We start from the raw sequence: 288,358 nt of genomic DNA on the forward strand, positions 1-288,358 counted from the left end.
GAGACTATGGACTATGAGAAACAAACTGAAGACTTCAGAGGGGGGGTGGGGGAATGGGATAGACTGGTGATGGGTAGTCAGGAGGGCACGTATTGCATGGTGCACTGGGTGTTGTGTGCAACTGATGAAGCATCAAACTTTACATCGGAATCCGGGGATGAACTGTATGGTGATTAACATAATATAATAAAAAAAATAAAAAAAAACAAATTAAAAAAAAATAAAATAAAAAAATAAATTAAAAAAAGCTCGGGGGAAAGAACCAGAGGAAATTTTATCCATCAAACTTCATCATTTCCTGATGTAGGATGACATACACTTTCAATTAACATGTTCCCTGGAAAAGTACAGAATAAAAAAGAAGCAGGCACTGTATAAATAAATATAAAGTGCTTCTTTAAAATTTTATTAAAGGTAGGTTTCACCTCTTCAAATATCCAGACTGTGAGCTGGGTCTCAAAATCTTCCAAAGCTACTTCCTCCCTTGCACAAGAAAGTTTTAAAAGTAGCAGCTGCTGAGGCCTTCGAAGCCCAGGCCCAGGGATGCCTCTCCTTGCACCAGTCAGTCACCAAGGGAGACGAAGGACCTGGAGGTGCCAACTGACTCTTAGCATTGGGGAAGGTCCAGGGCTGGGCTTCTGGGACAATGCAACATCTTTCAATTGGCCTTTGGGGAAAACAAAGTTTTTTGCCCTCTTCTAAGACCTGGGAGGCAAAATTCCATTGACCATTGTTCCTAGAATTCTGGCAAGCAATGGTATCCTGCAGGTGCTCATGCAGCCTGCCTCATGGGGACATTCAACCAGGAAGCGGGTCCATAAACAGGACAGAACCACACAGGCACAGCAACATGAGGAAAACCCCAAGGAATCGGTCAACACAGACATGATCTTTCTTTCATAAGCAGAAATGTTCCTTTGGATTTCCTTTCTCAGGGATGATTTAACTTCATCTATAATTCCTGTCTCTATCTCTGCTTGGGCAGCCATGTGAAAAAAAGTCAAATCAATCTATTAATATGGCCATATTAATTGTATCCTCATAGATGGACTTCTTGCCCATAATCTACTTGGGTAACTTGAAGAAATTATTTTCCTTTTAGTTTCTTTTTCTACTTTCTGATGTCTTCCTCTGACATTTAAAAAAATATTATTTATTTACAAATAGGAATCGTTTGCAGATGGCTTTTTTCCCCCAGAAGAGAAATTTCTAGGATAGGCTGTAAATTAGGATAATCAGACACACAAGTTCCCAGAGATGAATCTCGGGATTTTAAATATTTGGGGGACTTTACTTAGGGCTCTTAAGACCCTCCAAACTATGTCTTCATCTCACCTCTATTTTTAGGTTTCGAAGGGTGAAGACACTTGTCTATAAAAAATGAAATGGGATCCAAGAGAACTAGATGTCAGTGGGTCTCCAGGAGAGTACAGTCTGTAGAACATGAGAAGGCCAGTCACATGTTCAGGCAGTGAGTCCCAGGCTGTTTGGCTGCAGTTCAAGCAAGCGTGTCACTGGCCTGGAGCCAGAAGCATGAGCTGCAGAAACCATTTGCGCTTTAGACTGATTGGAAAGTGCGGGTGGATGTTGAAGCGTGCACATACAGTTCACCTCTGCAGGACTTGCATACTTTCTGCTTGGAGTCTGGAATCACATGCTCTTTTTCTTCCTATTCAGTGAACTTAGGCGTATCCCCATTTCTGTGCTTCAGTTTTTAACAGAAGAATTGGCACAATTCCTCAATTCTCATACTTCACGGCAAGAGAAGTATTTGCATAGATTTCATTAGTTTATGAGCTGAAAAACCATATAAACTGTTTATAGTTCCTTTGGTGAGACCTGAAGTTGAGAGGTGACATTTTGCATGCATCAGAGGCCCAAGGAGAAAGTCCTTCAGGCTTGATATCTCTGTTTTACCACATCGTGACGGAGCAAAGGGGCAGGATTTTAAAAGCACAGGCTTTGGTGACAACTCTACTGTTTCTCAACTGTGAGATGTCTGGTAAGCAGCTCCTTTCTACTTACTGGCTTACTGGGGTTAACAACTCAGAATTCCCTTAGGTTATAGGGGGGGTTCTCCCAGTAACAACAGTAGGCCAATGATGGGCAGTCAATCAATATTAGGTTCTTTTCCTTACCTTCAATTTTGACCTGACAGTTCTGAAAAATGTTATTCCAGCCCATTCATTAAACAAAAACCAAACGATCCTTTTGAACACCAGAAATGTACAAGAGTACAAACACAATCCCCATCATGTGCTCGGTATTGTTCGGCACAGTGAAGAATATTTAAAACTATAAAATATATAAATAATACTTACAACTCAATAATCAAAAGACAACCCAGTCATCCAGAATATGTAAAGAACGCCTACAACTCAACAACAAAAACCAAACAATCCAATTAAAAAATGGGCAAGAGGGGCGCCTGGGTGGCTCAGTTGGTTGGGCGTCTGACTCTTGGTTTCAGCTCAGGTCACGTGAGATCGAGCCCCACATCAGGCTCCATGCTCAGTGTGGTCTGCTTGTCCTCCCTCTGCTCTCTCTCATAAATAAATAAAATCTTTAAAAAAATAGGCAAGTGATGTTATTAGACATTTCTCCAAAGAAGACAACTAATAAGCACAAGAAAAGATGCTCAACTTCACTGGCCATCAGGGAAATGCAAATCACAATCACAGTGAGTTACCACTTCACATCAAGGATGATTATCATTAAAAAAACAGGCAACGACAAGTGTTGGAAAAGATGTAGATCTGTTGGTATGCCCATACACTGCCGATGGGAATGTAAAATGGTGCATCTACCTTGGAAAACAGTTTGACATTTCCTCAAAAGTTTAAATATAGAGTTACCATAAGACTCAGCAGTCCTACTCCCGGGCATATACCCAAGAAAAATGAAGTACTGTATGGTGACTAACGTAACATTAAAAAAAAAAAAAAGATACTCAATGCAAGAGTATCTTTAAGAACCCCATTCAGGAAGTTATGCTTGACATGTTGTTTTATCAGTTAATGATTTTAGAGCTACAGGTGTCTATTCAAGCAAAGTTCTATAAGAAGTTCCATTAATGACATTGGATTCACTCTTAAGTAAATGGTTAAAATACAAAAAAAAAAAGAAAAAAGAAAAATGAGAACATGTACACACAAAAACTTGTACATGAATATCCATAGCAGCATTATTCAAAAGACCCAGAAGTAGAAACAACCCAATGTCCATCAGCTGATGAATGGAGAAACCCAATGTGGTATACCCATGTAACGGAATATTATTTACCAGTAAAAATGAATGAAGTAATGATGCCTGCTGTAACAGGGACAACCCTTGAAGACATTAAAATGCAAGCAATCCATAGCAAAAGATTACATATTGTGTAATTATATTTACATAAAATGTCTGGAATAGATTAACCTATAGAAATAGAAAGTAGATTACTGGTTATCTAGGGTGGGGTTGAGGGAGGTTTGGGAGAGTATATTAGTTTCCTAGACTTGCCATAACAAAGAGTCACAAATTGGGTGAGATTCCTAGACTTGCCATAACAAAGAGTCACAAATTGGGTGAGATTTATTCTCTCACAGTCCATAGTCAAAGTTAGTCAGTGTTGTCACAGGCCATACTCCCTCCGAAGGACCTAGGGATGAAAGGTCCTAGGCACCTAGGAAAGAATCCTTCCTCACCTCACCTAGCTTCTGGTTGCCTGCAATCCTTGGCTTTCCTTGGTTCGCAGAAGCAGCCTTCCAATCTCTGTCTCTGCCTTCACATAGATTCTTTCCATATGCTTGTAGCTCTGCGTCAGAGTTTCCCTCTCCTTATAAGGGCACCAAGTCATGCTGTATTTAGGGCCCACCGCAATCCAAAGTGACCTCATCTTGACTACATCTGCAAAGACCCTGTTTCCAATTAGGTCACATTCATAGGATCTGGGGGTTAGGACTTGAACATGTCTCTTGGGGGACACAATTCAACTCACAACTTGGAGAAATAGGGAGTGACTGCTGATGGGTATAGTGTTTCTTTTGGGCATAATGAAAATGTTCTAAAATTGATTGTGATAATGGTGGCCCAACTGTAAGAAAATACTAAAAATGGTTGAATTGTACACTTGAAGTAGGTGAATTGTTCGGTATGAGAATTGTATTTCCATAATGCAGTTATTTAAAAGCTAAACTCTATAACATGGTCCCTGTCCTCCTATGGTTTACAGTCGAATTAAAAAAACCAGTTTATTCATATGAAACAAGTGAGCAACAGAAGTCACAATGCAATGAAATATCATCATGCAGCGTGATGATTGACCTTGTAGACGCCTAGAAAAGTAGATGAAGGAGAGCAGCATCATCTCAGAAAGCTTCATATGGTATCTTGAAATATGAGTAGGATTTAAAATTACTTCTTGGGGATTTAGAATGGCTAAAATTCCCCCACTGCTCAGTGCTCTTTGGTCCCCAGCTATTTACAAGGAGGGTCTCCTCTGCTCTGAACACCCCTCCTGCACTGTCTCTTAGGGGCCCACCTCTGGTTTTGCTCTGGGCCCCAGTCCCAGGGGGTTGTGGAGCCCCCACCCCGTGGGATGGTCCACACTCCCCTCCCCCACCGGGAGGGGTGTGTGGGGGGAGGTGTGGACTTGGCGGAAACAGACTTGGTGTGAGTCAGTTGAGCCTGGGAGAGTGGTTTGTTGGTCATTTTATCTGCTCCACTGGGAAGAATCAGAGAGAAGGAAATTCTCTTTGCGCACCCGGCAGTAAGCAGCAGTCAGGGCGTCTCCTGCCAGGAGCGGGGAGGGGGAGGGAGGACCGAGCGGGAGGGAAACAAGCGGTGGGGAGAGGAGATTGGAGGAAGGCCAGAGCGCCGAGCTATTTTTGGAGGACCCTCTGGTTGCTTCAGTGTGGACTGAAAAGGATTCATGTACCTGGGGTGAGTAAAGAAGTGTTTTTGCATCATTTTCTGAACTCTGTATGGCTACTAGATGATTTTCTTTCTGGGAACGGCCTGTGCCTTGCAGACCGGCCAGAGGCCCTAGGCACCAGAGAGCTCTCACCTGCTTACCTGTCTGCGTTTCCCCCTAGACCAAAAGCAACCTGAGGGCAGGAGCTGAGTCTTGTTCCTTAAGTGTCTCTCGTGACAAAGCACTGCTCCAGGAGCCCTGTGGCCCTCCATAAATACTTTACTGAATGAATGTGTTAGTTTATATCTAGCTCTTAAGCCCTGATTCTTCGTTTTCCTTAATACACCCAATGAATACTGTCTTAATTGCTGAACAAAAAAGTAGTAAGTACTTAGAATATTGTGAACATCAATCTTGATAGAGAGTGATTTTCATATATTGCACAAAGGTCAAGTAAAAATTAAGGTAATACATTAATAATTCTGTTACTTATTTAGTCATTTTAAGTAATGCTGTTTACATTATCTGAATGCCTTCTGCATCATAATATATAGGATATTTTTCTTATATCATGTTATATCAGGTGTCTAAATTCCCTTTCCTTTCAAGAAATATTTGGGGCATTTTATACCAAATAACATATGAAACTGGCCAGTAATTCTCAAACTTCACTGAGCATTAGAATCCCAGGGACGTTTGTGTAAAATGTAAACTTCTGAGTCCCACTTCTCGAGAGTCTGATTAATGGGTCTGTGGAGGGGGCTGGGAATGAGCATTTTTAACAAACGCCTCCAGTGATTCTCATGTAGGGGTGACTTTGAAAACCGTTGCATTAGAATCTCCCAACTGAAAATGAGGATCAAAGGAAGCATATAAAAATGATAGCTGAAGGAGCCAGGTCAATGCAGTGTCTCTAATGCAGCTTATTTTTTTTGAGGTTGCTGGCAACTCTTGCAGAAAAAGAAGAGAAAGATGATAATTTACGTGCTTCTCATTACTGGAAAGGTGAAAGTGTACTCTTCCTTGGAGGAAAAGTGTTTTCCTAACACTATATCCTGAAAAATATTTTTTAGACGTGGTCTTTCCAGGAGAGATGCCCAGGCTTACTGCAAGGCTGGGCACGGAAAGGGGTGTTTGCTGGGTGGGAGGTTGTTACCAGTGGCTCCGCTCTGAGGAATGCTGCAGCAGGCGCAGCAATAAAGCCAAACACAGATAAGTGCTGTTCACAAATATTTATTTGCCATTTACCATGTGCCAGACACTGTATGAAATGCTGATGAAGCACAATAAGATAGCCCTGCTCCTGAAAGGCTGATGGCCAGTGGCGCCAAAGGTTGTGAGCTGAGCGGGCACAGCTCACTGACAAGAGGGCAGAGTTCACGTCTAGGAAGTGAGCTCGAGACTGTCTGGAGAGTTGTCTGACCCGTGAGCAGGAAGTGCCCAGCGGCTTCGACGGAGGCAGGAAACTGTGCCTTTCAGGAGCGTAAGCTTTTCCAGTAGGTCCTTGCTCAGCTCACAGAATCAGGGGCCTGGCCTGGCAGGCGCGCCGCCAGGTCAGAGAGGGCACCCTCAGTGATGACGTCTAGCGTGACTGGTCCTCCACACGAGTTAGGTTCCAGGTTAGGGAATAGGAAAAAATTACATTTAATCAAAATTCTCTTACAAAACTCCTTGTGTTGTTCATTAAATAAAGCATACATATACACAACATATATAGACCTATATGCAGTATTTGGTAAATAGCACATGCGCAAAATACAATTTTTACTTAAGTTATACCATTTAAATAATTTCCCTTTTCCTACCGTTGAAGCCTATGTTTGCTTCGCGTAACTTAAAATCATGTATGATATGAAATGGATGATATCTTCAACAAGATTTTTCCCTTTTTTGCAACAAATACAAAAAAACAGATTCCATATGAGTGGTACTTAACCCGTCTTCGATAAAATCTGAATGCTAAAACTGAAAGTAAGGTGATTCTAGCATTGAGTTCATGGGATTTACAGTACAGTGCTCTGTGGGCTAACTGGACTTAAGGTGGAAGTTAGAGCACCTAGAATTGCTGAATTCTAGATTCTTCATTCCTATGACATTCTCCAAATAGTGCCCCTTTGCAGGGCTCTTCAGAAGAGTTTCCGGCACACAGTTTAACCATTTGCTGCCTGACATCTGCTGGGCTGGTCTTCTCCATTTCTGATTCAGGTCAGTTCCTTGAGGAAAACAAAAGAGGAGATGGTAGAGATGATGTTCAAGTATGAACGTTGTGGAGCCCAGCTTATGTTTTTGCCAGAGGAGAAAGCTATCCCACGTTCACAAAAAAGGTGGCCACACAAATATAGATTTTTCGCAGTAGTTCTGGGCCCACCTTAGTCCCTAAATACATTTTACCATGAAATTCTGAGTTCATCTCCCTCAAACAAGGAAGAAATAGTTTTGGAGTTTTGGTCTAGAAAACATTTCAAAATAGATGGTACTTGTTGCCCGCAATAGTTTGAGAAGAATGTCAGGAGCAGCTTGTCCGTGATGAGCAGCGTGACCCACCTCATACGGCCATAAGAATAAATTAGTCATAAAATGGGGGTGCCTGGGTGGAACAGCGGTTAAGCCTCTGCCTTCGGCTCAGGGCGTGATCCCGGCGTTCTGGGATCGAGCCCCACATCAGGCTCCTCTGCTATGAGCCTGCTTCTTCCTCTCCCACTCCCCCTGCTTGTGTTCCCTCTCTTGCTGGCTGTCTCTATCTCTGTCGAATAAATAAATAAAATCTTTAAAAAAAATTAGTCATAAAATGTATTCGGTTTCTGACCCTATTTTGTCTCCTGCGTGTTGGCATTCCAGGGCTGGGTTCTGGCCCCACGTGCACACCCTTCCCGCCACCTGACCCTCAGCAGTTCTTGTGTTCGGGTCCTGCCTCTCAGGGCTGACAGCTCGTGGTGACCTCACTTTGCTCAACGGCAGATAGAGGACAGCTCCTTTGAAGGAGATCAGCTATGAATGGAATTCCAAGACAGCATTGCCCCAGAGAGCTTGAGTGACAGACTGTACATCTCGAAGATACTTTAGGCCATCATGGAACAGTTCTGTTACTTCATACTTCTTAATACAAATTTTCCATGTGCCACATTATCTTATCCTGGCAATAATAGAGTAGCTTTTTTTTTTTTTAAAAGATTTTATTTATTTATTTGACAGAGACAGCCAGCGAGAGAGGGAACACAAGCAGGGGGAGTGGGAGAAGAAGAAGCAGGCTCATAGCAGAGGAGCCTGATGTGGGGCTCGATCCCATAACGCCGGGATCACTCCCTGAGCTGAAGGCAGATGCTTAACCGCTGTGCCACCCAGGCGCCCCAATAGAGTAGCTTTTAATTGTGATTTGGCTTATAGAGGGGGTTGGCTTTATTATGTAATTTGAGCAGATTATGGTCTCAATTTGCTTTCATGCTTGCCCGTTTTTACCAAGTTTAAAATGTACATTTAGGTTGGCTGCTTTTGAAGTCAGTCTGCTGGGCCAAGGCAATGGTCTGTATTTCTAGAGCACCTGCTTTGAGGTGCTCCTGGGTCTTTACCGATAAGCGTCCTGGGGCACTCTATTTATTTATGTATTTATATCAGTGTAAGGCTCGAACTCACAACCCTGAGATCAATACCTGAGCTGAGATCAAGAGTTGGACACCCAGTTGATTGAGCCACCCAGGCCCCCCAAGGCTACAGGGGCAGTCTTAAGGCAGAGTCTTTCTTGGCATATAATCCAATACATACACGAGACTAGCACATCCCAGCAGGGGTAGGTCTTTGGCAGAAACAATACAGGGCAGTTCTGAAGCTATAAGCATTTTTCTAGGTTGCCATCACTATCTCAAACACTTTGTAAATAGGGCATGGCTCTGGCCTTCCTACAAAATAGTGAGCCCACAATGTCCATGTATTGATTTTTGATTAGCTTGGAAATACCAAATTGTACTGGGCTCATTCTGGAGCAGGCAGAGCTCCTAAAAGCTGCTAGGAGGTGGCACAGGTTCCTCGGGGGTGGGGATTGTCTGTAGACCTATGTGCTTTGCACTTCAAAGGGGAAATGTTGATGTGAATTAAATACTTGGGCACTTTTTTTTTTTTTTTGCCATATCTGCCACTAGGTCTTTTACATATCAGTTCACTGAACCTGATGATTGGTCAGATCATAGGTCAGATCAGATGATAGAACCTTTGATAGATCAGGAAACTGAGGCTCGAGGGGCTCCTGGGTGGCTCAGTTGTTAAACGTCTGCCTTCGGCTCAGGTCATGATCCCAGGGTCCTGGGATTGAGCCCCCTGTCAGGCTCCCTGGTCAGCGGGAAGCCTGCTTCTCCCTTTCCAACTCCCCCTGCTTGTGTTCCCTCTCTCGCTGTCTCTCTCTCTCTGTCAAATAAATAAAAAAAATCTTTAAAAAAAATCTTAGGGCGCTGGGTGGCTCAGGCGTTAGGCATCTGCCTTCAGCTCAGGGCGTGATCCCGGGGTCCTGGGATTGAGCCCCGCATCGGGCTCCCTGCTCTGCTGGGAGCCTGCTTCTCCTTCTCCCACTCCCCCTGCTTGTGTTCCCTCTCTCTCTGTCTCTCTCTCTGTCAAATAAATAAATAAAATCTTAAAAAAAAATCTTAAAAAAAAAGAAACTGAGGCTTGAGAAGGTTGGCAACTTGCCAGAGGCCATATACCAGAAGTTGGCAGAGACAGCATTCAGGTCTGGGATTGTCTCCACATTACCACATCAGCCCGTCATCCTGGGAATATTATGCAAAAATTATAATTACCTTAATAATTCCTATAAGAAACTAATGAATTAAAAAAATTGTGTTTTTATGTGTGTGGATACATAGATGCTTAGTGCTTGTTCTCCAAATGTTTTGTGTAAGGTTTTAACTCAAATGAGGCGTTAGGCATGAAAAGGTATTCAGGCCTGAATTCTACCCTTTGTTTCCCTCTCCCTTGAGGGTTGTCGCAAATAGAAATGGTAGATGTAAGGATCAGCGGTTGAATGTGGATCAGAGCATAACATTTATATTAATTGATGGTTCTAAAATAATAAATGGTTTTCTATGAATAAATGGCTGAATGGGGTTTCCAGGAAACCACGTTGGAGAATGAGGCCTAGCACTGAAGCCTGTAGGTATTCTGCTTCCTCCCTAAATCTAGACTTTTGGGGCCCACTCTGTCCACTGCTAAGAACCTCAAGCTGGCATCATCCTCTCAATGGACAGAAAGGAGAGGAAGGAGGGGAGAAGGAGCACTTTATAGCCTGGGAACTGGAGGTGAGAGGGAGGTTACAGGCTGCCCGATGGCCAGCAGGCCCAAGAGAGCCACAGGCTGAGCACCTGGGACCTGGGACACATAATCCTGTCTTCTAGTAAGGTAGGGCTCCGGAATGCCAGGCACTCACCCACCATATGAGCCATCCCCTCCCCAGCAGGGGAAGGACAGCAGGTGTCCTCCCTCCATGCTCCCCTCTCAGGCAGAGAACAGCAAATCCCATCCTCTTGGAAACATGAACAGGGATGATAAATGTTCTTGAGCATTTGAGCTATGTCCAAAGCATAACTGAAAACCAGAAATAAACAAGCAGCTTTGAGCCAAGATGAGGTCACAGTGACAATCTTGTTATCCAAGCAAACTTCTCAGGCTCAGAGGGTTTCAGAGCCTTGCGAGTGTCTACCCAGAAGGAGGGGACATCACAGCATTCTCTCAGGATCAAGTTTGCCTTAGTATTTGTTTGCTATAAATTTATATTCCACTTACTCTTAAATTTCCTTAGTTTTGGCAGTGAGATACAGTGCTCTATTGGAAAGTATTGTCCTATTTTGTATGAAATGACTCCAAATATGTTATTTTACTGCTTACTTTCCATCAACTTGTCCAATCTTCAACTAGGTGTGTTAACATAGCAAACACCATTACAGCTACTGCTGGGTCACTGTAGCCAAAGGAATTCCTGTTTTTGCATTTTATTCGTGTGGTGATACAATTTTCTTTTTTTTTTTTAACATGTATTTATTTATTTTTAGAGAGAGACAGAGAGTGTGAGCAGGGGGAGGGGCAGAGGGAGAGAGAGAGAGAATCCTCAAGCAGATGCCATGCTGAGCGTGGAGTCCTGTAGAGGGGTTAATCCCAGGACCCTGAGATCATGACCTGAGCTGAAATCGAGAGTCAGTCACTTAATCAGCTGAGTCACCCAGGCGCCCCATTGTATGGTGATATAATTTCCTATAATAATTGCAAATTTCATCATTCTTCTTGCCAATTTGGTTCTTCAGCTCACTTTTCCAATAATACAAAGCACCGTTGTCATTCATTAATTGTATTAGCTGCCGTGTACATGGTGTGTACTGTGCTCCGGGCACTGTTTTCTACACTGGATTCATTTAGTCCCCCCACGATCCTTTCAAGTACCTGCTATATTGTTAGCTTCACTTTACAAATGAGGAAATCAAGGCAAGGAAAATTTTGAAAACTATTATGTTTTTATATCAAGAGATGGGGATATAGTCTACATTACACACACACACACACACAAACACACACACAGAGTCTATTTTTCCTCACTAGCCAAAAGTGTGTGTGTATATTAGATTTTATTTCCCATGCACCCCCTGACCCCCTGTGTGCATAGACTCCCTCCCATTATCCACCTCCCCATGCACCACCAGCCTGCTACGTTCTCTAAAATTGAGGAACCTACTTTAACACATGGTAACCCAGAGGTCATAGTTTACATTAGGGTTCGCCTTGGTGTTGTAATTTCTATGGGTCTGGACAAATGTATAATGTCATGTAACCACTTTTACTGTATCATACAGAATGATTTCACGGCCCTAAAACTCCTCCATGCTCTGCCTGTTCACCGTTCCCTCCCCCTAACCCCTGGGAACCACTGATCTTTTTACTGTCCCCATAGTTTTGTCTTTTCCAGAATATCATATAGTTGGAATCATACAGTATTTAGCCTTTTTGGATGAGCTGCTTTCACCTGGTAATATTCATTTAAGGTTCTTCATGCCTTCTCATGGCTTGATAACTCATTTCTTTTTTAGCGCTGAAAAATATTTTATTATCTGGATGTACTGCAGTTTATGTATCCATTTACTTACCTATCGAAGGACATTTTGGTGTCTTCCAAGTTTTGGCAATTATGAACAAAGCTGCTGTAAACCACATGTGCAGGTTTTTGTGTGGACATGCATTTTCAGCACCTGTGGGTAAGTACCAAGGAGAGCAATTGGTGGATCGTGTGGCAAGAGCCGTGTTGTGCTGTCAGAACCCACCAAACTGTCTTCCGAAGGGCCTGTACTGTTTTGCATTCCCACCAGCAATGATTGACGGTCCCTGTGGCTCCACAGCCTCCACGGCATTTGGTGTTGTCAGTGTTCTGGTTTTTGGCTATTCTAATAGGTGTGTAGTGCTAGCTCATTGTTGTTTTAATTTGCATTTCCCTGATGACGCATGATGTGAAGCATCTTTTCAGATGCTTATTTGCCATCTGTGTATCTCCTTTGGTGAAGTGTGTGCTAAAGTGTTTGGCTCACTTTTTAATTGAGTTGTTTGTTTTCTTATTGTTGAGCTTTAAGAGTTCCTTGTATAGTTTTCATAACAGTCCCTTATCAGATATGTCTTTTGCAAATATTTTCTCCCAGTCTGTAGCTTGTCTGTCATTCTCTTAACAACATCTTTCACAGAAAAGAACTGTTTCCTTTAATGAGGTCCATCTTATCAAGTCTTTCTCTCATGGATCACGTTTGGTGGTGTTGTAGCTAAAAATCGTCACCAAACCCAAGGTCATTTGAATATTCTCCTGTGTTATCTTCTAGGACTTTTGTAGTGTTGCATTATACGTTTAAGTCTGTGATTCATTTTCAGTTAATTTTTGTGACGAGTATAAAGTCCGAGTCTAGATAAAAATTTTTATTTTTTTATTTTATTTTTTTAAAGATTTTATTTATTTATTTATTTGACAGAGATAGAGACAGCCAGCAAGAGAGGGAGCACAAGAAGGGGGAGTGGGAGAGGAAGAAGCAGGCTCATAGCAGAGGAGCCTGATGTGGGGCTCGATCCCATAATGCCAGGATCACGCCCTGAGCCGAAGGCAGATGCTTAACCGCTGTGCCACCCAGGTGCCCCCAAAATTTTTATTTTTTTGTTTCAACATCATTTGTTGGAAAGACTACATTTGCTCCACTGTAATGCCTTTGCTCCTTTGTCAAAGATCAGTTTACTAGGGGCAGCTGGGTGGCTTAGTCAGTTAAGCACCTGCCTTCAGCTTAGGTCATGATCTTGGGGTCCTGGGATCAAGTCCCCAATGGACTGCCCGCTCAGCAGGGAACCTGCTTCTCCCTCTCCTTATGCCCCACCCCCTGCTCGTGCTTTCTCTCTCTCTTTCAAATGAATAAATAAAAATATCTTTTTAAGAAAGATCAGTTAACTATATTTAGGGAGGTCCATTTCTGGGCTCTTTATTCTGTTCCATTGATCTATTGGAACCTGTTCTCCCACCAGTACCTCACTGTCTATTAAGACACTGTCTTACTATGGCTTTATAGTAAGTCTTGAGGTCAGATAGGGTCAGTCTTCTGACTTTGTTCTTTTCCTTTATGTTATATTGACTATTCTAGGTCTTTCGCTTCTCTGTACAAATTTCAGAATCAGTTTTTCAATAGCCACAAAATAACTTGCTGAGATTTTGATTGGCATGGTGTTGAATCTATAGGCCAAGTTGGGAAGAATGACACCTTGACAATATGGAGTCTTCCTATCTATGAACATGGGATATCTCTTCATTTGTTTAGTTCTTCTTCAGTTGCTTTCATCTTCTTTGATTTCTTTGAAATTTTCCTCATGTAGATCTGGACATATTTTGGTACTAAGCTAATGCTGACTTCATAGAATGAGTTAGAAAATATTCCCTCTGCTTCTGTGCTCAGAAGGAGATTGTAGAGAATTGATATTTCTTCCTTAAATGGTTGCCTTTTGTGTGTCTTTTTATTTTTTTCATAGCTGGGCATGATATAATGGGAGAAAGGAACTGCTGTAAATGGGCTTTTATTAAGTGGTGGTGAGGTGTGGGAGTAGGGGATGCATTCTATTGTGCTATTATTAGGTATCAGTCTTTCCTGAGCTTGTGACTCTAGCTGTGAACTTCAGGAGCTTCTTGGTCATCTCCATCTCACCCTTAGGTGGAACAGGATGGCTAAGAGTGGGCTGGAGTTGAGTATTTCCCTTCTTGCAGGTCAGTTAGCCTCTGATAAAACTCAGTAGATTAGGCTGTGTTTAAATAGTTTTTCCTGAGGGCAGACCTTGGAAGGAAAGCAGAAGGCTCTGGCATATTTCAAAATGCTTCATTTCCCCCTTTTTCTACCAGAAGTAGAGGGGATGTTCTTTATTTCATGAGAACCTATTAGAGCTCCAGGAAGTGAGATTGACAAAATTGTGACACTTCCCCCAACCTTGTCCACACTGAGACTTCAGCAATTTGTCAATTACAGGCATACCTTGGAGATGTTGCAGGTTTGGTTCCAGACCACAATAAAGCAAATATCACAATAAAGCAAGTCAAATGAATTCTTTTGGTTTCCCAGTATATATAAAAGTTATGCTTACCCTATACCATAGTCTTTAGTGTACAGTAGCATTCTCTCTAAAAAACAATGTAATATCTTAATTAAAAAAGTACTTTATTGGTAAAAAATGCTAATCATCATTTGAGCTTTAAGCAAGTCATAATCTCTTTGCTGGTGGAGGGTCTTGCCTCAATGTTTACAGCTGTGGCTGATCAGCTGGTGGTTGTTGAAGACTGGGATGGCTGTGGCAATTTCTGAAAATAGGACACTAATGAAGTTTGCTGCATTGATTGACTCTTCCTTTCATGAATGATTTTGCTGTAGCGTGTGATGCTGTTTGACATCATTTTACCCACAGAAGAACTTTCAAAGTTGGAGTCAATCCCCTTGAACCCTGCTGCTCCTTTATCAACTAAGTTTATGTAATATTCTAAATTCTTTGTTATTGTTTCAACAATCTTCACAGCATCTTTACCAGGAGTAATTTCCATCTCAAGGAAACACTTTCTTTGCTCATTCATAAAAAGCAACTCCTCATTTGTTCAAGTTTTATCATGAGATTGCAGTAATTCAATTACATTTTTTAGTTCCACTTCTAATGCTAGTGGGTTTTTGGTCTTTGTTTTTGTTTTTGCTATTTCTACCACATTTGCAGTTACTTCCTCCACTGAAGTTTTGAACCCCTCAAAGTCATCCACAAGGGTTGGAATCAACTTTTTCCAAACTCCTGTGAATGTTGATATATTGACTTCTTTCCATGATTCGTGAATGTTCTTAATGACATCTAGAATGGTGAGTTTTTCTAGAAGGCTTTCAATTGACTTTGCCGAGATCCATCAGAACAGTTGAGTATTTCACTACCCATGGCAGCTTGTAGCCTTACAAAATGTATTTCTTAAATAATAAGACTTGAAAGTCAAAATAGCTCCTTGATCTACAAAATAGATGTTGAGTTAGTTGGTATGAAAACAACATTAATTTTGTTGTCCATCGCCATCAGAGCTCTTGGGTGACCAGGTACATTGCCAATGAGGAGTCATATTTTTAAAAGAAGGTTTTTTGGGTTTTTGTTGTGTTTTGTTTTTTTTGAGCAGTAGTTCTCCACCATGGGCTTATAATATTCAGTAAACCATGTTGTAAACAGATGTGCTGTCATCTAGGTTTTGTTGGTCAATTTACAGAGCACAGAGTAGATTTCCCATAATTCTTAAGGGCCCTAGGATTTTCAGAATGGTAAATGAGAATTGGCTTTAACTTAAAGTCACCAGCTTCATTAGCCGCCAACAAGAGAGCTAACGCATGCTTTGAGGCTTTGAAGGCAGGCATTGACTTCTCTCTAGCTTTGAAAGTGCTAGATGGCATCTTCTTCCAATAGAAGACTGTTTCATCTACATTGAAAATCTGTTGTTCAGTGTAGCCACCTTCATGAAGTATTTGAGCTGGAGCTTCTAGAAAACTTGCTTCTGCATCAGCACTTGTTGCCTCAGCTTGCACTTTGCTGTTATGGAGCCAGCCTCTTTTTTTTTTTTTTTAAGATTTTATTTATTTATTTGACAGAGATAGAGACAGCCAGTGAGAGAGGGAACACAAGAAGGGGGAGTGGGAGAGGAAGAAGCAGGCTCATAGCGGAAGAGCCTGATGTGGGGCTCAATCCCATAACGCCGGGATCACGCCCTGAGCCGAAGGCAGATGCTTAACCGCTGTGCCACCCAGGCGCCCCTAGCCTCTTTTCTTATACCTCATGAACCAACATCTGCTGGATTCCAACTTTTCTTCTGCAGCTTTCTCCCCTCTCCCAGTCTTCCTAGAATTGAAGAAAGTTAGGGCCTTCTCTGGATCAGGCTTTGGCTTCAGAGAATGTTGTGGCTGTTTTGATCTTTTATCCAGACCACTCAAACATTCTCCACATCAGCAATAAGAGTGTGTTCACCAGAGTAGCACATTTAATTTCCTTCAAGAACTTTTCATTTGCATTCATAATTTGGCTAACTATTTGGTGCAAAAGGCCTAGCTGTCAGCCTCTCAACTTTCCACATGCCTTCCTCGCTAAGCTTAATCATTTCTAGCTTTTGATCTAAAGTGAGAGACCTATGACTCTTCCTTTCACTTGAACATTTGGAGGCCATTGTAGGGTTATTAACTGGCCTAATTTCAATATTGGTTTGTTGTGGAGAATAGGGAAGCCCAAGGAGTGGGAGAACGATGAGGGAAAGGCTGGTCAGTAGAGCAACCAGAGCACACACAAATTTATTGATTAAGTACACCATCTTATATAGGTGTGGTTCATGGAGCCCCTAAATAATTACAATAGTAATGTGAGAGATACCTGATCACAGATCACCATAACAAATATAGTAATAATGAAAATGTTTGAAATAGTGTGAGAAATACCGAAATGTGACACAGAGACATGAAGTGAGCAAATGCTGTTGGAAAAATGGTGCTGATAGACTTGTTCAACACCGGGTTGCTACAAACCTTCCATTTGTAAAAATAATAATAATAATAATAATAACAATAATAATAATACAGTGTCTGTGAAGCACAATAAAATAAGGTGTGATAAAGTGAGGTCTGCCTGTACAGCTCAGGTTTTCGTACTTTGGTGCTGGTTTCTGTGGAAGCTTTCCCTGTGGACTACTGCTCCAGTAAGCTGTGATTCCCTGTAGCCATCTGTCAGTCTCTCCAATTTTGGAGGCAGCAGTGTGCCCTGTTCCCTTACTTCTCTTACAGATCTAAGGAGAGTTGTTAATTTTTCAGTTTGTTCAACTTTTTACTTGTTGTTAGAATGGAGTGGCAACTTCCGAACTCCTTTCATGCCAGACAAAAACCCAAAGTAGATTTGTTAATTTGGTTTCTGTCAGCTGGAATCAGTAGAGATAGAAAAAAAGTAGGAACTCAAGTTTTGAGATGAATTCTTTTGAAATCTCAGAGGTCTGAATTTGAGCAGAAGTTATTGCATTTCTTAGCCTCTAACATATATTCTATTTTATCTCCAGGGATTGGTGTGATTTCAGCCTGCCCCTGGGAGCATGAATCTGAATAAGACCAACTCTCAGTAAGATCCCTGATGGGAGCAGCTCTGAATGGTCTGATCCCATTTCAAATAAAATTGACTGGAAGAAAAAAAAATTGACTGGAAAGACCCAAATTGTCTGTCTTTTATCAAGTCTTTACATTCTTCCATTATCTTTTTTTTCCCTAAAGATTTTATTTATTTATTTGACAGAGAGAGAGAGACAGCCAGAGAGAGAGGGAACACAAGCAGGGGGAGTGGGAGAAGAAGAAGCAGGCTCCCAGTGGAAAAGCCTGATGTGGGGCTCAATCCCATAATGCCGGGATCACGCCCTGAGCCAAAGGCAGACGCTCAACGACTGAGCCACCCAGGCGCCCCTCTTCCATTATCTTCCACACAGTATTTAATGTACTGTCTCCCCTCTGCAGCTCTGTCCTTCTACTCCAATTTGGCCTGATTCTTCTCCAGGCCAGCTGCCAACTAGTACTCTGGAACTTCCCTTCCCTGCACTCCTCAGTTGGACTCACCCCTTTTCAAATCCCACATCTTCTTGTTTCTTGTTTTATTCCCTTGTTTATTTGAGCACATCTTCCCATTACTTCTTTAGAAAAATACTTGAGAGGGGCGCCTGGGTGGCTCAGTCCATTAAATGTCTGCCTTTGGCTCAGGTCATGATCCTGGAGTCCCAGATTCGAGCCACATCAGGCTCCTGCTCAGTGGGGAGTCTGCTTCTCTCTCAGCGCCCACCGCTGCCGCCCCCCCCCGTCATGTTCTCTTGCTCACTCTCTCTCAAATAAATAAATAAAATCTTAAAAATAAAGAAAAAAAGAAAAATACTCGAGAGATAGGCTTTCTGAACACTTGCAGTTCTGAAAATATTTTTGTCTGTATTCCATGTAATTGATAGATTGGTTGGCTGCAGAGCTCTAGAAATTACTTTCCTCATGGCACAGCGGTTGAGCATCTGCCTTCGGCTCAGGGCGTGATCCCGGCATTATGGGATTGAGCCCCACATCAGGCTCTTCCACTGTGAGACTGCTTCTTCCTCTCCCACTCCCCCTGCTTGTGTTCCCTCTCTCACTGGCTGTCTCTTTCTCTGTCAAATAAATAAAATCTTAAAAAAAAAAAAAAAAGAATTGCTTTCCTCGTACATTCTATGAGAGCTGCCTAAATGTATACCTCAGCAGCATTCTCTGCTCTTGCAACTAAGAGTCACCATGAACAACTGCTTGAGTGGAGCCCTGGGGGTGGGAAGAGATATGCAGGGCTATGGGGATCCAGTGTGGTTGAGAGCCTGTGTGGACGCGGACCTTGACATCCTACAGGCCAGAAAGAGTTTGAGGCCTCAGAAAGGTGCCTGAAGGCAAGGGTCAGAGCCGCAAAGTTACTGGAGAGAACTTGGCTTATGAGATCTATAGAGAAGAGCAAAGATGAGAGGGAGAACAACTCAGCTGACTAGGGTAGCTGGGTTGAGCCAAAAAGAGAGACAGAGGCAGAGAGAGACTGAAAGAGAGAGGGAGATACAGGACACCTAGTGACATTTGCATTTGATATAAACAATGAATAAATTTTTTCATAGAAGTATATCCCATGTAATATATGTTATCTGGCAACCCGACAGTGAGCACAGCTGTCCTTGGAAGGACCTGCTGGTCTTTTTGGCCCTCAAGAGTGGCCAGAGACTTAATGGGTGAGCTAAAGCCTCTGTGTCTTTGAGGCTAGAAGAACACTGACCCTTGTAGCTGAGGATACTAGGATTCGGGAAAGCCTGGGTGAGAAACAGGGTTTTCCAGCTGATACCTTGTCTGTCCACAGGGACAGAGAGCACTGAGCCTCCAATAACCCATGGGATTGCTTAAGACTTGGCCCAGGGTGAATAATACTGCAGATATGCAAAGTAACAACCAAGCCAGAGAGGGAAAGAATGAGCCTAGCACCCTGGATAGGCAGCTGCCAGCAAAATTGAGTGGCTGGAGGAGTACATGACAACTTGAACCAAAAAAAGCAATTAGTGCAATCAAGGGGCTCCAATTAGAGCATTAAGCTGCTATAACTGGAACTCAAGAACATGATTTTTGATTTTAAAAATACAGCAGATGTATTGAAAAAGAGTATGGCAACTACTGAGAAGTGAACACAGGCCTGGAAGAACAAATGGAAAAATCTCTCCAAACAGCAAAAATTTAAAGACAGAAACCATCAGAGCAAATCTGAGAGCCAGAAGATAGACCCTGAAGTTGCAATGTATAAATAAATAGGAATTTCAAAGGGAGAAATAGCAATAGAGAGAGGAGAGGCGATATTTAAACTAATAAGTGAAGAAAAACTGGCAGAACTAAGGAAACCATTCGGATAGAAAGGAATCTTTGAGTTCCAAGCGAAGGAGCTACAAAAAAAGGAACAAACGTGACAGATCCCAGTAAAATGGGCTAATTCCAAGGATAATGACAAAGTTCTACAGTCTTCCAGATGGGAATGACAAGCTACTAACACTGAAAAAGAACCAGACGGACTTCAGATTTCTATCTGCAACTCTGAAATCAGGAGACAGGAAGATAATATCTACCGACAACTGTCCGTGTGGACTAAAAAACAAAACCCAACCACGTGTTCCTAAGGAAGCCTGGTTTAAACAAAGTGGTAGAGGTTGAAATTTAGAGGATGTCCAGAGATATCATCAGATAAATATAAATCAAAAGAAACCAAGTCTGGCAATAGCAATGTTGGAACAAGCAGGATGAATATTGACATCATGTAATGATGAAAGGCAAATTTACAGATAGGTATAACAACCATAAACCATGTTCACCAATCAATATAGAAACTAAATATATAAAGCAAAAACTATTAAGAGAACCTAGTAAAAATACGGTTATAACAGGGAATTTAATATACCTTTTTTAGAATCAGCTAAATCTAGCAGCCAAAAAAAAAAAAGGAAGAGGAAATAGAATCAAACCACCAACAAATTTGACCTAAAAGATGTATGGAACATTACATCTCATAACTATGTTTTTTTTGTATTTTAATGGAACATTTACAAACGTTAGTCTTGTCTTTGGTCCAGAATAATATCTAGGATATCTAATATCTGATTCACAAAAGTAGAGATTTTATAGGCCACATTCCCTGACTGTAATCCCCAAAAGGGGATAAGTAATGAAAAGGGGATACCCCCAAGAAAACCCCTATAATGACTTGGAAATTGAGAACCAACATCCCGAATAACACTTAAAAATATAAATACTACTTAAAAGATAAATAAATATAAATAAAATGTACTAAAACGATAATAAATATGTAAACATATAATTTTATATAACTATAAATAAGTAATATATAAATAGAACCAAAATTACCCAAATTATCTACAAAGCAATAATGGAGAACACTTCATACCAAAGCATATATGACACAGCTTAAACTATTCCTATTGGGAATTTATATTCTTAAATGATTTATTATTAAAGAAAGCAGAGAAAAATAAATTTAGAACTCAGTCTAAGAAATTGGAACAAGAACAGCAAAATAAACCAAAGAAAAACTTGAAAGAGTGAATAAAGATAGAAAATAATGAATAGAAAACAGTCGGTTAAGTATGAGACTCTTGACTTCTGCTCAGGTCATAATCTCAGTGTCCTGGGATGAGCCCTGTGTCCAGCCCATCCAGCTGTGCAGCACGGAGGCGGCTTTGAGGATTCTCTTCCTTTCCTTCTGCCCCTCCCTCTGCTCGCGTGCACTCTCTCTCTAAAATAAATAAATAGATCTTTCAAAAAAAAAAAAAAAAAAGAAAACAACTAAAGTAGAAAAGATAAGTACATCTCAAAGTGGATTCTTATGACAGACTCCCCTAACTAGATCAAGTCCCAGCCTGCAGAAGGAAAATGCAAAGAGAGCTAACGAACAATGGCGTAACAACAGGCTTATTGAACTGGTCTGGCTGACAGCAGTGCCTCAGGAAATAGCTATTTTCTCCCACCACTGCCTCACACATTTTTTCCCAGAAATATTTCCTTCCTCTTGGTGACATTTCCGGGAGACCCTCTGACTTTTCACCCACTTTGGAGTCTGAAAACAGTCCCACATTCAGATACTTTGTAGTTGGATCCAGCCTAAATGAAAACCTCAGTATCTCTTCCCATTCGGTGATTTTCCAGTCTCCCCAGCTCAGGTCTGATTCACTGCTTTGTAGACCACCGTGAGAAAGGGATGTGAATGCCTGTTTTATCTACACCCACTCCCCACAGGCCTCCTCCAGCATTGGGACCAGGAGTGTGTGGAGTGTGTAGAGGGGAAGGATGAGCCCACACCATCTATACTATTTCTTTTGTTGGTCATAAGCCCTCCCTGATGACACATTTTCCAAAATTCTGGTTCTTCCATGGTGTGCAGCACATGACCTTGGGAGATTTCCCTTGGAGACCTCCGCCCCTGCACTGGTTTTCCCTGGAGCCAGCTGATGTCGCACTTGCTGGCTGACCTCTGCAACACTCCAGGCATCCCTAGTCCCTGCCCTTTGCCCTCTGCCCTCTGCCTTTTGTTTTTGTCGGGGGGCTTTTTTGTGGCTTTTTTTTTTTTTTAAATTTTGCTTTGGAATTCAATTCACCCAGGCAAGCAGCCCTCTTTCTAGGATTCAGTTCAAAATGACCCAAGCCTGCTACCTAGCGGTACTATGAAGAGAATGTAAGCATGCTTTTGCTGTCAGATGGTGGAAATACCATTGTAACCTGTCCCCTTGCCTTGTTGTGGGGACTGCTGTAGGCCACCTGCCTCCTCCAGACTCTTCAAGGAGAAAGCTCCAGCATTATATTCACAAATGAGCCTCACACTTCAGGAGACACAAGTCAAGCTCTCCTGACACTCCTCCTGGGCTCTGCCCTGGCCCCACAGCCAGGGAGAGAAATGCCAGCCCCCTTTCTATCAAACAACCTTTCCTACAAATATATTTCTTTTTTATTTTTTTAAAGATTTTATTTATTTGTTTGACAGAGAAAGAGAGAAAGCACAAGCAGGGGGAGTGGAAGAGGGAGAAGCAGGCTCTCCACTAAGCAGAGAGCCCGACACAGGGCTCGATCCCAGGACCCTGGGATCATGACCTGAGACGAAGGCAGATGCCTAACCGACTGAGCCACCCAGGCGGCCCCCTACAAATATATTTCTTAAAGCTTGCTTCACTTGGTTTGTGGTGGGAAGTGAAGGAAGCAAGAGCATTCCTTGGCATTCTCATCTAGGCTAGCAACTTCTGCCCAGCAGATTCTCTTCAATCCCACTTTTGAGTTTCTAGTCTTCTCTCTGACCAGCTGGAGGACTGTGTTGAAGTCAGCGATGCCGCACAACTAGCCATGGGAATAACTGGTTAATCTCATGCCATAATAGGAAAGATCCAATGGGGGAAGGAGGGCTGCTGTGCAGTCCAGAAAGGGATATCAGAATCTGTAGGGTGAAGAAGGTGTCCCCATGGAGGGGTGGCCAGGTGTGAATTGTCAGAGACCAAGCAGGGTAAGGAGTGTGTCTGAATGGAAGGATTCAGGGAGATATCCCAGTGTAGGATGTCAGGGCACAAGCAAGGTGAGGAGGGCTTCTGCATAGAAGGACATCATGGTGGAGGCTCTCAGAACATTTGGGGTGAGGAGGTGGCCCTCACAGCGGGTTGGCCTGGCCCTACCAAACCTAGGCTAGGTAGGGAGGGTATCCTGTGTGGGGAGCAGGATGGCAGAGCACACAGGTGGAGTGAGAGGATATTTTTTTCCCAAGGAGGAAGTGCCAGCATAGGGTTATGGGAGATTGATTATATACAGGAGGATTGATCAAAGAAGTAAACATACTGAGGGAAATGGGAATCAGCAAATGGGAAATAAGGAAAGGGAGAAAATAGAATCAGCCCTGCAGTACTGATTGAAATTGGAAGTATCTTGAGATAATGGATTTCAATATATATAGCTATAGAAATAACTATGGATGCAAATGTGTGTGTGTGTATTCCTTATTGGTCCACTGAGAAGATCTAGGGCAGGGATACTCCTCAAGCAATGAGCACAGCAGAACTAGGATCTTAATTTCTGAAAACCATTCTCCACTGAAAAGAGCCAGAGCTCCTTGGAGAAGTGAGATTCTACGACTAAGCAGAGTAAGTTCAAAAGGAACCTGGAACATCTTATAGTGCCAAAAAGCAAAGAGAAGCTCAAGGAATTTGAGGATATAGCAAAAAGATACAGAGGTCAACTTGAAGAGATGCCCATAGATCTGGGGCAAATTAAAGACCAGAACAACTAATGACGGAAATGCAAATAATCCTTTGAATGAAACTGCAAACCATGTATATGTATATATATGTGTGTGTATATATATATATATATTCATATACATGTGAGTACATAGAAAGTTTAATAAGAGAATATTTATAAATCTCAAAACACTCCTTAAGAAACTACTACAGAGAGAAAATGTAACTTTACAGTACAGAAGACTGGAAGACACTATCTTAAACAAGTCATCAAATTGGACAACACTAGAAACAACTCATGTGCCACGTGAGAGGATGCCTGGAGAGGAGCACCGCATCCCTTCTGTGGATTTTTTCCCCAAAGGTGCATCCCCTGACTCTAATAATAAGGAATAGTTTCAAACCCAAATTACACAAAATACTAGCCTGTAATCTTCAAAAGAATCCAGGAATGAGGGGCGCCTGGGTGGCTCAGTTGGTCAGGTGTCTGCCTTTGGCTCAGGTCATGATCCCAGCATCCTGGGATTGTGCCTTGTGTCCGGCTCCCTGCTCAACAGGGAGTCTTCTTCTCCCTCTGCCTCTCCCCCTGCTCATGCTCTCTCCGTCACTCTGCACACACACAGACACTCTCTCTCAAAGAAACAAATAAATCTTAAAAAAAAAAAAAATCCAGGGATGAGAAGTTATTTCCAAGTTGAAAGAGATTAAACAGGTATGATAGCTAAATGCAATATGGGATTCTGAACTAGATGGATTTTTACTTCAAAGGAAATTATTGGGGATTACTATTATTGTTGTTAATATTGACAAAACTTACTAGTGGTACTGTATGATTGTCAATGTCCCAATTTTGGTGGTTGTGCTGTGGTTATGGGGGAAAATGTCTGTGAGGTGATGGGTCATCATGTTGGCAACTTATTCTCAGATGATTCAGGAAAATGAAAGTTCTTGATAGGTTTACTTGCAAGTTTTCTGTAAATTTGAGATTGTCTCAAAATTATTTTAAAGATTTATTCATTTGTTTTAGAGAGAGAGAGAGTGAAGGGAGGGGCAGAGGGAGAGAGAATTTTCAAGCAGACTCCCTGCTGGTCATGGAGCCCGACATGGGGCTCGATTTCACAGCCCATAAGATCATGACCTGAGCTGAAACCAAGAGTTGATGCTCAACCAACTGAGCCACCCAGGTGCCCTAAGATTATTTAAAAAAAAAATTTTTTTTTTAAATTTAAAGTTATGGAGAAAGTGAAAAGACTACCAATTGGGAAAAATACTAGCAATGCCAATGTCAGAGAAGTAGCTAATATCTTTAACATACAAAGGGCTCTTACTAAACTGATATGATAAAGACTAACAAACTCAAATAAGAGAAAATCAAAATGTGAATGATAAAAGGAGGTTACCTCAGTAGTTGTGAGGGACATGCAATTTAAAATATTAATCAAATATCATAAGGCATCTATCAAAATGATAACAGTTTTAAAAAGTGGCAGACAGGGTGATTTGAGGATGTGGAATGAGTATTTTCATATACTGATGGTAGAAATCTAAATTGTTAAGTGTTCATGGGATGAATCTGGGAATATCTATTAAAAATAGGCATGCCACTGCAATGAGTAGATAGATAAAAAAGTTCTAGAGATTTAATGCACAGCATAGTGATTATAGTCAACAATACCATATTAATAAACTTCAGAGTTACTGAGAGACTAGATCTTCACTGTTCTCTACACAAAAAGAAATGATAATTATGTGACATGATAAAGGTGTTAGTTAATGCTACTGTAGTAATCATATTGCAATAGGTAAATGTGTCAAACCAACACTTCAAACTTACATAATGTTATACAGTGATTCTATCTCAATAAAAACATTTTTTTTTATAGTACATTCCCCATGACCCAGAAATTCCATCCTAGGGAATCCATTCCCTACATAAGGACACAGAAACAAGAACGTTTATTGTTGCTTTGTTTCTAATTACAGATGACAAATTGGTGCATTAATAGGGAACTATTAATAGGAACATGATTGGGACACAACCATTCCAAGGAAAACTATGCAATATAAGGAATGTTAGCTCTATGCCTGCTGACTAAAAGGGATTCCTATGTTACATTCTTTAGAGACAAAAAGCAAGATGCAGAAAGATATACAAGATATAATCCTTTTTTAAACAAAATTAACTTCTCAATATATGTGTGTATATATTTTATGTATGGTTACTTGAGCTTGTAGAAAGATAAGAAGCGTACCTACATATAGACCATATATTGGTTTGGGAGAAGGGGTGATACAGATAAGGAGAAGATGAATTTTGATGGTATTGCTCTGTTTTGACCAATTTCCATTGCTCTACAGGTAAGTCTTACCGTCTGGGTTAATTGATTACCGAGACACTAGCAGTCTGGTAAATTAAATTAGAAAGACTGCTACTGTGAAAATAGTCGGAAGTCATAGCCTGTAGATCTACTCCCGGGCCCCAACTGAGAAGGCTGGAGCCTGAAAAAATCAGCTCTTGGAAGCAGGACAAGATGCTTGCTTGTCATGCTCAGAAGAAAATTTCTGAGAACTGAGGGCCAAGAGAGATTTAAGCTAAAACCCACAGGTGATGATTATTTACTAAAAGTGGTGGGGAAGTGGTGAGGAGGAGAGGAAGACTCCCAGTGTTGAGTCAAACATCAAAGCATATTGCAGGCCAAGAATGTACAAAGACTTCGATTATTTCTAATGGTTAGAATCACGTAAGGGGAAGATGAAGATGGGCCTGGAGCTTGGCAATAGCTCTGAGAAGTGACATTGCTGACAAAGCCGGTGTGTTTGGGTGGGCCGGTGGTCTTCTCTTCCTCCCACATGGCACTTCCAAACCCTCACCACTAAAAGATTTGGGCATTTCCTAGGGGTGCCTGGGTGACTCAGTGTCAGTTAAGTGTCTGACTTCCGCTCAGGTCATGATCTTGGGGTCCTGGGATCCAGGCATGTTAGGATCCCTGCTCAGTGTGTGTATGTTGGGGGGGGGGGGGCTGGTGGGGGGGGGGGGGTCTGCTTGTCTCTCTGCCCCTCCCCCCGCTCATTTTCTCTCTCTCTCTCTCTCCCTCCCCCTTCTCCTGCTCTCTCTCTCTCAAATAAATAAATAAAATCTTAAAAAAGAAAAGATTTGGGCAGCTCCTGGTGCCAATAGAAAGGGAAGAAAGATGAAAACAAACAAAAAAATGATAAACACAAGATTTAAAAATATAGAATTCTGCTGTTAGAAAAATGCTCTTAAATATCTCAATGTAAAATAATCCTGTCAATCCTAACACTAATATTAATACTAAGACTAGTTAAGCTTTACTGAGGTCTTACTAAGTGCCATGAAAATACACTAAGTATTTCAAATGTATTCTCTCTCTCTCTCTTTAAAAGATTTTATGTATTTATTTGTCAGAGAGAGAGAGCCCATGCATGAACAGGGGGAGCGACAGGCAGAGGGAGAAGGAGGCTCCCTGCTGAGCAAGGAGCCCAATGTGGGACTCCAACCCAGGACCCTGGGATCATGACCTGAGCTGAAGGCAGATGCTTAACCAAGTGAGCCACTCAGTCACCCCTGTATTCTCTCTTTTAAGAAAGCTTCACAACAACCAATGAGGTAGGTACCATTATCTCCCTTCTACAGCTGATGAAACTGAGGCTGACAGAAGTTAAGTAACTTTCTTAAAGTCACGTAAGTAAAAATTCCCAGAGCCAGGACTCAAACCCAAGCCTATCTGACTCCACAGTTAACTATTCTGTTTGTACAAAAACCAATATTTATAATCATGGCCTGGAGTCATCCTGAAATGTTCATTTCCGGGCTTTTTATTTCAAAACTCAAGGAAACTTAACCTATATTTCAAATATTTTCAGCCAAATAAAACTGGGTTTTCCAGAGTGACCCGTACTTCAAGGATTCTGGATAGCTGAAGCTTTATCTGTACTTTGTAGCTTCTTACTAGATTTCAGTAATTACAGCTCTGCAAATTGATTGAAATTGAGTTGCAAATAAAATTTTTATGAAATGCTATAAAATATATTGGTTGTAAATTTTGAGTACTACATAAATTTTATCTATTGCATTTCCTTGCAAACTTCATTTTTTAAAAAAAAGCCTTCTGAATGTTTTTGGCAGGATTTTTTTTTCTAAAAAATACTTCAGTATGGACTTTTTCTTGGCAATCCATATGATTTCCTGAAGTTCCTGCTGAGTATAAACTTACTATGTAAACATAAAACTTGATTCCTCCAGTAAAAGCATCAACCATTTGCGAATGCCAATAGGCTTTATAAGCAATTTGCAGCCTGTGAGGAAGGTCATCCTCTTTTTCCATATTTTCTCTAATGCTTGTAGTATGGGCCACAGAACACTTAGTAAGGTTATTTGTGAATTCTTTGCTTCAAGGCTTCCTGACCTTTTGACTAAACATTCCTTTATTTTCCTGGGGTAAAGAATCTGATTTAAAAACTCTAGCCAGCTTACCTGATCACATTTCCTCCAATATGTCAACTTAGCCATAACTGCTTTGAACATCTAACCTTTCCTTAACCCCCGTCACATTCATACAACTACACATAACAACATATACAGTTCCTTTTCATTTATCAAAAGAAAGAATCTTTGGGGAATAAAGATTTGACAGCTCCTGTTACAAGATAATTGTAATACTTAAAAAAGAAAGAGAGAGAGAGATGAGACAGATGGTGTACACTGGAGACATGTGGAAGTTTGCTTGAAAAATAGCTTCAGAAATTCAATTGAGGCTGAGCAGAAATTATGCAAATTATCATTTTTGCATAAAAGCATCATAGAAAACAAGGAAATTATCTTCATCCTTAGTCTTCCACAATGTTGTAGAAGAGAAATATGTCAACTGGACTGATATGATCTTGGTTTCCTATTTTTAAAAACTCTATAACAGCTTGTTCTGAATTACAGAGAAAAAAGATTGTTTTGAGTGAGATGATTAAAAACATTATCTTCTGTATTGCTACATTTAGGTCTAATTCATTAATATAAATCGTTAATACATTTTTTTGATGAGTCATTCAATACTTTTATTACATCATATGTAATTTACATGGAGAATGTTTTCTAATAAATTTATTGAATTTCATCAAAATAAGTATAGTGGCATAAACTGATGATGGAAATTTAATTTTAAAGATTATCTTTATTGAACAAATTTTTCTTTCTTTTTTTTTTTTTTAAGATTTATTTATTTATTTTACAGAGGTGGTGAGGGGCAGAGGGAGAGGGAGACAGTCTCCAGCAGACTCTGCGTTGAGCATGGAGCCCGAGAGCCTGACGCTGGGCTCGATGCTGGGCTCAATCTCATGACCTTGAGATCAAGACCCTGAGATCACTACCTGAGTCGGATTCTTAACTGATTGTGCCACCCAGGCACCCCACTTCAACAAATTTTCCAAATTGCCCCTTTAAACTTTGTTTGCCTGATTCACGCATGACACAAAATTTTAGAGAAAGAAAACATGTACAAGAAGGTATAAGAATAGAAATTCTAAGGAACAATGTGAAGGTTGAGGTGAACATTTTGGTGGTACAGGTTTAAGGCAATGAGGGGCAGAAAAACAGTAAGGAAACTGATGTCAGCAAAAGAAGGAAAACCACTTAACTTCATTCAGGCAAATTTTTGGAAAAATGAGTTGAAGCATAGTATGATCAGTACCTAGTGTGATGATAATTATGCTTTTAAAATCATGAATAAACACATTTTGTTTGGGAGCAAGGAAGAGAGAAGGGGAGGCAGTAGCTATAGACAAAAGAAAATGTTATGATGGGATCATTTCTACTCATTGTGAAATCATACAATATAGGCTTGTACTTGAGTACATGTGAATTAGGGTGGATAAATTAAGAAAGATCCACAACTTCTGCTCAGTATTATAATAAAAAAAACCTGGGCCATGTGTTATGTGTCTCTAGTGAATTCAAGCACATGTCTGTGTGTGTGTGTTTAAACTGGCCTATTTAAATGCATTAGAAAAGTCAACATTTATCTTTAAATTTGATCAGAAAAAAGTCTGAAAATTGAAAAATAATCTTTAATATATAAAGATAGATTACCAGGAAAGATTATGGAATTTCATTTCCCAAAGATGGTTAAAGTGATGGATATTTATCTACTCTCTCTCTAATGGTTGGGTTAGGTAAAGTTTGCTTAGAAGCAAAAAAGACACTTGAAGGCTTAAACTTTTAGAATGATAATGGAATTTGACAAGAGAGATCATTTTTTAATAGAAAGTAAGAAATCCAATGACGTTTTCCTCATGCAGGTTACATTTTTCTTTGTCCTTGGGTCAGAAAATATTAGCTGCATCTAGTTTTCAGGCATATTTTCACTGAAGTTTAACAGTATTGAGCAACAGGACCTTCTGAGGCTTGATGTGGGTGACCCTGGTCATGTTTGGGGTCTTAGGGCAACTTGGAGCCAGCCATGTGTGTTTCTTGGGCAGATTAATATTTTGGCTCCTCTTTAAACTTATATTCTTTAAAAATCTGTCCAGTATGGGGTGCCTGGCAACTGAGCAGGAAGTCTGCTTCTCTTTCTGCCCCCTCCCCCGCTTGTGCTCTCTCTTTCTCTCTCAAAGAAATAAACAAAATCTTTAAAAAATTAAAAAAATTAGAAAAAATCTGTCCAGTATTTATTAAGAGGAGAGACAACACTGCATGGTGAAGTACTGGGGCAGTGAAGAGGGGGACAGACTGGAATGCATGGAGGTGGAAATACTCAATGGTTCTTCTCTTGTCCCCAGAAAACCAGCAGTGGTTCCAAGCTCCCATATCCTTCTCAACAACACCAACGCTCTAGAGGGGCCTGTAGGATGAGTTTCCTTGGTCAATGCCTGGGATACCTCCCTTTTAATGTGCCTCTGGGTGACTGTAGGTTAGCATTTCTCAAATTGTTGTCCCAGCACCACATACATTAGAATCACCCGATTCTTGAACCCCTGCTAGACCTAGTAAGTGAGACTCTCTAGCAACAAGGCTGGGATATCTGTGTTTTTAATGAGCATTGTAGGCGATTCTGATTGTGCTAACCCTCAAGAACCACTCCCTGAAGGCCCGGCTAGAGTGCGAGTCAGCTTAGAGCACTGCAGCCCTCCCCAGGTACTCCGCTGTGGAACAGTTCCTCAAATATTCAGACCAGTTTCAAGAAGGCTGGAGGACGATTCAGTTCAGTTACCTCCCACTCATCAGTCTTTCTCCCTAGCATCCATCCTGATTGAACTGAAATCTTTGGGGAGTGTCTATAAATACTCCATCTGCTCAGATTTTCTGCCAGACAGTGGAGTTTGCACCACCTTCCCACTCCTGTAGACCAAAATAACTTCTATGGGCTTGCCTGCCTCTAACTGATAAAAACCCCTTTTCCTGACCACTGGGGTGCTTCAGGACCGCTAGACTCTTCACAAGAGGAATCCAGTGCCCTTAGATGTCCTTTATGCAGTTAGGATGGAGATACATTTTTCATGCTAGAAAGAACCTTAGAGATAATCTAGTTATGTGGAAAAAGGGGCAGATGTACATAGAAAAGGAGAATGGAAACATTTTATTGAGCCCCACTATGTGCCATAAAAGTGCTGAGCTAGATTTTTGAATGAGTTTTGTCATTAATTTTTTATGATAAGCTTTCAAAGTAGATAGCATTATATGCATTTATATAGATAAGGAAGTTGAAACTCAGAAAATTAAGGAAATTTTGCAAAGTCATTTAGTTAACAGGTAGTGGATCCAGGATTGAATCGATTCTAATAAAAAATATATATGTATATATATATTGAGAGAGAGAGACAAAGAGAGAGAGTGGGCATGTGCCGTGTGAGTGGGGGGGAGGGGGAGTGGGAGAGGGAGAGAGAATCTTAAGCAGGTTCTACACCCAGCACAGAGTCCTATGTGGGTCTCCATCTCACAACCCTGAGATCATGACCTGAGCTGAAATCAGGGACACTTAATCGACTGAGCCACCCAGGTGCCCCTCTAATAAAAATAATATTAACCTTCATTTATTAAGTACTTACCATGTGTTGGCCATAGTTCCAAGCATTCTATTTTTATTAACTTATGTAAAATCTCCACAAAATCGCTGAGGTAGGTAGTAGTTTTAGGCCCATTTTCCAGGGCAAACTTGGGCACAAAAGACTAGAAACTTGCCTGAAGGTTAGTAGATGGAGAAGCCTTTGATTCCAAAGCTCTCTCCAGAATCAAGTACTCTGGAGAGACTGAAAGCAGGGAGAGTATTTACTGTTCAAGTCGAAGATAACAGTCTTGAAATAAGGGTTGGGAGAAGGGGCAGATTTAAAAAGCACTTCTGATGATCTCTGGATCATTTATCTGTGGGGGAGGGAGGAGAGGGAAAAGGAGAGACTGGAGATAACTCTGAATTTTCCTGCTTGCTTGCAGAACGAAGTAGATGGTGACTAAGACTTAGAATGAAGACGAACTGGCATTGCTTTTATGTTCTGTGTTACATAGTTGGTATTTAGCTTTTTCAGCAGCTTAACTGAGAAGAGAATCATGTGTCCTTCTTATCTTCTACATAAAAAATTATTGACTGATAGATTATAAGAAAGACTCTCAATGGGATTTGGAATATTGCCTGATTTCCTATCTGTGGGGCAGTGAAGCACTAAGTATATATGTAGCTTTAGGATGGTAACACATATAATTCTACATTAGATTAATTCTTTATTTGAGACTCATTCACTGGTACCCGCATGGGTTGGCTGTCTAGGCTACAATGGTAAAGAGGACAGAGCCAGTCCATGTCTTCAGGGAGCTTATATTCAGGTAAGGAAGATAGGCAATAAATAAGAAATAAAAAAATGAGACCCTGAACAGTACTGTGAAGAAGGCAAAGTGCTGTGGTAGAGCATGATGATGTAGGGGACAAGTGACACAGGAGCTCATAAGATGGGGAAGGTGCTTGATTTTTATTCCAGGTATGATGGAAAGAAGTTGATGAGGTTTGAGAAAGGGTATAACGTGATCTGTGATGCATTTTTTGTGTCTTGCTCTGGGTGTCACTACATTCAGGGCAAGAGTGTGGGGACAGGAGTGGAAGCAGAGAAGCTGGTTAGGAGGGCCAGAGGCAAAGAGCAATGGGGGCTTGAATAAAGGTGCAATGGAGGTATTCTGAGGATAGCTGGTGGACTTGTTGATGGAGAGGGATGGAGAGGAAAAGGGAGAAATCAAAGATGACCCCTAGGTTTCTAGTTTAAACAACTGGCTAAATAGTGCTTTCATTTCCCAATGTCGCAGCAGCTGGGGGCCGGATAAGTTTTGAAGAAAAATGATGATCAGACACGCGTGAATATGCATGTGGAAGTGTGATCCCAAAGCTTACAAAAGAGTGCTCTGGTCTGGGAATTTAAAAGCCTGATTTGTGTCATAACATTATCACTAAAAGCAATAACTGCTTTACACCTCATTTTTTCCCATCTGCAAATGGGGATGATTATATCTATCTTCACTGCTTCAGAGGGATGCCTAGAAGATAAATGAGATAACATATATGAAACTACTTTGAAGTCTTGGGAGGATCAGAACTGTAGTAAACCAAGCTATCATTACTGTGTACGCGGTGTATTTATATTTTTCTTGTATCTACTCAAAGTTACAGGGGCCACGAGCATATTATGCTTACTTTCTTCATGTTTAATTCCCAGAAATGATGGATGAACATGCTTCTCTTTCCCCAACTGTTCCTTCCCCTCTAGTGTTCTCTTGATAGGATTTTGCAAGTATTAGTGTTTTCTCAAACTTTACACAGACCGTGGGAAGGAAGGATTTTGGCCATTATAACTCTGCCAGGGTAATTTTTGGCAGATAACGATAATGAGATCTTTCTTTAATAGAGATGTACAGATTACAAAGAACCGGCACATTATTTCATTGACTCTTCCAAGAACACTCTAAGAAAGGCATTATTTTTTTCACCATTTGACAGAAGGATGGCTCAAGAGTTTAATTTGCCTCAAACTTGGTTTTACAGCTAGAGTAATTAAAGCTAATAGAAGAGCTGTGTTCTACAAAATATAGTGAACTAGCACCAGGGACATTCAAAGAACTGCAGCCATGTGCCAGATACTATTCATGGGATGTGTGTGGGGGCTTCTTTGATCACTTCAGTCTTGGACACACTGTCTTCAGTTCTTTGGTAATGGGTGTGACTACTGATTTTCTTGCCGAGTTTCAAGAGCTGCACCATTCCATCCATGAACTTATATACTCTTCTCCGTAAAAACAAACAAAAAACCAAAATAAGAACAAATCAAAACAAAAATTGTCCCTTGCTCTCCAGAGTGATTACATGATTAACAGTGTCTTCTTTCCCCTGGGAGCAGATACAGTACACTTGGTTTTGCCTGAGGCATTTTGTAAGAAAGGGTACTTGGAATTCAGAGACCTGAGGTTGAGTCTTGGTTCAACAAGACTGTGCAACCTGGGGATGAAATGAACCTCTTCGAACTTCGGTTTTAAAAACCGTACACTGCATATACTCATATTTATCTGTTTACTGACTATAATCTTCCAGTCAGCCCCACTTTCATCTGCACAGGTCCAGACACGGAAGTATATAGGCTAAGTAGTCACTTCCAGAGTGCCTTATTTGTAGATTATTGGATTAAAAATTCTCCATGCTGTTCCTTCCTTCCCTTGCTTTCTCATCTCAAATGCGTGTATATTTGCTCACTTCTAACAGAGGGGGGAGTGGACTGTTATTTCTGGTATTCACACATCTCAGCATTATTAATCTATTTAGAACAAAGCTAAGGAGGGATGAGGTCTGAGACTGCAGTAAGCATTGAATTAATGGATGTAGAATGTTTAGCACATACAGTGAATGATCGATAATTATTAACTGTTACCTTTTTTTTTCTTACTTAAGTGATCTCATTGGTCTTGAGTAGTTCAGCTGTGGCTTGGGTGGAGACTAGAGAATAATCTGGCTCCCCTTCAGAATGTCACCCTGCTTGCTGGCCTGGCAGGGATTTCTTGCGTAATATCTTTAACCCCTCTTATCTTCACATAGATTCTGCCATCTTGGAGGGAGGGTATTTGGGATAACTTTTTGTAAGTTGATGGGAAATGCAAATAAAATTATGACAACTTTGAGATAATGATAAAATTTTAATTTGTTTCCCCCTCTGAATCGAGTCTGGAAAACAAACCTCAAAACCGTGGACATGTTTTTCAAATCTACATTTCAGAGTTTACAGGTGTGCGCCTGCGGCAACCGAAACAAAGATTAGAGTGATGGTTATGGCTGCCTCCCAGGCTCAGATAAAAGGCGCCTCTCAGCTAGCTCCACGGTGCCAGCTCACCTGGGGTCAGACTTTGAGTTTTCCCCATTTAGGGCAGGTATAACAGTAAAACCCCACAACTGTTTTCCTCGTCTCTCTCCCCTCCCATTTTGAGTTTCTGGGTCAGCAATCCTCCCACCTGCCTCGGGTTTGTGCCCCGGGGAGGCAGCGTGGTGCCTGGGTGCGGGCGGAGCAAGGTCGCGCGGCGGCGGCCGGAGCACGGGTGAGTGGACAGCTGCCCCGGGACTGTTTTCACGCTGATCCAGCATGCCTCTCTCGGACCTAGGGGTAACAACACTTAACTCTCGCTCTACCAAGTGTCTCCGCAGGCCTGGGCGAACAGATGCAAAGGAAAGTGGGATCAGTTCCCGCCAGGGCTGCTCCCGCCCTTTCCCCGGCCCCGGCCCCTCCCGCGCCGCGGCCGGTCCCGCCCCGAGTCGTCCGTCGGGGCCGCCGGGCACCACTGGGCAGAAGCAGGACACGGCCGGCCCGTGCCCCGTGGCGCCTTCCTTCACTCCGCCGCCACTCCCAACGCTCTCCCCCTCTGGTTGCTTCGTTTTCCAGGCGTGCTTCCCTCAGGGGGAGGCGTGTGCCCCCAAACCAATCCACCTCACTCGCTCCTGCGGACCCCGCTTCCTGGACTCTCGGCTCTCGCAGCGCCCCCTCAGGCCGCCGCCCCCATCGCGCTCCCGGGGGCGGGCGGGGACCGCGCGCAGGTACCTCAGCGCCAGGAGGAAGGCGCGCCGGCTCCGCAGTTCCCGGAGGTGCCGCGCCCGCTCCGGGGGGAGGCGCTGTGGTGCGGGGCCGCCCCCTCGCGCCCCGGGCGCCCGCAGCGGCTGGGCCTCCTCCTCCCCCCCCTCCTCTTCCTCCGCCCTCCTCGGCTGGGAAAGTGGGAGGTGGCGGCGGCGGCGTGTGTGTGTGCGCGCGTGAGGGGGGCAGCAGAGAGGAGTCTCCGGGTGCCGCCGCGGCGTCAGAGACACTGCGAGCGGCGGGCGGCGGGGCCGCATCTGCATCGGTCTCCGCCGCCGCTGCGGGGCCGCGAACAAAGAGGAGGAGCCGAGGCGCGAGGTAGGGCGCGGGGCCGCGCGGGGAGCCGGCGCGGGCAGACCCTCTCGGCCGAGGAGGAGGTGGTTGGGGCGCCCCCCTCCCCTCCGCGCTGGTCCGTCCCTCAGTCCTTCCACCCTCGGGTCCTCCTGGGCCCGGAGCCCGGACGGTGCTGCGGCCTCGCTGCCTTCTCCCGGCAGGAAGCTGCCCGGGCTCCGTGCCGCGGTCTCCCGGGGCGCAGCCCAGCACTCCCTGCTCTCCGATGGTTCGGCTTCTCTGGGGACTCCCGCCTCATCTCCGCGGCGTCATAGATGTTTCCCGAAGGGTGGCACTTTGTGGGGCTGACTTTCGCAACTTAAGGCTGCGGATTAATTTTTAAGTCCTTCAAAACTTCCAGCAGTCGTTCGGGGGGATTTATGTGCCCGGCCTGACCCAAAGGGTAGTGGAGAGGAGGCTGTTGAATGAGATCCCCATTCCGGCACTGGCCGGGCCGCCGCCCCAGCCTGGGACCCTCCCTTGCCCCTTGTCGCCTACACCTGGCTCCGGGGTGTGTCTGCGGCGAGCGGCCGCCGCGCCTCCCTGCGGGTCTGGGAGTTACCTGTGCTTGGCAGCGTCGGAGAGGGGCGCAGCGCTGGGACTCCCCGCTTCCCGACTCTGTCAAGAACAGCTGTTAAGGCTTCCTTCAAAATCTTTTTACCCTTTTTCTCCTAGGCATTCCCATTTACATTTATTTTGGTGGTAGGGGAGAGCGGCGCAGTCACCGGTTTAAATGCTTTTTCCTGAATGGCCCCATTTTCATATTATGCTCACAGTTTTCAGTCCAGCATTCCATTGTCAAATTCTTTTGGTGATAATTTTGCCAGATTTTCTGAATGGGATTAGGACAAGCTGTTCAGAAATCCGTTTCAGAGTTTGTCAACCACTGCCCTGAAGGGTGCTTTTTTATTTCAACTGCTTTCAAACAAATCTTTAGTTGTGTCCTTTAGAATTGTCAACCTTCGGCTCATTTTGGTTGGGCAAGATTAAACAGTTCTATTTTTAAGGCCAGCGAAGAAACATATGTATTTAATATTGGGATCATGTACCACAAGTGATCACATGAGGCATGGTTTCTTAAACACTAAAGTAGCTTAAAGATTGGGAAGTTTGTGGGGTTTAAAAGTAATTTCAGGTAGGGGAAACTTTCAGTTGCTTCTGTTCAGCTTCTCATATGAGTTGAGGACTTTATTAAGGCAACCAATATCACTTTGTGAGCTGAAGAATTTATGTTCTTTATAGCATTTCGTAAATCCCATTTTATTGCAGGAATTTTGTATAGTACGTGATAGCTATTTCTGCACAGTGAACTCCTAGGTATCTTTAGGGATTAATTTTGAATTGTTTAAAAAGCCCATTTTGTTTTTAATTGTTGACTTTGGAGTTCAGGAACCACATTCCAAAGCAAAGCTGCACTATTCAGAGGAAGCACTTTTGTGTACTTTTTGGTTCTTGGCTCCTCTGTGAACCTTTTCCCCAAACAACAATACTAATTTTCTGTCTTCTCTCCTCCCCCTCTCCCATTACTCCAGAGCAAAGTCTGAAATGGATGTTACATGAATCACTTTAAGGGATGCACACAACTATGAAAATTTCTGAAGCTTTTTTCTCAGTAAACTAGATAAAGATGGATGAATCTGCCTTGTTGGATCTTCTGGAGTGTCCTGTGTGTCTAGAGCGGCTTGACGCTTCGGCAAAGGTCTTGCCTTGCCAGCATACATTTTGCAAACGATGTTTGTTGGGGATTGTAGGTTCCCGAAATGAACTCAGATGTCCCGAGTGCAGGACTCTTGTTGGCTCGGGTGTTGAGGAGCTTCCAAGTAACATCCTGCTGGTCAGACTTCTGGATGGCATCAAGCAGAGGCCTTGGAAACCTGGCCCTGGTGGGGGCAGTGGGACGAACTGCACAAATGCATTAAGGGCTCAGAGCAGCATTGCGGCTAACTGTAGCTCAAAAGATTTGCAGAGCTCCCAGGGCGGACAGCAGCCACGGGTGCAAGCCTGGAGCCCCCCGGTGAGGGTGAGTAGCCTGCAGTAGCAGTTTGGTGAATAAAGGTGGTGACAACTGCATTTTTTTCTTTATGCTTTAGCTTGATACTTCCTAAATCAGTTCATTGCTAAAGAAGCCAGACTTACTGAAACAGATAGGAAATTATGCCTCAGGATTTTTTTTTTCCTTTTGGAATGAGAGTGGATATAAATAACAAATTTTTGTTTTTAAAAATTCTCTCCCCATGGTCTCTATTACCTTTTAAGATAAATTTTGGGAAGCAGGTAGCAATTATTCACTGAAATCTAAAACAAAGCAGTTTTTTGGTATCCATTTTAAAATGGAAATTTGGTGTGATTTTCCCCTTTTTCGTGGAATTGGGAGAACCATAATTATGTATATGTGTGTACATATATGATATAAATATGTATGTAGGTGAATCATAAGTAGGAAATTAAACCTTAATTTTTATGTTGCATTGAGCTATTCTAGCCATTCTCTTGGTTTTATGAATGCACAGCACAGAATTTACTGGTTGGAGGAATTCTTAACAAATCATGGCCACAGGTAGCCGAGTTTCGTTGCTGTAGCAACGAAATGTCATTTAGGACTACGGTGTAACAGAGAATCTAGCTTTATGTTGGGTTTTACAGGGAGTGAAATGAAATGTTTTCATCAAAATCATTTTTCTTGGGTTTTGGGTTTGGGCTGAAATAATTTTAAATGAAGCTAAATATTTGGACAGTTGCCATATTTTAAATTCCTAGAAGGTAAGGTATTCTGAATAAATCTATATTATGTTGTGGATGATGGCATTCCAGTAAGACACATTTTTTTCATTTTTGTAAAAATAAAAAGTAGTTATGGGCATCAGACAACTAAAACAATTTCATTTTTGTTGGAAGAAACAATTTCAATAATTGGCCAAACTGATAAAATATATTTTTAAAGAAGTTAATTTGGATAAGAATTTTTTTTCAAATATTCATGGTAAACACTCATAACTGACTTTCCCCAGTGCTAAAACAGCCATTGGGATGGCATTAGTATAAATTCACAGATGTGAATATCAGAGGCTATACCCTTCCCTCACTTCCTTCTCAAGCTCATCTTTTAAAATGATACAAAGTATTTATATCACTAGATGGAAAATAGGAAAGGGTTTTAATTACTAGGAAGCAATTTCTTTACTAGGCTATCAGGCTTCTTTTGATTTGTATTTAATTATTATTATTATTTTTTAAGATAGTGAGAACTTTGGGTTAGGGAAGTTTTCTTTGCGTATTTGAAGCCCACGTATTGTGAGGTTGGTCTGCTTATAGCACTTTTCTTGGAGCTCCTTTATTTTATGGAGTTTACTGGTGCATCGACTAGTGTATAGAGTCATAATATTTTAACCTCACAACCAGTGATCAAGTTGGTCATTTCTGAGACACCTGACCCAGGTCTGCTTAGTTTAATGAGGGGGTTGATTTGCTTCTCTGGAGATTTTGTTTCCTTGTTAATTAGACTAGGGGAGTTGTAGCTTCTGGCTATGAATGGAAGTATCTTAGTTGTTGACACATTGCTTTACCTGTTGTGAGGAATGCATTGAATGTTTGATTACTGATAAAAAGGAATTTAAGAAAAGGGCTTAAGCATTCCACCTAATGTCCTTTGAATTTTAAGTTTTCTTTCTAACATAGAAATTGACTATGTAATGCTGTAATGTTCATTTATTTCAACTGCTAAGCTCTCAAAGTTGAGCTTCACTTTTCTCGGGTAAATTATTTTGAGATTTCGATGATGATACTGTTATTTTTCTGGCTTATATGAATTCCGAATTTGCTTCATGTTTTTTCTCTAGCAAGGAAAATTATTCACTGAGAAGCCCTGGTGAACTTGAGTCTTAACAACTTAGATCAAATAGTTGAGGTTAATAGAACAGAAGGTGATATTTGTTACTTCAGGGGGTGTGGAGACAGAGAACAGAGGACAAAACAAGAAACAAAATTACTTAATAATCTGAGTTCATGAAAATGCTGCAATACTTATAAAAAGAGTAGTTTTATTTTCTATCATAAAATAATTTCTCATTAGCAGTTACTGGTACCTTTTGCTTTCAAGTATTCAAAACAACCAGGTTTGCACAAATAGTTCAAGTACCTGAAAGATAAATACATGTCAGAAAATACTCCTTTTAAGAAAGAAATCTATAACATATAGACATGTGGAGGTTGTAATGCACTCCTTTGGACACTTTCCTGAGGTGAGTGACCATAATAAATCCCAAACATGCATTCTCCTCTCTTAGATGTTCTGACACAACCAAATGGTGCATGAGCCTGTTGCCACATGTTGCATAAAGCTGAAAGTGATAACATGTGGAATGTTGCTTCAGCGTATTAGTTATGTATTATGTTCCATTAGATTGTGACCATGTGGCTTCCTCATGCATTTAGCCGAGGTATATTGAGTGTTATCAGCAGATACGAGCATTTCCAATGTGTGACACAGAATTTTAGTGTTTCCTGCCTAATATGAAGGAGAAAATGGAAAAGTGTTTGGAGTCTCCATGGGAATCCATCAGTTCTTTACCCCGAGTAAAGAATTCCTGTTGGTTTTAGGCCAAAGTTGAGTGGTGGAATGAGCCACAGGGAGAGGGGGACTGCAGATACCTGTTTAAAGGGACCAAAAATACCTGCACAAAATAGATAATATATTAAAAAAATATAATATACATGCAGAATTCCATATGGAAAACCTGTTTAAGTAATTTCTATAGAATTATGACATAGAACAGTTAAATTTCTGCTTTCTATGAGTGGCTCCATTGGTTCAAGATCTATTCATATCTGTGCACCTATCTGTCTGTCTAGGAATTATTAATGATTTCACACTGCCTCTATCTCAAAGTGAGTTTATTCAGCAAAAATAGATCCACATAACCACTGATTTACACTAATTCACCCTTTGTTTATTCTTTCCTTTAGCTAGCAAATATTTATTGAGCACCTATTGGGTGCCAGGCACTGTTCTAGCTGCTCAGTAGATAATGATGGATAAACCAGATACAGATTCCACTTATGAATTTATGAGTATGTGTCAATCTTGTGGGAGAGACACACATTAATAACATAATAACAATGCAGGTATGTAATTAAACTTGGTAAGTGTTATGACAGAAAGCTAGGGGAGAGGATAGGAGAAGGACCTGTGTTTAGTGTGAGGGTAAATGTGTGTGTGTGTGTGTGTGTGTGTGTGTGTGTGTGTGTGTGTGTGGTGTCTTCAAAAGCTTCCTTGAGAAAGAGGCATTTGAGCTGAGATCTTAAGGATAAAATGATATTAATTAGTTGAGAGAGGGCTGGGCAGGTGAAGGAGCAGGGGGAAGTGTATTCCAACGATCTTGATCTGTAGTGGGACAGGGTATGGATCCTGTGAAGAACCAGTGTGAGGTGAATGTGGACTAAGAAAGGGACAGGGGTAGTGACCTGAGATGAGTGCAGTAATGTACAAGGCATCAAGAGCCACCACAGGCCACAGGGGCTTAAGGGCCATAGGAGTGGTATAGCTAGTAGGTACTCTGCATTTGGGATTAAAAGATGAATCACTGGGACTAAGACAATCATCAGGGCTCAGAGCGGAAATGGGAGTTTGGTGTCAAAGGACTGAGAGAGAAGAAATGGAATTTGAGGGGGAAAAGTGAAATTTCCTTCTGCAAATGTAGAGTATGCTTTCGTTTCTCTATAGCTGCACTCATCGCTTTCTCTCCCTTTCCCTATTGCTGACTATTATGGGCTGAATTGTGTCTACCCACCCCCCCCCCCATTCATAAGATGAAGTTGTTTCTCCTAGTACCTCAGAATGTGACTGTGTTTGGGGAAGAGCAACTTTAAAGAGGTGATTAAGGTCAAATGAGGTCATATGGGTGGAGCCCTAATCCACAATATGAGTGGTATTCTTTTTTTTTTTTTTTTGAGAGAGAGAGAAAGAGAAGGGGGGAGGGGCAGATAGGGAGAGAGAATACTAAGCAGGCTTCATGCTCAGCATGAAGTCTAATGTGAGGCTTGAACTCATGACCCTGAGATCATAACCTGGGCCAAAACCGAGTTGGACAGTTAACCCAGTTACCCAGGTGCCCCATGACTGGTATTGTTGTAAGAGAGGGGATTAGGACACAGGGAGACACAGAAGGAAGACCATGTGAAGACACACAAAGATGGATATCTGCAAACTAAGGAGAGAGGCTTGCAGAAGAATACAAACCCTGCTGATGCCTTGCTCTTAGACTTCTAGTCTCCAGAACTAATGAAATAAGCATCTGTTGTTAAAGCCAGTCAATCTGTATTACTTTGTTAGGGCGGCCCAAGAAAACTAATACACTCACTGTGCATGTACTCCTAAAGGTCATCCTCTGGAATGGCCTCAGTCCACTGCCGGTCCCTTCATCCTGGTTTCCCCAAAGACCTGCAGTGGTCCAAGCCTTCTGTGCTCTTTACTCTGGATGTGCAGTAACTTTTTTTAAAGATTTTATTTATTTATTTGACAGAGACAGCCAGCGAGAGAGGGAGCACAAGCAGGGGAAGTGGGAGAGGAAGAAGCAGGCTTCCAGCACAGGAGCCTGATGTGGGGCTCAATCCCAAAACGCCGGGATCACGTCCTGAACCAAAGGCAGACACTTAATGACTGCGGCACCCAGGCGCCCCTGGACGTGCAGTAACTTTGAGAAGTTCCCCCTCAACTGCCCATGTGGCCTGGCATAGTTTCACAAAACAGGAGGTTTATGGGACAATAAACCAGAAACACAGAAAATTTTAGGTTGAGAGATGGAAGTGTCAGGAGGAGAGAACTATTACTGCTTGTTTATCTCTCAGGTTCTTCTGTGAGTGGAGTTTGGAGAGGGTGCTTTACTAGACGTTGTAGTGTCTGAGTCATTACCCAAAGGAGAGGTGGTAGAAAGAGAATTGAAGGAAGGGTAGGGAGAAAGTCAGGTCTACAGTGTGGCTCCAGGTAGAGGGTGGGAAACCAGTGCTATGAATTGCCCCATTGGCCATCTTTAACCTCCAGTCAGTGAACAGGTACCTGTGGAGAATTTTTTTCTGGCTCGGTTCTGTGCTATGATCTGTCCCAGGACAGAGGTGGCTTTAATGCATGTTTTGTTGAAAAAGAGTTTACATTATGGGGAGATAAAACACAAGAAACAACAGATAAGGCAGCATAGAGTGAAGCTATGGGATAAGAAATGGAGTAAATCTCTGTAGTGAAGTTCATTATTGTGGCGCCTGGATTAAGTGCCTGGTCAGAGAGTGGAGTGAGTGTGGATTAGGAGGGACAGGGCAGGATGTGCTTCCCTTCCGTGGAAGACTCATCCAACACCGACATAGGAATTGATGTCTTCATTTGGTGGTTTGGATGAGGGAGACGTGTGCCTGTTTCTGAATGGCTGAGTTAAAATAGAAAACTGTTTTTGCCAATGTCTATGGCAGAAATTATTGATGTCTTTTATTTATCATTTCATTCTTGACCCTTGCTGTGCCCTTATGTGCATCCTGTCCCTGACTTGACTTTATTCCACAGTCAGGCTCAATGGCTAGGGCTCAAGGGTGAAATTTGGAACTGGGATAGAAGGCAGGGATGGAAATCAGTCTGCAGTGCATACTGATTAGTAATTAAAAAAAGAAATGCCTAATGACTCTTTTTTATATTACACAAAGTATCATGTGACCATTATGTAAATTTCGCAACAGCCCTGTGGGGTTAAGTACTATTATTTAAAAAGTTAAAAAGAATGTAAATTTCAAAATGAGTTCCTGTAAACATTCTGGTGGTAAAAAAAAAAATTCAACAATATAGATGTATAATGTTATGCGGTGTGTATATCATTCCACATCTCTACATATACATTTGTGTGTGTATATATATACAGTTTTTTGTTTTTTTACGTATGTGGAATTTCATGCTCTGTGTATCTGTTGATTTGATAGTACATTTAATATATCTGGGAAACCTTTTCATGTCTGAGCACGTATATCTGTCTCATTGAAAACTCCACACCTCTTTATTGAGATATAATACACATGCAGATAAGTGCACCTATTTTAAGTGAACAACTCATTGAATTATCATGCTTCATTCTTTTCAAATGACTAGGATTTTTCTCCCTGTTTTAAAAATTAAGGTAATACACGCTCATAGTAAGAAACTTAATGGTGGATAAGGATGTAAGGGAGAAAATCAAGATTTCTAATCTCTCCATTCTTAATCTCCAGGAATGACTACTGTGAAGAGGTTTTTTTTTGTTTGTTTGTTTGTTTTTTGTTTTTTTTCCCAGAAAAAAAAAATTAATAGAAATAGGATGACATTGTATGTGCTTTTCTGCAATTTGAGGTTTTCTGTTTAATGATAAATCTTTCGTAGCTTTCCGTATCTACTTTCACTCATGTACAAGAGGGCATTCTGTACCATCATTCTCATTTTATGTATGTGAAAAGGATGGCAGAAAGGCAGAATAACTTGTTCTAGGTCTCCTAGCTAGAAAGTGATGGAGATAGGGTTCCACCCTACCCTGTCTGATCCCAAGATCAGACACACACTCTACTGAAGTGACAGACATTCTTCCTGGGTCTTCATGCTGCTTATAACAGGGACAGCTTTTAAGTGGAGGTACTTGTGTCCTTACTGCCCTTGCTGTGCTCACTGTTGTTGTTTTAAAGGGACAGATGAAGCTCAGTGACAGTAGACCAGGAAACCAGACCTTCTTTAGCTTGGTGGATGGAGGAGTGTGGTTTGGAGGTCAGAGATTGTGGCCTCTTGCTCCAATGCTGTCATCAACTGGCTGTTTGGCTTTTCTGGGCTTTATTTCTTTAGCACAGAACTGCAGAACCTTAGGTCCCCCAGCTCCATGCAGGGAGTTGAGGCGGGGGTGGGGGATGATAAGGATTGCTGAGTTTGGTTCATCTCACATTTTTCAGAACCCTTTGTGGTATCTGGCGCATAGGATGCACTCAAAAAGAGATTTGTTGAATGAATGTTTATTAGTTTCTTGGAGCTGCTATAGCAAAGTACCACAAACTGGGTGGCTTAGAACAACAGAAGCTGATTTTCTCACAATTCTGGAGGCCAGAATCTGAAATCAGGGTATTGGCAGAGCCCTGCTCTTTCTGAAACTTTCAGGGGAGAATCCTTTCTTGCGTCTTCCTAGCTTCTGGTGGTTCTGGCAGTCCTTGGTGTTCCCTGGCTTGTAAATACAGCAGTCCAGTCTCTGCCCCCATCTTCACATTCCTTCCCAGCATGTCTGTGTCCACATTTCCCTCTTCTTATGAGGACACAGTCATTGGATTAGGGCCTACCCTAAACCAATACGACCTCATTTTAACTTGATTACATCAGCTAGACTGTATTTCTAAATAAAGTCACATTCACAGGTATTGGGGGTTAGAGCTTGAACGTATATTTTTAGGGGACACAATTCAACTCATAACAGATTAAATGAATGCAGGAACGGATGATTGAGTGATGTGAATTCTAATCAGCTTCTAAGGATCCTTACTGTAAATTTTCTCAACAATTTATCTGTCCTTAATCCCTTTCTTTGTGCTATTTCCTCACCATCTATAAAAATGGGTTGACACTTTCTCTACCGATTAATAGGTTGCCTTGTAGATGAATGCGAGAATTGACGTGCAGTTTGAAAATTATAAAGTCAATGCAAATGGATGTATTATTATTAGTATCATTACTATAAAAATGATCAATCTTCAGAAGGGATGTAATATCATTTCTATTTGGGTGACAAGAACTAAATAATTGAGAAGAAATTTAAAAGATCACAAAACAAATGTAGAGCTATGCAAGATGAGGACATGTGCTCAGTTGTTTTGGTCCCTTACCTGTGAGAAACGATGAATATTCATTCTCTGCGGCTAACCCTGGAGGGTTCTTTCCCTAATCCTGGGGGTTCTTTCCGCATTTCCCCCATTTTGATTACCATTCCCTCAGCCCTTATTTCTCCTGTGGCTGACTGAAAGAGAGGAAGGGAAAAGGAGATTATTTTATTGTTTCTGGCTGGACAGAAAGGGAGGAAAATGAGATAAAGTTTAGCTTTGCTTTAGTCATGAGCCCTTGCTGCTGTGCTTCCTGCTCTCTGGAAAGTCCCACCTCTGCCGCTGGTTCTCTGGCTTCAGCCCCCCATCCTGAGCTCCAGCCTCTGCTGGTGTGGAACCTCTGTAGTTTGTTCACTTTTCTGCCTTCTAGCCACCTTGCATTGTTCTGTCATGCAACCATGGTCTGCATTTTCCAAGTGGCTAAGAGGGGGGAAATGGAAGAAATGTTGGAATAGAAAGGGGGAGGAGGAGAGCAGGACTCCTGTGCCATTCCATTTCCTTCCTTGAGCTATTTTTCCAGGTTGCATTCACAAATTGCTCACTTGCCCCATAATTTGACTCTAGTCTGGGGAAAAGGAAAATTAAAAATAGAAAAAAGGTAGGGGCAATCTGTTAATACCTGCCTCCACTTCATCATTCCAAGAGTTCCTGGCTCCTCTTTGTGCACCTCCATTCCTGAACTCTCCTCCTCTGCTGGGAAGAATTCCTGCTTTCCCCCACCACCGTCAGGCACTCGCTCTGCTTATTAATCCATACCCTCTCCAGTCCATTGCATTAATATGGTTTAAGTAAACCTGAGACAATACATGAAAAGCCTTTTTCATTTTGGGTTCAAAAGACAAATGATTTTGTAATTCACTGTCTAGCAGGGTTCTTTATGAGGACCCACAGTAGTAGGGCAGCGTAGTATATGTAGTTCAACGAGTAGGAGGAATACTTGTGATGGAAATATTACGTATAGCGGCATAGTACAGTGAGGAACTCAGGTATCAAATCCGATGTGAAGTCAGGCAAGCCTCTCTTACATAGCAACACAGGGTAGTGAGGTGTGCTTGTGACTGAGACACTACACCTGGAAACAGCTTTGCTAGTAAGGCTCCCTCACTGTGCAGCTTAGACCCTCAACCTCCCGAAGCTTTTATCAGAATGTGTCTATCTCTCCACCTTTTTTTTTTTTTTTTTTTTAAATTTCAGAGACCTTGAAAGTAGTAACCTTAAAAAGAAAAAATCTGAGCCCCAATCACCCTTCCTGTGGTCCTGCAATCCTTTGTAGTCTATGTGCCTGCCAATGCTTAGTCAAGAGGACGGTAGCAGTTGCTTCATGAATGGTGACATATGGGTATCGGTAAACACAACCATGTTAAAGATAAATGTGTGAGTGGGCTCTTCCGGGGTAGCAGGGAGGGGAATGGAGGTGCCATTTCAAATGGTTGACAGTAGCAGTTAAGTAGTAGACTATTTGAGTTGTGAAACGTGGATAAAAGGGAGTAGTAGGAGGATGTGCAAATGAATTTTTAAGTTATATTAAATATAGTGCGGAAAGGCAAAGACTGTCAGGTTTGAGCATTTTTCTGTTAGTCTAAGGAAATAAAAAAATTCCTAATTTTTATAAGAAAAAATCTTTTGAAACAGTATATATTTATTGTTTATAACGTTGCAATGAATAAACAGGAGTAGATTTTCACTATTTTAAGATGTAGTGAGTGGTCCTAAGCAATGAAGAATTACACAGAAATAAAATTGAAGGTTATTATAGTGTGCTCCATATCTAGTTTTAATTTATGTGAGGAATGCCCCCGCCCCCCATAAAACAATAGCAAGTAGAGTAAGAATATCAGTGTGTGATACTAATACCCCTGGCATCTTTATAAGATTCTTGGAAGTGCGTTTGAGCACTAATGTTTAAAAGTTGAACATTGATTTGTTATAAGGAGATACAGTTCCTCTAGAGCTAAAAACATATGTACATTCCTAATTACATAACTACTTAGTTTTTAAAGAATTTTAAAAGTTCTTTAACACACAGATTAAATATTATATGTAAAAAAGTTAAATTTCAAGCAAATTTTTATTTGCTCAGCTTATTCAAAGTGACAGGTAGTTAGTAAATCTCAGTTTTTCCCGTTAAGCTTGTGTTTTAAGCACACTTTTTTTTTTTTTAAGATTTATTTATTTATTTATTTGACAGAGACAGAGACAGGCAGCGAGAGAGGGAACACAAGCAGGGGGAGTGGGAAAGGAAGAAGCAGGCTCATAGTGGAGGAGCCTGATGTGGGGCTCGATCCCACAACGCCAGGATCATGCCCTGAGCCGAAGGCAGACGCTTAACCCGCTGTACCACCCAGGCGCCCCTTTAAGCGCACTTTTGATGAATTATTTCTAGTATTTCATATGTTTTTACTTTTTTCCTCCAGTTTAACACAGCTGAAGAGCTTAAGTCTGTAGGCTAAATATTTTTGCCATTTTTGGTGGGCCTAATTATTTTCATTCAGCATTAGTATTTCATAGTACATGATACTATGCGCTGGAATTAACACTTTCATTTTTCTCTTTTCATTTTTATAAAACAAATCCAGAACATTAGATGATATTAAAAACCTGAATTCTGTTGTACAAAGACAGTGATGCAGCTGAAACTGGAGTGTTAATTGAAAGGCACCATCATGTGACAGCTCGAAATGTGTATCTATTCCAAGAAAGTCCCACTCCGATGTCAAAAAAGTATTGGGTGTCAATGTAGGAGTATGAAAATGTATGCTGTGTAAAAGTTGGGGATCACCTACATGGTGACGAGAATGACGGAGACCTGGTTTCTACTCCTGGCTGTATGACCTTATGCGGGTGATTTCTCTTTTATAGGCTGTGGTTTCCTTTTGCAAAATGAGGGCTTGTCTGATATCCAAGTTCCTTTGCTTCCCTGACTTTTTTGAAATAATTACACCAGCAAAGGCCACTTTGACATTGAACATGAAGAACAAACTGAGGTTGGTGTCTGGATGTCTTCTTGGTGCGATGAGGTGAAGGGTGCCTCTCAAAGTCACCGTGGACACCAGACTCTTATATCCTCTGAGAAGCTTCAGGGCTGCCGCAGGAACCTTCAGAGCAACTGCCAGATAATCTGGGAGTTGAGATGTAAGGCAGAACAGAAAAGCAAGGACAGGGTAGGGAAGCCTGATTTGGGATCAGGCCCAAGCAGGGCTGGTTTGCCTGATGGGCCTCTTCTCCCTGAAATGATCTACCTCTGTTATACCTGAATATTACCTTCATGTAGTCATCACACTGCCTAAAATTCTGACAGTTGGAGGTTGTTCATGTATTAAAATGTTCTGCTCTTTGGAAGGGTAAGAAATCATCGAAATATGTCGCTTTTCCAATTCTTACTGATTCAAGAACACCCACTCTGATGGACAGGATCCTTTATGCTAAAAGGGAGAGATGGAAGGAACTGTGCTTCTCTGAGGTCAGACAAGCCTGGATGAAGGGAATGCAGTGAGGGGCTTACATGGGGGTGACCATGTAATTTATCCTCTACACTTTTGAGCATGAAGGGATGCTTTTGATAATTTTGCAGAGTCAACGGGGGTAAACTGGGTCTGTCTGGGGCAAACAAGGCCATATGGTCATCCTAGCTGAGGGCAGTGTGAGCGAGCCCAGGGAATAGAAGAAAGTTTCATCAAGTATGGGGAAGATGCCAAAGAATACAGAAGCTCTTTCAAACATTTTCAGGCAAAATGCAAGAGAATTGATTTCTTCCTCTGAATGCTTCTTTCTGTGGGCTCTGTGGTTTTTGCTGGAGAGAAAATGTGATGTAGTAGGAAAGGCAGGGGGTTTAGCATGAGGCAGACCTTCCTCTTTTCTTTGTTATCTGTGTGGCTTTTGGGCATGCTACTTCATTAGCTTAATTTCTTCATTTGTAAAATGATGAAGATTTGCTTTCCAGGGTTGTGAGGATTGTATGAGATAAAAGAATGTTAAGTGCCTAGGACCTAGTTAATGACATTCAATAAATGTTAGTACCTTCTCTTTTTTCTTTTTCCAGAAATTAGAACTTTGTACCTTGTATCAGTTATATTATAAAATAACCTGTGTGCATTTGTGTGTGTGTGTGTGTGTGTGTATGTATGCGTTTGCATGTGCATGTGGGCGTGTATAGTCTGGTCATTTAATTAATCCATATTTACGATGTTAATGCCACGGGAGATTTTGTTCTCTTTTCGACAGACAGACTTCAGGTACACAAGCTGTTCATCAGGTAGTGCTTGCACACGATGCTAAATATCTGGTTTAAATCCTGCTTCTACCACTAACCGTGGTGTGACACTGGCTCTCGGGGCCTCATCTGTCAAAGGAGATGGTGAGCAACATTATCTCTCGTACCTCTTCCTGTTCTCATCCTATAAGAGACCCAGCCAGCGGAATTCATTGTATGTTAGACCATCTGTGACTGTTTTCATTGCCTGCCTGCCTGCCTTCCTTCCTGCCTTCATTCTTGCTGTGGGGAAAATAATAGTTCAAATAATGTGGAAAACTGATCTTTGATTTTGTTCTTTGCTGTAGTATTAAAAAGACTTAGATCTCTAAAACTTCTGTAAGGGAAACTAGATGTGCTTTGTAGTGCAGTCTTTGTTCAGTGCACTAATTTTTAAAAATTAGTGTTAGGAAGGATTTTTATGCCCTCACATGGGTCCTTTAATGCCACTGTTGGATATAGAATGTGTGTGTGTTTTATTCCTTTGTGGCTGATTTTTGTTTACCATTCGTACCCTTTCCCGCCCCTCCTTCCATAGAGCGTCAAGATTGTGTTCCGTAAGTAGATATTACTGGTCTGTTTAATCATGTTTTCATTATTTTTATATCTCCTATCTAGAGCAACTCATTGCTATTTTTATGTGATTAGAGCCATCTCTGACTAAATAAATGCATTTATGTAACATAATTTTTTGATGAATTTTTAAAATGCTGCAACAGTGAAGAGCCTTGCTATGCTTCAACTTTAAGCAAGTATTTTTTTTTTTAATGGAGCTTCTATTTATAGTTAAAATATTCACTTCCTGAGTTCGAAGGGTAAAAAAGGACACTGAGTGAACATTTTATGAAGATGGTCATCTACTGCATTTAAAAAGCCTCTCGAAAAGGGCATTTCAAAAACTGGTTGGTAACTTATTCCTGTGATTTGCAAGCTTCATTGCCAGGAAGTTCCTTCTTTTGTATCAAATACAAATCCCTGTCCTTGCAATTTAATCCCATTCCTCTAGTCTCATCCTTAATGGAAAAGAAGTGCTCCCTTGTATACTCTCCTTCGTAACCTTGCATGCGGCTGTGCAGCCAGACCTCCTCCCTTAGCCATCTTTTATCTGGCCTAAATAACTGCATTTTCTTTACATGCCCTCTTAGGACTCATTTCCTAACATTTTAATCATTTTAGTCGTTCTCCTTTGGACGCTCTCCAGCTTCTGCTCATCTTGCTTGGGTTCAGGTCCAGAATAGCTCTTAGCGTGGTAATAAAGGTCTGAATAGACCATCACGCTGTGGAAGGCTATCACATGATCCTCCTCAGCATGTTGCTTGGTTTTACTTCCTGATGCTACGTATCTTTAAAAATAACTCACTGTATTGCTGATTCATACTTTGCCTAGACCCTCAGTTTCTTTTATATGAATTTGCTTCCCCCATCTCTTATATGAGTGGTTAGTTTTTACTGCCTTACTAATTAAACTGCCCCCTGTTGTTTCTGTAATCCTTATGGTAGCGTCAGCAATTCGCAGCAATTCGCAGCTATCAACGGGAACAGAAAAATGTCAATTCAAAATGCTCTCTCTTTAATGGATATTTGTAATTATAGGGATGCTTGATCTTAAACACATATATAACCTGTTTGTCATATTTGAGTATCCTCTGTCCTTATTTGGTGTTTGATTGTTCTCTGATTAATTGTGGTTTAGTTTTGTCTCCTGAACCAAGTTGTAGGTAACTTGAGAGCGGGAACTCTTATATCTCTTTTTCCGTTCTTTGCTGTTGAAAACTAGGTGTTCAGTTCAGTAAGCACATCTTGATGGGGTTGATAGATTCTTTGCATTCCAGAATCCCAAAATTCATTTGAACACATACATTCACATCTTCGTAAGAGAAAGTGCCTAACCACATGTATATTTTTGGTGCGCTTAATCATATTCAGTTCTCCGTTACTTAAGCCAGCAATGAAAGTATTACCCAAAGGCTGGGTAAACCCTCATGAAACTTGGCTGTAATTGGATCCTGAATAACAGGTCACTTGAGGGTGGCCCTCGAAACATTTGTGTTACACCCACCATGGTGGTCTGGAAATCATGTTTTCCTAGTTTATTAGAAAGAACTTTCTGCCGAATTGAATCAGAAGCCTTAGGAAAGTTAAAATACTATCTCCTATCCCCCAAGCACCTCATTGTTCTGACATAGAGGAAAATGGAATGGATCTAATAGGAATTAGCTATCCAACAGTCATGTTGATCTTTACCAAACACCTTGTGATTTCTCTACTTGTATATCTACTTTTGGAATGCAAACGTTACATGTAATAAAGCCTCTGTTTTGATGCAGATTATCTATATACTAAGTAATTCCTGTGGTAGGTAATCCTATGGATGGTAGGAAGCACAGGTAATGATGTGGTTTATAATAGCACTTCCACATTCTAATTCCCATAAGAGGCAACATGCACATTCAAAATAAAATTAAAATTCTCGAGAATGAAGTGGAAAGGAGGGGAGGAAAGACAGGATAATAAATTACCCCTAAGTGACTCTTTCCAATTCTCAAATTGTAAGTCAGCCAGCTATGATGTGAAACATGACAAGGACCCCAGGCTCTCTAGGTCAGATATCTGCAAGGCTGATATTCTGTGATTGCTGATGTATCAAATATTTAACTGTAATTCATGAAAATACTGGAGTTATTATTAGTTCTCTCAGGAGACCTAAGCTACGTGATACCTACAAATAAGTAACACTAGGTCCACCCAACATTTCATGATGGATGAAAGAGAATGGCACATCTCGAGGAACGGCAGGTTAGGAAGGCTTGGTAACTTTAGAAATGTGTCACGCTGTGGTTTTTAGGTATGCAGTGAATGAAGAGCTTTGTGTGGAAGGGGTAAAAGTGCTCTGTGAATACTTATTATGTAAATTTGTGTGTGTTGCTAGGTTTATGTATGTTTCTTCTTTGTGATCCCAGCTTTCTTTATTTCCTGGACTGAGAGGCAAGTTTATTTTTTACATTAACCTGATATGTAAATTGGTCAGCCCCTGCTGGTGGCTTTTTTCTCCTTCCAATTTAGTGGTGTCAGGTCAGTATCTGGGCAGGGAGTACACATCATTAGCAATTAGCTAGTGTCTTGTCTGTAAATGCAGCCATGCTCTAAGCCACCCAGCCCTTCTGTAACTGGGATTTTTTGACCAGCTTGGGATTTATTTAACATGGCTTAGTTTAGTGATATATGTTGAAATTGAGAGTGTATGAAAACAGAGATTGTGTTTAATGCATGCATGTTATCAGTCGTTTGGTACACATTTCTTCTCTGTGTCTGGAGTGAAAGGTCACCATTTCTTGGCACTCTTATTAAACATACTGGGATATTAAACCAAAGAATAGAATAGGTGGGTTAGATTGAGGCCAAAGTTGGATTCATAGTTTGATACTTAATTTTCCTAGTCAGTTGAGTGTCATCTGACAAGTATGCAGAGTTGCTGATTAGTGGCAGCCGTGCACTGGATAATACGGTCTGCATAGGTGGTAAGCAATTAGATTGCAATGATGTATCTGTAGCTTTAGGATAAAAATAGTAGCAAATTTAGTTTGACCCCAAAATCACTTTCGCATGGTCATGAAATCATTTTAAGAGCTGATCTGGGACATCTGGGTGGCTCAGTCAGTTAAGCGTCTGCCTTTGGCTCACGTCATGATCCCAGGGTCCTGGGATCGAGTCCTGTATCAGGCTCCTCGCTTGCTCTACGGGGAGCCTGCTTCTCCCTCTGCTTGTGGCTCCCCCTGCTTGTGTGCGCACATGCTCTCTGTCTCTGTCTCTCTGTCTCTTGCTGACAATAAAAATCTTAAAAAAAAAAAAAAAGCTGATCTTATGGAACAATGTATATCTGGATTCAAGAAAATAAATACTTGACTTCTGACCTTAAGGGAAAATATGTAACAAGATGTTTTGTGATCTTGAGTGAACTAATCAGTTGAGCAAACTAATGAACTTGAGTAAACTAATGTCTTAGTAACTCTGTTCTGTTTGTTGCATCTGGGTTAGCAGTGTATGAATTCATTCTGTTCTCAAATAACTTGTTTTGCATTGATATCACTGTTTGAAAAAGTAAGCTATAATCTCTTAAGCTGGAAAACTCAGCATGCCTTAAAATATGAAAATGCTAGGCTTCCTTTTATATACTGAAACATGGGGTTAATTGCCTTTATTTTCCACATCTTACAAATTCTTGAGTCTCTGGACAGCATACCAGAGTCCTTATTTCTTTAGATATGCAATCTATCATTTACAGTCTCCAGCTGATAAATACCTTTATTTGGCACGAACACATATGATCAAAGGTGATCTGAATAGTGTACAGGTTTGATTAATGAATACACTAGGCTTTTCCTTAAGGTTTGAACAAAGAATGGTATCACAGACAGTTTTGTTAATAAAATAAATAGAGGTTAAAGATTGGAACTGTTTCTAGTAGACTGTGCAGCCCTAAATCATTCAAAAGTAATGAAGCAGTTTTCTGAAAGAGATTGTGTTTCCTTACGAAGGAAGCCACCTTTGTTCCATGTCACTGATGCATTCTTTATAGGTGAGGTCACTCTGCATTGCTGATATCTTTTTCCTTTCATAAAAGGGAGATGTGGACCGCTCCCAGTGCATTCCATTTCTCACAGTCCATAAAATAAGGCTTAAATGTACCTGTCCATTAAAAGCTTTTGAAGGACGAAAGCCAACCTCAGAGGCTTTGTGAACCATGAATTGACAATAAAAGACAGTATGCTTCTGTTTTTCAAATAGCCTATTTAAGGACAAAAGAACTATTCACTCCTACATGACTTTCATGTAGTTATAATAAAAGATAGGAGGATGGTCATCTTGTTTTGTGCATGATTTTAAGGCTGCTTGACTGAGATTATTTGAAACAATAGTTTTCAATTATTCAAACAAAGTCACTGAGAGGGATGTGTGGTGTAAAGTATATAAACATCTTTCTGTTTCTTTAGACAGAATTAAAGTTAAGAAGTTAGCTCCTCAACCCCTGCAAAATCTAAAGGGTTTAAAGCATTTACGGAATATCAGATTAAGCTTTAACTCTTGGAATAGTCTCCTGACTAATCTTCCTCTTCCACTTGTGTCTCCTAGAGTTCCTTACATCTCAGTGTGAGATGACACTCTCTTGCTCAAAACTATGTAATGGCCCATTAGATTGAAACAGTATAACTGAGCCATGTGTTTTCCTTCACCTTATCTTTTAAGCTTATATATTTTGCTTCAGCCATCCAAGTTTTCTTGCTATTCATCAAAGCACCAAGACTTGGGGCCATTTGTACCTGTTCTCCGTGGAACCTGGAAGGAATGTCTGCTTTTACCCAGATTTCAGGATAGCTTGCTTCTTTACTTCAGTTTGATTTCTTCTCAGATGTCACTTCCTTGGAAGGGTCTTCTCTGACCACCATATCCAGTCTTCTAGTCCGATAGATTTATTTTTCCTTATAGCACTTATGTCCATTTAAAATTACATATTTGTTTACTTTGTCCTCCCCCATCCCCCGCCACCCCCCGATAAATAGTAAGCTCTATGAGGGCCCGGACTTTGATTAAATTTATCACTGTCAGCATAACCAGGAGCTACAACACTGCCTGGTACAAAATAGGCCCTCGGTAAGAATTTATTTATTCAACAAATCAGTGAGTGAATTTTGCTTGATACATGTTGGCCTTAGTAACTCTGGAAACTTCATGTTGAAAAAATAATGGCAAATGGGAATATGATTGTCGATCATTTAGATGGCTAAGTTAGCACTGAAAATTTTTATAGAGGAGTGAATTAAAGTGTCATATTTGCTTATTTGGTAATTCATTTTGTTTTGTTTCATGAAGGTAAATATGGAGTGATATAAAAAGTAATCTTTCTATGAGCCTTTTTTTTCCCCCCAATCCAAGAGATGAGCAACATGATTTCACACTATAGCACTCTCTCTGTTTTTAGCTTTTGGAAATGAACACACACCCTTTATAACTGAAGTGTCAGTGTACTTTAGTACTCGTACTTTTAAAGCTACCTGGAACACCAGATAATGAGAGCATGGGAAGGAGCACTGTCTTTTTCATATATTTCTGCCAACTCCTATGCTTAACATATTCTTTAGAAGAGAAGTGACATTGTTTTCTGTACCTAAAACTGTTTAAGGAGTGGGTGGAAACACCTATTAATCTTGGCTGTGTCGTGACTTGAGAATATTTCCTCAGGATGTTGTGTAGATTCAAATTAGCCTACAGGTATCCGGTTTTTTCCTTTGCAAAATAATACTACTGAATCGTGGGTTGATTCTGTTGGGTGTCCTGAGCCTGTTGATTAATATCAGAAATGAAGTTCTTTTTCTAATCTAATCATGGCTATGTGCATTATATGTAAAATTCACTTAAGTATCTCTGTAGACACTTACAAACATGATCATAGTCACCTGTTTCACCAATTGCTGTTTTTAAATCTGCGTATGTTTTTTCTAGCTTATTGACATGGAGTCAGAACCTGCTGAAAACTTATTTTTCCCATTGTTGCCCTATGTGCATCTGATACAGGAATGGATCTTTGTATTTTTTTTTTTTTTCACTAACAGATAATTCTGTGTTTTACCATCTATTGGTACACGGTCTGCTTTCCACTTAGAATTAGAAGTTGTCCCCACTCCCCGCTAACGATTTTGGGGCATTTCTACGAGGTCACGGTACGGGGGCCCTAGCTTGCACGTGCAGTCTTGCCTCACATGACCAGGCTGTATCCTCTGTTAATCACTGTCCCCTGAATCAGATACTCACCCCTCATGTTACTGTGGGTTGTCCACCATTCATTCACTCAGTAAATATTTACTTGGGAGAAGATCCTTGAGCTAGTTTGAACACCTCTCCTGTTCACCCACTGAGTTCTTTGTCTAAACTATCAAGCTTGCTTTTTTTCTCTCTCCACTTTTTTTGTTTGCCTGTTTTTATCCCTCCCTGTTATCCACTCCCAAATCTCCAATTTGAGTATCTGAGTCTTTGTTTTATAGTCATCCCTGTTTTCCCAGTGAGCACATCATGTCTTAATGTCCTTTTTGAAATTCCTTAACTACATTTGACTTATGGTAGAAAAACCAGTGAAGAATAAAGCACATGGTAAAAAGAGGCATTAATAGTATACGTCTCAATTTTTCTGCAAAATGGAACTTTATCTCCTTCTAACCTTCTAACTTTCCTTGTTAGAGGAAGAGCTGTGAAACTATTCAAGTTTTTCTACAGCAGTCTTAGAGGATTTTCGTATTTACCAGGGATTATTGTATAGATGAAAGAACTTGAATTAGCTTTTAGTTTCAGAGTAAAATAATTTCTAGTTTAAATGACTTAGCATTAGTCGATCAGACCTAGTTAACATAAGTTTGTGTCTCTCTTAAAATAAAAGTAGAAAAATTAAATTTTTTCCTTGGTAATTTGATTTGTAGGAAGTAGGGAACAAAGGATTCCAAACAGGGCTTTTAAAATCAGTTCTAATTAATCGCGGGTGCAGATGCATCAGCTGAGATTGGGAGGCAATTAGTCTAATTATGTTTAAAATACAGTTGCATGCTTAAATAGATAATCACACCCTCAGGCCTGCCTATCTTTTTCTGCTTTCTCCTTTAGGCACGTAGTGAATTTTTTGGCCATTAAGCATGACCTCGACAGTGTCTATGGAGTAGAACAGAGTGACAGAATGCAGATGAACACGATTGCACATTCTCCTAGCTTAGAGGTTGATACTTCAGTGATAATACCTGCACAACACACCTGGATAGAAAGATTAAACCATACAAGGGAAAATTTATGTTCTCTAGCTAACCACTCCCCTCCACCACCACCAAATGTTATTTTTGGAAAGCTGAGCTCTCTTTATGAAATCTTTTTTTTTTGTACTCCAATTTGGAGTAAACTATAGCTAAGTCCTATACTGAGTGTTATGAAATAATGTGAGTTTCAGCGTAAAACTTGAATAAGTAACACCTTGCCTAACCGCATACCGTTTGCATGACTCAGTTAAAGGCGAGGTCCAGGGGCCAGGTAGAAGTGCCATCTGGGTTTCTGAAGTACTTTCATACCTTTCAGGTCTTCAGTTGCCACTGCTTACATTGGATGTGACACCCTGACAAAACTGTTTTTCTTTTCAACTTCAGCAGTTGATATCTGTACAGGTGAATGAACAGGGATGTTTTTCCTGCCTTTCTTTACAAACTAATGTGACCATTTTTCTCTTCAGTAGATTCAGTTTGATTGGAAGAATCTTTCGAAGGTGGTCTTGTGTAAATACTCCCCTATTGCCCTTCCTTTAGTTTCTGGTAGCATTAAGCATGATTTATAGATTGCATTTTCATTTTATAGGCTGTCCTGCAGTTACAAGACTACAGTCTTTATTACCATCCTACCACAATGATTTTGCTTTTTCTTTCAGCTACATTTGCTGTATTTCTGACCATATTATTTGTAGCAGAAACTAAGGTTTACTGTCATTGCTATATTTATAACTGGATTGTGTGGTTTTTCTCCACGTAGGCAAAAACAGGATCTTGAGGATAGATAGCTAGTGATGTTAGGCCAGTTGGAGCTTTGTTTTCTGGACTGTTTTTGCTAAGCCTGGTGTGAGACCACAGCTTACTTCATCTGTGGCTATCAAAGTACGATGGAGTTAGGTGAATGATAGAAAAACTTAGATGGAGATTTGAAACACGAACATTTGAATATGTAGATTATTGCTTTTTAAAATTTAATTAATTAATTTATTATTATTATGTTAAGTTAGCCATCATATAGTACATCATTAGTTTGATGTAGTTTTCAGTGATTCATTAGTTGCATATAACACCCAGGGCTCACCACATCATGTGTGCTCCTTAATACCCATCACCCGGCTACCCCATCCCCCACCCACCCTCCCTTCTGTAACCCTCAGTTTGTTTTTTGGAGTCCAGAGTCTCTCATGGTTTGTCTCCCTCTCTGATTTAGATTATTGGTTAATATGGCTTGTGCTCTGACTCGAGCATGCGCCATCATTAGGGCCTTCTGTTCACATTTCATGCATAGACACAGGCTTAAGCCCAAGTAAGTTTGTTCAGAGGGGACCATGCCATTTTACTTCTTCTCTTGAGGCTACCCTGTGAGAGTTGGTAATTAATATTGTGTTTGAAGAGTTTATTCTCCCTTTAATCTTTGAAACAAACTACTCTTCTTACTATGGTAAACATAAGCCAGTTGTTTTAAAATTTAGACCAATTTAGGCATTTGGTTTATAATAGATAAATGTATTATTTTAGCAGATATTTGATGCTAATCATGCTGTCGTTATGGCGGAATAGCTGCTATTAGAATATGGGTATGTTTACTGTAGTGTATTCACCTCTGTGCTTTAAGTGATTTATATAAGTATGTAACCTGTGTTTTTGGATAACCCTTACTAAACGCTGGGTGACTCACATTTTTTGGTTTTTTACAGTTTCAGTATCTCTTTTCATGCTGAGTCTTATGTACCACCCTCTTTGTTTCTTATTAATAAGATGATAAATTATAGCACAATTTAAGGATGTTAAAGGGGTTAGGAGATTATAACACCAAAACTGAAAACCACTGACTAAGTTTAGAAGAGCTTAGTGCTGCAGGGTTGTCCTTGTGTCTTGGTTAAATTTGTGCAACTCAGAAAAAAAAAGCACTATTTTGTCCTATATATTATTTTATTAGATATCCTTCACATACATATCAGTTTATCTTAAATATTTCCAGTATTTCCAAATATTTCAATAGTTGGGTAGTTAGGACACTGGATTTTGTGTTCTTTCTCCTTCAAGTAATGCTGGTTATAGTTAGATGAATTTAAATTTATTAACTTATGGTCTCGGAAAATTTGGATTGATTGACATTCTGGCATTGGCAGTATAGTGTATTCTTGAGTCCACAAAAAAGATGTATTGTGAAACTCTAGAATTGGGTAGAAAGAGATCATCTGTGTAGTGGCTTAAAAAAAAACTGGGAAGAGCTTTTACAAAAGCAGCAGGAAGTACTTACTGAATCAGCACTGGTCCATTGTGTGGAGGGGTTTGCAGATTTCTAATTAAGCCACTGAATACTTACAGTCCTCAATTCACATGGAAAAATTTTAAAATGGTGGCGAGGCGCGTGCACGTTCATGTGTTTGTACAGGGCAGCTGCTTGTAATGACTTGATAGTGAAAATTAGAAAAAAAAATAATGTATGTGGAAACAGCAAGAAAAATTGAAATAGAGTATCCTTTTATTTTTTTTTAAAGTAGAACAACAACCAAAAAGTCACTCCATGTAATTTTGAGATCAGACAAAGGGATGGCCAGAGCATAATAGGAGCATGTAGAAGCCTGTTGCTAAATCAGAAATGAACAGGAATGCAGTTCAAAACCTCATTTACTACTCTTTAGTCTGTTGCCCTAGAGACAGACTTAACATATTGACTTTGGCAACTCCAGGGTAGCCTGCCATGTCTGCAGTTATTTAAGTGAAAATCTGAATTGTGACTTAAAAATATAAGTTTACTGTAGTTAGTGCAACCAATTACCTTTGTGGTTGGGTGGGAATTTCCAGGAGGTTCTAAGTCATCTTATGGAAAATAATGAAATAAGTAGAATATAGAATAAAGAATTCTGATTCTAAAAAGTTCAAATAGGAAGAGACAGTAAATGAAAGCAAGACTTACTGAAAACCTAGTGCAAGAGCTATTGAGACTGATTTAAATTTCAGGCACCATCTCACTTTGTAGCATGAATGAGGTAACTGGAGAACATAGATAACAAAATTAATAGGGGAGTGCTTAAAATATTGTTTAAAGATTAAAATGAGAGAGTTAGCCTAGAGTGATCAAGACCCCATCCAGTTCTAATTTTAAATGATTCCTTAGAGCAAGTGAGCTTTTCAGCTTTTTCTTACACCAACTCTGCCTTGCCTTCTGGCATTGTTATCATTCTGTAGTTGCAGTGAAAATGACATTTCAAAGATTTCCTTGAAAAACACTAATCCAACTAGGGATTGTTTAAAAAGTGTCAAATGAAAAAAAAATCATGGAGTTGGGAGAAGGGGCTTGAAGACTGGACAGCTGTAATGGAAATGAATTCTCTTCCCTGCAGTGCTATTTTTCAGGACCACCTGCATCAGAAACACCAGGCTGCTTATTTAAAATGCAGATTCCTAGTCCCAACCCAGAACCATTGATTTTGATTTCCTGGGGCTGGGACACAGGAATCTGTATTTTGAACAAGTTCTTGTGCACACTTAGCGTTTGAGGGAAACCACTTCCAAAATATAAATGCAAATCTTAGCTATTAAGCCACACAGATTTAATGTTTCAAATCTCTCTTTCTTCTGAGTATGAATTTAGAAGTGGTATTTCATCCTAAAAATACTGGTTAATAGAAAAAGATTACATAGATGCTAGAATTTGGGCCACTGCACAAGTGAGGTGCCTGTGTGGGGAGAAAAGTTTTCATGGAAAGCAGTTTTACGTTTGTGACTAAATCACACATCAGATTAATGATTGAAATGGTTTTAGGGAGAATATTTTCCCTTTGGGGAGAGTGACAGAATCATTTAGCACTATAATTTTTACTCCTCTATTAAAAAAAAAGTATTCTAATTGAAATAGAAAAACACTTGAAAGAATCAAATCCCTTCTTTCCTACCAAAGGATCCTATTTATAACATTTTGGCATTTGAGCATTATTGTTCATATATATCATCTTCAGATTTTATTCATTTTTTTAAAGACTTTATTCATTTATTTGAGAGAGAGAGAGAGCACGAGCTGGAAGGGAGGGGGAGAGGGAGAAGCAGACTCCCAGCTAGGCAGGGAGCCCGATGCGGGGCTTGATCCCAGGACTCTGGGATCATGACCTGAGCCAAAGGCAGACGCTTAACCAACTGAGCCACCCAGGTGCCCCTTCAGATTTTACTCAAAATATGAATGACTGAAACCCAAATGACCTGAAACTTTATCTCTTATTTTTTAAAAACAGTTTTTGATATGATGTTCTCTGCTGTTTAACTACTTGGTTAGCAGACTTAGGGACTTAAGCCATTAGGGCAGAGAAACCCCCATTGATCATGCCAAGGGTCAGAGGGCTTTGTAGGAGGGAATTACCTACGATATCCCTGGAAGTGCAATATTGTATTCAGTAACTACACTACCTGGTCAAGTAGCCCAAATGACGTTTCAGCAGGATCTCAGCCTGTGCCTTTGATTTGTCATTTTAGAAAGATAGCCACCTTCTTCTTTCGGTTGTTTAGATGCATTTCTGGAGCAGCTGAACTTGGGCCCTAATTGAGGATGTGCTGGTTTTCTCAGGGTCTGCCCAGGTGGAGCTCAGGTGTGCCCCTGTTGGCAATGAGCCTGTTCCAAAACACATCCCATTTGCTTAGATGCGTTCCAGCCTTTCGCTATACCTAAGGCCTTTACTGTAGTGGATAATTTAAAACACAAACAGAACCTGCACAGATCAGGTCAACATTTCTATATAGAATTGGGGGTGAGCTTCACTACTTATATGCTGAAAGGTGAATTTGTTGTAGAAAATCTATTTAAGCTCCTTCTAAATAGTATTTAGCATGTATTTCCTGTCTTAATTTGAATGTTTAAGCTTGGTCCATTTCATAGACTTGAGTGGCAGCATTGATTTAAGTTTTTTAGCCCCCAGTAAACCTTTTAGGAGAAGACTTCAAGAAGGCCTCCCTGCAAGGAGAGGGATGTTTAGATGAAGTTCAATTAGGTCTTGTAAGCACATGGATCATTGTACTGAGTGAGGTGCTGGTGATACAAGTGAGTTGGGTAGTGAATAAAATGTGTTAATATCCTAAGTTGAATAGTTTTTTAAACTGCTTTTGAAAGTGGCTTAATATAAAACACCTTGAGAAGTTTTTTTTTTTTTTTTTAAGATTTTATTTATTCATTTGAGAGAGACACACAGAGAGAAAGAGAGACAGAATGAGCAGGAGGGTGTGAGGGAGAGGAAGAAGCAGGTTCCTCACTGAGCAAGGAGCCTGATGCGGGACTGGATCCCAGGACCCTGGGATCATGACCTGAGTCAACGGCAGACACTTCACTGACTGAGCCACCCATGCGCCCCGCCTTGAGAAGTTTTAATTGACTTGGAAAGTTGCTTGTCTTAGGATTCCACTCTTGGGCATTCCAATGTCTACTTTGGATAGATCTTAATGATTTTTAAAGAAACGTTTTTCATTGATAGCTTTTGTGTTATAATTTGCAGTTAATTAATGGCAGTTATTCTGAGTACTTCTCTCAAATGATGTACTCATTTCATTCATATAGGAAGGTTTGATGAGGTGGGCATTGCTAAAGCTCGAATGGTTAAAAGTTTTAAAACGTAGACTGCCTTTTAATTTATTTGGAAGTCTCTGAGCAGTTATATAATAAAAACACATATATATGCATTGATTGAGGAACAGTGACTCGTTCCAAGGTTGATCCTTACAGATGTCTCCTTTGTTTTCTGAACAACACTTGTGACTCAGAGCTCACTTCATTAACCTCTCATTATTTCCCTCTATGCTTGACTTCTTGAACGTCAGCTTTTTTTCTGCCTGCCGCTTGTACGCTTGGCCTGCATTATATCCTTCACGGTTTAACAGAGATATGTGGTGGTAACAAAAATACTCCCTTTATACAAAGTGGGTAGATTTAAAACCTTTCTCATTGGTGCAATCTTGGCTGAAAGCGACCCACATATGGTTGTAAAAAGGCCAAAATTCCACATGGAAGAGGGAGGTGAGTAAGAAGAAAGATCTGTGAAGTATTACTTAAGTGAGCAAATGTGTCTTGTGTAGTCTGGTGTAAGAATCAACCAAGGCCAGTGCTGAGCAGTTAAGCCACTTTTTGTGAAAGTGCATGCAAGACCCATATGGTATCTTGAAACTGGAAAAGGACGAAGGAGGAAAAGAAAGAAAGACTAAGCTTGAAAGTTATTTACCTGTCAATTTTTATGCCTGAGATAGTTAAATAGCCTAAAAATCTAATAGGAAGAAAGGAATGGGGGAGCTGTAAATGCTGCTTCTGAGTAATGGGGTGCAGAACTAAATGTGAGGCAGGAGCGAATAGAAGGAAGATGGTATCATGAAAGAGTTCTTTGCAGCATTCCATTACCACGGCCAACAAGCTTTCAGAATGGAAGTGAATATTCCCTAAACTAAGAAGCCTATAAGAATTTTTTTTAGCAGTCAGATGATGGGAAGAGTAAGCCCTGGCAGCGTAGGTGGCTGAGTTGCCAGAAGATAGGAGGCAATGACTTGTTTCTGGTGAAAGGAGTGTGGAGCTGCTTCTTGACCTTTGTGCTGTCAGATCTGATCTTGAGAAGGTCGTTTCACCCCGATAGACAGCAGTGCGTCATTCTCCGCTGCTTCTACCTCACAGGCGTCTCTTAGGACGGAGCTGTAGGAATGTACTGTGTGTTAGGAACACAAGTGTCCCAGAGATCCATGGTTTTGGAAAATGGGAAGGCAGCAGAGAATCTATGGCAGCTTAATATTCTTTTTCTCAGTGGTGAAGAGGGATTATGGGCTGCTTCATTTGGCCAGGGCCAGAGTTCCCCAAAACCTTCCACACCAGGACCCGCTGTGGGCTCCCCTCCCCCTGCTGTGAGTTTTACCTGTGCAGGCTGGATTTGGGCTGCTGTCCCAATTCTGGACAAGGTTGGAGATAACACTCCAGTCTCAACCATTTTTTTTTTTTTTAACTTCCAGCCTCAGTATTGTCATTTCTTACCATTCACACTGTCAAAAAAAAAAAAAAATTGCAATGTTTGAGCATTTTTCTAAAGGCTCCCTGGAACCGCGGCCAAGGGCTTATAGAGGTTGTGTCCTCCTGTTGGCTTATCTTCCTGTCCTTATCTTCAGTCTCTTGTCAGACTGTGGTTTTAGCTTCCCATCTTCTAGTTTCCAGAAGAGGAAGTTTCTACTAGTTCTGCATTTCTTCTCCTTGAACTTTGACATAAGTCTGGAGTATCCAGGAATCTCTGGCATTTTTCTCTTTTCTTTCTTCTGACTTCGTGAGAATTCTGTGTATACATGAATTTTTTTTTTTTTTTCTGGAAAGAGGGTCCATACACTTTCCTCAGACTTTCCTAGGGCTCCTTAACCCCAAAATATTAAGAACCACAGATCTCAAATAATCTTATTTTCTGATTAACACTGTAGGGTGTTCTCTCTCTGCAGTCTTATTACTAATTCCTTATCAGTAGTATATATCCATCTGACCCTCACTATTTTGTATCCTCCTGCAGACCTTTCTGGTCTCAGGGCACTCCTCCTTAATTTTAAATTTTATTTTATTATTATTTTTAAAAATTATTACTATTTTTTTCTTAGGGAGAGAGGGGTGAGGCAAAGGGAGAAGGAGAGGGAGAGAGAGAATCTTAAGCAGGCTCCATGCCCAGCCCAGAGCCCGATGCAGGGCTTGAGCTCACCACCCTGAGATCATGACCTGAGCCGAAATCAAGAGTCAGACACTTAACCAACTGAACCACCTAGGTGCCCCACTCTTCCTTAACTAGCCACAACCAAGCTTCCTGGATTTCATCACTCTACCTGTGACTTAGCTGGATGTATCATTCCCTTCCATTAGCCACATTCAGGGCTTTCTATTTCATATTTGCATTAAAAAATATGTATAACTCCACATACACATTTTATTATAGCAGCCCCCTGACTAGGTTATTTTTTAGTAGAGTAGGATACTTTTTCAGCATGTAAATGCAGTTCTTTTCTACCTTTAAGAAAGTCTTCCTCTGTTTCCTTCACCAAAATTATGTCTAATAAAGACTTCAGAATCTTATAGTTATCGCGTGCTAGTTGTTGATATGGGCAACCATCTTATGGGCAGGTATGATCATTTCCCCTCTTGGAATCAGTTTTAATTATCCCCTGAGTAAATAAAAAAGTACCTGGTGAAAATTGTCTTTGAATGATTATGCTCTTTGCAATGTTTCATCATTCTAAGCATACCCCCTTCCTAATCAGATCATCTTTACTGTGTGCTAGGAACATTCCAAGTTGGTTTTCCACACCACATCACTACTTTTCTATCTGCTTATTCTGTCACTAGCTACTTGACGTCAGGTGCTGGTTCATTAGTAGACATTACTGTGCATGTCACACAGCCAGTTGGCACCACAGTTTTGGCTCCTTCTGATGAATCTCTTTCTTGTTGGCTGGCAAATTAAATCTGTTCATTGAGACGGGTGTGTGTGTGTTTGTGTATGTGTTTGTGTTTATTTATATGTGTATTACTGGCAGAGGATGGGACAGAAGCAAAAGTTGGGAGGGTTAAATATAATCATCTGTCCTCTATTTTCCTTATTTTTCCTTTTTTATCATTTTGTAGTAAGCAGATCATGGGCTTTATTATTCAGTTTTTATGCCTGTCAGTTATTTGTTAGCTTTTGGGTCTGTCTGTTTAGCATTTTATTATTGGAATAATAAGAAATAATATTTGTATTTACATATGCATTCGTCATATTGTAAAGATCTGTGACCATATAAGTTAGCTTGCATGAAAGTATCTAGGGTAAATAGTAGGTACTTACTATATGCCGGGCAATGTTCTGGGACCCTTTTTTATTTTTTATTTATTTATTTTATTATTATTATTTTTTTAATGATTTTTTATTATAATATGTTAGTCACCATACAGTACATCCCCAGCTTCTGATGTAAAGCTCGATGATTCATTAGTTGCGTATAACACCCAGTGCACCCATGCAATACGTGCCCTCCTTACTACCCATCACCGGTCTATCCCATTCCCCCACCCCCCTCCCCTCTGAGGCCCCCAGTTTGTTTCTCATAATCCATAGTCTCTCATGTTTCATTCCCCCTTCTGATTACCCCCCTTTCTTTATCCCTTTCTTCCCCTACCGATCATCCTAGTTCTTATGTTCCATAGATGAGAGAAATCATATGATAATTGTCTTTCTCTGCTTGACTTATTTCACTTAGCATTATCTCCTCCAGTGCCGTCCATGTTGCAGCAAATGTTGAGAATTCGTTCTTTCTGATAGCTGAGTAATATTCCATTGTATATATGGACCACAGCTTCTTAATCCAGTCATCTGTTGAAGGGCATCTCGGCTCCTTCCATGATTTGGCTATTGTGGACAATGCAGCTATGAACATTGGGGTGCATATGGCCCTTCTCTTTACTACGTCTGTATCTTTGGGGTAAACACCCAGTAGTGCAATGGCTGGGTCATAGGGTAGTTCAATTTTTAACTTTTTAAGGGACCTCCACACTGTTTTCCAGAGTGGCTGTACCAACTTGCATTCCCACCAACAATGTAGGAGGGATCCCCTTTCTCCACATCCTCTCCAACAATTGTTGTTTCTTGCCTTGTCTATTTTTGCCATTCTAACTGGCGTAAGGTGGTATCTCAGTGTGGTTTTGATTTGAATTTCCCTGATGGCTAAATTTTGAACATTTTTTCATGTGTCTGTTAGCCATTTGTATGTCTTCATTGGAAAAGTGTCTGTTCATATCTTCTGTCTGAGCCCTTTTTTAATTCTTACAACAACACTATACGATAGTTGCTATTATTATCACCATCTTACAGATGAAGTAATAGATATAGAGAGGTTAAGTAATTTGTTTAAGGTCACACATCTAAAAGTAACTGTATTATTTAGAATAGGTTAAGCTTTGGGATCGCCTGGGTGGCTGAGTCGGTTAAGCGTCTGCCTCTTGGTTTTGGCTCAGGTCATGATCTCGGGGTCGTGGGATGGAGCCCTGCATCGTGCTTCGTGCTCAGCAGGGACTCTGCTTGAGAGTCTCTCTCTGCCCCTCCCCACCCTGTCCCCCCATACTTGCTTACTCTCTCTCTCTTAAATAAATAATCTAAAAAAAAAAAGAATAGATTAAGCTTTGGTACAGTAATAGACAACCCTCAAATTTGAGAGCCTCAACACAGCAAAGACTTATTTTTCACTCATGATGCATGGGCAACGTGGGGTCCCAGGGGGCTCTCCTCATTGTTGTTACTGAGAGACCCAAGCTGACAAAGGCTCTGTCGAAACTCATACTTTAAGGAAAGGAATGGGGAGTTGAGCTTTGGCTCTTAGAGTTACCTGAAGTGACACGTTTTACTTCTCACCTTTCATTGTCCAAACCCAGTCACTGGGCCATGACTCCATTTAAAAGAGGTAGGGAAGTGCAGTCCTGCCATGTGCCCAGAGGGAGAAAAGAATTGGACTGTTTGTGAACAGCCCCAGCAATTATCACAGTGGTGGAGCCAGTCCTGGAAACCAGGCAGTCAGGCTATAGACGCTGTTACATTACTATAGCACAGTGACTATAACAGTAAGAAAATACATGACCGCTATCCTGAGGCATGTATTGACTAGAGTAGTTTTGTCACTTAGGATGCAGAAGAAATGTCATTGAAAGAAATGAAGTAAAATTTCCCTATAATATGATCATTATCATATGATTTATAATTATTAATATGACATGCTAGTATATGAGATGCAGTATAGCATAATAGGTGAAAACATGGATTCTGATTTAGGCTGATTGGATTACAGTGACCGCTCTGTTAGATTTCCTGTGTGACTTTGGGCAAGTTACTTAACCTCTGTGTTTAATTGCTTCAGATTTAAGTGGGAAAAGTAGTAGCACCTATCATACAGAGTTATTGTATCATCAAAAGGGATTTTTTAAAAAAGATTTTATTTATTTATTTGACAGAGAGAGACAGCCAGCGAGAGAGGGAACACAAGCAGGGGGAGTGAGAGAGGCAGAAGCAGGCTCCCAGCAGAGGAGCCTGATGTGGGGCTCAATCCCAGAACGCTGGGATCACGCCCTGAGCTGAAGGCAGACGCTTAACGACTGAGCCACCCAGGTGCCCCTCAAAAGGGATTTTTAAAATTGTGTGTGTGTGGTGCTATTAGAATAATAAGTATGAAATACGTAATAAATATTGAATAGATGCTGCCTACAGTTTTTTATTATGATTTTTGTCACATTACAGAATAAATGGCATCTCTAAAAACTTAACTATAAACAAAATAGTTTAATGACTAGGTTCATCTGTAAGGATATCACTGTGTTATGTAAGCCACATTATCATAGTGCTTGGGTACTATTTAATGTTTATATGTTTTCATTTGTATTCATTGAGAATTAGAGCAGTGTTGTACTGAGTATTATTTCCACAGTAGGATTATAGGTGGAATCCTGTTTTAAGAATATCAACATAAAAGAACTTGTTGATTTGGTTATTAAAAATATCTTTGCCCAGCAAACCTAATACATTTGGCAATATGTGGGGACATTTGTCGTATTGGACTGGGGGAGATGCCAATCTAGTGTCTTAAGGCCAAAGATCCCGATAAACATCTCACAATGCACAGGACAGCCACCCTCTCCAACCAAGAATTATCAGTCCCAAGTGTCAAAAGTGGCAAGGTTGAAAAACCCTGACATGAAAACAGAACTCGATATACCATGGATTGCTCTAAGTAGAAAGAATCCTTAGAGTGCAGGTGGATTCCTGTTGTGGTAAATACCATTGTAATGACCTATTGGAAATAGTATGAGGCTATTTCCAAACATTGCCACGCAGCTCATTCTAGCAAAGGTGTGCTGTGAGGTATAGCAATGTCCGTTAAATGAGAAGTCTAGTCTTAGAAATGTGTTAATTTATCCCCATGAATGGAACTATTAGGATATCTCTGTATGGATGTAACAAGTGTTCTTCACCAGAAGTGATGTTTTTTAGCCACCTTGGCAGTATATTTGAAGAGTTTTGTGTTAATTTGCTTCCTGGGAGAGCTGGAAGATTGTGGTACTTGATCTGAGATCTTTCTAGATCAGGCGTCTGAGCTTTGAACCGTGGACATCTTGGGCTAGATGATCCTTTTTTGTGAGGGTTTGGTGTAGGATATTTAGCAGCATCCCTGAAATCTACCCACTAGATGCCAGTAGCATCTACTGCTATCCTCCCTGTTTCCTCCCTATCTCCTCCATCTGGCCAGCGAGGACGGTAACAAATTTGGCATTGCCAAATCCTCCCCGGTGGGATGCACCTAGTGAGGAACCTGTGTTCTCAAGTAATTGGGACGAGGACACTGCTTTCTCGGGAGTGTTCAGGTCTACTAAATGCACAGGTTTAACAGAGTGAGGTAGGGGTGGGGGGAAAACCCAGCAATCCAGGAGTACTTTTCAGCTTTAGGAATATATAGAGAATCAGAATGATAGCTGGAGAGGATTTCAGAGTACAGGATGGGGAAGCAGATGGTAACTAGCAGGGACAGAAGATGTTTTATAGTGGCTTTGGGGCAGGGGTCAACATAGAGAAATCGAAGGGGAAGGAAGGACCCTCAGACTTACCTGAAAGCTAGATTTTCAATTATGTCCCTTAATGAAATGTCAGCTTGTAAGGGCAGAGCTGACAAATATGAAAGAGTAATGGTTCTGTGAAATAATAGGATAGAGGGAGGTGGTTTGCTGATTAAGTTGCTCGTTATCTGGAGGCTGTGAAGAAAATCAGTCAGTGAATTATGGTGGTGAAATACAACTTTTATTTTTCCAGAAGCCAAATGACTCACCCCCCACAAAAGAACCTAAAGTAACCAGGTTTGTTTTTCATGACTTACAGTGACAGTTCTTGTTATTCAATGAGTTGATGAGGTAAAATCTAATACAGTGAGTTAATAGATTTAAAGCACTTCGAAGAGTAGCTGTCCCATGGCAACCTTTCCATTCCGTTAGTTATCATCAGCTGTTCAAATGAAGACCATGAATCATCGTATTCAATATGGTCTTAATTTTAAATTATTTTATTATAATAATGCTTTGAAAATTGGTAATTCTTCTGTGATATATAGCCTATGTGTTACCTTCCAGAAAATTGGAATAGTAAATTAACCAGAACATCCCATTTACTGACTATTCTGAGGAAACCAGAGTTTTGTTACTATCATCTGCTGCCTTTTAAGACTTAGTATATACAACCAGGCAGTTCCCACCTTTGATCAGAGTTATAGATTATATGATGTTTAGAGTTTATGGATTCAACTAAAGTCCTGCTTAATTGTTTGATGGGCATGAACCTTATTTGGGGTGTATCTCACTGAAGAAGGGTAAAAAATACCTAGTAGCGTCAACTTTCAGGATTAAAGTGCAGTTTATAAAAATTTACTGAATCAACTTCATTTTGTACAGCTATGGTGTATGTACCATGCCGTTTCATTCAGAAAGTATCTGATTAACCAAGTCCAATTCATTTGCCCCAGCTAAGCCAGGTTGACTACAACTCTGTAATATGACCAAAGTTTGCCTTTTAATTTCACGGGGTTGAGGAGAGAGGTTCAGTGGAATGAGAAGACCTGGATTCAAGGAGCCTCTTAGCTGTAATTTTGTCATCATTATGGGACCTTGGGGAAGCCTTTTGATCTTCATGAAGCTGTTTCTAACATTAAATATGGGAGTAATAAAGCCCACTCTACACAGTTTTTGTAAGAGTGTTCTAATTTTGAAGGCACTGGGAAAATCATGAAGCCTGTTGACTTGGTCTACCTGTTTTTTCTAGTTTCTACTTTTATTATTTTTCTGTTATTATTTATATTGCTACAGTGACCTTTCCCAAATATGGATCTGAACCCCTGTTTACCTGTTTAAATTGCTTCAGAGCCCTCTCTTGGACAGAGACTACAGTCCAGAACTGTTAGCACAGTCGAAAAGAGCCTGTTGGTTTTCACATCCACTTACTCTCACCTCACAAGCCCTCACTAGTGCCCACATTGGCTCTCTGCTGTGTAGACCACTCTAAGCAATTCTTGCATTTCTGTCTTTGTGTGGCCATCCCCTCTACCTGCCTTTCTTCCCCTGACCAGCTCCCTGGCCTGGAACCTGTCTTCCTCAGCAGGGACGTCAGACCTTTCTTTTTGCCGATTCTATGCCGTAGATATATTTCCTTTCTGGAATTTTTTAAACTGTTGAAATCTTTTTGTTCACTTTTCTTCTAGACTAACAACTTTCTAAAGGCAGGACCTGACACTAATGTATCTTTGTATTTCTAATGTCTGAAATAGTGCTCGACATGTAGTAGATATTTGAATATGCTTGAAAGAATAATTGAAGAGAGATGGTTCAGGCAGAAGTAGAAAAAGGCATTGGTTTTTCAGGACTCTGATGGGAACAGTAATGGGTAGTTGGTGGTTACGGATAGTTGGCAATAAGTATCCTGTCTCAGCTTTGGGCAAAAACTAATGTTGGCAATTTAGGTAGAATCTTGGGAAATTTATTTTCCTTTTTATTTATGAATAACAAATTTAGGGCAACAAACATGGGCAGATAGAGTGTAATAAAAACAACAGTAATAGAGTAACAAGACTCTACATTTGTTGAATGCCACGTGTCAGTATTGTTCTGACTGCTTCGCATATTTTGACTCAGTTAATTCTCATAACAGCCCCGCGAGGTAGGTGTCATTGCCCTCTCCCTTATATAGCTGAAGTAGGGTGGGCACTGAGAAAGTAAGCAAGCCTGGGGCACACAGCTGCTGCGAGGCAGAGCCGGATCCCACCCCAAGCCCTAGAGTGTGTGGTCTTCATGCTGTATCTTATCATGTCACAGGAGCAGGACACTCAATGATCAAAAACATCATTTGTCAACGCATTGAGCCTTGTGTATTGTAGATCCCATTTTAATAGAATTTTATAAAGGGGGAGTCAGTAATATTTGAATAGTTAACACTTAACTTTTTTTTTTTTTTAAGATTTTATTTATTTATTTGACAGAGGGAGAGGGAGCAGAATAAGCAGGGGGAATGGCAAGAAGAGGGAGAGGGAGAAGCAGGCTCCTGCTGAGCAAGGAGCCAGATGGCAGGGCTCGATCTCAGGACCCTGGGATCATGACCTGGGCCGAAGGCAGTCAATTAACCAGCTGAGCCACCCAGGCGCCCCGACACTTAACATTTTAAGATTAAAGTTGAAATTTTATTTTAGATTGAAATAATTCTAAAATTTTATTGAAAAACTTAGGTGAAAACCATTTGAAAGAAATTTCCTATCCCTTTAAAATTAGCCTCAGTTTATTTTAATTAAATATTAGTTTTTATTAACTCAATGAAGGAAAAACACCTTTGAAGTGCCTTTTATGAATGTGTTGTGTATATTTAGTGGATGGGACATCCGTGGCTCTACTTGAGGGCCAGCATTTTGAAGGAGATACATTTCGACTATTTATAAACACGGTATGGTCTGTTTAGACTTGGATCATTTAAAGTCGTGTTGAGTTAAACATTATTTCTTTTAAATGACCCACCCGTATAAATACGATTAGAGGCTGCAGTACGTTTTCGTATTTGTGTTGTTTCAAGTAAATCTTAATCATAGATGCAATTTGGCATTGATTCTACCTTTGACATTTCTACATATATTTCATAAAGTCTCATGAGCTAAACTGGGGTTGGTTCCCAGTTGTGTTGAGAATGCTCTCAGTGTTCAATAAGTAATATTCTGTGCAGATATTCTCTACATCAGTGTTCTCTTCTCACTTTCCTGCCTCAGCACAGGATATTTATAGCAGTGTTAGGAAAACTTTCTGAAAGCAGGTTGAACAAAGTTAGAGGTTTCAGTGTTTTGGGACTTAAGAGTTTTAAAAAGTTAATGTGCATTGTGACCCTCCCAGAGGGAGGCCACGGCATACATCCTTTTCTAAATGTAAATGACCACAGAATAGGGTTTTTTGTTTTGTTTTGTTTTTTAGAAGTATACTAATTTACATTACCAAGTGTTCATGTAACACAGTTTGGGGAACAAAAAAATCATCTACTTTAGAATAGACTATTACTATTTAAATTGCTGTTTTGAAGATTCAGAAATTGTTCCTTTGATTCTTATCTAAAGAAAGTGGCTATGTTGTATACCTGAAACCGATATAACATTTCATGTCAACTGTGCTTCAATAATAAAAATTTTTTAAAAAGTGGCCAACAGAAGTATTAGAAAATTGATTTGAATATGACAAAAGAACCATTCTTAATTAAATTCAAATACTTTAACCATTTTATGTAAGTCTCTTCGCTTAATAAAAAACCAGTTGTAAAGATGAGTCTATTTTCCCACAACTAAAGTTGGAATTAAAATGTCATGATTTATTTTTATTGGAAAGCACTGACAGTTGAGACGGAGTTCAGATATCTTTGGTTAACTGAATGGAGATCTTGAGAATTTCTGGAAAAACTCACTCTTTTGAGATAAAGTAAAATTAACAGAGTGTAGCCATAGGTCAACCTGCCTATAGCAGAATGAATTACAACTATGGACAGGAGCCTTAGGACCTTTTCTAGAATAAGCCTAAAATGAGATCATAGTAGATATTAAACTTTGTGAACCTAAAAGAGTTGGGGATATTGTGCTTTTGCTGTCCTATATTTTAATCAAAGTAAGATATTTTCTGGTTTATACTCTTTGAACTATCTGTTATTCCTTTCAAGAACAGATTTTTTTTAAATAAAATTTTAACACTACAAAGTTATAGGAGATGTTTATGGAACTATTCAGCAGAGTTAGTCTAGAATTCATAAAGCTGAACAGAGAAATCTAAAGAATTTTGTGTGTTGTGGATATGGTGTATGTCTGTGTGTCTGTATAAAAAGATAAAATGGTATGTGTACTAATGGGTGATTACAAATTGTGGCAGGCAGGATAATGCCCCTGTCCCCCAAAGATGTCCACGTCCTAATCCTTGGAACCCGTGAATATGTCATTACCTGGCAAACGAGAATTAAGATTGTTACTCAGCTGACTTCGAGATGGGGAGAAGATCCTAGATTATCCAGGTGGGTCCAATGTAATCACAAGGGCCTTTAGAAGTGGGAGAGGGAAGCAGAGTTAATGCTAGGTGAGAAAGACTCAATGCTCTGCTACTAGCTTTGAAGATGGAAGAAGGACCTATGAGCCAAAGAATGTGGGCAACCTCTATAAGCTGGGAAAGGCAAGAAAATGGATTCTTCCCCAAGGCCTCCGGAAAGGAATGAAATCCTGCCGACACCTTGATTTTAGCCCAGTGAGACCCATTTTAGACTTCAGACCTCCAGAACTGTAACTTAATAAATTTGTGTTGTTATAGTCCTTGAAGTTTGCAGTAACTTCTTACAGCAAACACAGGAAACGAATGCGTATGTATACTGTAATCTGTTTTGGTGGCTCCCTGTGTTTGAAGACCACTTGATTTTATAGCCTGTATTTTCTAGGGCAGATTTTTAGAAGATACACGTTTAGAGTCTATATGTATTCAATGATTATGTGCTTACTGCTCAGGGAAACAGTTTGGAAAGTAGAATAGTGAAACAACTTATTGCAGATTAAAATTGGAATGCATTATGTTATACGTTTATAGGAAATAAAATCCTTAATAAAGTTCAGATCAGGCCTTTGGGATTTAGAATCACTTTATGACTCCAGAATTTATGGAGTTCCCTTCACTGACTCTTGTGGCATTATTTTTTCAAAGTTTTCCTTAAGAATTTTCTGAGAGGAGGTATTTGGGGATGCAGTTAGATTCTGCTCAAGTATCCAGAGATGGTATGTTTCCAGTGGGAGATTGTGTTGTAGCTATCCCATTGCCCTTTGATACACTTCTTAAAAGTGGCTGGGTTTATTTTGGTGGCATGGTTCTGCTTCCTGTGGATGTGGTCTCTCTACTCTCAAGTTGTTTCCAGTCCACTGGTGGAGAAAGGCACACAGAAAGAGTAATTATAGATTAATATAGGAGTATAGTAAAATAAATAATGCGTGGGTGTTATGGAACACCCAGGGATCCCGGCTACCCCTGCAAATGTTGTTTCAGAATATAAAATGCTAATTCAGATTTAGAAAGAAACATTTTGCTGCTTTGGGCTCCATTACAAGTTGTAGAGCCTAAATTCCAACTTGACACCTGACACCTGTTAAGAAAACCACATACTTTTGTAGCCATGGATGGTCTCCATGAATCATTTTGCCATGTACCTATCAGTGAAAGATGAAATATTTGGTGACAGATAACAGTTTTTTCAGCAGGAACATTTTAAAAATATGTGAAATAGGGAGTAGTTTGTTTATCATCTGCCATGTCAGATCTTTTTAGTGTTTAATAAATTAAGAGTTCTTTGAAATAGGTTATTGATTGATGATACAGTCTAGTGAATTTTTAATTTTTTCCTAGTGTTATTTTGTAATTGTGATTAACTGAACTCTCAGTTCTGTTTTTTAAACTAGTTTGGTAATTGAGATAGTACAACTTAGGTTTAGAATTGGGGTAACTAATGCTGTTTTAACTCATTCAGGATGTCACCCATTCATAGTTATTATAGGACTCTAGCTTCACTGGTAAGTTTGGCAAAATGTATAAAATATATTTACAAAGATACATTTTCATTATCTCTGGAAGTTTCCTATAAAATTGATGGTACATCATGGCCAATTACTTAAAAAGCTTCTGATCTAAAGACAATTGCTTCTGGCTTGTGCTTTTCCTGTACTTTCCTTTTTGGGGGGAGGGGTAGTTAAATGAGGTTAGCAGAGCTATGATTGATTATCTCATTAATTACTTAGCTTTGTATTCTGTTCTTTCCTGTTCCTTTTTAAATCAAGCTCCATCAGATTTTTTCTCATTATAGCACTCTGTATATTTTGCTTTTCAGTGCTATGGAATGGTGGTGTTACGGTGACTAGGAAAAAAACTTGATGTATAGACACAACTACAGTAAAACAGAATTTTTTTGGTTTATGAATTTGAAACTGAATTGTAAATGTCAAGTGATTGAGAAAGACAAACCAAGTAGGAGTTTAAATGAATTTCAGAAACAGAATATCCTGTTTTATATATAGCATGCTAAGCGTTGTCTGGAAGGTTATTCTTCATTCATTTACTGAAAATACTTAACCACCCACCTTTCTCATTCACGTCAAGTACACTAAACAAAAGAGACAAACTGTGAGTCACAACATTTGGTTGTTCTGATGTCACGACATTAACTAGAATAATGGCATTAGTCAGAATATTGATTCTTCTAGAGTGATTATTGAAAGTGTGTTGCTATCTATAGCTTTATTCCTTGTCTCATCAGTCACCTCACAGTTTCACATACTGTTGACACCAGTCTGTTACGAGCAGAGGGGCTGTCAGCAGCATGGTGGCCACCATGGGTCATGGGTCTCACCGTTTTCCCTTGTTTGTGGAGGAAGAACTGTCCCTTCTCTTCTCCAAGAATGGCTCTCTGCCCACCTCTTCTGTTACCTTGTTCCTTAGTAGATGGTGTCATCCTGTGATTTTAGTCTCTCCCTTTGCGCTGGAATTCTTCTCTTTAAGCTCCTTTACTTGATTCTCACTCTGAAGACACATACACACATGTGCACTCACACAGTTCCTCTCAGCTCTGCTCAAGCTACCACCCCTCTTATGTCCTTCCTTTTATAACCACACCTTGACAAATAGTGTACTCTCATCTGTGTTTCCTAGACTGACTCACTTCCGTTAGCACTTAGCAGTCACTTTCTCTCTCTTGGTGAAACTACACTCTTGGCACTCAGTTCCTGACGCTTCTTAGTCACGAAGTCCTTTGGCTTTTTCTCAGTCTTTATCCACCCTTGCATCCATGCATTTGACCTTGTTGCACACAGCTGCGTTCTTGAAACTGCATCTTCCTTTTCTCTCATCACCACATTCTGTACCCATGGTTTTCTCTGCCGACCTCTCTGGTGGTGGTGCGGTTTCAGACTTGTGACTTTAGTGGTCACTGTCTTGCTGATGACTCCCAAATAGTGATCTCTAGTCCTAACTGGTACTTGAGCTCTGGTCCCACATATTCAGCCGACTTTCCCACTTGTGAGGTTGGCCAGCACTCAAACCCAATATATCTGAAGCTGATGCTGGACATACTCCTTTTCTTCTGAAACCCTTTCTTCTTTCTCTACGATGCCCAGCTTTGTTCATGGCCCTGTCATCTCTCTGTAACCCAGAGTGGAATCTCATGGTCCACCAGTCATTAACCGGCACTGCCTTTGTCTCTGTGATGTCTTTTGGATTCACCAGTGCAGAGCCTGTTCCCTTTACCCCTAAGGATGCTGGAACTGGCCTCACTCTCTGACTGGTCTCCCTCTTTTCAGTTTCTCCTTTTCCCATTTAGTCTGTACAGTGCTATTGGATTAGCTGCTGAAAGCATGGAGAGCTTCTTCGGCACCCTGTTGCCCACAGAATGAGACTACATATCTTGGGCTAGCTCTCTAGGTCCTCAGCGATCTTGTCTCAATTTCCCACTCCAACCTCATCTTTGATTTCCCCTCTTCAGTATTCTGCTTCAACTGGGTGAAGCCACATAAGGCAGATTCTGATGGCTCCGTCAGTAAAATGCCCCTGATCTTGCTACGTTTCAGCATCTCCACTATAACAATCTGAGTCCAAGCTGTCATAATCTTCTGGATGACTGTAGTAGCCTTGTACCTGGTTACCATGGGGCTACTTTGGTCTCTTTTATACAGTAGACAAAGACATCTTTTCAAGATGAAATTCAGATCATAGCTCTATAAAAAGAGACAACATGCTATTTCCTATGTTCCCAACTCTCTAGTGGCTTCTCACTTACACGCAACAAAATCATATCAACTATTTATGACAACAAAGCCACACAAGATCTGGCTCTGTGGTTCTCAGTGGGAGATACTGCTCCCTTTTTGTCACCTATAGGAGTGTTTAGAAATAAGTGATGGTTTCTTCTATCGTTGCAAGGATGGTGTTATTGGCATTCAGTGCCTCAAGGACCATGGTACTGAATGGAAACAACATTATCCTGTCCCAAATGACAAATTGTGCTCTTATTGAGAAATACTCATTCTCACCTCATTTACCCTTCCAGAAGTATTTCCCATCTTTTTTCTGCTTCACTTGTTCTACCCTAGACACACGGATCTTCTTGCTAATCTTAGATAATGCCAAAGTGTTCTGCTTCAGGACCTTTGCACATACTTTCGCCCCCATCTTTCCTCTGTTTGAATCATTTATTTTTTCACTTGATTCAGGTCTTTGCTCACATACTACCTCATTGATCACCCTTGTAGAAATCCCCCTAAGCCACTGTGCCCTTACCCTGCTTTTTCTTCTTTGTACTTATCACTATCTGACATTAACTTTTATATTATTTGTGGATCTGTTTGTTCATCTCCTCCACTGGAAAATAAGGTCCATGAGAACAGTCTTATTTACAGTGCATCCTCAACACCTAGAACAGTGCCCGTGACCATGTAGTGTTCAGTAAACATTTGTTGACAGTGATTTTTAGATACGAATCACTTTAGGATATGGAACAGAATAAGTTTGAGATACATACTGAGGGAATGAGCAGGTGTTATACACTTGCCAGCCTCATGCTGTGGTGTCTCCTCTTTGCTCACCTATTTAGAGTGTATTTTATTTGTATCTCCGATTCCCACCCCGTCCTTGGAGGGTCTCTTTCAGCTGTCACCTCTTTCATAGTCCCTTCTCTGATCTTGCCAGCTCCTCAGAACTCTTGTAGAACTTTATAGCTCTTACTATGTATCCTGACTTCTGTTGTTTGTTTATGTTTCTGAGTCCCTTGCTTGTCCATGCTCAGTGTCCATTTCAACCTACACTTCCTGTGTGCTGAGCACAACACCTTGCAATGGGTATCTGTTATCCATCAGTTGAATAGGTGTCCTTTTGTGTCTGCCTGGGAGAAAGGGCCCCCTTTGACATTTTATGCCTGGACAGCCCTGGAGCAATGCCATAAGGGAGTCTGCATGTTGGAGGACCGACACCACTTGGGAAGAAAAGTGGAGGCAGTATTGTGCGTGCTTCATCTTTGTGAAGAGCTGCAGCTGGGCAAACCGTGTGAGGCATGACACTGCATCTCTCAGAAACTCACGGGAGTACAGGGATGCTGTGCACACACTCTTCATAGTCTGCTCAGAGCTTCCCATTTGAGGTGGAATTTTCTCAGCTGAACTCCTGTATTAGAGGTGTGGTAGGGAGCAGGACAGAGTATGGGGAATAAACATGTTCTATAAAAGTTAAGTGTCACAAAGTAGAGAGTTGTTAATGTAAGTTCTTTCTCACTTTTAGTTGTAAAATGCATTTTAGAAGGTGAAAGATTAACAAGTGAAGCAATAAACTGACTGAAATGTGTCCTCAGATTACGATTCCACTTTTATTGAGGCAGAGTTTGTTATTATTTTGTTATGGTATTTATCTAGCAATGTGGTTAATTTGGATTTAAAGTCTATTATCTGAAATCCCTGTTACGAAGGTGTCAAAATGTATGGAACAGCCAATGATTTATAATTTATTAATTGCAGCATTGCTGATTTTGCAGCGTAGTATGTTTTGCCTTTGGAAGAAAATAAGTCAACCTTAAAAAAGCAAGCAAATGGATTGAATATATATTATTATCACATCATAGACATTTACACTTGATAATATTACAAGGAAAAATTAGTAATATTTTTTCAGTGGATGAGGGGAGAAGGCTTACTTTATTTTTTTAAAGATTTATTTATTTGAGAGTGAGAATGGGGGGAGGGGTGGGGGGGAGAAGGGGAGAAGCAGACTCCCCACTGAGCGTGGAGCCTGACAAGGGGCTTGATCCCACCCTGAGATTTCATGATCCTAGCCAAAATCAAGAGTCGGATGCTCAATTGACGGCACCACCCGGGCGCCCCGGAAGGCTTACTTTCAGAAGGATGTATTATGTAGCTCCCGTTACTGAAGTCTGTTCACCCACAAAACACTAGGGTCATGCTTTAGCGTAGCAGTTCACCGTCAGAGACTTAGGATCCCTCTCCAAAAGGCTATCAGAATTGTAGAATGCAGATGTTATGTGAAAGAAGAATTTTAAAATTTATGGGAAATTTTAGGGAGCAGCAGATGAAGTGTTGTGTCATTTTGAATCTAACAGCTCCGTTCTTTTATTATAAGCTGTAGAAGATACTGCCTTTAATTGTAGATTATAAGGCATGTTACGGGGAGTAGAGTGTTTATATATTAAGATGAAATAGTCCCAAGGCAGAGGCTTTAGCCTCATGCATGTATCCAGTTGAACTCTGTTTTCCCAATATTCCTGTTTTCTAAATTTTCCCAGAACAGAGCTGTTAGTATAGCTGATTATGGTAAATCTTAAGTTATACATTGTTTTTCTTTGTTGGAGATCAAAGTAGCAGTTTGGGCAGTTTTTGAGTTTAATTTTTGTGGAAGCTAATTCTTAAAAGTGCTTCCAAATCCGTGTCTGCAGGATGGAGAGTCAGCTGGTTCACTGTCTATCACACTTGGTAGGAAAGACCTGGTTTTTTTGTGTTCAGATGTTTTTCAGAGTTCTGTTTATAAACATTGTCAGAAGCAGAGAGTGTTAGGAATCTTCCACTTGAAAGAAAAATGACAAAAAGAATAAAATCATTACTTGACTTGCCTGTGGTTTCATGCTCAGCCTCTCATCTTAATGCCATTGAGGATTACTCTTGCTCACTAGAGAGCACAGGATGATGTTGTGTCAGCAAATTGAAAACAGTATAAAATGCAGTGTGTGCCTCTCTTTTTTGATTAACCACTTGAGACCTTTTGGTATTAAAGTTGTGTTCAAACTATTTTGACACGTGATGTTTAAAGTACTTTTAACCAAACCAGAATTACTTGCCAAACTTCTGCCTTTAAGGCAATTGTACCTGTGACTGACCTTCAGTCTCATTTATTTTAACAATGGTCAGAACCTCTGCAGTGACTTTGTTCTTGAAAATTATAAATACTAACCTCATAAAATGTATGGATTTGTAGATTCTTACTCCAGATTGCATTTTCATGTAATTTCAAGTTCCTCCGTGCATTACTTATCAATAAATAATAGGAGGTTGTTAGTATATTCAAGCTTTGTGTTGCAAGATGGTGAACTCTAGGGCGTTGTGGGTCAGGTGTTTGAGTGAGGAGACCAGTGTAGTGAAAGCTAATCCCACGGGAGCTGGGTACCCAGGTGTCCAGACTTCTGGAAGGTGGACAGGACTGTGGATTGCTAAAATTGCCCAAGGCCAGAAGGTGGCTGCTCTTGGAACAGAGCAAGTGTTCCCCATCCCCAACACCTGCCCCACTCCTCAACCCACCCTTGCCAAAATATGCACTCTAAAAGTACTAGAAAAAGGGAAATTTATCCTGTGGAAGAGAGGATCAAACAGAAGTTCATTCTGTTCATTTATTTTTGACTGAGGAAAGCTAGTGTAAATATTTAATCATAGAACTTGTGAAATGACATGTATTTAAAATGAAATATGTTCTTCATCAGTCTTCATGTGAAGAGTCAGCTAGCTGTGGACGCAACTTGACGTTTGTCTTCCAGTTATAATTATAAGAAATTGATAGGAAAGAAGGCAAATTATGTCAGTCTTAATTTCGTTATTAAGCCAGTAAAATTATGCCGTTTGTAACACAAAACTCTTTCCTTCACTAGTTACTTTTCTCTTAGTTATAAATAGGCCATGTAATATGAGGCATGCTGGTAGACAGATGATTCACTTTGGCTGATTCGAAGTAATTTTAGTATTTCTTTGAAGCATAAACCAAAAGCTTCTCCTTTCTCTTGTCTTCTTTCCTCCCTTCTGTCTTTCCCCTAAGTTAGATTACATAGGCTAATTTGAATTGATTGCATGGACGTTGATTATTAATAACAGACTGTTCAAGGATCATTTTAATTTTAGTCAGCCTAGACAAAATACGAATCTGGGAATAAGAAGCAAACATATAAGGGAAGAAAATGGTTTTACACGGGATGACAAGTAAATAATTGATTCTGATGCTTGCTTGATAAGGAAAAATAGCAGAGGGACACAAATGAAGAAATAGTCTCACCTTTAAAGTTTGTAGACCCCTGGTTTTACCAGTAGGAATGCATGAGCAGTGTTCTTGAGTTTGGGCTCTTTTGAGTAATCAGAGCAGCTGTCTACTGGCCCTTTGCCTGCAAACAGGCCTAAAGGAAACAGAAAACAGTAGACAAAGAAGAACAAACACAAGCTGCCCCTTATACACATCCTTCAAATATTTGGTAAGGGATTTCGGAGGAGAGTACATTAGTTTTTTAGCAGACAATCTTTGGTAGCATTGAAATAGTTTCTTTTAGGAAGAAGAACTTGAAAATAAAGCAGTGGCTCCTTTATTTGACATTGGTTAGGAAATAAGGTGTCCTCAGGGATGAATATTTGGAATTGATTATGTGAGTTACCAGAGCCCTTTTTCTTTTCTTATAATTTTTATTAAATCTTTCCTTCCATACATCAAGGGCTCTGTACATCGGCTGAACAAAGGCTACGGGGTTTAGATTAACCCTTTCCTGAGGGTTTAGGATTACCCTTACACTTATTGTTGAACTGTGATTCAACACAGTCCAGAGTCTGTTTCTTTCTGTCTTTTGTAGAGGTCAGGCTGTCAGTTATCACCTCTTCCATGTTGTTATGCTTACATCTGTCAGCTGCTCCTTCTTATTTTTTCTGAGCTGAGAAATCAGATAACTAGGTTTACTGTGAAATCTCTGTTATGTAAGGAAGGGTTATTAAGGAGTTCGAGTATAGAGGCTTTGTGGTAAGTTGTATTTGGATGGGGTAATCACGCTTCTGTGTTCAGTGGCTATATTTTAGAGGGTGTATCTGTCAAAAGTCTGACTTCCAAGTAGTATAAATTACAATGTTTTTAAAGTACCTTGAAAGAATCCTAATTACCGGAAGCAGTATTTTACTTCTAGATGACTTTTACTTAACATGTTTTATTCTTAGAAGCTTGTTCCATAAATTAATTAATTCATATAGTTTTTAGACACAACACTATCTACTTTGCAGACCTACAAATGCGTTTCAGTATTAACTTCAGCCAACCATAACTAGGCAGTGAATGTGGCTCTGATTCTTAAATTAACAATAAGTGACTGACTTTATCTGCATTTTGAGTCATGGGTGGTGGTGTTCCCTTCAGGTCCTTGCTCTACAGCCTTTCCTCCCTGTGTTGAGAGTGGTTAATCCCCCATACCCAAGCTCCTGCTCCCAGCTCCAAGGAAATGGGTAAAAGGAGTTTAGTCCAGGCCAGAGACTTTTATGGGGTCATAAAATATATTAGTTAAATATTTTAGTTGATAAAATATTTGTCCCCCTAAATGTGTGTGTGTGTATGTCTATATGTACATTTATGTATTTACACAGTTAAACATGGCTGTATCAAACTTGATTCTGATGCAAATCCTGGCTACTGCTTATTCTTGCTATGGATAAATGCATTCACATTTGAATTACAGTTGACCTTTAAACAACGTGGGTTTTAACTGTGCAGGTCCTCTTATGTGAATTTTTAAAAAATAAATACAATACTGCATTGTAAATGTATTTTCTCTTCCTTATGATTTTGTTTTTTAAGTATTTATTTATTTGAGAGAGAGAGAGCGAGAGCGAGTGAGCACGCACAACCAGGGGGAGCAGCAGAAGGAGAGGGAGAAGCAGACTCCTTGAGCAGGGAGCCTGATGCAGGACTTGATTCCAGGACCCTGGGATCATGACCTAAGCCGAAGGCAGATGCTTAACCGACCTAGCCACCCAGGCACCCCTCTTCCTTATGATTTTAATAGCATTTTCTTCTCTAGCTTTTACTTTATTGTAAAAATACAGTATATAATATGTATAACATACAAAATATGTGTTAGTTGACCATTTACATTATTGGTAAGGAATCTGGTCAAGAGTAGGCTATTAATAGTTAAGTTTCTGGGGAGTCAAAAGGTATATGCAGATTTTCAACTGCATAGGGGTCACTGTCTCATTTCCCATGTTGTTCAAGGGCTAGCTGTATTTGTTGTTGGAAGTTCAATCTATAGACTATTCTTTGTACAGTGGTGATTTGGAGGATCATAGGAAATTTTTTAGGGAAATTGAAGAGACCCAATATTTTTGATCAGTGATGCTAGAAAACATTTTTCCCCATATTTTTGAAAATTTTCTTTTTATTGTAGTAAAATATGTATAACATAAAATTTACCATTTTAAAATATCCGGTTTTATGGCATTAAGTACATTTACACTGTTGTATATCTGTCTACATAACTTCTCCTCCTCCCCAACTGAAACTCTGTACACATAAAACAGTAACTCCTTATACCCTGTCCCTATGACCAGGCTGGTGTTTTATTCCTCACCATCAAATTGCACCTAATGTTCATCTCGCTGAAACCTTGTGGCTTTATCCTTTGTCTGGAACCCCTGGTTTAGTAAGCCCTCCAGGTTTGGGCTTTGCCTTTCTGTCTCTAGTACTTTTTCTCTTTCGACTACCACAGAGCTCTGGACCAGTATCCTGGGCCATTTTACTTGACTGATTTTGTCTGATTTTGTTAGCCATTACCTACCATGATTTCCTGTTTCTCTGATTCACCGCCTCGTAATAAACATTCCTGATGGAGCTCCTGGGTGGCTCAGTTGTTTAAGAGACTGGCTCTTGATTTCAGCTGAGGTCATGATCTCAGAGTCCTGGGATTGAGCCCCGTGTCCGGTTGTAAGCTCAGTGGGGAGTCTGCTTGAGGATTCTTTCTCTCTTACCCTCCCCCACTCACACACATGTGCGTGCGCGCACGCGCGTGCTCTCTCTCTCAAATAAATAAATAAATACATAAATAAATCTTTAAAAACAAAACATTCCTGATGGCAGTAACTTTGTTGGATCATTTCTCTGTTGCCCAATTTTTGGCCCTGGTGTTTTGCCTGCTTGCTTCTAGATTTCCTCCCAGGTTGTTCTTTTCTTTCTGCAACTGCCTTTACTTGCTTTGGTCCTATCCAGCCTGCCCAATTCATAGTGGTTAACCAAGACTTGTCTTGACCTTGTAAGAAATAATATAGGCAGATTTTAAATTCTAAAGTAGCTTTTTTTATTGAAGATCATTGGAAGTCTACTATACAAGGTACTAAATGGTATTTTACTTTATCATAACATGTGGCATTGAAAAATGAAACACCAAATGAATTTCATTTACCAAAAATGTAAACAGCAGGAAAATACTGAAGACTGTTAGGTACTTTCTAGAAATAATTTATGGGTTAGCAATTAATGGATAATACAAAAGGGATGGAAGAATAATCCCCATTAATAAATTTGACTACATGTTTAAGAAATCTGCATTAAATCAAGTTATGAAGATATTTTCCTATGTTTTTGTGTTGCTTTTGTTGTGTAACAAACCATCACTAAATTGATGTCTTAAAACAACAATTTATTATCTTATAATTCTTAGATTGGTTAGGCTTAACCATGCAGTTATTCTGTTCCATGTGCTATCTGTTGGGATTACCTGACTGGGACTGGAACATCCAAGATGGCTTCACCCTCAGCAGATGCTGCTTTGGCCTTTCTCTCCCTACATAGTCTCTCACGCTAGTCCAGCTTCCTTACATGGTGGCAGTGTGAAAACATGATTTTTATTTACTTTTTATTGTAATATTTTTTAAACTTGATTCCTAACTTGATTTAATTAGTTTACTGTTAACTCCTTTAAATAAATAAATACACCCAAGTCATTGCTTAATTGTTATATATAATTTATGTGTGTGTATATCTAGAAAACCAGAGAATAGAATTTTTGCTTGGAATAAGTAGGCAGTTACACTGTTTTGCACGTGTAGATATAATTTTCAAATGAATTTCCTTCATGAGCTATTCCTAAATATTAGAGTGTAATGTGAGTTTGTTTCTTTTCTTTTTTCTTCCTTCCTTCCTTTCCTTTTTTCTTTTCTTTTCTTTTCCTTTTTAAGATTTATCCATTTATTTTAGAGAGAGAGTGCCTGGGGGAAGGGGGAGGGTCAGAGGGAGAGAAGCAGACTCCCTGCTGAGCACAGAGCCCAACCTTGGGCTGGATCCCATGACCCCAAGACCATGACTGGACCCTAAACCAAGAGTTGGACACCCAAGTAGCTGAGCCATCCAGGCACCCCTAGCATGAGTTTTTGATAAAAACATGAGGAGAAAGCATTTCTTGTTTCTGAATATTTTTATACTTCATAGTAGTTATTGCATAGATCTTATTTACACTCACAATAACAGCAGACTATGTAAGGGCAGTTACTGGAAACTTTACCTAAAAAATGAAATATTTCCAATACTGGTAGGAAACAATGAAAAATACCTGGGTGTTTCTAATTCAGGAATCATGAAGATAAATGCTAAGTTAATTTTTTTAAATGTTTAAATGTTTTAATTTTAAACATTATAATTTCAAATTGTCCTAAACCTTTTATAGAATATGAGGTTTTAAAGATTCTTTATTATTTGCCTGCCTTAGAAATAATGAGTTAGATATATAGCTAATATACACCACATATACTACATTACTTGACCATTAGAAAATGAGTATGCCGCATATTCATAGATAATAAATTTGTGAATTTCAACTTTCATAATAAATGATGTAATTAATAGGAAATCTAAATAAGGCTAAATCTATTAAAGAAATTGAATCAATAATTAATAACCTTCCAAAACAGGAAACACCAGGCTCAAGTGGGTTCACTGATACATTCTACCAAACATTTAGGAAAAATTATATCAATTCTCCACATTCTCTTTAAGAAGATAGAAATAGAGGAGATCCTTTCTAACTCATTCTAGGAGGCCAGAATTATCCTAATACCAAAATCAGATAAAGACATAAGAAAAGAAAACTATAGACTAATATCTCTCATGAACATAGATGCAAAAATCCTCAACAAAATATTAGCAAATTGAATCCAACAATGTATAAAAAGAATTATACACCCTGATGAGGTGGGATTTTTTCCTAGGTATGCAAGTCTGTCTGGTTCACCATTCAAAAATGAGTTAATGTAATCCGTCACATCAACAAGCTTAAGGAAAAAAGTAAGGTGACTATCAGAATATGCAGAAAAAAAAATTTGATAAAATCCAGTGCCCATTCATTATAAAACTCTCATTATACTAGGAATAGAGGGAACTTCCTCAGCTTGTTAAATAACATCTACAAAAACCCTATGGCTAACATTACTCTTACTGGTGAGAAAGTGAAGGCTTTCACAATAAGATCGGGTACAAGGCAAGGATATCTCCTCTCACGACTGGTTTTCAACATCATACTGGAAGTCCTAGCTAATGCAATAAGACAAGAAAAGGAAGTAGAATGTATACAGATTGGGAAGGAAGTAATGAAAGTGTCTTTGTTCACTAGATGACATGATTGTCTATTTAGAAAATCCTAAAGAATTAACAAAAAACTCCTAGAACTAATAAGCAATTATAACAAGATTGCAGGCTATAAGCTTAATATACAAAAATCAATTGCTTTCCTATATACCAGCAATGCACAAGTGGAATTCAAAATTACACAATACTGTTTACATTAGGGCTCCAAATATTAAATACTTATATATAAATCTAACGAAATATTTTCAAGATCCGTGTGAAGAAAACTACAAAACTCTGATGAAATAAATCAAAGAAGAAAATAAATGGACAGATATTCCATGTTAATGGATAGGAAACCTCAAAACTGTCAGGATGCCAGTTCTTCCCAACTTGATCTCTAAATTCAGTGCAATCTCATTCAAAATCCCAGCAACTTATTTTGTGTATATCAATAAATGGATTCCAAAGTTTATATGGGAGGCAAAAGATATAGAATAATCAACACAATATAGTAGGAGACTAATGAAGTTGGAGGAATGATGCCACCTAACTTCAAGGCTTAATGTAAAGCTAGAGTAGTCAAGACAGGGTGATACTGGCAAAAGAATAGACAAATAGGTCCATGAACAGAACAGAAGGCCAACAAATAGATCCACATAAATACAGTCAACTGATCTTTGACATGGGAACAAAAATAATGTAGTGGAGACAAGATAGTCTTTTCATCTGGACATCAACATGTAGTAAAATGAACCAAGACAGAGACCTTACACCTACCCCCAAAATTAACTCAAATTGGATCATAGACCTAAATGTGAAAATACAAAAGTATCAAACTTCTAGAAGATAAATTAGAACATCTAGGTGACCTTGGCTATGATGATGACTTTTTAGGTACACCACCAAAGGAATGATCCATGAAGGAAAAGCAAATAAACTGGACTTCATTAAAATTAAAAATTTGCTCTACAAAAGACAGTCAAGAGAATATGACAAGTCGCGGACTGGGAGAAACTATTTGCAAAAGACACATCTGATAAGGGACAGTTACCTAAAATCTATAAGATCTCTTAAAATTCAACAATGGGAAAGCAAACAACCCTATTAAAACTGGGCAAAAGACCTGAACTGATACCTCACCCAAGAATATACACAGATGGCAAAATAAGCATATGGAAAAATGTTCCACATCATACATTATCTAGGAAATGCAAATTAAGACCACAATGAGACACTGATTACACACCTATTGGAATGGCCAAAATTCAGAACAGTGACAACACTGAATGCAGTTAATGTGGAGCAACAGAAACTCTCATTCATTGCTGGTGAAATGCAAAATGTTATAGCTACTTTGGAAGACAGTTTGGCAGTTGCTTACAAAACTAAACATACTCTTAGCACATAATCCAGCATTTGTACTCCTTGGTATCTGCTTATGTTCACACAGATGTTTATTCATAATTGCCAAAACTTGAAAGCAACCAAGATGTCTTTCAGTAGATGAGTGGATAAATGAACTGGTATATCTAGACAATGGGATATTCTTTAGCACTAAAAATAAGTGAACTTTGGGGTGTCTGGGTGGCTTAGTTGGTTAAGCATACGACTCTTGATTTCGGCTCAGGTCATGATCTCAGGGTCATGAGATCAAGCCCCGCATTAGGCTCTGTGCTGGCTGTGGAGCCTGCTTAAGATTCTCTCTCTCCTTCTCCCTCTGTCTACCCACCCCCCTCAAATTGGCTCACGTGTGCTTGCTCTCTCGCTCTCAAAAAATAATAAAAGGAAGTGAACTATTAAGCAATGAAAAGACATAGAAGAATCTTAAATGCATGTTAGTAAGTGAAAGAAGCCAATGTGAAAAAGCTACATACTGTGTGATTCCAGCTGTATGACATTCTGGAAAAGGCAAAACTATGGAGACAGTAAAAAGCTCAGTGGTTGTCAGAAGTTATGGGGCAGGGATGGAGGAATTTTGGAGCAGTAAAACTATGTTCTATATGATTCTATGATGGTAGAATTTGTCAGAACCCATAGAATGCACAACAGCGAGAGTGAGCCCTGATGTAAACTTTGGACTTTCATAAAGATATGTTGGGGTAGGTGTATCATTTGAACCAAATATATCATTCTGGTGGGGGCTGCTGATAGTGGGGGAAGCTGTGAATGTGTGGAGGTGGAGGTGGAGGGGGTTTAGGGGAATTTCCTTATACTTTCTGTTGAATTTTTTTGATGCATCTAAAAGTGCTATAAATTCCATTTAAAAAGAAAAAATAGAAGGAAATGATGAAAAAGAAAAAAATATATATTTGCTTAGATATTAAAAAGAGCCCTGAGGTTATTGTATCAGTATATTGCTTCAAACTAGAAATGTTTACTTTGTCTTTGCTATTGATTAAATATTTCAGAGACTGTATTTTAGAAACTAGATGACTAAGATATCCCACAGAAACATTTATTTCTCTTTAGCACTATTCATGAAAGACTAAGTAATGGTATGAAAGGTAGAAAGATTAATTAGCTACATTTGGGGAGAAGTATCTAAAACTAGGTTCTGCAGTTTTTCATATATTTTTTAATTTTTTTAAATTTTATTTTTAATGTCTACACCCAACGTGGGGGTTGAACTCACAACCCCGAGATTAAGTCACATGCTCTACCAACTGAGCTAGCCAGGTGCCCCCAGTTTTTCTTATGTTTTTGTGTTAGGGTATAAAACAGATCATAAGTTAATATGACTTTGAGAAGCCCCCTTTATGAGAGTGGACTCAGGAGTGGTGGCCATCTAGATGGCAACTTGGGATGGCGGCAGCACGATTTTGTGCCAGTTTCATTGACATCTGATAATTCCCTGATATACATGGGCATAAAACTTATGCTTTCATCCACCAACACACATATATTTGTTATCTAGGCTTTGTGGAGCTTTCCCCCTTTAATTATGAAAAATACTATACAAGTGCAGAAGGCCTTCATTCAGATCGAAGGAACTCACTAAGAATAGTTTGACCTAGTTCTTCATTCAGGGTAGACAGTGCTGATGAGATAACCTGCTTATTCTGAGTTCTCCAGTGAATGGTTGCAGCCTGGTGATCTTGGATTTAGTTCCTTAGAGAGGGGGTCAATATACCAAAACCTGTTCACTAATGGACAGTAGATTAGAGACTTTTTATGGGACTTTTGATTTAAGGGTGTAAGTGTTTTGTCTTTTTTCTTATTTACATTGTCCTGTGAAAAGAAATAATTCTGTTTTAATGAAAGTGGGTTTTTTTGAGCACATAACTTTGAAGCAGCATCACGAGAAAAATAATATGCAAAGTTGTGCATGCTATTATGAAAAGAGATAGTTCTTATGAGCTAGGTAAATGCATTTTTATTTCAGTGAGGTTTTTAAAATTATTATTTTAAACACCCCATTAGGCTTAGACCTCTTTTGGAAATAATAAATTAAAGCATATTGTTTCATTATAATTTGTGAAATTAACATTTGCATCAATTTTTGCATCATGCTATGAATAATCATAGGTTAAAACATATCCAGAGTATGAGCCAAGTAGTCATATAAAATGTGTTGTCTTGGGGTGAATTAGAAGGTGAAGTTGACAGTTGTCAAATACAAATGATCCTTTGTGGTTTGGAGATGGAAATAAACAGCTAGGCCAATCTGGAAAGAGGAGCAGGAGGGAAAAGTAAGAGGGAAGTAAAGGATACAATGGCAGAAAGATTCCTACAAGATGACAATGCGAGGGAAAGGTATCCGTGAGGGAAGAAGGCAGGAAGGGACCCATCAGAATGCAGAGATCTGAGGACTAATGAAAAGACATGAAGAAAAGTAAACATTTAAGTCTGTTGAGTGCCATGAATCGTATTAGCATTTACTGGTACAGTGCAGTATTATCTATCTGTTATGTCCATTTTGCAGATAAGAAAACTTGAGTATCTTATGTTACAGTGTGAATTAATGGTAGAACCAGGATTCAAACTCACTGTTTAATTTTTCTAGTATATTTACTGACCCTCATGATAGGCCAAGCTTGATATTAAGAATACTACAGTTACAAGGTAGATACGATCCCTGTCCTCATACAGCATAAATTCCAGTGGGACAGGCGGACAAGTAACTATACAGGTTCAGTGTAGGTGATAAATGCTGTAGATAAGGGGAATGAATGCAGTAGGAGAATTCAGGGTGAAAACACCACATACTAACTTGGCATCAGGGAAAGCTTCCTGGATGAAGTGGATTCTTGTTTGAGAACTGAAGGATGAATTGACAGTGACCTCTCTCCTTTCCTATAACAAACTGCCTCTTTTTATTTTGTTTGGTGTGTGTTTTTTATCTTTTTCCTCATTTCTATTTTTTTTTCAATCCCTTATTTTTTAGCCCTAGAAGCTCAAATTTTGAGAAAAAATTTCATATCTTTATTTATGTCTGGGGATTTATGGATGGTTGAGGCTCCCAGCCTACTTCTTGGCTTCTTCCCTTGCATTTACAAATGACTTGGAATGAATGTTGGGCAACTTACTAGGAGCGGGACCTGAGTGAAAGAGGTAGATCAGCCTGATAGAGCTTCAGGGTAGGTGTATGATGCTTGATTCGAAACGCTGTATCATCTCCTTTTGTCTTTGGGGTGCTAGGACAGGGTGAAATTGGTATAACTAAGATGGCAAGTAGTCATTTACTGGTCTTCTAGGTTATGTGTATTTGATTTAATAGGAGTGAAAATAGTCATTTACTAAATCATTAGGAAAGAAACATTTGACTTGATAGCAATTGTTCAAATTAAAAAAAAAACTAACATAAAATAGATGTGTGTGTGTACCCACGTGTATTTTTTTTTTTTTTTAGAAACTTTGGTGTCTTACTAAAAAAAAGTATAGCTTTATGGTATTAAAACTTACTGTTCATCTTTTCCTTTCCCCTATCCAGTGATAACTATTTCCTTTTCTGTTAAGAGTTTCTGTAGGAATATAAGTAAAAGTGAGAGGGAAAATGAGAGCACAATGGGTTTCAGTGGGTAACAAAAGGATGAATGGAATTCCTAAAGAAGATAAAGTGGGTGGAAGGGCAAAGGTCATTTAAACTCTGGGCAGAAACTGCTAATACTTGGGGTCAGACAGCAGGGTTGTGGATGGGGGGTTAGTGAAGGAATGTAGTTTACTTTTAGGAAAAAAGCCCCACAAAACTGGAGGCCTTAAATAAGTAAGTCTGAACTAAATCTTTACATTTTCAAATAAAATTCTTTTGTTTTAGTATGTTTCATATTATCTGTTGCATACCAGCAGACAGGAAAACCTGGCAAAGCAGACTAGAGGCTATACTTACTTACCCAGTTTTGTTTGGGTTTCTGCCCAGACCCTGCTCCTCTCTTTGTGCAGAGTCTGCTTACCCCCTCTGACACCCTGTGGTGTTGTCTTTAGGCCTGTGATCTGAATCCAGCCCTGCAGGGAGGGTTGCTCCTGTGAGTGCCCTTTGGAAGGTGGCACCTGTATAAACAACCCCATCTCCTGTTGTCCTCTGTTGCATCTTGGTGGTTTTTGACACAGTAGACAAGCAGTTAAGGAAAAGGGAGCTTTCTAAGCAAGTGTCCTCTGCAGAGGTAGATCTGCTGGAGCTGGCCTAGCCACCACAGTCTCCTGTTACTGTTGGGTTTATCTTCCCAGCCAAGCTCACGGCAGCTAGAAGAAGCTGGAGGGCTGAGCTTCAGGAGTGCAAAAGACCACTGTGGAGCTGACCACATATATGGACAGAGCTCTGAGCTTTTTGAAGGTTCTTTCTGGTGTAGTATTGATTCAGAGGCTGGAGTCTAATCCTAAACAACTTTAGTATATTGTGGTGAGTTATTTTAAAATGTAGGAATTTTGGTTTAGCAGATGGCATAATATCCAGAAGTTAGCAGATCTCATTTCTTTTTAGATTATTGCCCCGTTTACTTTGTCCCTAACTTGTTTATCCATTTCCCATTGGTAAAATGACAACAGTACTAAATGTAATTTTCTTGAATTTTCTGTGCATTTCTTGTATTTTGGTGCATCCTCTGCTCCGTACCCGGTAAAGATTGGACTGTTGATATTCCCAGGGTATCCCAAGAGCTTGAGCCCGAGATTCTCAGTACAGGTTTCCTTCACTATCTGAAAGTAGAGTGTTCCTATGAAACTGTTTAGAGGCCAAAATGGTGCAGAGTGAAGAAGCAAATACTATTAATTCATGTGGGAAAGGTTTTGAGCATTCCCAAGCCCCAGAAATAACCTCTCTCAGGCTTTCTGATACCTTAGGACACATCTTGCTAATGGATGCACAGAATACATTGAGATGAAGCACAGATGCTCACAGACACATTCAAAGCTGTAGAGCTTGGTGCTGAGATGCTGAATGTAGTTCCAGGGGAAGGAGCTTGGGGACACCCCTCTGGCTGCATGAGGTACTTGCTGCCTCTGTACCTACTGGTTGCAAAACAAATGATGAATGCTGTTTTCACTTTTTGCCTTTTTTTTGTAAGAGCAAAAATCCTCTTGGGATTTCTTTCAGATTCCCTGGAACAGGTACAGGTTTCTCCTGCTGTCCAAAGGTAGAGAGTTCCTATGAAACTTTTCGTAAGTCCAAATGGCTTGTAGTGAAGAAGCAATTACCATTTTGTAAAAGCGAATCTTCCTCGGATTTCTTTTGGTTACAAAAACAGGTGGTAATGTAGGTCCTTTGTAAAAGTGAAGTGGTATAAGATGAACTTTCAGGATGTAGGGGATACCTGTATAACTTAGCTTTCTAACAACTTTGTGGAGCTTTGCATATGGCATGTTCTCTTGAAGTGTTCTGGTATACTCAAGAGTGCTTTTTAGAACCAATGTTCTTAGTTCCTTGAAATTACCCATTTGATAGATGTAGGTGCTATGTATGCTTCTTAGGTTGCTGTGTTTGCTGCATTCCACAATTCTGTTACTGTTTATTCCTTTTAAAGACATAAATTAGGGGGCACCTGGCTGACTCAGTCAGTGGAACATGAGACTCTTGATCTTGGGGTCATGGGTTCCAGCCCCACATTGGGTGTAGAGATTACTTAAATCAATAAACTTAAAAAAAATAAAGACATTAATTAAAAAATGTATTTATTGTACTTGTGTTGGTGGATAGGGGAAGAACCAATTACAAAAGGCCGCAGATTCTAAGCCTAGTTAAAATGTAAATGTCTGTAATGAGCTGGAATGAGGCGGTTTTGCCAAAGGGGATCTGAGAACATCTTTGGACATGGTTTGCTTGTTTTCTTAAGTCAGAATATGCGTTTCTGCTCCGTGTGTGTGTGTGTGTGTGTGTGTGTGTGTGTGTGTGTTGTTAAGAAATATTTTAAATATCCTTGGTGTTCTCTTTCCTTTCCTTGAGTCAGAAAAATTTCACTCCGTGTCAGTATGGTTTGTTGGCAAATTTCAAGAAAGGGAAAGATAGAAATTTATTAGTCCAGTTAAGAAGATCATTATGTCTGGTTAAGGGCTCCTCTAGAGTTACTGCCTGTATTACTAAGTAAAAAAATATGCTGGAAGATTTTTCTGACAGGTGAGTATTTGTCAACGCTTTAATGAGATCAGATGGCTTTAAAATACCAAGAAGGATATGCTCAGTGCTGTACTATGCCCCTCACTTTAGGGCATTATATTTGACATGCCTGGAAGTTGGCCTGCATTTTTAGGTGATTTGATCTTATTTTTACAAAACCATAATTATTAACATAAAAAAGATAATGCATAGGAGACTTTGCCATGCTTATTATTGCCTTATCAGTGGTATTACAAAAATAAAAATTGGTTTTAATCAAGAAATCTGACAAGACAGTTCTGTTTCTCCAAAGCCCTACATGTGGTGTTAATTTTGACCTGATTCACAGGTCCTCTGATACTTTAACACACAAAAAGTGTGTGTAAAATAGCTAGACTTACTGGTATTAACTTTCTTGCAGCTCTTGCCAACAAAGAAATACTACGTACTAGATTTGAATCTGGTTTCAAAGCAAATGTCAAAATTTTAAAACACTGGATTTACGGGAACATAAAAAGCGTATTTAATGAAGCTATTTCTCTTGACTCCCTTGTTACTTTGTCAGTATATGAGGCAACTCCACGTTGCTAGTAAATTTCCATTTTAATATATGATTGTTATTTTTCCTTCATTCACTAATGACTGATCGAGGCAGAGAATGGAAATTCAGCCTTCTTATAAAATCTTTTAATTAGCAAATCGACTTCTTAATATTATAAATTGCTTCAAATTATAGAAACAAGTTAAATATGAGCCTGGACTCTTCAAAGGGGAGAAATTGCTATCTGTGATAACTAGGCAAGATTCAGTCTTATTTGTGTCAATTAGGTATATAGTAATTGCCCAACTTCATACTCTAGTTGTCTTTAGCATTGTAGAATCTTAAACTTAGTATACTTTGGGAAATTTTTATGTTTGAGGGTTGTTGGAGGATAGAGATAATATATTAACATAAAAATATGTTCTGACTTTGAGGGTGATGAAGCCTTTGACAGGGAATAAGGTAATTTAATGAAATTATGTGCTGGAAGTTTTGTTGAATTAGTTTAAGAAGCTGTACACCTCAAAATTGAAAGAAACCACAGTATTCAGGATCTTTAGGAAAACAGAATAGTATTACAGTCGTTAGAAGCTGATTCTCTATTTTATCATATTCAGTGTGGGACTTGTTTTGCCTTACTTCATCTTCCTTAAATAGCTTACCATGAAGTTTTACTTATCCCTTGAGTTTCTTTTTCTTAAGGGTTTAAATAGGGAAGAGAAGTTAGGATGAAGGAGAGAGAGAGAGATTACTGGTGACTTTTGAATCCCTCTGAGTACCAGGATTATGCCAGGCACTTTCTTCACAGTAGTCTTTTGGGATAAAAACAGTTTTAATTCCTATTTTGCAGAAAGTAACTGTTCAAGAAAACATAGCTAGTTAGTGGTGCAACTAGACTTTAAACCCTGTCAGTTTAGCACCAAGCTCTGTGTTCTTGTGATGTGCTTCTAAACATATGACTTCATAGAATCACAGATTGCTGGTACCTCTCAGAGAGTCTAAAGAACAGATCAGAAGAGTTATCTCGACTAGAATTCAGGGGAGGAAATGCAGATTATTCGATCATTCATTTAGCATATATTTTTATTTGCCAGATGCTGTTCTAGGTGTATCCTCAACCAACAAAATAGCTTACATTTTTTTTTTACATCATTTAGCTATAATTTATACATTAATAGAAGAGACCTCTTATTTCTGGTAGGAACTGTTGAGCAGTTAGAACAACTCCAGGGTATCTTTATACTGAAGGAACTACAAACAAAACATTTTGAGTTATGAGTTAATACTCTCTGATGCACTTTATGTATATAGCAACTATGTTAATATGTGGCATTATTGGAAAGTACTAAATACAACATTTCTTTAGGTGTGTTCTGTGGGGTATTTTGTTAAATCCTTTTAGAAAATGCTTGGTTAAATATAACGAGATTTCTTTACTGCAGAACTTCTTAGAGTCTTTAATTTGCTAACGTGCATTGTCAGTCTTCTGCTGTGCTTCCCCAAACTTACAGACCTTTTTTTCTAAGAGCTGTCTAGCCCAAATAGTGTTCAGGAGAACTTACAGTACTGTCTAGATGTAGAATGCTATGTTTTCCTCCTTATTCTTTTTTGTTTCCTGCTCAGAAAGCACCTATTTGTGTCTTTCAAGGTTCCTTTTATTGAAGACCACCTCAGCATTTCTAATGGTAAACATATTAATCTTTAGGTGCAAAGATTAAATATCTGATGACAGCAGTGTATGTAAGGAGCTCATTTGTCATAAACTGCTTCTCTGCTTGTCATGAAGTTGCTAGGTAAAATTATTATGTTATTTCTTTAGAAATAGGCACTTACACAGGCCTGGAATTAACTGATACTTTGGTTTTTGAAGGTAGGTATTTACTACCGTTGTGTTTTCAGAGGTTCAGACAATTGTCAGTATACTTTAAACCCAAATAATAATTATAAGGTGGATGCAAGATGAAGACTTTTATTCATTTTTAAATTACCCTTTAAAAAGAACCACATCCCTCCTTCAGATGAGTTGGTAAATTGAAATAGTACTGCCCACTTTGGACTCCCTTTTTTCATCTACACAGAGACTCACTGTTTGAGGTTGTTAAATGTGTACTCTATTTGCCTAGATGTGTGGGCATGAAGAGAAAAAAGAGGGCTGAGCTTTGAGGTTGACCTCATACCAGGAACCAGCCTCCTGGAGAGGGAGGTAAGCACTAAACTGAAGAAGGAGGGTAAAGAAAGAGTTTTTGTTAGGGACATAGTACAAACACTGTTCTTTGTGGTCCCAGCACTCAAGCACCGTGTGGCACAAAGTAGGCACTCAGTAAATATTTGCTGAATGACTGAAACCGTAACTTCCTCTTTAATCCTGTATCCTGAGGTTATGGTTCTGGGGAACTCAAGATCTTTTCTAAAGGTTAACGACATATGCTAGGTTTTATGCTTTACTGTTTTGTATACGTTCTCTCATTTAATTCTTACAACAGCTGAATGAGGTGCTTTCCCATTTTACAGATGTGTAAACTGAAGTTTGAGAACATGAGTTACTGTGCCCAAAGACCCTTATTTCGTAACCAGTGGAGCCTAGAATGAATCCAAGTAGGTAGATGCTGGTACTTGTAGTTTTAACCAGTATCCTGTGGCTACTAGGTTTCTCTACTTGTCTCTGTAGTGATGATAGATGGGACTTCAGTTCTTATTCCCAGAACTTTTAATAGTCAAGTGTGTTATTTACATTGGAAAGAAGAAAAATCAATGTATGATTCTGACTGGGAAAGAAGAGCTGCAGGGGAAGCCAGTAGTGTTTTCTGTGTGACATCACAAGAAGTTACCATGGAAATGATTATGGTATTATGAATACAAAATTATAACCTTGAGTGGGAAATAAGCTGCCTAAGGAGATGAACGCTGAGAAATAGCAAAGTTGTTGTCATGACAGTGCCTTTCAGGTTTTAGATGAACAAATTTAGCAACATGAGGTCTAAATGCCTAGTCCCTCTCAGCATTCCCGAAACATCAGTGTTAAATTATTCTTTTAACTCTCCCTGGTTTTGTTACTACTTTTGGAACTTGTTGAAAGTAAAATAATTCCCATGTGTGCATATGTGTTTTTAGTTTAGCAAATACTGTTGGTTGTTTTTTTTGTTTTTTGTTTTTCTGACTCCTCCCTGCCTTGCTTCCTCTAATTCCTTCTTCAAGATATTCCCAGTGGAGATAAACTGTTTCCTGGTTTTTGCATCAACACATTCCCTGTAGAGTATGTTAGCACTGGTATTTGTTAATTGTTAAAGCCAACTCTGGCAGTTGGATGGAGGGGGTGTAGTAAAAAGCAGTGTTATTTTTCCAATAGCAAGTTTAATTTCAAATTTCATCATTTCTATATCTGTTCAAGAAATGCAATCCTTTCCAAAAAATGCTTGTTTAAAAAGCATTGATCATGTACTTTAAACTTGGTCAAAGAAAATTGGAAGTGGTGACAGTGCTGTAATATTGCTCATTATCTTAATTTCTTTATATTTGGAATCCTCTGGTGTTTTATTTATTTAACTAATTTTGAGTCTGACTTGCTCAGGGCACCCTGAAGACTACTGTTCTCTTACTGCCATCATTTTGCTTTGAAAGGACTGACGATTCTAGACAGGAACTGCATAGTTGTTCCGGACCCTTAAGCTCTAGAAACTTGTCAATTTACTTATTTCATTTAGTACCACAGATTACTCTGGGATCCAAAATCTCTTTCTTTCCAGTCTATTCTGGGATCTAAAGTATTTTCCTAGTCTGTGAATAGGAAGAGAGTAGTGAATAACAGTGGAGCTTTCTTTTCAATGAAAGGGAATTTAAAAATGGTAGAAGGAACACAGAGTTGAATTGGTCACAGGTTATGTGCCAGTGTATCAGCTGACAGTCAAGCTTGACACATATGAGAGACTGTGTAAGGTAGGTGTGTTATCAAGCTTACATGTAAACTGGTGAACCTACCACCCAATTGAAGATTCAGAACATTACCAGTACCAGTGAGGTTATCTGTATGTTCGTTCACTGTCCCATTCCTCTTCCAGTTTGTGTTTCACATTCCCTTGTCTTGTAAAAAGAGAGTTGTGTAGTTTACCTCATAAGGACAAGTAGTTTTGAAGAAGTAGTAACATATCAGCTGTAGCAATTTGTTTTTTTCATTCGATATTGTGCTTCTTATTCAACCATGTTGTTGTGAGCTGTGGTACATTCTTACTGACAGTCAAGCTTGACACGTGAATTTCTTTTCCAGTCTTTACTTTGACTTATGGATTATTTAGAAATGTTTAAAATTTTCCCAACATATGGAGATTTTAAATTTATTTTTATATTATTGATTTTTTTTTTAAAGATTTTATTTATTTATTTGACAGAGAGACAGCCAGCGAGAGAGGGAACACAAGCAGGGGGAGTGGGAGAGGAAGAAGCAGGCTTCCAGCAGAGGAGCCTGATGTGGGGCTCGATCCCATAACACCGGGATCGCGCCCTGAGCCGAAGGCAGACGCTTAACGACTGCGCTACCCAGGCGCCCCTATATTATTGATTTCTGACTAATTGCTTTGTGATTTGGGAACATGGCTTATGTAATACCTATTCCTGGAAATCCATTGACACTTCTATTGTGGCTTAGCAAATACAAAATTTTTGAAAATGGGTATGTGAAAATAGTGCATACTTTGATTATTTGGTGCACTGCATGTGTTCATTGCATTGAACATTTTTGGGAATCTCCTACTACATGGTGGGTTTATTAAATTTTGCTTTATACATATTTGAGGCTATTTTAATAGGTGTGTAGGTAGAATTGTTATACCTTCCTGTTAATTTTTTATCACTACGTAGATGTTCTTTTTAATTTTTTTGTTTTGTTTTGAAGCTCATTTTAAAAATGATATTAATATATTTTAACATCATTTATATAGGTTAATATTTGCCTGGTATATTTTTTCCGTGTTTTCAGTGTTTCATGTCTTTATGTTTTAGGTATGTCTTTGGTATTGCTGGATTTTATTACTATTTTAAAATGCATTGTAACGGGCGCCTGGATGGCTCAGTTGGTTGGGCGTCCAACTCTTGGTTTCTGTATGGATCATGATCTCAGGGTCATGGGATTGAGCCCTGTGTGGGGCTCTGCACTTAGCAGGGAGTGTGCTTGGGATTCTCTCTCTCCTTCTGCCCCCCCCACCCCCTCAAATAAATAAAATCTTTTAAAAAAATAAAATGCATTATAACTATCTCTAATGTTTAACTGGCCGATTAATTTACACTTAATAGGATTATAATATATTTGATGTTACCACCATCTTTATACTTTCTGTTTGTCTCACTTTTTAGTTTTTCTCTTCTCTGTTTTATTGTCCTTTTTTAATTGGCTGAATTTTTTTTTTTTTAAGATTTTATTTATTTGACAGAGATAGAGACAGCCAGTGAGAAAGGGAACACAAGCAGGGGGAGTGGGAGAGGAAGAAGCAGGCTCATAGCAGAGGAGCCTGATGTGGGGCTTGATCCCGTAATGCCGGGATCACGCCCTGAGCCGAAGGCAGACGCTTAACCGCTGTGCCACCCAGGCGCCCCTGAATTTTGCTTTCTTATTCCACGACACTATACCTCTGGTTTGGAAGCTATAACAAGACTTCCAGCTGAGCTCTTAAACTTATTTTCTTATTCTTGAGTGTACGACTCAACTGCATTTCCCATCCTCCCTTGCTATTAAATACTACCATGTGATTGAGGTCTAGCCAATGGAATTTGAACAGAAGAGATGTGTGCCATTTTGGGGCCAAGGCTTTTAAGAGTGCCTGAACCTCATCTGTATGCTTTTTCACCTCTGATTTCTGGATACAGAAGATGATGATACTCTAAGGATTGGTGGAGTCCATAAGATGGAAAGAAGCTGAGACTTTGATTCTCTGCGTGGAGGAAAACCACTTGCCAACCAAACATTAGACTGTTTTGAGAAGTACTGTGCTAAACCAGTGAAATCTGGGTGGTTTGTTATGGTAGCTGGTATGTTCTTGATTAATGGGGAAGTTTTACACTGTTTTTATTCTTTTAGTGATCCCCTTGTCCGTATATAACTAGCAGAGTCTAAAGTTAAACCTGATTTTAAACACCTCCCCATAATACAAGGATCTTAGAATACAACTCCAGTTGCCTCTCTCCTAGCCAACATGCTCTTTTTTATTTTAAACCCTAGACATGATTGTTTTGCTCTGCCTTCATTTTATCATTTTATTTCCTTGCTTTCTTTTCTTGTCATTCAGACTTGCTTTCTAGAGTCATTTTCCTTCTTGAAGTATGTTCTTTAAAAGTTCTAGGGGATAAAACTCTACTGGTAATAAGTCCTCTTAGTTTTTACCTGTCTGAATATGTCTTTATTTTTCTCTTGTTAAGTTTAGGTTGATGGCTTTTTTATGTAAACACTTCAAAGATATTTTCATGAACTTTCGCCTTTATTTCTTTTGAAATCTGTTTTCAGCATAATTGTCATCCTCTGTTAGATGTTCTACCTTTTTCTCTTTTAATAAAATTTTTATTTTTGTGCTTCATGATTCCGCAGTTTGATTACAACATATCTAGGTGTGACTTCTTTTTATTCTCTTTAGTATTCATTTTGCTTAATGTATTTATTTAACATTTTAAAGATTTGGACAAATTGGATATCTAAGAAAGGTCAGTCATTTGATTACTTTCCGTAGAGAATGCATTATTTTTCATCTAAATTTATTTGCAGGTATACAAATGAAAATACATGTGTTGGTATGTATGTCTTATACTGAACATGATATAAAAGGTAGGAGCAAAAACAAACTTACGTATTTTTTTATGTATTTATTTTTGGACATTTACAAAGGTGTATAGTATCAAATACATGCTTATATTGACCAGTATATGGAAAATTATAGCACATAAAAAGTTAAGAACCTGGTGACAACATTTTTTTTCTATGTAGACTATATTCAATGCAGAAGGAGAACATTATTAATATAACCAGGAGTGTTAAAACTATTCATTTGCCTGTATTCTAAGAATTAGGCCTTTATTAGTGGTTTAAAGTGTTGAAAGCTACAGTAACCTGACAATTTCTGATTATAGAGACTAAATGAAAGGTGGAGACAGAGGACCTTATTGTGGACCTTTCCATAATGTAATTTACCTTTTGCTCCAGCCCAAAAACATTGCTAGAAAGGGTGGAAAATCTTATTAGATGCAATAATTTTGGACCAATTGATTTTTCTAAAGCACTATTATAAAACTTTTTCATTTCTCTGGTCAAAGGAGAGCATTCTGATTTTGAGGGTAACTATTTAGCAGTCTGTGTATCCATTGTATTTTTTCTTATACAGCAAAGAAAGTAGTTGAAACAATTGAAACTTGTAATATTTCCTCTTGATCAGTGTCCTGTAGTCAAGTGCCAACTTTTAGTCATATTTTAAAAGGATATAATATTATTTTAACCAAAAATTGCTTGCAGAAACTTTATCATTTATTAGTTATAAAAGTACTAGGTCTGTTTAATTTCTGATTTTAATACAGAATTTCAGTAATTTTATATTGAAAGGATTATTCCCATTCCCACCATTCCAGATGTAGTTTGCTTTATAAAACACAATACAGAAAGCATAGTTATTCTAAGGTGGGGGACTTTGTATAGTTAAAAATAGAAGTGATATCCAGGGATGTACTGTATGGTGACTAACATAATATAATAAAAAATCATTAAAAAAATTAATTAATTAAAAAAATAGAAGTGATAGAATTATAGATTTTTTTCTTTTACCTCTTTTTTTTTTTTCCCCCTTTAACAATGAAAATTTAGTTCCACACAGTCCTGGTTTCTTCTGCGGGCCTCTCTCCTTGGCTTATATTTGGCTGACTTTGGGCATCTTCACTTGGTCTTCCCTCTGTGTCATCTTTTACTTGAGTGTTGTTTTGTTTTACTTAGAGTGTTTCTTTCTCGGTATTTTTAAAGTAAAATAGTCAAAACTATTTAAAGGACTTAAAAAGGAGAGAACAACATATCTTGTTGGATAAAACTAAAGTAATAGTAGACAAATTCATGGGTTAATGTATGGTTAGACTTTGAGGAGATACAGTAAAGGAACAGCTTGTTAAAATAAAACACAGGGCCAGGGTGGTGGACTAGGTACTTTAGGTTAACCCTCCTGCTGAGGAAGATTGGAAAAGCAAGTTGTAATATGAAAAAAGTCTTCTTGGAACAACTGAGATGTCTTTCAGTAGGTAAATGGATAAAAATAGACTCTGGTACATCCAAGCATTAGAATATTATTCAGTGCTAAAAAGAAACAGGCTTTCAAGCCATGAAAAGACATGGAGGAATGTTAAATGTATATTGCTAAGTGAAAGAATCCAATCTTAAAAGGCTACTTGCTACATGATTACAACTGTATGACATTCTAGAAAAGGCAAAACTGTAGAGACGGTAAAATGATTATTGGTTGTCAGAGAGTGAAGGGTGGGGGAGGATGAATGGGTGGAGCATTGAGGATATTTAAGGCCTTAAAAATACTCTGTATGATACTGTAATGGGAGATACATGTCCTTGTATATTTACCCAAACCTATGGAATGTACAACACCAAAAGTGAACCATAATGTACACAATGGACTCTGGGTGATGATGGTACGTAAATGTAGGTTCTCAGTTGTAATAAATGTACCCCTCTGGTGGGGGATGTTCATAATGGGGGAAGCTATGCATGTGTGGGGGTAGGAGGACTTATAGGAAATCACTGTACCTTCCTCCCAGTTTTGTTGTGAACTTAAAACTGCTCTAAAAAAATTAAATTTTTAAATTAAAAAAAAAATCTGCTTGGAGGCATTGGGGAGGTTATAAGATAGTGAAGATTATGGGGCCAGATCAGGGAGAGTAGAGGCACAGCTTCTAATCATCTCATTTCCTGAAATTAGATTAAGGTGATTCCAGAGTACTAGTCCCACAAGTATCTGGCAGAAACAAGTTTAAATCCTCTCTACAAGAATATAACATCCTAGTCCTCAAATTATTTTTACTAACAATTTTGCAAAAACAGTGTTTGACAATCAAAAATAAACACATGAGGAAGAAGGACAAACATTAACAAAACCTAGAAAAAGAAGAGCAATAGAAAAATGCATAGAAGTTTCATATATTGGTGTTATTAGAATCAGACTTTAAAATTATTATGTTTACTATTTTCAAGAAAAGAAAAGAATTCAAGAGACCTGCAAAGTAGAAATAAGAACCAAACGGAAATTCTAGAACTGGAAATTACAATAACCAAAATGAACAACTCAGCAGATAGATTTAACAACAGATTAGCTCTAACCAAAGACAGAATTAGCAAAATAGGTTAAAGAAAATATGCAAAATAAAACACAGAGCAAAAGGATGAAAAATAGAGAAGAGAGGTTAAGAGACATAAAGGATGTGGTGAGAAGTTTTGACACGTTGTAATTGGAATCTTAGAAGGTAAGAGAAAACTAAAACTGATATTTGATTAGAAAATGGTTCAGAACTTTCTAACTGATAAATGACCTCTATCTGCAAATTTAAGAAATCCTATGAACTGCAAGGGTAAATGAAAAGAAACTCATACCTAGACATATGGTTATAAAACTGATGAGAACAGAAATAGATCTTAAAAGCAACCAGAGAAAAAAAGACAATTTACTTCCCATGGAGCTACACTTATCCCAACAGCTGATTTCTTAGCAGAGACAGTGGGAGTCAGAAGGCAATGGGATGGTATCTTTATTACTATTTTTAAAATTAAAAAAAAAAATTCTAGTTAGTTAACATGCAATGCAATATTGGTTTCAGGAGTAGAATTCAGTGATTCTTGCCTTACATGCAACAGCCAGTGCTCATCATGACAAGTCCCCCACCCCTTACCCACCACCCATCCAGCCCATCCCCCACCCACTTCCCTCAATCAACCCTCAGTTCGTTCTCTATCGTTAACAGTCTCCTATGGTTTGTTTCCTTCTCTCTCTCTCTTTTTTTCCCCCTTTCCCTATGTTCATCTGTTTTGTTTCTTAAATTCTGCATATGAGTGAAATCATACGGTATTTGTCTTTCTCTGACATATTTCACTTAGCATAATACACTCTAGCTCCAACCATGTCATTGCAAGTAGCAAGATTTCAATCTTTTTGATGGATGAATAATATTCCATTGTGTATATATGCATACTTATCTTTATATATATGCCACATCTTCTTTATCCATTCATCAGTCGATGGATGCTTGGGCTCTTTCCATAGTTTGGGTATTGTTGATAATGCTGCTATCAACATCTGGGTACATGTATCCCTTTTAATCAGTATTTTTGTATCCTTTGGGTAAATACCTAGTAGTGAAATTGCTGGGTCATAGGTAGCTCTATTTTTAACTTTTTGAGGAACCTCCATACTGTTTTCCAGAGTGGCTGCACTGGTTTGCATTGGGATGATATCTTTAAGCTGTGGAAAGAAAATAACTGCCAACTTAGAGTTCTCGGCACAACAAAAATACTCCTTGAGTATGAGGGTGAAATAAAGACCTTTCAGACAAACAAAACTTGAAAGAACTTGTTACCAACAGATTTTAGCCAAAGAGAATAATAAAGGGTATTATTCAGAAAGGAGAAAATTTCTCCGAGATGGTCAGAAATTCAAGAAATTGAAGTTTAAATGACTGTGATTAGATTAGATTATGATTAGGTTAGAGAAATCTAATAATTTGTACTGCATAAAATAGTAATAGTGTCTTTTTGGGTTTAAAATATACAGAGAGTTAAAACATATGACAAATAGGTTCTTGAGAAGGTGCTCAACAAAATTTGTTACAGGGAAATGGGAGATACAACTACATTGAGATACCACTACACGCTGCAGGTGTGGCAAGGATATGGGCTCACTGGAGCTTTCAGAAACTACTGGTGGAGAACATGAATTGGTCCACCCACTTTAGGAAGTGGGATAATGTGCAGACATTTATGATATACATGCCCTGTGATCCAGCTTAACAGAAATGCATATAAAAGATACATTAAATAATGTTCTTAACAGAACCATTTGTAATAACTAGAACCTGGAAAGAACGCCAATGTTCACCAAGATTAGATGGACAAATTGTGTATTCATGCTGTAGAATATACAGTATTGAATGAAAAGGAATGAACTGATAACTACATGTAACCACCTGGGTAAATTTCACAAACAGTGTGGAGCAAAAGAAACTGGGCATAAAAGAAAACAAGACTGCGTGATTCACTTAAATAGCATCTTAAAAATACAAAATGGAAACCATAGTCATAGAATGCCTACTTAGGAAAAGGGTGGTGGTTGCCTTTTGGGAAAGGGAGGGGCTAGTTAGGGAGGCTTCTAGGTTCCCACAAGTTCTGTATCTTGCCCCTGGTAATGGTTACGTGAGTGTTTTTCCTTTGTGATGCGTCTTTGAATTGCACATCTTGTTTTGTGCATGTTTCTGTGAATATTTCACACAAAAAATGTTAAAATGCTTACTCATTCAATTTTCAAACCATACTGAAGAAATTTTAGATGAAGAACTATTTTAACTTCCTATTATCTAGGCATGTGTCTGTCACTGTCTCTCTTTAAAAAAATATTTTGGAGGTCCTCTTGGTACAGTTTTTTAGCAGCTCTCATGCTAGCCATCAGGAGCATGCTAGTCCCCTTTTACAACTCTGGCCCAAATATGAACAAAATCCCTCTCAGTATTAGCACAGCTGAAAAAAAGATTTTACCAAATACCCAAGGAAGAACAGGCAGAAAAAATATGAGTAACAACAAAGGAATATCAACCTGAAAAACATTCTCTCTTGTTCAGATTTTGAATCTAACAACAGCTAATTTATTCCCAAAGCTCATAGACTCTGTTCTTTTCCATCACTGCGAGAGTGTCTATTAACTTCTAAATAGAGACCTCGTACTCCATTCCAGTTCCTAGGCCAAGGGACCTATTCTTCAGGTGACTGGCAGGGCTGTGTGGTAAGACCCTCCTTCCTTATTGTGTCGATGGATTGATGCATTCCCTGACAAGGTTTACACTGTAATAATTACTCAGCCATGCAGTGAGCCAAGCATCCTTAGTAATAGGGCAAAGTCTCCTTATTTGTCCCAGAGGGAACAATTTTGGAATGACAGTTTTAACTTGCAGACTTAATATCTGTATATATTGAAGTAGAACATAACAGCCCTGGAATAGCTACAGGCATTTATTTATGTTTAAAAGAAAAAATATGCCCCAAATAACTCTCTGGGGGTGGAGTCCTTGCGCTTTATCTGTTGGAGGCTGACACATCTGCAGTGTTCTGCTGAAACTTAAACTTAGCTGGGGGAAGGGGAGAAGAGGAAAAGGGGCTGACATAACGGAGTGTAGCCAACTTCTGTAGACTTGGTGCTTTGCATGCTCCCACCACCCCTTTCAGCCCCACAGGACTCAAACGAAGAAAGTGAACCTCAGGGAAGTCACACAGCTTGCCTAAGAGCAAACAGCTACTAAGCATGGTGGAGCAGGCCCCAAAGCTTGTTCTTTTCCTCTGCACCCTACTTTCTTTAACAATGTAGGGAAATCTGATTTTATTTTTAACTAGGGTATTGCCCTAAGGGCCCTGGAAACAGAAGATTTGTGAAAATCTGTAAAAACAGTCCCTGGAAGGAGATAGCAGTAATGTACTTGCCTTTACACCCAGTTCTTTCCCTGCCCTAATGCCAACCTTATTTGGATTTTCATGTCCAGAGCTGTGATGAGGAGTAAGAAAAAAAATTCACACTAACTCACCATGACTTCTGCTCTGTGTGGCCCCACATGGCATTGAAATGCATTACTAGATCTTTAAAAGAGAGTGTTTTAAGGGGACTAAAATAGCAGCAAAATATTAATACTAGGGGCTGATGACTTTACTGCCTTATGACCGACTTATTTGACTAATTGCAGAGAGTCCTTTCTGAATTGAAATAGTTTGGGAAGGGTACTGCTACATGTTTGCTTTGTTCTAGGGGCATCTGAATGTAGCATCAATGAAAATAGAATGGTAAAAACCACAATGTGTTCATCTTAGACATTCAGAGAAGCTTCTGCTTGAACTGGTGAGAGTCTCTTCACGGTAATTTATAAGTCAAAGCTGTCTTTACTAGAATGAGACTGTTATTTGTATCCCCAGAAATGTTCATTTTCAGTGTGTGTATATGGGGGTGTGTGTGTGTGTGTGTGTGTGTGTTTTCTTTTCTACTGTAGCTAACTTCTTGAGAATGTCAAGGTGGTTACATAATTTCATTGAAAAATTCAGTTACAACTGGTACATTGATAAACTATTTCCTTAGTGATGCAGCCACTAAAATATTGGAGAAGAAAAGAGCATGTGTTTAACAGTCCCTGCTGAAAGCTTGAAGCACATACAAAAAAATTGAGATAGGGAGTATGGAAGAGTATGGAAGAAATTATTTTGCCAATTTTGTCCACTTCTGCACAAAGCTTTTCTTTTAAAATTTATTGAACTGTGGCAGGCAGGTTGAAATTATTAAATAAGCCAGAAAAGCTGTAAAGATTTTGAGTATGTCGATGTTTTTAGATGTGGGCTTTTTTCTGTCAGATTTTTGGTGACTTATAATGATTACAACTATGTTTTCATTATTTTTTGTGCCATAAATAAAGGAAGGAGTTTCAGAAATGATTAGAGAAAAGTGTATCGTTCTTCAATGGTCATACCGTTAGAATAACAAGCTTGTACACTGCTTTTCATTTTTGTAGTTGGGTTTTGCTCTTACCTCGCAGCAATCTGAGGGCAAAGAACTGCCTGTAGGTATGAACACGGGCGTTTACAGGGAGAGTGATGAAGGAAATGTAAAGATTATGTTGTTAATACTAAGTAGGAATTTGCCCCAGTGTTATATATCTTTGCTGCATTAGTATTTCACTTGAAGAATGAATGGTTGTGGGAAAGCTGCTTTTCTCTATCAAGCATGCCTCTCAGCCAGCGATATTCTATTAGTTCCTAGGGCTACTTTAACAAGTTACCACAAACTGGGTAGCTTAAAACAACAGAAATTTATTTTCTCACAATTCTGTAGGTAAGAAGTCTGAAATCAAGGTGTTGGCAGGGCCACGCTCCCTCAGAAGGCTCTGGGGAGAATCTTTTCTTCTGTCTTCCTAACTTCTGGGGATTGCCAGCAATCTGTGGTGTTCTTTGTCCTGCACCTTCATCACTACTAAGTCAGCCTCTGATACCACACAGCCTCCTTCCCTCTGTCTTGTCTCTCTGTGTCTTCATACGGCCTCATAGAAGCAGCCATTGGACGTAGAGCCCACAAGAATCCTGGATATCCTCATTTTAACAAATGACATCTGCAAAGACCCTATTTCCAAATAAGGTCATTTCGAGGCTCCAGGTGGACATGAAATTTTGGACTGTTTAACCCAATACAGGCATACCTCATTTTGCAAATCATTTCATTGTGCTTCACAGATACTGTATTTTTTTTTTTTTAATAAATGGAAGGTATGTGACAGCCCTGTGTTGAGCAGGCCTGTTGGCGTCATTTTTCCAACAGCTTTTGCTCGCTTCATGTCTGTGTATCACATTTTGGTAATTCTCAAAATATTTCAGACTTTTTCATTATTATATTTGAATTGCTTCAAGCTCATGGTAAAACTTTAAAGGATAAGGAGTTGCTTCTTATGGATGAGCAAAGAAAGTGGTTCCTTGAGGTGGAAACTATTCCTGATGAAGATGCTGTAAAGATTGTTGCAGTGACAATAAAGGACTTAGACTGTTACATAAACTTCCTTGGTAAAGCAGTGGCAGGGTTTGAGAGGATTGACTCCAATTTGGAAAGTTCTCTTGGGTAAAATGCTATCAAATAGCATTGCATGGTACAGAGAAATCATTCATGAAAGGAGGAGTCAATTGTTGCAGCAAACTTCATTGTTGTCTTATTTTAAGAAGTTGCCACAGACACCCCAGCCTTCAGCAACCACCAGTCTGATCAGTCTGCAGCCATCAACATCAAGGCAACACCCTCTAGCAGCAGAAGGATTGGATTAAGACTTGGTGGAAACTCAGATGATGGTTAGGAATTGTTAGCAATAAAGTATTTTTTAAAGATTTTATTTATTTATTAGAGAGCGAGTGAGAGAAAGCATATGCGGAGGGTGGGGAGGGGGGAACAGAGGGAGAGGGAGAAGCAGACTCCCCACCGACCGGGAAGCCTGAGGACTCCGGGATCATGACTTGAGCTGAAGGCCTATGCTTAGCCCACTGAGCCACCAAGGTGCCCCGCAATAAAGTATTTTTTAATTAATATATGTTCATTGTTTTTTAAATATAATGCTATTACATGATTGATAGACTACAGTATAGTGTAACATAACTTTTATATGCACTAAAACCAAAAAGTTCATTTGACTGGCTTTATTACAGTACTCACTTTGTTGTGGTGGGCTGGAACCAAACCTGCAATGTCTCTAAGGTATGCCTGTATGGGTATCCTTCCTTATTTGATTTTACCGATACTTTATTTATATTTAGTATTACTGATACTTAATTTTACTGATACCTTACTTATATTTAGTATTAACTTGCTTAAAAATTTAATTTATAGGCTATAGATGCCTGATTAGATGACTAGTATTTTTTTTAAGATTTATTTATTTATTTGAAAGAGAGAGCATGAGTGGGAGGGGCAGAGGGAGAGGGAGAGAGAGAATCCCAAGCAGACTCTGCACTCAGTGCAGAGCCCCATGCAGGGCTCAATATCACGACCCTGAGATCATGATCTGAGCTGAAACCAAGAGCCAGTGGCCCCCCAGTTTCATTCTTTTGTATGTTATCCCAGCACCATTTGTTGAAGAGACTGTCTCTCTTCAAAGGACAGATTCTTACTGATAGGATATTTTAATAGTCAAGAAAATGTTTGTATCTGTGGGCATATTTTTAGTATTAACATTGGCATTTTCTAAAGAATATTTTGGAGTATGTGAAGTTAAAAGGATCCTTTTAAAACAGTAAGTGTCATTTTCATCATTTCATGTACCTAAAGGAAGAGGATACTTTATAATGGAATCAGAAAAAAAAAAGATTTGATATAAACAATCATTTTATAGTCAGTCTTTGATAAGAAATAACTTCAGTTTTATAAAGTGAAATACCTGAACTGCCTAAACAAATTACTAACAATAAGTTTGGGCACCTTTCAGCCACCACTGTAAAGTTAAATTCTCAGAAAATAGAACAATCATTACTCATGTTGGAAGAGGGAATCATTACTTGGCAGTAAATTTTCTATACAACCTGCAGTTCTCTAAATCTTTTAGCTCTGTAACATTACTCTTACCTTAATAGTTAAATAAAATGACTTGAGCCTCCATCTCATACATTTTGGGAAGTCCAGTGTCCTCCTAGTGTTTCTGAGGATCTTGGGGAGATGGGCAGTGGAGAGTGACGTTGTGGAGGTGTGTGTGCAGGAAGCTTGCGATGTGCATTTTTCTGGTCCCTGTAACCTTGGAATCCTGCTCCCATTGGGTTCTGATTACTCTGTGTACATACTTCTCAGCTGTGATTTGTTGCCCTTTCTCAGACCTTGTTGCCTTAAGCAGGGGGAAAGATCCCCCTCCCTCGTCCTCAAAGCACAATTTATCCAAACCTATTGTGTATAACAGACTCTTCTGAAGGCTTGAGTGGATAGAGGAGGCTGAATGAGAACATAGTTTAAAATGGACAAGTTCCAGTCACTCCTAAAACCTATGGCTTGAGGCTTGGCTGTGACATTGTCTCATCCCCACCTTCTCACCCCCCACCCCTTACCTAGACCCATCTTTCCCCTACCCTGGCGTTTTATCCAGCCCCCCCCCATTCCCTCCTGGGTGAGCAGAACTTGGACAGCTGTCTGATTCTTCTTACCTAATTATGTAGAATAAGTCAGCTCTTCTTTATCTCTCTTCTTTCCTGTCCACACCAGCTTTGAGGCTGGATGTTAGCCGTTGGTAATCATTTTTTCACTAAAATATTTGCTTAAAAGTATTTAACACTCCTTAATAGTAATTTTTTTCTCTGCAGCTAAAGAGATCAGCTGAGACTGCAATTCACTCTTAAAAATTCTCCCTACTATATTTGGAATATCTCAACAGTTTGGGAAGGAGTCAAATGTTACCATTTCATCCTGCCACGCTTTATCTCCTGGCAATTGTACCTGAATTCAGTTATGGGCTCCCAGACTGCAGAGACTATCTTTCTTGTTCACCATTTTATTCTCAGCTTTAGTCCAGTGCTTGGCATGTCGGTGGGTACCTAATAAATATTTGTGGGATGAAGGAACAACCTCTGTATACATAGGGAAGGAAATCTTGACATTCCTATTAAGACTTGTCCCTTTCAATTAAAACTTCACCATAGGAAGCAGATAACACAAATAACATACTTGTAAGACATTTGGAATAAGGAGGCTTTTTTTCCTGGTAGTCTTGTGACATCACTATTTGAAACCTAAGGTGAGGCACAAAGAATTTGAGTCAGGAAAGTAACATGTCTTGGAGATAATCCTTCACATGTATCATCTTGTCTACCGCTGTCCGTTTTTCTACTGCTGAGTACAGTTTAGTTTTAGGTAATGCCATTCAAGTATAACTTAGATTGTACACCCTAGGGCACAGACTTTGTCTTGACATATTCCACGCACAGCCAGTGTGCAAAAAATAACAAAACTCTCTTACCTCAGATGATTGGGAAGTTAGGAATCTTCTCCACCAGCCTTCTTCATACAGAGACAGGCTTCTTCTTTTTAGTGGCTCATAGTTAATTAGTGGTTGGCTGCAGATTGCATTTAAAGGTCATGAGGCTTAGTTCTCTTCAGGATATTATTACATTGTTAAACTTGAATGGCTCCAACAGGAAAGAATAGCTCTCCTCACGGGAGGCTCAGGAAAGTGAAGTAAGTTGTGATGAAGTGCGGAAGCCTGGGTTCAAGCCCAGGTCTGGCAGATTTCACAGCCCATGTTGGTTACACGCTGCTCCATGGCCTCCCCATCTGGTTTTCTAGAATCTTCAAGCATGGAAGGTCAGATCTGTTTTTTTAAATGTGCCTGTGTAATGTGCCCTGGTATTGCGGATGGAGTTAAAAATACCTTAAAATTTACACTTGAACAAAGTGTGTTGCTGTAAAGCATTCAGTAGATAATTTGCCTTGAAGATACAGACAGTCCTGCAGGAGCTCCTCCTGCTATATGGAATGGATTTCAGAGGCATAGGTTCACAGCCTGCTGATGGGGTGCCCTTGAGGTCTGGTACCTTCTGTGAGTGAATTTCTGTTAGTCACCAAGGATTGTTAATGCTCCCCAGCCTCCTTACTACTATATCCCAGGTGACAGATTTAGGCAAAAAGAGTGACATAAGCTATTACTGCTTTTAAAAACAAACAAACCTTCCTGTTAGCCTTGCTAATGGAGATAGTCTGTCAGCTTTATCTTTGTAGTCTCATAAACTTCATGATTTTATGGAAATAACAAGTCTCTTTCCTACATTCCTATTATCTTAGTGAAGGCTTCCAAGAAGCAGGCATGTCCTAACTCATTTGTTTCTTGTTGACATTAAAAAAAAAAACCTTCAATTATTAGAAAGTCTTGGAAAAAAACCACTAACAGCCATCTTTCTTCTTTTAAGAGACCAAAAGCAATCATTTACATACTATTTCATAGTGTACTCTCTTTAAGAAAACAGAGTAAGCATCCTAATATCTGGACAGTGTATTGTTATTCTTTTCCCTTGACCACTTTGCCTCCTTGAAGTCCTATTCTAAAACAAAAATTCAGCTGAGTAAATTTAAAAATCAAATTGGTTTTATTTAATGATTCATGAGTGGAGCAGCGTCCCAACTAGTAAATAGAAGGTCCACCAAGGTATAGAAACGGAAAAGTTTGTAAAGGCAAAAAGAGGGTGGAAAAAGGAAATTATTAGCAAAGAATGCATTGTTTTAGGCAGAGTCACCCACCCTCCTAAGGGGAATTGAAAAGGTCTTTTGGCCAGATGACCTCACTGATGTTGACCAGGTAATCCCAATTTGGCTGGTTAAAGGTTACATTCCTGGGAGAAGTTGAAGCTGCCATTAGGTTAGGTATTAAATCTTGGTTTGCTGACGTGGGGCTTAGCACAGATGACTCCATTTTGGGCCTGTTGTCTCTTTGTAAAAAAAATTGCCCCCTTTTGTTCAGACTCAGCTAAACTGAGAGATGTGATCAAAATTTAAGGCATTAGCACCACTCTCGGCTACTGCTCTGTAGTTCTTATAACTTTTGTTGATCTTTTGTGTTGTATTCACAGGCCATGACATTTTTTGCTTAATCTCTGTGATAGGCCATGACTTTAGGTTCACAATTTTTAAGTTGGTCATTTTCTTTATTCCTTTTCTGACATTCCAGTTTTAGGGAGATCATTTGCTTGACGGTTAGCAGCTGTGAACATGCATTGAAAGGTTTTGAGAGAATACAATGCACTGGGGAGATTACTGTGATTATTATAAGCAGGGTAATTCCTTGTGTTTGGAGTGTACTTTGGATCCATGGTCCCCAAGACCCAAACCAATCAAAATCAAGTCATAGAAAGACTCCATTGAAGGAGTCCTCCTCTAAGCCAAGTGGCTTGCTTAGTGATCTTATGTGGCTGAGTTTCAATTTCTCTAGAAGTTTTAATCCAGGTGCAGTAGGTGGTGTTGACTCCAACACAGACACCTTTTGCTCAGCTAAAGGGTAGTTAGGGGCTATTCTATTATCAAGAATAACTTTGAACGGAGTCTAATGATTTTGATCAGGCAGCTTTTGTCTTAGCAGTGGATTCTGTAGTATTTTCAATAGTTAAGCAGAGGTTTCTAATCATAGCCTCATTTGCATTTACTTCTAACCAGGGATATAGGGCTTTACCAAAAGAACTGGATCCTGAATCATAAAAGCTTTCTAGTAAATTCTTTCTGCCTTGACAATATAAATTCAGGGGAGTTGACCAATGACCTGTAATAGTTAGGGGCACAATTAGATAGCCTAAGAGGCACTGCCCAGTTACATGCCAGCCATCTAGGCATTCATAGCCCCAAGGACAATGACAACTGCCACAAAGGTAAATCCTGTCAGGGCAAAAACCACTCCCATTAAGGTGGTACTTTTAATGGACATACTGGAGTTTTTGATGACAAATCCAGTAGTCTGAAAGGCAAAGTTTCCCCATTTTAGCAGTGGCCTAAGAAATATGTATGATGGTATTATCTTTCCAGGTAATGTCAGAGTAAAGGCAAGAAAGAAAAGAAAGGGTTTTATGTTTAAAGTATGAAGTTTTGGGGTGCCTGGGTGGCCCAGTTGGTTAAGCATCTGCCTTCAGCTCAGGGCATGATCCCAAGGTCCTGGGATTGAGCCCCGCATCGGGCTCCCTGCTCAGTGGGGAGTCTGCTTCTCCCTCTCTCTCAGCTGCTCCCCATGCTTGTGCACGCTCTCTCTGTGTCAAATAAAGAAATAAAATCTTAAAAAAAAATAAGTAGGAAGTTTTGATCTGATGTCTTAGGAGGAAGCAGCCTACCTCACTGTCACCTACTTCTCTTCCTAGTCGATTTGATTTGGAGGTCTCCAGCTCTTGGCATGACCAGATGATAAATGGAGCCTTCTTATCTGTGAAAAGTATACCCAAGGTTCAAGCCCCTGAGGTTTGGCTACTGTCTGGGTAGTAAGGAGGCTCTGGTGTAGTCCCAAGGAGATTAAAGGGCAGTCTTAGTTCTTACGGATTCCAAATCAGAAAGCTGAGAGGGGATTGGAAACATTAGTTTGGTGAGTTGTAGCCAGGTATTTGAGGAAACTAGAAGAATTTAGGATCTAGTCCAGTTTATAGGTATATAACAAAACCTCAAAGATAACAGGATTAGAATCTAATATGGACAAAGATACAAATTTTTTTTTTTTTAAAGTAGTCCCCATTTTTTTCCCCAAGGATAATCACAGTAAGACTAATTTGCTTGCATTAGACTTGGCCTGGTTATTTACACAAGTGCAGCAAGAGTAGTAACTGACCATGTAAGATCCTTTTATGATTGTTCTGTAAGCAAGAACCTTGTAAACAAGGTACCAGGCTGATTTTTTTAAAGGGCTTTATTAGTTCTGTAAAGTCAGTCTTATTTCCTTAAAACTGTCTGGTCATATCTGAGTCTACACATATCTCTCTCAAATACGTTATGCTAGTCAAAGCCTTAGTGTTATAAGCAATGTTTCCAGTTGGGTCTTGTTACAAGGAGAACAGGTTCTTATTGAACTTATGCAAATAACTAACTATATTGCTATGGAAAGAATACTCAAGAGTTTCTGAATTCTGGAGGGATCAGGTAGAGAGAAAAAGTAAATGTTTCATCTTTGTTAGCAAAGGCATCTTTTACCAAATTGTTGATAGCTTATGGAAAAAGAGGAAAAGGTTTCCTAAGATCTGGAGTAACAAAATATTAGAGAATCAGAAATGTTTCAAACAATAAGTCCTAAAAATGATTATCTTCCTCCTCAATTTATTTAGTACCATGGAATTAACACTTATTTGGCTTGAATCCAGTTTTTTCATTCGTTCTAGAAATTCTTATGCAGTTCAGATTTATGATCGTAAAGTTATCAGAAACCATTTTCCATGAGTGTCTTTGAAGATGAAACACTTTTGCAAAAGCATTAGGGTGAAACAATAACTGTCAGTAAATGACAAAAGACTTAAAAATGGGTATGATTAAAGATCTGATGGAAAGTTCATTACAATGCAGCTGACAAAGCAATTTGGTTATTTCAGTGATAACACTGAGTAGTAACATTTCAAGATATGAAGTAGAATTACAAGTGATAACATACTAGGACATAGCAGTTTCATACAATTTCTGAAACACATATTAATAACATATCTATGGAAATATAATCTAAAAAGTTTTAGTATCACTTATTTGACAATGCTTCGCATGTAATGTAATAAACTAAATAAACCTAATTTGTGTAACATCTCTCTTTTTATAGGAGGGAACAAATCTTTTCAGATTTAACAGGGACCTTCTAGAAAATCCTGAAGTTAATTGGAGGTCAAAAGATGAGTTTGATTTTTGGGGAAGTTTGTAGAAAATAAAAGGTTTTAAAACACCTGGTCAAATAGGATCATAGGTCACTGTGAAACAATATTTAGTTATCCATTTAACCATAGTGACAATTAAAGGCTTTCAAGGCAAATATAGAAAGTAATTAGCTTTTAAAAACCGTAGCTCTTTTAATAAAGAAGACTCAGTCTTCTTAAGTAATCAAAGACCTGAGAAAGACAAAAAATTAGGGATGCCTGGATGGCTCAGTCGGTTAAGCGTCTGCCTTCAGCTAAGGTCATGAACCCAGGGTCCTGGGAAGAGCGCCATATCAGGCTCCTTGCTCAGCAGGGAGCCTGCGTCTCCCTCTGCCTGCTGCTCCACCTGCTTGTGCTCTCTCTCTCTCTGACAAATAAATAAATAAAACCTTAAAAAAAAAAAGGCAAAATTATTTTGACAAGACACAAAATCTTTGTTTTCTAGGCAGATGACTTAAAAGGTAAAGAAAAACCTTTTACAGTCTCTTATCAAGAGTAAATATTAAAATTCATTTAACTTAATTTTTATTCTAATCTTAGCCAGCTTGACTACACATTAAAATTTCTTTACCATAAACCTACAAGTTTTTTACATTTCAATTTTGTCCTATTTTCCTCTTTACCACTTTGAAATAATTACCTCTCTTTAGAACAGGATTGTTTTCTTTTCCCTCCAACAAAAATGCATTTTCATTCCTCATATCTTCTTTTACTGAAAACACACATTCTACTTCCCTTGGATTTGGAGATATTTTCCTTATTTCTAGTGGCTTTAATGACATTTATTCGAATTTTTAACCCTTAAAAACCTTAATTGTTGGTGAAAATAAAGAAGTAAACAATTATGAACTCTTTTATATTATCTTTCTTTGGCTTGGCAAATTATAAATACCTTTTATAATTTCTAGATTATACATGTTTTCTAATAGTAAATTTTTCAGCATGGCACAAAACATGTTTACTAATAGACCCAAATATCTTTAGTTCCTCTGTAAAAGGAAACAAAAAGTAGATAAGCCTGTGTTCAATAATTGATGTTTCAGTATTTCATCTTACTTGAAAATGATCTGGATATTTAATGAATTTAACTTAATTCATCATTTAACTTAATTTAGCAAAACTTTAAGGTTTTAGGTTACCAAAAAAACTGGGGGAAAAAAGTATTTGAAAGTTTGCTAAAAACCATTTTTATTCCACTTAACATCTGTTTAATTTACCTTTTTTAAACAATTATATTTGGACTACCCACAAAAACTTCATGAGACATTAGACAAAATCAACCACATGCCAAGCTGTTTTTCTTGCTGACAAATTCTGTAAGAGATAAAATGAGCTTACTTGGTTAGTAAACCCAGGTGGAATATAAATTGTATGTCTGTATTATATTTTATGCTGATAACTCAGAAGACATGCCTATTTTAATTAAACCAAACTCAAACTAGTTTTTATTTGTCAAAGATGAACCCAGATCAGTGAAACTGAGAAGTGGTTGGGTTTGTTTCTTGTATTTTTGAGAATTTTTATGAATACCTAATTTATATAAGCATTTAATTTTCTTTAAGACACTTAAATAGAGTTCTTTTACAAATTAATTTTGGCAGTACCATGTGGAGGTAAAAAATATTACACATCTATAACACATATATCTAAATAGACATAAACAGATGCAAACAGAGACATTATAGTTTCAGAATTCAGAACGCTTAAGATTTCGCATTAGCCCAAGTTCCAAATGACTTTTCCACCTTTTGTTTTTCTTTTGATAAGAATTACTTCTCTGAAGTGTGTACTTTAACATTTACATCTCAAAGGCACTGGGAAGAATGCAGGTTACGAGAATTTTAAGATAAATAGGGAAGGTTTGGGGATTGGTAAAAAGGAATAGGTGGAATTTGAGTTGCTTCTAGAGTTGCATTTGTAGTTTTGCAAAGATTTGTAAGATAAAGACAGTTGCTCTCAATTCCTCAAGGGGTTGCAACTTAAATGACCTGATAGGTTGATCCACCCATAAATCATTTACAAGGGCTTTGGGAGGTTTTTCTTCCACTCTGGGTACAAAGTTTTATTTTTAGCTTAGGGATGAAGGCTTTTCTGTCAGGTTCTGCAGTACGCCAGTTTTTCACCACAGAACTACTTTAGTTTTTAGCTGGGACAAATAGTAAATATTTTTGGCTGCATTGAATAACCCCTTGGACACATCCCCAAAGAGGATGCATGAGAGATTTTATTTTCCTCTTTCTACTGGGTACTATGGCAGAGATGCAGGAAAGCTGAGGCTGGTAGGAATTCTCACCTTTAGCCAGCTTCTGCCAGTTTTCCGAGGATTCCACCTGCAGGGTCTGAGTGATGTTTAAAGGGGGTGTAGCTCCAGTATCCAGAATTTGGCAAGGTTTTTCATTAATTTTTAGTTTCCCTTGGCTGGTTAAGAGAATAACATAGCAGTTTCCCAGAAAATCCCTCAGAGTCTCATCAACTCTGAGAGGGGTCCATATGGGCTCCTTTGAGGGTAGATATTAGGACATTTGAGTTGATGTTGAAAAATTTGCATAGGCCCTTTGAGGACAATCTCTTTTCCAGTGTCCCAGCTGATTACAACTGAGACAGCAATCCCTGGATTATTGTGTTCATGATGGACTCCTAGGAGAATGCTACACAGGTGTTTTAGGTGGCTGGCCTTGGAACTGTTGTGGCTATAAAGCTAATGGTTTGGCAAGCCTTTGTTTAGTCTTATGTCTTTAGATTTTCATTAGCTTTCTGCAGTGAATTTTGAAATGAAGCTATTTCAGAATCTTGAAGCTTTTTGGAAGTTTTACATACCAATGAAAATAGATATCCCATTCTGTTTGTTTGGTATGGGAACCCTTAATTTCAGGTACTCTTCTTAAGTCAATCTTGTCTAATTGGAATATTTCCCATAATGGCCATTGTAATACTACGTTGACTTTAGTAAGATTTTGTCATTTTTGTAGATATTTACAGCTTCTAGGACTGCACTTCGTAGACATAAAATAAGCAGGTGTGCCAGAAGGTGGCAAGATTAACTGGATTTTGAGGATCTCATTTTCATTACTATTACTACTACTACTACTACTACTACTACTACTACTACTACTATTTTAGCTAGGCCTATTTTAGCTGAGCCAAATTAATACCTAAAAGGGATATGTCATGGGGTTTGGAATGGTGTGATGTTCTACAGTATACCTTGTTGCATGGAAATTTTCTTGAGCCTGGTGGGTGACCTAGTGTCAATCTAACTTGTTCCATGACCAACTTATCCTAACATGGGAGTTTTTGAATTAGGTGGCAGGGACTCTATCATCTGTTAAGTGCTTGACCTGTGCTCACCAACTTTATGGCTTTTTGAGTTCCAAGATTCTCATTGGCAGTTAGCCTTTGTCTACACAAAACAAGACAAACATGTGCATCTTAACACACCAGCAATAACCAAGAGATATTACTGCATACTGGCCAAGAGAAGGCTGTGCACCCCTCCAGCAGTTGTCACTGGATTAAATCAGCTACTCCAGTGAGTGGGGACAGTGAACTGGAACTGGGGAAAGAGATCACAAACAAATGGTAAATTGCTGACTGAACTGTTACAGTCTGCATTGTGTGAGTGGGGGTCTTGGTCCTTGGATTCTGCATGAGAATATTTACATGGGGATCCACTTTAATAAAGCAGCCAGAAGGAAAGTAGCAAGCACAAAGCAGTTTATTAAAGGGAAAGTACACTCTCCCGGTGGGAGAGTGGGCAGAGTCCTTGAGGTGAAACCAGCAGCAGGGCTGTTTTGGGATTGGATATTTGTTGTGAGCTGGGAGGAGCTGTGCCGTTCAGTGGGGTGGTCTCTAAGGAAGGCTGTTTCCAATCATTGGGGGACCCCTCCCATGTGTTATGTTGGGGAGTTTTTGACCATACTAAGCTTGGCAGCCTCTGTTCATCAAGGGGGCTGTACCTACAATGTAAATGTATTATAATGAGACTAGTGGTTACCCTAGGGCAGAGGTGGAAGAAGACATCACATGCTCCACACCTGTGGCTGTTGATCTGTTAGCCTCAAAGCCTTGGAAGCCACAATGTCAGGATGTTTGCTCCCAGACTTTTAATGTGTAGCTTATTTATCACCATTCTTGCCTCCAGCTCATGTCTCGGTTATTCCCCTTTAAGGACCTGGGGCTCTGCCTCAGAGCATTCCTTCCACTGCTCAGATCTAGCTTCCACTGCTCAGATCTAGCTTCTCAAGAACAAGGACTTGGGTTCTGTATGGAATTGTCTGCCAGCTCAGACTGGCCTACTACGCTCTGGATTGGAAAGCTAATTAGATTGGGAGCTCAAAGCAAAGAGAGCAGAGCTCAGAACTTAGAACTCGGCCATGGCCCTCGGAAGTGGCGAGAAAGACAGTGAATTCAGAAGGGTTTGTGGGGTATCATTACTATGTTTTTCTTTGTTTCTGAATACTGTCAGAAGTTCACTTCAGATCCCACTACTGCCACCAAATCTGTTAAAAAACAAAAATTAAGCTGAGTAAATTTAAAGATCAAATTGGCTTTATTCAGTGGTTCATGAATCAAGCAGCAGCCCACCCAGCAAATAGAAAGGAACTCTGCCGAGCCACAGAAAAGGAAAGAGTTTTAAGGGTGTAAAGGGAACAGAAAAGGAAATTAATAGCAAAGAATGCATTGTTTCAGGCAAGGTCACCCTCCTAACTAGGGCAATAGCAGGGGTTTATTGGATGGATTATTTCTTGGTGCTAATCAGGTAATTCCAGGTTGACTGGTTAAAAGGTACATTCCTGGGAGAGGTTGAAGTTTCAGTTAAGTTAGGTATTAAGCCTTGGTTTGCTCACATGAGGCTTAACACAAATGACTCCATTTTGGGCCTGTTGTTGTTTAACAGTCTTTTTTCAATAGAACCAACTATGAAGAGAGGCAAGAAGGGAATGATGGTCATTAACAGGGTGCTGAACAAATCATTCATGTTCAGAAAAAAACATTTTCCATAGTCCTTTGTAAGTCACATCAGAGCAAGATTGGATTTAAAAGTCCCCAAATTACTCTATGATAGAAACTAATAAATTGTCTCTTATTTTAAACTGTACAGGTTAGTTATTATATGATGTTAGTTTCCATACTCTCAAAGCCTCCATAATAATATTTTTGAGGAGTTTAGAATTTTCTTGGTAGTGTTAGGATATTAAGAATACTTTAAAGAGAGAAAATATTTTGGCTTTCTTGGTTATATGTGTTTATATAGAATGTATACATTCTATACTATATCCTTGTGTACAACACATTGCTCAGTAAATGATCTTTTTTGGTCATATTCTTTTGGAAATGGTGGTATTTTATACAGTAATTGGTGATTTGGTTATAAAAATCACCTATTTCTAACAGATCAGTTGTAATATTTTTTCATTTATAGAGTTGGCGTAAGATACAAATAACTTGAAAGTTATAAAATCACGTATTTGAATTTTCCAGAATAATCTCTGTTTCAGACAGTCTATTCCATTCTCCCACATAAGCAACAAAAACTTCATTTATTCATTCAACAAAAATTATATAAGTACTTTACCTCATGCCAGGTACATTTTAAGGCACTGAGGATACAGCTGTTAATAAAACAAATATGGCCCTTTTCCTCACTTTAATAGAAGAGACACAGTATACAGCAAAAAGAATAGATACCTAATCAATTTTATATATATATATATATATATGCATGGATAGATATGAATTGGACTGTAAACATCGTAAAGAAAAATGTAGCAGAGTAAGGGGATTTAGAGAGTGTTAGGAACAGAAATGTCAGATCATTTTTTTTCAGGCCATGCATCTTAATTTTTAGTTTAAAAAATTTCATCAGCAGTGGCTTTTTGCAGTAGGGTTGGTAAAACCCTGAAGGAGAGGTGAACTCACTCAGGCCCCTGAGACCACTTGCAGGAATGGCCAGTTCGGAGACAACCTCGTTTTTATTAGCTCCAAGGGCTGAAGAAGTTGTAAGTCTCATCTGTTGTGGCCTCGTGCTAGTCTCCATCCCGCTCTTCTCTACCACCAGTCTTAGAAAAATGAGAATGAAAGGGTAAGAGTAGCAGCTTCAAATGGACAGAGTGGGCAAGATACTGCATTTTGAGGGTAGAAAGTTTCAGTTATGCAAGATGAATAAGAGATCTGCTGCAAGATTGTGCCTACAGATAACAATAGTGTAATGTACCCTGTAAAATTTAAGAGGGTAGATCACATGTTAAGAGTTCTTACCACAATAAAATACAACAGAAATTAAAATATAAATTAGACAAGAATTTAGATTTATATGAATGTAGTGGATTGTTACCCACATGATACAGATAAAAGAGTGTTGGGGGGACTTTTACACACAGAAATCATCAGAATGTCTCAGATTTCACCATTTTCATTTCTTTGATACCTAAATGATCTTATTAATCTTCAGGAGACTTCTCTTAAAAGGGTTTTCCGAAGTGAAAGTTTACTAAAAGAATTTTGGATATGAGACATAGGGAAAGAGGGATGACATGAAGATTAGGTACCAACCAAATAAGGGAAGAAAGAACATGATTAATTACACGGAAAGGTCATTATTTTCAGTATGGCTCCCTGGTTGAAACACAAGCCCCAATCCTCTCTTTTTGCCCTTACTCTGGAACAGCAGTGGAAGGAATAGACCCACTCACTGTGGAATGCTCAGCCAGCAAGGTTTTGTGATTTCATTGCAACAGGGGAGAAAAGATGCTGCAATTCCATCTTCCTGTAAAACAAAAGGAGTGGAATCGATGATTTCTAAACTTCCTTCCAGATTTAATAGTTCCTAGGACAGTGGTCTTAAATAATTGTAAGGAAATACTTGGTGTTTCAATGGAAGGATTGGGCATTTCTGTACAGTATGTGTAAGAACGCTCAGAATACTGTATGTGATTTTCCTGAGTACCTGGGTTGGGCTACATTTCAGATTTAATTTACTTTACCAAGAAAGAATACAGCAGCCTTCATTCCCTAGCGTGAATGCATGATTAAAGAGAAAAGAAAGGGTCACTGGCAGGTGAAACTCTTCCTCTGGCTAGTGAGGGGAATGCTAATAGGTACCCAAGACATCTGAGATTTTTTTTAAAGTATTTGTTTAGGTTAGAGTTCTAAAAGTTGAAGAATAAAACTGAAAGTATTGGGTTTAAGTTGCAGGCTTTTTTTGGGGGGGGGAATTATGTTAAAATTTATAAAGTCGAAGAGTAAAAGTGTCTTGAGTTTGATTTGTGTATACACTAATATATGTAAGTTAGATTTGTTTCCTATATCAGAGTATATATGTGGTGCTTTTACTGAATCTTACTTTAGTAGGCAACAAGTAAAGGCTGAACCAATTAACTACAAACAAAAACAAATGGGGTGGGGGGACCAGATCCTGGATGGACTAGATTCCCCTTGTTTACTCTGTGTTAGTCTGCATACTAAACGTTCATCTCTTTTCTTTTTCCATTTTTGCTTTGAAGCTTAGCAGAAATGTAGCTGGTGACGGGCAATTCACCAGACTAGTTAAAATTCCTCTGGTTGTGGCAGTGTGTTAAGCTGTAGTGTTATTGTTGTAACTGGCTAATTATGTAATGTCAACAATTCAATGAGGTGGAGGATCAGTATTTATACAAGCGGGACTTGGAACATGAGCCGTTAGCCTCTCTGGTTTGGGCACATTTTTCTCAACTGCAGGTTTTCGGTTTAACTCCTTTTTTTTCTTTCCCACACTACTTTATTCTTCATGGATAATCCCTTCCCAAATCGAGACACATTCCAACATTACGTTGGAAATTGGAAAGGAAAGAATCAGTTAAGGCTTGGGTCTCATTTTGCTGCATTGCTTCTTTCGCCTTTGCTGTTATGCAGCTGGTCTGGCATTGGTTGGTTGTTCAGCACTGAACTACACGTTTTCCTTTTAATTCTGCTTGCCCCTCCCTGAAATGGATGTGGCCAAGATTTATTCAGGTTTCCTTTGCATTAAATTTAAGGTATTTTATGTATTCACACCTTCCTGTAAGAAGCTTATTGCGGAATGGAAATCTAAGGGATTTGCATTCACACTGTAATCTACCATGATTACCAAGGCTGCTGGTATGACTTAGTGGGTGGAATATGTCTTAGGAAAAAAATACATAATTCTGACAAGATGCTTTTTGAAAAGTCGCAACCAGCTGTTTCAAGTAGAACACTGTAAAATTTATTCAAAGTCAATTTTATTTCACTTGGAAGCAAATGTAGTTCAAAGAATGAGCTAAAGTAAACTGAAACTTAACTTACTCAAAGTTCGTGCAGTGTTGTCTTTGTATAGGGCTTTCAGCAGCTTTCCTTTCTGTTGTCAAGCAGTGTACCATTCTACTTGACTTATCCTTGTATAACCTGAGTGTGGGAAGTTGCTCAAAGAGAGATGTGAGGTCTGTCCCGTGTGGCCTTGGACGTTGGACTGGCCAAGGGATGGGAATGTTGAATATAGAGTCACATAGTGAATTAGTTTATCTTGGCTGTAACAAATTACCTAAATTTAGTGACTTAAAGCAACAAAACTTTATTATCTTAACAGTTTTGTAGGTCAAAAGTCTAACACAGGTCTCACTGAGCCGAAATCAAGGCAAAGGCAAGACTGTTTTGCTTTCTGGATGCTCTAGGAGAGGATCTGTTTCCTTGCCTTTTCCACTGTCCAGAGGCTACACGATGTCCCTTGGCTTGTGGGCTTCCTCGGTCTGCATAGCCAGCAATGACGCATCTCTGCTTCAGCGTTCACAGCCAGCGGTGTTCTTCCATAGTCACGTCTGCCTCTGCCTCTGAACTCAGCTGGCAATGTTTGCTGATTTTAAAGACCTTGTGACTACTTCTATCCCAGCTAGATAATCGAGGATAACCTGCCCATCTCAAGGTTCTTAACTTCATCACATTTGCAAAGTTTCTTCTGCCATTAAAGTAACATCTTCTCAGATTTTAGGGTCTTAGCTTTCTACTTACTAGCTGTGTAACTTTTGGGTATTCAGTTCACCTTGCTGTCCTGATGTGTGGGGGTTGGACTAAATAATCTTTAAGGTCCCTTTCAGCTCCAACGTCCTTTGAGTTGATGCCTCTAAATAGGGTTAGGTTAATAATTTCTAATTTTAGAGATCTCAAGGATGTCTTCTGTGAAAATCAAGGCCTTATCACCTTTATCTATCAGCTTTGTAAGTGAATATCTATTTGTATGTGTGTTCACATTATATGTGTGTTCACATATGTGATGTTTTCCATTCAAATATATAGGGAACTGCATATATGAACTAAATATAGGATCTTTTCTCTTTTAAGTCCTTAATTCCATGAAAACCTGTTTACATATATGTAAGCCACTTTAAAATATAGAGAGATTTTAGGGGCGCCTGTGGGGCTCACTTGGTTAAAATATATATATATAGAGAGAGAGAGAGAGAGAGAGATTTTAAAACATTTGAGTATTTATTTTTAAAAAGGTAGATAACATCATTAACATGTAGTTAAAATGCATCTCATTGTAAAATTATTAACATGAAAGATAGCTTTTACTATACTAATCCTTTCAGTGATATAGATATATACAATGGATTATGAATGTTCTTGTTTATTTAATAAACTTTCATTGCATATACAGATTGTGTGTTCATTAAAATCAGTATGGTGGTCTTTCGGTGCTTAATTTTATGACTTTTTGGTGTTTCTGTTCTTGCAAATGTTGTCCTTTACTTAGTTGAATGTCTTATTAATTAGAGGATGAAGAATGTCTCCTTTGGTACAAGTGGGTATTTATAAAGTAAAGGTCTTTAGGGTACAAGCTGAGGAGATCTTTAGGAAAAGATTTATGTTTTCTGAAAGAATTTAAAATTGGAGGACAAAGAGATAAGCAAAACCCTACTTGTGAGTACACTTGCATCTACCTGTGTTCAGGGTTGACAAAGGATGACCTAACATCCCTTACTTGTTTTATAATAATTGAATTACACACAAGTGCTGTACTTAAAGATGGCTTATCGTTCTTTCAAATGTAAGTAGCTAACACTGCTTTGAAGAGTTGTAAACAATACCACTCAGTGTTCTTTGCTGTATTTAGATAGAAAAGGAAACATGTATTGTTGAAGATTGGTGCTGAGAAGAAAAAGGGGCCTCTGAGCCCCCACCCAAATTGGCTGTTCTCTGGGCAGCATACTGACAGCGGGTTAGCCAGCTTCCACATGAATACTTGTTACTGACCAGGAAGGAGCTCATTATTAGGAAAAATACTTCTTTACATTGAAAATGAGTTTACCCCATTGTAACTTCCCTTTGTTGTTCTAGTTTTAGGCTCTAGAACTATAAAGAGTAAGTATAATATTGCTCCATATGTCAACCCTTTGAGTGTTTAAAGACTACATCCTGATGGTTAGTATGTGCTCTAGAATGAAACTCCACCACCTACTAAAATGTGTGACATCGAGTAGGTTACACAACTTTGCTGGGCCTCGGTTTCTGCAGCTGTTAACGGGAATAATAACGGTAACCTACCCCACAGACGTATTGTGTGTGTGAATGTAAGATGGCACATTGAAGATCTCAGCAACTACCAACTACTACTGTCTTCACTTTCTAGGGTTTTTTTCAAGTCTTCTAAGTCCTTTAGACAGATGTTCTCTAACATGATTTCTAGACCATTCACCTTTTTAAAGATCGTTTTACTAATATTCCTCTTAAATTGGGATACTCAGAACTGAACAAGGTTCCATAGATGTTGTTGATCAGTCAGGACGTGGAAGGGTCTGTTCCTTTCTCTGCATCTCATTTATGCAGGCTAGTGTTCTAGTGAATTTTGACAGTAGCCATGTAGCCATGTTACTTGTAGCTTATATTGAACTTGTAGATAGCACAAATCCTTGAATCTTGTTCATGCAGTCTGCTGTTAGGGCAGGTCTTTTGTAGTTTCCTATACCTGCGCTAGTGGTTTTAAACAATGAAATACACTAGTGAATGTTCATTCCAGGAAATACTTGGTCTGTTTGGTCCGTATTTCTCATTGATGAAAATCTTTTAAAAATCATATTTCTGTCATCCATCATATGAGCTGGCTAGTTCTCCCTTCTAGTTTTGTGTCACTGGCAAATTAATTGTGCCCTAAATATCTTCATTCAAATTATTAGTAAAAATACTGGACATCCCAAAGAATGGACAGTTAGAAAGCTTTGGGGCACATCACAGAGCCCTCTATCCAGGTTACTTTCTTTTGACTCATTTATTCATTTTACTAGTGTCTGGTTACTTTAACAAAATATTACAGACTGTGGGGCTTGAACAACAGACATTTATTTCTCATAATTTGGGGGGCTGGGAAGTCCAAGGTCAAGGTTCTGATATATTTGTTTCTTGGTAAGGGCCTGCTTCCTGGCTTGTAAATGGCCACCTTCTTGCTGTGTGCTCACATGGCTTTTCCTTGGTGCACCTGTGTGGAGAGAGGAAGAGAAAGGAAGCTCTGGTGTGTCCTCTTTTGAGAGCACTAATCCTACCAGGAGAGCTCTACCCTCATAACCTCATCTAAACCTAATTGCCTCCCAAGGGCCCCACCTCCAAATGCCATCACATTGGAGATTAAGATTACAGCTTCCACATAGGAATTTTGGAGAGGACATAAACTTTCTGTTCGTAACAACCAACAGGCATTAGAGTGCCTACAATTTGCTAGGGATGGACATAGGCCTACAATCCTACCTTGAACAAGATAAGCTATGTCTTAAGGCTTATGTTCTAACGTTTTTGGGTGGGGAGGAGGAGACAATAAACAAAACAACAAAGGAATGACTAGTATAACTTCAGAAACACCACGAAGAAGATGAGCGTGGTAGAAAGAGTAGGGCGAGGACATTATGATGGGTGCTGGTTGTGTGAGGCCATTTGGGGACAGTCAGGGAAGGCTTTTCTGAGGTCACATTGGAGTAGAGACTGGAGCAATGTGCAGAAATAAGCCTGTAAAGAGTATTGTAGGCATAAGGAAAAACAAGAGAAAGATCCCGAGGCAGAAAAGAACCTGTAGTGGTCGTGAGCAGCAACAAGGTTAGGAGTTAGACGTTAGCAGGAGTTGGAAGTTAAGAGTGAAAGAAGTTGGTTAAAGATAAGTAGGGGCTAGATGATGCAAAGCTCTGGAGGCCATGGGAAGGAGTTTGTATTTTATTGTAAGTAGGCGAGAAAGCCATTGGGAACTTAAGAGAGTATAGACATCAAACTTTAGAGGTTCAAGAGTGGCAATGTGGAGGTAGTGTTATTTTGGCTAAGGTTGGTTGCAGTAATAGAAGCTGTAAGAAATGCACCAGTTTAGGATATATTTTGAAGGGAGCCAGCAGGATTACTGATGAATTGGATGTAGAATATGAAAGAATGGGAACAGAGGCATCATAGTGAAGCTTAATCTTTGGGCCAGAGCAGCTACGTGAATGGTGGGGCCATTTACCAAGATAGAAAAAAGTGGCAGAGGATCAGGTTTTGGTGGGGGCTGGTGGAAATCAAGAGGTCTATTTTAGACAAGTCCACTTGGAGACATCTATTAGACATTCAACAGGAGATGTGGAGTAGGCGCTTGGAGCTCAGGGGAGAAGTTGTAGCTGAGATCAGGTCTGGGAGACATCAGTGTGTAGGTAACAGGTCTTGGCCCTTTATATGAGAACCATAAAGGAGCTTTTAAAAAACCTGTATTTCTGACCCAGCCCTGGAAATTTTTGTTTTATTGGTTTGAGGTGGGGCTTTACATAACTTTGAAAGAAAAAGAAAACTCCCTAGTTCATCCTAATATGTAGCCAGGATTGGTCATGGCTGGCATAAAAGGTCTTAAAAGAAGGGAATAGATGAGATCAGCTTGGGAGTGAACTTAGAAGAGAGAAACTGTCAGAAGATTGAATCCTGGGGCACCTGGAGAAGAAGAATCAGCAACGAGTTGGGGAAGGTGACTGATCCCTGATTCCCATGCTGCTCAAAGTATGGTTCCTGGATCAGCAGCATCACCATTGCTGTCTCCTAGGAGCTGTTAGAAATGCAGACTCTAGCCCTACCCAGACCTACTGAATCAGAACTGCGTGTAGCAGGAACACCAAATGACTTACAAGCTTGAAAATAAATAAAGTTTGAAAAGCACCTGTTTTGGTTTGTAATCAGGATAGGGCTTGCATCAAATATGAAACCATTCACTAGTTCATCATTTCTCTCACTCAGGGAAAATTAAACTGGAAATATAATGCTATATCCTTAAAGTCGGAGTGGTGGTGGTGGGAGCTGCCCTTATATTTTCAAAACACTTGGTGAGAAAGAGAGAAATGGCTTTATTTTAAACATTTCAGAATCTTTTCTCTGATTAATCAAGTTTATTTGACTGTGATTCTAAGAATTCATACACTATCAACTCCTATTTCCCCCTCCCCCCACTTAAAAGCAGCTTGTAAATGATGAGATAACTAGTAGTTAGGATCATATGCTGACTTCTTAAGTTTGCATGAGAAATAAGTATTTTTGAAGGCGACATGTCAAGTGTCTTCCATGTATTTCACAAGTTTAGGAAATTAACCCCTTTGGAGCTAAGAGAAGGTATTATGCTTTTATTTTCTCCAAAGCTAACATGCTTAACTCTCCAGGCCCCATGATCTACAGCATGTCAGGAGCACAGCTCCTAGACATAAACTCTCAAGGTGAAATCACATTGATTAGTTGAATCACCAGGTCTTATAGAAGTGGGAAATATGATTGTGGAGATAATTTATGTCTTTTTAAAAAACTAAATAAAACATTTTGTCTTATTTTATACATTTGCTCTTTTTTTTTTTATAGCCGTAAAGAAAATTAGCACAGCAAGCTAAAAAGTCTGTATTTTTATAAGAGATAGAATTTGAATAACAAAGGAGGTGGTGGGGATTTTACTGATGTTCTATTGATATTGCTAGGATGGGAGATACCTCCTTGAACTTTTTTTTAAGATTTATTTATTTATAGAGGAAGTGGGGTGGGGAAAGAGGGGGCAGAGGGAGAGAGTCACAAGCAGACTCCCTGCTAATCGCAGACGCCAATGGGGGGCTTGATCCCATGACCCTGAGATCATGACCTGAACTGAAACCAAGTGTTGGACGCCTAACCGACTGTGCCACCCAGGTGCCTATGAACTTTGTTTTTTTTAATTGCACAGGAGATAAACTTTCTGAGATTTTGTATCTTCAAGAATATCCTTCTTTTGTCCACACACATATTTAACAGCTTAGCTGGCTAAATTTTTCTAAATCATGTTCCCTTAGAAATTCAAAGGCATTGCTCTTTCGTTTTCTTTTATCCAATATTGCTGCCAAGAAGTCAGATTCTAGTTCTGAAATGATAAACTATTTTGCCCTTAATCTTTTAGAATTTTTTCCTTGTCTTTGGAATTTTGCAGTGTTGTGAGATGTGTCAAAATATGAATATTTTTTTAATTATTAACTCTGCTTAGTATTTGATGAGATTGTTATAACTCAGATCTTGGGTGTCTTTAGCATATGAAACTTTTCTTCCATTCCTGTTACTTCTTTTGTTATTCTCCTCCCCCTTATTGTGTTTTTTCTTTATGATTCTCACTTTAGATTGGTATTAGACTTTTTTAGAGCTGTCTTTCATATCTCCTAAATTTTTGGTTATTTTTCACCTCTGTCTTTTCTCTATATGTTTCAGGATATGTACCTGACATCATGAGAATGGTTACCACCTTGGTCTTTAGCCCTGCCCCATATATTTTTTAATCCAGATATAGAAATTTTTCTTATTCTACTTGCTTTCATTCTTCTAGAAATTCCTGAAATTTTCTGGTATGGTAACGATCGTTGTCCCTATTTTCTAGAACTGCTGTGGTTTTATTTAAAAAAAAAAATACTTTTTGTTATTTCAATATGACCTTAGGAAAGGTCACTCAAGCAATTAAAAGCATGGGTTTGGCCCACCATTGCAAAATATTGCCTTGATGTAAGTCTCTTTCTTTGATTTCTTTGCTTAGGTCAGATAAAATAACAAAATACAAGTAGACATGCGTGTCAGTGCCCTGACCTTCTGCTTGGCTGGTGTATACAGGCAGTTACTGTGTGGGCCACTCTACTAATTTTCTAAGCAGAATTCCTTAGAGTAGAACACCAGACATGGACTGCCAACTTGAATGGAGGGTGCAGATAGGAGTGGAAAAGCTTCCTCCTCTTTCTTAGAATTATGTAGTTGATGAGAAGAAGAACTGCATAGAGGAAGGGACTGATCTAATTTATTTCAGTAAATATGTTTACTGTATATAAGATACAATATTAGGCTCTGCAGGTGATCCAACAAGGGATGAGAGACTATCCCTGCCCTCAAAATGTTTTGAGTCTGGTACCATTGTTAGTAAAGTACTTAAATATATGTAATAAAAAGTACAATAAAGCCCACAGGGAACAAACAAGCGTTTTTATAAACAAAACTTTCTGAGGCTGAAAATGATAATATACATCTATATTGAGACAATAAGGAAGGATCTTGAGAAATTTGATGTTTGAATTGTGTCTTGAAGGCTGGATGGACTTCTTAAAAGTGGATATGCAGTCTGGGGAAGCAGGCTCTTTGGGTGGAGGGAATGGCAGAGAAAAGTCCCAGAGGTTGGGGTGGGGGGGAAGGACCATATTCGGGGAACTAGAGGCAATCTAGTTTGGTTAGAATATTGGATACTTTTGGAGAGGCACGTGAGGTATTTGAGAAGGTAGTTTGGGGTCAGATTGTGGGCATCTTAAGTGCCAGAGAGAAGGGTTTGAACTAAATCTGCTAGAAACGGAATTAGAAAAAGGTTGATCAGACGTGATTTGGTAAAAGCTATATTTTAAGATGAATCTGGCAGATTTCTGTAGGATGAAATGAAGTAAGAGGCAGCCAAAAAGCAGTCACCCAACGAGTTGATTCTGTGCCGTGTGTTGGGCTGTCAGGATACAAAGATGAATGATATCCAGACCCTGCCCTCAAGTCACTCGCATCCTAGTGCACATGAAAAACTAGTTGCTTTACTCAAAGAAACATTGAGCTAAACAATTTTTTTAAAACATACAGATGTAGCATTTTATGTTAGTAGATATATATTTTAAAAAATATTTTATTTATTTATTTGATAGAGAGCAAACACAAGCAAGGGGATTGGCAGGGAGAGGGAGAGGGAGAAGCAAGCTCCCTGCTGAGCAGGGAACCTGATATGGGGCTCGATCCCAGGACCCTGGGATCATGACCTGAGCCGAAAGCAGACACTTAACTGACTGAGCCACCCAGGTGCCCCTATATTAGTAGATATTTTAAAACTGTAATTGAATTTGTGCTAGTGGCTATCTTGGATGATCAGTTTCTCATTATCTCAAATTTTCTATTACAAATAGTTAGAATGATCTTTTATCTTCTTTGTGCAGTGTGTATTAAAGGCTTATCGAAAGTAGTCTCAGATGCACACATATGGACTGCACTTAATTTTTATATTCTTTGCTATATATTTAATCACCTAGAAATGTATAAAAACAATATATCATTTTTATATAATGGTTCATTGTGGTTGAAAATACCTGTAATTCATGTCCTACCGTTTAATTATTTAGCTGAAAACAGAAGAGTTGGATTTGGGCTTCTCAGTGTTGGATTAGTTAGTAAATCTTTTCCCCTTAATGTTTCTCTTATTTCACATTTTTAGTGATCAATATGCTTAAATTGGAAAACTTTTTTTTAGAGGGGAGCTTCAGAATCAAAGGTAAAAGAGCTTTGTTGACAGAACTATAAGATCGTCTCTACATTCAGTTAATACTTTAAATTTTTTGAAAGCCCAAATTCTGAAGCGTATGCACATAGATAGGATTTTTTTTTCTTTTAATGAAGACAATTATGTTTTAAAGATCTTGATTCTACCCTATGGGTTTCACAGGATTGGTTTTATATCCTTGTAATAGATTTATTTCAAAGTAAGAGGATATTATCTTGCAGTAATTACTCAGTCTTCATTATGTAAACTTATATTAATTAACTGGCAGAGCACTCCTATGGAGAGTTGTAACAGTAATACACGGTAATATTATGTCTTACTTTTTGACATAAACAAAAATAATGAGATAAAAGATGACCTGGTGTGCCTGACCATAGCTTGCCTCTACTTTTGTTAATAATATATGTGAGTGCATATATTGTGCGATACGTTTAAGCCGGTGAGCCTCACTATCCACAGAAGTGTCCTTTAAGTTGCTTTTCCTTTAGATGTGATATTTTTACATTTAGCCATCCGTCCGATAGATCTCAGCCACCTAGAGGTAAATTCATTTTTTAAATTTATTTATCCAGCAAGAATTTATTCACGGACATGGACGTGGTAGGTGCTCATGATATAAAGATGGATAACTCATCGTCCCAGATCTCCAGGAGGTTACAGTCTGGTAGGAGAAATAGGTCGTAAACTGAGTAAGATGAAAGCCATAGTAACAGGATGCATAAGACATGCTGGATGGGCACAGTAGCAGCACTTTCTCCAGATTTGAGGGAGGGAAGGTTAGGAGAATCTTCCCCAAGGAGGTAGTGCCTACACTGGGTCCTTAAGAACGAGGGGCCCCTTCATCTGGGAAACAGAATCCATCCTGTTGACCTGTACCAGAATGTAGCTCTGTTCCTGGCCTTATTTACATCTGATTCCAAACAACAGAAGTAGTCATGCTAGATAAAATAAAAATAGAGGTGGAATAAATGCAGTGTAATTATCAACTGCAGCTATGTCAAGATATGTGTATGTAAGTGCCTCTCCACAAGATGGAGAGATGGGCTACTTTTGAAGAATTTTGGTGAAGGAGTATCTTAGTCCATTCGGGCTGCTATAATAAAATACCACAGACAGGGAAGGTTGTAAACAACAGAAATTATTTCTCACAGTTCTGGAGGCTGGAAGTCCAAGATTAAGGAACCAGCCTGGTTGCATTCTGGTGAAGGTCCTCTTCCTGATTCACAGCTGGTGCCTGCTCATGGTAGCCTCACAGGACAAAAGCAGTTAGGGAGCTCTGGGAGGTCTCTATTATAAATGCAGTAATCCCATTCATGAGGGCTCCACCCATAAAACCTAAGTACCTCTCAGAGGCCCCACCTTCTAACACCATCATCACCTTTGATAGTTAGGATTTCAATAGTGAAATTTGGGGGGGAAACAAATGTTCAGACAGTAGCAGGAGGTATGGCATGTTTGAGGTTGGAAGCGACAACTACAGACTGGTTTGCTTGTTGATAGTGGAAAATATGAATTGGAACGGTCATTGCAAATGGAGGGCCATAAAACGCATGGTTTAGGACATTAATTTGTTTGAAGAGGCAATTGGGAGTTGTTTCCAGATTATAAAGACATAGGGGATGTGGATAAGACCGTGTCTCAGGAGTTTTTATAATAATAATAACTCAGGAGTTATTGCTACCGTGGTTATATTCTGCTTGTTCTCTTCCTACTTCTCAAATTCTTAGTGTTTTTTTTTTTTTAATCCCCTAAATCTAGGTATTTCCTAAACAATGTGCCTTAGTCCACTTCTCTCTCTGTAACAGTGCTTTTCAAATCTGGCACTCCTGGACAAGTAGGAGAGGGGAGCCTTGGTTGGGCCTGATTCTGCCCCACAGAGATGTATTTATCTATTCTCTATACTATAGTTCTTAGAAAAAAATTTAAGAGTCTCATATTTTTTTCTTAAGTTTGGAAAACTCTGCTCTTTATTCTGCCTCTGGATGTTTGAATGTAATCTTTTGACCTCCGCTTATTTCATTCTGTATTTACATTTGGTGTTAAATATTTGATTAAGTATTGATTAAATAAATGATTATGTATTATTGTTTGATTAAGTAGCCGTGAGAATACTGCCCAGAGAGATTGGTGAGAAAGCTGGTACTTTGTCTCCTGTCCTTTTAACCTTGGGTGTTTTTTTTTCCCCTCCCTCCACCCTTTCCCTAAACCATTAATATCACTAAAACAACAAGGCTGAAAGCTATAACTGGCTGATTGCTATTTAGTGAGTTGGGATAGAAACTTCATAAGGGCTTGTGGGTTGGGTCATAGGAGCTGAGGGTGAGGAGAAGGAGCAGATAGAGTGTATGGAGTGAGAGCAGGAGCTGGTGTATGTACAGGGCACTAAAGCAGCACAAAGTGGCTTCAGTCAGCCCACTCTCTTGAGGCGGAGTGGAACCGGAACCATGTCTGGAATAGAGGAGAAAGGCAGCCTGCAAACAGTCTACTTAAGGAGAAAGCTGAAGAAAGTGAACGTGAAAGAAGACAGTGAAATAGTAAAATAAGGACAAAAAGAGAAAAAATGAAGAAAACATTTCTTCATTTTTGTTTATTCACAACTGCCATCCTCAAAGTGCTGGTAGCTATGATTAAAGTTAGTCTGATGAGAAGATTTTATATGACAAACTTGGGTGGATAGCAGATGGTAGCTTAAGAAAGTGATCACCAGATAAAACACTCCAGTACAGTGCTCTCCACAAGTAAATTTTAAAGGAAAGAACAAATTAAAAAGATGGACAATCATGGGATTATGGGATTCTTAGTCCCTTCTGATACTGCTTTGGAAAAATAATTTGCAATACTCATCTTGGATGTTATATTGAAGTTGAAATATTTCAAGTGATGGTCCAATAATATTTCAGTAATAATCCAATTTAGACATCTTGAGATTAATACTTTAGACTTATTAACTATTACAGAATCAGTATTTTTATGAAATACTGCTGGTATATTCTGATAGATTTTTACTTTGTAGGGAAAAGCCAGCATGTATTTTGTTGTACAGAGGACATTTTATTTGTTTGTTTATTTAAAAATTTTATTCATTTGAGAAAGAGAGGGAAAGATAGCAAGAGAGATCATGAACGGGGGGAAGGGTAGAGGGAGAAGCAGACTTCCCGCTGAGCAGGAAGCCAGATGCGGGACTCGATCCCAGGACCCTGGGATCATGACCTGAGCCGAAGGCAGACGTTTAGCCAACTGAGCCACCCAGGTGCCCCTATAAAGAACATTTTGAAAAATCCTTTTCTGAACCCATTTTGCTATTTATTACTCTGTGTGTAGTAGTTATATTATTGTAATTTCTTTGTGCTTCAGTTCTTTCTGGAAAGTTTTAGAAAGTCAAGTAGAAATCAGCCAGTTTGTGCCCATTTAGATATAACTAAATTATTAAATTATACACACTGTGGTGCTGTTCCTACAGCAAGAGTATCTTCCAGATATTCTTTTTAGTAGGTCATTGAATCTTTTTTACTTTATGGAGCAGTAAGAAATGCATGAAGGGATTTGAATTTAAAGAGGCTGTCTTGCATGTGTATCTGGGCGTTGGCATTTAGAGTCTATAAAATAAATTGGCAGTGAATGTTTTATTTACCCGTCAGAATCTCAGCTACATCATCAAGTAGTACTTTGCCAAATATATTGGAATACACTTGATGATACCAAAATGGAGTGTAGAGTGTTTAATCAAAAATATTTGTGTGCAGGTCTCATAAGGATTTTAATGTCATATTAAATATCTGTACACATGATATAGAAGCAAAATTACTAGAAGAGTAAAACTGGCCCTCTGTCCTATTTATTCCTTTTTATATGAGCAAAGTAGTCACTATTTATTGAAATGTATTTCAGGTTAAGAATTGTTAAAATAGCTCACCTGTGTAAATTGCCAAGGTTTTTGATAAAGCTGGCAGCATGAATGACAGCTGCAAACCCAAGGTTAGACTGCAGAGTCAGTTTCTCTCTGGCTTTCTCTCCTTTTAAGCCTCCCTTTCATGTGTAGCCAAGTGAAATGTAAGCTCTGCAGATCCTCGGGGGCCTTGGCCTGATGAGTGGATACAGAAGAAAGGCAGTAGTTTGGAAAGCTTGCCAAAGGCACGGAGGGCAAAGGGCCCAGGCGATGACATGACTCCCAGACCTTTCTAAGGAGAAGAATGAGAAGGCAGTGCCCCTGTGGGCCCCGGACATATTTTACCCACAAGAGTAGTCCGAGGCTATCAAACCAATTGTTTGGGCTTTATCCTTCAGATGTTGCAAAAGGAAAATGCATTCTTTTATTGCTCTTCCAAGTCGGTTGACCATTTATCCTTAATCATCTGCAGTCTGTGTGGGAATAAGTCTTTTAAAGATCACTGAACTTTGCTTGATTTGAAATCAGAGTAGATTTCATTTTATTTAATGTGGAAACCTTCTTTTGAGAAACTTGACACAAACTGGCTGTTTAGCCTCTTAGAATTTAATTGAAAAAGAACACCATAGAAAAACACAGCCAGATGCACAAATGTCTGCTCGTGGATTAGATTGTCATAAGCTTTATGATTCTTTCTCTGTAGTTATTGATCATTGAAGTAGCCTTAGCAGTCAAGATTTAGCAAATCAGTGTGAGTTAATAATTTTAAGTTTCAGTCTCAAGGATGTAACTAGGCTAACTATAATGTATATCACTGTTACCATAAGTTTTATCCTTGCCATTCATTGTATTAAGAATGTGTGATGATTCTAGGAATACTTAATAAATTTGCTTTGATGGAAAAGTTAGTAAGTCCATTGGGCCATGGGTGTGTGGAAGTGATCTGCGAAGAAACAAATTCCTTCAGTTCCCACATGAGCATGTCACAAAAGAACCATACTGTGTTTTTTGGGGAATTTTACAGATCTCTTCAAGGAGCAGTTCAGAGTGGTTTCTAAGAGTGCTAAGTCTGTATCTTGGTGCATGGATTTGGCTGGCATGGATTTGGACAGAGTGGGCCAAACAGAGCTAATTGAGGTGGGGAAAAAAATCGAGAGAACAGGCCATAATGGTGAATAGAGTTATTTGTCACTGAATTTGTAATAGGATTTTCAATTAATTCATGCAGGCTTCCAATGCCTTACATTAGCCCTGTCAAGATGAACTACAGCCACATCTAAAATGCCATCCCCTATTAAACCGTGCATGTCAGTGAATTTGTAATTTCTTCTGTTCAACCAGAAGATGAATGGATCCCACTTAGAAAACAAATGCGTGCTTCAGAAATGCACATTTCAAAATCCCAACACTTCCTAGGAGGAACATTCTTTGCATTGCTATACAGTGAATATGTATTAAAAATGTAATTGCTATGTGAATTCATCCAAAAGGAAAAGCATCCAGCTGTATAAAGACGAATCCGTTTTCAGGTGCTGTGTTTCACTGGTGAACAAGGCTTTTCAAACTGGGTGGTGCATGTAGCACTTCCTAACTGCTGGGCCTATTGTAGTGGTTTACATACATTAACTCACAAAATCCTCACAATGACCCAGACAAAGAAATCGAGGCACAGAGAGGTTAACCTTCGCAGGGTCACACAGCTAGTTACATGGCTGAGCTAGGTTTCAGACCCAGGCATTCTGGCTTCTGGAGTCTGTGTTTCCAACCCTTACCTGAAGCTGTCAGATCATGGTCCCATGAGCTATGTTCCAAGAGTTGGTTTATTACAGTACTTGTCAGTTCTCTGTCTCTGGCTCGATTACTCTTGCCATCTTTCATAATGATACTCGTTTCTGTGTTTATTTACTGTCATTTCCTCAATCCTATCTTGGGAAATATTGTTAAATTATGATAACCAGACTTCCAGAAATATGTAATAAAGTAGAGAATGCAGTAAGGCATCTCTGTGAGAGCAGACAAAAATTAGAATCCTTCCACAGAGTTGGACACTGAAGGGAATATGACTAAAGTTCACAGGATTGTGAGGCACCAGAGTTCCTGATGGGCATTTCCCTTCTGCAGAAACCAAAGGGCACAGCAGAATTGTTTATGAGATTAGGTCACAGCCGGATAACAGGAGTCATGCTTTCATAGGCAAGATCTTAAGGCAGGGTCCAAAAGTCAGAGGGCACATGAGGGTTTCGGAACTTCTGGAAGGCTCAGCTCCTGCCTCCTCGGGATATTGACCTCCAAAGCAGCTCTCATTAACCAAACGCAGCATCACATGGATCAAGCCAACACAAGATGACTGCCAATAGCATTTTGAGAGCCAAGAATTGGCTATTCCACTTAAGCCAAACAAAAATATTTAACAAAAAAAGTTTGGCTTAGGAGTAGGCCAGACTCTAAATCTCTGACTAAAAACCAAAGTAATTTTTAAAAACTATATTATGAAGTTCTGTTGCCTCAAGGTATAAAACTTTGATCCATTTTTTTGGGGGAGTGGGGAGATAAAGGAGCCCAGGGAGAGGGCAGTGCTATGAGTAATGCTTCCCATTATTCTACTTCATTAGAAAGATTAGGCTGTAAAAATAATTTTTCAAGTAGTTTAGACCTGTGCTTTGCACATAGCTGTATGCCTGTCCCCTTCTATTTCCCACTGTAATGCCTGACACATGCTTCTTACCATGGCCATCTGTATTTCACACCTGTGAGGGCTTATCATTGCCTGATGGACACAGCAGTTGAACCTCTTAACACGTTATTCAAGACCCTCCATGAGTTAGCTTCTGCCTACTTCTCTTACACTCTAGATTCCTTAATTCCTCTCCAGGAACATTGCATTCTTTATAAAACTCCAGTCCCTCTGCACAACAGGTTCCATGTCTTTGCTGGTACTGTCCCCTCTGCTTCGAATGCCTCACTCTTTTCCACCTCAGCTTTGCCTGGCTAACTCCTGTGTATCCTTGAAGAGTTGGCTCATGTGTCACTTGCTCCAGGAAGTGTTTCATCCCCCCTCCAACTAAATTCCAGAGACCTGCACGCTATGTTGAGTTGACCTTGACTAACAATAATAATACAGTTAAATTTTCAGACATTTTTGGACCATCCTTTAATTAAAACTCCTCTCTTTCCTTCAGGGTATACCTCAGTTACCTTGTGCCAAAGCGTTATACAACTACGAAGGGAAAGAGCCTGGAGACCTTAAATTCAGCAAAGGTGACATCATCATTTTGCGGCGACAAGTGGATGAAAATTGGTACCATGGGGAAGTCAACGGGATCCATGGCTTTTTCCCCACCAATTTTGTGCAGATTATCAAACCGTTACCTCAGCCCCCACCTCAGTGCAAAGCGCTTTATGACTTTGAAGTGAAAGACAAGGAAGCAGACAAAGATTGCCTTCCATTTGCAAAGGTAAATTTAGAATGAGATTTTCTGTTTGCTAGCTCTTCCTCTGGACCTGGATACACAGGAATATGGCTTGTATTTCCTTTTGTAAAAAGATAAAATAGTTTTAGTATTTCACTGTGCTTTTAAAAATACCTGGTAGCAGTTTTCTTAAAGTCACAAAAAAGTAATTTTGTGCATAGGCTGGTCTTATATGAAAGATAATTTTGGCTGATGCTCTAGGTGGTATCATTTTCATATTTAGAGCCTAAATTTAATTCTAAGCCACTTTACAGGGTGTGCGTGTGTGCCACTCAGGGATTTTAATTTACTGAATTATGAATAACAAAATGAAATATCATTATTTCCTTATAAATTTCTTTGCTGAAAACACACGGGGGTATATATACTGAATTGATAAAGTGCTTTAGAATTTTAAGTAGATAAACAGAATAGTGTTTTTTAATAAAGGAAAACAGTAGGATATGCATTTAAATGGGCATTTGGTATATTATCAGAGAGAACATAAGAGCCTGAGAATCAATCTAAAACAGAAGTTCAAGAGCCTGGGATGGGTAGCATTTGAAGTTGTAATAAGTAGCCAGCCCCTGTGTAGGAGTTCATAGTTTTACAACTCTCTGAAAGGACCAACAGTTTGATAGTGACGGCTTTGGATTCATGTACTAAAGATATGTCATAGCATTTTAATTCATGTACTCTTAAAACTTGAGCCCTTTCATTGAAGAGGAAAATTAAATGACGGGCTTAATGGGATCAAGTAGACTAATAGTTTGCTGTTTCTTTAGGATGATGTTCTGACTGTGATCCGTAGAGTGGATGAAAACTGGGCCGAAGGAATGCTGGCAGACAAAATAGGAATATTTCCGATTTCATATGTTGAGGTAAGTAAATCTGTGGAAAATTTAATCATGTTAGTACTCAGCTTAGTAAACAAATCTCATTTATGCATTGTGGGTGTTAAGAAGTCCTCCCAAGGGCACCTGACTGGCTCAGTCGGTAGAGCATGCAACTCTTAATCTCAGGGTCATTGGGCGTGGAGCCTACTTAAAAAAATATTTTTTTTTAATTAAAAAAATTTTTTAAAAATTAAAAAAGTCCTCACAATCATTTTTGCAACATATACACACAGCAAATCATTAGGTTGTACACCTTAAACGAATACAATGTTATATGTCAATTATATCGCAATAAAGCTGGAGTAAAAAAAAGAAAGACAAAAACCTAGCCTGCGGAAGGTGGAGGAGGAGAAGGAGGGGAAGAAGAAATCGTCTTCACAGCACAAAGCATCAGGAATGCCCTGTTCCAGATCCCTGGATGGATTAGGAAGAATTGCTCCATCCTGCCGACAATTACTGAAGACTCTGAAATGTTTGAAACTCTTTACTGTGTCCCCTTGCTAAAAGCATTCCTGTGTCTTGTTTAATGTTACTGTATGCTTCCTATCAGTACCTATATTGTTTCCAGGTGTTCTATTCCATTTGCCAGCTTTGGAATCAGAAGGTTGATAAAATTCTGAGTAAGGGGGGAGTTGAGCATAGGATTGTTTGCTTATTTCTTTCATTATCTGCCACATTATCAGAACTAGAATGGTGATTTGCAGAGAGGCCTCTAATAAACATGACATAAATGAATGAATATTCCCCCAAGTTATCCCAGCAGCACCTTAGTTCCCCCTCCCCATCCCTTCTTAATCAGCTTCACTCAGAAAGGTTATGGCCAGGGGCGCCTGGGTGGCACAGCGGTTAAGCGTCTGCCTTCGGCTCAGGGCGTGATCCCGGCGTTATGGGATCGAGCCCCACGTCAGGCTCCTCCGCTATGAGCCTGCTTCTTCCTCTCCCACTCCCCCTGCTTGTGTTCCCTCTCTCGCTGGCTGTCTCTATCTCTGTCGAATAANAAAAAAAAAAAAAAAAAAAAAAAAAAAAAAAAAAAAAAAAAAAAAAAAAAAAAAAAGAAAGGTTATGGCCAGCCTGACTCAGTGAAGTCTTTATAGAGAGTATGTGTAACATGGTTCTATTATTTTAAAGAATAACATAAATTAAAAATGAAATAAGATGTTACAATTTATAATAGGCCTGCGTTACATCATATGTCATAAACATTCATGTCCTTTGGTCATAAGAATTTCTTGCTGAAAACAAATTGAAGCCATTTTTAAGGAATGAAACACAGTGCAAACAACCATACAAAGTTAGCTGAGGTCACAGAAGGATTCTGGAAGAAGTGAGTTCTTAGTGGATATCTGTGTGATGGATAAATAAACATTAACCAAGAGAAATGGAAGAGGGGCATTTTTATGGCAAGAAGGACATCCATGCAGGAAGACTGGCATGTGCAAGAGCCAAAAAGTAAGAGAGAACAGGTTGTTTGGGGGAACCGAACGTAATTCTGTCGTTTAAGATATCAAAGCATGTACCTGAAGCATGTAAAAAAAGAAAAACCACCATTACTTATTTTCCCATCTTTTTATCTGAGGCATTTGTTTTGGCATGATTTTGAAAACTAATATGACAAATCGTGTCATTATAGTTAGCACTCAGTTTTTCCCGTAGATGGTAAGGTTGCCAAAGTTTTCATTAAAAATCAGTTTGACTACCGTATACCCATGGAAAAATAATTCAGACCATGTATGAACCTTGAATTTTATCCATACCCTTCATATGTTCCTGTTTATTGAAACATTTTTTCTCCTTTCAAAGTAAACAACAGAAAAAAAACCTCTTAATTCTCGGGCAATCCTTTCTGTACATTATTTATATATTCTAGCTGTGGGTCATGGAAAATTACAAGCATTTCCAAGTATTTGAATAGTTACACTGAAAAACATGGGTAAGCACAAGATCAGTAATGAAAGCCTGTATTTACTTGTTAGGTATTATCAATATTACATGCCAATACTTGGTTTGTGATACATGAAAAAGGATTGCTATACTTTTGTTACTGAGCAGGTGTAGAATTGTGCAGATAGGCGTAAAAGACCCACGCCTGGCAAATCCAGAGTCATTTTGAGTCACTCAGGTTGTTAGGATTATTTGTTCTAACTTAAGTTGGAAAGATAAACTGCCCAAGTGGAAGGTATTTTCATTCTTCTGCCTCCTTTCTTTCAAATGAGTATTTTTCTCATTTGAACCAGAATTTTGCCAGTTGAGATGAGATAAACAAATCATCTATCTCTAAGAGACTATGAACATTTCTTTGATGTCAGGCCATCAGATTGAAGTTTCTGGTAGGAGCAGACTGTCTGGGGATTAGTAACACCTGGTTTAGCCTTCAGGGGAATTGAGGGGAGGTGGATTTCAATGGCAACCTACCAACATTCAACTATTTAAGTAAAGTATAGACTGTCTTACAAGGCAATTTTAGATGGGGTAAAGCCAACTGTAAGGAATCAAAAACTGAGTGTTTTTCCTGAAATGGTCCCCTTGCTCTGTAAACCACATCAGGGTCCAGACTATCATATATATATATGTATATATGTGTGTGTGTATATATATATATACACACACACACACACACACACGCGCACATATATATATATAAAACTGTGTGACAAAAATCCAATTGTAAAACATTTTCTTGTATCTTATACATATACATTTAGGTCTCCGAGATTGTTAGGTGCTTTTGCTTTTTTCACAGTGCTCCAAAAACTGTTACCTCCCCCCCCCCCAATGTTCTGAGAGGATCAAATGTATAACATATTTTGAAGGGTCTGGCACTGCTATGTTTTATGCATAGTGGTTTGGAGCTCAGATTAGACTATAATCCAGAATATGGCAGAGTATAGTAATGATCAAATAAAAGAATCTCACCACTACATATAATGAAAGAAGTGAGTTCAGAATTGAATTCTGACTCTCAGAGTAACATCTTTGATCTCCACATGCCTGTCAGCAGAAGTTGGAACTCCCCCTCAACTCCTGCTGGTTGGCTTTGCTAATGGGAATGCTCAAGGAACTTGGTTGTGGCAGAAACTCTACACAGGATGGGTTTAGGGATAGGATTGTGAACCTGGAGTAGAATCATGGGGTCAGAGGTTCAGCTGTGGAATTAGGGGGTGGGGTAAATTCAAAGGAGCTGAGCATTAGAGGTAGGTAAAGAGAATTGAGCAGGAGGATTGAGATAGAAATAGAAATGCTGCTAGAATAGTTTGTCCTACCTTCTTGTCTTCAGAAATTTCTCTTTCTCTTCTCCCTCAACATCCCATAACTGTCTAGTACAACCTGCACCTGTATTAGAGTAAGATAATAAAATGGTGTTGTGCTAGAGCCACAAACAAATGACCCCTTATGAAAGTACAAAATTCCTCACGGTTTGAACGGAGTGGGAGCCTCTGGTTGAGGAGAGTGAGTAGGGCAAAGAATGGCTGTATAAATGGCCTTGAATTCTTCCCTTGGAGCCTTTGTTTAAGCTCCTAAGATTGGGGTTGAGCCATAGAGGTTGTCTATTCTATTCTGCTTAGACAGGGTCTGCCTAGACTTGAGCAAGCTGGAAAGTTGGAAGGGTAGGGGTCTCTTAAGGAAATCTGGGGAATTCTTGAAGATACCATGCCAGGATATGTATAAAAGGGTATATTTGTTAAGGACTGAATGCAGTATAAAAAGGAAATCAGTAGCTTTCTTCTTATTTGTTCAAAAATACCACTCTTCTGCAAAATAGGATGGAAGACTTTAACAATGTCATTAATTCAGAGCTGACTCATTCAAGTTTAGCAGTCGTTTGAGCAAATATGACATGATTCTTAGCAAACAAAAAAGTTTGAATGAAGTAAATGCTAAATATGGGATTTGGGATGTTTTTCAACCATTGTGCATTGCAGGTTCGGGTGAACTATAAATTTTTATTAAGTTTATCATTTTATTTTGATTCTTATTCATTTGAAATATCACTTACCCAGTTTTTTTTTTTAACAGCAACAAAAAATTATTTAGCAACCTGCTCCTCTGCTATAGATGTAATGTAAAAATAAGCATTCCTTATGTGCGGATGGCATGAAGTAGATATGGCCCAATAGACAACTATGCATACTCTTTAGTTAGTGCCAGAAAGACGGGCTCTGTTTCTCATTTTTTTAGATCTCTGATCAAATGTCACTTCTTCTGACAAACTTTTCCTCACCACCTTAAGTAGTTCCTCCTCTTCCAGTTGCTTTACTTTACACACCTGGTAGTGTGATTGTGAGGAAAGACTTGGACTCTGAACCCAGATGGCTGGCATTCAAGTCTTTGCTCTGCCACTAAGTGTTTAAGTGATTTGAATCCTTGTCTCTTCATTTGTACAATAGAACCACTTCATAGGGTGCGTTAATTCCAATGATACTTAAAAGCAGTGTTGTAGTGCCTAGTCAGAGCTGTGTAAGTGATAGCTATGATTGTTATCCCCATTGTTATTATTCCTTTATAGCATTTTATATTCTCTTCAACTATTTTAAGTTACTTGTTGTTGTGGTTACTGTCTCCCTGCTGCATTAGGAAGTGAGCTCCTGAGGGTAGCACCTTATCTTCTTTCTGGTTTACCTTGGTCCCTTGATGTCCTTGTATAGCACCTGCCCATTGTAGGCTCTCAATAAATATTGGTTCTATGAATGAATGAGCAGCCTAACAACCTTTAGAGTGAAAAGTTCTAAACCAAAACCAAATTGATTTTTAGATATTGACAACTTTTATATTTTTCACCTAATACTCCCATCATTCACTACCTAGGCATCTGGTTCATCATTGATTTATTTTAGTGTTATTTCACAAAGTTCCATTTCTCAAAGCCTAAAAGGTCTATTGTGTGACCTTAGTGAGATCTTTTTTTTTTTTTAATTAATGAGGTTGGGTGAGTATTTGGTTGTGGCTACTTTAGAATTTTTCCAGACTAAATAATGGTAACCATATTCTGTGGATTAGATCTTGAAGCCTCTAATGATTATATATTTCTAATATAGAGATGACTCCCTATTACTTTCTGAGATGAATTTTTACCTGCTTAGGATTATTCCTTTGGCTCCTTTGAGCAGAGCTGGGTAATCTTATTGTCAAGGATCGTCGTTTTTTAAAATAACATTATTGAGTTATAAGTGATATACAATAAACTGCACATATTTAAAGTATACAGTTTGATGAGGTGTTATTTGCTGTTTTCAACTTCTAGGAGCAACCCACAGGCAAATTCTGGGAGATGTTTCCGTGGCTAAGGAAGAGAATTAAGTGTTATCAGCCTTAACAGGGGAAAATCACATGTGCAGGTCTCAGAGAGCACAAATGGCTTTAAGGATAGGAGTGCTCGCTTTCTCCTCTACAGAGTCAGAGAATTGGGAGATAGCATCTGTGCTCCAGGAAATAAGAAGTAGAGGTTTAGGTACGTAGTTGGAAGTTGCCAAGGTGACTGACCCTTTTAGGAGCTCAGAATAGCAGTAACTTTCTTTCTTAACCTAAAGCCTTTGCTCTAGAGAATAATAGGAGCAGAAGACCAAAATAATAGTCTTTTTTATTAGAAAGCGATAGAGAAAGGAGAGAGAGTGTTGGGGAGAGGGGCAGAGGGGGAAGGAAAGAGAGAATCTTTTTTTTTTTTTTTTTAAGATTTTATTTATTTATTCGACAGAGATAGAGACAGCCAGGGAGAGAGGGAACACAAGCAGGGGGAGTGGGAAAGGAAGAAGCAGGCTCATAGCAGAAGAGCCTGATGTGGGGCTCGATCCCAGAACGCCGGGATCACGCCCTGAGCCGAAGGCAGACGCTTAACCGCTGTGCCACCCAGGTGCCCCGGAAAGAGAGAATCTTAAGTAGTCTCCACACCCAGTGCCTGAGCCCAACCTGGGGCTTGATCTCACAACCCTAAGATCATGACCTGAACCAAAAGAGTCAGACGCTTAACAGACTCCACCACCTGGGTGCCCCCAAAATAGTAGTTCTTGATTATTAATCTTAATAATGAGAGTTGATTGAGCAGTATAAGGAGATATTCTGTCATCTGTATTTTTCAGTGTATTCTTTCCCTTTAAAATTACAAAGTAAGATGTTCAGTAATTGAAATTTTTTTTTAAGATTTTTTTATTTATTTGGCAGAGAGAGAGGGAGAGAACAAGCAGGGGGAGCCGCAGGCAGAGGGAGAGGGAGAAGCAGGGAAGGCTCAGCAGGGAGCCCAATGCGGGGATCAATCCCAGGACTTTGAGATCATGACCTGAGCTGAAGGCAGATGCTTAACTGACTGAGCTACTCAGGCACCCCTGAAATCATTTTTAATAAAACAAATGTAGGAAAATTGGGGGGAAGTTGGAGAGAATAACTATATTGCTTCACATCCAAATTTCCCCTTTAATTCTGAGGTAAATTGATTTTTATAAAAGAAACTTAGAGAAATTGTTGGAAAGTCAGAGAGGAAGAATTACTATGATGCTTACCACACTTCTTCCTTCAATTCTGAAGTAAATTAATTTTTACAAATGAAATTTAGAGTTATTGTTGAGAAATCAATAAGGTAGAATTATTCCGTTGCTTAGCATCATACTTTTGTCAATTGAAAAATACAGCAAGACTGAAGGGCAAACCAGAGGCTTTTATTTGGGGTCTGAGAACTGCAATTCAAGAGACACAGATTCGAGCAGGAATTGAAAATGTGTTCCAAAGTGGGGAGAAAAGAGGAGGGCTTTTAAACGCAAGAGGGGATTTCCAGTAAAGCCACATAAATTGTTTGTCAAGAATTATGATTGGTGCTGACAGGTTGAAGCTATTTTTATGTGTACATGATTGGTTGCTAAGGGCTATCACTAAGCAAAAAGTCCATTTGTAAGTAAAAGAAAAAAGTTCATTTCTCTTGAAATGGAAGAGTTGCAGCTGGTGCCCCAGGATGCTTGTGGTTTGGCAGTGACCTATATTTTAAAGCTTACCTTTTCTTTCAGGTGGGGACATCCGTAAGCCTTGCTTCCTAAATGGCCTCCCAGCTCCATCTGAAATAGCTCTCCTAGCAAGCCTGACTCCATTTTGATGCTCCTTTCACATTTCTCCCCTTTGATTGAAATCTTTCCTTGGAAAGATTTGATGATCAACCAGTAGGTCATCCAACATTACTATAGGCATCCTCAGCTCTAGGAAGGCTCATTCTTAGAAAGTTATGTCCCACAGAGGAAGGAAAGTAGAGGTAGGGTGATTGGTATGTTTGAGGAGAGCTTATGACCACATTTGCACAACAGGGAGGTTGTCAGGAGACAAGGCTTAGGCATTGTCCTCACTTGAGCAGTTTATCGAATTTATGATGAGTAGCAAGAAGTCCAAGTGAGCAGGTTTGGCCTATCGTTTGAAGCTTTTGAGCAATAATTTTTGTTTCCTCAATCATGGTACAACATTGAGAAAGGCAAGGAGTTAATAGTTGCACTAAAACAAAGAATGAACAGATTAATAAAACAATGGGTAGTAGTATTTGTAGTACCTTTCTTAGGATGGTCCCCATCCCATTTGGAAGCGAGCTGAATAAATATGTCAGTCTAAGGTTAAACCAGCTTGTTATTCCAGGGGAATGAGTTCCTTTTAGGGATTTGGTGCCTTTGAAAAGCTTAGTTGTCTCTAATTCCACCTGGTGGGATGTATAAATCCAGGTGCAACAGGAAGTGTTTGTGATAGCACAGACCCCTCCTTGGGCATCCAGTAGGTAGTCTAAAGATATGTGGTTGTCAGGGACCACACAGGAAGGAAAATCTAAAGATTTCTTTTGAGCCCTAATGGCTTTAGCGCTTGATCTGACCATTCTTTCTATAGTTTGGGATAGTTGTCATATCATGTATTTGTTCCATGCAGTTCCTATCCCAGCCAGGAGCAAAAAATTCCACCAAACTGGGCTGTTTCTGAAGGGTTGACCCCTCCAGGGAGGTCACAGTCTTGGGAGTGGCCACACCTGTTGTCCTCATATACAGAGGGATCTTCATCAGGGTAATCCTCAATTATATTAAGGACTCTCTTTGTCTTCCTGGTTTCTGGGAACCTTGAGTTATTAATTTGAGACTTGTGAGTGGAGTTGTTAAGTAACCCAGGAGACATTGTCCAGGGAGTCTCCAACTATCTAAACAATCAAATGTCTATGGTTTATTTTTATATGCACAGACAAATTTGTGTCCTGAGGGTACACAAAGTACACCTGCCAGTGTCTGGTTATTTATAGATTCGTTTACCAGTATGGAAGAGGGCATATGATCAAACCAGGGATCTGTGTGTAGGTTAGTGTAATTATTTTTTCAGGCATTGAGTGGCTTGCTTGCCTAGCCTGCAGATCTCTTTTCTAGTTGGGAGAAGGTGTTAAATAGAGGGCCAGGGCAAGATATACTAGGAGGATATTTATTTTTGAGTGAAACCATTGATAAAGGAGAGCCGATGGATATTGTAGGTACTTCTTCAGATCGGAGGAACCTCAAAGCATGGGGGATTTGTTTTGCCTGGCAGCAAAACTATTTTGACATGGTAAGTGGAGCTTGAAGGGGTTATTTGATTTATGGTGCACTTCAGAAGGGATGCAAAATTATTGACAGGTATAACAAAGGGATCAGCTGTTTTACTATGGTTGGTAAGGGGCTGATGATGACATATCCAGCAATCAGATAAGTTCCCTGCTTTGGCCATAGTCTGGGATAACCAAATAAAGGTACTTTTATGCCAAGTTTCCCTGTGGGCTGAGGACAAAATGAGTAGGTTTAGGGGAATCATCTTTGGGTATAGTAAAATCAGAACCTTTAAACAGTTAAACAATTGAAACTAGGAGGAATAAGAAGAAATCAAGCAGAGTGCAGTTATGACTGTAAAAAAGAGTAGGATACCAAATATTTCATGAATGTTCATTGGCTAAAGAGTTTAATATACAGGCCTGGTCCAGATTCTTGGAAAGCCGTCTACATCAGGTGTTATTTGCTTCTAATCCTGGCTGGGTGGTCTTCAAGGTAGTCTTGGGCTCGCTGGAGACTTTTAATTTGAGATCCCCAAAAGCTGGGGATGACCCTTCAGGAGTTGATGCCCTTTTAAAATGAATCCATGAGTCAATACCCTTGAGTTTACCAGCACAAGGATTGGTTAATAATTTGGTATGGTCCTTTCTATTGGAGCTGTAAGGTATTTTTTGCCTTGGTGGAGGTGATGTTTCCAATAAACATAATCACCAAGTTGGAGGTCATGGTAATGTATGTCTTTGTCTCCCAGGAGTATGCTGTGAAATGATTGCTCTATGAGCTAGCTATACGTTAATTTTGAGGGCTTTTATGGGTTCCTTGCAGTAGATTAAAAGGTCTTCTTTTAACAGAAGTGGTTCATGTATTCCATCATCTTAGGCCTGCCAGTGATCATTTCAAAGGCTGACAACCTGCTTTTTCCTGTAGTTGTGGACCTAAGGTTAAGCGATACTAAGGGCAGAGCTCTGGGCCTACGCACTTTAAAGGATTCTGCGGGTTTTGCCAAATGATTTTTTATAATCTGTTGGTATATTCCACCAGTCCTGAGGACTGGGGATGGTAAACTGAAAATGAAAATATAGGGTGGGCCAGATTTTACAGATTGAATTACATGATCAGTGAAATGGAAACCTCTGTCGTTATGGAGCTCTGAGGGAATTCCCTAAGCAAAAATACTTGTTTTCTAATAGTATTTTGCCTACTGATGAGGCTGTGGCTCTGTGGCATGGAAATGCTTCTATCCAATGAGAAAACATACAGATGATTACCAGTACAAATTTGTATCCCTAAGAAAGCAGCAACTAGATGAAGTCTATTTGCTATAAAACAAAGGGACCTTTGGTATGAATGGGTTTTCTGGGTTATGTTTTGGACAAATTCGACATTTCTTGTATAGTTGAGAAGTGGCTTTGAGATATGGCTTCCAGTAGTACTGTTTTCCCCATAAGAGCATTTTGTTGGTGTTCCAGTCAGTTAAGTCATGGATATATTTATTGTTAATAGAGGGAAGGATTGGCCATCCATTTGGACCTACCCTAAGTTGTTTTTGGTTTATTATTTTTTTTAGAAGATTTTATTTATTTGTTAGAGAGAGAGAGAGAGCGAGAGCACGAGCAGCGGGGAGAGAGAGAAGCGGGCTCCTTGCTTCCCAGGACCCTGGAATCATAACCTGAGCTGAAGGCAGACACTTAACCAACTGAACCACCAAGGCAGCCTGCTTTTTGGTTTAAATTTGCATCCTTGTTCAACAAATTTTTTTATTTTGTTGGGCAGCCCATGTGCTATTAGAAGGTGACCCATCATATTGATAAAAGACTCAGCTAAGGTTAAGGATGTCCTGATTATATTAGGGGGTGAATTGAGGCCTGCTCTCTTGGCAGCGGTATCAGCCAAATGCTTTCCCTTACTTTCTTCTGTATTTGCCATAGAGTGTGTAGGAGTTTTTATAGGCTAGAGATTTAGGTAATTGGATGGCTTCTAAGAGGTTTAAAACGTAAGTGCTATTTTTTTTTTTAAATCTTTTGTCCAGAGGAAGTCAGAAAACCTCTTTGTTTCCATAGTATTACAAAGTCATGGGTAACACCGAAGGCATATTGACTGTCAGTATAAATATTGGCAGTTTTATTTTTGACTAAGACACAAGCTCAAGTTAATGCATGAAGTTCTGCCTGTTGGGTGGAAGTGTTTGGGGCATTGAGTCAGCTTCAATTGTTCCATTTAAGGAAACAATTCTGTAACCAGCCTGATATTGACATGTTTCATCTTTTAGGCAGGATTCATCAGCAAAACAAATTAATTCAGTATTTTCAAGAGGGTTTCCTGTAAATCAATTCAAGGAGTCAGCAGCTGGTTTGTCAATGTCAATCATGAGGAAGTTCATTTGTAGGCGAAGGAAGAAGAATAGCAGTGTTTCACGTATTGTAGCAAGCAATAGTAACATTTGAGGGGATAGTAAAAGAATTTCATAGGAGGTTAGTCAGCTTGTGGATGGATGTTGAGTGTGATGGGACTTAAGCAGGGCTTCCACCCAGTGAGGTGTACATAGTCAGTGGTCAAGTAGTTTCTTTTACATGGGGTGAAAGGTTAGTGGTGGCAGCAATTGCCTGCATGCATGGAAGGAAGCCTTTGGCCACTGGGTCTGGTTGTTGACTATAGTGCCCAGTGGATCAGGGTTGGGCTCCATGTCATTGTATTAAAATGCCCACTGCATTTTTCTTTTATGAACAGAAAGGAAGAAGAGTAATCAATAGTTAGGATGCCCCAGGGCTGGAAGGTTGTGTAGGCTGCTCTTGATCTTACTGAAGGCTTTCTGTGATCCTGCTGCCCATGTAAAGGTCTTTGCTTTGTCAGCTTATAAAGGAAATATAAAGGCTGAGCCATAGCAGAGAAATTTAGTATACAATTTCTACAATATCCTGCCAACCCTAAAAATCCTCTGAGTTGTCTTTGGGTTTTAGGGGCAGGAAAGGTCAAGATAGCTTGAATTCTGTTGGGATCCAGAGAAGGCTGTGGTTAGTGATCAAATGTTCCAGATACTTTACTTGAGATTTACAGAATTGAAGTTTTTCTTTAGATACGTGGTGTCCCCTTTTTGCTAGTTCTTGAAGGAGGTGGAGACTGTTCTTGAGAGATGCCTCTCCAGAAGTTGAACACAGGAGGAGTCATGTACATATTGTAGAAGGGAGGACTGATATGAAAATGCTTATTGGTGATATCTGCTTTTAAGATTTGAGAACAGTAGGTTAGACTCCCAGTGGAACCCTGAGACATTACTGTCCAAGTGTACTGTTGTCCTCCCAAATGAAAGCAAATAGGAACTGGCTTCTGGAATTGATAGGAATACTGAAAAGGGCAGTACAGAAATATATAACTGTGAAGAATTTACTTTTTGGTGGTATGGCTTAGAGCAAGATGGGAGGATTAGACACACGGTGCGGAGATAGAACTGTTGCTTAATTGCTCTCAGATCTTGGACAAACCTCCATCCCCTTGCATGAGGTTTTTAGACAGGATAGGAGTGTTTAAAGGACTTGTATGACAAACAGTGAGACTTTGCTTAATATATTCCTCAATAATGGGCTTAATTCTTTGAGTAGCCTCTGCCTTTAATTAGTGAATATTAGGCAGGGGTTTATTTTCATCAATTTATAATTTTATTGGTAGTACAGAATGAATGCAGCCAATATCAGTTGCATTTTTAGACCATAATTCAGGTAAAATAGAATCTAAGAAGGGATTTGGCTCAGTTACAATGACTGAGAAGACTGGGATAGCTATGGACAAGTCTGCTTGAGGATTGTCAATTGGGGGTTGAAGAAGTTCAAAACCCTCTTTTGAGAAAAAGAAATGTGAGCTTTTTATGCCTCAAGGAAATCTTGTCCTAGTAGGTGAATAGGGGCAAAGGGAACCAAAAGAAATTGATGAGTTCCTTGAATGGACCCATGCTGAAAGGGAATAGGAAGGAATTTGGAAAGAGTCATGTATTGACTAGAAACACCAAGCATTTGTATAGTTTCAGTACTCCAAGAAAGGGGACAGATGAGGCTGGTAGGGTTGAGGACTGAGTGTAGCTCCAGTGTCTGTTAGAGCCTTAGTTACCTCATTCCCAATAGGTAAGTTTATTTTCCCCAGTGAGTTAGTCAAAAGCATGGGAAAAATCCTCTTTTGATACTTCTCGGAGCATCCCTATTGTTGGTGGTATTTAGGTTGGAATCCCTGGGAGGGATTAGGGTTTCAGAGGCTTTTAGTATTCTAGGAGCCTCTTAGTGGTAAACAAAACTTTTCCCAGTGTCTGGGCTTTTTACAAGAGTGGCAGACCCCTTTAAGGGATGGCTTGCCTGGTAGATTTTGGAAGGCAAGTTTGGTTGTTAAGTGTTGTGTTTGTAAGCTCATTATTGGGTGGCTTGAATTTGGGTACTTAAAACTTGGGTGGCTTTTTTCTTATTTTTTCTTGGAGTCATTCGGGTAGTTGTTTAGGCAGGTTGACTGGCCTGTGAGGATCCATACTGGCTCAGTTAAGCTGCTTAGGTTAAACAAGTGTGCTTAGTTCTTCATTGAACCTGTTCAGAAAGGTTGAGTTAAAAAGGGGGACGTTTCATAATTAATTGAATCTAGACAAGAATATTGTTTTTAGATTCTTTCAGGGAGATTAATCATAAACATCTTCACCAGGTTTTGAGTACATTGTTGGATCTTTTTCCAATCAATAGTTTTAGGAAAACTTTAGGAATCTCATTATAAAGGTGTGTTTTTTTTTGTTTTTGTTTTTGTTTTTTTTGCTAGTTTGAGAACATTCGATTGGTCAGTTGCTCTCCACTTACTGAAATTCTCAAAAGGATATTTCTAATTTACTATGTCCGTCTATTCTTTAGCTCTTCCTTCACCAATGAGCATATGATATCAGTTGGTAAAGATTGGAGTAACCTAGTTGGTAAGTTTGGATCACTAGGTTAAATTCCTCTGCAAAGCTTACAGGATTATATTTGGGATCTGGGAACTCTTTAGTAATGGCTTAGAGTTCCGTTTTTCCAAAGAGTAGAGGTCACAGAGGGGGCTCCTTGAACCAGTTTATTATTAGGTTTAACCTTAAAGGGAGTGGCAAAGGCTGGTGGCTCCGGATCTGAGTCATTATTGCAAGGAAGTCCAGCTAGTGAAGGATAGAGAGGTGGTAGGCAAGCAGGAGGAGGAACAGAGGGAATATAAGCAGAGACAACAGAGGAGCCTTTGGAAGACTCCATCAGTTTAGTAAGTCTCTGAGACAGCTCAGAATTAGCCTTGGTTAATTTCAAGTTAGCGTTCTGCAGGGAAGCAATTTTGGAAGTACTTATGCATTGAGAGGCCTTGAAATGTCAATGAAAATAAGCTTCCCACTTAGGCTGTTTTGTCTTACAACCTCTTTCAACTGGCTGCACAGACAAACCAATTTAGGAATTTCAAAAGAGCCCCAGGGGGCCAGTTCAATTGTAAGTTATCCTGAGTAATAACTGGTCAACATGACAAACATTTGCAGGACAAAGGTCCATAGTTTTTACACACAAAGCCAGCAAGAGTTCCAGAAAGAGACTGATGAGTAGCCTCCTCTTTAGAGAACCAACTACCCATTTTAACGAAGAGTATATACTCACCAGAGACAAAACAGGAAATCTTACAAAGGGTGGCAACCCAGGACACCCAAATAGAGTCTGAACCTCAACTGAGTTTGGGAGATTCTGGACCAAAAGGACTACTTACTGCAACCTGAAAAAGCTGAGGAAGTGACAGAGCACAGTGAACTCTTACAGGCACCTTACTTGAATCCAGAGCTCCACAGAAGCAGCAGGCACTTTGTATCCCACTTCTGACACCATGTCATGTCAAATGGGAAATGCAGCAAGACCGAAGGGCAAACCAAAGGCTTTTATTTGGTGTTTGAGAATTGCAATTTGAGAGACACAGATTTGAGCAGGAACTGAAAATGTATTTTGAAGTGGGGAGAAAAGAAGAGAGCTTTTAAAGGCAAAATGAGGATTTCTAGTAGAGCCACCAAAATCGTCAAGAATTATGATTGACGCTGAAAAGCTGAAGCTGTTCTTATCTTTACATGATTAGTTGCTAAAGGCTAACACTAAGCAAAAAGTCCAGTTGTAAGTAAAAGAAAAAAGTTCATTTCTCTTGAAATGGAAGAGTTGCAGCTGGTGTCCCAGGATGCTTGTGGGTTGGCAGTGAAATATTTTAAATATTTTAAAATATAAATTTTAATATTTAAAAATTTTTAAATATTTTAAAGTTCATCTTTTCTTTCAGGTGGGGACATGCATAAGCCTTGCTTCCTTAATGGCCTCCTGGCTCCATTTTAAATAGCTCTCCTAGAATATCCACTTCGTTTTGATGTTTCTTTCACACTTTTAATTTTTAATTCTGATAAAGGAACACATTGGAGTAGTTTGTTTTTCGCACTGTGGGCTCTATCTCATAGTGCATGTTTTCTTATCTTCTGAATGTTATCAATTTGATACAAATAATTGTTGCCTAGGGAAAAAAAACAATTGTTGTCTTCTGCCACAATAATAGAGGGGAAAATGAGCATGGGTTTCTGAATTTCTAAGGGCAAAAGAGGGTCTCCTCTGGACTCCAGCAAGACCTGCTTAATATAGATAGCTAGAGGCAACTTGACTCAGTCTGACAAGGAGGCATTAAATTAGGTAAGGAACTTTATTTAAGATGGTTTATGCTCCATCTAGTATTCAGTAGCCTCTTTCTAATTTAAGAGTTTCCTTTTTGTTTTCTATCAGGAAAACACTCAGGGAGCTGAGATTCTAAAGATCAGTTAATGTTTATTGAATTCTCACTGCATAAATGGATGGTTTCCAGTACTCTGAGTAGCTTTAAAGAACAGAAAAACACAGGTCTCCTATAGTGCCTTCATCAGAGGCTGAGGCTAATGACCAACTGGTGTCTCACATCCACAGCGCTTTCCCGTGGAACCCTCAGATTACTTAGCATAGCCATATCCCCCTAGACATACCCAGGGCCCTTGCTAAGTTGATTTACTGATTGTTCCTGGAAAACATACCTTGAATTGCTGCCTTTACAGCTCATCTGGGATATTTCTTTGTCCAGCTATCTGTAGAAAGTTCACTCTTTTTTCAAGGTCCAGATGAATACTGTTGTTTCTCTTGAAGTCCCCCTTTTCTCATTCTCCTAAGCAGAAATAAAACAGAACAAAACAGTCTCCTCCTTGTTTCGAACTTCTGTGATACTCAGTTTGTACCATTATAGATCTGGCACATGCCAAGAGTATAATTATGTGTGTAGATGATTTAATGTTTTCCTGTGTTCTTTGGGAGACACATCTTACATAAAGAATGTTTTTAATGATTTTATTTCAGTAATATAATCCCATTGTGGAAAAGTTGGAAACAAATAACGCTTAGTCCCATCACATGTAATTTTGATAAATATCTTTCCATTCTTTCCCCTTGTGCTTTAATGATACTACACACATGATTTTGTCATTCTCTACATTATTATAGTACTACTAATCATCAGGTTTTTTGACTACATAATAAACATTCTGGTAGCTAAAATCATAATTTAGTTAATTTTTCCCCCTCTTTTAAACAAGTGTCTTGTTTAGGGACATATCCAACCAGTAATTGAGAAGTGAACTGTAGTCTCTATTCTGCTGTCCATTGCTGCCCCACAGTTCTGCCCTGCATTAGCCTAACAGCACCTGTAATACTAGTGTTCCTAATACTGGTACAGAATCACTGTTATTAGCCAGTTTTGCTTAAAAAGTATTTAGGACATTTTGATTTTTCATCAAGAATAATGACAGCTTTTCAGATTCTAACACCGAAAAGGTTAATTTTCAGAAATGACTCATTATTCAACAATTTCAAATATGTGAGGTTGCTTTTTTTAAAAGAGAAACCACAAGTTAATTAAAACCATAGTTTGTTAAGGCCTTTAAAATTTTATTATTATTTATTAAAGTGTTATTGTATTACTTATACATCCTAAATTTGGTAGTAACTAAGGTGTTAAGAAGGAAAATAGATGAATTTTCATTAACCAAGAGTTAAGTCCTTTCTTCTATCTTGAAGAAGATTGAATGAATCTTCTATATTATTCTCCACATTTGTGCATGTGTGGAGTATAAGGGGCATGAACAGAAGCATCCTGATTATTAAACCACTGGGGAACAAACTTCTCTTAAATGAAATCAAATGTATTTCTGGAAAATTTTTTAAGTGTTGTAAAACAGTATTTCTTTTAAAATAGCGTTTAGTGGCAGTGTACCTATTAGGCTTCACACGCGTGTGAAAATTTCTCTATATGCTGAGGAGGAGGAAGATCTTAAACAAAAGTGCAAAGTCATGATGGTCAGTATTCTCAGTATTTTTCTGTGTAAGATTCCTTTTTGGTGATTAGCCTTCCTCCCTACCCCTTATAACCTCTCGCTGCTTCACATGTTCATACACACACACACACACAGACACACACACACACACACACACACACACACACACACAAACTACTTCAGGTACCACAGCAGGAGAAATATTTGTTCACTGTTCATTAACTGATTACGTGTCACTGCGGAATTTCTGTCAGTGTGTCGTTTCACACTGACAAATTTTTACTTAGAATTTAATGACAATTGCATATTCTCAATCTCCTGATACATATTCCAGATGTGGTATTACTGCATCTGGTAATGAGGTCCTTGATAATGAAATGTGTCATTGGAATGTATCCTTTTGGTTTATAGACATTTCTTATTTGTGGTGTGCTTTTGGTGAACAAATACCAAATAGAGACGCACACAAACCTAGTGTATTGTTAGAGTCATAAGCACAGAGAACTGAACTGAGCCCGTTTTAAATTATCCATTGGTCTGTCTGTCTCCTCAGCATCATGATAAGATTATAGATCTGTTGCTTCAGAAATAACAGGTGTGACTGCCTCTTTAGCGTTAACCTTCAGGGTAGAGTTTTCCTCTCTCTCTAAATCCTTCTGCATGTGTGTTGCTCACAGTCTCCCCCTCATCTTGGTGGATGAAGTGTTTCTCTTCCTTTGAAGTTTCTGTCTCCTCCCAGGCCTTTCATTCTCTAGGAACTTGGTCACATCATGTGTATTTTTTCTGTTCTGCATTTTAGTTATTGCTTCTGCCCCGCCCCTGTCTCCCCCTTAATGTAGCAAAATGAGCAGCTTTTTGCTCACCTCAAAATTATTTTGCTTGACTGCACTCCCTTTAAGTTATGGTTCTCCCTCGTTTCTTCCTTTCCTCACCAAAATTCTCACAGGAATCACTTACACCTGCTCAGTGCCTCTCTTTTCCGATTACCTTTGGTTAGCCTTTGGCTACTTCAGTCCCTGAAACTGCCCTCCTGCCTGCTGATTAACTGCCTTTTCTTAGCTCTGATTTTGTTTTTTTATCCTTCCAGTGACATCTACCACTATTTTTTCTCCCCCCCCCCATTGTATTAACCATCACAACCACCATTTTTAATCTTCCTGAAACTACTTGCCTTTTTCATTTCTGGGGTATTGGTTGGTTGGTCTGGGAAACTTTGCAAGGCCCTTCTATATCCTGAAATGCTGAGTGCCTTTTGCTTTTCTTCCAGCCTCTGCTATCTTCCATACTTTTTCTTCCCTAGGTCAGAGAACGCCAACTAGTGTGACCACCCCCTGCCCCACCACGACTTTCATGCCTGGCTTGCAGAGTGGGTTTGTTTTAATTCATTCTTAAGGTAGAAAAATCAGGAGATTTTTCATAGGCCTAAATTTCTACTTTCCTTAAAAAAAAAAAAAAAATCAGCTGACACCAGCAAGTGGCTGCCACTTGAGAGAGGACCCACACTCCCCAGTGCACTGTAGAGTTCACTCTTCCCTGTTGGTCTCTGTCTGGCCTTCACTCATTGACCTTACCTGCCCTAGGTCCACTGCCATGTGAATTTTGCACCTCCTACCCTTAATGTTAGAAATCTATCTGCTATTTCCTAGGTCTCTTTTCTAACAAGTCAGAGGGGGTGTGTCTTTGTGTCCCCCCCTTCCCCTGAACAGTCTGTGCTGGGCTTATAATAGCCACTCAAAAAAAAAAAAAAAAGAGTGAAAGGCTCCATTAGGTTTGATTGTAGTCACCATGGATCTGAGGGCTCTAGCTTGACAAAGAGGTGTCTGCCTCTGAGTATTTTGAATGGGATATTTTTGTTCGGGTTTGAGAAAAGATATCAGTACTTTATATAAATAAAGTAAAATAAAAAGTTTCAGGAATAAAAGTTTACAGATCATTAAGTCCAACTTCCTGTTACGTATGGCACATAGGAGACACACCTAAGATAAAGTGACTTGCCCAGAGCAACAGAGCGAGAGAAGGATCAGCTGGGATCCCTCTGTGAATTGTGAGACTAACTCAACATTCCTATAGAGCTTTAAAGGTTACGGAGCACTTTAACCTGTATTCATTTTTACCTGGGGTATGCAGAGTGATATTACCTTCCCCATTTTTTACAGCTAAGGTAACTGAAGTCATGGGGGAATTTAAATGGTCTACCCAAGATTACTCGGCCAGTGAGGAGAGACCTGACTCCAACCCAGAGCTTGCAACTTTACGTTCCCAGCTTTTCCTGTGGTTTTCTTGAATGATCCTTTATTTAGCTCACTAAGCTAAAATTCATTTTAGGTGAACACTCCCTTTGTCCTTTATATTTCAGAATCAGAAACCTGAAAAAGAAAATTCTAGTTTATTTATTATTTAATGGTTCAGGCCAGCAGAGGTGAAGATAATGAAAACAAGCAAAGAGCTAAGGAGCTGATGTCTCACCTTCCTAACCTAGTGCAGTGGGGCAGTTACTTTGAAAATCCTTTTCCCTTGGTAGGACATCATGAAGGTTGTATCGAGTGTGTGTTCCTCACTGCCCTGCTGCATAAAGGAGTAATGGTGTGTTACTAGCAAACTGCTTCAGGGCTCAGGAGGCTTCAGGAATGTGGGCCAAGGGAGGTCAGGCGAGAAGTTTCTGTCATCCTTTCTCAGTTCGGCAAATTCGCTATGCTTAAGGAGCCTCCAGAGACAGCCACCTTGGGTGCAGTTCCTCTCCCCTCAGAAACCCCCGAGAGTCTACAGCTGTGCTATTATGTATGTGTAACTACTGAGTGCTTGAGATGTGTCCATCCAGATTGGGATAAGTCTATAATACACACTGGATTTCGAAACAAACAAAAAATGTAACTATTTCAATAATTTTTAATTTTTTTAATTTTTTAAAATTTATTTTCTAAAGATTTTATATATTTTAGAGAGAGAGCACGCTCATGCAAGAGAGCAAGGAGGAGCAGGGGGAAAGGAACAAGCAGACTCCATGCTAAGTGCAGAGCCCGGCATGGGGCTCTATCCCATGACCGAGATCATGACCGGATCTGAAATCAAGAGTCGGAGGCTCAACTGACTGAGCCCCACAAGCGTCCCTATTTCAGTAGTTTTTTTATGTTGATTACATGTTGAGTCATAATATCTTGGATAAAATGGATTAAGTAAGATATATTATTAAAATTCATTTTACCTGTTTCTTTTTAAATGTGGCTATTAAACTTTTAAAATTACACGTGTGGCTCATATTATACTTCAGTTGGACAGTGCTGGTTTAGAGAGAGCCCCTTCTTCCCTTGATAGTTGTAAGAGACTGACATTTTTATTCTTTCAGCAAATATTTACAGAGCCCTAAAAGGAGCTGTTGGCTGAGGGAGGCTTTCAGATCAATTTTAAAAGACTCCTGAATAATCCCTTCAGTCTTTCTAATTATTCCTTTTCTGTGGGGGAGTCTTCTATTATAAATGAAGACTGAGCTTGCTTTTGTATTTGGATCATCCAAAAACAAAAATCTTGTTACCTAAATGACAGGGAAGAATAGAAGACTAATGGCAATACAAATTCCTCATTGCCATTACATAAAAATATTTTGCAAAAGGGTATGATGTGAGGCAAAATATTTTTGTTTCTGCTAAGAGGAGGTAAATGGTTTGAATTTAGGTCCTATAGCATTCGTTCACTGGTATTATTTAAAGTGTCTAACTCTCTGGGGAAGGAACACTGGACCAAACAGTGCAGCAGAACACCAAAGTATCTTTTTAAAACATGGCTTTATGAAGGTGCCTTTCAAAGCAGTGAGGAAAAGGTGGACTATTAGATAAACAGTGATGGGCCAGCTCCTGAGCCAAGTGGTTAAAACTTGTGCTATCCTTACCTTATTCTTTACACAAATGTGCACATGGTTTGAAGATTGAGATGTAAAAAGAAAGAAAGAAAGAAAAAAAGGAAGGAAGGAAAGAAGGAGCCATAAAAATACTAGGAAAAAAGTGATTTTCTTTTTATAAATAATGGAATACAATTTTTAAAGCATAGTAAATTGAGAGACGCCTGGCTGGCTCAGGCAGTGGAACATCCGACTCAATCTCAGGGTTATGAGTCTGAGCGCTGTATTGGGTGCAGAGATTACTTAAAAATAAAATCTTTAGGGGCACCTGCGTGGCTCATTTGGTTAAGCATCTTACTCTTGATTTCGGCTCAGGTCATGATCTCGGGGTTATAAGATCAAACCCTACATTGGGCTCCATGCTGGTTGTGGAGCCTGCTTGGGATTCTCTCTCTCCCTCTGCCCCTCAACCCCCCACTCACATGTGCGCTCACACTCTTTCTCAAAAAAATATATAAATAAAGTGTTTTTTAAAAAATCTTTTAAAAATTAAATATAAAGCATGGTAAACTGAGATGACATAATGGAAAAGATTGATAAATCTGGCACATAAAATAAAAAGGTATGTATAACAAACATATCAAGTTAACAAATTGGAACAATAGTTCTAATTTGATGGAGATATATATATATATAATGTATATACACACACACATATATTAAAGAATGGTTTATATAATATATGAAGAACAGTTATAGATCTATAAGAAAAATACTAACAACCCAATAGAAAAGTGGCTAAAGTGTGGTAATAAGCAAGTCCTAGGAAAAAAATAGATGTTTAATATCATTGACAAATAGAGAAATACAAATTAAAATGGTATAATATAGTTGGTTACCTCTCCAACTAACATTTTTTAAATGATTGATAATACCTAATACTGTTAACAATGTAGGGAAACAGAGACTGTTTACTATTGGAGGTACACCTTCAATTTACACAATGTTATATGTCAAATATGTTATAATAAAAAGCACACCATTGGAGGTGAGGAATATTGACACCTTTTTGGAGCACAGTTTGGCAATATCCTTCAAAAGTGTTTTAAGCCTATACTTTGATCTAATAAGTTCACTTTTAGGAGTTCACCCTGCGGATATGCGTGCACAAGCATGCCGAGATATATTAAATGAAGACATCTCTATATAGTGAAATACCATGCTATCAATCTGTCTCTATTGATACAGAAAGATGTTCATGAGATATTGTTAGAGAGTAGTAGTATATACTACTTGGTTTCATTTGTGTTAGAAATTAATAAAATAGATGCACGTTTAATGATGTCTACATAGAAAATATATGGAAGGATATGTTCTAAACTGTGAAGCTTAGATGCATCTGGGAAATGAGTTGAGGGGAGAAAGATGGGGGAAACTGGCTGAGACTTTTCACTTTTTTACTTCATATTATTCTGTACTATTTCCTTTGTAAAAATAACAAACATACATTGCTTTCATAATGTGTTTTTAAAAGTTTATTTGCCTTTCTTAAAAAACCTGTTATGCTCAAGGGACACCGTAGTGGGTTGTGAATTAGAATAGGCTCCTTCCTCAGACCTACTGTTTATAATTCTCTGGTGCTCAAAAACTAGACTGATTCCTGTAAAGCTTCATATCAAATAGTGACTATTCAACTTAGTTTTCACTAAAATTTTTTTTCTTTTCTTAAAAAATGTAAGTTCCTTCTTTTAAGAAGGTCATATTCTCTTTATCAAAGAACACAGCTATGCGCGTACACAGATTATTTTGATATTTCTTCAGCTGCCTTGTTATCATTTTTATTATTATTTTGTCAGTATTTCCTTTCTCATACTTATTTACACTTCTGCTAATACTCCATCTAAATTTTAGAGTTTCCAAAAAGCAGACATTATGGTTTTTAAGAGATTAACAAATCCCATTTGTCCCTGCTTTAGCTCCAGTATACTGAATTTTACCTTGTAGGCAACATAGGCCTCATCAGGTATTCCTTACCAGGTGCTTGGAAGAAGGTCTATTAGGATACAAATTTATTTTGCAGGTGATGAGTACACTCCTAAACTTAAAGGTCATGGTTAGATAAATGTCACAGAAAGCCTAGACTAGTGAGCTCAAACAAACATTCATAAATGAATGTTATCAAAATTCCATTAAAAGCCATCAGATCCTTGCTTTCCTGTTGATACTGAGGGTTAAGTTACACTTGCAATAAAAGTCTCTTTAAGTTTCTGCCCAATTTACTTAATGCCTCTACCAAATAGTCTTGACTTGTGATTTTCTCTGGGACTTATAAAGGCAGCAGATAGCATTTTTTAGTACTAACCTCTGCTGCTTCAGAAGTCCAAAGTAATTTTAAATCATGGCAGCATTCTGCTAACAAATATGACTGCCCATGTGTAAAAATGAAATGCGGGGAAATTATAGTAGGTGATTTAGAGGAATAGAAATGAAAGATGTGAAATAGAAAAGTGAATTATATCTGTTTAAAGTGAGATAATGCATTACACATGTGGAGAGCTAAAAGAGACAAAAAGATCACTGGCTCCAGCTTCCTCATTTTATGGATGAGGACCAGAACTGTGGTCTTTGGTCTGCAGTTCACTGGTTCCCACCATACCTCGATGTGTCTACCTATATGCACATACTTTTATTTTTCTGAACATGCCAACTATGTTGCCCAGCAGTTCACTCCTAGGCATATATCCAGTATCCAGATGAGTGTTTATGTCCACCAAAAAATACACACAAGATTATTCATGGCAGCATTGTTCTTTTTTTTTTTTTTTAAGATTTTATTTATTTTTTGAGAGAGAGTGAGAGGGATCACAGAAGGAGAGGGAGAGCCAGACTCACTGCTGAGTGGAGAGCCCGACCTGGGGCTCAATCCCAGGACAACAAGATCATGACCTGAAGTGAAGGCAGACACTTAACTGACTGAGCCACTCAAGCGCCCCGACAACATTGCTCTTAATAGCCAAAATCTATAGGAAGGAAGGAAGGAGAAAGGGAAGGAGAGGAGAGAGAAAAAGAAGGGGACCCCAAATATAAATCAACAATAGAATACATGAATAAATTGTACTGTATTTGCGCAATGGAATATTACATAGCACTTAAAAAAAAAGAGTGAATCATAGAGCCATATGGGTAAATCTCAAAAAGTATATTGTTGAATGAAAGAAGCAAAACATAGGAAAATACAGAGTGCATGTTATTTATATGTCTGTTTTTAAGCTCCTTGAGGACTGGGACCATTTCTCTGCATGTGTAGATCTCTAGACCCTGGCACATTATCCAGCACATAATATATGATACAGAAAAAGATGCAGGGGAAGCACCCAGTATTTTTATAATGAAAAAAAACAGGAATATAGGGAACAATACTTTATTTCTTATGTTTATTTCAGGGCACAGAAACCTAAAATTTTAATACAATATTAACTAAAACTAACACTTGGCTACATATGAACAGGACTAGACTACAGTAATATTTCAGGCTATTTCAAAGCAGACATTACTAATGGAACCTATGATTTGATACCAGGATTAATTTAACTAAGATATCAAGTAGATGTGATAGTTTTTTTCAATTCCTATTTTTGGCCTTAAGGAGAAGGAAGCCTTCTCAGCTCCTTCCCTTATTTCTTACTCAATGCAACATGGATTGAGTTAATTGGTCAGATTCCTGCATATAGATTAAGTCATGCTTTGAGGATTTGTGACTTGGGATCTAAATGAGCTTATATTAGAAGGCATTTTCTGAGTCCTTTTCGTATGGCATATCTGAGGTTTGGGCCACTCTCACCATAATAAAACAACATTACATTTCTTCCTTTGCGCATCTGATTTTCTTAGGGACCACCAGAAGGTGAGATGGTTAGACCAAGGTAGAATTTGTAAATTCTGGATCTCTTGGTTAAAGGCCATTATAATGTTATAATAAGGCCACCCTTTAACAGTACCTCATTTCTTCATTCCTCAACGTATAACACAGAGTCCCTACGATCCTCTTTCTCCTGCCGTTGGTACTCCAGGCATTGATAGGTGTTAATGGTGGCATTACTGCCCATTATCCTTGAAAGTTTATCATGTGGAAAAAATCCTTGAAGTCTGAAGGAGATGCATGTTCATGTTTGAAAAAGATGTACCCTACTAATTGTAGATCAGACAGGCCAGATGAATTCAAGTCCTGGGGAGCCACAGGAACAAATTGTTAATCCATTTGCAATCATCTATAGAAGCCCTGGCTACTGAGCTGCAATTAGTACAGGTTTGTGAGCAGCTGGTTGTGCTGGAGCAAGTTCGCTTTGTTAAATATACTGACAGGATTTCCGTTCTTCCAGTAGGACATTCTCATCAACAGGGTAAGGAGACATGGTCCTAACCATTTAGGTGGGTGGAAAATAGCATTTGATGATGGTATTTTATCTAAAGGTATCTGTGAAATGCTGACCATGCAAAGCTGAGATGAGAAAATCCCTATTATCCTTAATATTTACCTAAATTACCTTTTTAAGAAGTCTGTTATTTTTTATCTTAATTTTTTTTTATGAGAGGTTAAACTAAGTGTGTAATGATTTCCTATTTTACTGTAATATCTAGGTAAGTTCTGCTTGTCATTATTGCACTTTCTGGAAACATTTTATTACACCTCAGGGAAAACAAATTTTGTATTCCTTCCTTTCTTGCTGGTGTTACCAGCCCGGTGTGCAGCTTTTGACACCTTGGACCCTTTATAGTCAGAAAACTTTTCAAATAGACAAGTTAGCTTGCCAATAGGACTTGGATTTCATGTTTTACCCCCTTGTGATTTTAAACTGTATGCATGTATGAAAAGAACTGATGCAATGACATGACAAACATATCAAGAATGTCTACCAACTTTTTTGTGAACGTTTCCCAAAATTCATAGAAGCAGGAGGTTAATTTATGTGGCAGTGCATGAGTAACATGTAGTGGTTTCATTCTTTGTCTTCTTGCCATTTTTACCAAACCCAAAAGTTGCCCCTTCGGTGTTCACTTGTGCTCTGAGCGAATATCCGGCCATTATCGGGCAACAGAGTATTCAGTCAGACAAATGTACCCTTTTAATTGCTCCTCTTTAGATTTCATCAGTGAGCTGAAATGAATCTTCATTTGTTAATGGCAAATTTTAAAATTAGATATTCTGAAAATTCTTGGGGAAATTTTTTTACCTTGTTGGTCGCTAACTAGAATGGTTTGTTCTTGATTTAACATCTATTGGTGACAAATGTAATGAAATCCCAGTATTGAGAGAAAAGACATCTCACATGGGGAAGAAAGGTATACTTGCGTGTGCAAACTGTAAAGTGGTGATGTTCAATTCTAGATAAAAGCTGGTTGAAAATAAATCTCAGTGAGTCCTTGAGAATTGTGTAACTGTCTTGTGTCGATTCCTTGGTTTGCAGTTTAACTCGGCTGCGAAGCAGCTGATAGAATGGGATAAGCCTTCTGTGCCAGGAGTTGATGCTGGAGAATGTACCTCGGCAGCAGCCCAGAACAGCAATGCCCCAAAGCACTCTGACACCAAGAAGAACACCAAAAAACGGCACTCCTTTACGTCTCTCACCATGGCCAGCAAATCCTCCCAGGCATCCCAGAATCGCCACTCCATGGAGATCAGCCCTCCTGTCCTCATCAGCTCCAGTAACCCCACAGCTGCTGCGCGCATCAGCGAGCTGTCTGGCCTTTCCTGCAGTGCCCCTTCTCAGGTAAATCATATAAAGGTGTGAAAGGAGCTCAGGCACAAAGTGATCTACCCACAAGCGTATGTTTTCACTAGCTGAAAAATACGGTTTATTTTTGCATTCAGAAGAGAATAGCTTTCTTAAAAAAAAAAAAAATAAAGGGAAAATAGTAGCTTTCCTGGGAAGTAAAGCCTTTCTTCATTCTGTAGGTAGAAAAATAGAGACGAGAAAACTAACCCGAAACTACCCAGTCATTTTCAAAGGAAGGATTGGAAATGACAAAATGGTTTAAATAATGCTTAGTTTCAAGCAACTGCTCATTGTCACAGAACCTTGTCACAAGGCTGCTTTGGGAGATCTTGCCAACGAAAATTTTATCTTCATCCCAACTGAAGATGCTACAGTTGAAACTCATAGTTGATAGTTGCCTGCATCTGTATGACTTACCCTGCTATTTAGGCTTCCCAGTAAGAGTTATAGAGAGGGGAAAAAAAAAAAGAGGACGTGAAGAAACATTTAATTTAAAATAGAAATTAGCCTGGCTTTTTAAAAAATCTCATTAGTTCATCAAGGCTTTGGACTATCTTAAGAAATAGCTGCACATTATTCTTGTGTTAATGAGAATACACAAGATGACTGGAAACATGCATTCAGTCAGCAGGCATTTCTTGGGTGCCTTATTATTAGACCCTTCTAGGCACCACGTATACTGTGATAATGAGCTATAGGGCTTCCCTGTGTTAGGCCTTAATTCTGGGCTGCAAAATGAGCCCACTACAGTGGCTCAGCCTAAGTCACAGGGCTGCTGTAATTATCCAGTTAGATGATGGCTGTATTTTTCCTCAACCCAAAGGTCAGAGAGCCCAGTCCAAAGCAGCCTGTCGCAGTGGGAGGAATTTCTTTCAAGACTCATATTTACTTTTTAAAATTCATGCAGATTTTACCTTCTACTTTATAATATAGCTGTAGTTAAAAAAAAACACACACACATACAAAAATCAGTTATTTTCCTTTAAAGAAACAAACACACAGCCCTGGTCCTCAGAAAGTTTACAGTTAATTAAAGTGCCTGTTTTGGACCACAAAATAAAAATTTATGACACAGTTTTTGGTATTCCCTTGCCAATTTTACTAAAAATTGTTTTCTCTCAGCCTCATTTATTTGACCCCACTCCCTTAGATTCATCCGGCATGTTGTGAGGTAAATGCATTCATTTTCTCAATGGGATTGTGGTTTGTTGGTGTTTTTTAGGTGGTGGGGAAATGATGCTTTTGATCTTATGAGGGAACTAGGGAACACAGACATACCCCACTAGAACATAAGTAAGTGTGATGAGGGGAGAGGTTTTTGTTTTGTTCACCAATATATCCCAAATGTCAGATATACATAAGTATTTATTGAATGAATGAGTCTCTTGAAAAATGGGTAGGGAGGAGAACTATGTTACTGTACACGTAACTAATTATACCTGTGTGAAAGGTAGACATGGATTATAGATTGGAGTAAGAAGTACCAAGTGAGTTTACTCTGGAAAGGTTCAAAAGGTTTTTTGAATAAGGTTTTGACGGAGGTGGTTAGTAATGATGGCCATTTACTACAAGAAAATTGAATATTTGAGTTTTTATTTTGCGACCTAGCAACATTTGCACAATGATGTTTTCTTAAAATAAAAGGTAAGTTTCTGGTAAGAACAGTGCGGCAACTCAGAATAGGAGTAGCTTTAAAAGAACAGACAGTAATCTTTTGGCATTAGAGAAAATTAAAAGAGAAAGGAGGATAAACCTAGCATTTATATCTTTTGTAGAGAACTCAGCCGTCAGGTGTGAGCATGTCTGACGCTGCCACACCAGAGCTGGGAATGAAGACTATAAAAGTAGAGCTATTTTTGTTTTGGTTGAAGTAGCTTAGGAAACAAGGCTCTTTCTGTGTTCCTTTAAAACAGTTTCCCCTTCAGCCATTCCACCCCTCCTCCCATATTCTAATTCATTCTGTTTTAGGTGGTAATGTGTTGCCTCAGGGAGAAGTTATTTCAAGAAGCCGATGGGAGATGTTTCAAGTGCTTCCTGGCTTCTTCAGCCCAGGTTTACAGAAAACACTACTTGTCTAGTGTGCTGGGTACATTGGAGGGAACCACAGTTCATAATAAAGCAATGAGTGTGTGTAACATAGGTGACAGGCAAACATTCTCTTAACCATGGAGATCAGTGTATATGGAAAGATGGCTCATGTGAGACTGTTTAAAGTAGGGCTGCCCTTTCCTTTGCCCCGAAAAGGACCAAGCAAAAGATTTGATTCCTCCTCCTCTGGCCCATTTTCTCTTCTCTTTTTTCTTTTCTTTCTTTTTTTTTTTTCCTCTTTTTTCTCAATGCTGAGAAAAAGGATGTTTTATTATCTTGACTTGGCCCGTTTTCTCTCTTGCTTTTCCTTAATTAGGTTTGGTTGCACTTAGAAAATCTACAGTAAGGAGCCCAAAGAAGTGAGTGTTCATTTTTCTCTCACCTGACTGGAATCCACATATAGGCAGCCAGTGCTGGTGTGATGGCGCTTTTTAGCTCACCTTTCCATCATATGGGTAGAACCTTACCTTATGTTTCTATTATGGAATTTAGAGATCTCGCCATGACATCCAAATTCTAGGCAACAGGATGGGAAATGGACAGAAGAAAGGAGCAAAGGGCTTGCTTGCTATTATATTTGGTGACTATTGAGTAAAGGCTGAACTTTCGAATACATAAATCGGAAGATTATTTATGACTGTGCTGTCCAGGTGGGTCGCCAAAACAAATATGCACAGATGTCTGTGACTGACATCTATAAAAGCATATGATGCTATAGGTAATGAAGACATTTTGTTTCCTCCTCTGGCCACACTCGGATTTTTTGGCCTCTGCCAGCTGGAGGAATGCTTCATAATATTAAGAGTTTTTGTGGCATTTTCTATTGCCAATGGCTTCAGGGGAGCCAAAGGTGCACCCACTCATTTCCATTTGCTTTCCCCACCTCTTTCCCTCTCCACAGAGCTCTTTCTTGTAGGGGAGTCCAAACTAATTTGCCATTCTAGGAAGAAAAGAACAGTAAAAAGTCAATTTTTCCCAGTTCAAGGCAGTTATTCAGGGCATGCTGACCCTCAGCTGGTTTGCGTCTGCTGCTTCTGCTTTAGTCATTCTTTGGTGACTTTTATCTCTTCCTTGACTGCAGGGTTAGGAGTGGCCCTGTGTTGGCTGCTGCCTGCAGGAGTCTCTGTTCACTGCTTCACTCCCATGTCTATGATGGCAAACGCCTTAGAGGGCTTCTGCTCCAGCTCCTCACAGGGTATTGAGGGGTTTTGTCCAAAACCATGAGTTCATTAGCATTTAACTATCTTGACTCCCAGCTTGTGGCTTCTAGAGAACATCAGTCAATCATGAGATCTGTCTTAGACATTTGTAGGGTCAGGCCCGGGAAGCTGTATTTTGGTGTTTTTTCTACCCCAAAGGTTCCATGATAATGGCGTGCACTTTGAAGTGAGCTTCATTGTATGTTCTCAGAAAGACTCCATCTTTTATGTGGTACCAACTTACAAATGTCCTTGGGGTATGTATATAAACAGATTTATTGGTTAAAATAGCTAAAGGGCATTGGATTTTATCCTAGGATGAAAAATTAGCGTGCTTCCCATTAGAAATTGATTGGAAATAATGGAACAGAATAGAGAACCCAGAAATGGACCCTTGGCTCTTTGGGCAACTAATCTTTGATAAAGCAGGAAAAAATATCCCGGTGGAAAAAAGACAGTCTCTTCAATAAATGGTGCTGGGAAAATTGGACAGCTACATGCAAAAGAATGAAACTTGACCACTCTCNAAAAGAATGAAACTTGACCACTCTCTCACACCGTACACAAAAATAAACTCCAAATGGATGAAAGACCTCGATGTGAGACAGGAATCCATCAAAATACGTATAGGCAGCAACCTATACGACATCGACCAAAGTAACCTTTTTCATGACACATCTCCAAAGGCAAGAGAAACAAAAGATAAAATGAACTTGTGGGACTTTATCAGGATAAAGAGCTTCTGCACAGCCAAGGAAACAGTCAAAAAAACTAAGAGACAGCCCACGGAATGGGAGAATATATTTGCAAAGGACACCACAGATAAAGGACTGGTATCCAAGATCTACAAAGAACTTCTCAAACTCAATACACGAGAAACAAATAAACAAATCATAAAATGGGCAGAAGATATGAACAGACACTTTTCCAATGAAGACATACAAATGGCTAACAGACACATGAAAAAATGTTCAAAATCATTAGCCATCAGGGAAATTCAAATCAAAACCACACTGAGATACCACCTTACGCCAGTTAGAATGGCAAAGATAGACAAGGCAAGAAACAACAATTGTTGGAGAGGATGTGGAGAAAGGGGATCCCTCCTACATTGTTGGTGGGAATGCAAGTTGGTACAGCCACTCTGGAAAACAGTGTGGAGGTCCCTTAAAAAGTTAAAAATTGAGCTACCCTATGACCCAGCCGTTGCACTACTGGGTATTTACCCCAAAGATACAGACATAGTGAAGAGAAGGGCCATATGCACCCCAATGTTCATAGCAGCATTGTCCGCAATAGCTAAATAGTTGAAGGAACCGGGATGCCCTTCAACAGATGACTGGATTAAGAAGTTGTGGTCCATATATACAATGGAATATTACTCAGCTATTAGAAAGAACGAATTCTCAACATTTGCTGCAACATGGATGGCACTGGAGGAGATAATGCTAAGTGAAATAAGTCAAGCAGAGAAAGACAGTTATCATATGATTTCTCTCATCTATGGAACATAAGAACTAGGAAGATCNGTAGGGGAAGAAAGGGATAAAGAAAGGGGGGTAATCAGAAGGGGGAATGAAGCATGAGAGATTATGGACTCTGAGAAAGAAACTGAGGGCCTCAGAGGGGAGGGGGGTGGGGGAATGCGATAGACCGGTGATGGGTAGTAAGGAGGGCACGTATTGCATGGTGCACTGGGTGTTATACGCAACTAATGAAGCATCGAACTTTACATCGGAAACCGGGGATGTACTGTATGGTGACTAACATAATATAATAAAAAAACATTAAAAAAAATTGATTGGAAATAGACATTGGTTCACAGGAGAGACAAAAAATGAGGGTTTGGGGAGAAACTGTTGTTAGGGCATCCCTTAGATCTGCGTAGTTTAAGCCTTTCGTTCAATCATTGTATGAGCTAACAGGTACAGATGTCGACTCCGGGGCACCTGGGTGGCACAGCGGTTAAGTGTCTGCCTTCGGCTCAGGGCGTGATCCCGGTGTTATGGGATCGAGCCCCACATCAGGCTCCTCCACTGGGAGCCTGCTTCTTCCTCTCCCACTTCCCCTGCTTGTGTTCCCTTTCTCGCTGGCTGTCTCTATCTCTGTCGAATAAATAAATAAAATCTTAAAAAAAAAAAAAAAAGATGACTCCATGTTAACAAAGATTTATTTGTGGAAATAACTTGTATGCTGTGATGCTGATCATTCCTGGCCTTGGTAAGACCTAACCCAGCGGGGAAATTCAAAGTTACCTTCAGGCTTCTGGGAACTAATCTCTGGGAGCTTTTCTTTGTCCTGACAATCTTTTTCTTAACATACGGGAATTGAGGGAACTATGTTTGGGATTAAGTTTTATTACAAGAGGCCTGGCGTTGTTGGTGCATCATTTTTTCCTTGGGGAAACAAGATACCAGCCAACCATATTCCTTTAATAGTAGAGGAAAAACATCCCATTTGTGAGGAAAAACACCCCACACACCTACTTCTGCAGCATCAAGTAACGACGGATTTCTGCAATTGGACCTGATACGCAATGTGAGTGAAACTGATCGAATAACTGAACACAGGCAATGAAATGACCTGAATAACTCAATTTCTTTCTAGTAAATTAATCTTGGATAGTATCAAGGATAAGACACCTTTGAAAACAGCTAATTTGGCTTGACATTGTTCCTTTAAAGGTTTTATAAATAATTACCTGCTCTAGGCATGTCTAGGCAGCTGCATTTTAATTATGCATCCCAACTGAAAAGTAGAAGTCATGAAAAATGATCCTGAGAATAACAAAATACCTTAAGCACTTCACATAGATTTACATATTGATAGACAGGTGAGTATTCAGCCCTGACCTACCTTAACAGGATCTTCAGGGAAATTGCTAGTGGGCTAGTCAAGCACCAGACTAACCATCTGAAAGGTCAGTTTGGTTCACAGTGGCTTCCCAAGTGAGGCAGCGTGTTATTGAGAAAGCCAACAGCAGTTGACTTCTGTATGTAAAACAACACAGGAGCCAGCATTTATCATGCGACCGCCCAGTGTCGAATACAGATTAGGTAATCAGTAAATGTGGATTGAAGCGAAGAGCTTCTGCCTTCCCCAAATAATAGAAACTACAGATATATATTTTTTTAAAGTGTGACTTTCTCCCAAAAGTTTAGCCAGTACAGTTTGTTGTATTAAATGTAGTTGTCTTTTTTTAATTAACTTTGTTTTTCTCTTGGCAGGTTCATATCAGTACCACCGGGTTAATTGTAACCCCACCCCCCAGCAGCCCAGTGACAACTGGCCCCTCGTTCACTTTCCCATCGGATGTTCCCTACCCAGCTGCCCTTGGAGTGAGTACAGCTTCTCCATCTCTGTTTCTCTCTTAGGTATTTAGTCCCATGAATCTGGCACACCCCACCTCCTAACACCTGCAGTTCACGTTGACACTTGCTAGGTGAGGGAGGATCTCTTTCATCTGTTATCTCTGTTCATCTCACAGAAAAAATGAGAAAGTCTCTTGCTTGCAGCCTGCATAATTTTTAACAGTGAGGATCAGTGGCCTGAAGCCATTAGAAGACTTCTATAAGATACTTTTAATTTTCATTAACGTTCAGTCTGATTTCCTGAAGGCTTAACCAAAAATTTCTTTTTCATTTCTTTTGAGTTTCTAGACTTCACTTATTTCTTTTCTTTTCTTTTCTTTTCTTTTCTTTTCTTTTCTTTTCTTTTCTTTTCTTTTCTTTTTTTTTTTTTTTAAAGATTTTATTTATTTATTTGACAGAGATAGAGACAGCCAGTGAGAGAGGGAACACAAGCAGGGGGAGTGGGAGAGGAAGAAGCAGGCTCAGCAGAGGAGCCTGATGTGGGGCTCGATCCCACAACGCCGGGATCACGCCCTGAGCCGAAGGCAGACGCTGTGCCACCCAGGCGCTGTGCCACCCAGGCGCCCCTCTTTTCTTTTTTTTTTTTTATGTTCAGTTATCCACTGTAAACTTCACTCATTTCTTACAAAGACACCTTTATAGAAATACTGAGGAAACCGGGATCCCAAAAGCTAAATTGTTTGAGTCACATGATGAGCCGATTGCAAATCTCTCCATTTATGATTCGCCTTTGGTTTCTCGTCTTCCACTACGGTAGCTTTAGCTATGCTGCCTTGGAAGCCTCCCTCAGATTGTGTTGATTTTCCTTCTGAAGACATAGCATTCTACAGAGTCTAAACACCACTTACTTTACAACATCCTCACGGGAGAAATTAATAAGAGAAATGAGGGCAGCCAAGGGAGATAAAGAGAAGAACACTATGGAGAGCAAATTAAAAGGGAAGAAGAAACAAGCAAATTCAACCTTACATAGCAGAAACAAAATAGTTTAAATGCCCGTTTCCTGAAATTGCAGACACATGAACTACAAGGAACCAGCAATTGTGAGACATTTCTCATCCAGGCCAGTGCTTTCAGACTGTTTCTTTCAGTGCTAAGTCACATGAGAATAGAAAAGATAGATGCCTGCATCAGATCTCCCCAGCGGGCCCCAATCCTGTAAATTGCTTTACAGAGTCTCACCTGGCTGTGATGCTGTCAGAGAAACAGCGTGGCCCAGTGATGGGGACACAGACCTGGGCTGAAAGCCCAGCTCAGCCACTTATTTGTTTACATGACTGTGAAAAGTTACTCAGCCTCTTTAAGCTTCAGTGTCCCTACCTATAAAATGAAACTAACGCTATCTACTTTGGAGAGTTCACACCATACCTAGAATGTAGTAGGGATGACTATTCCGGATCTCATTATTGGTCTCGATTGAGGACTGTTGCAAGGTGGGCCTGTGACACGTGCCACTAGTTGGCTCTCAGAATGCCTCGGAGGGCCTGGTTCATTGTGTTACGGTTTCTCTGCTCTCTGTATCAGAAATAGTGAGTCTTCTAGGCAGCTGGTTTGTTTTTAGGTTGTGGATTTTATATATGTTGTAAAGATTATGTTTCCTTCTGCTAGAATGCTTAGAGCCAAATCTGTACCCCCTTCCAGCTAGGACCTCATGACATATTAGCACATTAGTCAAGATGTTGGCTCCATCTAGTTTTATTGTCCTCATTTTCCTTTTGCCTTATTTTACTTTGAAACAAGGTGGGATATAAATAAATGTGGAGTTATTACCTAGCTTGACTTAGACTTTAGAAAACTTTTTATAGAGTTAAGCATGTTCTTGTATTTAAATGGAAGTTAATAATGTTCTGGTTAGAGGTTAAAGTTGTTGTTTTTTTTTTTTTTTTAATGTTCCCAGAACGATTACAGCTTCCTTGATAGTACCACTATTTGGTGCAGGAAAATTGTGTTGATTCTTCTGGGGAGAAGATGAAATTCAGTTAACTTTTATTGAAATGTGGTTTCCATGAGATTCTGTTAGCCCCAGGTGTTTTGACCAGAGCCAAGTTCCATAATCATCCTGCCCTCTCATCTCCAGAGAAGACTCTCTCCTTTCCTTCCTTCCCTTCCCACCCCAGTACATACACAACCAGTTGATATTTCCATTTCCAGATGACTACTTCTCATGGAAAAATTCTAGCATAATTTCTTAAGGGAAAAAGGCTGCTTTTTCTGATCTTAGAAAAATTAATTAGTGGAAAAGACAGAGCTGGCTGAATTTCAGCCCTTGTGGGCTGGAAATTTTACAGTGTAGTAAATGGCCAGTTGCTCTTAGCTGGAGGCACACTCTAGGGCAAATCAATGAGACAGGTCACAAGAGAGCATGAATATACAAAAATTAATTTACATTCAACCATTTCATCCTAGGATTATATAAGAAAGCCTGCATGTTAAGCAAGAGGAAGGTTTATTAAACAGTATGTCTACTGTGCCAATTCCATTTAATGAAAAACTAATTATAAACAGACCTGTCTGTCATCCCAGGAGATGTCTAGATCTCAAAGTCCCTGGTAGGTTGGCAGCAATGTTTTGGATTTAATATGTTAAGTTGAAGTGGGGGAAAAAATCTCAGTAGCATGTCCCCTCTGTATATTACATTAATCATGACAAGTATCCTATTTAAAATTTGAAATATTTTCAAAGAATTTGAGCACTATCACAGCAATAGTATGCAGCTTGGTAGAGAGGAAACCATGCTTTTCATGGTGTGGATTTATTAGATAATAAATGCCAACACTAGAATAGGAAAAGAAAATTATTTCTAGTATTTTTATCATGAATTGAGACTTTCTAATCTTTTATGCAGAATGAAGTTAGGAGCATATTGTCCTATACATTTCACATGTAACAGTTAAAATGTTAGATATCTAATATTAGGAGCAAAACTGACATTATATCTAATTCAGACATAAGGCTATTAATAGTAGTGAGGGGTTTTTTCCCAACTAATTTTGTGAAGGGAGGAGGGTGAGGATCTATATTAGTCTTGTATTTTCTGCACAAGGGCAGAACTCTTAAATAAGTGATTAATAATCCCCAGTCCCCTGTACCAGCTGAGAGGTATTTAGCTGTAAGATGTCATGAGTTAGGCAGGTCAGTAAAGGCCAAGTACAGCTTGTGGCTAACTTACAGACAGATTGCATTCCAAAAATGTGTAACCCTAACTAAAAAATTTTACACATATACACATAGTGTATGTGTGTGTATTTAGAGAAGCAAATTAAATGATGTCGGGTTCTCAGAATAGCCAATATGTAATTAGTCCATTGGAGCCCATGGTGGAAGGCTCAGCAGGATGTACTGCAATCGACAGGATCAGGGAAGGACTCTGGAAGTGGAGTGCAACTGCCAACATTGATAGTTCGAGAGGTACAAGTTGAGCCTTTGGAATTGGTGGGAGTTCTGAAAATCAGGATTAGGGGTAGAAGATGGCCAGAACGTTCCCAGCAATGCCAGAAAAGGACTCTAGTGTCTCAGGAACCAAAGCCTCTGGATCCATATCATATTGTCCTAAGAGAGGGAGAAGCACAGAACATTTTCTCATTTGTGAAAAGCTCACTGGGGATCTGTTAACTTCCGTCTGCGAAGCTGGGTGACAGCAATACAAAGATGAGTAAGACAGTTTTCTGACTTCATAGTCTCATGAATCATAACAACCGCTTCTCTTCATTTGGCTTCTGCTGTGCTTCAGGGCACTGGGAAAGGCAGCTTTACCTAAACTATTTCTAATTATAACTCCATCTCACAGACTGGTATATTAAGGCATAGAGATCTTAGGTAATTTGTACAAAATCAATGAATATCATAGATAGCTCTTCTTACAAACCAAATGTAGAACAAGCTAAAATTTGTGAGGGAAATTCCATTCCTGGAGAGATTTTTAAAAAGTGCCAAATTCTTAATTACATCTTCCCCTTTAGACATAATCATCTAAGCATCTATTTCTAGTATTTTTTAAAATATGTTCTTTAATTTTATTTTTTCTTCATAGGTGTACCCACAGCTGACTGGCTTAATTCCAGTGAGCATCCAGTTGAGACTTAAGACTTGACCTTCCATCGTGATCTTAATTCTATTGAATTCTGACACCTAAGTTTTTTTTTTTTTTTAATCACTAGTGTCAGTGTTTCTACTTTTCTACTTCCTACTTGTCATCATAAGATAAAGCAAACTGTTCACATAATTGCACAAACACTGCTCTACACAGGCTGAAGTGGCTGACACTCCTAACTTGAGGGAGCATGAGCACGAAGCACCTTGAACTGTTTCTCCTTCAGCCTGTATACATGCATTTGGGTTCAGTACCCAGAGAGGCTGTTTAGAGATGTTGATGTGTAGAGTTGAAAGTGGATTGACTGGAAATCAGGTGTTTAGGAAAAAAATAAAAATAAAGGATGCTGGCATTGGGGAATGTTTTGTGGTGTTTGCCCAAGGGACCCAGTAATGCCCAAAGTCTATCCTGCCAGTCTCTTTTCTACCCTGGGAGGTGGAAATCAACGTGTGGGAAATGCACACCTAAAGGACAATTGGAAAGAAAATGAATCCTTTATTGTCGGTTGAACTTGTGCCCCAGACTCCAGAGCACTTTACTGGTAGGGTGGCCTGCAGCGCGTGGCCTGGGCTTAAAACCTAATGGATCTTGTCACCTGTCTTTAGCCAAATCCAGACCTAACCACTCTTTGGTCGCATGAAAAGGCAAAAAGAGGAGAGAGCACTGGAGCAGAGTGGTATCACGAATTCACACAGTACAACTTTTCACTCACAATGTGCACTAGCAAATGTGGCTTCTCTGGCTTAGAATCCAGCCCTTTCAGAGAGGATACTTCTTTTCTGGTGTTCATTCTAACATAGGAGGGACATCAGGGACTGCCCTATGACACTGAGCTAAGATTGGAATCTATGTTTTCCTGACCCCAAAGCCCACCTCCTTCTACAGTGTAAAGCTGATGCTGCTTTCAAGGTCAGTGGGTCAGGGAACAGAACCTGGACGTGGCAAAGTATGGTCATTTCACATTTGCAGACTACTGTCCTGTTTTTAAGCCAAATGTTATTCAGAAATAGCAATTCTTGCCTCAGACCATTGCCACAGACTGTGAACAGAAGATCTGAATCTATAGAAACACAAGGAGGAAACTCATTTTTAATGAATAACAGAATAACATCCAGTTTTCAACATTAGTATTTCTGTGGCCTGGCCGATAGCTCTAGACAACTTTACTTTGATACTATAGACCTGCTGTGTTTCCATAAAATAAAACTACAAGTGAGGAGTGCTTTTTAAGCTCTTACTAATTTAGTATGCGGTGTCTTGTGAAAATGGCATTTAAGTGTAGTATTTGGTTCTGAACAATATTAACACAAAATGATGAGCAAAATGTGATTGATACTTCTTGCAGGTCCATAGATGTTTTTTGCTGCTGGTGGAGAGTGTGTCTTGGCCTCTGGGGCCTGCTCTGGCCAGGACTGTGAAATAATAAGCGGGTCTGCAGGTCAGCTCTGGGTGAATGAAAGGCTGTGGTTTGCTCTGTAGAAATTTCAGGTCTTGCAGGATAGCTAACTGCCTGAAGCACAGCACACAGTGGATTACCTTTTGAACTTCCACATCACCAGATTATTTCAGTTTAAGTTGTTTATAAAGCAACCCACAGTACTTCCTAGTCTGTCACAGCCCTGGACTCACCAGAGCCCTATCATTTTACCAACCCCACAGAGCTCAACAACATCGAGGAATCTGATTTTAATCAGACTTTCTCTCTTGTCTTTGTGTGCTTATATACCGAGTACACGTGCACACACATACGCACATTTCCCCCAAAGATATATAACCCAACATTGGGGGGGAAATCTGCCCAGTTTTATTACCGTTTCAGCTACAAAAAAAGGGAGAGAACTGCATTTTCTCTCAAGCACACCCTTTGGGGTCTTTCAGAATATCCTCCTCTAAGCCGTATCTCCAATGACTTCTAACATTAGTTTACTGTATTTTTTAACTGTAAGAGTTGACCTTTTTTTATGTTCTGTTAACAGAATGTGACATTTTTTTTTTTCAGGTCCGTAGTTTTTTTTTTACTTTTTCTTCTTAGGGCTAATTTAGTGCAGCATCTGTTTTAATAAAGTTAAGATATAACAGACAATTTTAATTTCCTTTCCTCTTGAAAATAGAATTCTACTCAGAGTGTGAAATGGAGCTTTTTGGTTCTGTGGCTTAGGTAATATTTTAAGTAATTTCCAGGAGCAGTTCTCATTGGGCTTCTTGTGAAGCGCGTGCACTGGCCTTCCTCCTTCCCACAGCCACGCTGTATTACCCAGAGTACAGTCTAGACGTGTTATCTTACCCGACAAGCTACTGATGTGTTGTTACTAATGAACTGCCCTGGTCACGTGTGCTGAGTGTTTTACCAGGATTATCTTTGTTTCTCTCTACTTTGTCACTGGGAGGAGACCGAATGGAGTGAGTGCTTGACCTTCTCGTGGTCAAAGGTTTTGAAGACTCTAAGTCCCCCAGTGCTTGCAATTCCAGAGTTGTAGCAACTCTTAAGGCTGCCATGTTTTGTATGGAAAACGTGAGTAATGTTCATGCAGTTCTAACTCTGAGCTGCCCTCTGCCTTGTCCAGGTCAGCACTCTGTACACAGCTCTGTGCCTCATTTATTTCTGCACTGCATGTTCCACAACACCTTCAGCTTCGCTATGGGAAAAATCCTTCTCCAAAGTCACTGCAGCAAAAAATTAAATATAATGTGTGAAACAGTTGCAACATTTGTCTAGAATTCTGAATTTTTTTTCTACTCAGTTTATTGTGTTTCTGGAACTATGTACATTAACAGATGAACCAAATGTTGATGAGACGTGAATTTTTATTTCACAATATGGAAACAAAGTGTTATGAACTATGTTTAGAGATCAGTGGATTTTTCGTATTTATACACTGATGTGTAGAAGCCATTTATACTTTCCTAGGTGCATTCTTTAGTCTCCTTATTTCTCTTTTGATTCAGTTTTTACATCTAGTGGTTCAAAGATTTCAGGAAGGTGAGTGGGGGTTCAGGCAAGTCTTTGTGTGCCTGTTTTCCCAGGAGTTTCAGTATACAGACCCTTAAGAATCATCTGGGGTTTATAGATCAGAAAGTAACAATTGCTCCATTGATTTTCAAAAGGCATGGAATCCTGTAGGCAGAACCCCATTAGGCTGTGCCCATAAAGGAACCAGCAGCTTTTCACTGGTGCACTTGTTAAAGATTACCAGCCTTGATAGTACTAAATTTCAAAAGCTGGCAAAGTTAAGAAAAGAATAAGCAAAAGTAGCAACAGTAGCCCAGTGATTGTGGCTTGCTGTTGTTTGGGCTTTTTGGAAACCAGGCATCAAAGGAAATTTTCTTCTGAAGGAATGGTTTGAGATATAGTGCAGCTGAATTGTTTTGTGTTGTGTTTAAGTTTCAAGTTACAGAAACAATCACAAATTAATTCCTGGCAAGCAGCGTGACATTATAGCTGCCCCCTTGAAAAGCGTTGGGGTTCTTATCCAAGTCTATACTGAAAAATGCTATTAATCTTAAAATTACATGCTGTTATTCCGTTTTTTTCTTTCCCTCTTCCCAAGTGTCATTACTTACCTGTTTGCTGAAAAAGTTGATGTGGCTCTAAGATCTTAAAGGAGAACAAGGGACGAGTTTTTTTAAAAGGAGGCTTTCATACAAGGTAGCCTGCTGGTTCTGCTCCCTGTGGATTCCATTAAAGTCTTTTCCTATGGATTCCTGATTCCTCTTCCCTCCCACCTTCCATAAATGATGTAAATAAATAAATCATTCGTTATTATTATTATTCTCTCTCTCCCCCCTCATACCAGACGATGAATCCTCCTCTTCCGCCACCTCCTTTATTGGCCTCCACACCTCCGGGCGCTGCTGCTGCTGCTGCTGCTGCTGCCGGAATGGGACCGAGGCCCACAGCGGGAGCCGCTGACCAGATTGCACATTTACGGCCTCAGACTCGCCCCAGTGTGTAAGTGAGGGTGTCATTTATTACTGCTTTAAAGTTCATTTCAGACTAAGCCCAAACAGCAGAGGTAGAGAAACACCTTTCAGATAGGAGCTGGTGACAGGCTTATGGCTCACCAAAGTGGTTTGTGTTCTGCAGACTTATACCCAGTCATGCATATAATTAGGAAACTGCTGAAACAAAATGGGTCCAACACATGAGCTCGCTAGGCAGCCATCCTGCTGAGTGAAGGCCTTTTACAGTTTAGGGAAACAGTGTTTGCTTCTTCATACTCTTATATCTGCATGGAGCGATCTTTTTGTATAATTCCTGTTTGAGCGTTTTGCCTCAATTTTTATTCCTTGCATTAGGATACTAAGGAATAGGAAGGTATTCCACACAAATCACATACAGAGGGAGTGTGCACGTGAAAAGCTGTGTAAGTCCCCAGCAATAAGTATCCAAAAAAGTCTTGTTAGTTGTTTACCAGTGGCAAACTACAGCTAGATTTTTGTGGCTCTTACATTGTGTGATTTTATACATGGACACTTTAGAGCCCTGGTTAAAAAAAAAAAAAAAAAGTCGCCTGCCTGGTTTCCATATGTTGGTGGCACAGTCACCGTACATTGTAGGGTGGTTTTGCACTCTCTATGATCTGGGCTTTTTTTCCTTTTGATTTTTTCAAATTCATTATTTTTCCTGGCTGAGCATACAAAAGCAGGTGCAACCCAAGCCCCTAGGTTCAGCTTGTGTGTGGAAGGCAGTGTGTTGTGCCTCCCAGTGGGATTTCATGCCATATGTCCTCATTTGCGGCTACTTCCCACGTCTAACAAGTGCCATTTGAAGAGCTCAGGTTTCCCATTGGGTCCCTAATCCCTGGCAGCAGGTTAGGCACTTTGGGAAGCTGCATAATTCTTTCACACCCCACGAATACCATTTGGTGGGATAGTCACCTTCACACTGGGGGGACCAGGTTGGCAGCTCTTAATCAGGAAGGCCTCTATCTTTTCAATGTAGGCTGCAAAACTTCTTTGAATGGAAAATTACCAATGCTACTTACAGGTTAAAGGATATATTTTCTGTTTACATCTGTATTCAAGATTTTGTACCAAGGAAGAGTTTTTGTGCATCCTGGGGTTTATCTGTTACTCAGCCTGAAATCACATACTCTTTTCTATTCTAGGTATGTTGCTATATATCCATACACTCCCCGGAAAGAGGACGAGCTGGAGCTGAGGAAAGGGGAGATGTTTTTAGTGTTTGAGCGTTGCCAGGACGGCTGGTTCAAAGGGACATCGATGCATACCAGCAAGATAGGGGTTTTCCCTGGCAATTATGTGGCACCAGTCACAAGGTATGGTTTTGAATAAATGGTTTACTAAGTTCTAAACAGAGAAGCTTTGTTCTTTTCCATGGTTTTCAGCCTATCCAAGATTCCTTCTCACACTATAATTGCCTATTACATAGCCAACATTTTAAAAATTCATATCTATACTTGCTGAAATCCCTTCTAACTCTAAAATTTTTAGCTTACTTTTCATATGACTAATGTGAAATTGTATGTTTCTACCAATATATGTACTGTGTTTTAAGTTATTTGCTTGAAGTTATATGTGAGAAGCTCCAACTATACCTTTTTCAGTATTTTTCTGCTCAAAAATAAAAAATACCATGTTTAGTATAAACAAAAGCTATATTATTAACATGTTTACATAACACTTAACTATATGCCAGGCAGGCAGATTTCGAAATGCGTATTACACATAATAACTGAGTCCTGAAGCAACTTGTTGATGTAGTTGCTATTATTATCCCCACTTAATAGATGAGAAAATGGAGGCACAGAGAGATTAAATAGCTTGTTTGAGATCGCACAGTGAAGAAGTGCTTAAACCTAGGTGTCTGGCTCTATATTTATTCCAACAGCTTTGTGATTGCCTTGGAATTCTGGCAATTAATTTCTATAATATAGTCAGAAATAAAATTCCTTAAATACAACGTTGATCCTTCATCCTTCTTAATTAAGGGTGATTTTGCTCCTCAAGGGAATCTGGCACTGTCTGAACACAGTTTTGGTTGTTACTCTGGAGGATGTGGGAGGACGTTGCTGTTGGCATGTGGTGCACAGAAGCCAAGGATGCTGCTAAATGTCCTACAGTGCACAGCACAGCCTCCTACCAAAAAGGAGCTGTCCGACCCAAAACGTCCCTGAGGTTGGAAAACCCTGTTATAGGATAGTAAGAAGTAAGAGCTTTAAGTATACAAGATTTTCTTTCCTTCCCCCCCCCCCAAATTTATTTAAAGATAGTCTACATTCTTGTCACTGAGGAAAGTAGCCTAGGAAACTGAATGGAAAGACCTATAATGGCGTTGAGGGAGCCCCAGTTTTTAGCTACTGGGCTTTTAATAAATGGTCTAGGTTTATCTGTGTTAAATCATTCCTCAAACACCCTGATTTTAAATAAATGGCTTAATGAACTGACATGTTTGTCAGCTGTTGGCCTTGATTTGTAGGTTGGCCAGCAGCCTAATCAAATGAAAATCACTATTGTTGCAGATGGTGACAGAATGTTAGCTTTAATTTGACTTGCAGATTTTTAATCAATATAAACCTCCTTTTCTGTATATGTTAAAATCTACATTCAGGATCCAGAAGATGGCAGATAGACCTTCCCTGGTGAGAAAAAAACAAACAAAAAACCACCACCACAACTGAGGGAAATAAAACAAACCAAACCACAACAAAGACTAAGTTAATGAAGGGAAGCATTTTCATAACCTTCAAAAAAAATTATTAAAAGTCTCTGGAGAAATGCTTACTTACAATAAATTCTCTGTTATTTATCATAGTAAATAATAAGGATGTTTGAGTTAATGAAGTATTCTACTTAGTAGAAAGTTACTGTATATAGAATTGTTTAAATGAATTTAGAATATAATAAAAAAATACATGAGACAAAACTACATTGAACCTAATTTAATTTAATTCAACCTGTAAATGTTTCTTTAGAGCTGTCTGCATTCCTGTAACTGGAGGAACGTAAAAGAACCATTTCACATTGGGCCTGCTTTCAAGGAACTTTTACTGAATCGGGAGTATTTAATAAAGAATTTACATGGTAAAAATAACACATAATGTCATCAAGGACCATAGAAGGAAGAAATTCACATGAAACAATAGAATCATAAGGTCTTAAGCTGAAGCCTTAGGCAAGGCTTCTTGAAAAGAAGAGATTTGTGCTGGACCTTGAAACACATGAGATTAAGACAGAGAAGCCAGAGAGGGGCACCTGGGTGGCTCAGTTGTTAAGCGTCTGCCTTTGGCTCAGGTCGTGATCCCAGGGTCCTGGGATTGAGCCCTGCATCGGGCTCCCTGCTCCACTGGGAGCCTGCTTCTTCCTCTCCCACCTCCCCCTGCTTGTGTTCCCTCTCTCTCTGGCTGTCTCTCTCTCTCTGTCAAATAAATAAATAAAATCTTAAAAAAAAATAAATAAAAGAAGCCAGAGAGAATATTCCAAGAGTGTGTGCATATGTGTATGTGCACACGCATGCAGGCCTTTGTGTGATGCAGAACTGGGGGCAAGCAGGGAGAAGGGCAAAAAACATAAAGCTATGAAAAAGGAGCAAAACTGCTAATGTTATTAGCAGCAATGACAAACAAATCAATTTCTTTGATGGCTAAAGCAGGAGAATCCAGGGCCTTAAAGGCAGTGGAGGTGTTGAGCCTTGATATGGAAAGCTGAACCCAGTAACCGCGTATTATTGAGCAGAATACGATGTGTAATTTTCTGTGACTCACAGTGTATTTCCAGACCTTTCTCTTCCTCAGGGCCATCTTTACTTTGAATTTGTGATTCTTATATTTTGTAAAAATAATTCCATTTATTCTTTAAAATGTTCTATCTTAAAGCCCTGAGTCATTTTTCTTGCCTTTAATTGTTCTCTCCCCCATTTTGCTGATGGATTTGGGCTTTCTGTCTCTGTTTCTGTCCTGGCAGGACCGTGACAAATGCTTCCCAAGCTAAAGTCCCTATGTCTACTGCTGGTCAGACAAGTCGAGGGGTGACTATGGTCAGTCCTTCCACTGCAGGAGGGCCTGCCCAGAAGCTCCAGGGAAATGGCATGGCCGGGAGTCCCAGTGTTGTCCCCACAGCCGTGGTGTCAGCAGCTCACATCCAGACAAGTCCTCAGGCTAAGGTCTTGTTGCACATGACCGGGCAGATGACAGTCAACCAGGCCCGCAATGCTGTGAGGACAGGTAAGGAGGAGACCAGACTGGAAAGTACCAGAAAGGGGCTGCTTGCCTGATACCAGTTCTTCTGTAACAGATGTTGAGAAAGCAGATGTCATGTTACAGTAATGAAGAACATTAGGAAATAAAGCAGGCAGTCTAGTCAGTGGTACTCCACATCTGCTTATTTTGGCTAAGCCAGTCCTGCACATTAATTCAAGCCTGATCTACAGATTGAAAGTCTGAAAGAAATTAGGCTGATCCTAAGAATGTCGATAGGACTTGAAAATATGACTTCCGCAGTCAAGACCGTAGGAGCTCAAATCTCACTGCCGTCAGCCACATGACCATGACATTGTACTCCAGTAACCGGTGTGCTCTTTCTGATGAACTTAATCTCAAGTCAGTTTTAGACCCAATGGGATCTTAAATAACTTTCTTCTATCTATAGCATTAAAAACCTTCCCAGGAGTCTTGGGTAATAGTGGTGGGGTAAACGTAAATTCTATCATAAAAACCAAAAGAAGGAAAATCGTTAATAAGAAAAGGGAGATAGATTTATTTATTTATTTACTTATTTACTTAGTTATTTATTTAAAAAAGAGAATCATTTTGAAAAGGCCTGGAGGCCAACCTAATCTGACACTCTAGAGTACCATCAAAGACAGGCTGTGTCCATAAATCTGTGGAAAGACCTTCTCTCTAACTGAACAGCTTGGGGTTATAGCTAAGTTTCCAAGCTCTCAACAGACTAAAGAGCTGATCTGGAAGGAAACAGTGTCTAGGGACGCAGCTAAGATTAAGTGCTTTTAAACTAGCATACATCCATTATTTATTGTAAAAATGCAATAGCAACCTTTCATTATGGTCTGATGTAGTGAAATGAGTCATGTTTTGGTGAGTAGCATTTATTAGAAAGTCCAATTTTGCTGTTTTCTCTCCTGTCATCTACTAGTTGCAGCACATAACCAAGAACGCCCTACAGCAGCGGTGACACCCATCCAGGTACAGAATACCGCCTGCCTGGGCCCTGCATCTGTGGGCCTGCCCCATCATCCTTTGGCCTCCCCACAACTTCCACCTCCAATGGCAGGCCCTGCCACCCACATGGCTGCCGTTAATATGGGTCGAGTCAGTGCCCCCCTGGCTTGCGCTGCGGCTGCTTCACTGACCTCTCCGAGCATCACCACCGCCTCTCTGGAGACCGAGCCCAGTGGCCGGGCGGTGACCATTCTTGCTGGACTCCCCACCTCTCCTGACAGTGCTTCACTGGCTTGTGGGAACAGTTCAGCAACCAAGCCAGACAAGGATAATAAAGTAAGTTCAACGTCCTGTTCTTCTGCTTATGTTGTGTCCCATTCTTTCTAACTAATGAAAGGACTGATTGTTCAGCAATCCTTCAAGTGCTTACCATGTGTGAGTCACCATGCCAGGTGCTCGATTCTTGATTCTCTGCACTGAAACACCCACTAGTTGCCAGGCCTTGTGTTGTATGTTTAGGGAGACCACAGTGAATAAGACTTAGTCCCTTCTCGTGCAGCTTACATCTCATGGAAGAATTTCCTTTCCCCTTTAGTTACTCATTTTTTCATCATTGTGCTGTCCTTAATTCTTCCTATTCAGTCAGTTCTACAAAAAAAATTTAATATACAAAAGGGTTGAAATTGATCAAAAGTGTTAATTGTGGATTCATTTTTTTCTACAGTGTATTTGATTACAATCAGCATGGACAGTTTTCCTCTTGAAATATGGGTGAAAATTATTTTCTAAATTCATAGATCTTTAAAAAAAATCTCTCATTTGGGGCTGAATTTCAAAGAAAAAATAAATAGAAAGCTGTGTTTGAAAGACTAACCTGTGGTTGGGTCTGGAGACAGGTGGTTGGAGGCCAGGGAAATTGATGGTGAGTAATTGTGAACAGAAATCGAGGAGTGATAATAAGGTCTGGATAATTGTATTACAATCAAATGAAGTAGCAACCTGAGGAAAATCCTGTATTTTCCTCAGTATTTTGTGCATTTTCTCCTAAAGTTCTAGCCCAATTCTGAGAAGCTCTAGGGTAGTCATAAACCCTTAGCCACCTGGTTCAGCGGTAATGTATGTCGCTCTATTTAAATGGTTAGGTAAGCCTATAAATAGGGGTTTATAAGGAAATAAACTTTACAGCCTACTAAAAAGTTAATATTTAATTGTTGGGTTAACCTTAGCGTTTTTGAAAAAGATTGGTATCTGTTCAGTGTTTATAATTAACTACATTAAACTTGTACTCAAGCTGACATGTTCAACTTTGTCAGTATCTTTAAAGAATTGTCTTGTAGTTTAGAATTTAAGGTTTCGGGACAGTGAGTCACTGAGAACAGAGACTCTTCAGCTCCTGCCCTCCCAGGAAAGAATTCATTGAATCACAGGCTTGAAAGGGACCTGTGCCAGAGAGAATAATGGCTCCCCAATGACTAAGTCCTAAGCCCTGAAAGGAGAATATGTTTCCTTACGTGGCAAAAGGGATTTTATAAAGGTCTTGAGATGAAGGGATAAATCTACATTATCTGGATGGGCCCCATATAATCACATGGATCTTCCTGAAAGCGAGGCAGGAGGATCAGGTCCAGAGGAGATGTGACATCAGAAGCAGAGATCAGAGTGGTTCAAGGAGGGAACCACAAGCCAAGAAATGCAAGCAGCTTCTTCTAGAATCTGGAAAAGGCAAGGAAACAAATTCTTCCCTAGGGCTTCTGTAAGGGATGTAGCCCTGCTGACACCTTAATTTTAGGACCTGATTTTTACCACGAAGTTTGTGATAATTTGTTACAGCATCAACTACTAGAGGACCTAATGGGTTATCCTGTTGAGTCCCCATCCTTGACAGATGGCCACTGGCCTCTGTTCGGACACCCTCATTGACCATGAGTGCTCTGGGTCCAGAGAGTCCCATGCCATTTTATTTATTTTGAGGAGCTGCATAGAATTGTTGATCTTCTTTCTATATGATGCCTTGACTTATTTCAGAGTTATCTTCTTTTTTAAGGCTATTCTCCTGAAGTTTTTGTCACTACTCCCTATGTCACAGATTACAAATTTTCCTTCCTAAATCTCCTACCTCATTGAATGTTCCAGAATCACCAGGGACACTTCTTCTGGTTAATATAAAATCAATAATTCCATGATTAACATGACTGCAGTGTCATTTAGTCAACATTCCTCCATCAGGTCTACAAGGATATCATGGGAGAACTTATCAGATGCCTGTCAAAATCCAGATGTTTTTTACATTCTCCCGTCCTAACTATTCCCCAGTCCCCCATCATTTTAGCTGTTACTTATGTTAGCAAGTGTCTCCTAGAAGAGTCTCCTCCTCAGAGTCTCATTTCCTTTCATTTAATACACTGTTCTAGAATTTTCCAGACAGTCTGAAAAGTGCATTGTTGTCTTCTTTTTTAAATTTGGATTACACATGCCCTTCTTGCCCTGTTGAGTTGACCTTATCTCAGGTTCACCAGGATCTGTCAAAGATTATTTGGTTGCATTTTAGCTGTTAATTTCCTGTGTATGCTGGGGTGAATTCATCCTGGCAAGTAATTACTGGATCTCTAAATCCGAATCTCTTCACCCATTTCCCTCTTATCAAGGTTTGTTCTTTCTTTCTAGTCTGAAGATTATCCTTCCCTTTCTTCATATCTTCTGAGAACTACCATCCATCTCAAACAGGTCTGTATCTTTCCTGTTCTTCTCGTTTCAAAGATAACTTTAAGGCTATCCCCCCCCTTTTTTTTTTCAAGTTTAAGCTGTTATGGGCCATGATATGTTCTTTCTTATGGTCCCTTCTCTTGATCTTTTTTGTACCGAGTCCTTTAAAAATTTGAGCCCATTAGGCCACTCTCTGGGGGATCACATTAGTTCCTTTCGATGCCTCCACATTTTCATCTGCTCAGATAATTTGCAGTTGTATGGTTAGAATTTCATTCTGGAGAGCCCTCCCATTCCTCTTGAAGTATCTTTCCTTTTGAGTTTCAGGTCATGCATATATTTGCTTTGAACTTTTAAAATCAGTCCTTTTAAACTTCAGAGTTCAAATCTGACTGTAGCTAACATCTCTTTGGTGCTTACTTCGAAGTTTTCAATATTTCTGCTTCACCAACTGAAGCTTTCCACCCCCTACTGGTCTCTACCATTCCCCCAGTTGATCAGAATTAGATACAAAGTGAGATTAAATTATCAACAATTCAAGGAAAAAGTACATCAGAGATTCTAAGTGTATAGGGACCCTAGTTTTAGTTGAGACTTCCAGCAGATATCTAGGTATTTGACAATCCTCTTGTTCTATCTGCTTCCATCATTTTGTGATCAGCATCATCCATTTACTTAAATTCTTTAGAAAGTGTGTGGTGTGTCCCCCAAATGATAGCTTGTCGATTGCCCTGTCCTTTCCTCTATGCATAAATCGTCTGCAGTGAGCTGCCACTGGTGTTCCATAGAGACGTATAACTTTCTGATGTGCATGCAGGACTACTGCAGCTCCTCGCCTAACTAAGCTATTCCTTTTGAACAATATTTTATTTGGAAGTCTTATCTCAAATGTGTTTTTGTCCTTGACTTAAAAAAAAAATGTTTTTGTCCCTGTAGCTAATTTTGTCTAGTAACTGCATTCTGTAGTTTAGTAAATAAGCGTCTGAAACTCTGCAATATATTTCCAAACATTATCTCAGTTATTTCTTGTTTGAAATCCTGGGCCTGTCTGCCATTGTTATTCTTCTTTTTATGGGATCCCTCATGTCTTCTACAGTTATCAGTTTAACAGCTTTATCTGGACATTTTTCTACCTGCATGTTCAGTTTAAAGGCTTCATTATTTGATCAGCTAGTCTCCAGGCAGATGAGTTTCCCAATCCTTAGGAGATACTCCTGCATGTGTGCATGCGTGTGTGTGTTTTATTGTGTTTTCTTATTATAAAATTTTTTTAAATATACAATATACATACTTATTTAGAAATGAGAGAAAAATTTAAATATCCAAATAGGAAACATAAACATGATCCAAGATTTCAAAGACAGCCATTAATACTATGGTGTATATATACTTTTTCCCCCTCAGTAAATATTATTTTGTTATGTTACGCTTTTATCCAGAAAATAAAATCTTTTTTTCCAGCGCCAATTATGTAATTGACTGTCTTTATATTTTCTAAGTTTTATTAGAAGAGAAACTGATACATAATAAAAATTCTGAGAGTTTATTTGAGTAAAAACGTATTCAAATCAGGCAGTGCCAAACTGGAAGTGCTTAGGAGCACTCTGCCAACGGGAGCCAGGGGCAGAAATTATGTAGAGGACACATTAAAGCAGAGCAGGGAGGTTTTTTGATTGGCAGTAGTTTAAGTGGTTGCCTTATTTGGGAAAGCCCAGTTGGCTGTTAGTGATTGGTTATCCTTAGGTTTTGATTTCTTAACCTGGGGGTGTTTACAGGTTTAGGTCTTGGTCTGCTAACGGAGGCTGCTAGGACATTAGAAGAGCCTCTAGTCAAATCTCTAATAGTTTAACAGTTTTAACCCTGACATAGAGAAAGAAAAGAAACCATCTCTGAGGCTCCGCTTTCCTTATGCTTCCATTTCCTTTCCCTACCTTCATAGTGTAAGTTTTGTCTGACATTGTCATTTATTCCCATACCAATCAGCAGTAGGTGTTGGTTCTCGTGCCCTCTGCCATATCCTAGATTTGTTCCTAAAAGATAACATTTCTACAAGTAGCCCACGAAAGATCAACATTTAGTGCCTCAAATATCCCACTCCCTAAGTCCTAGTGACTCCCTCCCTTAAGGAGCCATAGGTCTTCAAGCAGTCTGCTGTTTGAGGACCTTGCTCTTATTCTTGGTTTTCTGAAGCAGAAGGTTCATCTAGTTTTTAAATACCCATTTTCAGGGTGCCTGGTTGGTTCAGTCAGAGCATATGACTCTTGATCTTGGGGTTGTTAGGGTAGAGATTACTTAAAAATAAAACCTTTAAAAAATAAATACCCATTTTCTTCTGTTCTGAACACTTGTCCCAGAGTTCCTACTGATCACTTGCTTTGCTTATATGATTTTCCTTCCTCCCACTTCTTATTTCGCTGTCAAAAACAAATTGGTCTGTGAATTTCACCACTTCATTTTCTCAAGGAGAAGCCACTGTCCATGTTAAGTGACCAGAGTCCCATTCCAGCCCCTGCTCTTGGCTGGGATCTGGATCTGGGCAGTGCCGATATGTGCACAGTTCCATATAGAGTGATCCTTATGATGTGCAGCCCTCAGGCAAACATACCTGCTCTTATCACTCCATCGAGCAGATGTGCTTCTACAGATGTTGCCAATGCTCAGCTCTCAGAAGAGCAGAGCAGAGGCTAGGTCAAGCCCACTTCCGCCCCTTACTAGCAATGTGATTTTAGGCAACCTTAGAGAGGTGTAGCAACGAGAATAATACTGGTTCCTGTTGCATCAGCTGGGTGTTAGGAATAAATGTGGAAATCCTTATAATAGCATTTAACAAGATTCTTGAAACTAGTGGTGTTGATTTCATCTCTAGAATTTCACATGGCCTTTCCCTCTCTCCCTGCACTTTAAAAAAAAAAACTTTCCTGAGCCTCCCATCTCAGCACCCCTGGTCAGTCACTCTCCCCTTACCCTGCTTTATTTTTCTGCAGAGCTCCTGTTTTACAGCAGTGTTTGTCTGTGCTAGAGAATGTGAACTCTTTGTTGTCTTGTTCACTATTATATCCCCAGAGCCTAGCACATTGTTGGTTCATATTCAACACTCAGTAAATATTGAAGGAATGAGTGATTATTAGACAATCATAAGAATTAAGCTTTTGGGATCCCTTATAGTGAATGATTTTTGGGAATATGACAGTGTAGATTTTTGATCACAATGGCCCGGAAGACTATTCATCTCTTGGTACTTAGCCAGCCAGCGAGAGAGGGAACACAAGCGTGGGAGTGGGAGAGGAAGAAGCAGGCTCACAGCAGAGGAGCCTGATGTGGGGCTCAATCCCCTAACACCGGGATCACGCCCTGAGCCAAAGGCAGACGCTTAACCGCTGTGCCACCCCGGCGCCCCCATCTCTTGGTACTTTCTTTGTACATCTGAGGACAAGGAGAGGAATAAAGAAGACTCACTGGGTAGAATGTGGTTAACGTTATGAGTTGCTCAAATGAAATTTATTTTTGCTTGGGAAGGAGAACTTGAGGTTTCCCATATTGTACTCATCCTCCGTGATGTGACTAATAGAAAGTTATTTAGGTGATGTTCAGAAATTATTTTTATATGTAAAAATCACTCTCTCTCATCATCTGGTAATTATTTTCTGACCCAAATAGTTCTTTTTAATGTATGAAGTGTGGTTTTAAATCATCAGATCTTCTGCAGAGAAAATTATGAGTATAAAAACATTATTCCATCTAGGAATAATTTCTTGGAAAACCTACAGGAGAATTGTTAAGGTTCATGTTAAAAGATAATGTCCCTTTTTCATGCATGCTAACACTACATTTAAAAAATTGCTTTCCTAAAGTGTAGTCTTTATTAATTCATCTATAATTTTCATTTCTGCTGTTGGATTTTGAAAAAACAAAGGTGCCCTTAGATGATAAGTGTCTGTATTTGCAAAATTCTCTCTCCAGTGGCACACTGTTCTGCTAATGTAGAAAACATCAGAATATGATATCAAAAGCACAGTTCGGTGGAATTAGGGCAGCATCTTTTCCATGTTAGCATCCCACCCCGTACCCCCACACCCTGCCACGACACCTAATCCTCTGCCTTCTGCTCCGTGGGTAGTCAGCATCAGCTGATGATGATAACACATCCCTTAGAAGTCATTAAAGCAAGCTGTATTTAATGTGCTTAATCATTTTAGATGAACCAAGTCATCTTTCTTCTTAATCACTTTAGAGGCTGTTCCCTGAGCACCATTCAGTTAACTGAATTTTTCTGAGTGCCCAGAACTGAGTTTTTAAGAAACATCTGTAGCCGTGGCTTGCTGAGATTGTAATTTATCACTGGACTTGATGTTCTTAGTGGATCTGTCGGGGTCCAGGTATTAGAGCATGCTTTCTTGCATCATGGCAGGAATAGCTGGAAGTTGTGGCTGACTGCCTCCTTAGAAGTGTAGATGTTATTCTTTCTCAGCTCATTTGTCGGCCCTCCAGACCTCAGGCGCCCTTAAAGAAGTGTGGCAGCAGCTTTGGCAGGCGTTTGGTCAGCCCACTTCATTGGCCACTGTATAAAGGGAAATCTTTATCTCCATGGAATTTAGGAATTGCAAAATGTCCTCTCTTGGTCCCTTAGCCCTGGAACTAGCTCAGTCTTTTCCCTTTCTCCCACCTGTCTCATCCTCTTTCAGTCTTGGCCTCTTGCCTCAGTAGGTGCAGCTCTGCACTAGGCACTGGGTGGATGAGATACAGGCACTCAAGAGGTAGTCCAAGGGTATAGGGTCATTTAGTGGAGTGTATTAATAGCCCCTTGGAAAATGAGAAGTTAAGGAATGAAGCAAAAGCCTGAAAGGTGAGTTAAGGCCAGGGCTTGAAGAAAAATGCAGAAGAATCTTCCTCAGGCTGGGATGAGGGGAAGGGGTTGGGGATCAGTTGATTGGTTTTGCTCATCTGCAGCCCGAGTTGAGCTGTACAGAAATGAATCCAGTGCTCCCCACCATCCTTCTCTGTCCTCTGTTTCTAACCCATGGGTTAGTTCATACTGTGAACAGTATTTGGTAAATGAGGCCTGCAGTTTCCTGGGATGCTTTTTCCCTGGAATGCTTTTTCATCATCTGGTTAAATCATTACTTTTGTCTCTTCTTTTTTCTGCCATTCTGTCTCTAATGGAACTATGTTATTATGGAATCAGACCCTTTTCCCCCAAGGGATTTTTACTGAGTATGAACTAACTCATATTCTCAAGAAAAATTCCTCAGTATTCTTTGTGTGGGCCCCTCATAATTCTATTCCCTTTTAGTGGACCTTGATGATTCCAGTTTGAGTTTGCCTATAGAATTTCTAAAGAATTATTTCTCTGTGAAATGTTTTATTTTCAAGCAATGTTTCCATTCAGAGGACTTTATAATGTCATTGACATCTTAGTAAAACGATGTAAAATGATGAATTGTTATCTATGTTTGGTCATCAGAAAGAACATTGACACAGGTTTTAGAAATGAAGAAAAGTTACCTCTAGATCTGGTTTTCCTAGCAGAGCAAAGAACAAGTGTCAAAAGAGACAAAGATTCCAGAGATGGTTTTTGTGGAGTAAGATTTCTGGGAAGAAAATTCTTTTCTACATTTGCTTGCAAAGAGACATAAAAATGGTTTTGATTATACTGAAGCTTTGTATAAAATCTTGTGGAGTTTTGGCTTTCTAATCCAAGAGATTCTTGCACAATAGAAATGGTTTGACTTCTGTCATTATTGGCTTATTAAATTTCCTCAAGGTGGTGACATGTGAGACATGTTTTAGTCCTTAACTCTGATCAAGACATCACTACCTGTAAATGATAAAAATCAAGTCTGTGGGGACACCAGGGTGGCTCAGTCAGTTAAGTGTCTGCCTTCAGCTCAGGTCATGATCCCAGGGTCCTGGGATAGAGCCCTTCATGGGGCTCTCTGCTGAGCAGGGAGCCTGCTTCTCCCTCTGCCTGCAGCTCCCCCTGCTTGCCCTCTCTCTGACAAATGAATAAATAAAATCTTAAAAAAAAAAAAGAGAGAGAGAGAGTCAAGTCTGTGGATGGATAGTAAAATGCTATAATGTTTAATTCAGCATGTAAGAATTAGAGGTAAGATAGTCATAATTTCAAGAAATTAAATCCATAATCAGAAATTTCCATTTTGTCCTAAAATGTCTACTTCTGCCTTCACCAAGCCTGAGATGTGACTTGGTGAGTTTTTTACTTCTTTTTTATCTACTTATTCTACCTCAGTAGAAGATAGTGATGAACACTGGAGTGTCCAAAACAAGCAAAAACATGCAGGCAGAAAGGGTGAAGAAAGAGAGGCAAAAGGTTAGGTACATCATACAAGATTTGGGAGCTAGATCACAACCAAATACCTACAGAAATAAATTTTAAAAGATCAAACCAGAGACATCTGGCTGCCTCAGTGCGTAGAGCATGCAATTGTTGATCTCGGGTTTCTGAATTAGAGCCCTATGTTGGGTGTAGAGATACTTAAAAATATTTTTTTTTAAAAAATCAAACCAAAAATCAAAAGTGTAACACCCTACTGCGATTATAATAACAACAGTACCGTCCGTCTCCAATTAATGTACTTTTTTTTTTTTCTAGAAAGAAAAAAAGGGTTTGTTGAAGTTGCTTTCTGGCGCCTCCACCAAACGTAAGCCGCGAGCATCCCCTCCAGCTTCACCCACCCTGGAAGTGGAGCTTGGTGGCGGCGAGTTGCCCCTGCAGGGAGCAGTGGGTCCTGAGCTGCCGCTAGGGGGCGCGCACGGCAGGGCCGGCTCCTGCCCCACAGACGGGGATGGCGTGGCCGCGGCCGCTGCTGTAGCCCAGGACGCTCTTCATCGGAAGACCAGCTCTCTGGACTCGGCTGTTCCCATCGCTCCACCGCCTCGTCAGCCATGTTCGTCCCTGGGCCCTGTCATGAATGAGTCTAGGCCTGTGGTTTGTGAGAGGTGAGTTCACTGTTCTTCCCGGAAAAACGAAGAAATACCTAGCAAACTTTATGCTGGAGTATTTATTCTGACATCAGGATACTTTTCCACAACCCCCGAAATTTTTTTGACTGAATTTGTAGTAACAGTCAAGCTCTGGCTTTCTTTTACCATTTGCTGTGTTTCTTTCATGGGTTAGGCCTCCAGCCCTCTTTGTGTTTATTTTCTCCAGACAGCCACTCCAGCGCTGTATCCAGATGAAACTTGTTAATCCGTGGAACTTAGTTCACATCTCCTTCCTTCTTCTTGCTGCTCTTCCATCGCCAGCAGCTGCTCCTTCGGTTTATCCCTTGCCATTTTTATTAAACGTTGACATCATTACCTGCTGGTTGTCCAGCAGCTGGAGATTCTGCCAACTAAGAGAATTCTCTCTTTATTCTTCCTGAGCTAGGAGAGTGTGGCTCGGTTCTCAGAGACCTGACTCCCCTCCTGACACAGTGACTTGGTTCGGTTCTGCTTGGAGCTAGGAGCCTTGTTTTAGTGAATCTGGCCTTGAGTAATGATTGCAGATGAGAGCAGATATGTTTGATACAACCAGTGGGGCTCTAGGAGTTACACTGGGGAAAACGATGTATGTAGTAAGACAAATACCTGCTAGGATTACATGAATTTAAAAAGCACTGTTGGTAGGCCAGGAAAACATCATGAAGTACACTAAAAATAGTGGACAGTTTTCATATAATGCATAAATAGGTAAACATTTATTTTTTAAAGTGCCATTGTTTTATTGTTTCTGTAAGCTTTATTCCCTTTGTACCTGCATTTTATAAGTAAAGCAAATTTCTAATTTGTGGAGGTGTTGCATTTTGGGTAGCATTTTCAGTTACTGATTTGAAGTCTGACTATAAAATGTTATACTTTAAAAAGACTTAAATTCACCTCAAGTCTCTATTTAAGATGAACATTTGTGCCCACAAAATTTGAGGTCTTCATTCATATAATTTGGGGGGGGCATACCTTTTTACCAAAAAATAAATTGGGAAAGAATAAACTTCAAACAGCCTACATGCACTAAGTACAAAGTACACAGTTTATTACATATTTTCATAGTGAGGTGAAATAATTTTCTGTTGTTCTAATCCTTTTAGAACCAGTTTTGAAATGAACCATTGCCTTAAAAAGGTTCCCCCCCCCACAAATAAAATCATTCTTTCCCCTCATTTATTGTGTTCCTGTTAAAGCTCTGAAATTTCGTCCTGCATTCACTTAATCCTTTATTCTGAGAGTCAACCTTTTTTCCTGCAGTGTTACACCGCTTTCCAGGGATAGGGCCTTCTGTCCCTGGAGTTAGTCCAGGGACGTGTTTACTTTCTTTTGGTCACAAAGGCTCCTTTTTTCCTTCCCACCCCCAGGCATTGATCTGCAGTTTTTCCTTCGTGCCCTGAGTCTCTCTCCTCTTTTCCCCGTCATTTGTGGTGTTTGTGTGACTGTTCTGATAGTTCATTTTGCCCAGTCTCTCCCTAGGCACTGGCTCTGGCACTGCTGCCTTCCTCCCCCATTATGCATTCCTTTTCAGTTGCCAGATGTCCTCAATGTCTGTGGCTTCTGCATTCCGGCCCTTTCCTCTTAGAGGAGCTCATTTCTAACAGCAGGCTCCCCCTGTTCAATGCATCTGAAAAGGAGAAATCGCTAATGCAGACAGGTGATGGTGGTTCAGGGAGCAGGGAATGCACATCAGATAGGGAACATGGAGAATTTAATGACAGAACAGATGGGCACGGGCACGCTGGAATTCTCTGGCAGATTTTTCATATAACCATTTCAATTTTTACAAGTGGAAAAGGGGGTCTTTGGAGAAGATTTCTGCTCGAGTTTATATTTTTATAATCCATATGTTCAATGGAATATTAAATATAATAGCCAGCCTGACCAACTTTTCACAGCCCCTTTGCCTTCATACAATGATGGTGATCATATTTATTTAACGTGTATTCTTAGGTCTGCCTGATCATTAAAACAATAGGGGAAATGTGTGGAAGCAAGTTGTACAGGAAAGCACCTTATCCACTGGGAATGAAATTTTTGGTTAGTAGAAAGCTACCAAGTATATCATTTAGGGATTATCTGTTTTGATATTTCAAAATTTTTAAAATAATAAAAAGTACTTATTGCTAAAAATGAAGGGAAGAATAACTTTCACATCAGTATGATTCGGAAAGTATTTCAGGATCCTAAGAGTCCTTGATTCACAATGTAAATATCAACAGCTCCTGTTCAGGCCAAGTGCAGAAGCCTGGGGTTCTTCTGGTAGAATTTTTGCTAATAGAATTTCATAGAAGTAGTTCTCATTGTATAGTATTGGTACAGTATAAGATAGGACTCCCCCACAGATTATAATGAGAGCAAGCATAAAATTTCCCCTCAAACCATGACTCCGCCCCATAAGTCTAAAGTAAAAGAATGTGGGGGCGCCTGGGTGGCACAGCGGTTAAGCGTCTGCCTTCGGCTCAGGGCGTGATCCCGGCGTTATGGGATCGAGCCCCACATCAGGCTCCTCCGCTATGAGCCTGCTTCTTCCTCTCCCACTCCCCCTGCTTGTGTTCCCTCTCTCACTGGCTGTCTCTATCTCTGTCAAATAAATAAAATCTTTAAAAAAAAAAAAAGTAAAAGAATGTGAGTAGGGCAGCCAGTGCCTTCAATGGAAAGGAGGATTCATATGACACAAAGACTTAAGCTGTCTCACAGTAAGAAAGGCTGAACCTTGAGGTGTGTTGACAGGTCTTGGTGTCAGCTGAGACAATTCTCTGAGGAACAAAAGGATCCTTTTGTGTTTGTCAGGCTGAGGAAAACAAGCAAGCAATGCTCTATCCTGGAGGCAGAAGATGTATAACTGATGACAGGAGAAAAAACAGAACAAATATCTTAGGCTCTATTTTAGGTAATGGAGAAAAAATAATTAGGAAATTGCGAAGAGAAAACAGAAATAAAATATTTCAGAAGGGATGGCAATAAAAGAAAGTATATGTGACAGGCTTTTCTTTTTTCCTCTACTGAAAAAGAATAGGTAAGGGCTTAAGGAAACACAGCACATCATCTCTGCGTGTATTTTGAAGCTTAGGAATTAAACTGATAATCACGTACCTATAAACCCATATCCTAAACTGGAAAAGAACCTATGATCTTTGATCAGGGATTAAACTAGAACACTTGGAAACACACAAATTGGATAGAGATAGATTTACAGAAAGTTTAGTCGCATTTAACCAGCATGATTAATTTGAGTTAGTGACAGTGAACCCACTGGGTGAAGCAATGGATATAATTTACTTGGACTTCAAGCAAAGCTACAAAGCGAGCTAGTGTGGTTTTGCCAGTGAAATACTTAATTGGATATTAGATTGCTGTAGCAACTGGCAGAAAGCAGTGCGGGTTACTTACCCAGACCAGGGTGATGGCAGAGTGCCTCCCAGAGCCACAAGGGGTCCAATTTGGGCTGTACCAGGAGGGATTAGAAACAACAACAAAAATGTGTGAATTACTGAGAATGCAAGAGAGGCCAGAAAAATAAAGGAAATAGAAAATTTATACAAATAAAAGATTGCAAATGTTCATTTAGGTGGAAGACTGAACATCATAGCACAAGCCAGGAAGACTGGCAGTGGGTATCAGTGGAGCTTCTTTGTACAGCAAGCTTTTGTTTCTTGAATTCCCCCTTTGGTAATTGTCACAAAAACTGAGGGTTACAAAGCCACCAAGAGGCAGAAGCCCATTCAGGACCAAGTGTGTGAGCCATGCTGTATACCTCACACTGCCTCCCAGGTGCTCTGTTCAAAGGCATACTTTATAACAGCGAAGGGACCACTCAGCTTTTGACGTTTTTTTCATTTTTCTTTTTTTCCCCTAATCTTTCCATTATTTTTTATTTGCTTGCTTATTCATTTATCTTGTTTTTAAATTGTAGTAAAATATACATAAAGTTTACCATTTTTTTAAGGTAAAATTCAGTGACATTAAGTACATTCATATTGTTGAATAAGCATCACCACTATCCATTCGTAAAACTTGCTATTCCAAATTGAAACTCTGTACCCATTAAACAGTAAGTCCCCATTCCCTCTCCTGGCAACCTTTGACAACCACCATTCTGCTTTGCTGTCTCTATGAGTTGGACTATTCTGAGTACCTCATATGTGGAATTGTATGATATTTGTCCTATTGTGTGGCTTATTTCTCTTAGCATAATGTTCTCAAGGTCCTTCCATGTTTTAGCATTTGTCAAATTACATTCCTTTTTAGGGAGCTTTCACCTTTTAAAAATAGTTTTATTATACCTTGTGTCTTTTCTTTTGTCATTTAACATGCTTATTAAGTAAGAATTAACACAAGGGGCACCTGGGCGGCTTGGTAGATTAAGTGTCTGAATCTTGATTTCGGCTCAGATCACGATCTCTGAGTCATGAGATGAAGCCTCACATTGGGCTCCGCTCTGAGCGTGGAGTCTGCTTAAGATTCTCTTCCTCTCCTTCTGCCCCCTCCCCCATTTACATTCTCTCTCTCAAAAAAAAAAAAAATCATGAACTATGCTAAGTGGTATGGGCCATTTAAAGTGAATTTACCATCATCTCACCCCTCAAGCAGCTTATGGTCTGGGAAAATAAATGAGACAGGGATACAGATGGTAACAATGCAATGTACACTGCGCTAAGTGCCATAAGAAACACACACGAGGCCTCTGGGATCTGAGCAAGCATGCAATTACTTCCAGCCATGGGACTAGAGATTTTGCAAATTGAAACAAGGTTGTGGGAAGCTGATCAGGTGTGGATGGGCAGGGGGATCGTCACAGGGAGTTCCCAGTGGAAGGAACCACATGAGCCAAGGAGTGGAGAGGTAAAAGCCATACCTTCAGGTTTAGAGGCATGTTTGACACCTTCATGGAGATCATTGTAGGTATAGATAGAAAGATGAAGGTCAGATCTTTGAGGACTTTACACACCAGGCTGAGGTTTAACCTTATTCACGTTATTAGAAGCCAGTAATGATTTTTGAACAATAGATAACTACAAGTAGAGTTGTGGGGCGCCTGGGTGGCTCAGTCAGTTAAGTGTCTGCCTTTGGCTCAGGTCATGATCCCAGAGTCCTGGAATCAGGCCCCCACATCAGGCGCCCTGCTCAGCGGGGAGTGGACTTCCCTCTCCGCCCCTACCCCTGCTCCTTCTCTCTCACGCGCACTCTCTCTCTCAAGTAAATAAGTTAAATCGAAAACAAAAACAAAACAAAATAAAAACTACAAGGAGAGTTGCCATTTAAGAAAGAGTCTGTCAGGGGCGCCTGGGTGGCACAGCGGTTAAGCGTCTGCCTTTGGCTCAGGGCATGATCCCGGCGTTATGGGATCGAGCCCCACATCAGGTTCCTCTGCTATGAGCCTGCTTCTTCTTCTCCCACTCCCTGTTTGTGTTCCCTCTCTCGCTGGCTGTCTCTATCTCTGTCAGATAAATAAATAAAATCTTTAAAAAAAAAAAAAAAGTCTGTCAGTTCTGTGCAGAATGGAATGGGGGCAGAAGAGATGGAGGCAGGGAGGACAGGTAGATTATTTGACCATGTGAAAGGTCAAGAGTTTGTCCACCAGGATGGTGGCAGCAACAATGAAGAGAAGTGGATGGGGTGCAGATTTTGAAAGTGGGATTAGTGGGTCCCATGGAGGTTATGGGAGAGGGGTCTTTGACTCCTGAGGTTCAGAACTTCCCCAAAGCCCCACTCAAAGACAGGCATAATCCAAGTGAGGCAGAGGGTAGAGGAACAGATGTGCAGGGCCTCTGCAGCTGCGCCTTTACATCTGTTTGTTGGTCTGTAAACATTCTACTTTCCATGCCTGAAATAGTTGGCCAGTTGTGCCCAGAATTTGGCCTAAGAGTCCATGTTCGAAATCTGTGTGCAAACTACCTCACAGGGCTCGAGGCCAGGATCGGAGCTGGAAGATTTCTAAGTGGAGTCTGTTACCGCTGCACCTGGTAGTCTTCATACAATCAGGACTGTGTCACAGTTTCCATTATGCACATGGTTTCTTGTTCCACCCCCAGAGGTTTATAATTTAGCAATGAAAATTTGCTCCCACTGGGAACTTGGCAGGAAGATTATGTTCTTAGCCTAGCAGCAGTTCTAGTTCAAAAAAATTTTTGACAAAATTGGTTTAGTGCATTTTATAAAATGCAAATATTAATCTAATTCACTTCAAGTTTTTCAAGAACTATTTTTGTTCCATTTTACCTTTAAGGCAGCTCACAGAGAACCGATGGGGAATACATTTCATGAGAGATCTACTCTGAATGTGATTTGAGTCACTTGTAGGCTTCTTTCCAGACTTACAAAGCTTTGCTCAAATTTTAACTTGCCCCAAATGGCAACTTGTTACATTGCTTTTTACATGAATTTTTAGCATGTTGGCATCAGACTTGAGAAGTCTTTTCATCTGGATCCCTTCCTTCAGATGAAATTATTTGTCCTGCTTTTAAAGATAGCAGAGAAGGAACTCCAAAACCTAACTTTATCATTCTCAAGTGTCAAGTCTCATTATTAGGCAGTTCTTCCTTAGGCTGTGGCCTGAGCCTTTTCCTGGGTAGAGGTGGCCATTGACTTTCTGGCCCATCCTTCACCCCCTCCAAGCACCAGACAGACCCCTGCCTGCTTCTGCCTCAGCTGTGTCATCCCAATGGGAGCTAGAATTTGGGAGTCTAAACTCTATAACAAACACCATGCTAAGAGCATCACACTTATAATCTTACTCCATTACATGACAATACCTGTTTAAGTTACAGCAATCTCTTTCTACAAATAAGGAAGCTGAGACTGAGAGAGCAGAGATAATTGGCCCAAAGTTAAGCTACTCCAGTGACCTTTAAGGCTACAGCAACCCCTATCCCAGAGCTTCACACACAGTGCCGTGCCTCCTCCCTCAGTTCATTCTTGATTGAACCCTGAGCCTTGTAGGTTCAATGTGTTAATTCATCTTTGAATTAACTGAAACTTTCTTCGAAATAAGTCAGCCTCCATGCTATACTTTTACTTCAGACCTTGGAGGATAATTTAGTTCATGTGCCCAAAGTAGCTCAGGAACTATTTGGGCAATCACTTGACTTTTGTAGAGATGCCTTTTTTTTTTTTTAAGAGAGCAATAGTCTGGGGCTCTTGCTGTGGTCCTTCTTAATGAGAGTTGGTTCTAGTTTTTATGAGATGAAGATTGGTGAAGCTGGCAATCTTCTGGAAGGATTGGGCTCTAATGGGCTTCATATCTTAGGGGCAGTTCTATAGATATTGTTATGACTATCATTAAGCCACACCATTCTTTACTTAATAGTCAAGAGTGGGTCCTCTGAGGCTATAAACTTATTTTCTGACTTTAAGAACCAAACGAAAATAAAAATCACCTTTATGACTGAATACTGCATAATAGCAAATGGAGAAAGATGTATATTCACATTTTTTAGTTATCTATTGCCGTGTGACAAATTACGCCTAAAATTGAGTGGCTTAAAACAACAATAAACATTTGTTACCTCACAGCTTCTGTGGGTTGGCATCTTGGGAGTGGCTTAGCTGGATGGTTCCAGCTTGGGATATTTCCTGAGGTTGCAGTCCAGATATCAGCCTCAGCTGTAGTCATCTAAAGGCTTGACTAGGGCTGGGGGACTCTCTTCCAAGGTGGCTCCTTCACATCACTATTGTCGAGTTAGTTGGCTTTTAGAAAGAGACCTCAGGGGCTCCTGGGTGGCTCAGTCTATTGAGCATCCGACTTGGTTTTGGCTCAGGTCGTGATCTCCCAGTTGTGGGATCGAGGCTTGTGTCAGGCTCTGTGCTCAGCAGGAGACTTTGGAGAAGGAGACTAAGGAGAAAGGAAGAAGGGAGGTAGATAGTATTAAACCAACAAGGCTTCTGGGGTTCTTAAGTGATAATTATACCTTTTCCCACTAACATCACAGTTGAGAACCAATAAAGAAAGAGACACAGTTATCAGACTAATGGAGATCAGAATGTCAACCTCATTAGTGGTAGTACTGGATTGTATTTGTGGCTGTGGTCCTCCCCTCCCTGTCTAGACCTTAGGACAGCCTGCCAGAGAGAGAATTTGGGTATATAAAGCAGATAAACTTCCTTAGGATTGCTGCCTCATCCATGTTAAGCCCCAGTGTAAGGGATACAGACAGACTTCCACACCTACTTCTAGAAGGCTAGCCTGACCCCTGACCATTCCATGCTTCCAGTGTGGAAGCAGAGGCAGAACAGAGACACAGGTAGTTCAGAGAGGACTGAACCCACCCACTCAACTGCTTCTCTTGGTCTCACCAATCAAATAAATTCACTCCTTTCTTCTTGGAGAAGAGGGAAGGACAGGGCATTTCCTCCTAGGAGATGGAATAAACTTTTCTCTATAGGAGGGGGACAAGAATAGCTTTCCCTGTAAAGGTCACTCAAACCAGTTTAGGTCATCAATAGTGGGCTGTTAAACACATCCAAACTCTATTAAAACCTAGTCTCTACAATACAGAGAATAGTTCTATTTTGAGAGTTGTTTTACAAATGTTAGAAACAAACTTGTGTTATTTCCTTTTCTGTTTATGTTTAAAGCTGTGTTAGACCAGTAGTACACCATTTTTTTTTCTTTTGCTACTTTGAGTGGCTTTAACTAAAATATATCTCTTTTTTCTAGGCACAGGGTGGTAGTTTCCTATCCTCCTCAGAGTGAAGCAGAACTTGAACTTAAAGAAGGAGATATTGTGTTTGTTCATAAAAAGCGAGAAGATGGCTGGTTCAAAGGCACGTTGCAACGTAATGGGAAAACTGGCCTTTTCCCAGGAAGCTTTGTGGAAAACATCTGAGGAGACTAACATTGAGAAGCTGAAAGTCACATCACACAACAAAATAGCACAAAGCAATTTAATGGAAAGAGCACATTTGTGGACTTCCAGATGATCAGGAGATGAGCAAAGGATTGGTGTGTGACCCCAGTGCCCCCAGCATGGTTAGGCCAGCTAACAGTGTGAATGAAGAAGCTGTGTGTGTGTGTGTGTCCTGTCACTCTGGATTCTGATGTGTAAGGTGTGCCTTGTACTGTCTGATTTACTATACAGAAAAACCTTTTTTAAAAAGATATATAGCTAAAATGGACAATTGTTTACAAGGCTTAACTAATTTATTTGCTTTTTTAAACTTGAATTTTTCTTGTAATAGATAAATTCTTTGGATTATGATTTTAAGAAATTATTAATTTATGAAATGATAGCTAAGGAGAAGCTGGATTATCTCCTGTTGAGAGCAAGAGATTCTTTTTGACATAGAATGAACCCTTCTTTTCTCCCCTTACTGATGTTACTTTTTGCTTAAGACAAATGCCAGTTCTCTAATTTGGTTTTACTCTTCAGGAAACCAAAACATGTAACTGAATCAGTATCAATAAAGGCCTGGGGTAGGGAGACAGAAACTTGAGAGAAAAGAAGTTAGTGATTCCCTGACTTTCTGGTTTGGTCAGGAATCACCCTTAACACACCTAGTCCTTGATATAATTTTGTGGGTTTTTAATTTCCATAGGATGAAGTCAATGAAGTGATAAGGAAAAATAAAGCACAACCCTTGAACAAAAATGTATTCAGAAATATATTTAGTTTTATAACAGAAGGAGCTCAATTCATTGGTTGGAAATTGGGAAAATTGAAGTTATACTCCTCTCTGAGAATGGCTATGAAATGTAATCGCCCATTTTTACCCCAAGTGATCTGCATGCCCAGGACACAATAAAACGTTTGTGAGATTGTGGTGGTAAGTGATGCCCTTGTGCTGAAGTCAAAGGCTATAAGAAACACTGTGAAAAGTTTACATTCATCCATTGTGATTCTTTTCCCACCGTCTTGCATGTGTTACTGGATTCCCACAGTAATATAGACTGTGCATGGTGTGTATATTTCATTGCAATTTCCTGTTGAGGTTAGTTTGCGCTCAGAAGTGACCAGTGCAGGAGGTGTAAAATAAACAGTGTTCTTTTCGCTCCTGACCAAGGTCTCTGGGTGTACTCCTCCCTCCCTCCCTGGCTAAGGCATCCATCAGCCATTATACAAGTCATTAGTGAAAATGTTCCTTTCTGTCCTCCCAGCTGACTGATGTAAAGGATGAGCCAGGAGACTGCTCCTGTGACAGTTCGCTTGTGGCTCTGGGAGGCCTTGCTCCAGTGAAAGTGCCCACACCTTACAGTTGCGGCAGGATCCAGCTGAGCCCGTCTTTTTATATCCATTCTTTGATGTCATTGGCCTCTTCTCCCCATTACATTCCGGTGCCACGTAGTTGTGGGTCTGGGTAGTCCTAAAAACAAAAGGAGGGAAGAAAGCCTGGTAGTGAATGAAATTGTTGCTATAGTTTTCTTGTGGGGGAAAAAAAAACAAAAAAAAACAAGAAAAATAAAACTTTTCATTTTTTACTCTTAAGAATTACAACTGGGAAATAGGAACATGAACTGAAAAGTCCTCTTGCAATAGCAAGAGGTTTCATGGTCTTAAAAAGATATTATGTGGTTGAAAATGAAATCATTCCTAAATTAACCTTTTTTTTTTTTTTATAAAACACTGTACATTATGTTCCTGTGTGTTGAATTTTTAAAAAAACACTTTACTTGGATATTCATGTAATATATAAAGGTTTGGTGAAATGAACTTTAGTTAGAAAAAAGCTGACATCAGCTTTCATCTGTGTAAGTTGACACCAATGTGTCATAATATTCTTTATTTTGGGAAATTAGTGTATTTTATAAAAATTTTAAAAAAAGTAAAAAGACTACTACAGCTTAAGATAATTTTTTACCTGTCTTTTCTCCATATTTTAAGCTATGTGATTGAAGTACCTCTGTTAGTAGTTTCCTGGTATGAAGTTGGTTAAAATTTCATGTTAATAGATCACTTAGATAATATAATGTATGGGTTTTCTATTGGTTTTTTGGAGACAGTAGATGGAGATTTTGTAACAAGGGCTTGTTACACAGCGATATGGCAATGATAAAATTGCAATTTATCATTCCTTTTCGTGTTAATAATTTGAAGACTGGAGAAAAGGTTCATGATTAAAATTTGATGTTCAATCATTATCTGTCCCTTGCGTTAATTCTTAACATTTTTTCTTTTTTTTTAACCTGAGAACATTTGATGTAATTTCTACTTCATAAAAATTCTTTGCATATATCTCAAACAGGAGATGTCTACAATAATTAATTTAGTGGTTATGATACATTTTACCTCTTCAACTAACAAAACTTCTTTGGTTAGTTCCCCAAGAAGTTTAAAGTCGTCTTAAAAGAGCTTGTGAGTTTTACCACTTCTGCTCCCCTCTCCCTCTTAATGGCAACTAAAATGTCTGGTGGCCACTAGAAGTTGTTTCTTAGCCATAGAAAGAAGTACTAGACCTATAATCCAACTGTGTGATAACTGGTAGGTCTCAGCAAAGCATGGGAACATCATCTTTAGACTATGATTTTACTCTTCCATGGAATGCCAACAAGCTGTAAGTTTAAAGAGACCATGTATGTCAAAAAATATTTTCCAAACCTAACTTTTAGTTACTATCAAATTAGTTACGAGAATTAAAAATCAGGAATTCCAGTTTATAAATCATAGCTTTGCCAAAAACTACCTTTGTGACCACCTGGCCAAGTCAATCATTACTTAGTTTCCCTGCTCCTTCCCTGTCTGACACACTGAGTGAAGGTAAGGAGCTAAGGAGGCAACATCACTGGTTTGAAAAGTCCTATTGTCGTATGTGGCATTATTTTCATCTCTGGTTTCGAATATTTCCTCTCATTCTCTTGGAGTACATGCATATAGTGCCATTATTGGGTCTAATTAGACTTAGAAGGGGCAAATTAAGGTGGTGTTTCCAACTGCTATGAATTTAACTTTGTGTTCCTGATTAGAATAGGACATTTTTCACAGCTCCAGAAGTTCAGGTGAATATTTCAATCCAGAGCTCTAAGCAACATTAGAATTAAAGTTTGGAAAACGCTTTTAATAGATGCTTTTAATAGGCTAAGTTGTTGTGTGTATCCATGTGAAATTTTTAAAAAATTTGTTTGAACCAATTAAGCTATGTCCTTATCGAGGTAGCATCCTACTGAAATTATTCCTTTCCAAGAGAAAGAATTTGCCAAGCTACCACAGTAATAGGATATTTACAAAAGAGATTAGCCAACGTCCAGGCTTAGCAAGGCCTTGCCCTTCACTAATTCCTATGAACTGCAGACTATAATGCGTTATGCTCTGGTATATATGGATATATCCAATGGGACTTCGCTCTGTTCCTGGGAGTAATTATTATCAGAGACATAAGCTATTGGAGTGGTAACCAGCCAATGTGAACTGTGACAGTTTTAAAATACTCCCTCTGATTTACAAATGAATGTTTCTTTTAGTTTTTTTGTGTTTTTTATTAATAACTTTCTGGCTTGGCTTGTTTCAATTTCCAATTTGGAAACTCTACCTTGGTCTCACTCAGGGCAAACTCTTATTGCACTGCAATGATCCAGACATCCAATATCATCCTGCAGTTCACATTAATCTTTGAGCCACCATTCAATACTATTATTATATAGTAAGACTAATTTAGTGATACTGTTAAGTCTCCAAAGACAACAGAACTATCCCTAGTGGTAATCAGTGAGCCAGATGTCACTGCTATTGCTTCCAACTTAAATAAGAAATTTCGTTCCAGAAGGCTTTAACCTTGAGTTGAATATTTCAAGGTCTGAATCCTTGTAAAAGTACTAGAAAATACCTGACAGATTTCAGAATGAGAAGACCTTCCTAAATAAGCCTCAAAAACCAGAAGCCATAAAAAAGAAAACGCTGATGCATTCAACTACAGAAGAAGTATCTACATGACAAAACACCATAATCAAAGTCAAAATAATAAGGAAAAAGATATTTACTGGAGCAAAGAGAATTTCCTTTACATATAAAGAGCTCCTACAATTCAATAAGAACAAAAGCCCAAAAGTGAAGTTGACCAAGGATTTGTGACAGAAACTGCCAATTGCCTCCCAATATTCATTTTCCAATTCTCCCTTTTTAACTGGTATCTGGGCAATGTGCTCAGTTAACTGCATCTGGTTTTTCTTGGATGCAGCCCTGTTACTAAGTTGTTGAAATATACAAGCTTAAGTGTTAAAGGAGACTTCTGCTAAGTTTTTTTAAGAGGGCATACACCCTTTGGCCATTTTGCTTTTCCTTCTTCCAGCCTACAATGTAGACTTGATGACTGGTACTCTAGCAACTGTTGAACCATAAGATGACTTTCAAGAGGGAAGCCACATTTTAATGTGGTAGAAGAGAAAAAAAGAAGGAGCTTGAGACCCTGATACACCTGTGGCCTTCATGCCAGCCTGAACTACACATCTCTAGAGATGATTTATGTGAGAATAAGTCCCTTGCATTTAAGCCACTGCAGTCTGATCTCTTACCCACAACTGTCCTGACTGATACCAATATAAATTGACAGTTCAGGGGTGTCTGGCTGGCTCAGTCAATAAGGTATGTGGCTCTTGATCTCAGATCCCATGTTGGGCACAGAGCTTACTTTAAAAATAAATAAATTAGGGGCGCCTGGGTGGCTCAGTCAGTTAAGCGTCTGACTCCATTTCAGCTCAAGTCATGATCTCAGGGTTGTGAGATCAAGCCCTGGGTCATGCTCCACACTCGATGGGGAGTCTGCTGGAGACTCTCTCTCTCCCTCCCCCCTCTACCCCTCCCCCTGCTCTCTCTCTCTCTAAAAATAAATAGTTCATCAAAAGAAATTCAAATATATTAAAAGATGTTCTTCATTCCTAATGTAAATGCATATTAATAACAAATATTTTTCATCTGTGAAATTGGAAACTAAAAAATTAGATATCACTGTTGGCAAAGTGAGGAACACTTAATATTTTGCTAATGAGAATAATTTGATAAAATATCTAAGAACAATCTAGAATATATCAAAATTGCACATGCATTTACCCACTCTACTTCTAAGAATTTGTCTTCCAGGTATATTTATTTATTAAGTGTAAAGCGACAGTACCATATTCATTGCATTATTGTTTATAATAGCAAAATATTGGAAACAACCTAAATATCCATCAGTAGGAAACTGGGTTGAACTGTAGTAAATCTACTATAATATCAGAATACTACATAACCATAAAAAGAATGGGGAAGTCTATTTATTATATATGGATGTGGTATCTCTGAGATATATAAACAAAAAAGCTAAGCTAGAATATGCTACCATGTAGGAAAAAGAAGGGGAAAGACTATATATAGTACTTCTATCAGCTTGTATATATAGCATCTGTAGAAGGATGTACGAGAAATCAGAATGGTGGCTGCCTTCACCATTGATGATGGGACCTATACGAATTTACAGTAAGTCTCTCATCAGAACAAGACAGAAAAAACTAAGACCCCAGGCTTCAATGGAAGCCATATACAGTTGACCCTGAACAATACAGGTTTGAACTGTGCGGGTCCATTTATACATGGATTTTTCTCCATAAGTACAGTATAATACTGTAAATATGTTTTTTTCTTCCTCATGATTTTCTTATTTTCTCTAGCTTACTTTATTGTAAGAATACAGTATATAACACAGGACATACAAAATATGTGTTAATTATTTACATTATCAGTAAGGTTTCTGGTCAACAGTAGGCTATTAGTACTTAAGTTTTGGGGGAGTCAAACTTTATATGCTGATTTTTTTTTTTTTAAACTGTGTGGGATATCAGTGCCCCAACCCCAATGTTGTTCAAGAGTCAGCTGTATTGGAAGAGAGAATGAAGAAGGGAGGAGACAAACATTAAAAAAATTTTAGGAAAATGAGATCTTTAAAATTAAGTTGGAAAGCAAGGGATACCCACTTTAGTGAGAATCATTCATGATGTTACTACTGAGTTGAAGAGCAGACAGAAAAATGATATCATTTAGAGAGAGCCATCCCACATTTTCACTCCTTTGTTCAGGGCACATTATCTTCAAAAGCCCAGGAGAGCCCAGAGGTTGATTTTCCACAAAGGATTGGCTTTTATTCCTCTGCCGTTACTTTGAGAAATTGAGAACCAATGGACTTGTGTTAGAGTATAATGGATCCCATGAAAAAGACCTTACAAAATAAACTGGATACACAACAAGGTCAATAATTAGTTTCTACCAGGGCCTCTGCATGTACTCCCAAGATGCAGAACTCTTAGGACCCTTGCCATGGTACAAAACGAAGGGAAAGTATCAGCAAAAGATGAATGTTAGGGTGCCTGGGTGGTTCAGTCGATAAGCGTCTGCCTTCGGCTCAGGGCGTGATCCCAGGGTCCTGGGATCGAGCCCCACATCAGGCTCCCTGCTCCGCTGGGAGCCTGCTTCTTCCTCTCCCACTCCCCCTGCCTGTGTTCCCTCTCTCGCTGGCTGTCTCTCTCTGTCGAATAAATAAAATCTTTAAAAAAATAAATAAACAAAGATGAATGTTATGGTGCAGGCTTCCAGACTTTGATCTTGTCTAAGGACAAATCTGAAACAAGGCAGGACTTCTGCTTGTGTTTGTCCCTCCTGTGTGTCCTGGTATGAAAACTGCTACAGGGGTCCTTAGTGGTTCTAGGCAGGCGTACTACCTAAACATCCATGGAAAGAGATTCGTATATTCAACACTTGGCTCATCACCCAGGTAGTCGAAGATGAGACAGCAAGAGCAGTGGTGATCTGCTTGGCAAACTTGAACTCACAGGCCTGACCCAGTCCTGTTGGTTGGTTCCTGCAGAATCACAAGCCTTAATCCTCTCAGAGGAGCTGCTGTAGGGAACAGGATGAGCAGCAAAAAAACAACAACAACAAAACCCACCAAGGTCTCCCTCCGAGAACAGAAGTGTTTGATCAAGTAAAATGTAAAATTCAGAGTCCTTTCTGACACTATTGCTATCTCGGCTTTCTCCAGCTCTTTCTGCAGCTTTTCAAGTTTACCTAGCAAGGAATCCAATTCTTTTTGAAGGTAGAGCCTCTGAAAGACCCATTATTGAAAGAGATCAGTCTGCCACACTCAAGCTAGCCATTAAATCACAAGACCTAATTGGTGACTGAAGTGGTCTAATGGCAGCTTATAAACATTACCTTTGAGCTGATATTTAAGTGTTTGGCCATTCTCTCTCTATATATATATGAGCATAGGTGAGAAAGAAATTCATCAATATTTATTTTCTAGTTCAGCACTGTCTCACAGAACTTGTGCTCCAAAAAGTGATGGAGAGTTTTCATTTTTTTAGTTTTTTAATGTTTTATTTTTTTAACTGTAGATTTATTTATTTTTTTTAATACCCATCACCAGGTTAGAGTTTTAGTTTTTTATCTGTACTAATAGGGAAGCCATTAGCCACTTGCGGCTATTGAACACTTCAAAATGTGTCTACTGTGAAGTGAATCTCTAATTTGATTTCATTTAAATTTCAAAATTTAAAGTAGCCACATGTGGCTAATGGTTACCATATTAGGAAATGCAGTTTTAGAAAACAGCTATTTTTAAATGATCAGACAAAAAAAATGTAAAAACAAAAATGTGGCCTTGCTATACCGTATCCAGCTTCTCATTTGGAGGCACCAATTTATAAGTTAAAGATCACAGAACCCAATTCTAACAAACCCTCCCCAAGATATGCGAAACATCTTAACTTTGAGCAATAGTGATTCTTTAATTTTGAGTAGTTTTTTCCTTCCTCTGCTCTCCAAAAAATAGACAAAAAAGTTAAAGAGGAGAATTTGGGGATCCTACTTTTTGGTGTGGCTGAGAGGACCAGTGCCTTCCTTCCATGCAAGCAGAGATCCTGTCATCCTCCAAAGGGCAGGGCTCTTGTAAGTGTGTCTTGGTTTTAACATTCACCTTGATCTTAAGCCCACTAAGGATCACCAGACTGAATACATGACTCCCAAAGCCGTTAAGATGATCAGATGATCTGTCCACTGGGAACTTAATGAACATTTTTCTCAGCAGATTGAGGTTGGGGTTTAGACGAGGGAAAAACGGAACTGCAACCCTCTAATTAAACATGAAATGACACCTGTGGAACAAAGGCCATGCTTCTTATTCCCCAAACCCTGCAGCAAGGTCAGTTCAAGGGAAGGCCAGAGCCTTATCTTTCCAATCACATCTAGTTCATTTCTTTTGCCAGAGCAAATTGAAAGCTTAATGGAATTACCTTTTCCCTTTTTTTAAGCACTCAAGGGTGCTACAAGGCATAAAGCAAAAACGTCCTTTTGAGTAAAACCAATTTCCTTATAAATTATATCACAAAAGCACATTCAATAAACTCCCTTAAGGGAGAGACAAAGTGAAAACTGAGGCCGCACTGCCAGCTCACGCCTGCACACAAGCTAATTCAGCCACCGCCGGCCCTCTTCATTGGTAGCCCCTCTCTTTTTCCCTTTCTTACAAAGCCTTAGGAAGAGGCTCTGGTAAGAGCGGATTCCGGTCAAGAATCTTGGTTTTGGGGAGGAGGGAGGATTCTGTGGGTAAAAACCCTTTCTGTGTTTCAGAGGATACCAAATGACAGCACCACCGCGTCTTGCGGGTCCCAGGTGTGAAACAATTGCTGGCTTTAAACTCTTCCATGTTAAATGAGACCACCTTGGTTACTGAAACCTTGCGTGCGTCAGCGAACCCTCTTGCTCAACTATAAACCCCAACAGTCAAAACCAGAAGTGCACAAGTCCGCTTACCCCACGCTCCCACTGCAAACCCATGGTGCTTATTTCTTACTGCACTTCCCTTGAGGCGTCCATGAAGGTGCTTTGTCACGACCAGAACATTCCAAGTGCCAGGCCAGCAAGCCCTCCGATAACAACAGAAGGCCTGTGAGACCACAGCCCTCACACCCTCTCCCGTGCCCATGATCACGTGCTCAACACATACCGAACCCCTCCCCCCACGCCCGCGCATGCTCACACGCGGCTCCGCCTGCCCTCCTGCACGTACCCCTAGCCCCCAGTCTCTCCTTATGAAACGTCCGGTGTCCGTCTTGTCCGCAGAGAGGTGGCTTGTTAAGGCTCGAGCACGCCACCGCCCCCAGCTGCCAGTACCCAAAATAAATCTCTCCCTTTTTCTTTTCCAAAGCTCCTCTCTTCAGTTATTGGCTTCTCTTGCGATGAATTTACCAGAGTTTGTTCGGCAGTGTTGGCCAACCCAACCAGGAGCTGTGCTCTCCAGTCGCCCAAGCCCCTTAGGGATTCCCAGGACGGAGCTGCTGACCCGGGAGCGTACCAGGGCTTCCCTTCGTTTCCTGAACTAAGGGTTTTGATCGATCCGTCACCTGTGGACGGTAAGTAAGAATGGACATAGAGGATGATTTAAGAGACACCATAGATTATATCGGTCCCGCGGTGCTCAAGCAGCCAAGTCTGCACAAATAGCCACCTGCAAGGACGCGAGTCTGAGGTAAGGACTAAGGAGTCGTTCCTCTATTCCTGTCTGCAAAGGAAGAGCTGGGCTCATGAAGAGACGAGGACGAGCTGCCTGCTCCCTCTCTTGCTCCGGCCACCATGGCAATAGGACAGTCTCCATATATAGCTGGTGCTGCTTGTCCTTGTTCTACTGGGTAGCAATTGTGGGATTGCTCTGATGTGGTGATGGTTGCAGAAATCAAAGCGGGGCTTGAATTTCTACCCTTGACGCTAAACTGTTCTTTCCTGTGATTTCTGTACCCACTGAGACAGATGTGTGGGATTGGCATGTTATCAGTCAGCTCCTGTAATAAAACTGCAGTGGGTGAAGCTTTCCAGAGGGTATCTCAAAAGAAATGCTTCACATAAGCAAAGCTGTAATAATCTCCTCCACCATCTAAATTCACCCAGTGGCTTGGGCCTGAAGAAAGCGGACTCAAAACTTTTAAAATCAGAATCCTACCTTTTGATCCTGAACTACGCCTTATGCCAGAGAATGCATTTTTTTTCTTTCTTAAGAAAAAAAAAATTCTATGGTTTGGATTATTCCTCTCTTATCTCACTGTCTCTATGTCTCCATCTCTGCCTGCCTGTCCCTCTCCCCCCAGCTCCCATTCCCGCCCTCTCTTTAGTGTAGGTGTTGGGTGATGGAGCTTGGTATCTGGTGGAATGTTCCATAAATGAGTGTCCTCCTCTAGAAATGCTTATATCCTTAATGACACCTCTTAAATTCCCGTCTGAAAATCCATTGAGGGTTTTTGTTGTTTTGTTTTGTTTTTTGCCTTTTTTTCTCTTGTCAGTTTTAGTGGTATTAAGTCATTTTCAAGGTACTGGGATATAAGAAAAGATAACACAGCTGAATCAGAGGGTGAAGAAGACTTAAGTGATTCCATTTAGATTCAGATTCTTAAAGAGCTGAAATGTATTTTTTATTTGCCTGAAATTCATACACATATGTTCCACTATAGTTCAAAACCACTTATATTATTTTATTGAGTGGGTTCTCACGCCCCACTGTGTGTTTAGCTAGCACAATCATAGGTATTGTGGCAGAAACAGAAGAAATACTTTTTTACACTGCAGATGTTTGGAGGTAGCTTACAAAAACATGTACCATAAAAATGACAAAGATAAAAATAGGTACAATGTGTGATTGGGGAAAACAGGATATCAAGAGGAGGGGATAATTAGAAGAAATAAAAGACCCTGTCCTTGCCCTCAAGGAGATTACAGTCTGAGGAGAAAACACAACCTGAAAATTATATGAAATATGAGAAGACAGTGCATCATTTTAATAACTCTGAGGAAAGATTACAAATACAATATAAGCTCAGAAGAGAGGGAGGCCATGGAAGGTAGGAGTAAGCTTTAGATAAAAAGGTGAGAGGACCTGGACAATGAAGAATGGAGAGATTTTGAATAGGTGTCAGGGGAAGCAAAAGACATACAGGGGACCAGACCTTAAGCAAAATGGCTCAGCAGCAGACATCAGGCAGGCATGTTTGTGGGGAGATGGAAAACCCATGACTAATACAGAAAATGTGTAGTCTGTAGATCGCTCATGGCCAAAAGCTGGCAAGTCATGAAAGGCAAGCAGAAGGATTTACCTTGATGCTGCTAGAAGTTTGCTAATACAGAAGTGACCGTGGGAAAAAGATGTGACCAGAAGCCATCTGTAAGATTAGGGTTATGGAGATAAGCAGGGGGGTCAGGGGGTCAGGGAGAGCATGAGGAGATAGGGAGCTATACCTTGAACAGGGAGTCAGAGGGAATGAAGAGGAAAGTAAAGCCAGGAGAGTCAAGTTGGAAAAAAGAGCCAATAGGAATTAACGGCTGAATAAATATAGGAAACAGAGGAGATAAAACAAAAAGCACCAAAGATTTAGATCACAGTGATTGCGGCAGTGGCCTTCAGAAGGGACACAGAGGTTGGATAAGAAGAGCGTTTCCAGGTAAAAATGGTTTTATTTTGGGAATGTTGAGTTGAAATAATGTCAGGAGTTTCAACTGTAAATGTCATGTAGGGAGCTGAAAACATGAAATTTAAGTTCTCATGGGGCGAATTTGAACTCCTTCAGGGAAAAGTGGTGTGGGCGGCGGACAAGGCCAGGACCAAAGGCAGCCGTTTGGAAAGGCACACAGGGAGGTAACTGCATGAAGAGCAACATTGTACAGTATTTCCTTCTGGTAACAAGGTCAGGATAAGCCACCCACACAGAAGGCAAGAGAGCAGTTTCCAGAAGTAGAGGTCAACAGTATCTCCTGCAGCAGAGAGAGGAGCGAGAAAGAACTTTCTATTTCCCTGTCTCTTCTCACGTCTCTGACAATCCAACTGAATCCCTGAATGGGATGTTACATTTGAAGAAATTCTGCTCAGTGCTTTGGAACCAACCCAAGAAGCTCTTGGCAGCTGTCCTGACCCTCTTCCCTCTTCTGTTAAAAAAACTTTTTTTTTTCTTAAAAAGCTATTGCTCTTCAGGAAAAGAATGCAAAGATCTTGTTGACCCAGTCAGAGTTGAAATAAAATTTTGGTGTTCTTGCTATAATATAATTGTGCAATGATGTATAAATCCTGCTGGCAGATCCTATGGGGATTGACATATAAAAAGGATGTCTTTAAAATCATATCAAAATCTCATTGTACACAGCATGATATTTGGTATATAAATATGATCGTGTTTTCCTTACATTGATTTTTCTCGTATAAAATGAGAACAGATCATTTATGAGAAGTCACATATCCCCCTTGCCTACTGTGCTGTTCATGTAATTGTGTGCAGAGAACCCGCATCCCTGGTATGACTAACAACTTTGGCAAGTGCTTGCTGCTGCAAACGCTTACAAGCATTCCCACTTGCTATTTGGATTCACATCTTGACTGGTCGTTCCCTTTATGTGATTTTTTTTTTCCATCTCTAATCATTTTCTCTGCTTCTTATATTACACTGCTCACTCTGGGCATATGGCCACAGAGAGGGAAGAAACACACTTTGTTGTTGATTCTGTAGTGCTGTGATGTCTGTTAACTCTGCTGGTGATTTCTCAAGATCAAGAACATGGGGTTACTTTAAAAAAATGTTTCCTTCGTGATAGGACAAAATGGAGGAGAAGTATCCAGAATTGTTTGTTTTCTCCTAGCAGAAAGGAAACATTGTGGGAGCCAGACAAGTCTTTGCTGATCCTCAAAGACAGCTAGTCCAGACCATGAATTCCAGTTCCTCAAATTGCAAAGTACGTTCCCTTCACTAATGCTGTGGGACCGAAGCTGCCCTCCCAGGGCTGTTTCTGCCTGGCTGGGAGACCTGGAGGAGGTGTCATCTGATATGACTCAAGATTCTCCCCAGCGACCTGTGCTTGTACATACTCGCCTTGAGCCTTCTGTCTGGGGGGATGGGTTATCAGGCACAATCCTGAAAGACAAAGGGACTGGCAGGTGTCACAGGGTACCAGTGTCTGCGGTTTTGGGCAGCTTGGAGAACGAGGCTGTATAGCACAGTCTTGTTGCAGACTTGAGGCTTCCCAGGCTCAGCTCTATTTTCTGCTCGTAGGTAAACTACCTGCCAGCTGTCTGTGTGGAAAGCTGCTGAAGGAGACTGTGATGTCGTGATGTATAATAAGAAGTAAGTATTTGGTGTTCTCCCTGTTTCCGGCACAGACCTCTTAAAACACTTGGCGTTTTCTAATTCATAATTCCTTGTTATATTAATGAAGTGACTTTTGAAAGCACCTGAGGATGGGGGCCCGTTGTCAGAGGAGCCAGGCGCTTAGAGGGTTGGAACTTTCACCCCACTCTCCCCACCCTGCCTCCAGAGAGAGGAGAGGGGCTAGACTTTGAATCAGTCACTAATGACCAATGAGTTAATTAATCGTGTAATGAAGCCTCCATAAAAACCAAAAAGGACAGGGTTAGGAGAGCTTCTGGATTGGTGAACACGTGACTATCTGGGGGAGAGTGGCATGCCTGGAGAGGGCATGGAATTCCACAGGACCTGCCCCAGACCTTGCCCCAGATCTCTCTTCCATTTGGCTGTTCCTGAGTTCTATCCTCTCATAATAACCAGGTGATCCTTGAAGTCAAATGTTTCTCTGAGTACTGTGAACCTCTCTAGCAAGTTAATCAAACATGAGAGGGAGGTCGCTGGAACCCTCAATCTATAGCCAGCCAGAAGCATGGGTAACAGCCTGAGTGTGAAGTCACGGGGCTGGGGTGGGGGTGCCTGGGGAGGGCAGTCTAGTGGGGCAGAGCCCTTAACCTGTGGGATCTGATACTCCAGGATCTTCTCCAGGTAGATAGTGTCAGAATTGAGTTGAATTCTTGGATGCCCTACTGGTGTCTGAGAATTGCTTGGTGTTGTCCAGGAAGCACCCTACCCCCTGCCTTGGAATTGGGGGCAGAGCCTAGTTTAGAGACCCAGCTGAAAACTCTTTCTCTTTGGTGATTATGCATTAAGAATAAGTTAAACGTGGGGTGCCTGGGTGGCACAGCGGTTAAGCGTCTGCCTTCGGCTCAGGGCGTGATCCCGGCGTTATGGGATCGAGCCCCACATCAGGCTCCTCTGCTATGAGCCTGCTTCTTCCTCTCCCACTCCCCCTGCTTGTGTTCCCTCTCTCACTGGCTGTCTCTATATCTGTCAAATAAATAAATAAATAAAATCTTTAAAAAAAAAAAAAAAAGAAAAACGTGGTGCCTCACTGGCTCAGTCAGTAGGGCATGTGACTCTTGATCTCAAGGTTGGGTCATGAGTGTGAGCCCCATGTTGGGTGTAGAAATTACTTAAAAAAAATACAAGTTAAAAATTCTCTAAGCATTTCTCCTGTTTCTTGCAATATTGTTTGAGAGGGGCTAGTTGCTCTGATATCAGGTTGGTCTCCTCTGCAAAATGCAATCTTTTCATCTGTCTGGTGATTTTTTTTTTCTGCTGTGATTTTGTTTATCCTTACAGAGGGGAGTCTCCATGTATCTGGTAATGGGAATTAAGATATGTACTTTTAGGGGCGCCTGGGTGGCACAGCGGTTAAGCGTCTGCCTTCGGCTCAGGGCGTGATCCCGGCGTTCTGGGATCGAGGCACAGCGGTTAAGCGTCTGCTATGAGCCTGCTTCTTCCTCTCCCACTCCCCCTGCCTGTGTTCCCTCTCTCGCTGGCTGTCTCTATCTCTGTCGAGTAAATAAATAAATAAATAAAATCTTTAAAAAAAAAAAAAAAAGATATGTACTTTTAGAGTAGTGTGGATTCAACTGCAGACCTCTGGGAGAAGAGAAATGTTTAGATTTATTGTAGTTTTCCTTTGACATCTTACAGCTAAGGATGAGAGTGGGTGAAGTGTTATTGGTACCAAAGGCAGTATTTTGGGGGCCTAAAGATTTCTTGGAGAAATAACATGACCCATTCTATCCCCAGAGAGCAAGTGTTCAAGAGCTTTCTTGTAATGGCAAAGTATCCAGCCAGTCTTTCTGAAATGCTTCAACCCCTTCCTTCGTATCCGTCCATGAGTTTTTTAGTAGTAGCTTGGATGTGGAGATGGGTCCAGATGGGCTTGATCCCACGTCACTAAGTGATTAAGATGGAGAGGAACTGATGGCTGAACAGAGCCTGGTGTTGGCAAGTCATGTCCAGAGCCCAGAGCTGAACAAAGCCCTGAACTCACCTGGTGGCCAAGCGTATTTAGTATCTCCTGTAGAAATTGATTCAAGTTTGTACCCCAACTCTTACTTACTTTGCTTAACAGACTTACTGGCCAAGGATCTTCAGGTTAAAGATACTCCTCATTACCTTCCTCCCAGTGTAGGAGGATCTGAGTCAAACTGGCAGGGACTCTGAGTCAAACCCCTTCGATTCCTTATCAGCTCGTGGATATAGAGTGGCAGAGGGTAGTGGTGGACAGAGCAGTTAAGAAGTTGGGAATGGTTGGGTTTACTCAGTAGAAGGGGATGGAATAGGGATTGAATCTGTTCCTGAATTCTGTGCCCTGTGACCCTGCCATTCCAACGAGGCTACAGCAAAACCCTTTTGTAGCAGTTCTGGAAACTGACTCCTTAAAACCAGGCTTGGTTGTAAGGAACTCGTGCCAAAGCCCAGAGTGTTACAGCCCTTAATGACCAACTCTTTCCTCATAAACACGTTCAGCCCAGGAACATAAATGCACCTCAGGAGGTGGGCCCCAGCTTTGTACAACTGCGGAGAGCACCATTGTGGCCTGTGTGAATCATGCCTTCTGGAGCTGGGCAGTGCAGGAGTCCCGCTAGAAGCCCTGAGTGGGGTTATTTCTAGCTCACCATTCTGTGGACCAAGATGTTCTTCAGGCATCTGCTTTCCAATAGATGAGACAGATCTCATCTGAAAACCTCAAAGCACAAAGTATCTTCTGAGTTTGCCCCTTTCCTCCAGGTAATGTGGGTCCCTGTTGCATTCTTACTGTCCTGAGGGAGGGTCTCCTCTTTCTCTCTCACCAAATAGGGGAAATAACACAAAGTTAGTTTCTGACAGGGCACCACTTTAAAAGGGCACTAACCACACGTGTCTCATGGCCATCTGACATTATTGAGGTTGGTGACCTTTAACAACACAGCTGCCCTCTTGGGAGCCACGATGGAGAGAGATGTGGCTTGTTCATCATCCCATCTGTGCTAAATGTTAAGCACGAAGCACTACAGGGAGATGTCCCTGGCATGGGATCCAGCGTCTGGTAACTTCTAAAATGCATCCCTGGAACAAGTTGGCCCTGTTCCAACTGCCCAGTGGCTTCACCTCAGGCCTTAACTACCCTCACCCAAACCAGAGAAGGTGGTGGGTTCCCAGTGGGAGTGCCTTTCCTTCACTCAGGCAGGACTCTTCCCTTGAATGCAATGCCTTGGTTGATCCTCCTTTTTCTCTTGTCTTGACCACAATCAATATTAAAGAAATTTCTCTATGTTTTTGGCATATGCGTGGCACTATCCTTACCTATCAGGAGTTGTATAGCTGTATTAGTCTTCTGTTTTCTTGAAGAACAGGGGGCATTCTGGACATAATGTATTGAGAATTCTTCTGGAGTGCTTTTGGAACCCAGCTTCTACCGCAGAAGAAACATCTCCATTCTGCCAAGGAGCCCTGGTTGTTGTGTGGTGTTTTGAATTCCTTAAAATAGTCTGATTGCCCTTATTTGAATCATTTACCATTTCCAGGACACTAGACAACTCTGACAACTTAATTCTCAGAAAGCCTTTATGTGAGGGTGCTGCACCTGTGAGAGGAAAGCAGATTTAGAGAGAAAGCATGCCCTCTAAGAAGTAGCAACCCCAGAGAAACAGGTTTGAGTAAATAGAAAAACCAAACACTGAGTTAAAGCAATCAAGTGAGTACTGAATGCATCTTCTTTTTAAAAGATTTGTTTGTTTTAGAGAGAGCGAGCGAGCAAGGGGAGGGGCAGAGGGAGAGAAAGAATCTCCAGCAGACTCCCTGCTGAGTGCAGAGCACAACGTGGGGCTTGATCTCATGATCCTAAGACCATGACCTGAGCCCAAACCAAGAGTCTGACACTCAACCGACTGAGTCACCCAGGTATATGTATATACCCCGGAATGTATATGTTTTTAAAACTAAAGAAAGAAAACTGTCTTCCATAGTAGGGTGTCAGTAAGGTAGGGTAGGGTATTATGTGTTTATGTATTATGTGTTTCTGTCTTCCCTCCGCTCTGCTACATCTTCTCTCCCTCCCTTCTCCCTCCCCCTTCTCCTCCTCTCGCCTCCTCTTCTGCTCTTCCCCCTCCCTCTCCTGCTCTTCTCCCTCCCGCTCCTTCTCCCCCCCACCCCTTCTCTTCCCTCCCTCTCCCCCCTTCACACCTCCCCCTCTCCTACCCCCCTTCTCTCTCCCCTCCTTCCCCATCTCTGCTGTTCTGCCTTCCTCTCCTTCATTCCCTTCCCCTTCTCTCCCTGCTTCTCCCCCTCCTTTTCTCTGTTTCTCTCTTCCCCCTCCCTCCCTCTCTCAGCCACCTAATACTCTCTCAACTTCCTTCGCTCAATCCTTCTGGGCACTTTATTCTTTAGGAATTAAGTAGAAGCCTGGAAGTTTTGTGTTCAAATTGGTAGTTTGCAGCTTACACGTGTTTTTCAGGAATTATGGAGGATATAAAAAAATTTAGAGGAATTTGGAGTGTATAATCATATTACCCTGGATATAATCATTCTCCTTGAAAACCACTTCTCTCCCAACTCTATTATCTCACCTTCCTCATTCTCCTCTTTCTTTTCTGGAACTTTCCCTTTCTCACCTCCAACCCCATTTCTAATGGTCTGAACATCTCATTAACTGGATAGTGAGTATTTGTGTACAAATTCATTGAATTTAATATAATGATTTTAAGACCCATAATTCTAAGAAACAATTTGAAGTAATCTTGCATTGCTTTTGTTGGCCAAAGATAAATAAGCTATATTAAGTGAGACTAAAAGGTGATGTTTAATGAAGCTAATTAAGGCCCAGATAATATAAATTACCTTTTACATGATCATTTGTATTTTTCTGTGGTAGACTCTAAGTATATAATGATAGCAGTGAAATTCAAAGGGCAAGAAGGTATGCCCGGGACAGGTTGTAGGTCATGTGTTAGCTTTGTTCCTCTACATCTCTAAAGCATTTATTATGTATAAAGATGATGTGTATGGGGGCGCCTGGGTGGCTCAGTCGTTAAGCGTCTGCCTTTGGCTCAGGGCGTGATCCTGGCATTCTGGGATCGAGCCCCACATCAGGCTCTTCCGCTGGGAGCCTGCTTCTTCCCCTCCCACTCCCCCTGCTTGTGTTCCCTCTCTCACTGGCTGTCTCTCTCTCTCTCTGTCAAATGAATAAATAAAATCTTAAAAAAAAAAAAAAAGATGTGTATGGGCTTGAGGGCAGGGAGTTTCGGTTCACTCACTTGACATTGCAGACAGACAGATGGCTACACCTTGCCTTGGTCTTCAGGGATGTGGAAAGGCTTTGAGGAGATTCTGTAGTATATACTGGATGGTGTAGTATTCAGAAATAACAGAATTTTCCTAGTACGGAAAATTGGATCCCCGGATGTTGAGAGAATTTGGAGGTGGGACTGAGAAATCTTTTGGATAATCTCTGAGGAATTACGAAAGATAACAGAAGCATAAGAGATGGGGGAAATAGAGTTATAATTCTCAAAAAGAGAAAGAAGGCCAATTCTATAAGCTATAGATTTAGTGAACTGATATTGATTCTTGGTAGGAATCTTAAAAAATACTAGAAGATGGTTTCCAAGCTCTTAGAAAGGGAATCAGTGGGGGCGGGGAAAAAAGAAAGAAAGGGAATCTTTGGGGCAGGGGGGGAAGAAAGAAAGGGAATCAGTGAGTATGAAGAACCAGCCTAAAAACACATTGTGTCCGAATGTTTTCATCTCCTTTTCTGATAGGCTTATTCCACTGGCAAGCTTATAAATCAGATTGATACAAGAGGTCTACATTCCAGGAAGGGATCTGCCACAGTCACTCCAATACTCTTGGCATAAGGAGAAGCCGGGTATCATTTACTGTTTTTAGGCCATCAACAAAAGAAACAAATTCTAACTCCTTTAAGAAAAAAAGGGATTTTATCCAAGGATATGGAGCAGCTCTCCTGAAGGGCTAAACAATCAGACTTGAATGTCACAAATCAGAACCATATCCAAAAATCACAGAGCCGGTCTTGTGAGCACATGACAGCTTGTCAGCGCTGGCATGAACACCACCATCCACACTCTGACCGCTGATCCTGGTCTCTCAAAAAAGGTATAAAGCTGTCCCCAGCATTCTGCCAGAATAGACTCCTTGAAGTCCCCAAATCTTTGTATCTCCAGCTTCTAGGTCTGCAGTTCAGCATGATGCCTCTAATTGGTGGATCGTAGATCACATGGCTGAACTCCAGTTGCAAAGGAAGCTGAGAAAGCCAGGAGCTAATATTTTTCACCTTTCATCCTGGAAAGGTGGTCTCTGGCTTATAAAAGACTCATAAGGTAGGTAATTTTGCCCCAAATAGGAAAGAGTTTCAAATGATGGCTGCCATAAAGATAGGCTAATGTCCTCACAGGGGCTGAGGGATCCAGGATAATTGGGTATGTTTATAAATGGTTGAAGGACCATAGCTAAAGCTTGTTAATTAATCAATCCTTTTTCATCTAAAAGAAGGTTTTTATTGGCATACCACAGGACTCTGCATTTTTGTGCTACGCAAGATTTTTTTTAATGAGTGGCTTGGCTGAAGCCAGAAAAGAAGCTTATTTTATTTGCAGGTGACACAGAGCTAGAGTGGAATGCAAATGCATGCAAGGGCAAAATCAGAATTGCAAAAGATCTCTAAAAGTCTGAACCAATCAGCCCATGTTACAAGACAAAGTCTATCAGTAGTAAATGGCAGGCTCTGTTTTAGGGTTTTAAAAATCCAGCTACTCGAATATGTAGTTGCTGCTAAGAAACGGCATAGTTTAATGTGGTTGCCAGGAAGGCTAATTAAACCCTAGGCTGCATGAATAGATGCATAGTATTTAGAACAAAGCCTTCCTCACTCTTCACTAAATGGACCACAGCTGAGCACTGTGCCAAGCTATGAGCACCATCGCTTACCAGGAGCCAACAAGTTGGAGGATGGTCAGGGGGAGCACCAGGGTGGTGAGCAATCTCAGACCTCCTGGTATAGGAAGAATGGTAACAGAAACTCAAGGAACTTGGTCTGTGAAGCGAGGCCTCGAAGGGAGTGACCACCAATTACTCAAAGAGCTCGCACGTGGAAGAGGGGTAAGATTTATTCCAAAGGGTGTGATGAGGTGAAACTAAGGCCAAAGTGCAGATTATAGGCAGTCTTTTATAAAAGGAAGACAGACATTCCACCTGAGTAATCCAAAGGTGGTAGAGCCTGTGCTGGGCAGTAGGAGGTTACCTGTCACTGGAGATACTCAGGTAAGAGATTGGTGGCCAGCATTTAGAGGTGCTGTTGAGGGGCCTCAAGCTATACTTAGATCAGATGAACCCTCAACTTTTATTTTTATTTTTAATATTAAAATTTTTTATTAAGATAGAATAGACATAACATTATATTAGTTTTAGGTATACAACATAATTATTTGATATTTGTATATATTGAGATGATCACCATAATAAGTATAGTTAACATCCCTCATCATACATGATTATGAAATTTCTCTTGTGATTTCTCTTGCAATTATGAAGTTCTTTCTTGCGAAGAGAACTTTGAAGATCTACTCTTTTAGCAGTCATTCTCTTCTCTGTATCTATGAGCTCATTTGTGTGTGTGTGTGTGTTTGTGTGTATGTTTAAGATTCTACATATAAGTGAGATCATCAGTATTTGTCTTTCTCTGTTAGGAAAGACATGCTATTATTTCACTTAGCATAATGCCCTCAAGTTTCACCATGTTGTGACAAATGGCAGCACTTCCTTTTTTATAGCTCAGTAATATTCCACTATATATACGACAATTTCCTTATTGATTCATCCAACAATGGACACTTAGGTTGTTTCCATATCTTGGCTACTGTAAATAAGGCTGCAATGAACATGGAGGTCAGATAGCTTTTCAAGTTAGCGTTTTTGGGGTTTTTTAAAAATAAATACCCAGAAGTGGAATTGCTAGATCATATGGTACTTCTATTTTAAATTATTTGAGGAAACTCCATACTGTTTTCCATAGTGGCCACGCCAATTTACAGTTCTACCAACAGTGCACAAGGGTTTCCTTTTCTCCACATTTATGCCAGCATTTGTTATATGTCTTTTTGATAATAGCCATTCTAACAGGTATGGCATGATAAATCATTGTTTCGATTGATTTGCATTTCCCTGATGATCAGTGATATTGAGTACATTTTCACATACCTATTGGCCATCCATATATCTTCTTTGGAAAAAATGTCTATTCCGATCCTCTGTCCTTTTTGTTTTCAATCAAAGGATAGTTGACACACAATGTTAAATTAGTTTCAGGTGTACAAAACAGTGATTCCAAACTCTATACGTTATGTTATGCTCACAAGTGTAACTATCATCTGTCACCATACAACCCTATTACAGTACCACTGACCATATTCCCTATGCTGTACCTTTCATCCCCTTATTTCAAAACTGAAAGCTTGTACCTTCCACGCCTCTCACTCCTTTTTGCCCATCTCCTCACCTCCTCCCCTCTGGCAACCATCCATTTGTTCTCTGTATTTATGGGTCTGTTTCTGCTTTTTTTTGTTTGTTTGTTCGTTTGTTTTTTAAATTCTGCATGTAAGTGAAATCATATGGTAGTTGTCTTTCTCTGACTTACTGCAGTTAGCATAATACCCTCTAGGTCCGTCCATGTTGTCACCAATGACAAGATTTCATCGTTTTTTTTTAATGGCTTAGTAATATTCGATTGTATATAAAATATCATATCTTCTTTCTCAATCTATTTTTTTTTTAGAGATGGGGAGAGAGGAGGAGGAGGGGCAGAGGAAGAGGGAGGGAGAGAATCTTAAGCAGGCTCCATGCCCATCATGGAGCCCAATGAAGGGTTTGATCTCATCACCGTGAGATCATGACCTGAGTCGAAATCAAGAGTCAGACACTTAACTGACTAAGCCACCCAGACACCCCTATCCATTCATCTATTGAAAGACACTTGGGTTGCTTTTAAATCTTGGCTATTATAAATAATGCTGCAATAAACAAAGGGGTGCATATTATCTTTTTGAATTAGTGTTTTCATTTTCTTTGGGTAAATACCCAGTAGTGGAATTACTAGACTATGTGGTAATTCTATTTTTAACTTCTTGAGGAAACTCCATGCTATTTCCTGCAGTGACTGTACTAATTTGTTATTCCCACCAACAGTCCAAGGGCTCCTTTTCCTCCACATCTTCACCCACACTTGTTATTTCTTGTGTTTTTTATTTTAGCCATTTTGACATTTGTGAAATTATATCTCCTTGTGCTTTTGATTTGTATTTCCCTGATGATGAGTGATATTGAGCATGTTTTCATATTTTTGTTGGCTATCTGTATGTCTTTTTTTGGAAAAATGTCTATTCAGGTCCTCTGCCCATTATTATTATTTTTTTTAAGATTTTATTTATTTATTGGACAGAGATAGAGACAGCCAGCGAGAGAGGGAACACAAGCAGGGGGAGTGGGAGAGGAAGAAGCAGGCTCATAGCAGAGGAGCCTGATGTGGGGCTTGATCCGGTAACGCCGGGATCACACCCTGAGCCGAAGGCAGACGCTTAACCGCTGTGCCATCCAGGCGCCCCGTCTGCCCATTATTTTAAGTTTACTTATTTAGTAATCTCTATACCCAATGTAGGGCTCAAACTTGAACCCTGAGATCAAGAGTCACACTCTCTTCTGACTGAGCCAGGCTGGCGCCCTTCTTCTGCCCAATTTTTAACTGGATTATTTATTGTTCTGGTGTTGAGTTGTATACATTCTTTATATATTTTGGATATTAACCCTTTATCAGATCTATCATTTGCAAATATCTTCTCCCGTTCAGTAGGTTACTTTTTTGCTTAGTTGATGGTTTCCTTCACTGTGCAAAAGCTTATTATTTTGATGTAGTCCCAACAGCTTATTTTTGCTTTTGTTTCCCTTGCCTGAGGAGACTTATCTAGAAAAATTTTGCCAACAAAAATTTTGCCTTGGCAAATAGGCAGATTACTGCCTATGTTTTTTCCTAGTTTCAGGTCTCACATTTAGGTCTCTAATCCATTTTGAGTTTATTTTTGTGTATGTTGTAAGAGAGTGGTCCAGTTTTACTCTTTGCATATAGCTGTCCAGTTTTCTGAGCACCATGTATTGAAAAGACAGTCATTTCCCTATTGTATATTCTTGCCTGCTTTGTCATAGATGTATTGGCTGTATATGCACGCATGCATTTCTGGTCTCTCTATTCTGCGCCATTGATCTGTATGTGTTTTTATGCCAGTACCATATTTTGATTATTATGGTTTTGTAGTATATCTTGAAATATGGGATTGTGATACCTCTAGCTTTGTTCTTCTTTCTCAAGATTGCTTTGGCTATTTGGGGTCTTCTGTGGCTCCATCCCAATTTTAGGATTGTTTGCTCTAGTTCTATGAAAAATACTATTAGTATTTTGATAGGGATTGCATTGAATCTATCAATTGCTTTGGGTAGTGTGGACATTTTAAAAATATTAATTTTTCCGATCCATGAGCATGGAATACCTTTCCATTTTGTTTGTATCATCTTCAATTTCTTTTATGATTGCTTTATAGTTATTAGAGTATAGGTCTTTTACCTCCTTGGTTAGGTTTATTCCTAGGTAGTTTATTCTTTTTGGAGCAATTATAAATGAAATTGTTTTCTTAATTTGTCTTTCTTAATTTTTCTCCTCTACCCATTTTTTAGTTGGATTTTTTGGTTTTTTGCTATTGAGTTACATGAATTCTCTATATATTTTGGATATTAACCTCTTATCCAAGATATGATTTGCAAATATCTTCTCCCTTTCAGTAGGTTGCCTTTTCATTTTGTTGATGATTTCCTTTGCTGTGCAGAAGCTTTTTAGTTCGATGTAGTCCCACTTATTTAATTTTGCTTAGACTTCAATATTCTATTTTTTATAAAAGTATAAGACTTTACAAAGGTAATGCAACAAGTTCTAATGTACGTGTGAGCATTTTATAAGATTTTTCAATTTAAAAAATGCATAAAGATGTCTTGTGGATGACCTAAGGCTGAGATTGCTTCGGAATGACATAGGAAGCTCCAGAGGCAGAGAGGAGAAATGCTGCATGGTAGGACTCATTAATGACCAATGGCAAAAATCTTCCTGGGTTTGTTTGGTTTGGGCTTTGGGCACCTGGCCACAATAACAAGAATAAATTCCCAGGAAGTCAGTTCCTCTTTTAAGGAAGGTTTCAGAATAGTGCCGAGACTGCAGTCCCAGGGAGCTCCCTGTTTTCCCACACAAGCCAACAAGCTATCCCTGGAGGACAACCAAAGCAGACAACCAGCACTCTGATTTTGTCTCCATTGAATACTTGGGCTACACCCCATTTATAATGGAACTTAATGAACACCCTTGTTTCATCTGTAGGTCTCGTTAATGCTTTTATTTTAGTTACTCGTGAATCATTACAGGCACATAGGCCTGTGAGCCATAGCTTCCTTGTACAGAAGGGATTGGGGATTGATTGAAATTACTCCAGACAAAGCAAACGAGGACCTTTAGCTACAGGACACTTGGAGAACAACAGCCTGAGCCTCTCACCCACATAATTCAGAGGCCTAACAAAGGGAAATATAGTGGTCATACTGGTCAAACACCTGGTGTATTGCACCCAGCTAGATAGGAGTGGTGTCTGCAAGGTATTTCTAATCATTGTGGATACCACTTAAAGAGAAAAGTAGTGGCAAATATTTACATTATAATTTTCTGCTTCCAGGATAATAGGTTAAAGGGGGGAGTAAAGTAGATGCTGTATTACTTATATTATCTTAGATTAGGACATCATGATAGTAATTATGATTGTTAGGATGACATTGGGGCTACCCATGTTCATGTCTTTGTGACCTCTGTAATTGACCAGTTGAGACTGTCTCCAGTCTCAAATACTTTCCCAAATTAGATTTCTAGAAGCTCATAGGAGTGCTTTGATAGTAGTAGATTTCTGAAAGTTCAAAGTATTCCTGTATGTCTGGTTCAGGTCCTGTTAATCACACCCCAAAATGTAGGCAAATTCTCAGCATACAAGGCTGCCTTTGTGATTGGAACATTTTGGGGGCATGGAGAGGGAGGGCAGGGATTTCAAACGTGTATAGCAGGTTTCAGATTTATAGTGACATCTCAGACTTGCAAAAATGAAACTTTACTTCTCTATAACTGCCCTCAATTTGCTTATGAGGTAGTGGAAAACGCAATCTTGGCACTTTAGGATAATTGACCCCATTTTGGCTTAAAAGCCTCTTTTGGGTAATTCCTCAGTCAATTCAGGATTTTAACTCCAGCAAGGCAAAATGTTTTCCTTCATCCTCTCCTCCTGGATAAGTCCTGAGTCTGAGTTCCTTACTTTCTGTTCTCTGGCCCCATTTGGCCTCTTTGGTCATGGGTGGCCACCTTGGTCCCTGTTGACTTTACCACGGACCCACCTCGTCATGTCTTTCAGGCAGCACATGGTGGCTACTCCCAGCTCTGCAGTGGCCGGAGCTGCTCTCACCAACTCTCCATTCTCTACTGCCTTCCTCACTCCTCCCAAGGAGCTGTGGGCTCCTTTCTTGCTTTCCCCACACAGAAAGGAAATGAGGGAGACTCAAGGTGGGGTGGTGGTTTGAGTCCCGCAATCAGACCGAGTCTGCCCTGCTGACCTTCACTGCCCCCCCACCACAGTATGCACTTTTGCTTGCATAACTGTCTCTCTCCTCTCCCATCTGTCTGGGCTCTGCCCCCACCCCTCTGTCCTGAGTCAGGAGATACTTTTATTGCGTGTGTGTGTGTGTGTGTGTGTGTGTGAGAGAGAGAGAGAGAGAGAGAGAGAGAGAGAGAGAGAGATGGAGAAAGTACCTTGTACTGTGACCTGCATCCTTTGGAGGGTAACACCTGTAAACTCTGTGCTCTGGTCCTTTAAGCTTCTACTGTTATCTTCAAGCTGAGTTCTTTGGAATTCAAAATAAGACCACCTCTCCCTCACACAGACTAGCTCTTTCAAGTCAACTTCAGGTGTTGCGAATTATAAATCCACTCAGCACCTCCCTTGACTGCTTTGTTCTGGCTGTTTCCGGTTTCTCCTTAAGTAATGACTGCCCTTGAACCAATGGGTTTCCAGTTTCTCCTTAAGTAATGACTGCCCTTGAACCAGTGGGTGGAGGGCCAATAATTTGGGGAAGGAGAAGAACCTCAATTTAAATTTTTTAAAATATTATTTTAATCTTTGATAACCCATATGCCTCTATTCCAAATCAATGAAGATCAAAATATGTCAATAAAAGTCAAGATGACATCTAGTTTTCTTCCACTCCTGGTGCAGCTTGAGGAAGGAAAGGCTTGTGTTCCCTAGTATTAGCTCGAAGTAACTCACCAAGTTTGTCAGGATTTCTCTTTTTCAAACCATCCCACAAAAAAAAAAAAAAAAAAAAAAAACCCCGCATGTAGGTCACACTACCTTCACTAGTGGAGGCTTATACCATCTGGATTCTTGTTTTCATCTATAAAGAACTGATTGATTTTTAAATGAGCACAGTGGTCATGATGTGTTCTGTAGCTTATTGTAGACTTTGTTCTAGAGGAAAACTAGGTTTTTATTCTTTAAGTCTGCCGTGGACCAGTTTTATGTTGCCTCTGATGTATGTTTCATAAATTTCTCTTGTGGAAAAGATGGTGCCATGCAGGACCATGACCAGTGGTTACTGGGGTAGCTGTCCTGCCTCCCTGGGCCTTCCATGGAGGTGTTGCTGCCAATGCAGGCATCACCAGCACTCCCCTCACTTCCAGAGATCATCTTTTCCTCCTCCAGTACTTCCAGTCCATCCCCAGTTTCCTGGATCTTGTAAGTGTTGGTGGGCATCTCGGCAGAGTTGTTGAGCTTTTGAGGGATGACCCTGATGTTAAGTGGAGAAAGTGGTCAAGAGGCAGGTCTATGAGTCCCAGAGAATTGTGTGAGCTTGATGTAGCTGAGGCTGAGCTTGTTGGCTATGAAGGGAGAGAATTAAAAAAAGCAGAGGAAATGGTTTAACATTAGCATTAACACAGTGAACATTTAGAGTATACTACTTCCATCATTTTATCCAACAGTTTTCTACATGCCGTCGGGGATAAAGGGGAGGATCCTGGTTATGTGGAAATTATGTATACAAAATTAATTGTCACATAATAAGGAAATCACGACAAATTACATATTTTAAGAAGTTAATAGTACAAAATCACAAAACCCAGAAAAATAATACAATATTTTTGTTAATTTTATACTTCTGTATATTTTCCTCTCTATATTCTTTGGCTATACTCTGGTTACCTTTTTAAAAAAAACAATTTTATAACTTCATTTCCCTAGAGAGAATAGAATCATTCAATCTTTCTTCTGACATGGTTGATTGAAATTTGTTTATTAATAGTTTAAAAATATAGTTATTGATAATGTCATTTAAAATTCCAGGGTTATGTTAAATTTGGGATAACCTCTGTCAAGTTCCATTTATATATAGGCTGTGAAATCTGGAAGAGTTTTCCCAGACTGGCTTCTGGCTCCATGTGTTTCAAACTATGTTTTAGGTTCACAATCCACGCACTTGTGGGTGCCAGAAGCCACAGAACACATCTATACTGTGATGCAAGTTCTGGCCCTCCATGTTCTTGTCATGATGCTGGGTGAGTTGGCACAATGGGTGGCAGTTTTCCTGGAAGCCATGCCTACATGAGGGTGACTAGCTGTAATTTTAACTATACACAGATACGTCTGTGAACCAGATGAATGTATCCCACCAAGTCCAACTAACTGTCTAAGAAAATGTATTCCACTAACTCAACTTCTCTTTAGCTGGATTCCCAAAGTGCTCAAGGCCACTTCTATGCCATCTAAAACAAGGGGGCATAGGGTGGGATGCAAATGGTCTTAACCATCTGAGGTTAAAATATCTCACATGAGTACATTTATTAAAAAGCAGACAAACAGGGGCGCCTGGGTGGCTCAGTTGGTTAAGCATCTGCCTTCGGCTTAGGTCATGATCCTGGGGTCCTGGGATCAAGTCCTGCATTAGAGTCCCTGCTCAGCGGGGAGCCTGCTTCTTCCTCTCCCTCTGCATCTCCACCCCTCCCCCCAAGCTTGTGCTGTCTCTCTTTCTCAAATAAATAAAATCTTAAAAAAAAAAAAAGGCAGGGGCACCTGGGTGGCACAGCAGTTAAGCATCTGCCTTCAACTCAGGGCGTGATCCCGGCGTTATGGGATCGAGCCCCACATCAGGTTCCTCTGCTATGAGCCTGCTTCTTCCTCTCCCACTCCCCCTGCTTGTGTTCCCTCTCTCGCTGGCTGTCTCTATCTCTGTTGAATAAATAAATAAAATATTAAAAAAAAAAAAAAGCAGAAAAACACCTTGCTAAGGGGCCCTCCTTGGACACTGGAGGGAGCCTGTGCAGGTGAGGGACTTGGAGGCTTTGGTTTCATTTGTTTCACAGCATAGCCATATCCAATGAGGTGGAGGATGCTGAACAAAAAAGCAGCTCCTTGCTGAGAAGACTAGCACAAAAGACCACAGAACCACAACGCCCAGTTGGGTGGAGGGTGGGGGATAAATAAAGCACCAAGTGGCCCCTCAGAGAAAGGGTGGATGTTCTGCAGGTTCTTGAGCGTTCGCTGGCCCCAGGGTTCACCAGCGTAGTCCAACCACCCCCTCCCCCACGGACACAGCCCTGCTGTGATGAGTGTCCAGAGAGATTTAAGCCATGCCTTTGCTACATGAACTTTTTGGACATTCAAGTGATGTGACTTTTGCTATCACTTTTTCTCTTGTGCTGTTAGTGCTGAAAATGTTTGGTCAAACGCAGTGTTTAGGGACACAGCTGTGAACAAAGGGCTGCTTCGATCCATCTAAAATGCAATAACTCTTCCATCCTAGTGGGCTGGCGTTTGGTGGGGGAGCACGTTGACTTAGAGGCCACAAAGGCAGCATTTAGCTGAGGAATTACAGTTGTTACCCATTAGGATATATTTGACTCTGCCTGGAAAAGTTCATGTGTTTCACGGTTGCTACCAGGGAAGGACGTCAGCCCTGGGAGATCTTGGTTCAACAATGACTGTCTTATGTAACAGAGTCGTTCACTTTATGACCACCTGAGGAACCACTAAGGAACATAATAAGAAATACACAGAACTGCTTGTGGGTCTGCCCTTTCTCCCTTTGATTCAGAAGGGAAAAAGATAAAGCCACAAGGCCATGGGGACCTCTTACTCAAGAAATGTCTTTGTTTAATCACCAAGGCCAGGATGGTGACTTGAGAGTCAGGATGGAACAGGGAACATGTGTGGTTCTGAAGCACTGCCTGTCCTGTCACTGCTGTGTCTGTCTGGTGTGACCTGGACTGCTTTCTAAACACGCTTCCTGTTCAGTGCCGCCAGAATTTTGGGGGTGATGCTTAAGTAATTATCTTTTTTCCTCCCCTCTCTCAATTTTCTCCTTCCTCTGACTTGTTGCCAAAACAACCAGAGTCATTGAATTGTAGAGCTGGGAGCTCAGGGAGAGAGGTTTGGATCCTGATGAACCAAGCACGGGAGAGAGATTTGAAAAAATTTGAACAACCCTCAGTTGTTGATCCTACACATTTACTTAATATTAGCTGGTGTTGGCAGAGGTTTATATTGGAAAGACTGCAACTTTCTGTGCCCCATATAAGCAAGATAAAACTTGAAGAAAGCAGTGTTGGTTTAATTTAGAAAGGCTCTGGTTTTTATTTGATACTAAACAAATCATGCAGTTTACAAGTCCTGTGACACCCCAAGATTTAACCAGCATTTTTTAATATGCTATAAGAGGGTCTTATGAAAGACAGATGCCAAGATGGTGCTTTGAAAGCATGAAACATCTGTAAATAATAACCTTTGGATCTTTCACCTGTGGTTGCTTCTTTGTATTGTTTTGTTCTAATATTAATTTTGATCTGGCTTCCCCTTTTTTGTCCTTCAAACGCTATTTGCCAAAACATATATTTTGGGGACAAGAGGCAATTTGGATGGTCAGGCTAAATTGGATTATTCCCCAATCTGTCACCTTTGGCTTTTCACTCTGGCATTTGTATATATGGCCTAATAAACCTCATCTAGTATCAGTAATGATGGGATTAAGTATTTTTCAACCTGAAAGCCCAAGATTTTAAATGCTTCCGATTTAGCTAGTAGAACACATCTCTTGAATTTTCCTCTGGCCTTGGCGAGCTGGGTGCTGCAGGAAGTACGTTCACCCTCCCTTCATCCAGGAAGACTTTGGAGTTTCTCAAAGGACACTCATTTCCTCTTTTGCCAAACGTATATCCAGGCCTGTCTTGGGGTCGTTCCTATACCCTGACTTCCAAACTAAGAAGCCACAACACCACTGAGATTTTTTCTGTTGTCTTGACAGTCAGTATAAGTGTGTAGAGTTGATTTTGTGCGCTAATGACCCCAACCACAGCAGTGATGAGATTCCAGATCATTCTGCTTGCAGTGGTGGTCACAAACTAGGCCACAGGGAGAAAGAGAACACATGTGTTTTTATAAATCGTCCAAGAAGAAAAATGCAGGGAAAGAGTAGTAAATATGAGCCACTGGAAGAATGGAGATGTATTGATGGCTTCTTCAACTGGAAAGAGAACTCAGTGGTGGTTACCTTCAAAGCCCGAGACCCCAGGAGGCATTGTGACTCCAATGGTCCCAGGAAGCTAAAAATGAGGAATATAAGTAGTAGGACTTTTAAAATCTTTGATCAACTCATCTCCCACAATAAAATTTGAGACTCAAATGCTCTGATGGAAATGAAGCAGACTTTAGGAAGTCTGGTTTCGGGGGTGCTCCAAGAGCTGAATGTTAAATTTTATTTGTTCCAGAAAGTCCTGGCAACTTGGTACAGCAAATTTGATCAGCGCCATACGCCCGACCTGTCTCAGTAACGGTACCATGCGTGTGATGAGGACTGCAAAGCAGCATGTGTTAGTGGGGGAAATGACAGGCACAGGAAGGAAAAGCTGAGAACACTGAAACTGTTCCTAATTGTGCAGTGAGAAAGGAGGCTACTGCCTGGCAGAGTGGCGTGTTGGCTGGAAGAGGGGAGTGATCAGCAGGGCTGGCAGGAAGAGCGTAGACTTGTGTGAGCGAGAGAGGAGGCAGCAATCTGGAGGTGCCTCAGATCACAGAGCCCTGAGAGAAAAGGATTGCATCTCCCCCTCACTCCCCCCAGGGAGCTGGATAGGAGGCCCAGAGGACCTTTCACAGAAACTGTGGGAAGGGCTTCTCTGCTCCAGAGGGGACGATCTGTGAACTAGATGCTAACTGTTTTCAAAGGCTTGAAAGAGATAGGTTTGCTTCAGTTTGTTGAAAGACTTTATTGAGAGGATTTCCACTTAGGTTCTGACTTGAAAGAAATATCACTCCTCCTTTATCAAGATTCTCTCTCCTTGCAGGAGTCTAAAGCTCACAGCTTGTCACCAGGAACACATGTCTTTCAAGTGGGATTACTAGCATATTTGGTCTGAAAGCTGATTCACTGGAACATTGTGGTCACCACATCGGGCCTACTGTGTGGTTGGTGTGGCTGTTGTTATCAGACAACGGTGTTTCTTACGTAGGCCTCAATGAAAGAAGCAGCTGAGGTCAGAGGATATGTTTGTCAGCTTTGGGAAATGCTAAATTTTCCAAAGCGTAAGCCTCAGACTGTCTTGAGCTGGCAGATGGAGGATCTCGCTGACTTCAGAGGAAGGGAGCTGAAACCTGGAAACCTTTGGGGACTCGAAGGAATTGTTGGTGGTAGATTTTTTCCCCACCCTCTTCAGGGCACACAGGCTCACACACAGCCCTGGGAGAAGAATAATGGCCCCTACAACACATAGCATGCTTTGGTGTATTTACTCAGAACTACACCTTGGCATTAAGTGACCTAGTGACCCTGCCCAGGCCTGAGCTTAGGGGCACAATGTGGGGATAGATATAAAGGAAGCTTCTCTGTCGCTGTGCTTTAGGTTACAAGTAATTGTCAACATGGGAGCATGTTGACTTCTATCTGTCAGTGGTGGATCTGTGACTCCCCAAGCTGGTCACTGACCTTAAGAGGACTATTATAGACATTGTGGGACCTACAGCCTGAGAATAGAAATACTACCTCCCTCTCTATCCCATGACCTCTAACAGCCTTGTCGCCACCATGGCCTTTTGTTCCTGGAGGGGATAGAAACTTTGGGAAGTGGGGTCACTGCATTGCTTCTGTAGGTCATCTTCCCAGACTGGCCTAAACCTCAGAATCTTGGGCTTCCTCTCTGTTTTGCATATCTGTTTTTTGAAGTTTTTTTAAAATTATGAACTACAGTGTTTCAAGCGTATAGAAGAGTGCCAAAAGTAATATAATAGACATCTGAGTATCCACTGTCCAGATTTAACAAATACAAACATTTTGCCCCATTTGTATCAGATATTTTTTAAAATTGCCGTAGAATTAAAACCCCAAATATCTATTTTTAGTAGATAGAAAAGCATAAACAAGTTTAATTCTAGTAAGTTGCCGGCTATACACAGCAGCTTCATTTGAGTCTTCAGATAATGGAAACTGTATTTGTGCACAACACCAAAGTCCCAGTGATCTGCCCCAACCAGTAAGATTGCCAGTAAAGTGTTTGTCTCAATACTTGAGCAAATTTTCTCAGACCCGCATTGTGTATCTTTCCCCACCCGGAGCCAAATGCCAAGAACCCCCTGGCTCCAAAGGTTATAGGTATAAAAACAATATATCCTAACCTACTCAGAGTTTTGCCGCATTTAATAAGAAAGGATGACTAAATATTTTCAGAAAATGAATGAACACTTTGAACAATGTTCAGAACTTTCCCATGTCCCCATTAGCCAAGATCCTAGAAAGATAAGCATTAATTCACCTACTATTATAGAGGCTAGAGTATTTAAGGCTTTACAGAGAAACATCTCTCCTGAGTTCTAGTCCTGAATCTTCAATCCAATTCATTTCTACCAGAATGTCCTGAGAACATTTCAAACTTGAAATGTCTGAAGCCAAACGAGTTATTCTTTTTCCACCTTAATATGTCCTCTTTCCAATTTCTCCCTTTTTTTCCAAGAAAGGCACCACTATTCTTCCTGTCACATTGATTCAAAGCCTTGCAGCCAGCCTCAATCCCATGTCTCCTTTGTCTTTAACATCCGGTATCTTTCCTCAATATATTTCTCACATCTGTTTATTCCATTCCAATCCCATGCTGCCATTCATATTGGGATATCGTTCACCTTTATGGCTTGATTATTGCAGCAGAGTCTGCCTTTCCCCTTTCTCCTTTCAATCTATTATCAGTATCAGATGAATCTTCTGAAGAAGCATTTTGTGCCATTCTGCTCAAAGTAATTCAGTGATTCTCATAGCTTAGCAAAGACCAGTTTTTTTTAAATCCATCACCTTCAGTGTTTTTCATAATCTTTTCTATTCCCACCTTTCTACGTGTATCCCATATCATATCTCACTGAAACCTCTATCCTAGGCACACAGCACTACTTGCCCTCTCTGATACTCTGAGTCTTGTTTAATTATTTCCTATGCCTGAACACCCGCCCCCCCTTCATTAAGAGACCAATCTTCATTGGTCACCAACTATGAACCAGGTCATGTGGTAGGTCGAAGTACAGTGATGAACAAGATAGAAACAACCCCTGCCTGTGAAGACCTTATAACGTACTAGAGAAAACAAAAGGATAAATAGGCACTGGTATGCCAGGCTATGTGGGAAGTACTGTGACAAAGGAAGACCAGGTCCCCTGTCCCAGGCATGGGGATTCATAGCAGGCTTTCCAGAGGAAGGCATACACAAATTATGATTTATTCTTGATGATGGTTGGCTAGGTGGAGAAAGGGGAGAAGAGGCGGGAAGGAACTCTTCAGGAGAGGGAATCATTCTGCTGAACTCCTACCCAGCTTAAATGCCTTCTTGACAAGATAAGTGGTATACTGTGAGAGCACAGGTTCGAAGCTACACACAGCCAAATTCTAACCCTAACTCTGCTACATACTAGTTGTATAGATGACTTTGCTTAGCTTACTCAAGAATAATTTTACTAAGAGTCAATCTTCTAATCTGCAAAAATACTAACTTTGATGTTAGAGCATCAAGAGTTCAGTCATTCTATAAATATTTCTTAAGCATAAGAGTCAGGTATACTTCTTGGTGATCTATGGTACTTATATTCTAGCAAGGAAAAGTAGACAGTAAATAAATATGTAAATTGTATAGTATATTAGAGGGTGATAAATTCTATGTAAAAATAGACAAGAGAGACTGAGCATGGGGGGATTGTAATTTTATTTACTCATTCATTTATTTTTAACACATTCATTTATTCACACAAATAGTATTGAAAGCCCACCACATGGCAGGCACTGGGGATATAGCAGGAAGCAACAGACAAAAATCCCCGCCTTTATGGAATTTATGTTCTGACGGGGAAGAGACAAGAAACAAGATAAAAATAGGAAAATATGGAGCTGTTAGTGGAAAGCAGGAAGAATGGAAGAGAAAAAATGTGTAGAGGCATTCAAATATTAGGGAAGCCATCTAAGCCTACTGAGAAAGCAAGAGTTGATTAAGGATGCAGAGGAAGTGAGGAAGTGAGCTGTGTGAACAAACAGAGGAAGCAGATTCTAAGAACAACAAGTACAAGTGTGCCAAAGTAGGACCATCTTGATGTGGGTGAAAGGAGCGAGTGAGGAGGAGAGCAGGAAAATAGGTAGATAGGTAAGGGTGGTAAGGCAGGTCAAGGCCCCATGGGTTATTATGAGGACTTTGGCTTTCATTTAGTGTGACATGGAAAGCCAGTTCGGAGCAGAGAAGTGACTTTGTCAGACTTACATTTTAACAGGATCACTCTGGCTGCTGTGCCAAGAATAGTCTGAGGGGGTCTAGGACAGAAGCTGGGAGAGCAGTTGGGAGGCTACTGTAATAATTTAGGCAAGGGGCAACAGTGGTTTGGATCAGAGTGGTACCAAAGGAGGTGGGGAGAAGCAGTAGGGTTCTGGATGTATTTTAAAGGCAGAACCGATAGTACTTGTGATGGATTAGCTATGCAGTTCAGTAGAAGTAAACTGATTTCCATTTTTGACTTGTGCAACTAGAAGAATGGAATCGCTCTTTACTGAGATGGAGAAGAGTCTGGGAGGAGCAGGTTGGGGGAACTATTAGGAGTTAAGCTTTTAATGCTTTGAGCTTGATTTAGAATGATCTAAGAAGGAGGGTTCACTGAAAAGGAGATAATTTTAGTAAGGGCTTGGAGGAGATGAGCAGAGAAAACATGGGAAGACTTAATTAAAGGATGTTTGAGAGAGCACCTGGCACAGTGCAGTGTGAGGCAAGCTCGGGCCCAGTTAATTCCATTTTGTCATCCTTAAAGATATTCTTATGCTCCTGGGAGCCGTGACTGATGTTATTCATCATTACATCCTCCCTCTAGTGGGAAGACTGTACCTTGTCCATTGTAGTTGTTAAACAATATCCGCTGAATGCATGAGAGAAAGGAATTAGCTATCATAGGTAAAGGGACTGTTCCAACTGTCTTCCCTTTCTCCTCCCCTTCCAAGGAAGAGATCCTGGCCAAGCTGTTTTGTGTTTGGGGGAGGGGAACTGGAGGTCCCTACTCTCTATGTTATGGTTAACACAGTGTGGTGGTTCTCCAAGTGTGGCGCCACCTGCAGCAGAAGCAGTAGGGATGGTGGTAAAATAGGAATTCCTGGACCCTTTCCCAGACTTTCTCAGTCTGAATTTCTAGGGCAGAAGCTGGGATCTCTCTGTTACAGACTTATCCAGTGTTTCTTCAGAAACTAAAATTTAAGAACTACTGACATGAAAGAAGATGACCGCTCATTGACGTTTTTCCTTGGAGGCAGGTAATTTCTAGCCATGATGTGGTGAATTACAACCGCTCTGCAATTTTATGATAATGTGTGCTCATCACCTAATCAAACTGCTCCAGTTGAGTTAGAACCTGGCTGGCTCAGATCCCCACTCACATTGTCAGATGATTGCTTCAGCAAAAGAGGCCTTTTGCCAAATCCTTCAGAGTCGAACTTTGCAGCTTAAGGAGAGAAGCATGAACGAATATACAAATTTCAAATTTCTTATTATTCCAGGAGTTTTAAAACAATATGATTCCATCCCACTCTCTCAAGAAATAGGGCAGCACATCTGTTTCACTCTTAACTAGAATGAAGTAGTTTCTTCACATTGCTCAGTGCATCTCTGCCACATATTGACTTTTGGCATCATGTTTAGTAAGTCCTTTATGGGCCATCTTCTGATGCTGCTAAATGAGAGCAAAGTTAATATTGCTCATTGCTCCCTCTTCAGTGCTTCAAAGAGTGCCTGGCACACAGTAGTCCCTCAATAAATATCTGTGGATGGATGAATAAATCCATTCCACTTCCTGCAGTGAAGAGGCAAATTTACACACATTTCCGTTCGTGGAGTTTCCTGTAGTTTACGTCCATGGACCTCCTCCCCCCGCCCAGATAGCTACCCATTTTATAAATCTGTGCAGTTTGCACTAAAGATATAACTTTCTGGTGACCCCATAAAAAATTGGCAGAAATTCTCGGGAAGGATGATATTATAATTGGTCTTGTGAGGGATCCATGGAGGGATAAATTTCACATTATTCATGTTTCCAGATGGGCTTTAGTCCCCAGGGCAGTCATTCCAGAACCTTTTCCCAGCCTTAAGTTTACTCCAAGAAATATAAATAGTGATTTACAGCTTGATTGCTCCCACAAAAGGCTCCCCTGTTTCTGGTGCAGAGTGGGAATTAGGGCAGAGGAGAAGGCATCTGGGAAGCAGGATGAGGGACTGGTGCCCACAGGAAGGGCATTGTATGCGAGTGAGATGTTGGTCTACAGTGTCTCTCTGGAGGATGAAGAGTTGGCGAACAGGGGGTTGTACTAGATACGGAATTGTCTGAATGGTAAGGCAGTTGAGGAAGCTTTGAGCAGCAGTAAGCCTTGGATGCTGGCGTGCCAAGCTTGGCGTAGATACGAATTCATCCTACCCTCCCACAGAAACAGTCTTCAGCTGGTTGGGGTGCTCTACTACCAAGGTTTAATAGGAGTATTTCCTGGGCTTTTACTAAGCTAATGTATTAACTCCTTCAACAAATATTTGTGTGTCAGCCTCTGTGCTGGGTGCTAGGAATACAGCCCTGAAAAAGGAGAGGAACTAAGAACCATTTTTTTTTTAAAGATTTTATTTATTTATTCAACAGAGATAGAGACAGCCAGTGAGAGAGGAAACACAAGCAGGGGGAGTGGGAGAGGAAGAAGCAGGCTCCCAGCGGAGGAGCCTGATGTGGGGCTCGATCCCATAACGCCGGGATCACGCCCTGAGCTGAAGGCAGATGCTTAACCGCTGTGCCACCCAGGCGCCCCTAAGAACCATTTTTATCCGTGAACTCCTCTGTTTCATGGCCTCAGATTCAAGCCATCGTCAGAGATTTCTTGGATGTTTGTTGTTTTTAACAGGGTACATTCAGAGTAGGAGATGAGAGTAAGTTCTTCAGGAGTTCTCAACAATGGGTTAGGAATCCCTAAATTATAAGGATATAACAATACCATCAATGTATGATTGACAACTAGTCAGACAAACATTAAGCATTCGATTCATTTAAGGCTCAGTCAACATTTCAGTATGAGCCTGGTAGGACAGATTATCCATTTGTGAAGAATGATATCATAGCTTGCCTGGACTGCTGCAAAACCTCCTAACTGGAGTCCTTGCTTCCCCTGCTCTGCAGGATCTGTTTCCCACATAGCAGCCAAAGTATTTTATCATGACCTGGCTGTGAAAAACCTCCAATGGCTTCCTTTTGCAACTGGAATAAAATCCGTCTCCTTACAAGGCTCTCTTATCAAGGATCTGGCTCCTGCTTCACGTCCTGCTCTCTTCTGGCTCAGAGTTGACCTGAAACTATTTCCTACCTTACCCTTGCTTGTGCCTCCTTATTATTCAGGACTCAGTTCAAATATCTTCTAAGAGAGTGCCTTCCTGCCTATGGTATCTTAAGTAGTTCCATCCCTCTTCCCCAGATCACCCCTTTATTCCATTAGCGTGTTTCATATTCATGGCAGGAACTTCAGGTGGTTAATCTTATTAATTTTTGGTTACATATTATGACCCACGTCCCACCACTAGAATGTAAGTTCCTTGAGAGTAGGAGAGTAAGGGGCACTCAATAAATGTTTGTTTAATGAATTAATAGGTATCACATTTCCTACACATCTGCAGGGTTTCTGGGGCTGTCTCTGACTGTGACCAGACTGCCAGTGGCTTGACAGCATCTTTGGAATCACACTGGAAAACATGGTACGTGACTCAGAGCCCCAGCACCTCGTATTAACCTAATGCTTAATGTTTTCTGTTAAATTGACTTGAACTAAATTAACAACAGATCAGTGACTGGAAAAACGTATGTGACGAAAAAATCCCATTGATAGTACCAGACAGTGGCCCAAGGAGATGAGTTCATAATGGCTGCTTGTTAAAAGAGTAGATGTCAGTCCATATTTACTTTACTGGGAATAGGGGGCCATGGCAGAGCCCAGGGAGCATGGTGCTACCCAAAAAAGAAATAGCTTATAACAGGGGCAGGTCTGGTTGAAATCTGATGGAAGGGTAATGGCACAGAGGTCTTGCGCTTGATGCTGTATGGAGACTGGATGTTAGTAGGATGGTGCCCTGCTCTAATATGTTTAGTAGCTGCACTTGCTGAATTGACAGCATCTCTGTTTAAAACTGACAAGAGAAAATTAAAGTTTCCCTTGTATTTTGTGTTACACATGAATAACCAATTGCTTGGCAGCTAGTTAAAATTCATATTTCCCTTGTCAGGTTTTTAGCAACTGTGAAGATTGGGTTAATGTAAGTCTCCCCTACCTTTGCCCTCTTGGCTAACTAGCTAGCTATATTTGCATTTGTTTTTATATAAGTCTTTCTTTTTTCTTGTCCTTTTGACAACACAGTATCAGAAATTTGTATTATCTTCACAGATGTTCCATGTTGGGAAGCATTTGCTCCTTATATAAATACAGAGACATAAAATGACATGTCGCATGTATCAAATCCTTTTAGTGACTTAAGGTCAAAGATTGCTTTTTTCTCAGTGGGATGGCCATCAAAAAAAAAAAAGATTTGTCAACTACTGGGAATTTGGGAGTTTTCTAATACTTCTGGAATGGGAAATTCTAAACATTGTGAAATAGGCTTTCCATCCAACGAGATTCACTCACAGATCCTACACAGTTCTGTCACTGACTCGTGGAAAAGAAGACTCATTTCAGCTTTAACATGTTTTTCACACCTGTGAAACACCTGGCCATGCTATCCTTCTACTCCTTTCTCATCTCAGCTCAGTAGAATGATCAAATCTCATAACTGTGGAAAACAGACAACCTTTGCTCTCACCCTCTCTTTGTTTCCCTTCTTGATTCACAACTTACACAGAATTGCAGCTGAGAATCACTTGCTGGCAGCTGTGGCCACAGATCTTCTCTCCACATCTCAGAGAAATAACTGAATAGGGAATTGAGTTGCCTCTAGGTTTCACAATGTCTCAGGAACACAGCTGGTCATCACCCTGCATGAGGGATGAGAACCACAGAGGAGGGTATGAATTTTTCTCACCCCAAAGAAACCCAGGAGAGATACTCTCTGAAGGTTTGTAGGAAATTTGTTTCTGACCCAAGGGTCACAACACAGCTTACTATGAATTTTAATTGGCTGCCATATCAGTGCTAATTCATCTCTGACTTTGGCAGAAAAAAATTAAGTGTTAAAGAAATGAATTTAGCAGGAAGTTATACGGGGTTTTTTTTTCTTTTGTTTTTTGTTTTCTTTTGGTGTTTTTTGGGGGGTTTTGTTTGTTTGTGTTTTTCTTTTTCTTTTTTTTTTTTTTTTACACAAGCATGATCCCACAGCTGCTGAAAGTCTAACAGAGGGGATGGTAGATAAACATATGGAGCTAGGGTGTGTTCATTTTCAGAACTTCTGCCTGAAGAGGAGTCTGGAAAACTGCAAGATTCATTTTGGATTATAAATCTTTTCTGCTGACAAGGGAGTTATCCTGCTACTGCCAAAAACAGGCCAAACCAATTTTGTAATGCTGTGAGACAAGGCTGAAAGGACAAGGCATAAAAGGGCCCGTCATAAGGTACATGTCAAATGAAGGCAACACCAACTTGCCTTTGGCTTGAGAAGCTGAACTCCCAGGTCTCTGACCTCACTTCCTGTCCCTATGTGTTTCAGAGCTTCCATCTTTGTTTTGTCCCTACTCCTTTCTCTCATTTTTCTCCTTCCCCAATTTTTTCCCCTGACTTCACTCCTCAAATTCACACATTCTCCTTTCTACTACTTGATATCTGTCACATACATACATTAAAACATGTTTAAAAATTCACAGTTGAATCCTCAAACATCCAAATATTTGTAATGAAATTGAGCATCCTTCTGGCCATTTGTGCTGCTGGACAGATAATTTTGATCTGTTTATTCAGCATGCATTCCCAGCCACCTTTGCCCTTGTCTCTCCTTATTGTAGAGGCTAGAAAGAAAAATTTTCAACCTTCCAGCTTCTCTTGCAGCTAGGTGGGACCCGAGATAGTCCGGATCCTAGTTAAAAACCTTGTGTGATTTTCCAGGCCTGGCCATAGGCAGTTATAAAGGCTTTACCTGGCAGAGTTCCCAGGGAAAAACTGCCCTCCCCACACCAGCCTGGGTGTGCAGCCAGTGCATTGCAGCCTCTCAGGGGAGCTGTAGTCAAGGACTCAGGGACCCTTGGCTGGCCTTGTACTCATGTGTAGCTGCATTCCTAACCTGGGTACCTCCATTTGGAGGTCTCCTCATTGGGGCACCTTGAAGATACTTTCTTTGCTCTGACTCAGTACTTTTCCACTCTTAGCCCTTCTCCTTCATACTTCTTCCTCCCCTGGGGCCATAAAATGACAGGGGCCTCTTGCTCAGGACTCCTTCAAGAGAAAGGCAATCCTACTAGATCTGTGCTGATTCATCCTATCATCCGGTGGGAGCGGGGGGACTTTGTTTCATGGGGGAAATGAAACAGGGGAGAGTAGGTGCTTTCTCAGTTTAGCTTCTTGCTTACACTTTTGCACTAAGTGATTTTTTAAAAGATTTTATTTATTTCATTTTTTAAAGACTTTATTTATTTATTTGAGAGAGAGAGAGAGAGAGTGAGAGAATGAGTTGGAGGAGGGGCAGAGGGAGAAGCAGGATTCGATCCTGAGACCCTGGGATCGTGACCTGAGCCAAAGGCAGATACTCAACTGACTGAGCCACCCAGGTACCCTGCACTAAGTGATTAAAGACTTTACTGTTATTTTCATTTTGGCTCTTTCTTGCTTTTTTAATTGCCTACTCCAATACCAGACAGCTCAGCTTTCTCTTCCAGCTCAACGGAGCTTCTGACAGACCCATGTGACACCACTGTGGGCAATGAAAACTAAGAGGAAGTTGGCTGGCTGGTTTATGAGATAGCTGTTACTTTCCTGCTTGGGTGGGAAGGGAGTAGGGGGGTGGAAGACAAATAACATTCTGCCTTCATCCTGCCTAGAATACAGATGTGATGCGGGGAGATGCAGCAGCCATTATATGAACAAATTATAAGCCAAGTTCTTAAAGATTTTGAGAGAGAGTTTGAAAGAGCCTGGAGTCTTGATAACACTGTCATTACAATAGCCTTGGGATATCTATCTTTGTATTTCTTCTGTGCAAAGAAAAGAAACTTCTTATAGTGATTTAAAAATATAACCACAAATCCTTTGACCCTCTTCCCATCAGAAGGAAAAGTCTAATTCCTCTCCTCTTAATTATGGTCCAGCCTTAGTTTGTTGCTTCTAACAAATAGAATACAGCAAACATGATGCTGAGGCTAAGTCAAAAAAAGTGATTCAACTACTATGTGTCTCTCTTACTGCAAACCTTGGGAGCCTGTAGCTGACATAAGAAGTCCAGCTATACTGAAACTGCCACACTAGAGAGGCCACTTTTATTATTTTTATTACATGAGCACGATCCTACAGCTGCTGAAAGTATAACAAAGGGGATGGTAAATAAACACAAGAGCTAGGGATGGATAGCTGGAGTGCGAAGCACTAGGATTTGGATTACTGAGGAATTAGCATGAATCATTCTTGGGGGACTAGGGAGAGAATAATGAATGCTACTAATTAGCCTGCTAAGTATTCTCTGTAACTAGAGGATATTTGGTTGCAGCTAGAAAGCTGAGGTAATTATCTCTTCATTACATATGAATCTATTTACACGATCCACATGGACATTTATGACTGGTTAGCTCAAATAAATGGATGTCGAGGCTTATGACAACATCATGAATTCATGCCCTGTAGCTTCTTTCAATTCCAGGGCTTTAGACTCCATCCCTTGTAGTTCAAGGTGGCCACCATTCCTGGAAACACAAATTATACTATTTTATCATGTAATATTAATAAACCGCTTATTATGTATTTATCTGTTTCCAGAATTTGGTGGCCACCCTGGAAACACTTTTGGGGGATATCTTTAACAAAACTCAGCATTCCAGCTCTCAACCCATTTCACCTTCCCTGAGAAGTGCCCCTGATCCACACAGGTGAACTCCTAGAGACTCTACCTTCTGTGTGGCTCACCTTGATGACCTCAGATGATTGAACAAGGCGTGAACACCTGATTCAAATAGGACCAATCAGATTCTCTCTTCCAGGAGTAAGAATGGAAAGACAGAGAGTTGGTCTCTTCTAATGACCGGAACAGTCACAGATAAAGTCATTAGCTGTGGTTTGGCTATATTTGGCCTTCTGGAAGGGAAAGCAGGGAAAGATGGACTCTGGTGTTAAGGAATGAAGCAGATGTGTGAGAAAAAGCAGAGTAGAGATGGTTTGAGAGTATATCTTGGGAATATGGATGCTTTTCATTTCTTAATTCCAGCCCTTCCTAAGGCGTGACTGTACTCCTGCACTTAGTTCTTTAGCACACTTCTGTATCCTTACACCAGATTCCCCCTTTGTGCTGGAGATGAGTCCATTTGGTTTCTGTTACTTGCCCCCAAAAGTCTAGCTAACATAACTAACATAACTTTAAGCTGTAGGAGAGAAGAAAAATTTTCCTTCTACCCTTCTGAGTTCTTACCTAAGTCTCCTGTAATAAGACAGATTAACAAAAGAGAAACAAACGAAACTACTCATGTTTACCTCATGTACACATGGGAGATGCCCAGAGAAAAATGAGTAACTCCCCCAAATGGCCTAGAATTCAAGATTAAATCTCATCTTAATAGGGAAAGGAGAAAGGATTTGGCCTTTTAGGGAAGAGTAAATGATTTTTACAAAAAATAAATGGGCCCTTAGAAGATTAGATGGAAGGTGTGATGGTTTGTGACAAAGTTTGTCTGGACGTGGTGTGGACTTCTAGTCTCTCCTGTGACAAGACTTAATCCTCCCTGGGTGATGAAACTCCCAGGGAGGGGATTTATGACAAATGGGTTCCTTTTGGAGGATCTATCCTTTGGCAGATAAGGGCAGTGCAGGGAAAGTATCTCCCTGCATTTGCTGTTTTTCAAATGCCTGCAACTTGAAATAACCAATATACCATAGAGGCACGTTTGGAGGTGGCATATTCTGCTACCCTTCAAAACCTTGACTACCGTCTCCCCAGAGAATACCATTGATCATGAGGGTCGGGAAAGACTATGTAGATATGTATGAAACCATTGTCGCTGAAGTGGAAACAATTTAGAACACCCTCTTCTAGAATGGCACCAACAGCATCATCTTTGAACACACCGGGCAGTTGCATCAGTCCTACAGAGCATGGAAAGCTCCTCTTTCTATTCCAAAGTTGACTTTTTTTCCAATAGGAAAGAGTTTCCCTGATACCGACAGAAGAATCTGCTCTTTGAAAAACAATTTCAAATCCTCGCACTCTAGTAGATCTTCACTAAAATGAAAAGTTGTCCTCAGATATCCGTGGCTAAAATGTCCTCCTAAGTTATTTGCACTGTCCTTGGCTGAAACTATCTCCACCAACTAGTATAACCACAGAGAACTGCTTTCCCAGACTTGGTTCTATGTACAGTGTTCCCAGACTGCATTTTATCCGAGGTCGTTTCTGGTGTTATCAATGATTAGCAAAAGGGAGCAAAAGAAGGTTTCTTATTTCAGTAGAATGTCTCTTCTCGTTTATAGCTGGTAACTTTATAAGACTGGGCAAAAAGAAAAAATATGGGGAAAAATGGTGAAGGCTTTAAATATGAATGTGAAAGGCAAGAATGAAGGAAAGAAACAAGCCAACCACCAAAATAGTGTAGCAAGAGGCAGAGGTTGGGGAGCAGTTCTGCAAGTGAGTTCCTTAAGGGCTGGGACCACTTGGCCCAGAGCCAAGTGCTTCACCTGGGGTAGAACAGGAACTGAATGATATGTGTGGGCTAAAGTGATTGAATGAACAAATGATTGAAAGCCTTGATAAAATGAAGGCCAGAAAACTAGATTACCCACCGCTAATAGAACAAGAGTTTGTTTCTGTCCTATCTCAAGTATTAAATCTTCCTGAATTTGTCTACTCCAGTTAGAATCTGATGTAGCCTCCAGATGCAAAAAGTAAAATTCTAGAAGCTTGTCAGGCTCCCACAGTTAATGCTGTTACACTCTTTTGAATGTAGATGGAAGTCACAGCCCTGTCCTCCTGCCATAGGTGTGAGCGGGCGACGTGAAGTCTTCTCTGCCTGACCACCTCAGTCGTCTTTTTTTATTTTTTTTTATTTATTTTTTAAATTCTTTTTTTTTTTTTTAGCGGTGGGGAGGGGCAAAGAGGGAGAGAGAGAGAGAATCCGAAGCAGGCTCCACACCCAGTGCAGAGCCTGATGTGGGGTTTGATCCTATAACCCCAAGATCATGATCTGAGCCAAAAGCAAGAGTCTCTTGCTTAACCAACTGAGCCACTAGGTGCCCCATGACCACCTTATTATTCTAAGTTCTGCTCAATTTGGGCCACTGATTCCACAGAGGACAAGAGTGGGAGGAAGCATCTCTGACCTGGTATCTCCAGGCTGTCATGGGGCACCGGGAACCACTGCCATCCCTTTTAATTACAGTCTCTGAAAGAAGAGGCTGAACCCCCTCTGATTTGGAGAAAGGCTGGCTTCTTCATCTTATTAACAGTAACATATCCCAGTGCTCCAGTAATTACAGACCTAGTGCTGAAGCAATCAAATTGCTTATTTGAAAGAAAGACTGTTTCCTTTCCCTAATGAATGTGAACAGTTCCCCAGAGCCCGAAGGTGATGTGTATGAATGCCCCACTGTAACAATGAAAAGCAATTATAAATAAATGACACAGAGCTGCTCTGTTCTTAAAAATCACTGCATGATCAATTTGAGAGACATGCATAGAGATGGGACTCAGGAGATCTTGTTTTAATTATTCTGCCCGAAGGAAAACGATACTTTGTTCTTTGCTGGCACCATTGTACATCGAAACTTAGACTTTAGAAACACGATCCTGTTCATCTTTCTTAAACCACTAGCACATACAGTGATGCAGTTTCCTTCGTTTTATAGGCGGGGAAACTGAGGCCCAGATGTTTTTGTTCTTCGCAGGATGTCTAAAGGTTCATATATCATCATCTTCAACAGATTTCTATGTCTCTCCCTTATTCGACGGCTCTGATCATTGTTTATATTTGAAAATCCATCAGAAAGGGGAGAAATTAACAGAAGGCTATGACTAAGAAAGTGAGGTGTGTGTGTGTGCATACACATATTTGAGCACGTCTTGATTTGGGGATCAGGCAATAGTAAGAATGGAAAGATGCCAGGAGGCAAGGGCATTCTGTTTGAGCCTTTGATGCTGGAGCACCTGCCCGTCACAGAAAGCTGTGGCATGTGAGCTGAGGGCTTGGGGCAGCCAGAGATTGGAGATGGAAGGACACTGATGAAAAAGCATCTAACTTACAGTTCCGTCAGATCAGGGTACGCTTGGAATGAAATCTTCTAGAATTTAAGGGAAAACCTGGTTCCTAGTTGATACAGTCCAACTGCTGCCCAGAATGGTAGTTTATAAATAATTTTTCATTTAGGGGTCATGCTGTAGACCACCAAGGAGGCCCTCTGAGACCATATTGAGAAATCAACTGGTTACCCTTTGCCATTTCTAAAAAATGAAAATTGAATCCATTTGGAATTCAGAGATGATGAGTCTGTAGAATTCCCAATGAGATAAACTAAAAATTCCTCAGGATCCAGGATATTTATATTTCTAGAGATTCTTTAGTGTGGTATTAAGTTATCAGTATTCTTGGATGAGTTTCTTGATTCTGGATGACATATACCATTGCATTACATTTTTGCACAACTCTTAGTCATATGATATTCATCAAGAATTGGCAGAAATCCCCCCCTCCCTAAAAAGAATTTAGAAGAGTCTTATTTCTGCTTGCTTTTAAAGGAAGAGAATACAGAAATTACTTAGAAGAGTTTCCGGCATTTGGCTTTCTACACGGTTTGATAGTTTTAAGGGAATCAGCTAATCATGTTGACCAAATCACTAGCTAGCTCAGTAATGAAATCAGCTTAACTAATTGTCCAGTTGACAATCGAATCAATTAAGTGCTTTTGTTTGGTTGGCTTTTTGGTTTCTGTTTGTTGGTTTTGCCTTTGACATGACATAGGCACAGCTCAAGCAAACCAGACAACCTTGTCAATGCATACAGAATAGAGGTGGACAATATATTTAAAAATGTGAGAGTCCATATGGAAAACAGAGCCTCATTGAAGAATTAGATGGAATTAAATGGGTTAAGCTCATCAGAAAAAAATAATAATAAAGGAAAAGGCTATTCTTGCCAGGGACTGAAGTCTCTGCAGAACTTGATTAGGTGGAGGGTCCCTCTGGGCCTTGGAACAATTAGCTCTCAGAAAATTAGAGGACAGGCTTTGTGCCTCTGAGGATTCAGATGTGACAGGTGTCTCCTGTCCCTTAGGAAACCATTCACTCCTTTCAACCTCTCATTTTTCGGATGCTTGCCCCTGTGGGGTAAACCCAAACCGTTGAGAGTTAAAGATTTCGAGGCACAGAGTGTCTGAATAATTGGATTCTTGGAAGACATTACTTTTGTGAGCCTCTGCCACAGATGTACTTCCTGGGTGTGTTCTGTTAAAAAAAAATTCTTCTTTTGAGAAAAGGTAAGAACTAAGATGCTGTACTTCCTAAAGTGGGTGATGGAAAAGAGACTATTTTTCTCGGTCCCTTTACTAACTTCACTCTTAGCACAAGGTGAGCAATGGCAGAAGGTGACCAGGCCGTGCTCTTGCAGGTGTCTGAGAAGAGTGAACTGTGGCCTTCGAGTGAGCTGAGGCAGTGCTGTGAGGTGTTTGGAGAAGGCAGGGGAGCTCACAGCGACGTGGCAAAGGAGAACAATTTGCTCATTTTACCCGCTGAGAACGATTAGCTGTATTTATGCTAAGGTGGGTGTTATTAACCTGATGAGGACAATCTGACAGAGAGTTAATGAGGGATCTCTAGTGGAGGAGCCCAAGAAATAGATATCTCCCCGACTGTGTGGGAGGAGGGAGGTGTGGGAAAGGTAAATCAGAGTGGGAGGTGAATACTTCTCCCACACAGAGGAGTCAGCACATTCTTTCTTCAGGGTAAAAGACTTGATACATTTTGGAATGAGGTTTAGAATATTTTATATTTTTAGCAGCTGATATAAAAATTCCTCCTAGGGAGAAACCCATCTTTGGAAAAATTACCCTTACAACGCCTCTGGGAGTTGCTGGGACTCCTGGGTTTGGCCAGGCCAAGCCCCAGCTTTGAGAGGCCAGCCTGGCAACTTTGTCTGATGGAGGATGGCGCCTGCGAGGGAGAGGAAGGAGGTGGAAGAAGGCCCTAGAAAGGCTTCAGAATAGGCTTCAACTGTCAGAATGTTTGGTGGGAAGGATTTTTGTTTTGTTTTGTTTTGGTTTTCGAAACCAATGAAGGTGTTCACTTAGCTGTGGAACAGAGAGAGATAAGATATGTAGACAGGGGATCTGGAAGCAGAGGGGCCTTTTAAACTGAAAGTTTATGGTAGGGGCCCTGATGTCTGAGTCACAGAGTAAAGCAGTTGGCCTTTCAGAGGATATATATTTTAATATGTGGCTGTAGACTACTGGGTATTTACCCCAAAGATACATGATCCAAAGGGACACCTGCATCCCAGTGTCTATAACAGCAATGTCCACAATAACCAAACTATAGAAAGAGCCCAGATGTCCATTGACAGATGAATAAAGAAGATGTGGTATATATAAATACAATGGAATACTACTCAGCCAACAAAACCCCTGAAATCTTGCCATTTGCAACGATATGGATGGAAGTAGAGGGTATTATGCTAAATGAAATAAATCAATCACAGAAAGACAATTATCATATGATCTCACTCATGTGGAATTTAAGAAACAAAACAGAGGAGCATAAGGGAAGGGAGGGAAAAATAAAACAAGACAAAATCAGAGAGGGAAACAAACCATAAGAGAATCTTAATCACAGGAAACTGAGGGTGGCTGGAGGGGAGAGGAGTGGGGGGGGATGGGGTAACTGGGTGATGGACGTTAAGGAGGGCATGTGATGTAATGATCACTGGGTGTTATATACAAGTGATGAATCCCTGACCTCTACCTCTGAAACTAATAATACATTATATGTTAATTAATTGAATTTAAATTTTTAAAAAACTGGGCTTACTCTCAAAAAAAAATGTGACTGCAGAGGTCAATTCAGAGTACATCTGACCTCCCCCAGGAGAAGGGAACCCCGGAACCACTTTGCAATATAGAAGTCCTCTTCCAGTGGTGATTCTTACTGAAGCGTATACACTAACACATCTTTCTGGAGGGAAATTGGCAGTATCTATCAAAACTTAAAACAGGCACATCTTCCGCCTCCATAATTTCACCTCATGGAATCTGCCCTGTAGAAACATACATGTGCAAATAGGTAAGCTCCAGGAAGTTGTTTTGAAGCACAATTGTAATAGCAAAACTAGGAAACAACCTGCTTGCCCATAAATGGGGGCATGGTTTGATTGATTATTGTACAATTATATGGAAAGATCTCCAAGGTACTAAGAACTGATTTTTTAAAAAATTGATGTAAAAGTCACACAGCATAAAATTAACCAGTAATCATTTTAAACTGTACAATTCAGTGGCATATGTTACATTCATGGTGTCATGCAACTGTCACCTCTAATTCCAGTAATTTTCTTCTTTCCAAAAGGAGACCCCATACCCATTGAGCACTCACTCCCCATTACCGCAAGAAATGATTTTTAAATGTCAGAATAGTATATACAGTTTCATCCCATTTGTGTTTTTAAAAACCTCCAAACTATGTCCTGTGTACCCACATATGGATAGAATCAGTGCAGAATCGTGGTTGTACGTGGGCGCCCTGAAGTCAGCCTGCCTGTTCAAATTCTGGCTCTAACAGAGGCAGGCTGTGCATCACTGGGCAAGTACCTTAGCCTCTCTGTGCCTCCATTTCCATAGGGGTAAGTTGGGGACAGTAATAACACCTACAGAGCAGTTGTGAAGAGTAAATCAGTGAGGACAAGCCTGATTCGGCCACCACTTAGTCTAGCTATTTTTGTGTTGTTTGAATTTTTGGTTGTTGTTAGTCAGAACCATGAGCATATAAACCTATTTCCAGCTTAGGGAGCAGGTGTGCTGAGTGCACATTCCCAGAATACCCCCCTTTCAGGACACTGCTGCACTATAGTGGTTGTTTCTTGCTTAAAGCAAAGGCTACAGGGAGATAGATGTGTGTTTAGTGCAGGCAACGAGCAGTCAGTCCTTTAAAGCTCCTCAAAAGCATAGCAAAAATGCGGGCTTTATGCATCAACAAAATTCCAATGACAGAGACCCCTATGAAGTATCTAATTTTGAATCACACCTAAATGAAGGGCCAGGAGATAATTTGGAGAGCAAGAGGGAGGGTCTCTTTGAAGCTGAGATACCTAGAGGGGGAAGGCACGCAGGCAGGAAGGGAGAGAGGAAGGAAAGAAAGAGGGAGGGAGGGAGAAAAAGAGGAATAAGAACGAAAGAAAGAAGAAAGAAAAAAGGGACAAGAATAGGTTAGGATGAAGGAAAAGAAGGAAATGGTGAGGAGAAGGCAGGCCTCAGCTGTAAGTGGTTCAGGTTAAAACAGAGCATGTGTCAAGCATTTCAAACAAAAAGTAAAAAGAGAGAACTAGGAGAAGCATCTATGATTTCTCTCTCTTTTCCTGGGTAGTGCTAATCTACATCGAGCTCAAAAATGCGGCAACACAAAGCTGCTCTGCCTCGAGAAACAAGCATGGCCGTGGCCATACTGTCACACTTCGTGGCTCTCTCTGTGCTTCCCCTGGGGAGGAGCAGATCACCCCATCCCCAGATGCGCCTGCAGAAACCACCACACTGACGATACCTGGAGAAGCCTGTAATTTTGCTCTTGAATCTGAACACAGCCCCAAGCAGCCTCTGGGATGCTAGGTCATCGTGGGCTTGGGATATTTAATGAGGCTTGGAGATGGTAACAGAAACCTTGGGTCCAGTCAGTTGCATTATCAGACAAGGGAGACATGCCAAAGGGATTGGCTGAGTCTTACAGAGTGAAAGATGCGGTAAGGTGGTCCCCCTGACCTGCGTCAACCACATACAATCAGAAAGTCTGCAGTTGCTTAACGCCACGTCACGGTGCCTCTGTCATTCACCTCCCTTCGTCTCAAAAGGTAGGCATTTTGTCATCACACATCAGCACAAGAAGAAGAGTGAGGGCAGTACGATAAGATATTTTGAGAGAGGGGCCACATTCACATAACCTTTATTACAGTATATCGTTATGACTGTTCTATTTTATTAGTAGTTACTGTAGTCAGTCTCCTACTATGCGTACTTTATAAATTAAACTTTATTATAGGTATGTATGTGTCAGAAAAAACATAGTATAAATAGGGTTCTGGTAATATCCGCAGTTTCGGGCACCCACTGGAAGCTTTGGAATGTATCCCTCACCAGTAAGGGCGGCGGGAATACTGTGTTAACTACTGTCTTTTTAAATAAGATGTTTTAAATCTCAAATGCTTCAGAACCACCAGAAATGAGGTAGGTAACATTTTGCTAGCATATCTTTTCAAATATTTAAAGAATGTTTTATACACTTAAGTTGATTTAATAAAGTGATTCAGAAGGGTTAAGCGGGGTTTGGCATCTTCAAAATGGCGATTTTGCTTCTGATAACTTTCCAGAAAAATTAAATGTGTTGTGAAGGATAAATTACAGTTTGATGCAAGTTGTCTTGTTAAAATGTCATTTCTCTTCCCCAGCAACCTACTTCCCGTCTCATTAAGCCAGTCGACTGGATATATCTAGACAATTATGATGGTGATTTACTACCTTAATGCTCAGTTGTTACTGAGAGCTGAAGGGTGGGGGAAGGGAAACAAAATTCCCATCCTCTGTGTCTCATGGAGAGACGATCAAGCCTTCAGCTGTAGCATTAAACACAGCAATAGAAAGCAGAGGCACAGTAAAGCATTTTCACTGCTGTTATGAGCTGAGATATAAAATGAGATTTATTTGCAACAATCTGATAGAGAAAATTGAGTCCTGAGAATTGATGTCCCAGGGAGCCTTTCAAGTCAGCCAGGAGTTACTACAGGACATGAGTTAACACAGCAAAATATGAAAGAGTGGAGGGAGGAGAAAAAAATTGAGCTTTGACATTTTCTGAGGCCACTGTTAAAGAAAAAGGAATTGACTGGTTTGTACAGTGTGAATTATGGTCACAATTACAATCTTCTCCTGATCCAGTCTCTCATAACACTTGAGTATCTTGGGCCCCTAAATCGGTGTTGTATCTCAGCCTTTTGGTTTTTTTTTCTTTTAAACGCAGTTCTTCCACAGATGTGATGCCAAATAAATAAAACCTTCCAATGGCTCTCTCCTTTTCCCAAAAGGTTAATCCTAATAGATAATTTCAAATAATTGTATTGGTTCCTCTAGCATTTCACTTCTTCTAGCATTTTATTCTGAAAATTACCATTGAAATTTAAGTTGATGATAAAGCAATCCCCAGTTGATATTTTTATTTTTATTTATTTTTTAAAAAGATTTTTTAATTTATTTTCAGAGAGAGCACATGCATGTGAGGCGGGGTGGGGGAGGGGCAGAGGGAGAGACTCTTCAAGCAGATTCTGCACTGAGTATGGAGCTCCTCTCGGGGGTGGATCCCACGACCCGTGAGACAATGACCTGAGCTGAAACCAAGAGTTGGATGCCCAACAGACTGAACCACACAGGTGCCCCCCACCCCCAGCTGATATTTTTGAACGAGAGTGGAAATTAGAAGTTTATGCTAAATTTCATTTACTCAGGTATTCATTCTGCAGCCAATATTTGTTACAATTTTAATGTGTGTCTGACATTGCTGGACTGTGGTCAAAAAGATCTGTGTGATTTTTCAATTTATGTAATTTGCTTCCAGGATATATTTCAAGTCTGTGCACGTTTGTGAACTACCAGAGGTCACAGGTAAAACTAAAAAAATATGAAGTATCATGAATATATATGGGGGCTTTGACAAAATCAGGGATGACCGCCTTCCCTGAAGGGCTAACTTCAGTTCTTTTTAATAAGCAAGGGGTCTTACGCTTCAGAATGGAATGGAAACCTGGCAATGGAAACCCAGTTTTTCTGCTGGCTTCTCTGGCTCTACCCAAGATAATGTTACACAGCTTTCACATAATACCCACACCTGTTTCAGCTGCTTGGGAGAATAAGTTTTTCAAAAGTTATAGCAATCTGGACACCTCTTTTACTTGATTTTGAGGTTTTTGTCCCTAATCTGTAGCTACTACTTCTTTTTTTTTTTTTTTAAGATTTATTTGAGAGAGAGAGAGTGCATGCATGTGTGCCTGAATGGGGAGAGGGGCATAAGGAGAGGTAGAAAGAGAATCCCAAGCAGACTCCACACTGAGTGCAGAGCTTGACCTGGGGCTCAATGCAGGGCTCAGTCCCTGGACTCTGAGATCATGACCTGCACCAAAACCAAGAGTTGGATGCTCAACTGACTGAGCCACTCAGATGCCCCTATAGTTCTACGAATGACCGGATAACTATTTCAAAAAGGGAGAACTTTGTGACACCTTTATTGCCACCTCTAGATAGAAATAAGGTTCATGATAGCATTCAAGGATAACTGGTACATTCATTCATAACTCACTACCTCATTTGAGGCAACAGTGGTTGGCCCATTGGATGGCTTCTCTCTTCTCCTCAAAGAGAGTTGGTGTAAGAACTTTCCAAGCATTTCTTATTTTACTTGTGAATATGTACGATTTATTTTTCTGAGACAAGTGCATACAGTTTTTGTAAAACCTGTTTAATGGTCACAATTGGTTAATTTCACCTTTTTTCCCAAGAGAGGTGGAAAAAATGATTAGTTGTGTGGTGGGTGACAGTGATTCTTTGGCCCAAAAAAGATAACTGGATCAAAAGTTTCCCAAAACAGTGTCATTGACTTAAACATTCACTTCTGCATTGTATTGATATTTGCCTGGTTTTTGACTTATTATTCATGCTTGAATAAGACTTTTAAGTTCTATTTTTTAACTAAAAATTTGAAAATATTTCCTTTGTTTTATTACCATTCATCTCTAAGCTTAAAGGATATGTATTGTTCCCTGCTTTCTCCCTATTTACCCCAAACTTTTTTCTTTCTTTATATAGTTATGTCATATTCACTTTAATAAGGCAAAATATCTATCCTACTTAAAACTATATGGGAAATTTTAAAGAAAATGATTATAGATTCCATCCAGAAAAGATATTCTGGGTAGACATTTTTTTTAATTGACTTTAAAAAAAAAAAGCTTCTTATTTTGAAGTAATTATGGACTTAGAGAAAGTTGTGAAACTAATACCTAGAGTTCCATGTATTCTTTACCTATCTTCCCCTGATGGTGACATATCTTCTATAACTAGTACAATATCAAAGCCAGTAAACTGTTAACTGGGCTATAGACATATTCCATTTTCACCAGTTTCTACATACACTCTCGTGCATGCACACGTGTATGTGTGTGTATGCATGTGTATGTGCTTATAGTTCTATGTAGTTTGATCTCAGTTATGGATCTGTGTCATGACCACCGCAATTAAGGTACAGAGAACTGTTCTGTCACCACAGAGGAACCTCTCTTGTTCTACCCCTTTCTAGTCATTTCTTCCCTCCCTCTGTGTCTTATCCCCAAGCCCTGGCAACCTGTTCTCCATCTCTGTACTTTTGTCATTCCCAGGCTTTTATATAATGGGAATCACACAGTGTGTAACCTTTAGAGATTGACTTTTTTCACTAAGTGTCATGAACTTGAGGTCCATCCAAGTAGTTGCATGTGTCAGTAATTCATTTGAGTTTATTGCTGAGTAGAATTTCATTGTAGAGATGTTCCAACGTCTGTTCAACAATTATTCTTTGAAAGACATTGGATTGTTACCAGGTTTTTGTCATTTCAAAGCTGCTATGAATATTCATGTACAGTTGACCCTTGAATAACGTGGTGGGTAGGGGAGCTGACCCCCCCACCCACAGTAGAAAATCCACATGTAATATTCGACTCCCTCAAAACTTAACTACTGATAGCCTACTGATTGCTGATAACATAGCCAATTACCACATATTTTGCATATTATATGTCGTATATGCTGCATTCTTACAATAAAGTAAGCTAGAGGGGAAAAATTTATTAAGAAAATCATAAGGAAGAGAAAATACATTTCCAGTACTGTACTGTAAAAAATTCCTATGTAAGTGGACCAGTGCAGTTCAAACCCACGTTGTTCAAGAATCAACTATACAGGTTTTTAGTTATGTATGTGTGAACATAAGTTTTCATTTCTCTGGGATAAATGCCCAAGGGTATATAATTGCTACGTTATATGGAAAGTGCATGTTTAGTTTATAAAATAAACTGTTGAACAGTTTTCCAGAGTGGCTATATCATTTTTTAATTCCACCAGCAGTATAGGAGGAATCCAATTTTTTCCGCATCCTTACCAGCACCAGTCTTTTTTAGATAGGTAAATGGATATCAAAACATTGTAAGAAGTCACGCAGAGGCCACATACAGACTGAGTCAAGTGCATGGAAAGAGATACTTGGCTTGTATCTGAGCCTGAGGCCACTTTTTCAGGAGGGTTGACAGCAAAATTTGTTATAATATAAATTCGGCAGGCCTTCCCAGCCTGTAGCCATGTATCAGTTAGCAATGGCTGCAAACTGAACTATAGTCAGTTAAGCACATGAGGCTATTTTCCTCCCATAACAAAAAGTCCAGAAACCAGCAGTTGCAAAGACTCAAAGATAGTGGTGGCTGCTGCTTCAGGAATCATCACCACATTTGTTCAAGAAGAGGAGAGAAGGAAATAGGGCACTGTTTGTACCAGGAAGGAAAATATTTTCCCAAGAACATTGCCACAGCTTTCTGTTTTGGTCACATGCCCCTGAACACTATCCTGAGTCCCACATGGCTGGAATGTAGAAGGGAGTGAGGTCTGAAAGGATGGTCGGGTCAGGCATTTACCATTGTCTGCCACAGGAACAATCCACATTAATGGTCAACTTTGGCCAGCTGAAGGCTTCACCTGATGATGCATGGCCCACCCTCAAATATTTCTGGGTGTTATTGCAGGGGTATCCCATTTGTGCTTATAAGCGAAGTCACATTCCACTCAGGATTACTGTGACCCAGCAGGTCCCTGTGAGGTGTGATGTTGACTATAGGGCTTTGCCCTCCCCTACCCCTTGCCATAGTTTTCTTGTTGTCACTGAGGAACTAGAACCCTCATTGAAGTTGGGACTGCATTCTGTGCCAAAGTGGGGAAAGAACCCATTCTCCCTGCTCGGTGCCTTGCATTTCACGATGCCCTTCCTGAATGCATTTCTTTGCTTTGGACTGCAGACCTTCAACTCTATGTTGGTTTTGAGCTCGTCCATGGCCTGGGCAGGTGACTAGACACTAGCTATCCTTTCCACAGAGAGTTCTCTTTCATTCCTGACAGTCACACAAAAGCATACATATCCTAGCATGCTCTTTCTATGGCAAATCATCTCATGCAAATGGGCAACTGTGGAGGGGACTCTGCCGGCCTCACCTGACCAATTGGGAATCTTAGTTTAAGCCCAGAAAGGATCACCCATGTATATATACTGTCTTCTTTTTGATCCCCTGTGTTAGTTCAGCTGGTCTACCTGACTGGATCACTAACACTGTCTTCTCTCACTGCTCAGTGTTTGGTCCCCTGGTAACAGTGTTGGAGTGAAAAAGGACTGTTTTCCAGTCAAAGGTGGAGACTCAGTTAGAACTTTCTCCATTCTTGTGGGTCCAAAGAGAGCTCCTATCTTAACTGCTACCTTCTTGACTTAGTACATACAAAAATATTTGGGATTTGCATTAGTTAAGATGCAAATGCTGGTTGCTGTAACAGAGAGTCCAGTATAACTGTGGTGCATGCAAGACAAGTTTATTCCTCTCTGGGCTCAGAGCTGATACAGCATCTCTACCATCCCGTTGCCTTTTATCTTATTGCTCTGCCATACTCAACAGGCAGCGTCAGTCCCTGTGTCCAATATAGTTAGCTCTCTCCATCGTGTTCACACCTAGCCAGTGAGAAGGGGTAAGAAGAATGGGGGAAAACACTCCTTTCCTTTTATGGGCAGAACAGGAAGTTAATAATTAATAATAATTTCAACTTAAATCCTATTAACCTGACCACATAATTTCAACTTAAATCCTATTAACCTGACCTTAATATCTTTGCCCCACTTGGCTATAAGGGAGGCTGGGAAGTGGTCTTTATCCTAGACAGCCACAAGATTAGCTAGAGCTTCTACTATCAGAACAGGATTACAGATATTGGGGAACAACTAGCAGAATCAGATACAATGCCCTCTAGCTTTGGGGTCAAGAAGGAGCGCTATAAAATAGAGGGCAGTGGTTCTCAACTGGGGGCAATTTCTGGAGATATCATTGTTTGTCTTAATTGAGGTGGTGTATGCTACTGGAATCTAGTGGGTAGGTGCTGCTAATTCCACAATGTGCAAGGGAGCACCACCCCCCAAACAAACAAATATCCAGCCTAGAATGTCAGCAGTGCTGAGGTTGAGAAACCCTGCCTTGGGGATATATCTTTACAAAGTCCTACCCTACCACATGTTAACAATGTCTTGGCTTTCATTTGTGCTTTTATAAGAAAATGTCTAAGACTAGTGTCCTCTTAGGTAAGATTTGGGTGATATCAGTGTGCTTCCAATAAATTGGAATTAGAACTTGCTATGGTCTGAACATTTGTGTTTCCCCTCATCCCCCAAATTCCTGTTAAAATCCTAATGTTAGATGTGATATTAGAAGGTGGGACCTTTGGGAGGTGCTTAGATCATGAGGTTGGAGCCCTCAGTATTCATGCTCTCACCGAAAGACCCCACCAAGCTCCCTTGCCCCTTCTACCATGTGAGAACACAGCAAAAAGCCACTGGCTGTGAACATAGAAGAGGGCATCATCCAACCTTACTGGCACTTTGATCTTGAACTTCTAGCCTCCGGAACTGCAAAAGTCAATTTCTTTTCCTAATAAGATGCCCAGGGTGTGGTATTTTGTTATAGCAGCATGAATAGACCAAGACCGAACTGTAAGACAGCATTTGCTCAGTTTGCCAGAGGTCATGTTAACGAAGGAATAAAACTTGCCCACCCTTGTGTACAGTTCCCTAGCAGCCAGTAACCACCCGGCTTTAGTCCTCAAGAGGAAGATTTCCTTCTTTGGGTTTTCCCAAGCTATTTAATAATATGTAACATACCACTAATCCAGAGGAAAGAAGGAAATCTATTCAATTAAAGACAAGTATAATTTTGTACAATTAATCATAGTCTTCTTAAGGGAAATAAAAATAATTTGTTTTTAGGAAGAAGGAGCCTATAATTATTTGGTGAGAGAGGAAAAACCACTCATTAATATATCATGTTTACTTTGGATGTGGTGAAATAGATCGCAGTTTTTGCTGTTAGTCTTAGGCATGAAAAACTGTGTGTTAAATTTTGTCATTTCTGGTTCTGATAATCCACTTTGATGACAGATTAGAAATGCAGTTTGGCTTTTCAGGACATAAATCTTAAATAATCAACATGAGAGAATAGCACCAAACCCTCCAGAGAGGTTTCTAACACGAGATGATGACACTTGTTAATAAACTCAGGATTAGTGATGTAACTTGTCACTGGTTCAGCCAGAAGACGCAGGGAAATATCCCATTTGCTACAGTGACCATTCAGAAGTTGTGTTCTATAAATCTGGGAAATCAACTTCGGGAAATTCTCCCCTGGGATGATGATATACGACGTGTCATCCATGCCTCACGGAAAACTTTTATTATTTTAGGTTGTTATTTAGGCATCAGACATTTCTCTTGTGGGCAGAAGCAAGGATACTGTTCCTCATTTCCTAGTTCCCTAGATCTGAGGGAGCGCCTAGGTCCTTCATCGGACTTCACAGTCACTTCTCTTAAAATACCCATTTCACAATGAATCACAGAGTACTTTTGCATTTTTGCTCCATTTCCACCCACTATTTTACTTTTCACATCATTGTTATTTGTTTTTCCAGTTAGACAGTGGGTATCTTGAGGAGAATTTTCACTTCTTATACTTTGTTGCTCCTATGGCATCTAGTAGATTTCCTCCTACATTGAACATCTTTATGGATTTTTTTTTTTGTCTTAGCTTTGCTTAAAACCGTGGTTATTAAACATGCTCTTGGAGTTGTAATTACACTTACCACCATTATGAGATCGTGTGCAATTGTTCTTCATTATGGAATACAAAAGAATTTGGATCATAAAAGAAGAGAAAATAAAAGATCAGGATTTTGTGTGATTAGGAGATATTTTAAGGAGGGAAATGAATGCACATATATATAATAAAACAATATACAGCACTTTAATTTGGTGTATCTGCTGATATCTAGTAGATCATCTAAAGCAGAATGTTTCTGAAATGTTAAGTTTATGTAGCAATAAAGGAAAACTTGTTAATATCTCTGATTATTTGTGAACTGAAAGGAGTATAGCCCCAGGCGTCCAAGACAAAGACCTGAGCCCCTTGTCAGCCTTCACCATTTATTGGCTGTGTGCCTGTAAGCAAGTTACTTTAACCGTGATGAGCCTCATTTTCCCTATGCATAGAATGGGGATTATGATATCTTCCTTTTAAGAGTTTGTGAGTATTAAATTACACAAATTCACATATAAAGCACCCAACACCCTGCCTGGCAGTGTACCAGCGTTCTTGGGTTACAAGCAACAGAAACCAACAGTGCCAAACTTAACAGAGAAAAGCAGATCTATTAGAATGATTCTGGATACCTCACAGAATCAAGGAAGAAATGAACAACCCAGTTTCAGAACTGGGAGACTCTTGTCATCTCAGCAGCAGGAAGTTCTGACTATTTTCTGGGTACAGCCATTTTCAGGATGAGTAGAATCATCTCCAACCAGCCTCAGTTCTGGTCAAGATTTAAATTCCCAGGAAAGAGAAGCTTATTGTTTTAGATTAAGTCACCTGATTTTACAAAGTCTGGGGAATTGGGTTAAATCATTGGCAGCCTCACCATTACCATAAAGAAAGTGGGAATAACATTCTGTGTAGAAGATGGGCGATAGTTACTGAAAGAAAAAAGGGAAGATATTTGGAGAAGACAAAACATAGATTTCCACAGTATTAGCACATAGTAGGTGCTCGGTTAATGTCCATTTCCTTTTGGTCATTCATTTATTTTTTTATTTTTTAAAAGATTTTGCTTATTTATGTATTTCAGAGAGAGAGAGGGTCCAAGGGTGGGGAGGAGCAGGAGAGGGAGAGGGAGGAAAGAATCTCAAGCAGACCCTGCCCTGAGTGCAGAGCCTGATGCAGGGCTTGATCTCATGACCCTGAGATCATGACCTGAGCTGAAATCAAGAGTTGGACGCTTAACCCCCTGAGCCACCCAGGCACCCTGGTCATCCATTTAAATCCTTTCCACTTACACCTTCATGTAAAACTTGGAGTGTGTGTGTGTGTGTGTGTGTGTGTGTGTGTGTGTTTAACATTATGATGGTTTCTAACAGTTGGTATTTTTAACAGTGGATAAGCTAAGACTGTGATACTCTTTTTTTCCCCTTCCCATGATTGTCTTCAGTCTCATCCTTGACACTTTCCATTATTCAGTGAAGACTTTGTTATTTGGCTCATAGTCTCCCTTTCTCCTCTGAACCCTGTCATCAGCTTGGTTGAATTCCACATCCATATGGTCACCCACTTCTCCAATACTAGCTCTCACTTTGTTAACTCTTCATATGGTCAGTGACCTTATCCTCCATTTCTACCTCAGCCATTTATTCCCAAAATTGTCGAGAAAATCACCAACATATACATCATTTTTTCTAATCACCAGCAACCTCCTAGCCTTCTAGCTTGCTTTCTCAACTACTCTCTGTATGCATTTTACCTCATATTATCTCTTCCTATTATCTTCTTTATACAGCTTGGATTCCATGGTCCACTCTCTTGCCCATCACTGAATTGCCTGAATTGTTCATGTTTCACACTTGGCCTGGAAAAATCAACATCTCTGGGTGAGCCCAGTAGCACCTGGCCACACAGTACCTCCAGGGAAAATGACAGTCATCGGGCTCAAAAGGACCCTCCATATACTTCAGTAATCCTACATGTCTCTCTGGTCAGTTCATATTTTCACTCTCTATATTAAATTATTCTGTTAAAGTACTCTTTAAAAATCAATGTCATGTTGATTTTGCTCTGAAATATCTCTTAAACCCATTGACTTTTCTCTATCCTTACTATAGCCACTTCAATCTAATCCACCATAATCTCATGCTTGGATTACTACAGTGGCCTCCTGTCTGGCTCCTATACATCATCTCTTATTTACTCTCAATTCATCTTCCCCAGTGTATCGAAGGTCATCTTTTAAGACTTTTCTATGGCTTTCTCTTTTCTTTAAAATCTCCCATGTGTCCTATGAGGCCTAGTAAAATCTAGCCCACATTTATTTTCTTTCCTTCCTTCCTACTTTCCCTTCCTTCCTCCTTTCCTTTCTTCCTCTTTCTCTTTCTCTTTCTTTCCCTTTCTTTCTCCTCTCCTCTCCTCTCCTCTCCTCTCCTCTCCTCTCCTCTCCTCTCTCCCTTCCTTCCTTCCCTCCAGAACTTTATTAACAAGAACTTGCTGTTTGTTGATTTTTTTGTAAAAATCAGGTTGTAAACTTTTTTCTAAAAAAAAGATTTTATTTTTCAAGTAGTCTCTACACCCAATGTGAAGCTGCAACTCACAACCCTGAGATCAAGAGTTGCATGCTGAGCCAGCCAGGCACCCCCAAGTTGTAAACTTGTATTGCAAATTAAAAATGAGTTTCGGGACGCCTAGGTGGCTCAGTCAGTTAAGCATCTGCCTTCAGCTCAGGTCATGATCCCAGAGTCCCCCATGGGATTGAGTCCCCCATCAGGCTCCTTGCTTGGTGGGGAGCCTGCTTCTCCCTCTGCCTGCTGCTCTCCCTGCTTCTGTGCACTCTCTGACAAATAAATAAATAAAATCTTTTTAAAAAATGAGATTCTTAAAAATTTTAAGGTGACCAGATATGAAATGATTTAAAAATCCTTTAAAGGTGTATTGAGAAAAACTAGGCTTTTTTTTTTTTTAAGCATATTTGTCATCACTACAAAGAAACATCTTTAGGTAAAAAAAAATAAAAACCCCATGCTGCATAGATAATGCAGATAGTTCTGTTTATCTGGTCAATGGGCAAAAAGCAAGCACTTAAGGTCTTCAGCTCCAACCTTTTGTGCATTTCTTATTGCTGGAACTTTATTCATATTCATTTCTTCTTGTTGGATGAGTAAACCAGACAATAGTATAGAGACAGTACAGCTGGTGAGCCAGCATTTGCTCAGCCCTGCCCTATTCAGTCTTGGGAGCAGATGAATTCTCAGCTGGTGGATCAGCTACTTTTGTCTCTTTGCCATTGTGTGGCTTAAGGTTTTCTGGGTGTCTCTGTGTGGGTAATTGAAGTTGTGATAGTACCGATGTTGAGATGGGTGCTGACCTTGGATCTCATATCCTTGATTTTTCTTATCTTCTTCCTTGCTGTCCTCTTTAGGCTGTCTTCGTTGAGGAGGACCCCTGTGGAATTGTGGTCTATAATCCTGATACACGTTCTGTCTCACTGGTCTACCCTGTTCTCCTGCACCCTGCTTATCAGCTCCCTCCATCATTTGTCCATGCACAGGAGGGTTGGCGCTCCTAGGGTCTCTGTGTGTACTAAGTTGGGAGCTGAGCCCAGCCCTCCTTCTTTCCCCAGTCTCACTGTTCTAGTGCTTCTGCAGGTAATTATGTGGAGGACCCCTGTGATGTGGATAATGTGGTTGATGGTTAATGTCCACTGTGTATTTACAGCTTTCACTGGGTCTCCACCAGCGTCCTGTCATATTTCCCTTTCCTCCTTCAATGTCAAACTCCATAGTCTCTCCATCTCAAACACTGTGAAGGGGCTTCCTGTGGTTATTCTTGTTTATGGCAGTCTGGTGTACAGATCATCTCTGCGATGTCATTCCTGTTGATAAAACCATACCAATTTCTTTTTTTTTCTCAAGCTTTTACTGAAATTCCAGTACATTTAACATACAGTGTAATATCAGTTTCAGGTGTACAATATAGTGATTCAGCACTTCCATATATCACCCGGTGCTCATCACAAATTCCCTCCTTCATCCCCACCACCTATTTCCCTCATCCCCCTACCCACCTCCCCTCTGAGAACCATCAGTTTGTTCTCTATAGTTGAGAGTCTGTTTCTTAGTTTGCCTCTCTTTTTTCCCTTTGCTTGTTTGTTTTGTTTCTTAAATTTCACACATGAGTGAAATCATATGATATTTGTCTTTCTCTGACTGACTTATTTTGCTTAGCATGATACTCTCTAGCTCCATCTATGTCGTTGCAAATGGCAAGAAAGATTTCATTCTTTTTAATAGCAAAGTAATACTCCATTGTATATATAGACCACCTCTTCTTTATCCATTTCTTACGTTGAACTGTTCCCCAAACCTTTGTTGCAATGACTTTGTCCCCACAGGCAGATGCCATAATGTGAGCTTGTCTAGGCCCACTCCCTGTGCCCCTGCCTCTTCCAGTGGTGCTGGTGGTACTAGGCTTGGGGTCGGCAGCGCTGAGGGAAGGCAGCTGCTGGTTAAGTAAGTAATAACTTACTTAACACTGTATATTAACTGTACTGGAATTTCCTGCCTTGCCTGTCATGGTTGTGGTCATAGTGACTCGGGCAGCTGGGGCAGCTGGGTCTCCTTCCAGGGTATGACAGTAATAGGCCTGCAGCGGGTCACGCTTATTCATTTTTTTCATTTTGTTTTACTGTTTCCCCCCTCTGTCAAGCTTCTGCACATTGGCTCAATGTTCAATTTCTAGAATAGTTTCCATCTCAGATGATTACATAGCAGGTGCTTGGACCTCTCTTCTCCATACTTACCCCAGCCCTACTGCCTTCTTCACTTGATTAGCTTTTTCTCACTCTTTCTCACCAAGACTTAGTTGAAATGTTACTTCCTTAGGGAATTTCTCTTGATTGCCCTGGCTAGGTTACCCCCATTATGCATTTCTATGGCCCCTCCACTTGTTGATTTTCTTTCATAACATTTGTCACAACTGTAAATACTTGTTCCAGTGTCTACCTTCCCCGATGGATTATAAGCTTTATAAGACCAGTAGCTGGGGGATACCTGGGTGGCTCAGTCGGTTAAGCATCTGCTTTCGGCTCAGGTCATGATCCCAGGGTTGTGGGATCAAGTCCCACGTTGGGCTCCCTATTCAGTGGGAATCCTGCTTCTCCCTTTCCCTCTCCCTCTCCCCATGCTTGTGCTCTCTCTCTGTCAAATAAACAAGTAAAATCTTAAAAAAAAAAAAAAAAGACAATAACTGTTGTTCATCACTATTTGCTGAGACCCTGACACAGTGAAGGGAATGCAATGATGGAATGTCTTCTGACTGTGTATCTGCAGGCACATGCCTCCAATGAGCCACACTCAGCTGTCCTGTTGCCCTGGAAAACAGAGGTTTTTCCCTAGTGCTTGGAAAATATTATGTAAATAAATAGATTTTTCTCAATTTAACTTTTTCTGCGATTATTATTTTAAAACTTTGGCTCTAGTTCTCAGAAATACCTAGGTCATCCCCCAAATTAACAAAGAAGTACCACTCAAAGATTAATAGAAAACTTGAAAGTAGCTAATCACACATAGATTTAGAGTTAGCCTTCCCCTCATTTATGTGGACCTGTGTTCATGACATATTTTTAAAAATATTAATATGTATAATGTGTGATATATATTTTCTGCTACTAAGAAATTCTTAGATTATGTAATGCAATCAAATATATTGCTATTGTGTGATGTTCCACAAAAATTCCCTGTCTTTCAGGTGCTATTTATACTATTGCTGGGAATCTGGTTTGTGTTAACATTTCTACTTTGCAGATGAGATGAGGATGAGACATCACCACGGTGATTCAGTAACTGATGCAGACTGCTTTAAACATCTATCTATTTTTGTTTTGTTCCCCCACTTTATCAATAGCTTCACGACACCTCCCCAAATTGTATGTTAGTCCAGACTTATGCCAAGAAAAGGAAAAGGAGGAGGTGATAGATGCTAGCAGGGAAGCATGCTTTACCATGTATTTCTGTAGCATGCTGAGGACTGGAATTAGAAATGTATTTGAGCATAATCATTTATAAATAAAAAATCTTGTCTGAGTTGAACCCTCAGGTAACAAACATATTTTTTTTTCATTGACTTGAAAAGAATGAAAAGACTGGAAGTTAGAAACCAGAAATGTGATTGATATTTTGGTAAAATACAAGTACTAGATTTAAGACGAAAAAAACAAGCTGAAGAAAAGAATGCTTTTTAGACTGAGAAACCAGAAGAATGGTGTCGGATGAGACGTTAGGTGGTGATGATTGAGCTATGGCTTTCAATGCATATGCCCAGAGAGCCCACTGAAAGAAAGTACTCGTAAGTATTAGTAATTATGAAGTGACAGCTTCGTTCTGTATGCTTTATGTAGGATGGAGTCATCTCTTGCTTGTGAATAACCTCACGTGTGTTATTTTCCCCATTTTTCTAATACATTTTCACCTGGAGAGTTTAATAACTTACTCAAGATCACTAAGTGGTTGGTACAGCCAGAATGGTCTAACTGTAGTTAAACATCATGCTTTATTGCCAATCTCATGTTTATTTTTAGACTCTTGCCTAAAATAGCAGACTAAGGCTTCACTTTGACTGAAAAATATTCGTGTTTTAGTTTGTCACCTTCTAAGCAATTTTTTTTCAGCTGATTTATTCTGTTCTGCAGACGGGAAAAAGGATACTTTTCATAGTTTTGGTTAAGGATCATCTACTTTATACTCCTTTATTTTAAATTAATAGAGTCTAGGGCTTAGCCTAGTAAATTAATCAGGTAAATTAATATGTCAGTCTTAAAAATAAGAAGATGAATTCTGGCCTGTTTTTTTCCACTCATAGGTTATGTCGGGACCTGTAAATATTTGCTCCTTAATGCCTTAACTTAAGCAAGTTATGAGTACTGCTTCCCAGAGGGGACTGATTATTATTCTTTATAGTATTGGCATCTGTTTCACTTTTTAAAATAATTCATGTATCTCATCTCAGATATCATCACTTCTTTTCCATTTCTCTACGTATTATATGCTACATGCTGTTCTGAGACCCACTACTGCTTACTTGGAACAACATATTTATAGATTTCATGGAACATTGGGTTCAGCTACTTTAAAAAGAGAAAAACACAGTAGTCTGTTAAGGAGACTAAACGATGTACATTTTGCATTTAAAACAATTGATATTTTTTCCCCAAGATCAGCAACAAGATAAGGATGCTCACTCTAGCCACTTTTATTCAACATAATACTGGAAGTTCTGGCCAGAGCAATTAAGGAAGAAAAATAAATAAAAGGCATTATGTTGGAAAGGAAGAAGTAAAGCTGTCACTATTTGTATTTGACATGATATATATCTACCTAAAGATGCCCCCCCCCAAAACTGTGTTAGAACTAATAAATGAATTCAGTAAAATTGCAGGATACAAAACCAATATATAAAAATCTTGTATTTCTCGGGGCGCCTGGGTGGCTCAGTCGTTAAGGGTCTGCCTTCGGCTCAGGTCATGATCCCAGGGTCCTGGGATCGAGCCCCACATTGGGCTCCCTGCTCAGTGGGAAACCTGCTGCTTCCTCTCCCACTCCTCTGCTGGTGTTCCCTCTCTCGCTGTGTCTCTGTCAAATAAATAAATAAAATCTTTAAAAAAGTTTTTTTTTGTATTTCTAAACACTAATGGCAAACTATAAGAAAGAGAAATTTTTTTTCCTGGTCCCTTTATGCTTTAAAAAATTTTATTTTTAAATTTAAATTCAATTAATCAACTTATAGTATATTATTAGTTTCTAAGGTAGAGGTCAGTGATTCATCAGTCTTATATAATACCCAATGTTCATTACATCACATGCCCTCCTTAATGTCCATCACCCAGTTACCCCACCTCCCTCCCCTCCAGCAACCCTCAGTTTGTTTCCTATGATTAAAAGTCTCCCTCTCTGATTTTGTCTTATTTTTCCCTCCCTTCCCATATGATCCTCTGTTTTGTTTCTTAAATTCCATATATGAGTGAGATCATATGATAATTATCTTTCTCTGATTGACTTATTATTTCTCTTAGTGTAATACCTTCTAGTTCCATCCATGTTGTTGCAAATAGCAAGATTTCGGGTTTTTGATGGCTGAGTAGTATTCCATTGTATTATATATATACCACGTCTTCTTTATTCATTCATCTGTCAGTGGACATCTGGTCTCTATAAGAAAGAGAAATTAAGAAAACAGTCCCATTTCTAATAGCATTAGAAATAATAAAATACCTAGGAGTAAATTAAACCAAGACCTATATACTGAAAACTATGACACTGATGAAAGAAATTGGGAAAGAAACAAATAAATGGAAAGATACTCATGCTCACAGATTGTAAGAATTAATACTGTTAAAAAGTCCACACTACCTAAAGAAATCTACAGATTCAATGCAATCCATATTAAAATTCCAATGGCATTTTCAAAGAAATAGAACAAACAATTCTAAAATTTGTATGGAATCACAGAAGACTTAAACAACTGAAGTAATCTTGAAGAAAAGGAACAAATTTGGAAGCATCATGCTCCCTGATTTCAAACGGTATTTCAAAGCTGAGATAATCAAAACAGTATAGTATCAGCATAAAAACAGAGACATAGTTCAATGGAATAGAATTAAGTCCCCAGAAATAAACCCATGCTTATTTGGTTAAGTAGCCCGGAATACATAATGGGCGAAGGACAGTCTTTTCAATAAGTGGTGTTGGGAAAACTAGGCAGTCAAATGCAAAAGAATGAAACTGACCTCTAGCTTAAACCATACACATAACTAGCTCAGAATGGTTTAAGGACTTAAATGTAAGCCTTGAAACCATAAAACTCTTAGAAGAAAACATGTAAGCTCCTTGACAGTGGTTCAGTGATGATTTTTTGGATTTGACGCTAAAAGCAAAGGCAAAAAAAGGAAAAATATATGAGTGGGACCACATCAAACTAAAAAGCCTCTGCATAGCAAAGGAAGCCATCAACAAAATGAAAAGCAACCTACTGCATGGGAGAAAATATTTGCAAATCATGGATCTGATAAGGGGCTGATATCCAAAATATGTAAAGAACCCATACAATTCAATAGCAAGTCAAAAAAAAAAAAAGCACAAAAAACCTGATTAAAAACTGGGCAGAAGATCTGAATAGAGATTTTCCCAAAGAAGACAAACAGATGGCCAACAGGTACATGAAAATATGCTCTACCTTAGTAATCATCAGGGGAGTATAAACCCAAACCACAATGAGATATCACCTTACATCTGTTAAAATGTCTATTATCAAAAAGACTTGAAATAACAAGTGTTGGTGAGGATGTGGAGAAAAGGGAACCCTTGGGCACTGCTGGTGAGAATGTAAATTGGTGTAGCCACTATGGAAAAAGTATCAAAAAATCAAAAATAGAACTACCATATGATCCAGCAATCCCACTTCTGTGTATTTATCCAAAGAAAACAAAAACAGTAATTAAAAAAATATGCACCTTCGTGAATATGGGGCAGCATTATTTACAATAGCCAAGACATGGAAGCAGTCTACGTGTCCGCTGATAGATAAATGGATAAAGAAATTGTAGTACACACACACATGCGCGCGTGCGTGCACAGTGGCATAATATTCAGCTATAAAAAAGAATGAAATCTTGCCATTTGACAACATGGATGGACCTTGAGGGTATTATGCTAAGTGAAATACGACAGAGAAAGATAAGTATTGTATGAGCTCACTTGTATGTGGAATCTAAAAGTATATACATACGTAAAATCACGATACAGGGAATAGACTGGTGGTTGCCAGGGCTGGGGGGTAGGAGAAATGGGTGAACTATTTTTGTTTTCATTTTTAGTTTGTTTATTTTATTTGAGAAAGAGAGAGAGAGCGAGTGCACTCACACGCATGGCTGGGGAAGGGACAGACAGACAGGGAGAAGCAGACTCCCCGCTGAGAAGGGAGCCTGACTCTACTGGGCTTGATCCCAGGAATTAGAGATCACAATCTGAGGCAAAGGCAGATGGTTAACTGACTGAGTCACCCAGGAGCCCCTGTTTTTGTTTTTAGTTTAAGTAAGGTGAATATTTTAAAAAAGTGCTTAATTTTAGTCAAGATCACCTAGGAGGATGATATTTGTATGGGTCTGTCTGGCCTATAGTGGAGTACTGCCCATCCTGTCTGCTTTAATAACAGCCTCCCACTCTGAGCCCCTGTGGCGAGGGGGGGGGGGTTGGCTGAGGTTGTACCTGAAGTCTTTGAGCACCCCACTCACACAGCACCACTTTTAATCAATCACCTGGCTAATGACCAATCAAATTTCCTGTCTTCAACAAAGTGAGACAGATTTTGGCCACTTGAACTGAAAAGTGCTATTGGGCTGGAGTGAACTATTTCAATTCTATGCATAAATAGAGAAAGCGGGTCTGCAGGAAGACGTGGAGAGCTAAGAAGGGAGATCTTGTGACCACAGAGAGCAGGGAGGTGGCAGAGAGAAGTGCTCTGATGGTCCCTGAGGCTTCCCGGTGACCAGTTCCTGCTCCCATGGGGCTCCAGCTTGCTTCCTTCTGATAGAATGTCCCATACAATAATCCCTGGGTATTTGAATTGGTTTAGTGGGTTTCTCTTTCCTGCAACAGAAAATCTGGAATACAATTACAACTGCCTAAAGACTTTGCAGATTTGGCATTATGTGGATGTGGTAGATTTTCAGGGTTCCTGGGAGGATCAGGGGGAGACACTGTAACATGTTAGCTGGGAGAGCAGGCTCTATAGCTGTATTGCTCGGGTAGAAATTCCAGTTCTGCGGCTTACGGGTTGTGTGATCTTGGACACTTTCACCTCTTTGTGCTTCAGTTTCCTTGTTTGTTTGCAAACACAAGGATAATGATATTTTTCGACATCACAGTTTGTTGTGAGGATGAAACACATGAAAACAGTGTACTTGGCATGTAGTATTTAAGTATCCAGTGAGCATTAGCTGTTATCTTAGTGAGGCCTTGATTTTACACACCCCCCCACACACACACTCATACAAAGGCACATGTATGTACATATATACAAACATGATAATGTACACATGCCTATATTATCATGTATGTACATATATACAAACATAATGTACACATGCCTATATTATAAACAAACCTATAATATAGCTTATATGTATGTATGTATATATGTAGACATATAAAGAGATGTATACATGCACACACCCCCATTACCCAGCCCAAGTCTGAAGCTCTGTGCTCCTACAGCCCTTTGTCCACATTTATATTATAGCCTTTATCACACTGCATTACAGCCTACTTATGTATCATTTTTCTCAATACCTGTGAGGCTCACAATTCAGGTAATTACCTTCTTTGTTCTCTTATCCCCCAGAGCTTTTTGTCCGGTACTGAGGATATTCCTGGGCTCACAGCAGATTTATGTTGTTGGATAGGTAGATGCTAGATGATACTTCACTATTAGATTATCATCCCTTTAGCTTAACACTTGGCTCTCCGTTAAATTCACATGTCCCTAAGTGACTTAACACTTCACGCTGTTGTATTATTTACCACTTAGAGGAAATGAATTTCAAAGTCCTTGCCGAAAGTGGTCTTTGGCAAAAGTGTAGGAGAGAGATTTTAGGAGTCTGGATGTCTGTGAGCGATGGGCAAGTGAAGCATGTGAGATTCGTGTTCTTCATTCTTTTGTTCTGGAACAGTTCTCATAGTAACGTTTCTCTTCCCAACTCAACTTATGTGATCAGCAGTGGCTGCGTGGTGTTATCCATCACTGCTTTCAGCTTGGTTGTAGCAAAGAAGGAAGTGAACGGTCACATTTCATTAGTTTGCTGGGGCTACAATAACAAAATTCCGCGGTCTTGGTGGGTTAAACGACATCATTGTATTCTCTCATAGTACTGGAGGCTAGAAGTCTAAGATCAAGACGCCATCACGGTTGGTTTCTGGTGAGGCCTCTCCTTCTGGCTTGCAGTGTTGCCTTCCTGCTGTGCCCTTACATCGGCTTTCCTCTGTGCGCACGGAGGGAGAGAGAAAAAGGAAAACAGAACTCTCTGGTATCTCTTCCTCTTAAAAGGACACCAGTGCCATCGGAATAGGGCCTCATCTTTGCTACAGACTGAATGTCTGTGGCTTCCCAAATTCATACACTGTAATCCTAACCGCCAGTGTGATGGTATTAGGAGGTAGGGCCTTTGAGAGGCGATCAGGTTTTGAGGGCAGAGCTCTTATGGATGGAGTTAATACTCTTATAAAAGAGACTGCAGAGAGCTTCCCTTGCCTCTACTCTTGTGTGAGGTTAGGGGGAGACCACAGTCACCTACGAAACAGAAGGAGGGTTCTTACCAGACACTGAATCTGCCACTGCTTCGATCTTGGACTTCCTAGTCTCCAGAACTGTGAGAAATAAATTTTGTTGTTTATAAGCTACCCAGCTCACAAAATTTTGTTACAGCAGTTCTTCTGAACTCATTTAACCTTAATTACCTCTTTAAAAACCTATTCCATTGGGAGTTAGAGCTTCAACATATGAAATCTTGGTGGGGGGAAGACGCATTTCAGTCCATAACACATGTTAATCCCAACTGGAAACCTATTTTAAAGAAGAGTTTGAGTGTGTGTATCTGAGAGGCCCGCATTTTATATTCTTTTTTTTTTTTTTAAGATTTTATTTATTTATTCGACAGAGATAGAGACAGCCAGCGAGAGAGGGAGCACAAGCAGGGGGAGTGGGAGAGGAAGAAGCAGGCTCATAGCAGAAGAGCCTGATGTGGGGCCCAATCCCATAACGCTGGGATCACGCCCTGAGCTGAAGGCAGACGCCCAACCGCTATGCCACCCAGGCGCCCCCCGCATTTTATATTCTGCAGCACTCTGTAATCAGAATTGAAGCTGAGGGATGGGTCTCTCTAGCTTATAGATGAGTAACAGAAAGAAGTGATCATTGAAATGAGATCCCTGCAGTCTCATAGGTGTAGGCTGGAAATGCAGAAGCCAGGACATTTAGGTCAGCCTCAAATGTGGAAACCACACTGTTTTCCCAGGTGAACCTGGAAGATTCAGAATGTGCGGAGTCCACCTCCAGTGAGGGCTGCCAGATGGAGTCCACGGAAGAGGTGGGATGTCCTCCCACAGAGTTGGGCCAGGGCTTCTGATACAGATCAGCCTGAGGAGTGGCAGGGCTCGCTTAAGTCTGGGAAACACAGCAGGTGAGTTGAGAGGCAAGTGAGACTTTCCAGTCGGAAGGGCAGAGCAGGGAATGTGCCAAAGAAACAAAGAGATGGAAATGGCATATACGAGGATGGGGTCAGAGGGCTGAGGCCAGCCTCAGAATTAATTTTGGGAACACTGAGTTCTCATCTTATGTGCAGCTTAGCACACATGCTGCCTTGGGGGCTTGATCGTAAGTATCTAGAGCTGGCCTTACACCATTAGAAAAATTTTGGCAGATAAAAAAAAAAAAGCAATTTCATTAAGTTTCAGGCATTATACCCTTCTGTGGTACTTCCTGGTGAGATGTCCAAGCTAAGTGATCTCATCCAGGAGTAATACTAACCCTACTCTAATGATCTCTTTCATCATGAAAAGTGAGTTTTTTTAATGAGGATTTTTATTTATGTGTAAATTATGCTACCTTCTAGTTAACCTTGTAATATACTAGTGGATAGTAACTCTAGTTATCATTCCTTATAATATTTCTTAGTTATTCCTTTAATTTATGAACATTACATCCTCAAAGAAGCCTTCTCTGACCTTGGACCCCCACATGGGATCAAAGCCCTCAGTTAAGCCCTCTCTTCGCAGCCTGTACTTCTTCTTTATAGGTCTTCCCACTATTGCAATTAAATGGTAATTGCATGATTAATTGTTTAATGTCTGCCTTCCTTGCCAGATTATTTCCCCAATGAAAGCAGGAACCAGGTCTATTTTAATCATGGCTATAGCCAACACTGGTTCTTGCCCATAGCAATAAATTCTTTTTAAATGAGTTATTTCATTCACTCATTTATTCATCCATTAGCTCATGTATTGAGCATTCACAAGCCGTAGGATCTGTGCTACGAACAGGAAAACAGAAATTAATGTGATAGTATCTGCATGCAGAGTTCAGAATTTGGTACAGCAAGTTCTTAACCATTATATAGGTGAAAGTTCCCTTTGAGAACCTGATGAAAGAAGTCATCCCTCTACCCAGAAACTATACATTTAAAATGGACTTTGTATTTATCTTGCTGTGTTCACAGATTCCTGGGAGTCTGTTCACTGTCTTCCTAAAATTCCCTGAATTCCAAAGTCAGGATTTCTCCATCAAACAGACTTAAAGACACATACGGGTAAGGAGAGGAATAAAACAGGGTATCAGCTTGTCCTGCAGTGGATCAGGAAAGGTTGCCAAATCTCAAATATGATGTTACTGGGAAAAGTGAGAGAATTAGAGGTTGTGAAGATAGTTTTTGGAAAAGAATGGAAGTGGGAAGGAACGTATTTCAGGGAGTTGCAAGTACCTTGTATAGATGAGAATGTGTGATTGGGAAGAAGTCTGGTGGGTGAGGGGTGAGGAAGGTGGTCAGGAGAGGATACCGGATCTGAGAGGACTTTGCTCTATCCTGCGCTTGATGGGGCGAGATTGCAGGGTTTATTCATGAAGGGATAGGATCAGATTTGTATTTTAGAAGGAGCCCTCTGGTGGTGGTGTTGAGGGCAGATCAAAGTCTGAGGTCCTTGAGGCTGGTAGATCAGCTATCCTAGTCATTAGGACAATGGAGTTTGCTGAGAGGGTGCAGGCGGAGTGATACTTAGGAAGGAGAACCACCAGGATTTTGTGACTGATTGGATGGGACTGCGGGAGAGAAGGTAGGAATAAACTCTTAAGTTTTTGCCTTAAGTGAGTGCATCATGGGCAGCCTTGGCTCCCTGGCAGTCTTTTTGTCATGAATGCCAATTCAACAAAATAAAAGTGCTCACAGAACACATTTTTTTTCCCATTCAAAATGAAATAGGCCTTTGTCAATGATAAAAAGTACATTCCTTACAACTTAGATTACCTAAATAGATTGGAGAGAAGAATGTCAGGAGAAAACTAACCCTGCTTTTTAATCACAAATATTCTGTCTGTGGAGCCACACTGAGGCAGCTTTCTTATCTTTCTTCTTGAGATAAGAGCAAGTGCTGTGTGGAGAGGCCAGGTTGCCACAGGCAAGTTACTCCTTGCCACTTCTGGGGGGAAAAGGGGATGGTTCATTTGTGGACCCACTAAATGGGAGGCACTTAGTCCAGTGTGTTGTATAAAGAGGATTCCTGCAAATATTAAATCATAACTCTGATTTACAAACAATTTTTCTATAAATTAGGAATCTTGAGTATTATAAATTTTGACCTGTTATAAAAATATCCGTGAAAGTTACAATCCCCTTACAATTAGTGGCAGTTTCAAACCTCATGCAGTAAATGTATTTTCTTTATGATTTTTTAAATAACATTTTCTATTCTCTAGTTTATTGTAAAAAGGCAGTATATAATACATACAACCTACAGAATATCTGTTAATTGACTGTTTATGTTATCGGTAATGCTTCCTGGCCAAGAGTAGGCTATTAGTAGTTAAGTTGTGGGGGAATCAAAAGTTATATGTTGCTTTTTGACTGCATGGGGGTCAGTGTCCCTAACCCCTGCATTGCTCAAGGAGCCACTGTAGTAGGACAATGAGCTTTCAATTAAATTTTTTTTTAAAGATTTTTATTTATTTGACAGAGACACAGAGAGAAAGCGAGAGAGCACATGCAGGGGGAGCAGCAGGCAGAGGGAGAAGCAGAGAGCCTGAGGAGGGGATCATGACCTGAGCCAAAGGAACACACTTAACCAACTGAGCCACCCAGGTGCCCCCAATTAACTTTTTTTAACATTTTATTTTTATTTATTTATTTGAGAGAGGGTGCACGAGTGGGGGAAGGGCACAGGGAGAGGGAGAGGGAGAAAGAATCTGAAGCAGACTCTGAACTAAGCCTTGAGCCCAATGCGGGGCTCCATCTCATGACTACAATATCATGACCTGAGCAAAAACCGAGACTTGGATGCTTAATCGATTCAGACACCCAAGCTCCTCTCAATTAACTTTTTAAAAAATGGCTTTGTTGAGATATAAAGCAGATACCATATAATTCTCCCATTAAATGTGAACAATACTTCCAATTACTTTAAAAAATACTGTTTTTTAGAAATTATTTTTGCAATGCAGTGGTATTCCTTTTGTAACAAGAAGAATACAAAGTATGCATATTTAAAATTTGTCTAACAGTCCTTACACATAAGGAATTTTCTCAGGTGCTTCTGGTAATTGGAGTCAAGAGAATATATATTCTCATGGGGGTTTAAGTGAAAGAAAAGTGTAAACTGTGGTCAACATATTATTGCAAAAGTGACAGGTGTGGTGAGAAGAAAAGACTGAAGGTGGACTTTCCTAATGGCTTTCTTCAATGTCCTGCTTGGGAAAGGAGACCCAGTTTAATTTATAGACTCTCAGTTCACTTCCAAGGGGTTAGGGAGAGACGACTTCTGCCAATAACCAACCTGGCTAATGGCTGATATGTTGTGATAAGTGTTTTCTCACCCAGGATAGTAGTGGTATTACATTAAGAGGGGAGAAAGTTAATAGTTTTGGGGTTTAAGCTGAAGTAAGTGGCAAAAGAAAAGCTCCATCTAACCATTACCATATACAGGCAGTGAGAAAAATCAGAAGGTTTTGAGAACTCTGAATGTCAACTCCCACCGTGTGTTAATGATCTTTGTCGTTGATGGAATAGATCTAAAAACATGCTTTTTGAGGAAATAACAATGTGTGGAAAAAAATATAAGCCTTTTCCTATGAAATCGGCAGAACGGTCCACAAAGATTGAACCTCTGTGGATTGCTGTATGATGCCGGATGCCAAGAATACAGCGGCATTTAGGCTGATCCACATATTGGTAATTTGTCTAAAAGAGCTTTTCCTTCCCAAGATTGCATATGATGAGTGTGCAGTGGGAGAGGGACTTAGATGAATCAGACAACCCACCCTGATAGCGTTGCTAGACTATTTGTTTTTAAGTGCAGCTTTTATCTTGTGACTTCTGGTTAAACAGATTCCTCATTTAATGCCTGCATCTGGCTTTAAATCCTGCTATAATCCAGCATCATCCCAATTTTCCGGTAATTGTGTTTATTTCCTTATTGTTTCGGATATACAAAGACTCATTCTTGTGTCTGAATGTTTGCTTATGTCATTTAACTGTATTCATTTTCTTAAAAGTCTGCTTGGTGTTGTGTCCTCTGCTTATAACAATAGGTACTATAAAAATAGCCTTAGTGTGTGTGTGTGTGTGTGTGTGTGTGTGTGTGTATACACACACACACCATATCCTATATTTACCATATACTATATTTACTATATACTTACTATATATAATCTCCATAATGGTGGACTATGCAGCTATGAAAAGGAACAAGGAGGATCTCAGTACACAGCTATGGAATGATCTCCATGATAGACTATTCCGAAAAAAACCCCCCAAAACCAGAAATAAACCAAGGTGTGGAACAATATTTAGTCCACTATAATATAGCTTAATATGCCCTTTATGTGGATCTTTGAGGAGGAAATTTCGCTCCAACCTCTCTGCTGTACTTCTGTGTATTTCTTAGAAAAATTACTACTTGTAACTAATCATGTTTCCTTAGTTGCTTTAACCACTAGGAAACTCAGAACCACATATGCCACTCTTCTTTAGTACTGAATAGATTCTTAGAGCATGACTTTATTTGTATAACTTTTCAGCTGACCTCACGTTATTGTTCTGGCCTTGGGGGATCAGGGTGGTCCTCTTTTAAAATCATTTCCTCAAAATATAAAATTAAAAACAATAAAATAATTTACTCATGTATTGCTTTTTAAAAAGACAACACATATTTATTAATCTGACATTTTCCATGAGTCAGGGGTCTGTGTACCATGTAGCTAGATTCTCTGCTCAGGTCTCAGACTTGATGTCAAGGTGTGGGCTTGGGGTTCTTTTCCGAGCTCACTGATTGTTGGCAGAATTCACTTTCTTGCACCTGTGGGACTGATGTCCTTACTTTCTTACTGGTTCTTAACTGGATTGCTCTCAGCCTCTAGAGGCTGTCCCCCTCCACTAGCAGTTCACAATGTGGCTGTTTGCCTTCTATCTGGAGGCCAGCAGCAATGCCTTTCATGCCCTGAATCTCCCTCATGCTTCAAATGTCTTTGATTTCTGTCTGCCATCAGTGGAGGGAAAAAAATGCTGTGCTTTTAATGGTTTCACCTGATGAGATTAGGCTCACCTGGATAATCTACATATTTTAAGGCTAACTGAATTGGGATTTAATTACATCTTCAAATTCCTTTCCTGGGGGTTCCTAGATTAGTGTTTGAACAGCTGGGGTGGGAGGGGGAGGACCTTGGGGGATATCGTCTATAGAACTCTGCCAATCACAATCCCCATAATGATGGACTATGCAGCTGTGAAAAGGAACGAGGAGGATCTCAGTACACAGCTATGGAATGATCTCCAGGATAGACTATTATTCTGAAAAAAACAAAAAAACAAAAAAACAAAACCCCAAAACTCAGGGTATGGAACAATATTTATAGTGTACAACCTTTGTTAAGAAAACGAGTGAAATAGGAAAGATACATGCGTTTTTTTGTTTTATTTTTAAAAAAGATTTTATTTATTTATTTGACAGAGAGAGACAGCGACAGAGGGAACACAAGCAAGGGGAGTGTGAGAGGGAGAAGCAGGCTTTCCGCTGAGCAGGGAGCCTGATGCGGGGCTTGATCCCAGAACCCTGGGATCATGACCTGAGCCGAAGGCAGACGCTTAACAGCTGAGCCACCCAGGCACCCTGATACATGCGTTTTCTATTATTTTTGAAAAGAAAGAATGGGAGGATACATAAAAAGTTAACAAAAAATGTCAATTTACAAGTGTGCCTGGGTGGCTTAGTCAGTTGAGCGTCTGCCTTTGGCTCAGGTCATAATCCCGGGGTCCTGGGATCAAGTACCACATAGGCTCCCTGCTCAGCAGGGAGTCTGCTTCTCCCTCTCCCTCTGCCTTCCCCCAGCCCCCACTTCTGCTTATGCTCTCTCTCTCTCAAATGAATAAATAAAATCTTTTTTAAAAATGTCAATTTATAGGGGTAGGAAGGAAACAGGGACAAGGATGAAAGTTATACTTCTCTGAAGTACCTGTTTTGTGGTTTACACTTAAGACCCATGTAAATGTTTCACATGATTAAAAGACCAAATTAAATAAAAATGATAAAACAATTTTGAAAAATTGTAAACAACCTGGTATCAGGTTTTTGGTATAACTCTTCAGAGAAGAAATGTTTAAAGAGCTCTTAAAATCACAGTATTTTGACAATATTGCTGTATACTTTAGGGACAAACTCCATTAAGAAATCTTAAACTGCATTCAGTGTTCTTGTTGTCAGTGTTAATATTTGTATTGTTGAGGTTTTCCTCCCAATTTTAGAAATTGTGGTAAAATACACACAACATATCTTAACCATTTTAACTGTACAGCTCAGTACTATTAAGCACAGCCGTACTGTGCAACCATCAACACCTTTCCTCTCAGGAACTTTTCATGTTACAAAACTGAAACATTATATCCTTTAAACAATGAGTCTCCACCCTCCAGCCCCCCCGCCAGCTTCTGGCAATCATTCAGCTTTCTGTCTCTATGATTCTGACTATTCTAACTTCCTCATATAAGTGAAATTATATAATAATTTGTTTTTTGTAACTTGCTTATTTCATTTAGCATAATATCCTCAAAGTTCATCTATGTTGTAGCATATTGCAGAATTTCTTTCCTTTAAAAGGCTGAATTAATATTCCATTGTGTGTGGGTACCACATCTTGCTTATCCACCATCTTATTGAAGGTTGTTTAGGTTGCTTCACCTTTTAGCTATTATGAATAACACTGCTATGAACTTGGGTATACAAATATCGCTTGATACCCTGCTTCTGCCTTCAGTCTTTTGAGTATATACCCTGAAATGGAATTACTGGATTATATGGTCATTCTATTTTTAATTCTTTTGAGGAACCAGCGTTCTGTTTTTCAAATCTACTGTACCAGTTTACATTACCACCAACAGTGCAGAAGGGTGTGGATTTTTCCACGTCCTCATTAACACTTGTTATTGTCTTTTTGTTGTTGTTGATAGAAGCCATCCTAAAGAGTGTGAGGTTTTACTTGTGTATCTTTGCAAGCCATTTCAAATCTCTGTTGGATCTAGGTGAAATAAAAATAATATTAAAAAAAACCGGCCAGTTAGCTTACATTTTCTTTTCTTTTCTTCTCCTTCTCCTTCTCTTTTCCCGCCCTTTTCTCCTTTTATTCAAACTGCATCCAGTCCTCCAATCAAGCTTTTCCATGCCCTCCTGTATTTTTTTTCATTGACCTTCCTCCCTTTCCTCTGAGCTCTTGTGTTAATACCATTTTTCACCTTAGGGTTCCCAACTACTTGCTAGTGTTTGTGTGTCTTGGTCCTGTTGTCTCAGGTTGTGTATGTTTCAGTTGCAGGACCCATGAAACTTCTACTTTTTTGATCATCTAATGCAATGATACTCTATCAAGAAGTGCTTCCTTTCAACAGTATCGTTCTTCACAAATGCTCAACTTTTAGCTTATTAACTCTCAGAACACTCAGCACGTCGTCTTTAG

At 39.9% G+C, this 288,358-nt stretch overlaps 1 protein-coding gene across 2 annotated transcripts; it reads left to right on the forward strand.

The window, feature by feature from the left end:
- The first annotated feature begins 4,846 nt into the window (after positions 1-4,846).
- On the forward strand, positions 4,847-210,707 carry SH3RF1 (SH3 domain containing ring finger 1). Of its 2 annotated transcripts, none has more exons than XM_034661393.1 (12): positions 4,847-4,923; positions 37,664-38,151; positions 142,448-142,723; positions 143,503-143,598; positions 169,765-170,067; positions 176,588-176,698; positions 184,616-184,770; positions 185,930-186,100; positions 188,745-189,004; positions 189,933-190,294; positions 199,272-199,618; positions 208,302-210,707. In XM_034661393.1, exons 2-12 carry the CDS (start codon positions 37,759-37,761, stop codon positions 208,468-208,470), a joined length of 2,643 nt encoding a protein of 880 aa, XP_034517284.1. In that variant the 5' UTR covers positions 4,847-4,923; positions 37,664-37,758; the 3' UTR covers positions 208,471-210,707. The 2 variants fall into 2 exon arrangements, with proteins under 2 accessions (XP_034517284.1, XP_002918229.2); XM_002918183.4 differs by lacking the exon at positions 4,847-4,923 and adding an exon at positions 35,970-36,119.
- Positions 210,708-288,358: the final 77,651 nt, after the last annotated feature.

Source organism: Ailuropoda melanoleuca, chromosome 5, assembly GCF_002007445.2.
Source record: "Ailuropoda melanoleuca isolate Jingjing chromosome 5, ASM200744v2, whole genome shotgun sequence".
Lineage (NCBI taxonomy): Eukaryota > Metazoa > Chordata > Mammalia > Carnivora > Ursidae > Ailuropoda > Ailuropoda melanoleuca.

Excerpts from the sequence above, each read along its gene's own strand:
- SH3RF1 (XM_034661393.1), top strand. The coding sequence starts at position 37,759 with ATGGATGAATCTGCCTTGTTGGATCTTCTGGAGTGTCCTGTGTGTCTA. Across the intron at positions 142,724-143,502 it reads ATTGCCTTCCATTTGCAAAG|GATGATGTTCTGACTGTGAT; the intron begins GTAAATTTAGAA and ends CTGTTTCTTTAG. Across the intron at positions 176,699-184,615 it reads CCTACCCAGCTGCCCTTGGA|ACGATGAATCCTCCTCTTCC; the intron begins GTGAGTACAGCT and ends CCCTCATACCAG.